General features: G+C 39.6%; 1 protein-coding gene across 1 annotated transcript; it reads right to left on the bottom strand.

Moving 5' to 3' along the window:
• Positions 1–70073: 70073 nt before the first annotated feature.
• LOC139723116 (fucose mutarotase-like) lies at positions 70074–263747 on the bottom strand. Its single transcript, XM_071634382.1, has 6 exons — positions 263621–263747; positions 205667–205735; positions 202111–202181; positions 125031–125132; positions 116434–116507; positions 70074–71185 (listed from the first exon to the last, which is right to left on the bottom strand). The coding sequence occupies exons 1-6, from the start codon at positions 263703–263705 to the stop codon at positions 71131–71133; spliced, it is 456 nt and encodes a 151-aa protein (XP_071490483.1). The 5' UTR covers positions 263706–263747; the 3' UTR covers positions 70074–71130.
• Positions 263748–288358: the final 24611 nt, after the last annotated feature.

Raw genomic sequence — 288358 nt, 5'->3', positions numbered from 1 at the left:
ATTGTGCTTCTGTGTTGATAATGATATCCCCTTGTTATTGCAGACGGTAATCCAACAGCGCGTTGCAGTAGCCGTCTGAAATATACCACGTTCATAGACATTAATTTTTTTCCTTTAATTTACAAGACAAGGTCTTCCAAAAGGAAATGTGGGTAACTGTCAAAACAAAGGGGAACAAAGAGAGAATCGAGAAGGGGTTCCCGAAAATTGGTAGCAGGTGACACACAGGCTCCGGTATTTTTGTAGAGTCAAGTTCAACGAAAGTACACGCTCGGAAGTACGCCAAAAACCGCAAGCATTCCTGTGGAGCGGAGGGATCTTGTGCGGACTTCGGTCTATATTTGACATCTCGACAAATTAATTTAGCCGAATTCAGCTCAAGTGCACGCAGTGGAATGCTAGAATGTGCGGGGGTTATCAAGCTATATATAAAAAAGCTGATATGACCGTTTATTTGCTGCCAGTGTAGGAACGGGCATTTCCACACGTTTCATTGCTGATGATGTTATGCACAGGAAAGAAAAAACAAACAAACAAACAAACAAACACACACTTAAACGGTTTGGAGTCGCCCTTCTGTTTTTAATTCTTTTTCGTCCCTTCTTTCTGCCCGTCGTTTTCTCCAAACTTTACGCAATACCTGAGATAATGTAAATCAACTCTAAATCACTTGAGATGGACAATACATACATACCTAATATAATGTCTATATATCATCATGATATAATATATCATATATCATATAAATCAATATCTACAAATCTCTTTCTTTATGTGATTATACACTGTATGTATGATTATGTATATATATATATATAAATATAAGATATGATATACATAATAATATAAAATATATCTTTCTATCTATATATGCGAATGTTGCACGTATGTATAGAGTGTGTACGTGTGTATGTCTAGAGTCAATGCCCTCTCGCTATTATTCAGGATGATTCAAAGGTGGTTTGTTAACTTTAATTTGATGCCAGAGGGGAAATCACACAAAATAAAATAGCAAATGATCTCGCAGGATGGGAGTATATGTTATGACAAGAGGTTGTCATCATTAGAGAATTTCCCGTCCGAAAATTGGAATCATATGAGTCAGGCGATTTACGTCAATCTGGAAAAGAACTGAAGAAAAGCAATCGAATTCCGTTTCCACTTGTGTCACCTTGAAATTAACACAATTTTGCCCAAACACCCCGCATTATGCACAACTCACGGAAATAGCACATAAGGTGATTTCCGGTCAAACAAGTGTGGTCATCAATAACGACAAACGCATGTCTTTTTTTTTTTTTGGTCTTTTTTTTTCACTGGAAACCTTTAACGTGGACAATGTAGGAACTGAGAAAAATACTGTAAATGAAATCGCTTGCATGTTAAACAAAATGTACATTCCAGAAAGATTATGTCATTGAAATTTGTGATAAAATACAGCAGCACCTGGACGAGAGTGCGGTGAAGCCGAAATTTACAATGGCGCGTAATGCACTTATCTCTTTATGTCGTGGCACGTGGGTTGTGTGTGTGTGTTCAAGGCAACTACTGCATAGACAGAGAACAGGAGAGAGAGAGAAAAAAAAAGGAGAGGAAAAACAGAGAACCGAATCCCGGCATATATCATTGTTGTTCTTTCAATTCAGCTTAGTATAAACTATTGATGCACTCAGCCAGGGGAAGAATGTCTTTGTTGTGGGTTTCTTTTCTGTTCCGTTGTCGCTCTGCAAGGCGACAACCGACCTGAACGCTTAGGGTCGCGACAGATACCCTGCAAGGGTATAGGAATCGGCTTATTATTGCCCATGACAAATCCGCGATTGTGTGGCCCGGGGTGAAATCACTGTTCCCGCTCTCTTTAGCTCTTCAGCGCAAGTCGTTACGATACTGTGCAAATGTTGGGGTCACAGTCAGCGCCTTGTGTTCAGTTCTTCTTCTTCTTCTTTTTTTTTCCGTGTGTGTGTGTGCCCAAGCTATTGTTCACAAGAATGTAATTCCGATTCCTGCGCGTGTTCATTTCCATTGTGGTCGCTAATGGCTGCGACATGCAAAAGAAACCAAATATAATTCATCTCCGGCACCCACCGTAAAAACCACATCTCCACACGATCAAACCGCATGGACTTTCATCCGTTAATTGTCACCTAAATTAGGGACAAGCGAGAATGACTAAACTCATTTTTGTTGATCAGGTTAAGTGAAATCCTCAGAGAGCCCTTCTTTCTTCCTTTCTCTCTTTTCTAATGCAACTTGTTTGTTTAATGAACCTCTTCGACCGTTCTGTTTATAAGCTCTCTTTTATCATTCCCGAATTCCTCACGAATTACTCAGACGACTACATGTACTAGTATTCCGGTTGTCAAAATGCGCGCCGATCTCAAACAACAAAGTAAACTCTTGTTCGTCGTGAGAACCGTCGCGAATTTTATTCTGTGATATTAATTCTCTTTGTTGTACATTAGATTGTCATGGTTTTGCTCGTAATGTTAAAGTAGCATGTCATTGTTCTATTCATGCAGCCATCGTGAACGCTACACAATCCCCCTCTTTGTCCCTTTCCTCGTTCCCTTTCCTCGTATAATTCTAATGTTACCAGGTAAACTGTCAGATGTTTTTTCCCCTAATTTCAGTGAACACTTTTGAACAGCCATCTTGTAAGTACTTTGTGTCATGAGAACCCTTTTGCATTGTTCATATTCTAATTTTGTTTCAAACAAAATCGACATAAAACGGTACCGAGAAGTTACACGATCTCACGAAACGCTCGATGTCCCGCGCAGTGCAACTGGACAGGCAGACGAGGTATCATAAGTACACTGCCCAGCGCTATTATTTCTGCCTTTATAAAGACCAGAATCTTAAGTGTTATGTCGAATTTTGAAACAGTGAAAACATAGGATGCTTCTGAACTTTATGAACACACGAAATATAACGAAATCATACAACATTGCATGGTGATATATGATAAGTATGGTGCGTAGGATAAGATGATGTGATCTGATATATGATATATGATATGATATGATATGATATGATATGATATGATATGATATGATATGATATGATATGATATGATATGATATGATATGATATGATATGGTGTGATATGGTGTGATGTGATGTGATGTGATGTGATGTGATGTGATGTGATGTGATATGATCATGATATGATCATGATATGATATGATATGATATGATATGATATGATATGATATGATACGATACGATATGATATGATATGATATGATATGATACGATATGATATGATATGATATGAAATGATGTGATGTGATATGTTATGTTATGTTGATACGTTGTGTTCATTATAATGATAAGTCAGGAGACATTCTGTTTTATGTGTATATTGGGTGATCTTTGCATCATGAGTGCGTTAGAGTGTTGTTTGAAAATGGGTCTAGGGTGTTAAAAACAAGCGGCCAACAATCTCAAGTTGTTCAGAGTTAAAACCAACTGGACTACCATTGCAAGGAGAAAGAGACGGGGGGGGGGGGGGATAGGAGGATGGGAGGGGGATTCCCCATATAGCGTTCTACCCTCTATACCTCCCCCTCCCCCACCGACACACGTACACGCACAGTGCGTAAGATGTAGACGCCACTGCACCCTTGCCTGCAGGCTTCGTATATCAGGAGTGTGAAACTTGGAAGGCCGTGACGCACATGTACCACCGGTCAAACAATCGCCCATGGAAGACACACCATTTTTATTGAGCCGCGGACAAGCGTCCTTTTCTTGACGTCATCCTTCTTATCATAAATGGCCGTCTTTATTCTTTTTTCTTCCCTCCTGGTCAAATCGCAAAAAAATCTTGAATTGATCCAACAAGTTTAACCATCATGCTTGTGATCTGCGTGACACTACAGCTGCATTACGAAATCGGGGTCAATGTGTCTTGAAAATGAAATGAAAATGAAATGAAATGATAATGATAATTGTGATGATGATAATAATAATAACAATAATAATAATAATAATAATAATAATAATAATAATAGTAATAACAACAACAACAATATTGACCGTTAATAATAACATCTATACGATAATATCATAATATATACAGTAATAATAACTCTTATCAGCATTATCGTTCTATTGTTTTTTATTATAACTATCATCATTAATAATAACATAAGCAACAGCAGCTGTAGTAGTAGTAGTAATAGTAGACCTTTTAGTAAAGATTATGTCTGGGTAATCGATGTTGACCTAATTATAGTATATAATTCTCCTCCTATTTTATCTTTCCTTTTTCCTCTTAAGATTCAGACATTTCGGAATAGCCTGATCGAACCTGATCGATTCAATGTTGCTGATACCCTCAAGGTCGTCAGCATTATCATATTATGAGCTTATGAGCCAATCCCCCCCCCCCCCAGTTTTCCAAGGGCGTGGGGTTCATTGTGGCCCTTCCCTATCACCATGCTGACCAGAACTTACTTCTACGCCATGGGTAAATATTTTATATACGATACCATCAAAGGTTTATTTACCCACTTGAGAAAAAAAAATAAAGTGAATGCATTTCCGTTCAAGATGTTTTGTTTCGTTGCCATGGCGAGGATAATTTGATTTGATTTGACCATTTCATTGATTTGACTGTTTCATTTTTCGAGTAGGAAGAACAACAAAGCGTGTGTATCAACAAATGTTTCCTTTCGTCCATTCTATCAAATCAAAATATTAGCCTTGTGACAAGGTGGGGCTACTCAAAGGACTCGCAGGCGTACAAACAGCCCCCAGTGTGTGGGCGTGTCGACTGGCCGCGTCTCGAGAAGCCCCCAGAATAGAAACTCAAGACATTTCAAGTGCGATTCCACCAAGCCTTGTTCAAATACAAAAAAAAAGCGAGAAAAATGGAAAACGTCTCGTCAAAATTGACCTGACAATGGGATAATCAGAATATTTAAGATTTCACTTTATTTTTGTAACAATTGTTTTCCTATATAGCAAAAATATACATGCATATTATGAGAAGGTGATAAATTCGTCACCTGACTAGTCTCCAAAATCTAATGAGCAGCAAATGTATCTTCATTAAGTTTCTTTGCTTTTCTCGTGCGCATGAAATAAACAGATGATAGACTGTGTACATGCACAGGGAAAGAAATTTTGTATCATACATTGTAGGTATACTCGTCAACGTGGAAAGACTCGATTTTTACCCGACGCTGCACGCCAACATTCTCACAAAAGCAATGGGTCCTTTAGCAAAACAACTCCTGTGTGGAGTGGTCTATCTGATCATCACATTTCGGCAATATGGACATATCTATTCATATTTCCTTTAAAAAAAAAGAATGGCAAATGGTAGAACCGCATGCAAAGCAAAAGGAATCGCGTCGGACCCAGTGCGCAGGTATCTTCGCACCTTGAATGTCCACGGGCACTTTTTGACTTCGCGCTATACCTTTCTTTCATTACGTGATATTACGATGATCTAAATACAGCAGGCCGATGTAAAATGCCAGCTCCTAAAGGGACCGGCAGTGCATGGTGTGATTTGTGAAAAATCAACACGGTTTCGACGCCAATACTGAATATGCAACTATATATATAACATACAGGCCGACAACCAAGTATAACTCTGATCAGCATCACGAGCCGACGTTTGTGACGTAATTCCGCTGCACCTCTACTGCATGCAGCACTTGTTGATGTCCCGAGTTCCCGCATCTTTAGAACATCACGATTTCCATTCGTCTCTATAACAAACACAATCCCCAAAAGAGACAAGAGAGGTGGCCATAGAGAAAGAAGGAATGAGGAAGAAAGTGTGTGTGTGTGTGTGTGTGTGTGTGTGTGTGTGTGTGTGTATGTTCCCTTTATCCCGTCAATATAATACGTTTACTTACGTCTATATAAATGAGCATTTTTTTCTTCTTTTTCAATTTTTGATGCCCTCTTTTTTTATTGTTAAGTTCTTTGAATGGCACGCTCGGTGCTTCTCAGGCGATGACGTCTGCGCGGCGCTTTTACTTGTCTGTAGCCCAACGCGCCTAAAAGCCAATGGGACACGTGCCTACTGACGTCGCCTCAGCGCCCGGTGACATATCACCTTTGCCGTTGCCGTATTGCGCTTGGAAGAAAAAAAGAAAAGTCAAACGAAATACCTTTGTCTTCATTTCGTCTTTGCTGGGGGGAACGATACAACGGTATGTTTAGGTAGACGAACGTAGCTCTCACGTACGAAACAACAGGGGCTCCACCGATCTCTGAGAGAACGGTGTATTGCTCTATAAAAAATGGCGCCACATTGCACCTTAAAAGGGATGGTACAGTATTGGTTGAGGTGAGGATTTAGCTTTTAAGTTTTTGCGAGATACTTAGAAAACACTTTATGAAATGTTTAGGAACATACAATTACAAGAGGTATTCAAAGTTTGTTTGATGAAAATCGGTTTAGATGGATGAGATATCCCAAAACAAAGTACTAGTAGGCCTGCATGTCAAACAAAGTGATCCGAATAAAAGATGGGTCCCACCATTCATTAGGATCGCTATGTTTTGAATATCTCAGCCATTTCAAAACCAATTTTCATCAAATCAATTTTGAATACCTCTAAGAATCATGTTCTCTTTTATATTTCATACGAGGTTTGTCATTATCTCACAAAATCAATATCCAAAAACGTTAAAACCTGAAGCCAGCCCCATCCCAACTAAAACTGTACCATTCCTTTCCAATGTACAAGTTGACAAAACAATGTAGGATGAAACAAATTCACCTGGGGATAGCTGATGGTGGAAGGTTCTATAAAATCTTACAAAATATAAGTGATTTACTTTAGAGTGTTTTGAAGTTTCACATGATTCCGATGACATTTATGAGGTGATGACGTCATTAACTCCCTCACCTTTAATGTCTCCCATTGGTCATCTTTCTTTCAAAATACTTGTTATGTTTCTATTATATCTAAAGGGCTACCCTGCTAAAAGAATATTGAATTAAATAAATAAATAAAATAAATAAAATATCCTTCATCGTCACGGTCGACGCTATTCTTCTTCTCGTGATCACACGGTTTTATATAAAATCTTGTTTTTTCTAGCCTAAAACAAGACAGTGATTGTTGCTGTCCCAACTCCCTACCACTATCCCCATTTGCCCACACCAAATATTAATTTCTTGTCTTTATAACCAGGTTCATTATCTTGTACCTATCTTCCCGTGCCTTCAGATAGTCTAATGTATCAATGTGTCCAAACTGGATTGGACTGGTCTTCTTATCCTTCAGGGGAAAAACAAAACCAAGAAAAAGTCGTCCGATAATGTGAAATGTGCATGCATGTTATGGATATCTCGTAAATATCATTCGCCAAGTTTGATTTGATTTATGTAATGACGTCGCTCAATTCTGTCAGGTCCGCTTTCTCTGGTAAACTCACCAATAAACTCACCAGTGTAAACACTGAATATTTCATGTGAAAGCAATAGACAGGAAAAATATCCACAGATCGATTTGCCAATCAAAGACACCGAGGAAACACCCCTATATCCCGTGTTCACACTTTTCACGTTCATCGCGGCATGTCTCAGCGCCAATAACCAACGATTAGACACCTGTTCCTGTCACCATGGTAACCGCACAAGTATGATAACGAGAAACAACAACCACAACAAATGACACAACCAGAGAAGAAACTATGGAGACATGACAATAAACAACACATAGACGAAAATAAACGAATTCCGGCATTTTCGGAAGAACCCTTTCCACGCAAAATGTCTCCTGTAACCATGGACATACGACAAGACCGCACATTTACCACCACTTACTTAAAGGCATTATTCAACATTTGCAAATGAAGCAAAAACCCAGCTTTAGTTCTTCAAAATGGTTCTAAAATGTGAGTTAGGGATAGCAACAACCAATGTAAAAAAGTTAATCAGTATAGTCAATGTTAAGTGTTGTTAGATATACAAACTGTGAACAATAGCTGTAATAAGATTGACTCTAGACTAAACCGTCTACAGTTATGGCTTGATGAGAAAAATAATGATATCTCCTCATATATATTTTAGGCTTTATTGCAAAGTTTTTATATGGCAGGATGTTTTGTGATACAACTGACCTACACATATGCATCAAATGTGATAACTCGAATTTTTTTTTTTAATCGCTGTTCCCAAAGGTAAACAGTGCCTTTAAAGTACAATATTTCACACCATAATCTGTATAGAAAACACAGTGTCACGTATACTGATAGGCTCTATAGTTGAAATTATATGAATTCCGAGGTGGCAGGTATAGCAATATTTTCAGTCACCGAGGAATCCATAGTTTTACTTTTGGCTAGAAACACTTCATGATATATATATATATATATATATATATATATATATATATATACACAATGCATTTGTTTTCTATCTTTCTAAGAAACATCAAAAAATGTACAATTATTGAAATAGAAATGTAGTGAAAATAAATATTGCAGCGCAATGTTCGTGTACCGCGGTGGATGCGATTTTAAAGGTTCTATTCAGGAAACATTTTTATTATAACTATTGTTCACATTTTGTATATGAACAATACTTAACATCGATTATAGACTGATTCAAATTTTTACATTTTTGTTTTGTTTCTATCTCTAACTCACATTTCAGAACTATCTTAAAGCACAAAAGCCGGGTCTTTGTTTCATCTGCAAGTGGTAAATTATGCCTTTGATATACAAGTGGTCTAAGAGGCAGAAACCAATAACACATTACGCACGCTATCGATGAAAAAAAATATTGATCAATCCCTTATATATTACTATATTCATGGTAGAGTGCACTATTAAATCATGAATGTCGTCACGTTTTAACACATTTTCTCCATTGGCATTTTCGTTTTTAGCGTCAATACCAAAGCAATGGTATGTTTGGTCACATGCATGACGCTTTATAGACCAATCACTAAACATGATTTCATGTTAATGAGGGATAAGATTGGGGTTATTGTCACGAGAATTGAATGTTGGCGTTGATCAGCTAAAAGTCACAAGTCGCCGCATATGCAATCGCTGTATCCCAGATGTGTTTCAAGCCTGTTTTAATCTGCATGGTTATTCTCAAGAAGTACTTGGAACATTGTCTTTCCTGCGTTTAAATGACGTCACTGTCTGTTGAAGATTCCCTTATAAAGGTGTGTTCTCATTGTCGAGAGTTTTCAAAGAATTCGAAGCAAAAGAATGTCTAAAGAACGAATCACAGGGTAGCTCTGCTTGAGTTACGTGATTTCCTTTTGAAAACAAACATTATCGTTGCCCTTATCATCGCTTATAACATCGCTGGTAACATCGTATAATCAAAATGTGGTATACAAATCAGATTGGTGTAATGTCTTTTCTAGTGAAGGTGGTATATACTGCACGATACCAGGAAAATGCACTGTTCATTCTCGTGAATTCGAAGTCGTCGGTTACTTTGAAATTGTGTAGCCTCATTGACCGGGTAAGATCATCATTTGTTCAAAGTGCAGTTCGAATCACGTTCACCGTGGCTTGGATAAGTATAAACATAGCATAAATTCAGATGAACAAAATATTCAAAGTGTCATATCATTCGGACAAACAATGATAGTATTTTTAAACAATATGAAATGTTAAAGTTGTACAAACTCTATAACTGAACAGTATTATAGGTCGCAACTACGGATGTGATAAGAGGAATGGTGGGGTCATCACCTCGCAACTTATCTTTAAGATCAAATTTTAGGTCACTAATGAAGCCATTCGTACAGCCCCCTTACCCTCACCCTGAAAGCCATTGACGCTATACGTTATCACAAAACTGAGTAGACATAAAGCAAATTAACCAATGCAAAAATGACACAATTTATCGTTATCATGTATTATTATCCATACAGAGGATTTTTAGAGCCCAAATACAAGTGCTATTTTGTCGACGCACCTCATAACCTCCGACCCACTTAGAAAGTTTGTTGAACTCGACCAATATTTTTTGCCGAGGCGACCAATGTTTAAAATATTGGACGCAAGAGGGGGATTCCCCAAAGTTTTTATAAACTGCGCCGTGATTGGTTGAGATATACGAGATGACCCGAAATATGAAGTAAAAACGTCTGTGATTGGTCAATCACGAATTAACTAAAATATCGTTTTTTCTAAAATTCTGTGTTTATACAAACAAATTTCATATATTAAATAGTTAAAATTGTTTTTCATACAATTTTTCGAATATCACTTTCATACAGGAAATTAGATTTAGGTTTGATGAAAACAAGTTGCATTTTTTGTGCAGGCGACGATCGATCAGCTCAGCGCTACTGCTAGATAGCCCGCGATATGCAAATACATATAGCAGGCCGCCGCTTGCATTTGCATGCATGTTACGTTATGTGTTAATTCGATCTTTCACAGAAAGGGTAAATGAAAATATTCTTTGCTAAAATCCTCTGTAGGATAATAATGATGATATTGGATGTCCTATTTTCGGTTAATACAAAGAAATATTGGACTCGCTAAGCAAAATATTGGACTCGTCTTCGACTCGTCCAATATTTGTGCATAGCTCGTCCAATATTTCCTTGTATTAACCTCAAGGCCATCCAATATCATATAATTATGTAATGCATGGATATATGTTATACAAATGCATGCATTGATGCTCATACACATACATCTTCGAATTACAAATTCAGTGTCATGTTTGATTATTATGCACGCTGTGATATTTGATTACCGGCGTGTACGCGACACCTATATTCACATACGGGAAGAGCGGTCAAGCAAAGGTCACAGGCCTTGTGACCAAACGGGCACCCCGTTTACAGCGCCGCCAATGCACGAACGTCAGCCGTAAACGTATTACAGGTGTATCAAGGCAAATCTATAATGAAATAGACCAAGTGGAGATGAATGACCATCAAATATTAAAAGTTAATACCAAATGTACATGCGTTCCGACACGTACACACCCACGCACTGAAACGTGTCCGGTGCGAGGAAATAAAAATAGTCCGTGCGTTACAATCAATTCGAATGCACAGATGCTTTGGTATAATAATGGTCGACTTCCGGAAATAGAAATCAACCCCAACTGTCAAAACTTACATGTGGCACAAATAGATGAATTCATTATCATATACATCGTTTGTGTGTATGTGTGTGTATGTGTATGTGTGTTTGTGTGTATAAACTAATTAATCAGCTATCTAAGTGAGATGTAAATTCATCAAGAGATATTTACAAATTAGTAATAAAACGAACTTCACTCCCCGTTACAAAATATTATTATTACCATTTATTTTGGAGACTTCATTACGCTGTAAATGGAAAGGTCAATATCTAGCACCGGCTTTTTAATGTATGCCCTCAAGGGTGATTCTATTACAGCTTGTATCCATAATCATTCTTCCAGTACAAAGGCCCCACACGACGTCCCATATGACAAGAGCGCTCAATTAATAACAGCATCAATTTTAACATTATTTTATAATAGTCTTGATACACCACTGGTACGTATATCAATGATAAAGTCAGGGTCATTGGCACCAAAACACGTACAGCAGCAATGATTCCAATAAGAACGATGTACTCTGAAATTAGACAATTGACGGTTTCCCCGAAAATTTCATCGCATGTCATCGGTAAAGCCTGCGATGCACAAAGTAGAATAGCAGGAACCGCCATTCCGCGGTGTTTAAAGCACGATGTATAGTTGTGCGAAGTCACCTTTCGAAAAGATTTTCCCCTTTCATTTCACGCTAATGCAAACATCATGCAATAAGTAAGATACAAGCTTTCCTTCTATAAAACTCACATAGGAAAGGGTAGGTATTATTATGTCAAGGGGATTGAGTATTATAATGACAAACAAGGAAATCTAAATCATCTTTATGTGAGGAACACCGCATGTACATATTATTTTGTTTTCTTCTGACTGGCCTACCTTAACCCAAACTACAATAACATGTGTTTTTTTTTTAGACTCCATGACATTATTGGTCCTGTGACAATTGCTCATTTGCACGCTGTAAGCAAAACATACATTCTGCTCTCAAACATAACCCTAACCCTAAATCCTAATCGTCACATTAAACTAAACCTTAAACCTCATCACAACCCTAACCCTAACCCTAATATAAGTCCTTGGAGAAAATAAGACCGGCGCAATTGATTATAGTCGCAGGAGCAAATGTGGTGTCACCGTTTCTTGATACTACATGCACTCATTGCATACCCTGCAATATTCGTGACATTTTATGACACAGTTTTGTGTGTGTGTTTGTTTGTTTGTTTAATTGTTTGTTTGAAGTTCATCGACGGAGCTATACGGTTGAGCTTTAAAAGCGAGCAGGCGAGGCGTGAGGGAGATGTCCTCCCCCACCGAAGCTGCCCGGTCACTGACTGCCAATCCCTCATCCCGATTTCCGGCGCCGCGCCACTACTGTTTCCAGCATGGGCTGTTGGTGATATTGACTCGGGCTTGATCCGCTCAATTAAAGTGCCGCTGAAGACATAATGAGTTTCGTGGGAATTAAAAATCCGTTCGGGGGGTCAACAAAGTTCAAAGTCAACGAGCAAACATGGGATTATGTCCTGATTACCTGCCTTTGTGACATATTCAATTAATATTTCATATCACAATTTTTTTTTGTTACTTCCAAAGTGAAAGCAAATCGATGCCTCTATCTTTGTAATGCGCACGCGCATTTCTTCATTGTCTGCGAGACTTGCTCAATTTCAGACGATTCAGGAAATTTGATTTATAAGAGAAGGAAAAGTCAAGAGTGTCGGAAATCATTTCAAATTTATGATTCGGAAGTTTGCTGACCTTTGAATGGCTGTTCACGGACATTCCACGAGGGCCAAGGTCGGAGCTGTCTCGTTATTAACCGCGGATTGCGGAGAGAACAGCGCTGCGGAGTGTAAATGAATAAACAATAGAATAAAACACTTCGTTGGGGGCATTTTCCGCAGCTCAATCTTCGATGCCCTAAGTGACCCGAACAAGAGAAAGAAAAGAAAAAGAAAAAGAAAAACCACCAACACCCATCCTCATCCAATAGCTACCACAGGAATTTGTCGCGGATCACCCATAGCGACCATGCACGCACCATCATGCCACCCCAGATACCACCACTTTTTGATCGCAGTTTAAAAACTTACGGACTGCCACCGCCAAACTCTCCCATAGCAGCCCCGCCCATTTGTTGACTGGCGGTAAGTGGATTTCATCGGCTCGTTACTGGTGTGGTAGACCGCACGAGAAGGGACCACAGGCCCCAAACGTGCCGAGAACTTGGGATGTATTACCTTTAACGTATGTCAGTAACAAGACGAAGGTATATGTGCATTTCATGAAAATGCAATTTTGTGGAATTCTCCATATATTTTCTTTGTACTGTTGTTCATACATGACGTCACAAACTGTAGCAATCTTCTTATCCAGCGATGACAACAGGGAAATTTCATAAATTCATAACTTTTAAAATCGATTGTCCGATATTACTCAAACTTTCACTGATGTGTTCTACTAATACCGCTACTTTCACACAATCCACATTTTTATTTGGATTTTGGTTTCCTTTAAGACATCCAGGCAAGGCATCATCCTTCGCTGGGGGATTCAAGGCCCTAAGTTCCGCGGTTGCTTTCTTACAAGCATTTGATACTTCCTCAGCGGCCACATACAAATCATCCTTCGGCCTAAAAGACGGGTGGACAGAAAGAGGCGAAGGTAGGGAAAAAGGATGAAAAGGGAGTGTGCAGGGGGTGAGGGGAGGAGATGGGTTGATAGGTTACACACAACTCATATGAAACGAATATTAATGCGCAAACGGATACACACTAAATCGAATTTTAAACCACCTCAAAGCGGGGGAATACCACGTCTCTGCATCATCATTTCAAAGTAATCCTTCAACCAGCGTCAAAAAATTCATCATCGACTAACCGTTCGTGATTATCTTCGTTTTGTGGATTCATCTATATCATATTTCACGTGTGAATTTCATTTCTCTTTCTCCCTAATCATACACAGTAGATCAGCGAGTTCTCGAATACCACAAATTAGTTTCAGTCACACACCATCACCCAAAAACTGAGTCGTGCTCTTTGAAAGATACCGACCACCGGAATTATGACGTCATATCCTGTAGGATTTGAAAAAAAAAAAATAGCGTGTAAGAAGGTTATCGGCCAGAAGAACAGGAATGTCTTAGCCCGACTAAAATGACATAATTATCCATATATCGAATTGTTAAAATGTGTACAGATATCATCATATAGGTTATGTGTGAAGGTTACCGGCTTGTACCAGTTCTGTGAAAGTGAAAGTCATATAGGAGTCAAACCGTGTTCTTTCTCTCTTTAAAATGTTCCAACTTTTCCACCTCCTTTTGACACCCATATTTTTTCCAAGTCAACTCATGCGAGCAAGAACCTGAGGCGTGTTAAAAGTCTCTCAATGGCTTACCCGACTTAACAGCATTTTGCATTAAAAACATGATGAAAAGCAATTAGTGGTATGTAGAATAATATTAGTTAATCAAATGTCTGTTATTACAGATGTATTCAGAGAGAGAGAGAGAGAGAGAGAGAGAGAGAGAGAGAAATGGATGAATGAAGGATGGACAATTGCACAGGCTCACGATCAGTTTTCAGAACGTATAATATATGAATTCTCAAAGTTAGTACGAGACGCTCATTCTTTGTACTTCGCATGTAGATCCATAATAATAACTGAACTTCATGTTCCCTCAAATACAATTATCTTTGAAAGAAAGAAAGAAAGAAAGAAAGAAAGAAACAGATAAAGGGGTGGGACGAGAGAAGGAGAACTGAAAATCAAATTTCATCTCCGCCGTACTGAATTTCACGCACCTCCGTCGCCCGCCAGTTACACCGTCCCACACATGCACCGACTTCCAACGGCCGTTTCTGCAAATTACCCAGATAATCCGCCAGCGCTTTGCAGCGACACGTTTTCTCCGAAGTCAGACATCCACGCTATTACACGCTCACTGCGACAGCATGTATGCCATTGATATTTTTGTTCAATTATCTTTTTTGTTATATATATATCATCATTTCGGCTTGCCCCTGCTCCATTTATGCTTTAAATCCATAGTCACGAAGCAAAATACATGGAAATAGTGCAGTCTATATATGACAGTATAAAAGGCAGAACGAAGGTTCCCTGTAAGCAGGTGTGCACTTTTGACCCTTATTTCTTTCGCGATATCACGTGCACGGGCTAATGGTATTCGAATTAATTAATCGCAAAGGGCACTGAACAACCTGAAAATCTCGTCTCATTGAGGCAGAATGAGGAGAAGCCAACTAGCCATGAACTTCGGGCTACTACACGTGCGCAAATCACATGAAATTCGACATCGCAGTGACGAAAAAGAAAAGACACACGGTTCCGACGAAACTATGCTCATTTCGAAGACACACTGATGTTAAGAGGAGTGTGGGAGGGGGAAGGGGGTTAGGAAAGTCATGGACCGGGGTTAAAATACTGGATATGAATTACTGTACATCACTGACTACAATGATGTGCATATATATATATATGTATATATATATATATATATATATATATATATATATATATATATATATATATATATATATATCGTATCAGGGCAATTACCCCCCCCCCCCCCCCCCCCGGGGCAATTCCCCCGGCTAAATACTGACTAGTGGTAAGGTTAGAGTAAAGATTAGGGTTAGGGTTAGGGTTAGGGTTAGGGTTAGGGTTAGGTTTAGGGTTAGGAGTTGGGTTAGGGTTAGGATTAGGTTCAGGATTAGGATTAGGGCCAGGGGAAGGGTCCGGGGTAATTGCCCAGGGAGGTAATTGCCCTAGACCCATATAAAATATATATTTTGAATCCACATAACATACATTGGATGTTGCTATGCAGGGAAAACCTCGGTCAAGATCAGTCAAGTGTCAGGAAAAGTTGTGCTTTAGATGAATATAAAATGATCAACAGGAGGGAGAGAGGCGTAAGGATGTAACTGTGAGTTATTGTTTTGATTTTTTAAGGGGGGAGGGGTGTCAGATCAACAAGAGAAGAAGAAAATAAAAGAAAGTGATTGGAATGATATCAGTAATCGTGTATGGGAGGTCTCGGAAGTTACATTCGAAAGCTGATCCATGAATATTAATTTTGATGTCATGCTCCTCTACTGCGCGAAAGACGAGATGAAGGGAAGGTTTAGAAGAGAAGGGGCATGAGACTGATGAAATAGACTGGTAGAAGGAAAAAAAATGGGAGAAAGACGATATGATCGACCACGGTGGAGACAACGAAAAACAGGAAGTATGAGAAAAGAGGAGCCTGCATGGGGGAAGAGGAGGAGGAGAAGGAGGGGAGGGGAAGGAGGAGAAAATGATGATAGTAGAGTAGAAATAGAAAGAAACGAGAAGAAGAAAAGGAGAAAAGAAAGTGAGATGGAAAGAGGAGAAGGAAGAGAGAAGAGGAAGAGAAATAGGAAGAAGAAGGAAATGAAGATGAAGAAAATGAGAGAGGGGTAAGGACGAAGAGGTAGAGAAGGGGAGAGGTTGGAAGGTTGTGATTGAAAGAAACTGGTTAAGGTAAGAAGAGGAATGTGGTGGAGGAAGAGAAATGTAGCGAAGGAAGACGAAGGGAGGGGCTGGGCTGGGGGACGGGGGAAGGATTACAGTACTGAATATATACAGTCGAACCTGTCTATAGCGGCCACCAATGGGAGACAAAAAATGGTCGTCATAGACAGGTGTAGCTGCTACAGAGAGGGTCTTTAGCACGACTTTTCTCTCGGGGCAAACTGTTTTAGTGGCCCTATACACTGCAGGTGGCCGCTATCAACAGGTGACTGCTAAGGCAGGTTTGACTGTACATACAAATCAAATCTTTTGGCAACACAGCGTGTCTGCAACTTTCAGGCCATGCAAAGTGCTCAAGAAAATAAAGGCTGGATGTTGTGTCATGATCGCGTTTGTTCATGCATTCTCACCTTTAACAGACACGTGGGACCACATGACGTGGCATGTACGTCTTGATAATGTTTTTTTTTTCTTTTCTTTCTTTCCAACACAGCCCCATCCGCCTCTTCAACCATGCAGCACATAAATCCCGCCCATATCATACGCTCATCATTACTTGGCTAATTAACCGTCCATTATAAGTCTAGTTAATGAGATATGACTTTGTCTGAAAACAGCTTGAACTGAAAAATTAAAGATGAGAGAGGGACTAGAAAGTGGAAGGGGGTGGGAGAGGGAGAGAGGGGGCACTGAGTGAGCGGAGATAAAAACAGAACAAAAAACAAAACAAAACAAAATAAAACGTGTCGCTCAGTGTATCTCGACCTAATGCAGTATAAGATTACACTATATATTACAAAACATAATGATGAGAACATATCAGTCAAGGCAAGATAAGGTGCCAATCCTGTTAATGGAACGGAAATGGCTGTACGCACTGGGATTCGCCGGCTCGAGCTAATTGGTGTAGGATCACGATCCAATGGCTCTTAAAGCCTAAATACTTGTTTTGGGAGAAGCCTCCGCTTTCTTTAACAATCATAGAAAAAAGATGGTACAAAACAAGGTAATTTATGATATGCAAGTAGAGTTTCACATCAAGAAAATCTACTGAATTAAGTAATCGACACCCACGTTTCGACAAACGAATTTCTGATATTCTGAGTGTAAAAATGGTAAAAGAGAGAGAGAGAGAGAGAGAGAGAGAGAGAGAGACAGGAAATGTTTGTGGCCCGGCTTACTCATATCTGCGTTAGTAATCTCTACCACAATAACTTTTCAAAAATATTGTTTAAATTTGTTTAAAAAAAGTTTTGATGATTTTTCTTGATTGTGCTATCTGTATTGATGAAGGCATTTGCCTTAAGCTGGTGGATGCATGTATCAATAATTACGTACTTGAGCAACAGGTAGCAGTGTCAGGACGGCATGTGGGGTCATCCCAAGAGCCCAACACTCACGAGTCATACGGTCCGCTCGCGAGCTCGGCACTTTAAAAAAAAAGGTCCATGAGTCATACAGCCCACGAGTCATACAGCCCATGATCTGAACACTACGCAAAAAAAGATCCACTGTAGCTCGACACTAGGCAAACAAGGCCCACTATCTCGACACTAGGTAAAGAAGGCCCACGAGTCCGACACTAAGCAAAAAAAGGCCTATGAGACCATGGAGACCGACACATTAAACCCCCTGATGCAATGTCGGTCTCGTGGTCCATTTTGCCATAATAGTCCATAATAGTCCATATAGTATAACGACTCGTGGGCCTTGTGATCGCGCAGCTCGTGGCCTATTTCACTTGATGTCAAACTCGCAGGCCTTGTTCACTTAGTGTATAGCCCGTTTAGGTTGTATGACTCGTGGGTATCGGACTCGTGACACTGTGTCCTCTCAAACAAGTATCTGCATGGGAGCACTAGCTGAGATAGTCTTGCTATACGATGTTATAAGTTTTGGGGCATCGATCGCCCGTTTAACATCATTGCCTTGAAGCGGATGATAACGATGATGCCCAAGCTTCTTCTCTTCATTAGGCCCTCTAAACCCTCCATCCGGCCGCTTTCGAGCGGGATGGAAGCCCCGTGCAATGATAGCAGACACCACGCAGTCATAAAATGGATGATTCACATAAAAAAATTCAATCATGTAATGACAAAAGAGTTGAATTTATGATCATTTTATGACAGTGTAATGTCAGTAAAACCCGCTGTGGCATTTATCACTCAGAGGCATTTTACGATGCCATTCCATACCATCTTCCAGTTGGCTTTGACTTAATATAGAGCAAAATTACGCACCTGCACGCATGACAATAAAGGTTTCATCGAAAATGAACGTAAGTACGTAATGACACATTCGTTGTGACACGGAATCAACAAAAATAGTTCTGAACAACTCATCAATGTTAAGTGAAACCCGTAGTGTCGTTCATCACGCAATGGCATTCTAAATATACAGTGCAATTGAACACTATAGTACTCCAGTTGGCTTTGACGTATAATGCAGAGTGAAATTACGCACACACAATGGTAAAAGTTTCATCGAAATTGGATATAATTAAGTACGTTATCAGACTTCCCTTTTGTCACAGAATCAACACGAACAATTTATACAACTCATCATAGTGAAATGAGGAGTTGGATAAAATGTTCTAAACAAAATGCTATATATGGAGGAATAAATCATCTACTGAATTCAAGATGTTTATATAAATCTTATTTACGCTTAAGAGGGAGTTGTGACGTAAAAGCACTATAACCGAATCTTACTTGCAGGTGTGGCTGCGACAAATAATATCACCGTGAGTAAAAACATGCCATATCTTCAAGTCCCACATCTTTCTCACTTCCTCTCAGATTTCAATGACACTAAGGCCATTCTGGGCCCCGTTTTATCAAAAGATAAAATCGATTTTAAATTTCCGTACCACACAGTCTGCCATAGACTTACAGTTGAAATCAACTTTATAATCGATTTTAACTCTTCATAAAACAGGGCCCTGGTGTGTTTAAAATTGATTTTGCTCTATGAGGTAAAATTCAACTCGATTACGGGATAGAATTGCACTGCAGAAATAAGGCAGAGTCAAATGCAAGGAAATCTGCCGTGCAATTTGATTCTGATCGTAAAGAGTGGCCGCTCATATCAACACTTATACTGTATATATAGCGTCGACCTCACCTAACTGCATGCCTATTAAAGCCGGCATCGCACAAGTTAAAATCTGGTAAAGTCGAAGAAACAGTTTATCGTGGATGTGTCTAAACATGCATTAATTATATCGTGTAAATCGAGATTCACGTAAGTGGATGGATTTTCTCCCCGTCCCTTTGGAATCAACTTTAGGCCAAGTTGACTGTACACAAAATTCACAAATAAGAATAACATGAAGGACATCTAGGTCAGATAAAGTTACAGGCTTCAATAAACACTCTCATGCATAGTGCCTCGTCCCTGATGAGCGTTTCCTCCACAACAATTTGCACAGTTTTAATTTGATTAGAATTGATTTGTTTGACGTGACCACTACAAAGAAATTAATGAATGCTTGTGAGCTAGCAACCACGTGACCTCGCGACGGCGGGCTTGAAGTTCCCTCTGAAGAAGACTAGACAACGGAGATTATGTGTCTTACCTACATTACACAGGGGCACGGGCGCTGTATCCAATTGGGACTGGAACTGGGGACCTCTTGACCAATAGTTGATGGTCTTCTCCACTAAGCCAAAATAGTACGCAGTTGCATAGATCACAGAACTGCGCTGCTCACAGAGTCGGTCGGAAAAAGACATCAAATTTCTCTCACGTTACCCCCATCTTTCAAGGGATAATATAGTTTTGGTTGAGATTAGGGCTTCAGGTTTCGAACTGTGTGTGTGTGTGTGTGTGTGTGTGTGTGTGTGTGTGTGTATGTGTGAGATAATGACAAACCTCTTGTGAAATACGAAAGAGCATACAATTCTAAGAGGAATTCAAAGTTTATTTGATGAAAATTGGTTTTGAAATGGCCGAGATATTCCAGGAACAAGGAGTTCCCACTAAAATATGGGGCCCAGTATTAGGACCACTTTGTTTTGCTTTGGGTTTTTTTTTTTTTTTTTATATTTCAGCAGTTTCAAAACAAATTTTCCTCCACTAAAGTGTGAGACCCACTGCTAGGACTACTTTGTTGTGCTTTGTTTTTGGATATCTCAGCCGTTTCAAAACGAGTGTTCCTCAAATAACTTTTAATTCCTCTTATAGAATTGTATACTCTTTCATATTTCATAAAAGTGTTTTCTAATCATCTCGCAAAAAGTTAGAATCTGAATCCTCCTTCTCAACCAGAACTATACAATCCCTTCAAAGGGTCTTTCCGAACCACTTAAGTTACTCTGAAGAGAAAAAAGGTAACATATGAAAATTTGATCAAATTTGATCAAAATTTGATCACAATTAGGGACGTTATCAAATTTTAGATGTTCACTAATTTTCATTAAAGTTCCTGAACATGCAATATGAAAATGCAAATAAGCGAGCTGATGATTATTATAGGACCTCATCTTGTCATTATGGTTTGTACACAAGATTTTGACATTTCCATTTTATGGGTTTGATCAAACCTAATTTATTCTCCATATTAATCTAAAATCCTAAAAGATCTGACAAGATATTATTTAGAACTTATGCAACCAGGAAAAACATCATATTTTACGCTTTTGTAGTCGAAAATCTTTTTTTTTTTTTTTTTTTTTTTAAATACGCTCAACGAAACGTTGCGAATTGAAGAAATCATCAGCTCACTCATTTGCATATTTCTGGCCACTGTTCAACAATATTTGTTCGGCACGAAACTTCACAGTTTCATTTCTTTAGACTTTTGAAATGCTGTCGAAAGCATGTTTCCTCCTCCGGTATTTCGCCAATCTAGTTTCTGGGTTTCAGTAGGTCCATGGTTCCATACAGCGAGAAGATATCGTCGATTTCCTAAATGTATGGGGCGCCAAGTGTCGCTTAGTCTGTTTCGTTACGACCTCAGTCATTTCGTCGACAAAATGACTGTATTTCGTTACGAAATAATTATAGTTATATCGTTGAAGAAATGTTCATGTCGTTACGAAATATGGACATTTCGTAACGAAATGAATATTTCGTGACGAAATACAGTAATTTCGTAACGAAATAGACCATGCGACACTTGGCGACCCATACAAGTGTGGCATGCTGTTTTCTCAGAGAATGCAATCTTTGACTGAAGACAAAGCGCATGCTCAAGGAAGACACCTGGTTTGCTATGTACCTTGCTCCTGACAATCACTCGCTCAAAAGAACGCTATTTTAAGTCCCACGATGAGCGTAGCAAGCGGGGTCGACGACCATGGAGCTACTAGCTCCATGTGACGACACGCTCGTACGTCTCTGATATATAATTATACCCAATATTAAACAAAAACAACTGGATACTAGTACATGGTAATTTGTATATTGTAATTTGGCTTCTGACTTCAAAGAATGTTAGAGCGGTGTTTGCACTAAAAATATGTTATGAATCATGTCCAAGGTCGATGATTATTGCGCCATGTCTCCACCCATAATAGCTATACCCTATTACAACTTTAATATCATTTTATGCGAAATAATTATGTAAGTCATGAAGTGAAATTTACTGAGAGCTTCTGTGCAGGTAAGTATCTAGGGGAGACTAATTGTGAGGCAATTACAGCAACATTTTGTCTAATTTGTAAATGTTTGAGAATGGCCTCCGAGCTACATTTTCCCCCGCTAATGAATGCTCACGTAATTTCTAAAAGAACCCGCAAACGTATTTTCCAATCTCTCGACATCCCCACCCGTAAAACACACACACACACACACACACACACACACACACACACACACACCAATAATCATACAAATAAAAACAAAATAAAGGAAAAACTAAAACAAATACTTGATAACGAAATCTCCCAATAGATCAGTTCTCGCAATATGTTTGCTCTTCTACGTAATGGTATAACGATAAAATAGAGAAAATATCCCCATACTCCAGTCCATGAAACTCTTCAAACAATTCTCTTTTATCATAATATGTTTTATTGTTTTTACAATCACATGAAGTCACAAAATTTACAAATGATTAGCAGTCGTTGTGGGAAAAAGGAAAAACAAAGGAAAAACAAAAATTGACTAGAATCTTTCATTAAAAGACAATAATCATGAATGATTTAAGACAACCACCATGATTGAAATATGTCAAGTAGAGCGCAACTCTCTCGAAGACCCCCCTCCTGCTGTATCAGACAATTCAACATTATCTGTATGACATGGGTAAGGAGGCCTACTTGTTATTTGATTCTTTTGCACTCTATGTAGAATATGCAATCTCTCAGATTCTTCCTCTAAAGAGAAGGAACTCCAAGTGGTTCAGTGTGATCTCTTCAGACTCCTCAGTGACGATTATAGAAAACAAAATCTGCATAATGTTATCACAATGAGATGTTGAAATAGTATACAGGGACCGTTATATCAAACGGTATGACTTTTTGTTACAGTATGCTATTTTATTTCAACCTCGTGTCTCTAAATATTTTGAAACAACTTGTTTTTGTAATAGACGTATAATAATTGTTATATTGTTTTCCAATCTTGTCTGTACACATTCGCTCATATCTTTCTACTTCGCCGTCTTCAAACGGCCCGCTATCGTCTTTATCTCGCAGCGCTACAAACGACTACCAAAAATAAGCTCTATAGCCTAAACATAAGCATCAGGTAGAATTTTGCACTCACACGCACTCACACACACGCACGCATCACACACAGACACACAGACACACAGACACACACACATGATTGTATGCCTACAAATTTGCCTACTTAATATTTGAGAAAAATCTACTCTTCAAGCAAACAAAGCACGGCGTCATTGTTATTTCAGATTTCGACGATGACTGTGTGTTACCTTTTTTTTTTTTGTTAATGTAAAGACAAGATGAAAGGTAATCCTGTATAGAATGGGCTGGCGTTCACATTCTTTTTAAAAATCCTTATTGGCGTCATTCTCATAACAATGATAACTTAATGACAACAAGTTGTTGGTAAGATCCAATTCGCTTGTGATCAGTGTAAGTTAGCTGACACCTCTGTTGAGTTGAGTTCACTTTTTTTTTGAATAGGTTAACTGTTTATACTGTAGTACACATGTCTGATATATCACAACTATGTTGGTTCGAGGTCTAATCTATCACCATTGAAAATGCCCTACTATTAAAACGGTACCAACAAATCACCACGAAAATTAGGAACTGACTTCGGCTAGACAGCCCAATACAGAGATTTTCAGATTTCCTTTTCATGCACAAAGTTGACAATGCGCTCTCGTACAAAATATAGCGAATATGGCAGAGAAAAATAAAGGAAGTCTGCGTTTTTATTAAGGAGGTAGGTAATACCTCCTTGGTGTGTCGAATGCAGAAGGAAGTTGAGGAGAGAAAAAGACAAAAAACAGATCTTACAGGCCACGATATCAAACACCGATCCTAACTTTAAGCGCGCTGCCGTCCATCCATCATGTCGTAATACTCCATTCATAATTTATCTCCCGATCGGCAATTACAGCGTCACCCGTGCCGTGACGACAAAACAGCGAGACGGGGCGAAAATTCCGTAACCGAGCCCCCCCATTAAGTATGCACGAAAAAGGATACCGATCCGCTGGGATTTAATCGAGCCCATTCCGAACACCCCCTTTTCCCCTTTGCTGTCCTAGTATCAGTCGTAATTAGCTGGAGTGCATCCCAATCAGCTTTTGGCGCGAAACGCGCAGACGTTGAGATAACTCGGTCGGAAATGCGCTTCGATCGATTGGGTCGCTTCCGCTCTATTGAAAAGTGTAGATTCTGACATTCCTTTTACCTCTTTATTTCTCGCTCATTGCTTTTCCCCCCTAGTATTAATAGAGTACTAGTAACGATTTTAATGCGAAATAAATGTAGGCTTGTTCGGGTCGAAACGGATTCATTGGCATCAGCGCAACATAGCGGCAATTCAGGACTGTACTTGCACTTAAAATGGTCATGCAATTTGCAGGCATACATTATCATGGAGGCATGTAACCACGTAACCGGCAATTTTTTTTTCTCTTTAATCGTTTCGCACTGATCAGTCACAAACTCAGTCACGCAACAGTTTGTTAACTTTGTTTCGCATGTGTGTAATATCAGGTGTGTGTCTGTTTCTACGTTGCTGTCTGAGTTTGGAGGTGTTTTGTTTCGTTACCTGTTTTCAAATCAATCTCTCCCCAACCATAACCTCTCACTAAATTGCTACGCGCTGACATCGCTCTGTGAAGATCATCATAATACAGAAATATATATGTCACCGCGCCTGTGAACTTCTCAAAGTAGGTGCTTTGAATGTATAGTTTTGTGGTTTGCCCCCCTTTTTGACTGGGTGACAGGGAAAGAGAATGCTCCTTGTGAGAGGAAATCCACCCAAAAAGTAAATAAACTCTAAAAGAAAGAAAGAAAGAAATCCCTACAGAAAGTTGCAAAAATGACAAAAATCGGATAAGAGATAAGGAAGATATGACATTTTGAACTTTCATTTTTTTCGGATAACTTTTTCTTGATCAGTCCTTATGGATATTCAAATGAGCGAGTTGATGATGATCATGCCCTCACAATTTGCATGTATATATACATGAAATTTCTAAGGCTAGTACAGGTAAATGCATATTCCCATACCAAAACATATCAGAGTTAACATTTTGTTCTAATCATTTTGGGTGGTTTCAAGGCAAGTTTGATATTCATACAGATGAAATATGAGATTTTTGTAATTTCTGTATGAGATGGATAAGAAATTGTAAAGGCATGACATTATAAACGTGCTGGTTTGAATATTCATAACGACTGGTCAAGATGTATTTTCCGTTATATTTTGAAATTTCAGAATGTCATAACTTCCTTATTTCTCTTCCGATTTTGATTTTTTGTACACTGTTCTGAAGGTTTTTTTTTTTTCCTTCTTATGAAATTGATAGAAATCTTAAGTGGACGTCTTCTTTAAATGTTACGTAAATTCATGGATACATAGCTACGAGAAGTGCATGGGGGGGGGGGGGGGGGGGGAGGCAAAAAAAACCCCCGAAACTAAAATCATTGGATCTGTCACTTTCCCGTGAATTCACCCATCGATCGCGCCATTATCATTATCGTTGCGGAGGCTGAACAAAATGATAATTAGTGTGAAAGGTGTATAGTAACCCATCAGCTAGCTTCGCTTTTCTGGGTCCGACAAGCCAAATCAGGCTCCTCTCTTTTTGAAGGTTCAGTTAGTGATGGTTGCCATTTGCGAATGCGAGGTGGACGCAGATCATGCAGAAAAGACGAGAAGTTTTGCGCGACCATCACTACAAGGCATAAGTCTCGGTTGGTTGGTTGGTTGGTTGGTTGGTTGGTTGTTGTTGTTGTTGTTGTTGTTGTTGTTGTTGTGTTTGAGGCGCGTCAATGGTGTTGGAGAGCTGTTAGTCTTTAATCAAGACGCTCTCTAAACCTCAATTCTTCTTGAGAGTGGGGTTACGCCCTGTCAGAAACTGCAATCGTCTTCTAGCGGCCCGCTCGTTATACTGTCGAAGTCGGTCCATTTCAGTCAGATTAGTTTGGGGTGGGAGTAGTGTCGTGTGAACAGCCTAGAGAATTATCAGTTAGTGATGCTGTAGTGTTTCCATGGCAAAAGTGCTGTTCAAACCAATCAGATTGATTATGAACCTTGTCATGCTGTGTGTGTGTGTGTGTGTGTGTGTGTGTGCGTGCGTGTGTGTGTGTGTGTGTGTGTGTGTGTGTGTGTGTGTGTGTGTGTGTGGTGTGACTCATATAATCCATACATAGATAAACAAATATGTTTAAAGTACAAACATACAAAAAAGGAAGAGGACCTGTTACAGTGACACAGAGTCAAATCAATATTGGCAGCGAGGCTTTCCCTGATATCATTCATCAAAACGTGATTAGACTGCGAAACCATCGGTTGTTCGTTTTTGCTGTAGGCTATAGTATGGGTTATGGAAACCCACTTGAACTTGAGTTTAAAATTCACTTTATTGGACCGGACACCTGCTTCTATGAAAATCGTGCGCTACGTTCAGACTGAAAGAATGTGTATAATATAGTTAAGGGCTTGAATCTGAGGTCAGTTTTCTATAAAGGATCAAATAATCATCCGACGATGGTATGTATGAATAAAAGAAAAACAGGTTACAGAGGGACAATTTTGTGAGTGTAATAGTACAGTCGACGGAGTGATTTGACAATGGGCTGACCTCAATAAATAATTTGTTTGTGTCACTGTCGAAATATGTGGGTGATAACGATGGGGCGATGAAGAAAAATAAAAATAAAATTGCGTGTATACCATTTGTAGGACTGTTTATTATGAGGAGACAATTACACATAATTGTCATCAATCATCAAAGTGCGCCAATTAATTAGGAGCTATTTTTCGGGAGTGGGGGGAGGTAGGGGGTTCTCTTCAAGCACACGCGTTACACACTAAATCACCGCCTACACTGTTCTCGTCAACGGGTGCTGTTCGTTATTCCGAAGGTTCGCTATTCCGACGAAGGTTCGTTAATCCGAAACACACAAATTCCCTATACCTAATGAAAAAGGGTTCGTTACTCCGAACATTTTGTGGCGTTATTCCGAAGGTTTGTTTTTCCGCAGATTCGTTAATCCGAAAATGAAATTCGGAATAACGAACCTTCGGAATAACGAATCTTCGGACTAAAGAGCCTTCGGAATAACGAACCTTCGGAATAACGAGCTGCAACCCTCGTCAACACAGGATCGTAGGTGTCGAAAGTACTTTTGATGGCAAAACGGAGTAAGCGCCATTTTTGTAACATTTCAAGGTAAGTCCATCACCATATAAAGCAACACCTTTCCACCGATACCTCACTTGTTGCATAATAAGGAATATTCTTGAAGTCATGATTAAATATATTCTATATCAACTTATTACTTTCGTTGTTTTCGTTGTTTGTTAAATTCAGACTCTGCAAGCTGGCAACATTGCGAATCGAGCTTGCCAATGACGTGACATTGGACTAAACTACATAGGAAATGACTAATGGAATGAAGTACACGTACTAGTACAGAAAAGTTACTCTGATGTTGAATTAAAAAAATACCAGACGAAACAAACGAAAGACCCCTTGCATTTATCAAGATAGTTGGTAGTAGATATCAAGTATAAACTCAACACACTCAACCCATCTTCACCTAGCTTCCCTTATTAGTGGCCTACCTCACACCTCCTCTGACGAAATGCCCGGATATTGGCACAGTTTGTGCCAAAGAGGGCTTCCTTTACCAGCCGAAAAGCCGTGGAGTCGGGGTCATTTTGATGCGTGCTGGGCGTGCGCACACACCCCACCTCCCCCCTACACCTGCCCTAGACGAACTCGGCAGGCCCGGGTATAACTAGAGCGATATGTCCGTTCCGAACGTCAACAGACCTGGCAAGGGCATAATATGCCCCGAACATCAACAGACCTGGCAAGGGCATATGCCCCGAACATCAACAGACCTGGCAAGGGCATATGCCTTCCCACATTTCATGGCTAAGGATGACAAGATAATTACTTGGACACATGATAATTGCATCGGGACGGCCGATTAGATGATTATGATCTATTTCCATGATATGCATGAGTCGAGATCACTCGTGTTTCGCTGCTATGATACACATTCAATGATTTTGTTTTTGTTTTTTTTGCTTCATACAGGGAAGTAAGAAAACAATTTACTCGGGGAAAGAGTCACAAAGTTCAGCAACAACTTCAAATGGGCATCCTCCCCGAAACACACTACTATATATATTCATATGGCGTTAGATTTGACAATTTTCGAGGTTATCATGCGTTTAACAAACCATTGTGACACCGCTGATACAAAAGATGCTAAGCTCATTTTGCAATCAGATACTTTGATTACATCATAAATGGTTGTGTGAACGTCAAAATGTTTCAACACTCGATTCGACGTCGTTTCTTGCAATAGATAAAGGTTAAATTCTAGATTAAGATAACAACCTTGTGCGCGAGGAAATAGCCCTGAATATTCCCTACATGGTGAGAATCTTACAATTTGCCATTTTGTTTCTCTTTCTCTTCTCAGACATACCCGCCTCAATGGCCAGTTCAGAGAAATATTGAGGGGATAAACTCCAGCAACCGTGCACACACGCTTGATTTTTAGTACGTGTATGTGAATGTCAATTTTTGCATGTCATTCACATACACTGGGCAAGGCAAATCATTATCACAAGGTTGTTGTTGCTGTTGTTGTGTGTGAGTGTGTGTGAGTGTGTGTGTGTGTGTGTGAGTGTGTGTGTGTGTGTGTGTGTGTGTGTGTGTGTGTGTGTGTGTGTGTATGTGTGTGTATGTGTGAGAGCTTGTGTGAAGTCCCTCTTCTCAAAGCGGAAAATGCAGTCATCGTGTATACATTCATCTATATTAACAAAACTCGGCTTTCCAAGCTATACAGACATCTTCTCGGCAACAAGGCTTATCAAGTGTTTCGGCCATGGTGTGTTTCTTTATATCCTTTGATTTTCTTTCTTTTTTTCCTTCATCTACAAATATCCCCCATTCCAGGAAAAGCGCATGCCAACTGTTAAGTTCATAGCACCTTTGGGCAGGGCAGGAAAAGTGAAAGTATTCTTAAATCATTAAAGACACAAAAAGGGCTGTAGGCGGTTTGTAGTGTCATTTCTCAGTCACCTTGGAATGAAGAGGTTTGGTTTCTGTAAAGATATTCATTGAAATTAAAAACAAAAAATTACAAGACAGGAATGGATTTTTTTTTTTTTTGGTGTTTCATGTATTTCCAGGAAAGTGATATCAATTACAAGCACGCGTTCAAAGTAGATTAGATGATGCTGTAATAATAATCTCACTGCAGTGCCGCACATAAAAGTTGTTATATTTTGCGACAACAACTTTAAAATGCGAAGTTAATAAATGATTGCTGAATCACTGGCCCAGATAATAATTATGATGCTTGTGTGCACAAAACGGTACGAATGTTTAGAGACGATGACGTCAGCATCTAATTCATCTCATCGTATTTTCGATCGCGACCAATATCGATGCTGAATGAAATCATTCGAAATTCTTGAAATTCTACAATTTCTTTAGTTCTAGCCACGTTTTCAGGAAACTTTCACATTTCTGTTCGTTTGACTTAATCATCCTTGTCTTATTCATAGTCAAATTCAGCTTTAGAATGATTAAGATGTTATAATAGGTCTAGAAAATAGACAAGCTTTATAAGGGCTACAGTGCGTCCTGTGTCAATTTGAAACCCCCATAAATTTAGAAGCGGGAAAATTATTAGCTTACTGAAGTTGGAGCACTCACTTTGACCATAACGACGCTGTGGCTCAAACAAGAAAGAACACTGGTAGTTATGACTCAAACAGAATCAGTTGTTAATATATGTTGCTATTGTAAAGTATATAGTATTCTCATGTGTAGGCAACCTAACACAAGCACAAGATGCTTTCAAGGCTGCCTGGCTCTCATTGTAAACTCCACTATTGTATGTTTTTGTATGTTTTATCTTGCCGAATAAATAGTCTAAATTAGCCTCCCTCCCTCCCTCCCTCCCTCCCTCCCTCAATCAATCAATCAATCAATCAATCAATCAGTCAATCAGTCAATCAATCAATCAATCAATCCATCCATCAATCAATCAATCAATCCATCCATCCATCCATCCATCCATCCATCCATCCATCCATCCATCCATCCATCAATCAATCAATCCATCAATCCATCCATCAATCAATCAATCAATCAAGCAAACCCACAGATGATTTTGTGGCTATTCAGCAGTGTTAGATTATCCATAAAAATGAATATCCCATAAATGATTACAGATTTTGCTTTTCTTTTGCACTCATTAAAATGTGATCGTTCGGCGGTATTCACAACCTGCAAAGACAAAATTGGTATTTCTTATAAACTATCTGTACGGAAGAATCCACTGGTTTTGGTAGAAAGAATATAATTACCAAGACACGTCAGACACTGGGCTTTTTTTTTCAGCTAAATTACGTAACATTCTAAATCGATACCTTGTTTTAATGTAAACTGTGCCGGGGATAGCAAAGATTGCATCACACTGTGTAACCTCAATACAGGATTATGGCTTTAATATCCGCGTTGGGTTTTAAACCAGGGCAATGCATCACACACACACATACAATATTGTTACAAAGTAAAACCAAAACAAAACAGCTCGATATCACCTCAAAGTAATCGTAAGCCAATATTGCAAGGCAGTAGTCCTCTCTGAGGAATAACATTACATAATGAGGGCTAGAGTCCATAACGCACGGACGGATGTCTCTCCGCTTTCTTTTCTTTTGTTTTTTCTTTTCATTGCTGCCCCAGATTTGCATCTAATAACCGGTAATACTATACACGTGTGCACATTGATACACATCCTTCCGACATACATGGCACGGAGCGCCTCGGAACTGATCTCGCACGTCCTTGTAATAGAGGCCGTACGATTTCCACGTTGGCCACGTGCGGCAGACTCCGGCGTTTTGGGGGAAGTCCCCGAAGGCGGCCCAATCGAGGGTATGATGTGTTCATGGCATCAAAGGGCGGAGCCTGGGACAAAAGTAAACATTTGGGCGGAGCGCGACACATTTTGGCGCCCTCCGGATCCCGCGGATAAAGACACGCCCCCTTTAGATGCTCCATCAATAATTGATCCTGCAGAGATCGGGCTAACCCGAGGGAGCGTGGCCAAATTGGCAAGATTATAATATCTATAGAAGGAAGAAGCAGAACGTTTTGCTACTCACACGGAACTGACACGGATACACAGTTTCTCCTCCGGTTACTCGAATTATTTGATCACTTACGAAGTCGAGAATTGGTAAACGAAGCATCCCTCTAAGTCGACCGCGTGGCCAGCTGCCTGGATAGCTGGCACGTATGTGTTTTGAAAAATCATACATGTATTGGCTTTTTTCTCCACTGAAAAGGGGAAAAACAAACAAACAAACAAACAAACAAACAAACACACAAACAAACAAACAAACAAACAAACAAAAACTCCCTCTGACATTAACGTCAAATCGTTCAGTTTGTTTTCTCTTTTTTGCTTTTGTTTCGAATCACTATTTGGAATTGGGCAACGTCCGTAGCATGACCAACGAGGTACCTCCTCGGTACGACCTTTCATGCTTCTTAAAAACTGCCTATTTTTCCCCCTAAGACTCGATTTGGTGAATTATGAGTTATAAATATACAAAATAAATAAATTTCACCTGCGGTGTTACCAAAAAGTCTAAGTGGTAATGCAAAACATTAAGTAATAATCTAAGAAATAACGTGGCAGTGCATCTTTTACTAAACAATCAAAGAAAACGTGATTCTGTCTTGCTCATTTTTACAACCAATGTAAAAATTTGAACCAGTATAATCGATGTTAAGTATTGTTAAATACATAAAATCTGAATAATAGTTATAAAAAAAATGTTTCCAGACTAAACCGTCTACAGTTACGGTTTAATGTGAAAAATACTGATATCTCCTTATATTTTAGGTTTTATTGCAAAAATGTTATATGGTAGGATGTTTTGTGATACAGCAGACCTACACATATGCATCAAATGTGAAATCTTGAACATCTTTTAAATCACTGCTCCCAAAGGTAAACGGGACCTTTAAGTTTAATCTATAGTGTTTAAATGCATGTTTATTTACGTCGACCAAGCATTTGGGTTTGAGTGTGGATGCACGTATAATGCGTGCTGTTTGCATGCGGAAATGTATGTCTAAGTGTATACAATGCATATGAAGCCTAGAATGTGTAATACGCAATGCGGTTACGGGCCTGTCGGAGGCAATCTTGTAGGTATTGATGCGTGCTTTTGTTTCACGTGCATACGAGTTAAATATTAACAATTATGATATGTCTTTGTGAATTACCACTGAATTGAAAGGGGGAAAAAGAAATTGTGAAAGTGAAAAAATACCAATAAGAGAATCACATGTTTGTTTGTTTGTTTGTTTTTTTTAATGTGGGAACACAATTTCAGCACAAACTAAAGAGCAAGGGTAGTCCCAACAACAACAACAACAAAACGAAGCGGTGCCTACCATTGATAATGTTCGTGCAAACGTAGGATACGCAAAGAAAGACAGATTTTATTGAATGACAATCAGATAGATAACAAGTCTAAACAGAAAGGGGAGCAAATGGAGAAAAAAAGGGGGAGGGGGGGGGGGGGAGAAAGAGAGAGGGAGGGGATGGTTTAGTGGTAGAATTACAGAAAACATGCAGGATGGCTAAAACTAGAATGAAGCGATCACAGCCAAGGCTATTCTGATAATGTCTCTCTATACGATATTGGCGCCAAGTGCATCTACGACAGCCCAATATTATTCAACGTAATAGTCACTCCTTTTGTGCATTACCCGACAAAAATAGGAAATTAAGTTGCTTAAGAGGCAGCGAACGTTGTAGCAAGGAAAATATCACCACTAACGTCATTTGAAAGTGCTTAACAGACACGAAACTAAAACAAACAGCCGCGTCGAGTACGAGAGTGAAATTGGTGCCTGAAACACGTGAAGGCGATTGGAAAGGCCTCGCCAAAGCGCCGCGGTTCGTCTGTTATGTGTGTCTAATATATCGATGGGGTTTAAATAACTAAAAGTCAGGTCTTAATAACTCGAAATAAGGTTTGAATAAGCCGACGTGAAGTGACAGTGTGTGATTAATTTCGTGCTAAATAGAAAAAGACGGGCGCAAAGAGCCCACAGCGAGCTCTGCCCGCCTCTAAATGTCAACGATATTTTTTTTTTTTTTTTTTTTTTTTTGTGAATGAAAGTCGCTGATGGATTTGGGCTCCGAGATTTAATAAGCGCTCACCGGGTGTAGACATCTCAATGAGCCCCCATTATGGTCGCCAGGCAACGCAACATCCGACTCCAATCAGCAATGATAGTCGGTGGGTTGTTTTGTCGGCTTGACTGATTCGGGGGCAGAGCCTGTTCTCTCGGATCCGGAGGAGAGGGGATGGCGACGAGGCATCCAGTTAGGTATATAATTCTGGATGTCGGTATTATATAGCCGAAATACACTTATCCCGGACCATACCTTTGGATTATAGGTAAAAGTGATTAATTATATACTTCATAAGGTAAATACATGTATGCGTGTGTGTGTGTGTGTGTGTGTGTGTGTGTGTGTGTGTGTGTGTGTGTGTGTGTGTGTGTGTGTGTGTGTGTGTGTGTGTGTGTGTGTGTGTGTGTGTGTGTGTGTGTGTGTGTGTGTGTGTGTGTGTGTGAAAAGTCGTCGTGGAAGAAAACTATGAGGAGGAAACAAACGGGTGAGAAAGAGTAACATGACGAAGGTAGCCACAGGAGAGAGAGAGGGGGACAGCGAGATGGAGCAGAGACGGAGGGCGGGGGGGGGGGGGGGGGGGGGGAGGTGGGCAGAGATTTAAACGGGAGAGAGTGGAATACACAATCATGATAAATGATACCTTGCCTGACACAAAACGACGGGATTTCCGGTCACATGGATTTGGAAAAAACAAAGCCGCTATCAAAACATTGCTCTTCAGGATATCTCATTCATGTCATTCCGGTTCTCTCTGCTCATGTTTTGTCTTGTTTCTGTTTTTTTTTTATCCTATCCAAATTTTCCTGTTCTTGAGCCCCCAAGGTTCTTCGAAATAGTCTGTCTGCAATTTAGATGTTTGTGGATGGTAACTTTTTTTTTCTTCGTGTTTTTTTTTCCTGTGCTGTCTGATGTATGTACAGGGCTAATCTTAATCATCCTAATCGACATTTTCTCAATACATGGCGTTCAAGGCGAGGACAGCAACCACCGACAGTAGTTCGCTTGCGAGGTGAACGAGAGTGCAAACACGGCCGGGTTGCCAGGGGCAACGAGCCGAAGGAGGATGATTTCACGATCGCCGTCCTCCAAACGTTGATGACGCCATCACAGCATACCGGAGAGATGAGAGCCGTTCAGTCGTTCTGACATCATGAATGCACGCTTCAGATAGCCACGGTGCCTATTTTGCTTTGTTCTGCATTCGACAGTGTATTTTATTATTGTGAGGTGCACATATTTTAGGAAATGAAAAAAATAGATAAATGAACAATTAATGAATATATATATGAATCTATCTATCTATCTATCTATCTATCTATCTATCTATCTATTTATCTATCCATATGACTCTCTCTCTTTCTCCTCAGATGGGTGTGTAGACATCTGATATACATTGAAAAGAAGGCTATGTTAAACAGTTCTAGCTTATTAAGTCTATACCGTTACCAATGGCAACGATACAGCACAACGATATATCGACTGCAGTCTTTTGACTCGTTTGTGAGAGCATGTCCACACGTGCAATATGAACCGTTGATCATCGACAGCCGTATGAATTTTAAAAAATGTCTACATTCGACCACAAATTAGTACTAACTTGCTTGTTTATGATCTCATTAAGCGCTTTAAAATAGTCAAAATAGTTTGGATATTCAATTTACAAATTTCATGATGCAAATCTTAAGGAAAATCAGACAAAATTGAAGAACGTTCTACCTTATAGAACTGGTTATAATTGTTTTTTTTTTTTTGAAATAGTGGTATAGTCTCAACAGTATAAGCTTTTAACATTGTTAGGTATTTTTCGATATCAACTTCCATTTTTAAACTAACTTTCGAAAAAAAGAGAGAAGAAACTTAAAAAATAATCGAGGAAATTCAGTATATAAACGAACATAATAGTAGAAGTTTCAATGAGGTATATCATAAAGAAATAGGAAGTAGTGAAAGTCTTTGCATTTGCGCATTTGCATTTGCATTTGCATAAAACAGTGATATAGATCACCTCCTCATCATGAGATTAGACGGGATAGTGATACCATTATAACCAAATATCACAACAAAAGAATGAACAGTCTCGTGGGGGGTCATCCCACTAGACCGACACCCACGAGTCATACAACCCACGAGTTCGACATTGAAAACAGGTCCATGAGTCATACAGCTCACGAGTCCTACAGCCCACGAGTTCGACACTAGGCAAATAAAGCCCATGAGACCGACACTAAGTGAAATCGGCCCATGAGTTCGACAGATAGGCCTATAACACGGCGCTTAATGTGTCGGTCTCGTGGGCCTTGTTAGCTTAGTGTCGAACTCATGGGCTATGACTCGTGAGGTGTATAACTCATGGGCTGTATGATTCGTGGACTGTATGACTCGTGGGCTGTATGACTCGTGGGTGTCGGTCTTCGTGACGTGCATCCGTCTCGTGGTATCAAATTATCGTAAAGGTGTACAGCAACTCGGCAGTGATGATCTTAAAAGTGTTATTGGTTATAGTTGTTCAATAATAATTGGCAAAACTCTTGATTTCTACGATACTTTTTTTTTAATGTCCAAAATAGTCGGCGAATTGTAAGGCCGCGACCGGTATCAACATTTCATAGCGATTAGTGAAACTTCAAAATTCCATTGACTTAATTGCCTTATGTCCGATTTTCACAAACTTGTACGGTTCTGTTACGATTTATCATTTTTTTCCCCTGTACCGTTATATCGTGGATCTGTTTATTAATCATGACCATGGAGAATTATTTCAGAATCGGGAAATGTTGCGCCTGAGGTTAGAAACTCGTCCTGCTGATACCGTGATGCAACCTCATGAATCAATCATGTCATATTCTAATTAAACATTATTCAGTGGGTTTTTTTTTCTGAAATGTGCGATAAAAACTTGTTGCGGCTAGGAGAAAGTATCATTAATGTTACAACACCAAAAAACCGCATAGGGAGTGTTCGTGCACATGTACATCCTAGCGGCACATCCGTGAGAATGTCTTCCATTTTCTTGTATGTCTGTTTTGTATTTGTTTGTTTGTTAAAGCTGCTGTTGTTTAGGGTTGATTCTCAGTAAGAAATGGTCCGTTTTGTCACATCGTATGCGGTCAGGTCAGGATGAGATCGTATGACGAGAGAAGACTACTGAAACGGCAAGTTTTCAGATAAGGGCGTGTGATTGAAAGGCAGATGTACGCCATGCTTTCTCGCACGTAACATAACGTCGCGGGGATGGCCGATATCAGCGGAGTATGAGCAAAATGTCACTTGAAATCTGTCTCATGACCCGCTATGCCATGTACACTTGCAGCCATGATTACCACGTCTGACGCGTTTAGATTTATCTTTGTAGAGTGGGAAATCTTGAGCAGCCCCGAAAACCCCATACAAAGAAAATGCGCTCGCAAAGAGTTGATGTTGGGATTTAGTTCAATTTTGCAGTGTTGATAGTTTACTCCGAAACCAAGTACAGAAAGAGTCTAAATGTGACGGTCTGTGGAAACTAAAAGCAATTCCGGACCAGTTTATATAGTTGTCTGAAAAGAAAGAGTAAGATCTTATAAACAAACCAGTAAACATTTGATCAAAAGTTGTATCAAAATCAAGGAAGCCAATTTTTGCTTAACAGTTTTCAAACATTTAATACGAATGTGCAAATGAGTGAGCTGATGTTGTCCTCATCTCAAAATTTTTCATTCCTCACGTACAAAAACAAAACAAACTCACACAACTAACGATTATTCAAAATTTCTTTGTGCTATAAACGTGTGAAACATAATGTTATTCCTGGCTGAATAACTCACTTATGATAAATGACAGGTATTTGACAGTTGAGACTGAGGCATAATTGCGCTTCGACAAAATTTCAAGATTTTGTGTACAAACTACATGGCAAGTTGTGAGGCGATGACATCATCAACTCACTCATTTACATATTCATAGTCGTGTAGGTAGCACATCCATCCAACTTAGCCATTCTCACATGATGCACGAAACATTAAAGATAAAATATGAAAATGCCATATGTCATATGTATTCTCTGATGGTATGCACTCTGATAAAAATGATTTTATCAATTGTACAGTTCTTTTTTTATGGTTTACTGTCCCATTATTCACAAATTTCATGTCGAGTTATGAAAACTTCTTAATAGTTATGCATCACGTAAGCAGGGCTCTCCAGGAGAGAAGAATCTGTGGGTCTTGAAGAGATTAACCTATTGAAATAAAACTGAAACAAACAAACAAACAAACATTTATATATATATTTGTCTTTGCTTAATGTATTTAATGATTTCATTCAAATCATTCATGACTCAGCCCTAGCCCATTCTGGGTTTAACATGAACTAAACAATACAAACGCAATTCAAAACACAAACAAATCCATTTTTCAATTTCTACTGCAAATAATCTCTCTTCAACATGAATTACTCGATTATGAATCGATTGTCAAATATTTGTTGCCGTTTCTGATCTGGTAAATCATTGTAGACATTATGGGAAAATAGTGTCCTGGTGTACATGTAAGCCTATACTTGCAGGGAACATTGAAAACATATATTACAGTTGGCTATACCTATCAACAATGACCACTTTCATGTTTCCCTTGCCTGCTGTAGCAAGGTTTTATTGTACATGTATGTATGTATGTACATTTATATATATATATATATATATATATATATATATATATATATATATATATATATATATATATATTCAGTGTATATATACACCAAGTAAATAAAATAGACAAACATATAAAAAGGAAGAAAAAGTGAAAGGACATGCATATTTGGCCCTTTGGTGAACTTGTGGCTTGGATCTCTCATACTTGTGAATTGAGGTAATCATCTATGGGAAACATAGATGTTAACAAAGAAAAAAAACAGTGACAACAGCAAAGACATTAATCTCTAGATCATGTGACATTCATGTGACCTGTCCAAATCTGGCCTGCAATCTCCTCGTCTCCTCCCCATCTGTTACCATGGTAACCGTACTGCTGACATGGCCTACTTCCTGATGGGACCTAATTAACCCCTCTCCCTCCTTCTCTCCCTTTCCCTTTCCATCCCGTCCTGTCCTGTCCCCTTCCTCCCCTCTCTGTTCTCTCCCGCCCTCTCCCTCTCCCTCTCTTTACTTCTACCCCAGTAATTGTCCCTTTCTGGGAAAAGGTCCTCTGTTTTCATCTCCCCGGCTGCTATCTGGACGGGGAGCCGGAATGAAGATGAATCGGTGGGTGCATTGCCGAAGATCCGATCATCCCCTTTTACAGCGCCATGAACCCGCGTGTCCTTCCGCTTTCCCTCCTCTTCCTCACCAACAAGTCCTGTCACGCGTAGTCTCATCCAACCAGTCTCATCCGGATGAATAGAAGTAAAAGACAGGATACACTTCGAAACAGATGAACACAACATATTCCCCGCCCCCTCTTCAACATTCCCCTTTGAATGGTCCTTCATAACACCGCAACAAATTTTTGTCATCATCATCATTATGATTTAGGTCAGCGTTATCACGTGGAAAGACAGTGAATAGGCGTAGGAGATATGATGAAAGAGTCACAACACCACATGATCTGGTTTTTGTGAGCTCATAATGAAGATTCCGTGTCATAATGTCGTTTTACCAGTATTTTTTTTTTCACAAAGGGTTACATTATTTGTGTTTCTTCCTGTCAAGTATATTGTGTTGGCAACAAGTGTTACTTGAGGTGAGCTGCAAAGTACTGTGTAGAGAGGCAGCCTGGCATCACGGTTTATGTGTGCACTCTTTAAAGATGAAATCTACCCCAAAAATAAATCAGCTTCAACAGAATGAAAACAAAATTTCCCACAGAATGATACAAAACTGACAAAAATTGGATTAGAAATAAGGAAGATGTGACATTTTGACATTTCACATTTTTTCAGATAACATTTTTTTTTTTTACCAGGCCTAATGAATATTCAAATCAGCAAGTTGATGATGCCATGCACTCACAATTTCTTATTCATTTCATGTAAAGAAGTAACAAAAATCTCATATTTCAGCTGTACAAATATAAAACTTGTCTTAAAACCACCCAAAATAAAAGAAAAAGAACAAATGGTCACTCTGATATATCTTGGTATAAGAACATGCTTTTACTGGTACACTGTATTAAATAGAAATAACAATTTTTCCAATTTCATATGTAAAATACATGAAAAATTGTGGAGTGAGACATCATCAACTCACTCATTTGAATATTCATAAGGACTGGTCAAGAAATGTTTTCAAAAAAAAAGTGAAATTTCAAAATGTCATATCTTCCTTATTTTTTATCCAATTTTTGTCATTCTTGTATCATTCTATAGGGAATATTTTTCTCTTTCTTTTGAAGTTTACTTATTTTTTGGTGGCTTTCTTCTGTAACATCCTGCGTGAAATTGTGATATGCCACACTGGTAGGTACCTCCAGCTATAACATACACAATGCATCAAATTGCAAGAGGCAGTGTCTCTGTAAAGACTTAAAGGACAAGTCCACCTTCATATACATAAGGATTGAGAGAATGCAGCAATATTAGTAGAACACATCAGTGAAAGTTTGAAAAAAATTGGACAATCCGTTCAAAAGTTACGAATATTTTAAGTATCTGCGCAGTCACTGCTGGAAGAGAACACTACTACAGTGTATGATGTCACATGCGTACAACTATATAAGGAATATAAAAAAAGAATTTCACAAAACTTTACTTTTTGAATAAAGTGCACATTTCTTCGACTTGCTACTGACGTATGTTAAGGTTAATATTACTCCCCCTGCCTTCTGAAAGAGAGAAGTCGAGTGTTCTTTTGTCATGCGAGAAAACTGGAAATATGTTGAATTTTCTTTATTCTTCCTTTATATTGTTGTACTCATGTGACATCACAAGCTATAGTAGTCTTTTCATCCAGCCGTGACTGAGCAGAAACTTCAAAAATTCACAATTTTTTAACGGATTGTCCGATTTTGCTCAAACTCTCACTGATGTGTTCTACTGATATTGCTGCATTCACTCAACCCACATGTCTGTGAAGGTGAACTTGTCTTTTAACATCAAGATCCCTTTATCTGGGCGACTGAAACCCTATATCAGAAAACAATAGTCTTGAGAGATATAGGTGAGCGAAATGTGGCACAGAAAACTTTGAATAAATCAGTGAGAAAGAATATTAATGGGTAGAAATCTAAAGTACATCTAGTTGCTGTTTTTCATTCGGATTCTTCATTAAAGCAGGAGAAAAATAACACAAATACAGATGAGGAGGTGGAGGGTATGAACAAAAACTCAAGAAAGAAAACAGAAGATGAGTTGACAATATGAACTAGATTACAAACAACCAATGACCAAAGTGACAAATAACAATGGAATTAGGAATGCCTTACTACTGACCTGGGACAGAGTCTGATATCATTTCACAAATTCAAAGGACAATTTATGATATGGTCGGTTGAGAGCCAGAAGGGCACTATCACATATAAAGATTTGAATGTAAATAAAAACAAAACAGTCAATTCTCATGAAATAAAAAGCTTATGCAATCAAAAGTGGGTAGATTCATATGCATTATTTCAAATATCAGGTAAAATAGTGCCCCTGTGGTTTTGATTTTTAACATTTTACTGAGAATACGGATGATTCAAAATTGATTACCATCGAGCTCTACAATGTGATACCAATAACTCAATACCCCCCCCCAAAAAATAAAATAAAATATGATAACGCCCTTCTAGTTCTCAGCTGATGATACTATGTAGTTGCTCTGAATATTTCTCAGTACGCAACTCTGAACCACACCTACCCTTGTCTTTCACCTCAAATATCACACCTGAACAGGTCTTCCGTAAAGACTACTTCAGAGCTTTAATTTTCTAATGAAAGCTAGGGTTGACATGATACACTACCAAGGGAACACTTTTATTACCAAAGCTCTTTCTTTATGGGCTACCTTCACATTGTCAGGGGGTGGAAGCTTTTCATCCTCCTTAAAGGGTGTTACAGTTCTGGGTGAGGTGAGGATTTAGTTTTCAACGTTTTGCGACATATTCAGAAACCACTCTATGAGATGTCAAAGAGCATGCAATTCTAAGGCTCTCAAAAGTTTATTTGATGAAAATCGGTTTTGAAATGGCTGAGATATCCAAAAACAAGGTGAAACAAAGAGATTCTAGTAAAAGGTGTGGCCTGTCGCCTTTTATCATTATCACTTTTCTGGATATCTCAACCATTTGAAAACCAATTTTTGTCAAATCAACATTGAATCCTTCCTAAAATTACATGCTCTTTCACATTTCATGAGAGGTTTCTCATTATCTCACTTAGGAATGTTCAAAACATGAATCCCCACCTAAACCAGTACTGTACAGTCCCTTTAACACTGTACCACTGAATAATTCCAAACAGTGGGGCACTCTACAAAGTCCCTTTAAACATATCCATTTTGACATCTGCACATTTTACATACTATATTCCCTGCTTTTTAGGCTCATTTCTTTGTAGCTGTCTATAATTTGGTGCAGACATTTCATTGATTGGGCATTCCATGTATATTGTACGATGTATTTTACAGCATGCCAACAGATAAGTAATGTATTACTATCATTATCATTAAAAGGTAATGAAGCCATAACTATACGTCATTATAATGATTATTTTCGGCAAGTAATTCAACAGCTGTACTACGGTAATTGGGAAATATGCTCATCGATCAGAAGAGAACATTGGAGAGTGTCATTGTAGGTCCATGAGTACACATACTGGTCTATGATAAGCAGTTAATTTCATGATAGCACTCTCACTTTATTGCAACATGGGTTCTTGTGAGAGAGGTCCAATCTGAGAATTTCTGGAATACCATGGAAAGAAATGTTGAAAGATTCCAACTCCTTCTTGTGGGGCAAGATGAAATATATATGCACTTCCAGTCAGTTGAACTTTTATATGTTATATCCTTTTCACAGATGCTGGATATTTTCTAGCATGGTAGTGGCTCAAGTTCAAATATCTATGAACTTTGCTGGGTGAGCTGTACAGATGATACTGTAAAACGAGGAATGTTCGCATGCGACATTCGCGAAATTGACATGCACGCGAAAGTTCTAGCCTATACAATATGCACTGGATGCTAGTGGCAATTCATGAAAAATCTCTGCTGCGAGAAAGGCTGTCGGCCGCTCCAGTTTGCAAAATTTTATATATATCGTGTTTTACAGTATTCGAATGCATTAAGCATCACTCCTGCATACAAACAGTTTTGAGAGTTATGCAGGCACTGTCAATAGACCTAGAAACAAATATTACCAGGCTAATAAGAAGGGCTACTGAATGGTCTGGGCCCTGTTTCATGAAGAGTTAAAATTGATTATATAGTTGATTTCAACTGTAAGTCTATGGCAGCCTGTGTGGTAAGGAAATTTAAAATCGATTTTATCTTTTGATGAAACAGGGCCCATTCTCACACTCTGTGGGGAAATATTGAGAGTGGTAATTCTGGTCTTTCATGGACTTTCACTCTTTGAAGCATCTAACACTTATTTTCAACTGTAATTTAGTCACAGCTTCATAATTACACAATTACAGAGACTCTAGTAGAATGCTGGAATATACACCTCTGGGGGGCATTTCATGAAGCATTTTGGTCGGATATTTTTCTGACAAACTGTTACAAGCTATTGAAATCCTTGCATCTGATTGGCTGAGAGCCCAATTTGTCCGACAACATGTCAGACAAAATGTTTCATGAAATGCCCCCCAGATTTTTAAAACTGGACATGTTGTTAAATAGCGGCTTTAAATCCACCTAGACAAGTTTGCCGGGGTGGAACGAGATGACTGCGCGGACGAGACTACCATCCCTAAGTAAGTGGGTGGAAGAAATAAGTGAGCGAAATCACAGAAGCTGCCCGCGCCCATTTGCATCCACACTTTTTGGAGGCATCTTGGGGCGCCTCGTGGCGGTAACCGCCCCCCCCTTAATTCCATTCGACGCATCACCTACATCGGTCGGTCATATCAATGAATTGTCGGTCCACATTTACCCCCATCACACGTGCACAACAAACTCCGCTGTCAATGAGGTGGAAATGGATGTGGGACGGTCGTCGTCGCACCGGCTTTCGTTTGCCCACCTTATTGAAAAACAGGTCCCCTGGACTATTGGCCTGCCTCTTAGATAGGCAATGAACATGACTGCTTCAGGGGGACGTTCTTCTTTCGGTTCTTGCGTGGGTAATGATCACCATGATTATCCCCAAGGCTGTGCATGCTCATCATGACATTTTGCAAACAAACAAATTGAATCCCTGCCCCCTTTCCCCACCCTTCCCCTCCCCCCTCCCCCTCCCCCCAAAAAGAAAAATAGACAAAGAAGAACTAAAAAATAAACTCACACAACAAATTCCATACAATAAAAATGAAAGTAGAGTGTATTAAAAATGCTAAATGTTAAGAGTATATAGTATATAGTATATGGTATATGGTATATGGTATATGGTATGGTATATAGTATATGGTATATGGTATATGGTATATGGTATATAGTATATAGTATATAATATATAGTATATACCATATATAGCATATAGCATAATTATGTAGTATGAATATATGTACAGTATGTTCTTCATATATCATATATCATTACATGCTACATTCTCTTTTTCTAATTCTCTTTCTTTTTATTTTTCTGCACTATTTCTTTTTGTCTGTCTTATACTACAAGAGTAATCGCTTCATTCAACGATGACCACAGTAAATACAACAATGGCGATGATGACAACTACAATGAAAACACCACCACCAACAACAACAACAAAAACAAGAAAAACAACAACAAAATACTGGTAACCATCAACCAATGTCAAAAAGACCAAGCAAAAACAGTTTATATTGAGATGGAAAACCAAAGAGAGAAAAGAAATTACAGTATGTATGTAACACCGGGGTTGTTTTTCATCATGGTCTTTACAGATTGGAGATAGACTCCCCTAAGTAGCATCTATCCTTGTCCCCAACACCATCCCACGCCCCTGACTCACTCCCAGCAAGTAGTGGCATCACCAGAAAGCAGCTGAAAGTTACATAACTTCCGAAGAAATCTCTTGCTTCCCTGCTTGCCAACATTTTGGGTTGAAAGCTCCCTCTTGTTGATACCATCAGAGTTGTTGAAAAAAACCCCCAGAAGCCAACTACTTTCCCTTTGTCCTGGTGGCACGTCATCGGCCCCTTTCATTTGGCACGAAATGAATCGATTCGAGCAGAGAAAACTAATGAATAGCAATGCAGTTACACGCGAAGCAACTTTTGGCAGAGAGATATTATATAAAGAGAATATTATGTCTTTTGAGTTTATTCTCACTGGCTCAATGTGACAATTCCCATGAAATCCAGTTCACGGTTTATTTGGATCAGAGTGTAATTATGAAAAAAATTGCAAACTCAACAAGTTAAACTTAAATACCTAATGACAACAAAAAAAGTTACAGGAGAGGATATAGTTGTTTAATGAAAACAAAAATCACATTCAGCAAACCTTGGTTGATCTCTCACCTAGTAGCAGTAAAGCAGATTATGGTTCATGTGATTGTGTAAAATACCACTTTATGTTCAAAGTGTACTTTCACAGATTTACAGACAGTGTACGTGTTGACTGTAAAATCAACAGAAACAGGTCTGGGAAGTTTTTATCAACACTGGATGTGAAGTTAAAAAAAAAAAAACTTGATCGAATTTCAGAGTTTAACAAGCTTTCACTAATTACTAAAGTTGTTGTATTGATCACAATTCTGAAGAATTTAGTTTGTTTGGATAGTCATTTCACTCTGTGGTAATTGTTTGGCATATTGAAGAATACTTCTTGAACTCGTAAAAGAGGAGACTGATATTTCTGTTCACATGGATGGGACAAGTAAGGAATGAACGTATGAATGAATGAATGAATGAATGAATGCATGCATGACTGCCTGACTGGCTGGCTGAATGAATAAATGAATGAATGAATGCATACATGAATGTATGCATGAATGTACGCATGAATGAATGCATGAATGAATGGATGAATGAATGGACTAATGAATGAATACATGACTGACTGACTGAATGAATGAATGAGTGAATGAATGAATGAATGAATGAATGAATGAATGAATGAATGAATGAATGGACGAATTAATGATTAATGACTGACTGACTGGCTGAATAACGAATGAATGAATGAATGAATGGATGTACATACAGTATGTCTCCAGGAACTAGTGTCTGTATGCACAAATGAATGAATGAATAGTCGGACCTCGTGTAGTTTAAAGGGATCTATAGTTTTGGTTGAGACCTAATTTCAGGTTTCTAACATTTTATGAGAGAATGAGAAACCTTTTATGAAATATGAAAGAACATGCAATTCCATCAGGAATTCAGCATTTATTTGATGAAAATTGCTTTTGAAAGGGCTGAGATATCCAAAACAGAGCAATTCTAATAAGTGTGGGACCCACACTTTATGATCGCTTTGTTTTACTTTGTTTTTTAGATGTTTTCAGTCATTCCAAACCTGATTTTCATCAAACAAACTTTGAATTCCTCTTAAAATGGTATGCTCTGTACTATTTCATAAGTGTTTTCATGGTATCTCGCAAAGAGTTAAAAGCCCAATTCTCACATCCACCTATACTGTACCATCCCTTTAACATTACGGGACTCTGCAGCTTTACGTCAAATAGCATCCAAAGACCGGACATAATTTGACATCGCCATACAGCATTTCACTTCTGCATCTCATATCATAAATTCACATTAGAAGTAATAAGTCCCATTATAATCCCCAAATGCGATCCTTTCGGCTTTCAGTCTAACTCATTTTTTTTTTGAGGGGGTCATCTTCTTTCAAAATAGCATTCATATGTCATGTTAACGACACATCAGCGACGAAAGTGAACAATCGGAATACGTTAATATTTTCTCGATGCGTATCTCATAGGTCAGGGACCTAATCAGTGATCAATGATGCCTAACTGATGATGGCTGCCATTTTTTCATTGTTTTTAGTCAAACCATCAAAGAATCATTGGCAATTATGGGAGGGAAATTATTCAATGCAATGGGATGCGATAGAAGTTATATATAGATAATGTGTATCATGTTTTTCTGAGAATTTCCATGGAAACCTGACGTTACACTGCTGGTTGTCACAAATAAAAAACGAAAAGAATGCCTAACAGATTAAGATTCGCCCATGTTACGATTGTGCTGTTGTTCACACAATGACGGTGTGAGGATATTTATGATCAAAATGAGGGAAAAAAAAATTCAAGAGCAATCCTCTTCAGATTTGCTTAGGTGACGGATGTTTTTTGCCCTCGTGTTGGTATAAAGATGCAAATATGCATATCAAAAATATTTGTGACAAAAAACAACAACAATTCATCACCTCCACCTTAATCAATGTCCCCAAATTTGATACATTTTCTAGTCAATGTTGACAGACCTGTACTAGGTTGTGGGACTGGATCAATAACTGTATCTCACCAAAATCCACCACCTATTTTCATGAAGAAAAAAAAAACAAGGGGTGTAAATAAAATTCATTTGGTCATCATCTTCTATGCATTTTCCCCACCCTAACCCTCACCCTTTAAAAAAAAAGAGAGAAAAAAAAGAAAGAGTGAAAGAAACAAGCAAAATGGCAACTTTAATGTACTACTTCTACGATACAATATCCCTTGCATCCAAATACTTTCCTTTTTGCCAATGTGTAAACAGTGGCAAGTGAAATAGATTTTTCCATTACATGAAAAAAAACACCTTGTAATTCCAGAGTGTATAAAGTGGGCTATTTGTAGGATTATTGCTTCATCAAGGGTCCTAATTCTTTGATCTCTTCAAGACATCTGTAATCTTTTGAAATTTGAGAGCTCCAATTGTAAACTGGATGACTCAGTAAGTGCAGAAGCAGACGGTATTACACGCTACATTACAGGCAAATCTTATTTCATTGTCATTACTATTTTGCTGTGTGTGTTTGTGTGTGTGTGTGTGTGTGTGTGTGCGTGTGCGTGTGTGTGTGTGTGTGTGTGTGAGTGTGTGACTGCTGTGTTGTGTTTTTATATAAGATTTCTCTGTTTTTATCTTTATACGATTTCTCTCAAATTTCTTTAATGCATTGACAGGAGATACAATATATTGCACTTTTTTTGTGTACATTTATACGTATAATTATGTGGAATCTACTAGTATATCATTCAGCAGAATGGAAATAGGAAAATGGAAAGAATAAAAATGTGTGTGTGTGTGTGTGTGTGTGTGTGTGTGTGTGTGTAATCACATACACATAGGCTATGGGGTATAGGGTTAGGATGGGTGACTTATAGGAAGAACTGTTTTGGGGGTGGGTTTGTTAGTGTCAGATATAGCGTACTTCATTTTCTCCTTTAATAATTTTGCTGTATCACATATTTCAATGTTTCAATCAGAACCGCACATAATCTTCATTCCCACATACTGCAATTTATGCTGGGTGAAGTATGTATCTAGTTGTTGGCAAAGTAAAAGAAAAAGGAGAAGTACATGAATTTATATATATATATATACAAGCCTGTATATATCACTAATTGGGAATAGTTAACAGTATGATCATATTCAGCCTTTGTCCAAGCAGCACTAATTTCTGTAAAATAGATTGTCTCAATGTCTAAATGTCTGAATTGTCCACAAGATTAACTGATCAACGAATAGCTAAGCAGCAATGTGCATTGCTGCTTAGCTATTATTTTTTCCACTTAGTATCAGCATCAGCATCAGTGTAGCATTATGAATAATATTTTGTTAATTTTTGTATGACCTGCCATCTTCTACAATCTTCTTTTTCATTTAGTGGAGGACATAATATTATAATTGCATGAAAATTCAAGAGGCTAAAATGTCCAGGGTGATAGGGTTGATTACATCTCTCAATGATGATGATGATGATAATAATAATGATAATAATAATAAAAATGATAATAATAATAATAATAATAATAATAATAATAATAATAATAATAATAATAATAATAATAATAATTATTATTATTATTATTATTATCATTATTATTATCATTATTATAATTATTATAATTATTATTATTATTATAACAACAATAATAATAACAACATCTTGATTATGATGTGCAAGGCTGAGTTATACAAGCCATAAATGAAATAAAGGCAGATCATACATTATAGACAGGAATGAACCCTTCTTGACCTACCATCACAAATCCAGAGTACTAACGCTGATTTCATGCACACAGTCAGAAATTCCCTACGTGGGTTTGATTATGCATAATTTGCAGGTTTATTGGTATCCCACATAAACCCTAAAGGACAACATTTCTCTTTTTCTTATGAGGGGCAGGGATTTAGATCTGGCTTTCCAATCTAGGGTATTGACAAGTCAGGAGAAAAAATCCCTGTCAGTCAATCTTTGAGGGGTTTTGCATAATTTTTTATCCCAATTTTTTATTTCACTTTTTTTTTGGCCAATATTTATAGGAGTTATTCATAGCTGGAAGATCTATGTGAAGTTTGAAAAAAAGAATTCCTATTGTACAGGTGTGCTTAATTTGAACATACTTTTGCAACATCTCTCAATGTGAATGGATACACGTGTCGAGGTATGTGCACACAGAATTTGGATCTGAACCATTGAAGCAACGGATGCTTGTAAGCAAGCAACCTACGAGAGACTGCATTTGAACTTGAGGTAAATTCATCGCATTTATCATACTGCATGCTTAATTTAATGCCATTGCGCAGTTGAAACGGAAACCATGAGAACAGGATAGGATGTCATATCTCTGATAGTAACATAGTAACGTTAAACACACCTGCTGAAGTGGGCTTTGTTAAGAGGTGATGCAACGTTGCTGCCAAGAAATACACTTCCCAGGGATTCCAGTGCAGAATGTCGCAAACAATGCCAGGAATAAGGCAATCTGCTTCCACTTGATCCCTTTTTCCACCAAAAACCACCTCAAACCAGAGAAGAGAAAAAGCACATGCGGTCGAGCAACTGCCAAATGATTCTCAATCTTTTCTCTCTTTTTTTTTCCATGTATCAGTATCAGTGTTTGCAGTGATATAATTTCCACCCTTTGCCAAGAATGTTTTTACATGTGCATGGATGGGGGAAGGGGAGGGGGAAGGGGAGGGGGAGGGGAAGGGATTGTTCTAGACTGGACCTGGAGCTATGACAAATGTTGTGGTGGGTATATAAAATATATGTACATATTACTTTCTGATCATTACATAACATCTACACATTGAAGAAGTCCCAGATTTTTAACCTCATGAGTTAGCTTGAACAGAAAATGAAAACAAAAAAATCAACAAAATGATTTTGATTCTTTAATAGATTAATAAGTTGATAGGCTTGAAATTTACTAATTACGTACAGAAAGTAAGTGATTCTTTTTTTTAATACAAATATCTACTTTTCCCGACACATTGGTCAAATATTGCATAAGGATGATCAAAATAGGGCTGCAATCTTACTTGCTTTCCATAGACATGCCCATCCAACTTTTATACACTGTGGCTTTAGATGGCTCTGAATACAGTCGGAATTGCTTGAACCATGGATCTACATGCTTGAACCAAATTGTACTTTTACTGAGCAGAGAGCACCCAACTTGGTGTAAAAGCAAAACAAAGCAAAAACAAAGAAGAAACAAATAAGGAAGCCTTGTAATATTTCTGCTGTATTCATCAGTATTCTGATTTAATTTTTTTTGGTGAAATCTTCAAGCGAGCTTTAAATAGGGTCTATCTCATAAGCGGAAATGTCACCATGACTTGTGCAACTCAAAAGACCAAAAAATGGCTTGTGCTCTCACCAAGAAGGCAACCCCAGAGTGACTTTCGAGACATCTCTAAACAACGGGACAACTGATTCGCCTGGAAGTTGCGGGGACATCACTGCAACATCTCTGAGACGTTTTCTCAGTTGCGGAGATGTCTTACCAACATCTCCACATCATCGCTGGTAGGTTGCCATGGGTCAAAGTCATGGACAAAAGTAGTCTCTACGAAGTGGTGGCAACTGAAGGAGACGTCGCGGAGACATCACTGAGACGTCTCCTAGACCGGCTGGCGACTACAAAAACTCTCCCCCCAAAATATGATCATGTTAGATTCTCTTGAGACTACCTGTGACATCGCGGCGATGTCTCCGAGATGTCTTCTCAGTTTGCAAAGACATCTCTGCGACATCTCCACATTGTTACCGCTAAGTCGCTGTGGGTCAAGGTCGCCGACAAAAGTAGTCTCCGCAACTTGGCCGCAGCTCAAGAGACATCGCAGAGACGTCACAGACACGTCTCTGAGACCAGCTGGAGAATACAAAAAGTCTGTGAAAAAATTGAACATGTTTGATTCTCTGGCGACTCCATGGAGACCAAGCTAGTGTCGCGGAGATGTCATGGAGATGTCTCTGTGTGACTGGTGAGACTCGAGTCGCCGCCAGGTAGCTACCAAGTCTCCAAACCAATAAGAGAACCACTTAAAGACTTTTCACATTCTCACAAGAATTTTTTCTTTTTTTATTGGATGTTTGACATCCTGGGAAGAAATGGTTACACAGTTTGAGCCAAAAACGGTGTGATTCTCAACCTGCCTTATAAAGCAGTTACTCATCCCCTCACCCATATTTCCACATGAATGGCCGTAGTTCCTGATACCATTATATCAGCTGTTTTGAGCAACAGAAATATATTCCTCAAGAATAAAGGGATTTTTTTCATTTTGCAGAGAGAATGAAGTGACACAGATTTTCTTTTTTTGCTGTGACTCTCTCTTTGAATAAGACCACATGCTCAATGTATCGCTATGAACACCAAGTGAAAAAAAAAGAAAATCGATGTAATTACTTTCCGCAAAATGATAATTCCCTTTATTTTCATAACTTGCCTTATTGGAGGCTTATATTATTATGAATAAGACCAAGAGAGAATGAGATAGAGGTGAGGATTTGAGTAGTGAATACCCAATGCCTCACCTTTAAACAAATTTTGTCCAAACATCATCATGTCACTGCACTGGCTTTTGCTCAGTGGTAGTGCTGCTGCCCAGTAAGCAGTAAGGTGACACGGGTTCAAATCCTGGGCAAGTTCCTTCTTTTTCACTTGGTGGTCATAGTAGCACAGATCTAGCATACAATTTTATTCAAATATGGTAACAACAAAAGAAAAAAAAAAGAGGAAAATCTTGGTCAAAATACTATTTTGTTGGGATGATTGGCTGGTTTCCAATGATGCACAAAGCATAGCAGTATTCAAGCTAGGATGAAGCCACATAGAGCACAGTAACCTCTCGTAAGTTAAGTTGATGGACTCCATCATGACGGTTTTTATTAGATAAGGGATGGTGGTTGAAAAGAAGGAAATGAACCAATCAGAGTAGCAAAATCCACATCATTAGCTGCAACAATGCCAACATCTGTGACGTCGCGAGCAAAGTTGTCGAAAAGACTTTGGCCAGATCCGGGTCTGGATTTGATAAAGATGGGCAACAATCGGGAGTGCATGAAAGTCCCAGACTCATCCCAACTTCTTACCTTTTTCCTCATTCTCTCTCTCTATTGCTTTCGAGAAACAGAGGCAGCTGCTCATTTTCTCAGAAAGTGCCTCCATCAAACAAATGACAACATAATAAGGGCATGTGAACCAGTTTGGTTTTCAATCAGCCTGGTTTTCAATATCTGTTATTTCTCTGTTAAAACAACAACAACAACAAAGAAACAAAGAAACAAAAAAAAAACCCAAATATAATAACAAACCAAAAATCCCCTCCTCCTCAGAAATGTCATCTTTTGTCTGCATTTTTTTTTGTTGTTGTTGTTTCAACATTTACCATAATGGTGGTTTCTGGCAGAGCTGCCGGTGGACAACATCGCTTGGTACCTCCTACGTGCCGTGCCGGAGTGATGAGCCAAACACATTGCCAAACTGCGATCTCTCGGAATAAATGTCAGGGCAGGAGTACTGACACTCAATTAGGATGATGGCAGTAACCTAGCAACAGACAAATCGACAATTGGCAATTGACAAATCAGGGATGCAAAGATCATTTGATAATGACAATGATGATTGTTGTTATTACTTTCTTTACTATCATTATCATTAGGGTGCTGCTGCGGCTGCTGATGGTTGCTATTGTAATCACTGTTTTCTTTACTTTCATTATCACTACAATGTAGGGGTAGTAATGGCAACTATCATCACTGCTACTATTACTATCATCATGATTACCATTATCAATATCATCATTGCCATCATAATCATTACTATTCACTCACTCTTATAAAAGTCACTGTGATCATATTGATCATAATCATTATTCTTCTGCTAACGTCAGTACAGACACAATCAAGTAAATGTCATGTTCAACTCAAAGCTTGATCTCAACCAATGGCTGCATCTCTGCTGAGACAAACATGATGCAAAGTAGACTGTGTAAAGAGAAAGACCTATGAAAGCTTGCAGAACAGAAGAATCAGTAGTGATTCTCTTATCTACGAAATACAACTGGCCATCTGTCTCTCAAAAGTATGCTATTCTTCCGGCTACGCCGTGAAACCCGAGAGCATATAAGCACAGAGAAACCAAAACAAAAACAGTCATTACCGCGCGCACCCTCCGTGCACCCGCCGCCCACGCAGGCGGCGTACGGGAGACCACCATTGAATCATCCTCTGTGGTAGCGCAGAAGAGGGCCCTCCGACAGGAGCGGCAGCCTGGCAGCCCAGGGGACGGTGGGCGGGCGCCTGAGACAAGCGGCCAGTTGTATTTCGTAGATAAGAGAATCACTACTGATTCTTCTGATCTACATTCAATACAACTGGCTGCCTGTCTCTCAAAAGTATGCTAGACCAGCACAGATGTGGGTGGCTGGCTGTCGAGGCTCGGAGGGAGGGTGTTTTAGGTTTTTGGAGTTGCCGTGAAGGCTCCGCATTGAAAGGAGCCTTCGGAGGCTGGGATGTCCTTCAAGTAGAAAGACGTGAAGGTATTGGAGGATGACCAGTACGCGGCCGTCTGGATCTCCTCTTCAGAGACGCCGTCAAAGAGCGCCCAGGAAGCACTGACGCCGCGAGTGTCATGGGCACGCGGCATCGCATTTGAGATGAGGGCCACCGGGCCAGCGGCCTTGATTGCCGCCACGATCAAGATGAGATCGTGAAGCAGGTGACCTTTGGTAATCCGAACAACTTGACCTCCGTTTCGGCTTCGTGCGCGACAAGTACCATTTCAACGCACGAACCGGGCACCGAGGACAGGTCAGCGAGCGGGCAAAGGAGGATCTCGAGAGGGCCCGAGGAGGCTGTCTGATTTTTGCAATGAAATCGGCATGGGGAATGAGGCGAATGGCGTTCCGTTCCCAGCGGATGTGTCCGGGCGCAGTGGAAAGAGCGTGGATCGTGGATCTTCTCTGTCCTGAGGCGATGGCCAACAGGAAGACAGTTTTGATGGTGAGGTCTCTGAGAGAGGCCTCAGCGAGGGGCTTGAAGGGCTTTTTTGAGAGCACTTCGAGGACCCTCGGCAGCTCCACAATGGAAGGAGCCTGTGCGAAGGGGGCCGTTGGAGAAAAAAGGCCTTGGAAAGGCGCATCAGAGTAGTGGAGTTAGAGATGGACGAGCCGTCATCAAATCCGGCATGTATGGCTGCTATGGCCGATCTGTACCCCCTGATCGTGGCTAGTGCTAGACCCTTATCGAAGAGGTGAATAAGGAAGTCTGCGACTTTCTCCAGGGGGGCGGAGCAGGGCTGAATTTCGCACTCCTGGCACCAATTGAAGAAACCTGCAAGGCGGGAATTGTAGCTTTGGGTGGTAGACTGTCTGTGTGACGCTGCTACCAGGGAGGCGGCGCGCTCAGAGAGGCCAGCCGCCGTGCCGGCCTCCCTGATAAGAGCCATGCAGTCAGGCGCAGAGGTTGGAGGCGGGGGTGGGGGGCTCCCGAGGTGGGCCGAGTGAGGAGATCTGGCCGGAGTGGGAGTGGGATCGGGTGCCCCACTACCAGGCTCCTCAGCTCTGGGTACCAAACACTCTTCGGCCACATCGGTGCGATGAGCACCAGTGTTGCCTGATCCTCGCGGATCTTCTGGAGGACACGGGGTAGGAGAGGGATGGGGGGAAACGCGTACGCGCGTAGGTGCCTCCAACTCAGCAAGAACGCGTTGAGTGCCGTGGCTGCCGGGTCCTGTACTCGCATGCAGTACCGCGGGAGCCTGGCGTTCAGGGCTGACACTAATAGATCTATGTCCAACGGCCCCAGTAACTGGCTGAGCGAGTGGACTACATCCCTGGGGAGAGTCCACTCGGAGGGGCGATGTTGCCCTCGTGATAAGAAATCGGCAATGAGATTTTCGTCGCTAGGGATGTACGAGGCAATCGGCGAGACTGCCTGGGCCCAGCACCATGTCCAGAGCTGAGCAGCTAGGGCGGTCAGCTGCAATGAACGTGTGCCCCCCTGTCTGTTGATGTACGTGGTAACAGTGGTGTTGTCCGTACGGATGAGTACGGTGTTGTCCTGCATACGCCGCTGGAAGTGGCGGCGCGCGAGTAGTACAGCTCGCATTTCCAGCAGGTTGATATGTTGACAAGCAACATGGGGGGGCCACATGCCATGGGCAGTCTGCCCATGGCAGTGAGCACCCCTGCCCTGCAGGGAGGCATCCGTCGTCACCGTGACAGACGGGGAAGCCGTGCGGGTGGGCTTGCCCTGTGAGAGGGAGGCAGGGACACTCCACAATCGAAGCAGGGCATGGGTGTGTGGGGAGACGGGGATGGGTTTGGTCAGGGGGTTGCAGTGCGGGGTGTAATGCCGCAGCAGGTGGAACTGCAGGGGACGCATTCGCAGCCTGCAGTCTGGTAGAATGTCTACGAGGCTGGCTAGCAGCCCCAGCAAGTGAAGCCAAAGCCTGGCTGGGGCGCTGTTCCTGGCGCTGAGCGACCGAGTGGTGCTCACGATGGTGTTGATACGCTGTGGGGTCGGCCAGGCCGGGCCCCGCGGGATATCGATCACCGTGCCGAGGAAGGTAGGGTGTTGCGTGGGAGTAAGCTCAGATTTCTCCCAGTTCACGAGCCAGCCGAGGCGCTGTACGATTTCGAGAAGAAACTCCAGCTGGCGATTGAGAAGCTGTGGTGATGCAGCCACCAGCAGCCATGCAATCATTGAGATAGCAATACATGTGAAGGCTGTGTTGACGAAGAAAGCCCACTACGTTGGTAGCTAGTCGCATGAACAGCTGTGGGGACGATTTGAGTCCAAAGGGGAGAGCTTTGTATCGGTATGTCTTGCCTCCCGACGCGAAGCCTAGCAGGTCTCGCGAGCAAGGGGCGATAGGTACATGGAGGTATGCATCCTTCAGGTCGATCAATACCGTCCGGACGGAGAAGGGGGAGGATCGACGTGAGGGTTTCCATTCGAAAGGATGGAGCGAAGACGAAATGATTGATACGTTTTAGGTTGAGAATCACGCGATATTCGCCCGAACGTCCCTGGGTAACCAGGGACGAGACGGCTCATCGAGTTCGGTATCCGAAGCCAAGAGCTGCTTGGGTGGAGCGGGCGGTGGGAGCTTGTCGGGCCGCAGTGGGGCCAGCGAGCCCGAAGGCTCCGCGGGGCCGGTGGGGCTGACCTGGCGGAGAGCCAGGCCTCCCTACCGCCCACACAGACGGAGTCCACCTCGCGCACGTTTCGCACGGCGCTGTACGGTTGCAGGATTGGTGGCGAGGACAGCGTGCTTGAAAGTCGCCCTCGGGGAGAGGGCGGCAACAGATATCGCACCGGGGCATCGTTCGGCAGTGACTGGAGGGGAGGACAACGGGAAGGAATGTGATACTTACCACCCTGTAAGGGAAGGTGAGTCAAGACAACAATGCAGTATAAATGCATACATGTACATATATATATATATATATATAGATATATATATATATATATACAAATGTACTCGGGTGCGTAAGACCTGGTGTACATGATAGGATAGAGTTGTGTTCCTGAAGGCTTACAACCTTTGTTTAAACATCTTGAGATAAACAAGAGACGTCGTAGAAAAAACTAGAACAGTTTACTCCCCATAGAGTACAATCTTAATAGGCATAAGTCGGGACGGGGCTCGGTAAGAGGGGGGAGGGTAACACCACCCCCATCCCCCGGGCCGAGGGCAAGGTAGAATTGGGAAACCCGGTTACGGGAGGAAGAGTTCGAGAAGCCCGATAGCTAAGATCAAGGCTCCAAAAGGCGAGAAAGCAATTTTTTCTAAGTCCCGTCGAAGTAAAAAACAAACGGGAGTATGGTGAAATAGCTATATAACCGTAGGTTATTTTGAGCTACCGAGAGAATAAAGGGTGGGTCTGACCTTAGTATTGCCGAGTCTGTGTTGTATCAGTCGGGTAATTACTGGTCAAGCCGCACGAGGTAGCGTTGAAGGGAGAGCGAAGCAGACATCCTAGCTCTGCGAGTCGTGAGCGGTAAAAGAGGATGATTCAATGGCGGTCTCCCGCACGCCGCCTGCGAGCGCGGCGGGCGCACGGAGGGTGCGCACGGTAAGTGATTGTTTTTGTTTTGGTTTCTCTGTGCTTATATGCTCTCGGGTTTCTCGGCGTAGCCGGAAGAATAGCATACTTTTGAGAGACAGGTGGCCAGTTGTATTGAATGTAGATAATGCTGCTGCAAAAGGTTGAAGACCTGCCTTCATCAAAAGGGTAGCAGTCCTACGTGATAAATTCTATGTTGTACTTAAAAACACAGGGGGGGGGGGTGGGTATAGTTTCACAGACTATGTATTCACACACACAGAATGGTAGAAGTGTCATCGCAGTTGCACTTAAACCAAGAAAGTTAATAGAGTACTTTCACACTTAGTGAGAGTGCGTAATTTGAAACGCGATTGTAATGATGCATTAGAAGAACAATGATTCAAATTAGGCATTTTTGCCATGTGAGTGCAAACTGGAATCGCGGAGGGTGATTTGAATCATAATTCCAACCTTGTTTCAAATGACGGTCTGGTGGTGTTTTCAAATCAAGATTCACCGTAATGACAGAACGAAACAGTCGTGTGTACGGATTGACCTCCATATCGTGCTTTCGGGGGGCGGAGCCAATGGTGACCTTTAAACCACTTCCGCAGAAAAACCACGCTCCTCAAAAGTACGCACTGCAGTCAAAGCGTGCACTACTTACAAGAGTGATCGATGGGATCTCAGAAAGAAGCCACACCTCCCCTCCTCACTCTGAAATTCAAAACTGCAGAATCCGTGAAGGCTTCCTAGGCCGTACGTGTGTAGGGACGAGTATCATAATCACTAATAATATCATCATCATAATAATAATCGTAATTGCAATTGTAATTGTAATTGTAATTCATCATGGCAGTTATACTTCACGACCAGTGTGAAAAAGAACTCAGGAAACTCAATATTTTCATTGCACGGCGATATTAGTCTCAACCAAACACATTCATATGAGTTGAGGTATGGATGCCACCAACTCACAACTCTCCCATAGGTTTTTACACAATACTGTTGGAAGGATCATGTTGTTGGCAGATAGTCTAGTACCTACAACCTGTCCCTATAAATGTGATAGTTAATGGCTGGGTAATTCAAGGAAGAAATAAAAGAAAAAAAAAAGAGGTGATTTCTGGAAAATTTGTGTGCAGTTCAGTAGGACTCTAGTGCATAGATGACATCATCATGCGATCTGATTTTTATGAGTTTCACATGATATCCATAAAAAAAAACAGAAACATGTCAAGCTTGTCTGAAATGTTATAAACATTTATCCTTTTTTTTTTTCTGTGCCCGCTTTCCATGAATTCATGTCATTACATTACTCTTTGATTGTACTCTATTGATCAAATCCAGCTTGAACCTACTGTGGAGTTCCACTCCAGGGGCGGATCCAGCAATTCCGTACAGGGGAGATGCCTTTGCAAAATTTAAGGGGTGGGGGAGGTGCACGTACCCCCAATTTTTTTCTTTTTATTTATGTTGTTTTAACAAAAAATAAAGAGGGCACACACGCCCGGTGCGCCCCCCTCTGGATCCTCCACTGCGCTCTATGCTGTGCATTTCAAATACCAGTAAACTTTAGAAGGCTTCACTACACCCCTCACTCCATTCATTTCTATCACACCACTCCTCCTAGCCCTATCCCCCTCCTATTAAAAAATGATCAAATAAGCAAACCATTAACAAATTTCTGCTTAAGCAGACTTATAGCTCTGTCGCTGATGTCTATGTTTCGCTCATTTGTCACTTTGAATAGAAGACTCTGAAGTCCCTGACACAGAAAGAGAGAGAGAGAGAGAGAGGGGGGGAGGGATACTGAAGTTGGATGACTCAGTATGTTATGATTTGAAGACTTAATATGATTTCTTGGAAGAGGGGGGCATTGTTACCATTGTAGCTAGTACTCCACCAATCACACGGAGGGGTGACTCAGCCTCTAACTTCAGTTCCACTTGGAAAAAAGGGGGAGAGGAAGAGGGTGGGAACTAAGTAGTCTAATTTGACAAACTTTTTTTTTGTGTGTGTGTACGGAACACATTTTGAGTGAGGTGGACAAAGACAGTGTTTTGATAAAACAAGTGTACAGAACATAGAGTTGGCACCAAGTGGAAAGCTTTGTGGGGGTGGGCCAGTGCAAGGCTCATTTCTGGAGGGAATGAGGTATTTCAACGGAAATCAAGTTCTTTGATGGGGAGATCTGAAGGAGGGAGGGGAGGAAGAGAAGGGAGAACAAGGAACCGAGGGAACATGGAGAGAGGACAAATTCACCCAGAGCAACACAATCTCAGTGAACGATGGACACATCCCAAAGTATTCACGCTACAAAAGATGCCAATTACTGTAAAACACGATATATTCGCGGCATGAAATTTTCGCGAATTGGAGCCGAAGGCCTTTTTCATGGCATGAAATTTTCGCGAATTGCCACTGGCATTCAGTGCATTCATGTAGGTAAGACCTTTCACATGCATTTTAATTTCGTGAATTTTGGCTCTCACGAAATTCGTGAAATTAAAATGCATGCGAACATTCCTCATTTTACAGTAACTGAAAGGTGAGGGTATCCCATGGATTTGTTGCGGTGGTCTCCCCGCCCAACCACGACAAGACTAGGCTTCCAAAATCTTGCTCTGAAGATTCAATCAAGCTTGCGGGACTATACGGCTGCGACTATACGTTTTGATCTTTATGACGGCACATGGATCTTCCTACTGGATTACAGCCAGTGGTGATGAGTATTACTCACATACTGTACTGAGTGCCAGGGTGGCTATAAAACAAGACTACTGGTGTCATTCTTCAGTCATACTCTCCCGAGGGGAAAAAAAAAAGACAGGATAAACAAATAAAAAATGGGGGAAAAAAAATCAAGAAAACGACATGAAATTAAGTGACAGTATAAACAAAGATCACAGTACACACCCCCTCTGGAGAAGCATTTTTCCTCATTCTAGCTGTAATCCATACCCATAATTATGATGTCATGTCAGCAGAGATTGAACATGTGTTCAAGGGGGTTGGGGGGGGGGGGGGGGGTTGAAAGGGCAGAATAGTCTGCTTTTCTAGACCTTTTAATATTGAAACGTAAAGTGCTATCTGAAAATACTGGCACGTGCAAAGAAAGAGAGGGAGACGAGATTAGAGATGGAGACAGACGATACAGAAAAAGCGTAAGAGAAAATGATCTTAGGTTAGGGAACTACATAAAGTTTTTGATGTTCACAATGCAGGGTAAGATTGGTCTCAACCATACACATATAACTTTTCATATGAGCTAAGGTATGGATGCCACCAACTCACAACTCTTCCTTTGGTTTGTATGCAATACCGTATGTCCCCCCCCCAAAAAATTTACAACGGGACCCTCCGCAATGATATCTTTAAAAATAGTGAATCAATCCAAACACAAATTCAGGGTATGAAACTGTAACTCATTGCCTACATCGTACAGAAAACCCCATTCGATTTGCTTCAGTGGTCAAAGAGAAATGAGGAATTTTGTAGAGGATGTCAAGAATCTCTTCCCTCCAAGTTCTGTCTATTGTATTCACACACAAAAGCATCAAAGTGTTAAACTTGGAAGAATCAGACTCATGACATGCTTTACAACATTCCACATTTCTCTGTGACCGCTTAACCAAATTGAATGGGGTTTTCTGCAAAATAGAGCTAAGATGTTATATTTTAAGACCCTGAAGCAGCATTTAGACAGTTTAATCATATTGGGCGTAATCAATGCAAAAATTTGATTGTAATTTTTTTTGGGGACATACTGTACTGTTGGAAGGATCGTGTTGTTGGTAGATAGTCTAGTAACTACAACATGTTCCTGTAAATGTGATAGTGGCTGGGTAATTGAAGGAACAAAATAAAAAATGAATGTCATTTTGGACGACTCAAAGAGGAATCTATCTTTAAGCAATGGAATGACTTCTATTTACCTGCAACAAACTATTAAGTGTTGGTCAAAAGAAGATAACCGCAGCTATTTTAACAAGGACATCGTACGCCAGGGGGCGATTACACCCCTTTTCAAAGAATAGATACAAATGAATGAGAAAGATAGCAGGATTATGTGCATGGGTGTATAAACAGGACCCACAACAAAAGAGCTGGATCGTTGTAAACAAATCTTTCAAGGATTGAGTGGGCAGTACAGCGAGATCTGTACCTGTTGTTTACATGTTTGTTTGCAGCCGCAGCAATTTCCCAGGGCAGGGGGGAGAACATCCGGGGTCAGGGCATGCCTTGAATTTCCAGGAACCAGCTAACCTACTGTAAGAGGTTAAGGAACACATGATCAAATAGAAGTTTATACAGTACCTGTGTGTATGTGTGTGAGTGTTATGGGAGTGTATCGAGTGTGTTCATACACAGAGTCCTTGGGACTATTGTCAAGAATGTTTACCACTGTCAGTGGCGTAAACAGTGCGTGGGAAGCTTTTTTTCTTTCTTCTTCTTTCTTTGTTTTTGTTTTTTTCTTGCGAGTTATGTCATTTGTTCAGAATAGGAGTTGTCAAAGGGATTCTCTACCTCCTCGAAGAAGTCCGATACTGGGTTTGTTCATGTTTGTTGAATGCATGTGTGTGTGTGCACATTGCGATATTCCTCCAATAAGAACAGTATGGTGAGAATGACAAGTTTGCAGAGGGCTGAGAAAATTGAAAACTGATCACATTATATGCAAACTAAACAAGAGTGAAGATTGCACTGCCTCACAATCTGTATGTAGATTTTATCATCAAAATGTCATAAAAATCATCTGTTACATTCAATAATTTGGCAACTCAAAGCCCTGCTGTACCCTTAACAAACTCATCAGCACTAAGTCACTATAAAACTCTGTGGATATTACATGCAGATTAATTTCATATGCTTTGATGTCCAAAAAATATCAATATCAGACCAAAAATAAGAAAGTTATATAACTTATAATTTCATGTTTTTGTTTTGTTTTGCTTTGTTTTAAAAGATAGGTAATAAAAACTAACTAGAAAAGCACTCTGAAAGTGCTGACCTCCGCCAAGCAGCGACTTTCCACCGATGATCTTGTTCTTGCATCAGTGATTTCCACCCATACGTATTGCATGCTGAAAAATCGCCCGATTTCCCAATATACAAGCCTTCGTTACACCCTCAGCTGCATGGCACGCCTCGCTTTAGTAGAAACTAGAGCATGCACTTTAGTGCGCATATGAAAACCTCAACAATGCGCAGCTTGAACTCCCAAGTTCATTGACCCTACCTGCCAAAATATCAAAAATCCTTCATAAAATCCATAAAAGTTTTTAGATCACAACCAAAATTTAATCTTTTGTTCCTTGTGTCATTCTCAACCTTTCCTGCAAGTTTCATCTAAATCCGTGCACAACTTTTGAGATATTTTGCACATGGACAACCCAACAAACCAACAAACCAACAAACCAACGGTAATGAAAACATAACCTCCTCCCTTGGTGGAGGTAAAAATGCAAATGAGATGTGGTGATGTCACAGCCTAGGAAGTCTCCTATTGATCTACACACATCATCACAAAATTGGAGGATGACCTCGGGCATCATACAGGGTGTTGAGATGGAAAAAAAATTATACCAACATGGTATAGCTTTACCAAAACGGTATAGCTATACGATGAGTACAGTAGTTTTCGCGAAATTGTGAAATCCATTTTTGACAACCATTCATTTTATACATGAGTGAACTAAATTGTTGCAAACCATTCCAGCACGGCTGCATCACCTGCAAGCCAAGATACACTGATAGTTTATCTTTTATACACTTTTGAGGATAGATTGTTGCTGTAGAATTAGATACCGTACCATTAAAGCAAAGTGCACAGAACCTCATAGTTCAATTTTGGACGAAAGTTTGCTGTGTTGGGTAGTGGACAAGCATGCCTTTACCTCCTGTGTCCAGGTAGGGTCAAACCCAGTGGGTCACCTCCCTAAGTCCAGTAACCCCACCTTCATCCACCCAGTAAATCCCTTAAATACACTGCCAGGCAGGAGAACCTCTGAAGGAAAAGTTGAAAAGTGGCAATAAGGAAAAGAAAAAGAAAATACTGGTACAATGATAGAGTGGTATACCACCCCTGGTGAGGATTTTAAGAACAGTGACGGATGCTTTTTGTTGTTCCCAACAGAAGCTTATGGAAATGTGGTATCGAGGGCAACTCGTTGTGACTTGTCAAGGCACCTCGTTTAAGACAGGAGGCAAGAAAAAAGTGTCATGACTCACCAAGGTGCCTGCCTTGTTTTGGACAAATAGGTGAGAGAGAGAGGGAAGTTGTAAAAAAAAAAAAAATCTTTTCCTCGCAAGTTTGTTTAGAATGACAAGTTGAGAAAGTGAATTTCTGGTACTCAACAAGATGCCATTCCATCATTAACCCGTTGAGGACGGTTTGATTTTGCTACAACACGCACTTCCCATAGACACCTGCTCGAGTATACTCAAGACTAGCCTTAACGGGTTAAAGAAAGAATAAAGTACCATAGTGAGTTTTCAGTGGGCTGCCTTCTTGTCCCAAACAAGGCATTGTGATGAGTTCTAACTAGTCAAGCATATGCATGTGTATAAAGCTCTCTTTGTTCTTTGAAACAAGCATACAAAGACACTAATAGAAGGAGGGGTGTGTGCAAAGCCCAACACTGCAGCCATTTTAGTAATACATTATGCTAATCGCAATACATAAATCCATACCCCCTTCCCAACCCTCAGACAAATAAACCAATCATTAAGATATATGTGTAAACATATATTTACTTTAATGATGAATAAATACATAAAGTAACCTGCTCTTCTAAACTTTCTCCAAGACTTTATCACAAATTTTGAAGCTGGGCTGGTCACATCCCCTAATCATAGGTAATTACCATTCCTTATTGGGGCTGTAGTAAGGAAGATTACAATCATAACTAAGGCAGGACATGAATAAAAAGAAAGGAATACAGAAATAGGATCTGTACAACGACATCGCTGTCCCCAAACAATGATGTCATTTCCAAATTATGGATTGGGACATCATCTCTCTTGTGATTTACCGACTTTCAAGCAGTTATAGTTTTGTTATTGTTTACATGCAAGCTTCCTTTGAAATTGATGCTCCTGTTTCACATCCGTCCATCAAATGATTTCGCTTTGTTTTCGTTTTCATACAGGAATTTCCTAGCAAAAATATATCAACTAGGCCTGATAGCATAGTGGTTTTCCACGCTGCTGACATGTTAACCAGTAAAAGGGGATGCTATAATAGTGAGTAGGATGTTTATTCTGTGGTAGTATAATATTTCATAATCAATACAAGATACCAGAAGTGTCCTAGTCTTACCGGATCCTTTCAGATTTTGAGATCCAAGGTCGAACACCATTTGTCATTGGTGGGTCTGGAAGGGCACATCAGAGAGGGTTTTCACACTTACACACCTGTGGACGAACTTTTAAATGTTTTTACATTTGAAACAAGTTTCACCCCAATACAGAGTCAAGCTGGGTCCACTTTCTCATTCAGATTTAGGAGGGTCAAACCGTGGAGATAACAGGCAATAATGTGGACCTAGAATAGAGGAAAAACTGGCTTGGGACACAAGCCCAGTTCAGATTCAGCTGCGCTTGATTTTGAGAAAGGTGTTTTCTATAGCAATAGCAGGAACGTAGGGCCTACATGGTGCAGGTTTGCATGCAAGTAACCGGTCAAAAACAACAACAACAAAATACTTGATACTAAATGTATTTATTATTTTAATACAGTTTCGCATGAACCTTCTTGTAAGTGTGAAAGCACTCCATGAGATCCCACTGGTTTGTTAGGAAGGAGGAGTGTGGAGGAGAGAAATGGGGGGGGGGGGGAGGGAGGAAAAAGCATAAATGAGAGGTGAATGCCCTCTATGCCACCATAATTCCTTCAAATTACTTTCATGGAAGCACCATTGTCTAACTGCCTTTTTTTCCTTTTCATATCTCTTCAAAGGTGTGTTAGGAAGGTTTGATAACCTTGGAATGAATTGCATAATACTTGTCACGTAAACAAGTAAAGAATATTCCATCAGAGTCCTGGGCATGATGTCTAGTCTACTTACACAGACGCTTTAATACCAAATAATTTCAGGTTCCACAACAAGGTATTCCCCAAAGGGGTATGAAGCCCTTCTGGCTTCATCAACACCAAACATACAGGAGTGTAACAATGTTGCAAGAATGCAACAAATGTTTAATCAGTTAATGTTTGTAGATTAGCGGTATATGCTTTGGTCCACATTGTGACATATGATAGGCATGTTTGCAAAATGGGCTCTTTCTCAAGCTTGAAAAAATTGAGCATAAACAGTACCCCGATGAGCAGTGTTACGGATCAGCATTTCAAAACGCCGACTTATCTCCACAAATTAATAAAGCAAAACGCACCTAGAGTGATGGTTTAGTGGCTCAGAACTGCATGCAGAGATGTTGATCGTGACAGAAGTTAATGTTTGCGAGTGCCCATATTGAAGACTGATAAAACGAGAGTAAATACTAATGTATTCAAGCAAGAGGGCCAAGGCCCTCTTGCTGTATGGTACGTGGTGAGTGTATAGGGGTGAAGAAAGCAAGCCCAGCTGAGCGCGACAGTGCGAGGGCCTTTTGAGATCTGGGCCCTGTTGCATAAAACCCTTACCGCTGGACTTACCGCTCCTTTCTAGCGGTAAGTCTTCAAATTAGCGGTAAATTTTATAATCCTTGATGCTGATTGGCTGTGATGCCTAATTTTGACGGTAGTTACCATTGAAATTCAATGGTAAGTTTTATGCAACGGGCCACTGATTCGCAAAAATCAACCAATCTGCGTGCCTGTCCACTCGGGCCCAATTTGCATGAGGTGAATGCATATGCCATTGACCTTCACTGGAGGTCAATGATACATGCACACAAGTCATGGACAATGCCACGACAGAGGATGTGGGCAGCACACAATTCCATTGGTGGACCGGAACGCCATAATATGATTATTCAGTAGGGTTCCTGTGGTCATGAATAGTAATGTGTGGAGCAGATCTCGAAAAAGGCCCTGGCACTGTCGCGCTTGGCTGGGCTTCCTTCGCTCGCCCGTCATAGCCATCGTACAGCAAGAGGGCCTTGTCAAAAGGCTACAGCAGGGCCTGAACACCAAGACTACCCCCATGGTTGCGGTCACCAGAATGACACCAGAAACTGAATGTTGACCCCCTGACCAAAACAAACCCAGGGAAAAGGGAACATATCAGAAGCTCTGAACAAAGTACTGCCATAAATGACAAACAAGGAACAGGTCTGACGTAAATGGCACACTTTCTTTGTCAGGCCAGTATAGCCCCTTGATATTCTTGTAATATTATAATGATTGATTGCTATTAAGTACTTCAGCACAGTTCTGACAAAGAAATAGATTAAGTTGGAAGATAGCCAAGACATTTCTCAAATTCTCTTCACAATCATTTGCAACTTCTACCCTCAACTGGGTCTTATGTCCTTCATGGCTTTTCAAGCCTGGGAGAAAAGGTGAGATTGGATAATTTATCATACGACTATAAACTAGAAGGACACTGAGTAATGTCCATGGTAGGTCCAGGGAAACTATTGTCCTGAATGGTTCGCAGCAACCGATGATAAACCACATCTGCAAATACAGTTTGTGGAGTTCATGAATTTGATATACCTTATGTAAGCATTAGTGCACATATGGCCTATATAGTCAAAACATATAACAACAAATATCGATAAACATACAAGAATATATATATGTTTGAGTGTGTGTAACACAATGTAATCTATTAACACCAACATCATTGAAAGGTGGATACATGAACTTCTTTTTCTGCTTCTATTCTTTGAAGTCACCTTGACTAAATTCTAAATTACTGAAAAATCTTACATTGTGCCCTTGCCCCGACACAGGAACCAAAAAGTACAGCAGTACTGATCTCAGCGCTTCCTTGCAGGTTTGCTGTGACACTAGCCGGAGGCTTGAACTGATGCTGATCACTTCGCAGCACTCACCCTATGACCACGTGTCCATGACCGAGCACTTGTATGGGAAATCATGTAAAACATGAGGTACAAATGCAACTTATAACACCTTCTGGTTCTCTTTCTCTTTACTGACCAGGACTCTTCTCTGGCGGTCATCAGACACATGCTGACCAGCAGATGTGAGGACAGAAAGGAGTGTAAATACAGAGGAGATGGAGGAGAAACTCAGGGGAGGACCACCATGGAGTACCCCTGTAGTCTCAAGTCACAGAGAGTCGATGACCTACTTCAGAAAAGAAACAGCAGGGTAGGACGGGGTGGGGCCCAGGAGAGGAGACCCCGAGATAAATGAGAGATTTCGGAGATCGAGCTTTAATGCCTCAAGAAATGGCCTAATGAGGGGACAGAGAACTTGCGGTTGCACAACTCCCAGGGTCTTGGTTAGCTTAGCGGAGGAGGCCAAAGAAAACAAGACCATCCCCTTTGCGACAACAGTTATCGCGCTTTCTGCTTTCTGACGAGGGGGAGAGAGGTGAAAGTGGGGTGTTCACCCTGCTCGGGATTAGGGACAGATGTTTTTTTTTTTCCTTCTTACTTTTGGCCAGTGGAAGCCCGGGGTAAGTAAGACTGAATGTGGGTTCAAGGTAATCTCTTCCAAGCGTGGTCTCAGATCTGGTCTTCCTATATAGTGTACAAGCAAAATGGTGTGAGCTTCAGTCATCTCTCTCTGTAAGTCAAACTCATGTAGGTTGAATTTCACTTGTAATCCCATTAAAATCTGCTCCCACATTCCAACATACACCTGCTGACTCGTGAGCTTTCTGCGACTAAATACTCAATCGCACAGTCTGGGTAGAGAAGAGCACTATATGACTGAAATGTCTCGCTCTGGGACACACTTAGGTGATCCTGTTGGTGGGATTTGAATGCTGGACCTTGTGATGTAGTGTGCATCAATGAGACCATGGCACTTCCTCATACATAATCATACAAAGGCCCTATAATCTACATCATGTATTTGTTTGTATGAGAGAGTGCAGAGGAAGAGGAGGAGATGATGAGGTGGAGAGAGTCTGGTGCCTGGTATTAACGTAAGGGGTGGTAAGGAGTCTTTTGTCTTCCTTCTAGCCTCCCGCCTAGCAGGGGTGGATCGGAGCCAGATGGGGTAAGACAGTGAACCCCTAACTCCAACCCAACTCTTTTTACAGGGGCAGAGTTTGTTTTGTTTTGACCCTCCACCATCAGTTCACAGGACTAATCATCCCTGGGGTGATAAAACGTTGTATTACAATTTTTGGGTGAATATCACTTTTTTTTTTTCAAATTAATTGTCCGATAATCAGAGTGATGTCCTGTCCAAATCCTAGCTGTCTTACCCCCCAAAAATGAAGCCACCATTGCATGTCAAATGAGAGGTGATCCTATTTGCTATAGCGCTTTGGCTGCCATGTTTCTTTGTTTTTTTTCTCCTAAACATTTGACATTTTTGAGAAACAAGGATTTGTCTGCCCAACAGCGTAACCTTGTTTTCTTTTTCTCTTTTTTTGTGTGTGTGTCATGGTTTGATTAAGACAGAATGTGATCCTGCAGTGGATTCCAAATCTTTAAATAACTGAAACCCAGAGATCTATGCAGAGGATAAAACGAGATATTCATCATTCCTAAGTTCAAGAAACTGAGAAGTATAATACTCCTTCCTTTGTGCAAATATGAAAAAGTAACAGAAAAGTCTTTGCCGGGACAAATACAAGTTGAATGTCCCGGATGAACGTAGTTTTGAGATGGCTTTAGAGAGATACAACAAAATCGAACACATCAAGAATGATTATGAGCATGTGTACCAGGATATGATCCAGCATCTGTAGAAGCTGAAGCAAGGTCTGTAACTGAACACATGGGCAGAGCATGCCTGGACTAGGTATCTGGCAAAGATACCATATAGGTACAAATAGCAATAATGCAACAGATTGACAGATATATCAGGGCAGGTCTGTTGGTAAATTGATAATCCTTTTAATCACAAATAGATCAAAATCACAATGTCACATCTCAACTGTCAAAATCTTTCATATTCAAAGTGGTGTATCTCAGCTAAATAAGTGAAATTAACCTGCTGTCTCTTTTTCCCCTTTTCAGCACATTCATTAATCCATGAATATGTTGTTTTATTCATGTATGTAACTTTGATCATGTAAGGTTGATGCCATAATTATCTCCAGTGCAATTTAAGCTCACTTTACTTTAACATCCAAATCATCACATTCCTCACATGATTTTACAAGGCAGTGACTGTTACACCCTCTTGGAATGTTAGCAAAAACTACAAGAATGTAAAATACAATGTACAAAATCTTTGGTCTTTAGATAACTAAGGGTTTATTAATATTATTTCTCTATTTCTCATTGAGGAAGCAGTTTTTTGCTGAAAATAAAGTATCAAAACTATTCTTCTCTAGAATAAAACATATTCCACAACAGACGAATTAAGAACAATCTGCACGATAGAATGAGAAAAAACATCATATTTTTTTTGTTTATTTTGTTGTTAAAAAGAATATGAAGATTATTGCAAACAGAATAGCCATCATGGTCACATGATCCCAACGACTTCCATAGAAACAGTGCAAAAGGATGATTTATTAGATAATATACCGAGATTGATGGTGGTCATCATTATCATTTTTTTCTTTCTGTTCTATTGATCAGCAGTCAAATTTTACTGTGGTTTCTTCTGATTGACACTGGCAATAATCTGACAGATTTTGTTCCTCACGTAAGTGTACATGAATACAACATCAAGTTTTGTGCTTCTTTTTCAACCCGTCCAAATAAGGCAAACAGGGTAAGGCATGACTGAGTAACATTCAGTTGGTGGGCAACATGATTAGACTCACACACACAAGCATACACACAAACATTAGATTTAGCATTACTGACGACGTCTATAAAAATGTAAATTAATAGATGTTCTTCTTTGGGATGCACTCAACTGCAGAATATGGGTAGTTCAGAGAAAAGTATCCTTTTCAGCGTAGTTTAACAAACATAATTTCACATCAGAGAGAAAGGAGTTACACACATACACATAGAGGCTGCGTTTATCTAACTTGAGAAAGAAAATCACGTTCCAAAACGCGTTTGGAATGGTGTTTGCAAACATGGTTTGAAACGCGATTCTCGGGGTGCCGCGTTTATCTAACCATCATACAATCGCGATTTGAGTGGTGTCACTGCGCGTAGCTGCTTTGCGCCGTTTGACCCAGGAAGTAAAGGTCAACTGCATACCAGCAAACATGCCTCATCAGTCACACACAAATAATGGGTAGAGAGCACAACCGGAAAGAGCTGGGATTTGACCTTGAGATATAAACACGTTTCAAAACGGCATTGCGTTTATCTACTCACAGAATGGCGATCGTGGTCTCAAACGTGTTTTAAAACCCCTTTGAAAGGCGTTTCAAAACGGCATTTCTAAGCCCGTTTGAGAACACGATTGCGTTTATCTAACCCCTGAAAATGCCTCAAACGCGTTTAGGATCATGATTCTGCCTCAGAAATTGTTTAGATAAACGCAGCCTCACATACCCACACACAGTGACTACATCAATCTATAACATTATCCTGTACATCTTTTTGAGCCCTAAAGCTAAACGAATGCAGAATGTTTATTGTCAGCTATTGCACTGAGACATCCTTTCCATATTTGGTTTTTAGAGATGCTCTGGTAAGGCATCATTACGGTCCACACTTGGAAAACATAAATCCAATCAACTTGATGAATCATATTCACAATTCCTTAATGGCACATTGTGATTTATTAATGCTAAAAATACGCTTTTCTATGAGACGTACAGACTGCTACATTAAACCTTTAATCCAATTCAATATTCTTTGGTAGACTCAAATATTAGCACACACCAATTAAGGGCATTACATGAGAAATGATAACATTTCCCTACGCTGTCATGTGATATATATGAAAAGAGAAAGAGAGAGAGAGAGAGAGAAAAAAAAAAACTTATCCAAAATCTTCTTGGTCCCAAAATGCAGTACACTTGGTTCATTAGTCAAACGTGTTTGTCCACGCTCTGTTCCTGGTTGTTCCACGAAGTCCTGCCTTATCCCGCGAGGGGGGAGATAGGAATAGCCAACCATCCTTCATGAGGAGGTGTTTCCCTTCGTCAGGATAATGTTGCCATAAATTGCCTCTTCCCTGCAAAGCGGAGAACAGAGGAGAAAAGAAAACAAACAAACAAACAAAAAAAGACACATTTTAACAACACACTACCTGGAATTTTGAATGGGAACAATACATGAGCAAGAAAAAGACAACTATCAAAACGTCAATGCAAAGCTTGAAAATAGATTCCCTCAATCTTTTATGCAGGTGACTTCAAAACGTTTCCTAAAATCTTCACTTCTGTATACACACAGCTATGGATGAGCCATTTGTTTATAACCATAACTCGTTGAGGACGAGTCCCGAGTATACTCGGGCTGGTGCCTATGGGAAATGCGTGTTGTAGCAAAATCCTCAACAGGTTAGAGGGGTTGAGAGAGACCATCCTTCCTTGATTGGAGAATGACTCCCAAAAGCAGACCTTTAACTCTGTGTGTACCACTGTGTAAACTCTCTCTGTGCCATATTATTCATTATTCTGAGACTGCACTGTATGAGTGTTTTCGGAAAACATTCTCTTTTTTCAAAGCCATGTAACTTTTTAAAGAATCGTTAATGCTATACGCATAAAGATGAGCAAAGTTGTAGAGAAAATTCCAAGCTTTGCTGTAATACAAATTTTATGACAAAGCTCTGATGATATATCTTTCAAATGGCCAGTACAGTAGCTACCTTGTTGTCCAGGTCCCGACTTTCCAAGACACAACCACGACAAAAAAATCACACTTTACTTGAAACACCTTTAATATGGAACACCACTATTCAATCACCATGCAATGCAACCTATCTGTGCGAGGAATAGAATTGTGAGTGAAGCTTTCGTCATGTTGTGGCAGTTGGTGATTTTACGATTGGTTGGGGTGGTTTTGCGAATTTGAGCAAAATGTCTAAACTTGGCAAGCCATTGACTGCGTCAGGCACGTGAACATGGCACATAAAGAGTTGAAAGACTTTTATGACTTGCTTTTGGTATAACCAGGTGACACGTGAGGGGTCTGAAAGTGTGTTAAAGGAGAGTTCACACATAGTAAGAATTAAGAAACTTCTCATCAGTCACTGCTTCTGAGAGAAGATTACACTTTCACTCAATTTTGTGTGGGTGACTAAATACAGACAAACCTGTCTATAGCAACTACCGTCTATAGTGACCACCTGCCGTATACTACCATGGAAATCAATTCCCCCCAAGAGAAAAGCCATGTAATAATGACCCTGTCTATAGCGGCCACCTGTCTACAATGGCCACTTTTTGTCATCTCCCTTTGGGTGGCCGTATAGACAGGTTTGACTGTATTCATAAAATTATTGACTTTCATTGACATTGCCTCCCAGAACAGAATTGTAGATTTGTAGCATATGCTGGGCATGTAGTTGGGTGCAGTGACATTCACACACCTTCAGTTTTGTAAATGACTGTGAGTCAATGCTGAAAAGTTCATGTAGCTAAAGTGGGTTGCAGCTGTAACCCCGGCATCAATCCCAAACAAATTCAGAATGACACATTAAAGTGCCTGAATGAACAGCAGGAATGAATGAAAAAGATTGTTATAGCACTTCTCTCCAGCTGACCCATTCATGCACCCTTCAATTGCAACTTTTGTCTGCCTGCACCAGCGTCCCACAGTGTCACAGTGATACGGGACACGAAATCAAAACATATCCTTCTATGAAGTGAAATATTATATCCGATATCTCTTACTACTCCGCTGATCTAATCAACTTTCATTGAAAGGGTTCAAGTCAAAGAGGTAGAGAGAGAGAAAAAAAAAAGAGAGATAGAGATAGAGAGTCTGTTGGATATCGCTTGGCGACGGCCAGACAAATGATGCCAGTGTTTGGGGCAAGAAAGGTTGGCTAGCCCTCTTGCTGATTCCCAGAGATTGTAGAAACAAGGTGCCATTATGCTTGCAAGAAATGAGTCTTTTCTTCAGATGTCAAGCACTTGCGTTCATCTCTCTAACAGTACTTTCTCGCAATCTCTCTCTCTCTCTCCTTCTCTCTCTCTTTCTCCCACCATACTGCTGCTGTCAAGATGGTTTAGATTTTGGAGGCGGCACAGCCAAGCCGGAGCTATCCACGACGACGACCGCTGGGCGCAAAACTTCGCCCTTCTTCCACTCCTGGTCGGAACCCCTCCTGTGCCCATAACAGGGAGAGGCAGGCATTATACCAGGCATGCAAGGGGAGTGGAAGTCTTTCCCCAGGTCAGCGACTCGTTAGCCTACACCCATACTCCCTCCTCTTCTTCCGGATCTTGCAGGCACTTGTTACAAATGACAAGTGCACCAGGCATGAACTATTCTCAACAACTGCGTAAATCATCTAGACTCATTTTTGATGGTTTTTTCCCCCAACATATTCAAAACCGCTGGAAAAGTTGTGAGACAAAGACATCATTACTGCACTGAATTTGCATGGAATATTACTAGGACTGATATCTCCATTTCTTGAATTCATGAGAAACATAAAAACTGCATAACTTTCTTACTTTTGGTTGGATTTGGGATTTCATTTTTTCTTACGTCAATGTTGACGGAGACAACTTGCCATGAGACTGTTCCCCTGCAGAAAGTGTGACACTGTTGGCAAGTGACTTTCCACTCAATTTTTTGATTTTTCCCATGTGGCCACAAATGATACCATGCCACTAACTTGCTAGCTACACTACTGGTAAATCGTTGTTGTTTTCCTTCTAATTATATAATCTGATAAATTGTTTATGTCAAAATCACAGTCATATTTGGCGGAATGCCATGCCAATGGCAAATGTGCATTCCATTGGCAAAACTCATGTTTTGGAAATTTTTTAAAGTGCCATAACATTAGGGGGTTCACACGTACACCAATTAGCGGGATACAAATCTCGAGATTTGCATCGCGATCGGTATCTCGAGTTTTTCACACGTGTGGACAGAAAAAACCTGACAATTAGTGCGATAAGCATCGTGATGCTAATCCCAAGAAATCTTGCGCTAGTTCATCAATTAGCGGGATAATTGGCCCCGCGCTGGTATGCGTGAACGGTCGGGATTAGAATCTCGAGTTTTTATATCCCATCATACTTCACCTCTTTCACCTCTTTGGCGCACCACAACAACCGTGCGCGAACCACACCACTGACGCGCAAAAAACAATGGACAAAGGGAAGTGCGCGCAGGTAGTCATAGAGAAGGGCGCTGTATGACCCAGTTTGCAGGCTTTGCTGTTACTGTATCTCTATCGGCAATTAGCGGGATAATTCTGTATGTGTGGACGCTTGCAAAAAACTCGAGATTCCGAGCGTGATCGCTATCCCGCTAATTTGGTACGTGTGGACGCTCGCAAAAAATCTCGAGATATGGAGCGCGATTGTCATCCCGCTATTTTGTACGTGTGAACCCGGCTATTGTGATATCTCATGAATTGTATCACACCATGCATTTCATATAACAAACATTTCTGCAACAAAACAAAAAACAAAAAAGGGGGGGGGGGGGGGGGGCTTCAAGTGAATGACAGTTCGCTGGAGTACTGCATTCCCCTGCAGGGGGCTTGCATTGTATAGCAAAATGGGCTGGTAAAGTGTATTACTCATATGCTTCACTCATTTCTGGAATTCGGATAAACAAGATAAACACAATGAATGAGCATGGAATGTGAATGGTGACAGTCAACGGAATGTGCACGTGAGAGAGTAATGTCTGGTTAACATCACCGATTCTCTGGAATATCTTGAGAAAAATCTGAATGAAAACTGAGCAATCTGAAGCAGATCATAGGATTGGAAACAGCTCCTTCTCAGCCTCTCTCTCTCTCGTTTTCGCTCCAGCTCTCTTCTGATTGGCTCTCCATCCCTGAGGGTATGTTGTGATAGGCCACTTATCCCTGTCATTGCAAACAATAACTACAGAGGTCGAGCAGGGTTGCATGGTCAAAGGTCAACTACACATCAAGTGCTTCCCCTTCGGCTATTGACACAGATATTACATCAATCAGTGTTGCACTCTTCATACAGGCCTGGCTCCCGTTCACATGCTAAAAATTAGCCATAGCAACATCAGCTATGACAAGCATGCTTCAACCTTAGTACAATAGACACTAGATAGATTGAAAAAGTTGTTGCATTTTAAATATCAACTCTGTCGTGAGTCGTTTGGGAGGAATTGTCACTGTGCAGCTCCATTGCGCAGTTTGACCTTAGGAGCAAAGATGTGTAGTTGGCAGTGGTTGATGTGGGCAGGTCCAAACTATAAATGCGTTTTAAAATGACTTTGCGTTAATCAAATCTACAGAAACACATTTCTGGCTCAAACGCATTTGCGATCGCACATTTTCTGCCATCTCAGGTATGCGCTTCTAACCTCCATAATCAAAACAGCTTTGCATTTATCAACTGCCCAAAACTGCCTAAAAGCTATTTGGAAACCTTAATTCTGCACCAGAAATGAATTGATAAATGCAGCCAAAAGGGGAGGAGTAGAGTTTGTAGGTGCATCCAAGAGACTTCTGAGCCGATTGCATGGGAACATAGAGTGGCAAAAAGTTGTGATATATTTCTAAATCTGCAATTTTTGTTGCACAATTAACAGAAAACTCAAATACCTTGATTTTGTTAAAAACAACAACAACATACATTTCATGAGAATGGGCCTAGAAATCCCCCCCCCCCTCATATTCTCCTGGAGAGATACCCCAGACCTCCTTTGCAGGGTTCTTCCATAAGAGGTCTTGCAAGAGCTGGGATCTACCTCCCCATCGCTGCCTGGAGTGACAGGGTGTTGGATAAATGGAGTATTAATTCCTTCCTCATCCCACCATACTGCAGACTTGCCAGACACCAACGTCACATGACGATAACACTCGGAAGAAAATGAAAGTTCACTCCCATGAAAGTTGGCTTTCGTAAAAAATTAATGGATTAAAGCAGAAAAAATTGATAGGCAAGAAGTATCATCCGAAGAACAGATACAAAGATAAGACAGTTATAGCATTTAAACATTGTATATTTTTCTGTTGCAAAACAATGATATAAGTTGCAAACACATATGCAAATTATACATAAGGTGTTAATGTTATTGCCTTGTACATCTTACATTGACCTTGACAAAAAAAAAAAAAATCTTTTAAAAAATTCAAAGAAAAAAATTGGGGTCAAACAATTGTTGCGATGTAATAATCCAGTGAATATGACTTTAGGAGGTGACAAGCATTAGTTGCTATGGTATTGACCACAAACGCGTTTAAAGTTTGTGAGCTAAAGATATCATCTTCCCATCTAATTTGCATCTGTGGATGTGACCAATATCACTGTTTATGAAAACATGTGATATTTAATAATTTTCAAATTAACAAGGTATTTTTTTTTTTAATTCTTGGTCCAAACTGAATCATAATGCTTGGCTTGTTTGACTTCACTCTACTTAATATGAACATCAACTTGAACATGGATAGAATTTGAATTTCCATTCTTCAGTATCTATTTCAAGGTTTATTTCTATTAGAACCCATCAGTGTGATTTGAGGAAAATCAGACAATCCATTCAAAAGTTACGAATTAATAAAGTTCTGATACAGCCACTGCTGGATAAGAAGACTACAACATTCTGTGAAGTCACACATGGACATATAAAGAAGATATGAAGAGAATTCAACATATTTTCATTTTTCTACCATAATGAAAGGACACCTCTTTCAGAAGGCAATAATGGGGCATAGTATAGCCATCAACATATATGTCAGTAACAAGTAAAATGAATGTGTACTTTTCTTGAAATGTGAAATTTTGTGGAATTTCCTGTATGTTGTAGTCCTGCTGTGACATCACAAATTGTTATACCAGTAGTCTTCTGATCCTGCGATTGCAGCACCTTAACTTTAAGATTAATAGCTCTCGAATAGATTGTCCAATTTTTCTCAAAACTTCAATGATATGTCCTATGATATTGCAGCATTTACTATTTAAATCCACATATTTTTTGGTTTCATTCTTCATTGAAGGTAGAGGCTTTCTTGTTGTTAATCCCCATCAAATTTGTTTGTTTATTCTTTGATATGGCATTGCATGTTCCATGAATGACTAAAGAGTGTGGTTATGAGATCAAAGCTTATTTCAATTTCTATCTCTATTTTTCTTTTCTACTAATTATTTCATTTTTTTTTCTGTGGAACTTTGCCTACAAAGAAATATGATTGAGAACATGACTGCTTCATGACAATTAAAAGGCTATTTATGGCATTATATGAGCTAGTATGGCAAATGATACTGACATGAAATAGGTAATTTCTTTGTCTCAATTTGTCATAATTTGCTCTCCGCTAATTCAATATATAGTACTACTCTAGTTCAGCATTTTTGTTTTAAAGCAGTCTTTGCGTAGGAGTTTAATTTACTGGGGTAACAACATTGTACTCTATTGGAGAAACTTTGGAAAAACCACTTTGTTGTTGTTGTTGTTAGCTGATGCATATAGGCAAATCAACTGATTATGAAATTAATCATGAAAATACATAGCTAGCATAATGTAAATCTAAATATATGATAGATATCTAAATGAGAAAATATATGATCATCTATTTTTAGATTCATTCAATTATCTGTGTCATATATGCGTGGTGTCTTCGTGGCCTAGATAACCTTCTACCCTGATGTGTTTGTTTCTGAGATCATGTCTAGTTTTTGAATCTGCTCACAGCATCCATTAGGGGAATTCAATTATCCATGCTCTCTTATCATCAAGTTCAATCTATCCGCACATGAGGGGTTTCACATTGGATAAAGGAACTCGTCTGTAATCACGTTTCAGACATGCTTTTTAAACTCCATCTGTGTCAGAGCATCATCAGAAAATACAATAGTTCTCCATTTTGTCCACCAGCTGCAAACTATATTCCAAAGAACAGCTATGTTGCCTACGAACTAACAGTCAAACGCGCAATTCTCTACACTCTTTTTATGCGAGAATGTGTGCCTGTGTGGATGCACCATAGTGGAAGTGAATACAAGGTCAAGTTCAGCTCTGTGCATCTCCTCAATCCTGTTTTAAAGATTCTAGACTGCATACTAGTACTTGGACAGGAGCAAAACTTGATTAGAGAAAAAAAAATGTCTCTACGCCACAAGCGGCCAAATGTGATCTGAGACACTCAAGTTTGCTTTCTGACTTTATTACCAGGTATTACATAAATAGCTTGATAAAGGTGTTGCATAGCACTGTATGTTAAAGGGACTGTACAGTACTGGTTGAAGTAGGGATTCATGCTTTGAACATTCCTAAGTGAGATAATGAAAAGCCTCTTATGAAATATGAAAGAGCATGTAATTTTAAGAAGAAGTCAACGTTTATTTGATGAAAATTGGTTTTCAAATGGCTGAGATATCCAACAAAGTGCTAATAATAAAAGGCGACATGCCACAACTTTATTAGGATCTCTTTGTTTCACCTTGTTTTTGGATATCTCAGTCATTTCAAAACCGATTTTCATCGAATAAACTTTTGATACCCCTTAGAACTACATGCTCTTTGACATCTCATAGAGTGGTTTCTGAATATCTCGCAAAATGTTAAAAGCTAAATCTACACCTCGACCAGAACTGTACACACCCTTTAATCCTCTATGTGTTCAGGGACTGTGCTTGACTTCCAAGTGTTTTCATCTTCATTCAGCAAGCCAGCCGAACTTGACCTAGTTGTACATTGCTTAAGCCCACTCAGTTGTAGCAATGACAATCATGATTAGGGGATTAGGTAATCTCTGTACATTGACAATTGTTTTCCAAACATCTGCGCCGGATTGGCAAAGAACGTTCTCCAGCATGCCTGCCAATCAGCAAACACAGCATATCATAGTGTTAAGGAAGGGATTCTCGTTGCAGGTCTGAAAGCACTCCCCCCACCCCCTCCCCCGCCTCTCTCTCCTCTCAAAGTACATTAATCCCTTCTTACAAGTCTAAATATATCTCTCTAATCACAATCAGATATTCTCATTCGCTTGCCGTACCACTATGTAAGATTTTATTACATTACAGTGCTATATATATATATATATATATATATATATATATATATATATACATATATGTATATATGACTGTCTGTATGGTTGTTTTGTTACACGCAGTGGGATCCATCTTCCAAGCCCGACCAGAGCTAGGTCTGGAAAAGATAAAAAATTCCACTCCAACTGTGAAAAGTTTCCACTACACTTTGGTGCCATTGCAACACACCTTCTCCACTCTGCGAGTGGTTAATGTTGCCATGGTTTTTATGACAATGATATGGTTTTTGAGGACATTTGGCTGAAATTGTGGTTGACTGGATATGCGGTGATAATCTCTTGTATCCTTCAATCTTGCTGGAGTAATTAGCACGGGAGCGGAATCGGTACGGCGGGGGGGTTGCGTGTCGTCATCACAGCGAGACGAGGGATTAGGCGGTGGTGTCTGCCGTGCTGTGTTTTGTGTTTATGGATGTCGTATGTTTGTAAGGGGATTGGCAAATGGCGCGCGAGGGGGGGGGGGGGGGGAGCGGAAGAAGGGAAACACCTTGGAATTTGGGGCTTAAAGGTAGCATCTCGGCAAATCCTTTGCAAACCACCATGTGGCAAAATGAAATGAATGTGCCAATTGTTCAGGAGTATAATGTACCCCACAGAAATTAAATTTGGGAAAACCCCTGGACATTATTACAGCAATGCCATGGCATTTATGTTATATTCACATGAACCATCCCCCCCCCCCAAAAAAAAAAAAAAAAAAAAAAACTTTAACAATATTGTGACTATGTGACGATGCTAAGCTGCAATGATTTATTTTTTCCCCACACATCAAAAACGCCAGTTGCACTTACTTCCGTAATCTCATGTATCTCCTTTTGTATTGACAGCTTTAGTTTGCAAATTTTTGCAGTATTTTTCTTTTTGCAAGTCACTGTTATAATCATGGTTACCTTTAAAGCACAAATCAAATTTCAAACACATCCTGGCTAGCATCAAGACAAATAAAAAATAAGTAAATAAACCAACCAAACAAACAAACGAAAATAACTGCTTCTTGATTTTGCATCACTTGCCATCTTGGGGGTTTGTGCGTATTTTGTTCAGCACATAATGACATTGTGAGGTCACCTGTAATGAAATGTAAAATGAACTGACGGAAACACAACTTTTGCCTGAGAAAGCATTGAAATGAAATGAACAGCATTTCGCAGATTCCCTTAAGACTAGTTATCAGTTATAGCTGAAAAGTGACTGAACTGGGTATCATTCATGTGTGTCGTTTTCACTCATTTGACACGACAATAATTTAACCCTACGGAGAGAAGAAATGCTTTTTCTTCGATTCTGATTAAATCCACGGATGAAGAATCTTTGCGCTATTTGAGAAAAAAAATGTTCATCCCATGATCATTTTGCTTGTATAGAGCAGGATGATACACCAAGCGAGCACTGTCATACTGTCAAACATAATATATATTCGTGGCATGAAATTATTCGCGAATTGGAGCCAATGGCCTTTTTTGAGGCACGAAATTTTCGCGAATTGCCACTGGCATTCCATGCATATAGTGTAGAAAAGAACGTTTGCGTGCATTTAAATTTCGCAAATCTTGGCTCTCGCAAAATTAATAAATGCATGCAAACATTTTTTCGTTTGACAGTAACTCACACGACATGGAATGCTCCTTCCGTAAGCCACACAAAGTAGATGTTACCCTTGAATTCCTAAATATAAAGTTGTAACTTTCATCCATTCATCAGATAGCATTCTGATTTCTTGCTGTAACATTAATGCCGTTGTCTTTGCGGTAAATCCTCTTAAAATCCAGATACATTTTTTTTTTTTTTTTTTTTGGGGGGGGGGTTTCCACAAGAAAAATGCAATGTTCTCACCAAATATTTCATGCTGTCATACATATGCCATTCCCTGCTATGTGTGCCATTTCATCCATTGCTATGGAAAACTGATTAAGTCATTCATCAAACTCTATGGAGACCTTGTCTCGAAGGAAATCTAATGAATTGAAATAGGCGCATTATTTTGGGGTTTCGTTTTGTTCATGACGCCCTAATAACTTTTCAGAAGACTGGATGTGACCTTTAAGGAAAACATTGTGACTAATCAGTAGCATGGCAAGCACTTAATTTGTTGTTGTGCACTACAGGGTTCCCCCTCCCTTCATCTGTGGCTTGGTGATAGGGTATTTTTGATTGCTTTTTATGTTCCTTTTGTTTTTTTAAGTCATGCTTGTTTGTTTCTTTCGTGTTATTTTGGGAAATATCAGACAAAAAAAAAAAAGCAGGCATGAAAAGGTCTCCCCCTCGCACTAATTACTTTCTTCAATAAAGTACAGATCAATCCTAGTTTGAGTTGGAGTTACTTCATATTCCAATGTGAGTTTTATTATTTCTACAGAAATCTGGTCTTGTCTGGCTATTCCGTGCAACATCGCCTACACATTGAAGGGATGCATCAAACTATGACAGCACTTCTACAGGGAATCATCTTCCAAGCAAAGATACAAGTTGTTGTTGTTGGTTTTTTTTTTAAACAAACCATCTGAGTTCTGCGGGCTTTTACGTTCAAGAACTAGATTGTCATTGTGTTTGTTTTTATGCCAATCAATCAAGTATGTTTTGGTGGCTCTTGACTGCCAACTTGAATCACACCTTTTCCTGAGCATGTTTCTCTGAATGCATTTGGGCCAGTTGGGGTCCAGGGGTGTTTGGATACAGATAATGCAAGATTCTTGGTGTACATTTGAATTCTGAACAGTTTGACCTGGTCAATCCAACCCAGGGAGATGATCCCTGCTTGACCTTGCAGATATCGCATGTAAAGAAAAAAAGAAATCAAATGAATAATTGTCAAAATCTGTATGTACATTGCAGCATTTCACTGTAGAATGGCCTTACATCAAGTATCATTGATTTGAACAGAATTTCAGTTGATGCATTTATTGACTAAAAGGAAAATTACTTTTCGCGTGTGTGCTGGTTTTTGTTCAATTTGTGGCTGCCTGCTGCAAACGAATGGAGGATTTATGAAACTATATCCTCTTCACAAAAGAAAAAGAGGGAAAGGAAATGAAACGACACAATTTCTCTTTGTCTAGTTTACTAGGTAGGTTTGTCTCTAACTTTGGCTCTTGTAAACAAACTTAAAGGACAAGTCCACCTTCATATACATAAGGATTGAGAGAATGCAGCAATATTAGTAGAACACATCAGTGAAAGTTTGGGGAAAATTGGATAATCCGTTCAAAAGTTATGAATTTTTAAAGTATCTGCGCAGTCACTGCTGGAAGAGAAGACTACTACAGTGTATGATGTCACATGCGTACAACTATATGAGGAAAATAAAAAGAGAATTTCACAAAACTTTACTTTTTGAACAAAGTGCACAGTTCTTCGACTTGTTACTGACATATGTTAAGGGTGATATTATTCCCTCTGCCTTGTGAAAGAGAGAAGTCGAGTGTTCTTTTGTTATGCGAGAAAAATGGAAATATGTTGAATTTTCTTTATTCTTTCTTTAAAGCGTTGTACTCATGTGATGTCACAAGCTATAGTAGTCTTTTTATCCAGCCGTGACTGAGCAGAAACTTCAAAAATTCATAACTTTTAAACAGATAGTCCGATTTTCCTCAAATTCTCATTGATGTGTTCTACTAATATTGCTGCATTCACTCAACCCACATGTCTACGAAGGTGAACTTGTCCTTTAAGTATATATATATATATATATATATATATATATATATATATATATATACACACATAAATGATGAACAAGCCGGTAAAACTGTGTTTACACCATTTCCCTGGCAACCACGGCAGCCCCATTTCAGGCCACCGTGGAAAAATGAGATGGACGTGAAACAACGCGGTGAGACGGAATAGGCAAACGTGACAGGCCATGATTGCCGTGATTAAATTTCAAACTGTCAAAAAATTTGCCACGGCAGTCCCGGTGCTAATGAGGACTTTTGGAGGCCATGATAAAACGGGGTGACTGCAACGAAACACGAAAGAACGTAACAGACCATAATAAAACTAGGAGGCAGTCCGTAGCAGGCCGCGACAGAAAACATTGATAGTCTAGCCTGATTAGACGCCATGAGAACAGTGTCTGATAGCTTTATGTATACCGAAGCGAGAACGGGAACGAACAAGACTAGAATATGAAGGGGAGAAAACGGGAGAATGTTTCATCTACCCACGGCGCAATGTGTTTCAGGCAAATGGGGCTGCCGTGGCCGCCGGGAACATGGTGTAAACGCAGCTTTAAAGGGACTGTACAGTACTGGTTGAGGTGGGGATTCATGTTTTGAACATTCCTAATTGAGATAATGAGATACCTCTTATGAAATATGAAAGAGCGTGTTATTTTAAGAAGGATTCAACGTTTATTTGATGAAAATCGGTCTTGAAATGGCTTGAGATATCCAAAAAAATGATAATAATAAAGGTGACAGGCCATGCCTTTTATTAGAATCTCTTTGTTTCACCTTGTTTTTGGATATCAGCCATTTCAAAACCGATTTTCATCAAATAAACTTTTGATACCCCTTAGAATTGCATGCTCTTTGACATCCCATAGAGTGGTTTCTGAATTTCTCACAAAACGTTAAATGCTAAATCCTCACCTCGATCAGAACTGTACACACCCTTTAAACTGGAAGAGGACACCAGAAACATCTTGTAGAGGTCAACGTGAACTAAATCCTTTTCTTGGATTCCATGAAAAGAAAGAAATGGATCCTCTCTCTCTACACATAAAATCTTCCTCAAAATGTCCAGGCTGGCTTTCTCTCTCTCTCATTCTCTCTCTCTCATTCTCTCTCTTCTTTCATTTGCTCATCTTCCGTTCATCAATAATGCTAGAATGCTTATCGGATGTCCTGACAGGAAAGACTATAGGCCAGAGAGTGGTTTCAGAGCAAACATTAAAACAACAACAACAAGAGAGAATATCCTTGGTAAAATTTGAGATCATGCTGTTATACTAGGAATAAGCACATTCCAACATTCATCCATTTTTCTCTGGCCAGTTTTGATTACTATCGTTTGAAAATAATTATAAAAGAAATATAACTGTGGGGTTTTTTTTTCAATTTTTTTCCATTAAAAGCGGAAGTTTAGATCACTGGATTAATGCATAACATCTTCTTTATTAGTTTGTACTGTCGGCAAACGTAACGTGTGATTATATTCTACTATGGAATGGACAAGAACCAATTCAAATGCCACAGGTGAGTGTCAGACAGGAGGTGCGTTCACATTGGAATTAATTGTGGTATTAAATACCACAGAACTCTGTGAGGTATTTGCGTTCACATTACAAAACACTGCAAAAAAAATGCTGCAGTACAGTGCACTCACATCACAACGAACAAGATATAATGAAATTCCAGTTACAATGAAGTAAAAATTCAGGCCGCAACATTATCCAATCTATGTATTTCTATTGTTTATTTGTTTGGTTATTACGAAATTTCAATATAACGAAAGAAATTTGCCAGTCCTGATATGACTTTGTTACAACGGGAGTCCACTGTACTTGAAATACCGCCATAATTCACCGTATAAAGTGCGAACAGCCCTAATGTTTTTAAATGATTAGTGGATATCCCGTGATAGTTACAGTTAAAAGTGCGATGTCGCTCCATCATATCCTATTGACTTTACTAAATCTGGGATAATTAAACAAATATTGCGGTCAGAGTGCTCTCTGTAACTGGACAGGAAGCGGGGTAAAGTTATGACATGTTCAAGTTTCATGTTTTTACAAAAAACAGTGATATGTAATTGCATCCACACATGTAAACCAGATGAGTTGATGCAGTCATCATCTACACGTAACCTCTCTAAATAGTTTCTATACACAAACTTTATTTGTGAAAATCATGTCATTGTTCAGTCACCTGGCAACTACACAGTTCCTTAAAACACCTAAAAGTCATCATTGGCCAGCTATTCCAACAGAACACTGATTTAGTGCCAAAAATACAAGCGTTCCTGCATGACTTCATTTCAAAAAGAAAAAAAAAAGGAAATCACTTTTGCGAGCAGGTCCATGGAACACCTATGAAGCGATGACATCATCATCATCTCATTCCTTTACATACCAATGCGGCTGTGACCAATAGACCAGTTCACATTTAGTGATTGTAACAACAGTAAAGCTAGGACCCCGTTTACAGTGCGAGGCTCGGGCGAGGCTCGGCCGCGCGCGGCTCGGCCCAGCCCTGCTTCAGTGTAAACGTGCAAAAGGCCAAATGTGGGGCCAAAATTGGCCTCACATTTGGCCTCGCTCTGGAGGTGGTCTCGGCCGCGGCCGTGTCCTGCAAAGGATTTTTCCTTCGGCAAAGGCCTTTGCCCGAACGTCGCCACGGAATCCAGTTGGCAAAGGGTCTGAAAACCAGACTATACCAAAATTGCGTTTGTTTACAAGCAGAGCGCCACTATGACAAAATATTGAAAGGTCTGAATTAAAAGCGCGGCCGAGCCCAGCAGTGTAAACGGACAAAATTGCGAGGCTCGGCCGCGCAATTGAGGCCGGGCTCGGCCGCGCCCTGCCCGGCACTGTAAACGGGGTCTAGGTATCACCTGCTTACGTAATCCAACCTGTTTTCAACTTGTTTTCATGTCAACTAACTCCCTTTAATGTTTAGAATGTTCTTCCATGGCACATAAAGAAACTGTTCTCTAGGTACTGTCCATGACATTACTCATTACATCTATATGTCTCATTATGTTGTTTTTATTGATTGATCTCTACCTGATCATGCACAGAATGTAACTTTGAAATGGCTGTATATAAAGTCACTGATTCATGCAAACTTTTACGAATCTGTCAGCTTTTTTTTCTTCATTTCATATTCAATTTCATTCTTTTTTGCATCAATACGGAAACCATTTCCCCTCCTATGATTTCACCTCATTTTTTTCAACTTCACTTGGATCTGGGATAGAAATGCACTTTAATCGAACGCACTTTAATCAAATGCCCCTGCAGTGCTGACTACATCAGACATGGCATCCTTTATCAATGGGTTGAAATTATAGGACGGGCAAACCACAGACGCACTTCCATTGTGGTAGCGGTCTACACCGAAGAGACAGCGATAATCCATCCTTGGTCTTCTTGCGCCTTCGATCTCACCTCTACTGGGGAAGTTCTTGATTTGCCCGCCTGTGTTTGTATCAAAGCGCAATTTTCATCACATGTTCGATTCTGCGTGTTTTTATTTTTTTTCACCTCATCGATGAAGGGAAGGTCAGGGGAATCTGTCGGCAGATGAACAAACAGTTTTCTGAATCACTAAATATATTTTTGGGCGCTGACTCACTGCAGAAAGGTGGGATGATAATAATACCATTGTTGACTTTAAACTGTTTCATTTTTTTCTCCCTTTCTATTTTTTTTTTTTTTTTTTAGAGGGGAGATATTAAAAAGCAAGGCAAACAAGAGCCATACAGCAGTGAGCGAGAACAAAGCCGGAGTAAAAACAGTTCGTAACAATGAAAACCGCAGAATAAGAGGAAGCAAGTTAAAGAGTCAGTTGAGTCCCAATTCTTTTTTACTCTTTATTTTTGTGGTCACTTCTGAACACAGACAGTTCCAGCCTCTTTTGGGTAATGACATTTATTTATCTAAAGACATGTGATGATGACTCAAACTGTCAAACTGAGGTGAAAGGAATCCCTGTCAATACTGGACTGATTCTGCACAGTTCAAGGTTGTGTCCCAATTTGATATCTGTAGGATGACTCTTCCTACATGATGGTGATGATGATGATGATGGTGATGATGATGATGATGGTGATGATGATGGTGGTGGTGGTGGAGATGGTGGTGATGGTGGTGGTGATGGTGATGGTGATGATGATGATAGTGGTGGTGATGATGATGGTGATGGTGATGGTGATGGTGATGGTGGTGGTGATGGTGATGGTGATGGTGATGGTGGTGATGGTGGTGGTGGTGGTGGTGATGGTGATGGTGGTAGCGGTGGCGGTGGCGGTGGTGGTGGCGGTGGCGGTGACGGTGACGGTGATGATGGTGATGATGATGATGATAATCATGATGAAACTGATAATTACACCGAAAAATAGGGTCATTCACACCAACAACGAGATATCATAACATCCAGGTGAAAGATGCTGGGCAACTGTATCAAACGCCATCTGACACATCGTCAGAGGAATCGCAGACCGGTGGTGCAAAATTTCCAACTGCATGGAAAGTTTGCTATGATGGTTTGCAACAGGAAAAATCACAATAATTAGGTGTTTTTGTATCTTTAGAATTAACTGGAAGTTTTAAACTTTGATGATGAGCTTGTAGTTTCAAATTACAATGCGCGTCCATCACACCTAATCTTAAAGATTAACTTTCGAGCGAGAGTCCCACCAAATGATTAAACCGAAGAACTGGAAGAAATACATATATGCAGTGCTCACGATAAACCCGATATGTGTGACGATACAGTACTGTAAAACATGCACTGGAGGTTGACCCAGAAGTTGAAGGGGGAATACCGTTCACTGAGAGGTCATGCAAACTTTCAAGTTTGTTGATTACAGTGACCACATGACGCTAATCTATGAGTGGGGATCCCCCGTGGCTCTTAGATAGAGTGCAAACCCTAAGAAATCTTGTGGCTCTAATTAAGATTACTAACTTTCGAGTGCGCCTACATGGTACTCAACTACGAGCTAAAAAAATCGTCAAACTTTAAAACTTTGAGCTAACGTAACTCATACAAGCTACACATGCATGTAGCCGCCATGGCCTATGTTACATAACAGCTGCATAGTCGTCTGCAGCAGGTTGCTGAGCAAAAATAATGCACCCCCCCCCCCAAAAAAAAGAAGAAATCACATAATATTTGTCTATTGCCAATAGCTCAAACGTGGCACTTCTATATGTTGCAACATTTGCTGATAAGAATAGGACTAATGATGCAATATGATGATAACGCTGATAACACCCCTCCAGCGGGTGAAATTCTTAACCCCATGCACACATGTGAATTCAGCCAATAAAGAAAAATTAGGAAACTGCATCACTGAAATTTCAGGAAGATCAAACCATGCATTCAAAAGTTATGAATTTTTTAAAGGACAAGTCCACCTTCATATACATAAGGATTGAGAGAATGCAGCAATATTAGTAGAGCACATCAGTGAAAATTTGAGGAAAATTGGACAATCCGTTCAAAAGTTATGAATATTTTAAGAATTTGCGCAGTCACTGCTGGAAGAAAAGACTACTACAGTATATGATGTCACATGCGTACAACTATATAAGGAATATAAAAAGAGAATTTCACAAAACTTTACTTTTTGAATAAAGTGCACAGTTCTTCGACTTGCTACTGACGTATGTTAAGGGTAATATTATTCCCCCTGCCTTCTGAAAGAGAGAAGTTGAGTGTTCTTTTGTTATGGGAGAAAAATGGAAATATGTTGAATTTTCTTTATTCTTTCTTTATATCGTTGTACTCATGTGACATCACAAGCTATAGTAGTCTTTTCATCCAGCCTTGACTGAGCAGAAACTTCAAAAATTGATAACTTTTTAACTGATTGTCCGATTTTGCTCAAGCTCTCACTGTTGTGTTCTACTAATATTGCTGCATTCACTCAACCCACATGTCTATGAAGGTGAACTTGTCCTTTAAAGTCTGGGTAAAATCCATGTGCCATCATCACTGGATAAGACAGCTACAAGAGTCTGTCATGTCCGAGTTTAGAAGAACCATATTAGGAAAACATGAAGAGAATTCCACAAGGTGTAATTGTTCCTGAAAAGTACACATCCTGTTGATTCGTTTTACTTCTACTCTCCTTGCCTTCTGAAGGCAGTATCAAAGTCAGTCATGTTCTTTCTTCATGTTAGATGGAAAAATGAAAATATGAGGAATGCGGACGCTACAGCATCAATCGCCCACTAATATGGCTCTGCGAACTGTTTCTCACTGTTGTGACAAAATGATGTAGAATGGAATTCCCCAACTTGCTCTGTTTGAAAGGCGAGAGAAAACATATCAATTTATAAGGTTCCTTGGTTATTGTCTCACCGGGCTACCGCCCATTCACAATGCGCCATGTAGTACCACGTAGCACCAAAAAGTGTGACCACAGTGCTACTGCGTAAGGCACACGGCCTTGGCTTGGATGCATCTTGCAACTGTTTAGCATCGGACAGGTGGGATCACAGCTGTTGACTTTGCATGATAAATTCATTCCGTGTGATGTACCAGATGCTACAACATCCAGGAATTCTGACTGACTAGTGATCAATTTCTAATCATCATCATCATCATCATCATCAAAAAAAAAAGGCTGATTCCTCTTGATCTTTCTGTCAGTCATTGTGTCCAGTCATTGTGTCTTAGACATGACAACACCAGTAAAAGTCTGAACTTTTCCTTTTATTTTCCTTTGTTTGCTGGTGGATACCAAGCTTGCAACAAAAACCTTGCCTCATACTTCTAGTCAGTGTGAGTATCAGTATTACTCTTCTGAAGGGCTTTTTACACTTGTGTTTCTTAACCCCGGACTTTCTCTGACCCAGGACTATCGTTAGTCCCGTACCAATTTTTAAAGCTTTTTACACTCGCCAATTAGTCCCGTACTATCTCTTGTCCGGGGCTAAGGAGAAAACTGACCTTTTTACACTCGTATTTCTTAGCCCCGGACTTTCCAAACCACATGAATATTCATAATTACGCTGTGTACTGTACACGTACACGCACGCACCGGCAGCACTTGATTACCTCGTTTCTGATTGGTCAGTGAGGGTCGGACTTCGTCTCCGTCGCTTAGCCCAGGATTATTTTTTCGTTCTGTTTACACTCACTTGCTTGGCACCGCAATTGCGGTGCTAGCACCGCAATTGCGGTGCTAACCCCTGCTATTTTGCAGGGCCAGATAGTACCGTACTATCGGTGGGGCTAGCCCACTTTGGCAAAAACGAGTGTAAACAGAAAGTGGGCTAAGGATAGTCCCGTACCAACGGTGGGGCTAAGGCCCCCCCTTAGCCCCACCGTTGGTCCGGGGCTAAGCAAAAATTTACAAGTGTAAAAAGCCCTTGACTGAACACAACAATTTTGCAAGATGAGAAAAGATGATCAAATCATTTGGCAAAGGATATATTACTTTGGATCTCACACCAAGTATAAAAACATAATCTGTATCTACTTCAACAGCAATGTATACTTCATCTGCTAAAATAGGCAATTCTTAACTGAATTAAGTCAGTTTTTCCCCATTGGTACTAATGTCGTGTTTCTTTTGAATAGCTCCAGCTCTTGAGCCTGTACAGTATGTAAAATATGTACAATGTATATGCATGTACAATACCGTATGTATGTAATGATCAGTCTCAGGATGTCCCTTGAACAAGAATGCATTTTGCAATGTATTTCCGATTCCTAATGAATAGAACAGTTTGATGGAAAAATGGTCAATTTATCCCAACAAACACAAGATGGCCAAAAAATGTCAACATTTTACTATTAAATATTAGACCAAATACTTCATGCTTCACTGGGTCTGGATGTAACTCATGCACTCCAAAGGTGAACAGGAATTGTTTTTTTTTTGGGGGGGGGGAGGGGAGGGGGTGGGAGGAAAAAATGGTAAAACTGCTTTTGCTCGTCATCCCTGTGTATCTGTTGACCTTCTGTCTTGACCCTGAGACTTAGATCTGCCAAGTCGATAAAGGAGGAATGCAGCAGATGACACGAAGGAACAGGATCAGGTGGCAATGGGCAATACTACAGTGTAACTTTGCAGTAATCCTTTTTAAGTGCTTAAAGGGATAGTACAGTTTTGGTGGAGATGAGAATTGGGTTTTTAACTTTTTATGAGAAACCAAGAAAACACTTATGATATAGTACAGAACATACCATTTTAAGAGGAATTCAAAGTTTATTTGACGAAGATCGGGTTTGGAATGACTGAAACATCAAAAAACAAAGTAAAACAAAGCGATCGTAATAAAGTGTGGGTCCCACACTTTATTAGAATCGCTCTTTTTTGATATCTCAGCCATTTCAAAACCAATTTTCATCAAATAAACGTTGAATTCCTCATAGAATTACCTACTCTTTCACATTTTATAAGAGGTTTATCATTATCTCACCAAAAAATGTTAGAAACCTGAAATTAGGTCTCAACCATAACTGTACAATCCCTTTAATGGGATCCATTTCTACAGGTGGCTCCTTGTTGGAGGTGAGAGAGAGAGAGAGAGAGAGAGAGAGAGAGAGTGTGTGTGTGTGTGTGTGTGTGTGTGTGTGAGGGGGTGGGGGTCTCATGCACCTCAACAGATGACACAATGACTCAAGAAAGTCGCATTTAGGCTTAACGCTAAGTGGTGTTGCAGTCTTTTGATAATGCCAGCGCCCTCAATACGCTACGATCCTTTTGGTGGGAAGGTAACCCGAATCCCTGATGGAGACACCCACTCAATAGTGGGATTCACACTGACAATAAACGGGATGAAAATCTTGAGATTTGCAAAGCGATCCGAATCTAAGATTTTTGCCCGTGTGGATGTACAATCCTACGAAATAGTGTGATCAGCATTAGGATTCAGATCCCACAAAATCTTGTGATTATCTCAGAATTATCATGATAATCTGAGAAATGGCTCAAAAATTAGCACTGCCCCAAGTGTGTTAATGCTGAAGCTAAAAAAGAAAAAAACAAAAACAAAAAACCTCAAGATCTTTTAACCTATCATTCCAAACACCAATGATTGGACAGTGCATGAAAACAAGGGCAAGGGTCATCATTTTGGTAGACTTTGGGCATGTGCAATTTGGTTGATTAATTAGGGCTAATTAACAGGATATTTCTGTCCATCTGAACAGGTACAAAACATCTTGGTATTTGGATCACGATTGTTATCCTGCTATTTTGCCTGTGTGAATGTGACTAACGTGCAGCCAATGTCTTCCATGATGAGGATCATAAACCATCCCCTTCAACCCATTTTTTTTTCCACTTGGAACACTTTCACATTTGAAAATAACTCCTCTTATTTTCAATTAGCATTTATAATAGAGACCTGTGTTTTACACAGTGAATATGTTTTGTTATCAGGCATGAAAGCCAGCTTGAATCAAATATCTCGCAAACATGTTTTTCGGCTCACGTTTGGCCAGTTGTGGTCTGGAGGCGATTTCCAGTTGAGTTCTGCTCAATTGAGGGCATCGCATGTGCACACTGAATGCATAAACCTAAAAAAATGCGATTGAGGAGGCGGGAGTCAGCTTCACCTTTACACCACTTTTGCTATCGTGCATGCTTTCGTGTAGGCCTGCCCACTCTTGCATGTCAGTGTAATGGGCGGTGGAACGTTTGATTGACATACTGTATGCCATAGAATTTGTTCCAAAGCCGTTGTACGGAATGTCAAATGCAGGTGGGTGAGAAGCATTTCATTGTCTGAACACATCATAACTCTGAATACCCTTAGAAATGCATTTTAGAAATGCGATTACAAATGAGATTATTTTTCGTAAGTGTGAAAGCCATCTTGTCAAGAGACGCTTCACTCAAAATTCATGTTCAATTTTCAGTCCTTTGATAGCACAATTTTACTATATAAGCCCGTCCATAATTAGCTCATGTGCATATTTCCTATAAATTACCTTATTTCCCAGTTGGTTACGGGCCTAATAACTCACTGGTAGAGATGTCACAACTGATTAGTCAAATGAGATACCCACTCATTTTCAAAGCAACATAAATGTTTGCCGAACATTGCAATTTATGGAATTTATGTTCAAACAAAGATTAAACTTGTACAGACAAGGTAATCAGAAATGGCTCATCATTCACGAATGGGAAAGCATCTGTTTCATTGTTTTGAATTCAATGCATTAACAACTATTTTTGTGATTCTAATTGCCTAATATTTGGCTTTTATGGACACTTTGATGCTGTAACATGGACATGCTGGCAAGTACCTGGTACCATTCAGAAAGTTACATGAAAAATCATTTTTTAAACAGATGCTCACCTTGCTGAATTTAGCCTGTTTTCACAAATGACCTTTTTCTGCTCATGCACAAGGTAGAACAATGAACTGGCTTTAATTCATTAAAGTCTGCTTTTGCTTCCAGAAGCATGAGGGTATCAGCTGATTTGATGACACACTGACAGTGTAATACCGCAAAATTTCAAGCAGTATTTTGTAATGTGAAATATGAAATATGGCATGATATGCATTGCAAAATATCATGGTATTTAGGGTGGTAATTCAAACTTCGCACCAAATACACATGAATGCGAGATTAGAGTGTGACTTGTGGCCACAAACTACCACCAATCGTCTACCTGTGTACTCTATACGGCAAATATTTCACGAGCTTTTTATTTTCGCGAATTTCACGAGTCAGGTGCTATTCGCAAAATTAAAGACATGCGAAAATAATGACTCTGATCCCGATATAAATGTGAAGCATACATATACATTTCTCCGTTCAGCACAGTATTCCACGATCACGAATTTAACCACCTGCGAAATCGTCGGGAAGTCCCGATTCGCGTAAATTTAGACTCGCTATATATATTGCGTATACAGTATATGCCACTTGACCTGACACACTTCTTGTCTTTTCTCAATGAAGATATGAGCACGCGCTACGCTTACCAGAAATGCCATGGTACTGTAAATGCAGAAATTTTCGTGGTACATTAATTTGTGCATATTTCATGCTACTTCTGGCTAGTGCAAATTCTAAAACCTATGAAAATATCTTTTTCACAATTTTCTCTGCACAACATGAATAGGTTGACAATTGCGCAGCGCGAACTCAACTCGCGAATATGGTTTTGAGACGCTCAGCGCGAAAAATTAACCACGCAAAAATAACGACATTTACACTATTTCATGAATGAGAGTGGTACCCAGTGAATTACTGTGGTATCTATTACCATGGTATTTTGCCAATAAGAATGCAGTGCCAATAAAGTTATTTGAATATCAAGATAATTCAAATGTGAATGTAGCTGTACTGGCACGAATGTCTCTTCCATCTGCTTTGCGTCCCATTCTATTCATACTGCGCAATAGTTGATTAATGGATTTGACAGCTATATTAAGGCATCCACTTTCTGACACACAAAAGTTATGTTCAGACGACAGGCCCTAACCTCTAGGAAACCTCGAGGTTAAGCTCTTGCCCCCTAACTATGACGACGTGCGTCCACACGACGAATCTTAACCTCGAGGTTACGAAACCTCAAGGTTAAATTCCTGCCCCTTTGAGTGCATTGATTTTTGTGTCCACACGGTGCTTAATTACGAGTGGGGCCCCCCGCGGCTCGTGGTTAGAGCGCTAACCATAAGATTTCTCGTGGCTCTTAACATCGAGCAAACCTCGCGGTTAGCTAACTACGAGTGCGTCTTCACGGTCCCTAACTACAGGCTCTAACCTCGAGGTTATGGCTTGTCGTCTGAACGTAACTAATGAGAGATAATAGGCAGACATACAATCTACAGGTGGTACTGCAAATGAGAAAGAGAGGGGATACAAGAGATGGACTGACATAAGGGCTTTTTACACTTGCAAATTTTTGCTTAGTCCTGTACCAACGGTGGGGCTAAGGCCCCCCTTAGCCCCACCATTGGTACCGGACTTTCCTTAGCCCACTTTCTGTTTACACTTGTTTTTGCCAAAGTGGGCTAGCCCCACCGATAATCCCGTACTATCTGGCCCTGCAAAATAGCAGGGTTAGCACCGCAATTGCGGTGCTAACCCCGCAATTGCGGTGCCAAGCAAGTGAGAGTAAACAGAATGAAGAAATAATCCGGGGCTAAGCGACGGAGACGAAGTCCGACCCTCACTGACCAATCAAAAACGAGGTAATCGTGCTGCCGGTGCGTGCGTGTACTTGTACAGTGCACAGCGTAATCATGAATATTCATGTGGTTTGGAAAGTACGGGGCTTAGAAATACGAGTGTAAAAAGGTCAGTTTTCTCCTTAGCCCAGGACAAGAGCCTTAGTACGGGATTTATTGGCGAATGTAAAAAGCTGGAAAAATTGGTACGGGACTAACGATAGTCCTGGGTCAGAGAAAGTACGGGGTTAAGAAACACAAGTGTAAAAAGGGCTATACATACAAAGACTGTATAGAGAAATAGAAGCAAATGGTGATCAGGCGTGGAAGGGTACTGTAAAACATGATATTTTGGCGGCATGAAATTTTCGCAAATTGGAGCCGACGGCCTTTTTGGCAGCATGAAATTTTCGCGAGTTGCCTCTAACATTCAATGCATATAGTGTAGACAAGAACTTTCGCGTGCATTTTAATTTCACAAATGTTGGCTCTCGCGAAATCAAAATGCACACGAACGTACCTCGTTTTACAGTATATGGATAGACAGATGGGCAAATGAATAGACAGATCGAGGGAAGGAGGGAGACATACAGCAAAGACCAAGACAGTTCTGTAAGACTTTCTCCCTGTCTGGAAAGAAGCATTGGCGGAATATTGAAACATTTTATTATCCCACCCAGTACTGTTCAATAAATCCAGAAACAGGGCAGTGAGCATCATAAATGTTAGCCTTTTGTCAAGGCCCTCTCGCTGTAATGGGCGAGCGAAGCGAGCCCAGCCGAGCGCGACAGCGCGAGGGCCTTTTGAGATCTGCGTCACACATTATTATTCATGACACGTGGACCCTACTGAATATTCATATAAACGGGTTTCGGTCGACCAATGGAATGGCGCGCTCCCCATATCACGCCTGTTCGCATTACAAAACTCTACACACAGAGAGTGTGTTTGCATGCATCACTGACCACCCGTGTGGGTCTGTGTGTGGCATGCCTTCGCTGCATTCAAATCGGGTTCGAGCAGACAGACACGCTGATTGGTCGACTTGCTCCCGAAATCTGGGAGCAAAAGTCGGTAATTCAAAGGGCTTACAAAAGGATGCGAAGCAGATCTCAAAAGGCCCTAGCGCAACCCCAATCAGCTGGGCTCTCTTCACCATACAGCGAGAGGGCCTTGACAAAAGGCTACATAAATGTGAGATTCACACTGACACAAACTAGCGATGAGATTTGCATCATGATCCAAATCTCAAGACTTTTGCCTGTGTGGACATGTTGTTATAATTGGAGAAATAATGTGATAATCGATTATTTGCACCACCTCGAGTATGCGGACACTAAGAGCACAAAAATCTTGAGATGTTTTAGCCTCTTGTTAAAAACAAATATCATTGAACAGCTTGCGAACACAAGGGCAGGGGTCACTGTTTCAGTAGATTTGGGGCACGTGTAGTTTGGTTGACAAATTATCAGGATTGGCAGTTAGCAGGATACTTCTCTCCGTGTGAATGGGTGCAAAAAATCTCGGTATTTGGATCATGATCATTATCCCGTTTTTTGTCTGTGTGAATCCGACTAATAGGGGAGGGGATAAGATAACAGCAATGCTTGCAAAGGTTTTTTGTTTAATCACTTCCATCCTCCTAGTAGCGATTGATGTAAGGACATCGTTCTCCTGACTCTAATTAATTGAAATGGTTCTATCTACTGGCCAAGGAGCTAAAGTTCTCTGGGACCTCAACGTGATCTCTATTGACCGGATATGACCTGCTCCGCACTGTGTCATTCCAACAGGGACAGTTTGAAATGAGAGTGTAGATTTTAAACGATACACCGCTAGAATGTGTCGAAAAAAAAATCTCCTCTTTGGTCTCTCAAGACTTGTCAGAGAGTAGCCATCTCATGCCGTGATATTTGATATAAATTTGTGAGAAAACCACACCAGGGCTAGTGTTTTTGTCAACCGCTTCCCTCTCCGATTCAAACATCCTCCAAGAATTTCTTCTATATAGGACCAGCCAGGCACCTGTCGGCAAACGGTCAAGTGATACACTGACATTATCTGATCCCCTGCAGCCGATGCATGAATGTACTAGTCCCACACACTTTAACTGATGTTAGTAATGTTTTGGCACCCATGGCCTTTAGCAAATCTTGATGACTTTGTGGCATATCCTTGTGCTCCATACTACAGCGGAAATTGACAGAGACTCCAACTCTCCCGTTTTCGACGGGAGATCTCCCGCCGAAAGCCCATTTTTGCAAAATCTCCCGTTCTCCCGCTTGAGATTTGATTTCTCCCGCCCTGGCTCTGTGTCTCCCGATGGAAAGGATTTCTTACTTATATTGCTATCATGTTGAAAAAATAAGCCTTAGACAGCTCCAGAGAACATAGAACCCTAGGAACTTCGCGCTTCGCACACATCAACTTGGAGTTTCCCGTTTGCTAGGGGTTTCGAGCGGGAGAATCTCCAGATCAGAAGGTGCTTGGGGTTGGAGTCTCTGAATTGATGCAGTAACCCAAGAAATACATTTGTTCAACAGGTCTCTTAAGCAATATGTTATTAAACATTTAAATCAAATACCACTCTATGACATTCAATAATAACTTTCAATCTTAATCTTCTTGCAAACATTGATTACATTTTCTGGAATGTCACATTGTATGTAATTAAAGGACATTACAACTGGCCGCAACATCGTCGAGCATGACCCTTGTATCAAAATATATATTTTGTTTTGTTTCTTTTTTTTAAATGGGAAATGTACAGTGTATACATAAAGAGATACTTATTTAGCAGACACGTCAAGTTGTTTTAGTGCTGGGTTTAAACAAACCACAAAGCGATTGATGATTCTTTATAAATCTAATTAGTGTATATAAGCTGATTAGATTTGTGCCACTTGAGAAAGATAGTATGCTAATTCCTTGAACCTACAAGAGTGTTGACCACACATGTTATTTTTAGGCCTATTATCATTAGCCTCTGTCATTTATTTTTGGGTTCTTTTTTTCCCTAGGGGAAAGGCTAAAGGAGATACAGTGGTAACACATAATGAGAGTCCGTCGGAAATGAGATGGATGGATGTTACTACATGAAAGGAGAAGTGAGAGTCAGATTCTCCGAATCGCCAAGTTGAACGAGCCATCTATATTTAGAGTCCGAATCACGACCAGCTAGCTTGCCACTCTAGCCAGCCAGCCAGCCAGCCAGCGAGTACTGCCATACCAGGACGGTGGGTGGGAGTGGGGATGGGGATGGGGGTGGGGGAGGGGATGCCTGTCGTATCCGGGTACACCCGCTTGCTGGCTGCGAGGGCTTCGTTCCAAGAAGCAACCTATCTGAAGGACTTGTCTTGTCCATGAAGGCTTGGACATATGCCTCAATCATCTCTCAAGCATCTCTGGCAATGTTGAAGGCATGACAGCCCCTTTCCAACTTGCTACTGAGTGATATTTCATGAATAATTCAGAAGTCAGAATACTCCTTTTCTTAGCAGAATTGTTGTCATGCCGTTCGTTTCAATTTTTCAGTTCTCTCACATTTTTATGTGCTTAGTTTCTAACCCTCATCATGCAAAAAAAGAAATCAATCAAATATTTAAGAACCTTCAAGAACATTTAAAACTTCTTGATGCATAATGAGATTTTATATTAATACTAAAACTACACATGAAATTACACAACATTTTTTTTTTCTTCATGAAATTTCTTTCTATAAAATTACTCTCCAGCAAAGTTTCCCTTACAAAAGAAAGTGACATCAAGAATTGAGAAAGATCAACAGAAACCGAGCAAAACAAAACCAGGGGATCCATTGACGTTTGTCCATCACTAACTTTCAAAAGTAATCAAAACTTTTTCAAAATATTTACTTCCGTATTGCTCACTGTTAAAATGACAGTTGGCTTCTGTTTCTTTGTTTTCAGTTAAAGAAACCTCTTCTCTAAGTGACATTCCCCCACTGATCTCTGATGTTCGTGTTCCGGTTTCAAAACCTACATGGTATCCTAAATGAGGGTGTGTCATGGAGTGGTCATACAGGAGGATGCCACAGTGACCGGTATGAAACTGAGATACGGAATGTCTCAGAACCTCCCGTCTGATGAATACTAGAACAAAACAAAAAACAAGTCTTGATGACGTTTCTGCGGGATGGCTAGTTTTCAAAAGTAGGGATTTTTTTCCCTCTCCTCCTCCCACTTGTAAAACTCTTCATTAGAGGCATTTGCGATTATTAACCTGTCAACTTTGTCCAACACTAAACCCTGGCAATGAATGAATGAATCAATGAAGACAAATTTAGCACACTCAAACTGCAGTGACGATAAGATTATCTTGAGGCTGATGACTTCTTGATTTGCATTTATAACCACTTGATGCTCTATGTTTAGAAAGACGGCCTAGGGGACTTGTCCCTACTATGAAATGCCTAAGTGGATTAATGAGCCTAACTGCAGGTTCTATTTTACTACAATAGCACGAAACAAATTGCAGCTAATCTCAAGTTTTGCATCTTCTTTTCCCACACAAATGCGTAGGTGTATTGACCTGGGTGATTGTGTAATGAGCAATGCTTGATTTCCTCAATCAACTCTGTCTAAGTAATGCAACCTTCATGGCTCTTTGTTTCCTGTAGACTGCATGGCAGCTTTGCACATTAACCCCGTAAGTTGATGGAGAAACAGGAAAATCATCTTCCAAAATGTGCTGCCAAATCAGAATCAGTTATAAATATACCAATTATAGGGCTTTGGACAATTTTGCAAAAAAAAAAAAAAAAAAAATAGAAGAATTATTTACATATGAATGATAAAGCACTCTGATGAAAGAGAATGTATTTTTTTTTCTCTCTCTCTTTTCTGTCTTTCCCCCCTTTTTTACTACACCAAAAAACAATATAAATGAATATAAGAGTCAGATTTTTTTTAAACAAAAGTTTTTCTGAGTTAGATGAAGAATACATCCCTGGGCATGAATACAGTAGAATAAAATAATGTGTTAATATTTGAGTAAAGTTGGGCACAATTACAACAGCCACTGCAGTCTCTATGTTGTGATAGCCTCTGGTCATGGCACTGTGATTGGTTACTTTAGGAAGTCAGTTGGTTTACTCAGTCCCTGTAAAAACGAAAAGCCACTTCACACTCAACTAGAAATATCACTGAAGGTGATTAATACCCCCGCCCCGTGACGACAGTCTTACCCAAGGAATGATCTTTCCTTGATCTTCTGCCATTTAAATGCCGTTACCATGGCAACGCAGCTTCCGACACGTCCGAAAAATATGTCTTGCACATCTTCCCACCAAGACTATTGTGAGTGCCACATTTCATAAGCTTTTGTCAAAAACTGAGGAAGTAGTTCAATCCACAAGATCTTTCCTTGATCTTCCGCCATTAATATGCCGTTACCATGGCAACGCAGCTTCCGACATGTCCAAAAAATATGTCTTGCACATCTTCCCACCAAGACCAATGTGTGTGCCACATTTCATGAGCTTCAGTCGAATACAGAGGAAGTAGTTCAATCCGCAAGATCTTTCCTTGATCTTCTGCCATTTATATGCCGTTACCATGGCAACGCAGCTTCCGACACGTCCGAAAAATATGTCTTCCACATCTTCCCACCAAGATCAAGGTGTGTGCCACATTTCATAAGCTTTGGTCAAAAAACTGAGGAAGTAGTTAAATCCGCACGATCTTTCCTTGATCTTCTGCCATTAATATGCCGTTACCATGGCAACGTACTTTCGGGTACTGTCAAAAAATGCGTCTTGCACATCTACAACCAAAGGCACACATCTGTACCAAGTTTCACGGAAATTGGGCAAAAACTGAGGAAGTAGTTTGCAACACAAAATTTTCCATCATTTTGGCTCATAATATGTGAGCTGTTACCATGGCAACATACTTTTTGTCACTGTCAAGAAATGTGTCATGCTGACCTATATCCTAAGACAAACATTCAATATGAATTCCATGAGAATTGGAAGAACACTGATGAAGCAGTTTTGCCATGAAGCATTTTGCCCTATATTTTACCAATAACATGCCGTTACCATGGCAACGCACTTTTTGCCACTGCGGAAATATGTGTCTTGCACATTAACATATTCAGATGAACATCTGTACCTAATTTCATAAAAATTGATCAAAAACTGTGGGAGGAGTTCGCGACGCAAGATTTGTACCCATTTTTGCCCATAATATGCCGTTACCACGGCAACGTACTTTTGGGTACTGTCAAAAAATACGTCTTGCACATCTACAACCCAAGGCACACATCTGTGCCAAGTTTTATGGGAATCGGTTGAAAACTGAGGAAGTAGTTCGCGACGCAAGATTTGCAACGGACCGACCGCCCGACCGACCGCGACCGACCGCCTGACCGACCGCCCAACCGCCCGACCGTCCGCTGATTCCTATATACCCCCTTCAAACTTCGTTTGGCGGGGGTATAATAATAACTGGAGTACACTCCAAGCCGACACAACAGTAGAAAACTTATCAGGATTTGGACATGGAATTTTAAAGTTTCCAGAGTGTCTAATGAAAGCAACCACAAGTGCAAGTTTGACGTGTTGAAGATGTACCCAGGATAATTGCCTAAGAAATGTTTTATTCCTTTGTTCAAACATATGAAATGCTGAATGCTTCTAGTTCATGAATATGATGCAATTTATATATAGATATTAAGGATATTTATCAAAATTAATAGATGCAGTCCGATGTGAATAGCACAATCTACTTCTAATTCAGCACATCTACTTTCCAAGCTGGCTTTTTACAATTTACTGAAAGATAAACCCATGCGAGTGTACACCCTCATAAGTATGGGCCTATATGTGACCCTTTTAAAGACTCACATATCAAGTTTTGAATTCTAGCATTTTTAACCCGTTGAGGATGGACTGATTTTGCTACAAGATGCATTTCCAATAGAAACTTGCCAGAGTATTCTCTGGACTCAACGGGTTAAGTTTTCCAAACTTTGAGCCCACTCACAACGCATCACTTGCCCAAACTTACTAAAGGATATAACCAACCAAAAGGGGAAGAAAGCCTGTTCCCACATACCTGCATTTTTTTTTTGAAAGCTAAATAGCTTCAAAGAATGGATGCCGTCAAATTTAAAAGATCATAACAACATGATTCATGCAAATTTAACATGTTTGATTTTCTATAAACCATTTTCCCACTGTGACTACTGACAGAAAGTTCTAGGTAACTGTATGTGGTATTGCAATATCAGAAGGCAATGGTTAAAAGGGTGCACCGGTTCATCCCCCCCCCCCTTTTTATCACTAACTGCCCCTGTCTGCATGTCGAGGCCTGACAGAAAAATTTGACAGTCCAAAAAACATGAGGTCAGGAGCCAAATAGTGGGCTTTTCATGAATGACGTCATCAGCGACTGCAGCACTTGAGGACACAACGGAGGACCTGAAATTAATCCTATTGTTGCTGTTTCTACTTATTTTCTTTCTCCAGGGAGAACAGGATTAACGTGACAAACTTTGATTTGGTGACGCAAAGGGAGAGGCAAAATACAAAATCAAAAAACACCAACAACCTTTGATTTTGCTTTCAAAATGAATACTCTTGCTCTGAAAGTGCAGATAAAAACACCAACATAGAGAGTTGAGTACGAGTAAACTTTTACATATACACATACAGAGTGTGGCTAAAATATCCTGCAGTTAATAGTCCATCTCAGTTCATTTTATGACAAGTATTTCTATAGAGGTAAACCAGAGACGATAGATAAAATGTAGGTTCTATGGGTTACTCTTCCAGTGAAATGTGCACATTGCCGGAGATAATCATGTCCCTGGCAAACAGGCATTATTGCTGTGCATTAAATTTTCTGATATCTTTATCAATTCTTTCTTCTTCTGGTTTAGCCCATGTCCTTTACTTTTGAAGGTTATTATAGTATTTGAATACTACCAGGGCCACTTTGTGACACCCACATTTTATCAAGTCCCCTCCCCCCAAAGCATCCCATAGCTGTGATAAATTGGACAGTTTGATTGTGAAATGGGTTAAAGTGTCATTTTCAAATATTTAAGTAAGTCCCCATAAGATAGAGCAGAGTAAAAACCTTTCAGTGATACCTTACTTGTTACTTAACAAGGAATATTCTTTAATATATGATTTAAAAAATCACATATTTTCTATCACATTCGCCTTTTTTTTTTTTTTTGCTGCTTCAGTTACAAATATCTCAAACTAACAAAAATTGGAGTTAAATCCTTTTGCGATCAAACCCTTCAACTGTACCATGTCCTTGAAAAGGCAACCAGGTTAATAAAGCCAAATGTTGATACACTGCCGAGTTCATCCCGACACAACAGATGGACTTAGAGCATGTGTGATACTCATACACCTGAACCGACTAATACCTATCACCAGGACCACTGTCAGCACACCTTAAGTTATGCATGGAGGTATAGCGTATACACTTTTTTTTTTCTGCATAAAGCCTCATATTTGGGCTCCGGTCACTGCTCTGTGCTGGAAGCACGCTAAAGAAAGGACGTAGCAACACACTCTCACTGGATGACATCAGTGATAAACGAAAATAGATGAAGGAATACCGGTAATGACTGTGCAGACATTCACATGTCCTGTGAAGCTAAGACAAATGTTGTTATGGTTTCTTACCATATGTATTCAAAGGGCATTTTGACTCAAACAATCAGGAAGAGACGCCATGGACTCGCAAACGGCGGGCATTCCAAATGACGCTAACAGAGCTGGGCGATGTTTGCACGAACACAGCCCAACTGTGACATTTTCCCGACACCGGACTGGTATCGCACAGTGCATTTGTTTTCATTATTCTTGTAATTTGTGACGACACCGAGGCAGGAATCACGCAAATGATTGTGGGTTGCCCATCTGTGACATGCATTGCTGCCAAGACTGGCTTGATTATGAAAAAGAACAGACAAAACAGAAATAGAATGTTGATAAGTAGGAAAATACATGGAGAAAACTCAATACACTGTGGCAGCAGAACATTATTGCTAAAATAGCGGCCGAATGCTGAATTAAGATTTGAAATGCCACAAACACACAGTCACAAACAAGGGGGCACACATGTTCATTCACTTTTACATAAACTTAAATAAACATGGGGAATGAAAACAAAAAGATATATATTTCTTTACACAGCCCTAAACCACGAGATTGACAAATACATCTAACTGTTTTAAATGAAAATTCCCTCTTGCAACTGTTTTCCTGGATGAGAAATATCATCTGCAGACAAAAGTGCCCATTTTGATTTTTGTATGCAGTTTTTATATCTTTATCTTGTGTGTGAGATTGATACGACGGCAGGAATAATTTTACAAATCTGATGAATTATTGAAGATGATATGAGGATGAAGTGCCGATGCCTCGCAAGCAGTGAAGACGTGGTGCTGATCCCCCACGTGGAATTCAATTACGATATTCATTTTAGGGAATCAGGGCAATCCTGAAAAGCTCAGTGTCAATCTAAGTGCTTGGCCAGAAGAAAAATGTAAATAGTAGATCTGCATCAGAATCTGAAATGATTAGGATTGAAAATGTTGACAACAAGTCTTTCTATTTTCTTATGTAGTTGTTATTTGGGGTCAAAGTGGTGGATTACAATTGCATATTCTTAACTTAGTGTGCAACAAATTGCCCCCTGAGATATGGCATACAAAAATACTACACACTGGGTTCTACAAATACCCCCTTTCAGACTAATAAATTTTCACAGGAATATATGACAAACAGACAAGGAATGTTTTTATGTGTCTGAATGGTCATATAATACGTTGTTTGAATATACATCATCTATCAAAACAATGGTTTGAGCATCAGTTCATCTGATTATCAAATATTCATACGACATAATGTATTCATGCCTGAAAGATCTTATATCCATACGTCGTGTAAGTAGGTAGGGCTTATTTGGGAACTACTGTAAAAGTGGAAATTTTCGAGGTGTTGAAATTTTCGTACATTTCACGCAACCAGAAACTAGCGCGAAAATAAAAGCATGCGAACATTTTTGCTTGCCATATGTTCCGTACTTACTGCCTTGATTCCGCAGAATTAAAAACACATGAAACTCTTCTTCCTAGGCTGAGTGCGTAAAATTAGTCGCGCGAAAATATCAATTTTTACAGTATTGGATGAATCAAACGCAACTTATAAACACAATGTGCAAAGCATCAAGGGCAGTCAATGGTACCTCTTACCCACCTCAGCATGAAGAATCTCATGGCATGACCCATGGAAGTAATGGGTTTTGTTGGTATTATTTTTACACTGATCAGTTATAGGGACTCAGCTCAAGGGACTAAAAAAAAAATACTAAAATGCTTTAAAGGGACGGTACAGTATTGTTGGAGATGAGAATTGGTCTTTTAACTTTTTGCAATATACCAAGAAAACACTTATGAAATAGTACAGAGCATACCATTATAAGAGGAATTCAAAGTTTATTTGATGAAAATCGGGTTTGGAATGACTGAAACATCCAAAAACAAAGTAAAACAAAACGAACGTAATAAAAGGTTGTTCCCAAACTTTATTTGAATCGCTCTGTTTTGGATATCTCAGCCATTTCAAATCCAATTTTCATCAAATAAACGTTGAATTCCTCATGGAATTACATGCTCTTTCATACTTCATAAGAGGTTTCTCATTATCTCACCAAAAAATGTTAGAAACCTGAAATTAGGTCTCAACCAAAACTATACGATCCCTTTAAAATGCTCTCATCAAGGTGACTTTGGGGTGATGTCTGAGATGTCTCCTGACAATGTGGCGACCACTATTGCTTTCTAGCAGGATGGCCACTGGAACCCTTTCCCTTAACTCTTCTCTAGCATCAAGTGCTGCCTCAGCCATCACAAACCGCTCTGACGAAGCTGCTTCAACTGCTTCGGCCATCTTCTTCCTGCCCTTCAGGCCTCAAAGGGCCCTTGGTTGGCATGGCGGAGGGACAGTTCTACTCTTGTCTCAATTGGAGCTGTCCCATTGCAACACAAGATAGTACAAGGAGAAGCACCAGTGGCAGGAAGAAATACTACTTAACCCGTTGAGGACGAGTCCTTAGAATACTTGGGCAGGCGTCTATGGGAAATGCATGTTGTAGCAAAATGAGTCCGTCCTCAACGGGTTAATGATGAGGACCTTGACAAAGATGTATCTGACTTGGGACAAATAGGAGTGACTGTGACTCAACAATGCCAGCAAAGCACTCAGTCATCACATGGTCTCTAAAGCGGCTCCAGCAGCATTGCAGAGATGTCACCACATTGTCGATGCAACATGCCTCTTCAGTCTCCTTGGTCTGCAGCACATCTTGAAGATGCTTTTCGAGGTGGCGCACAGATGTCGGTGAGACTTGCTGGAGACTGGGAAAAAGTCTTTAAAAAAAAGAATCAAACAAGTTTGGTTTTCTCCCCTCTGATTAATATTCTCTTGCTTTCACGAATGCCTTGTCCGCTTTAGACTACTTAACGGAATAATGTCGGAATTTCGGAGCTTGGGTATTTGTTCCAAGTTTATCGTGTCACTGCCGGCAACTAGGGATAGCCAGGTGGAAGTAGTGCCGCTTCCCGGAAAGCAGTAGATGACAGGTTTGAGTCCCGTGGTTCTTTTTTTTTTCCTGACATGTTTGTTAAATTACAGATCAGAAACTGCAATCTTACAAATTCACTTGTGGAGGGAGACAAACTGAAGAAAATTCACACCTCAACCTTCACCCCTCCCGATTAATAATCTCTTGATTTCAGGTTTGGTTTTCCTGTGATTCCGCCATAGACCAACAAGTCTTTAGGAGACGATGTTGTGGAGATGTCCCTGCAACCAGTGAAGACTTGAATGGCCACCAGGTTGCTGTCTAGTCTCCAGGGCAATGAGTTCCCCTTTTTAGGGCAGATTTCTTCTCTTTTCTTTTTTTAAACAAAAGTACAGTGATCTGTGACTTTGACCTTTGCCCTATCATGTTCGTGCAAATATTTGTCAATCTATTTCTACCATGTCCACCAACTGACAATATATACCCCCTAGAATAGTCTATCATTTCTATATTTCTCATTAAATGTTATATCATCGATATTCCTCTGTGATAGAATTGAAAAAAAAGACAGCTGTAGCCACAGTTCAGTAACCTTTGGCTTTTGACCTTGTGGGATTTTGCCCCAGATTTACACAGGTCATTTGAACATCCTGTAGCATACATGGATCAAGGCACCAAGAAAATCTACCAACCATCTCTTATCACATTGGGACGACAAGATCGGGGATGAACGGAATTGGGCGAATCATACAACCCAAAGAAAAACATTATGCTTCTATCTGGCACCGTGCGGGGGCGGTGACATTAAAGAACAACAAAACAGAGACGTTTATGAAGGCATTGAACTGAGGAACCAGACATGATTCCATGCAGTTTTAATGAACGCTTGGAATATATGAGGTGGTCTGCTCTTGAAAAATAAAAATGGTCTCAAGTTTATTGTCCATTTGCTGGGTTTTAGAGCACTCATTGCAACTGTAGGCTATGCAAAATACATCTGGGAGGAGTCCAGTAAAGATAAAGAATAAGTACGAAAAATAGGCAATTACTTGGCTATCTAGTAAATCAATCACTGGGGAAGTTATTGTACATATGCATCCTACAATGTTGGTGATGCAGACTTCGAAGTAGAAAACTTATTTATGGAATGACATGAAATATGAGTCTAAGTTTAGGCAAAGTCTAAGTAAGAGTACCTTCTCCGAAACATATAGTTAATGTATGTGTTTGTAAGACATCAGTCGTAAAATATATGCATTTTGTTATTGCCATTGCTATTTTTATACAACATTGTCCCTCGTACAATTCATTTATGGTCAATTTTCCTTTTTGTTTGATTTTTTTTACATATACACATTGCACAAGAAGCTGCATCACTTCAATGATCCCACGCATTTATCTCTGAGTTGTTTTTTATTCTTCAGCTTTGTATCAGGCTACAAATGATGCACGTGTTTGAGTGCATCAGTCGAAATTGTGGGCGAATGCTTAACCCATGATACGACGTCGAGTAGGTTTCTGCTAAATTCCATAGTTACCGCATGCACACCATTTCAACTGACAATTTTCTGGCCAGAAATCCACTTTTTTTGTTCACGTTACCTGACAGCATATTTACTGGATTATTGTCCTTTTGGCCTGCCATAGACAAACAAAAAACCCATGCATCCAGTACCTCAAAACCATGCATGTGTCCAGTAATCACTAGATGCATGATTTTCGAGCCAATATGTGTCACTTACTGAGTGTGCGAACGCTTGCTTAGAGCGCAAACCTTTGCTACAAGTGCACAGTAATATGTTTACAGTGGCTGTCCTCTGTGAGGCAGTGTGCCGCCAGTTAAAATCGACACACAGCTCTCGACCAATGAGATTGCAGGATTTTGGCAACCCATTCTATAATAGCATCTGATCACACAAGTACTGAAAGTTAAGGGGTTTCAGAAATGAATTCCGTGCTTGGGCTTTCCAGAGCTCAGTCGGTATGTAGCGATGGTCTGGCAATCCAGAGGTCTCGGTTATGAATCCTGATGAAATCCCGCTTTCTTTGCTCATTTTCATTAAAACTTCATCCCCACGTAGGAAGTGAAATGATGCTGTACCATTATCAAAGGCAGGCGACAAACAACTTGACCGACACATCACACGTTTCAGAGGGAACATTCTAGGGTCGAACATTTGTATGAATTCTTTTTTTACCATCAGCAATTATAATAATGAGGGATCTCTGTCCATCTCTCTTCTGTTTTTTGTTCATTCTTTCTCTTACGCCCAGCCTCAGACTGGAGTTACTCCGGCAATGTCTGGGATATGTGAGGGTAATCTTTTTTCACCCCGCCTGAATGGTCCCCGAAAAATGTTGCCTCAACACCATGATGCCGCAGTAACTTTTGCCAAATTCTGCTCTGGCACTATACCCTGACATTACCGCTACACTACCCCGACAACCCTACTATCAGAACACATTCCTTTGACGCACTCAACCCGCACGCGCAACATTGCAGACAGAGGATGATTAACACACAATATGCTGATCACATGTGCAGATTGTAACCACTGATCTCCATGTAGTTGATATCCGTGATTGTATGTGCACAGTGTAGAACAACAGGTGGAACTGACCGGTAGACGTGGTAGTCACATGGTTTCAGTAGACACACCCCATTCGTGGAAGCCTACCTGGGTAGAGTTTACGGTGTGTTTATGAAAACGGCACCCCTCACTCTCTCCTGCAATTTTATTTGAATTTTAGAGGAATTTTGTTCTCGGGATGTCAAACAGGGCTTCACTCTTCACTTGCAGGGCAGTGAGTTGGCTTAGTCAGTAGTGCGTCTGCCTCACAATCCAAGGGACCACGGTTCAATTCCCAGGTCCTACTGAGCAATGTTGTGTGTAATCATACTGTCCCCCTCTAGAAAGAGGCAAAACACTCTGTCCCTCAGACAGGACAATGATTGGAGGTCCTGTGTGTGAGAGAGTCACAACTCATGCACGTAAAGCATCCCGTTTCATTCATTCATCGCAAAAGAGCAGAGTGTTTAACTCTTTATGTGCCACGTTCGCATGCCCGACTCAGTCGACGGCGTGCCAAATTTGCATATTCTGCTCAAACGCACAAAGCCGCCCAAACCGATCAATAAATAACCAAATGCCGCGGTACAATTAAAGCGTTTCTCGCGATTCCATTCCTGTCACATGTTGCTTGCATTTTATGTGGTGAGTGGCTATCAAGTGGTGTTCTGTACTGGATTTGCGGGTAAATTCTAAGTTTCAGGCACTCTTTTGTGTGCAAAAGTCATGCCTCTAAAATAATGTAGTAACTGGTCATTCAAAAGAAAAGCGATCATAGATTTGTCATACAATTTACATCAAAGCAAAGCTTGAATTTTCGTTACAACTTTACTCATTACATGTCCAGGGTAACGAAAATCTATTGAACTTATATAGATTTGAAAAAAAGAATGTTTCCCCAAAGCATGACTACATTGCTTTCTCAGAATAATGTGGCACACAGGGGGTTTACACCATGGCACATTTGGTCTCGTCCTTACATTCAACTGAACCCCATGGAAGACCAGCTATTGCAGCTGAATATTGGCTATCAAGCCATCCTCTCATATGGAAAAGAAACAAACAAACAAAAACAAAACCGATTTTCATCAAAGAAACTTTTGACACCCCTTAGAATTGCATGCTCTAAGACCCCATTTACGGTGCGGGGCCGGGCCGGAGCCCCGCAATTTTGTCCGTTTACACTGCTGGGCTCGGCAGCGCTTTTAATTCAAACCTTTCAATATTTTGTCGTAGTGGCGTTCTGCTTGTAAACAAATGCAATTTGGTATTGTCTGGTTTTCAGACCCTTTGCCAACTGAATACCGTGGTGACAAAGTCGCCGTTCGGGCAAAGGCCTTTGTCGAAGGAAAAAATCCTTTGCAGGACAAAACCACCTTAAACTATGCTAGTTTTCAACGTTGAAGTGGTTAATATTCTGATTAGCGAAATAGTACAGGCAGAGGGTTTGGAAGCCAGACTAAAATTGGCCGCGCATTTGGCCCAGTTTGCATTTACACTGAGAAAAGGCAGGGCTTGGCCGCGGCCGAGACCACCTCCAGAGCGAGGCCATATGGGAGGCCAATTTTGGCCTTGAATTTGGCCTTTTATGCGTTTACACTGAAGCGGGGCTGGGCCGGGCCGCGGCTCGGCCGCGGCCGAGCCTCGCACTGTAAATGGGGTCTTTGACATCTCATATGAAGAGTGGTTTCTGAATATCTCACAAAACGTTAAAAGCTAAATCCTCACCTCAACCAGAACTGTACAGTCCCTTTAAGTACTTTTTGAGTTATTTTGCACACGGACAAACAAACCAACAAACCAACGGTAACGAAAACATAACCTCCTCCCTTGGCGGAGGTAGTAATACATGTACTCTCTTCACCAACAGAGACATGCTCATTGATCAGTTTGTGCAGCATTTCTTTCCCCCTATGTTTGTTAAAAATGTAAAAGACATACAGTTTTCACAAAGATATGACAAGCCATCCTTGCATACCTGTGAGGTCTTGATGGAGATCCAATTCTTGGGGGTGTCTTAACCCGTTGAGGACAAGTCTTGAGTATACTCGGGCAGGGGTCTATGGGATGTGCGTGTTGTGGCAAAATCAAACCGTCCTCAATAGGTTAATAAGGCAGAGACTTACAACAATGCTAGCCCTTGCGGGGACAATGAAGTTCCTGTCAAGGGTAGGTCAAATGGACAGGGTTGATGCTTTAAAAAAAAATTCATCCATGATTACTTCTCATCTGAGTAAGTTTGACATTTGATAGCCCTGGGCTTACGCTCCCAATATCCAACTCTCTGGCCAGGCAAGATGGATCAACCTACGTCAAAATGTTAGTGTCTCTAATAGCACTGCTGTTGGATTGAACATTGACGTCAAATTGAGAAGAAAAAGTATATTGGGGGGGGGGGGGAGTTTATATTCTGCTCAAGTTCACAGATGAACTAAACTGGGAATTTAGGCAAAAACCTCGTACTGACATCATTCACGTGCGACGATATTTGACTGAAGCTTTAATATACAGATGTGAAGAGAGACTGTGTTATTAATCATTTATCTACATAATATACAGCATGAAGCTTCTTTTGATTTTCTTCCCAAGCCATGTGTGAGAATCTGCAATACATTTCAAGAGTATGAATGAAGCATTGCACCCGATAAGACTGCCCTGAAACAACATTAGTCTCTTCACATGGTTCAACAGCCCTTCACCTATGAGGCTAAGCCCACACAATGGGCGAATCATGATGCAGAATTACAGTGGTTCACACTTCATGCAGCAACACAATTTGTAGAGGGTGCCTCAACCACTTAACTCTTCAAGTGCCATGGTGGAAACCCCCTGTGTGCCACATTATTCTGAGACAGTAATGTAGTCATGCTTTGGGAAAACATTCTGTTTTTCAAATCTATGCACATTTTATAGATTACGGTTAAGCTGGACATGCAGTGAGCAAAGTTCTAGAGAAAATGCCGAGTTTTGCTTTGATGTAAACTACATGGCAAATCTATGACTGTTTTCCTTTCAAATGACCAGTAGCTACATTATTGTAAAGGCATGACTTTTCCACACAAGACAGTGACAGAAACTGAGAATTTACATGGAAATCCAGGAGGGAACACCGCTTGCTAATCAATCACCACTTAAAATGCAAGCTACGTGAGAGGGGAACGGAATCGCGAGAAATGTTTTCATTGTACTGTGGCATTTGGCGATTTATCCATCGGTTTGGGCGGGTTTGGGCGTTTGAGCAGAATATGCGAAGTTGGCACGCCGTCGACTGAGTTGGGTGTGCGAACGTGGCACATAAAGAGTTAGATGCTTGGCACAACTGCTCAGCCAGCATCCACGCCGGCAGGCATGGCTGCGCCCATTTGCGCAGGAAAGTCCCAACAAGTGGGGTATGGCCACGCAGGTCTAGCACCATTTTGATAGCCTCGGACTCGGATCCAGACCTAATGCTGTGTAATCTTCCCTGTTAAGCAGAGAATAATGTCAGAGTGCAGGCAGGCCAATATCGCAGACTACTCTAAATTACCTGTTGCTCTCATTTTTTTGCTCCCTTCTTTGGAGGGATGCAATGCCAATCACATATGACCCAATTCTGATGTGGGAGGGAGGAGGGAGGACAGGCAGGGCTAATTGGAATGACTGCATTTTGGCTGGCCTACTTGGGACAAGCTCAGGTGACCTAGAACTTTTGGTAGCCTCATCAAATTCCAGTTCGGCTAGACACATTCACAAACTGTTATAGGACTACAAGTATGCCTCATAAGTTGGAGTTAATAACTCAAGACACTTTTATAAGATGTACACTAAACATCTGTATTAATGATGATGCATATTCCATGATTCCTCTGTGTCATTAACAAGTTTAGCAAGATAGCAAAACATTATTCATAATTTTCAAGTTGCCGAACTTGTACAATTTGCTTAAAGTGTTGGAATAATCATTTCATCTCAAAAGGAAAGAAGGAAAGAAGAAGCTTGCAATCGTATGTATAACCCTTAAATCTGAAAATCAAATCTGTCATTATTCTCCCAATAGGAGTGAAACCGTTTTAGTCTTAAAGGCTTTGAGTGGGTTTGAAAGTGCTGTTTTATTTTTTGCTTTCTTTTATCTTCAAACGGAATCCCACAGGGGATGTGATTCATGGCTGAGGCTGAGCATGTGATAGGCTCTTAAACAATGATAGGATACATGATCAACAATGAACAAACCACATGCCATATGTATAAATGTATACACAGACAGAGATAGAGATAGAGATGTAGATATAAACAGAAACATGTAATATGTGTTTTTTGAATTCCTACTATGAACATCACAAGCTCGGTCTACTGTTCACTCTTTTGCACAGGAATCAGTTTTCCTTTAGTAATGGCTGCAGACAGTATCAATATCCATACGTACTGTTAGCCACTGACCTTTGGGTCACGAAAGAATATCACATTGAAATAACTGTGCGGATGTGCTATTGATTATGTTGAGATGGAGGAAGCATGAACTTGAACTTGATTGAACTCAAAGAGCATGTATATGGATATACAGTGATTCATTTGAATATGATAATCATTTGAATATGATAATCATTTGATTACAATAAATATTTCAATCAGGGACACAGTACAGTGATTCAAGTCTTAAAGCAAGTGGCTAAAGATGTCCGATAATGACAGGAATTACTTCATTTTGAGGTTTTACATCAAAACTATGCACAGCAACATATATTCTAGACACTCACCCCCAAAACCATAAACTTTGTCCACTTTTGCAGCCAAAAAAAAAGTAATTATGCTGAGTAATTATAGAATGCACTGGAACACTGATTTGGTTAAGGGGAAGATTTGTGGTTGACGGTGAGGGAGATTAGCCTTAAATCCAGCATGACCTTGGGAAAGTTCCACATTGCGAAGGTCAACTGTCATAGGGGATGAAGGGCTATACTGAAATAAGCCCTGACATAAATGGCTGTTCACACAAGTCTTAATTCCTCGCTAATCCATCCCATAAATGGGTGCTACTGTCAGTGTGGCGTATGAAAGAATAAATGCTTATCGAGTATGGAAGACCATTTCTGGCGGATCTCCCTCCACTTTACCTGTGCTTAGCGTGGCAGAAATTAAATTTCCGCTGTAATTATGTAAGGGATTGCTTATGTGGGACAAATTGAAACATTCCATACATGTCCTCCCACACATAATATCTATATCTCTTGAACAGGGTGACAAATTAAAAATGTGATTTTGTTTTAAAACTTTTCTTTAAACTAGCTCACTCTTCACAATTTTTCAGATATAACACAGCCTCTGATATATTGCAATGTCTGAAATAATTTTGATGCGGTAACGAATTGTAAATCCTTATGTGAGGAAAATATAACTCAATTTGAAAAACAGCCAAAATATGGAGATGGCATAAACTAGAATTGCTCATGGTTTTTATATGTATTTAATCAAATGTGAATATCTAATACACTAACTACAGATACAAAGATTAGCAATGAGAGAAATAAATCCAAATATCAATGATATCTGCATGTTATACGGCATAGCAAAAATAATGACATAAATTACACAACTCTGAAAAGACAGCTTTCAGTCCTAATTAAATAGGATTGCTAGAACATGCTGGTGAAAGAACACAAAAAAGTTCCTTACAGAACATCAATGGCTGCATTGACTATTGCGCACTTACATCCCAGAAAAAATGAGACATTCTTCACTATGACCTTATAGAAATCAGAAATTCTTCCCCGCGACAAAGTGGGGTCGGCTTGTATACAGGGGCTGTCTAGTGTGGGTAGACAAGCTCACACTTTGCTCCACTGACAGCAAACGCCATGAAGGAGAGAGCATTCAAAAAAGTACCCACAAAACAAGGTTTGCAGGCCACTCTTGATCCCCTCTCTCGCTCTCCCTCCCTCCATCTGGACAAAAAAAATCCTTGGAGCATCTTGAACCAGGAGCAAATCTTCTGCTTTAGAAAGGATTTGCTCCCATAATACCGGCACAAGGAGGACCCAACCCAACCCCTACTACCGGTATCCCGACCCCCTACTTCTTCCCCAGCTCCCAGTCTCAACCCAACCCTCTCCTACTGACAGATGAGGATGGAAGTTTTCGGGCAACCCCATGATACTGGTCAGGATTTAATTGGGATACTAGGTCATGACCTTTCCATTGTCCATTCATTCATTTCCTTTTTTGTCTGTGTAATATATGAATTTTTCACAATCATTTTTTTCAAACAAAACCAGTTCATCTTCCTTCTCTGCTGCTGCATACTAAACATATCATTATAGCTGTTGAAACTATGAACATTCTTTCTTTAACACTTGTTCTTCAAACATATTTTCTCTTCCATTTTCTTGAGGTCATGAGGCACCATGGCCCCTGTGTGGGTAGTTTCTGTTGGGTTATCTCCACTCTGCCATCTACCGGTAATACCCCCGAGTCACTAGAGGGATCACCTGGGAGATTCAATGGGGAATCCCACGTGGAACACCCGTGCAGAAATTCTTTCAAACTAGCGAACGACTTTGTGGTTAAATTTCGCCAAAGCACCACTTCTGCAGTGGAAGTACATGTTATGGTAAACATGCGCAAATTGGTCTGCAAGACATTGTTGGCAAAATGGCCTTCACTTTCCACCTGGATGTTCTACCTGTGATGCCTTTCACACTACAGCATTACCCTAGAGTTATTGGAGTACACTTAAAGAGTTTACCAGGGATGGTTTGATGGTTAAATCTTTGAAAAGCCATGCGCTCATTTTACCCCGGATTTCATCTGCTAGACCTTTCATACAACTAGATTTTCACAGGATTCGTTGAGGTAAAATCTGTTAAGTATGAAAGGGGTATCCGGATTCAATTACATCTTCCTGGTGTCAAGACTTCACCTACATTTTGAGTCTTACCCATCTTCAGATGAGCAACCTTTCCTTCTTTTCCACACACACACACACACGCACACACACACACATACACACGCACACACACACACCCACACAAAGCTTGTTCACCATTTGTCCTCTCTTCCTTGCCATTTTCCTCTCTCTCCTCCAAGACAAATGCCTCTCCACAGCAGCCTCATCTTCTTCAAAGGAATCAACAAACAACAGAACTTGTTGTAGATGTTCCTATCTCACCTCGTCGTCGTTGGTTACATGATACCATCCTACTGGGACAAAGTCAAGTTACGCGTCAACTGCGTACAAAAAAATAAACAGACAATCACCAAAAAAAACAAACAACAAACCAAACAACCACAAAAGAGTTGCGTAACAATGGCAACACTCACCCCGTGGCTACCACGGCATAGGCTTTCTTGGCTGTCTCGTAGAAAGCGAATCTTTCAATGGTACCCATGGTAACCTGCCGTGGAGGAGAGAAAATTGAAGACGAGAATGTTGCACTCCAGAACAAGATGGTTGAAACATATTTATTGAATCCCCCACCAATTCTGACAATAGGTCTACCCGGCGGGCAATTACTCAAATGATATCTAATTATTCTAAGTTTGAGCAAACTGGTCCAATTCCATCTGGCCTTTAGTACGTCAACTAGGATCACTCAAGGGAGTAAGGCAAGCTTTAAAAAATCTTGCACCTAGTGAATACAGCCGTTATTGCCAGAAAACACTTAACCTTTTGCGAGTTATTGCAAAAAGGTTACCTTCACATGTAATCTGTCAAATATCATTTGATGGCATAAGTTAACAATTATTATTGAACACGACCATGGTATGTTGTGTCACACTGACAGTGCAGCACTGGCAGTACGCAAAGTTTTCAGTAAAAGAATAACTGAAATTGACTGCATCGCTAAGAAGTCTAATCCAAACATACAAGGCAAAGATAAATCACAATGCTAACTTCTAACAGAAAAGGAAGGAGAAGCAGATTTCGAAACGGTACTCTTCTCTGTGGTCAAAGACAGCTTAAAGAGCATGGAATATCACAACAATGAGGAATAAGAAAGTTATGAAATTTTGAACTGAAATAAGTTGATGATGTCAACACCTCACAAATTTCCCATTGGTTGATACATGAATGGTGCATTAATGTGAAATAATTCTTACACAGAGTCAAAACTGCTAATCTACAACCCCTCCCCTTTACAGAGATATCTTTGTTAAGTCATTGCATGTCAACAGCAATTTGATATGAAATAATTTTTTTTTTTATTGAATTCAAATTTTACAAAAATCAATTAAGAATTGCTTGTGAGCAAATGGATGACTTGTGGGGCCAGAAGATCATTAATACCTCATACAGTTTGCATGCAAGAGCAATGACCAATTCTACTCTTCTGAAAACTCTATGCTGCTCAACTGTTGAAATTCCTCAACTGTTTAATCATCTAATGAAGTTTTCCACTTCATTTCATTTCATTTCATCTCATTTTTTTTTCATTTCTGACAAAAGTATATAATACAAATGACATATGCATATTTGCTCACCTGTTTTATTACAATCTCTCTGCTCTGTGTAAAACTACTGCTCCGTTCGATTCTACTCTATGACATTCAACATGAGCTTGTATTGAATTTCTATGTGCAAGTCTGACAACTGTGTATTGTACACACACACACACACACACACACACACACACACACACACACACACACACACACACACACACACACACACACACAAAAACATACACCTGTTTTAAATTAAAGCCCGCAGTATGTGGCATAATGGCTGACATGCCGTGATCTTAATGCCACTCGACATACATGGGAGTGACTGCAAGTCATTGTTCATCAATAGGTTGCTGATTTTTCACAAAGTTAATTCCATTTGTTCCATTCTGCAATAAGCACTGCGTAAGTCCAACTCACAAATTTTCTCAGGTGTGGTTAATAACATTGTACAATTTGGTTGCAGTGTGGGGTTAAAGGTCATACATATATACATACATCTTCTATGGGCTTAAAGGGATTGTATAGTTTTGGTTGGAATGGGACTTCAGAGTAAAACTTTTTTTGTGTGTGTGAGATGATGAGAAACCTCTTATAAAACACAAATGAGCATACAATTCTATGGGGAATTTAAAGTTTATTTGATGAAAATTGGTTTTGAAATGGCTGAGATATCCAGAGACAAAGAGATCAGACCTTTTATTAGGACCACTTGTTTTAGTTTGTTTTTTGATATCTCAGCCATATTAAAACCAATTTTCATCAAATAAACTTTGAATACCTCTTAGACTTGTATGCTCTTTATATTTCACAAGTGGTTCCTAATTATCTTGCCAAAAGTTAAAATCTCAATTCTACATCTGAACCAAAACTATACTATCCCTTTAAGCCTTGGAATTGCAAAAAAAAAATGAAGTGTTTCTTCTACATCAAACTAAATTCAAACCACTCATTTGCCTCAAACAGCGATAAGACAGCAAGGGCCACTTAACTATTAAAGTGTATCAAATACTAAATCTATATCTCTGTCCATCTTGGCAAGCTAAAAAAAAAGGGAGGGGGAAGGATGGTAATATAGTCAAATTTGGCAGAGTTTAAACAGGTATTAAAAGAAGACCCCCAAAAAATCGTGTGGATGCGGTTGCACAGTGGTCTTGGATCACAAGAGCAAGTTATAGCAAGATGGCATTAAGCCAGCATAGTGACCATCGGATGCAAGATGCCCTTGAGTAAAACACAGCTTTAGATGGTACACTCACTGTAAACAATCAATATCACCCCCAAAGAAAGAAGCAATATCAAAGATCTACAACAACAACAACATAAAAAGTCTTGTTAACACTAAGCCTACATGTGTGCAGGTATAGCTTTACCTGTTCTCTGCTGGAAATTTACCGCAGGGGAAACTTGGATAAATGCCAGATATCACACCTTAGATTATGAAAATATAAAGTCTTGGCAATACTTTCCCCTTGAAATGAACACACACACACACCATGCAAAAATACACACATAATTATCAGTAAACATCAGAAAAATTAAAAATTGGCAGGCACTGATATCTAGATGTACACAACTGGACATATATCTGTAAATGAGAAAAAGCTGCAATTAATTCAGCCTATGTTGCAAGCAAATCAGATTGTATTATCTAAAACATAGTTACATCATTTCACTGCAACTGTTCATATTTTGGTTTTAGTCGCTACTTAATTGCACAAAAGCTCATTTTTTACAGATCTGTTGTGCCTATATGTCAATGCCTTCACTCGGCAACACCTTTTTTTCTACCATGGGCAGTTGCCCTAGCCCTATAAAGGGATGGTACAGTATTGGTGGAGGCGAGGATTGGGCTTTTAACTTTTTGCGAAATACCAAGAAACCACTTACGACATAGTGCAGAGCACACCATTCTAAGACAAGTTCAAACTTTATTTGATGACAATCCGTTTTGGAATGGCTGAGACATCCAAGAACAAAGTAAAATAAAGTGATCGTAATAAAAGCTGGGTCACACCTTTTATTAGGATTACTCTGTTTTGGTATCTCAGCCATTTCAAAACCGATTTTCATCAAACAAATGTTGAATGCCTCTTGGAATTACATGATCTCTCATATTTCATAGGAGGTTTCTCATTATCTCACCCAGAACTGTTAGAAACCTGAAGTTAGGTCTCAACCAAAACTATACTATCCCTTTAAGCACACCTTGGCTCGTTGGATATGAGGCACCATGAAAAGGGACAAACTCGGAAAGTTTATTCAACCCAACTGGCATGAGACTGAGTGGGAACTGGCAGCTCTCTGTGCCTCCCGCCCTTCACACAATGCCCAAGAACACACCTGATGGCCACCAACATTTACCTGAACATGCCTCGGAGACTCTCCCCACCTTCATTTAGACGAACATTTGGAGGACTGATTTTGGAAACTATATCAACGTGACTCTCTTCCATGAAATGAGCAAAAAGTGAATTGGCCAGCAGTATGAGAGAACTTTGGGGAGTGATGCAAAAAAAGATATATAATTTCTTAAAATATGTTTGGTCAAGAGATGGTTAACCCATTGAGGACGGTTTGATTTTGCTACAACACGCATTTCCCATAGACACCTGCCCAAGTATACTCTGGACTCGTACTCAACGGGTTAAAGGTATCACACCTGTAAATAGAATGGGCCATGCATTCCAGGCGGGAGGAAGGGGGAGGGGGGAGGGGGAGGGGATTTTCTACAAAATATGAAATGCCAGCTTGACAAGAATTCATAAGGTGCAGTTGAACAGGGCATCTCTTACCAAATGGTGCATTTTATAATTTCGAGACTTTACTACATGGATTTATAACACCCTTTCTGTGCAAGAAACTTTGGACAGTGTGTACAACTCTACAGGGTTTTCAGTGCCAATCAGCACTCAGAGCATACAAAGGTTTAACAGTCAGCTTGTGTCTTAAAGCGACTATACAGTACTAGTTGAGGTGGGGATTCACGTTTTGATCATTCCTAGGTGAGATAATGAGAAACCTCTCATGAAATATGAAAGAGCATGTAATTTTAAGAAGGACTCAACGTTTATTTGATGAAAATTGGTTTTCAAATGGCTGAGATATCCAAACAAGAGACCCGCGGGTCTAGCGCTCACCTGAGTATCGCAAGTTCACCTTTCAGGCAGTCACTAATCTAAATTATTCACAGCTCTACCAAAATTTGACCAGGCATTCTGAAGTAGAAGATGAAAATGTACAATAAGGGCCCAAATTTTTAAAGATTCCTTAATTTGGGGAATTGGGGGCCCCCTGGGGCCCTCTGGGTGGGGCATGGTGCCCATTTTGATAAATTGAGATCCTGACCCCCTAAGGATGCTACCTGCCAAGTTTGACGAAAATCTATCATGAGGTTTTCAGGAAGAAGATGACAATGTACGATTCAGGCCCCCATTTGGACCTTCCTAACCAACCCCCCCCCCCCCCCCCCCCCACGAGGGGCACCCCTGGATCTCCTATGAACAAACTCGAAACTACAGTCATTAATGTACTCACTCATAGTATTATCTTAGCTGTATAACTTCTGATTCTAGAGAAAATTTTTAACGATTCCTTCATTTGGGGGGTTTGGGCCCCCCTGGGGGCCCCCTGGGGTGGGACATGGTGCCCATTTTAACAAATTGAGATCCTAACCCCTTAGGGATGCTACCTGCCAAGTTTGGTGAAAATGGGTCATGGGGTTCTAAAAAAGAAGATAAAAATGTACAATTTAGGCCCCATTAGGACCCCTCCTCACCTCCCTCCCCTGGGTCCCAAGGGGGGCACCCCTGATTCTGCCATGAACAAACTTGAAACTGCAGTCATCAATGTACTAACTCATAGTATTAACTTAGCTCCATCACTTCTGGTTCTAGAGAAGAAGATTTTTAAAGATTCCTTAATTTTGGGGGATTTGGGCCCCCTGGGGGTCCCCTGGGGGCCCCCTGGGTGGGGCATGGTGCCCATTTTAACAAATTGAGTTCCTAACCCCCTAGGGATGCTACCTGCCAAGTTTGGTGAAAATGGGTCATGGGGTTCTCAAGAAGAAGATGAAAATGTACAATTTAGGCCCCATTAGAACCCCTCCCCTGGGTCCCAAGGGGGGCATCCCTGATTCTGCCATGAACAAACTTGAAACTACAGTCATCAATGAACTAACTCATAGTATTAACTTAGCTCTATCACTTCTGGTTCTAGAGAAGAAGATTTTTAAAGATTCCTTAATTTTGGGGGGTTTGGGCCCCCCTGGGGGCCCCCTGGGAGGGTCATGGTGCCCATTTTAACAAATTGAGTTCCTAACCCCCTAGGGATGCTACCTGCCAAGTTTGATGAAAATCGGTCTTGGGGTTTTCAAGAAGAAGATGAAAATGTAAAAAGTTTACGCACGACGCACGACGGACGACGGACGACGGACGACGGACGACGGACGACGGACGACGCACGACGCACGACGGACGCCGGACGAAGGGCGATCGCAATAGCTCACTTGAGCCTTTGGCTCAGGTGAGCTAAAAAGTGATAATGATAAAAGGCGACAGGCCATGCCTTTTATTAGGATCTCTTTGTTTCACCTTGTTTTTGGATATCTCAGCCATTTCCAAACCGATTTTCATCAAATAAACTTTTGATACCCCTTAGAATTGCATGCTCTTTGACATCTCATAGAGTGGTTTCTGAATATCTTGCAAAACGTTAAAAGCTAAATCCTCACCTCAACCAGAACTGCACGCACCCTTTAACCTGTTGAGAACGAGTCCCTAGTAGACTCAGGCAAGTGTCTATGGGAAATGCGTGTTGTAGCAAAATCGGCCTGTCCTCAATGGGTTAAACGGAGTTCTTGTTGTAGAGCACTTTTCCAATTTGCAAATTTCTGTTCTGTTCGTGTGTTTTTAATTCTGCGGAATCAAGACATCAAATTCTGAAACATAATTTCCCAAAATGAAGAAAAAAGAGAAACAAATAAGGTATGAACTATTCAAGTTTTAGAGAGCAATACAAACTGACAACTCTGTGTGACAGAGATGTTAAGCAGCTCTCCATTCTTTTCGTACATAATAAGTCACAAATTTTCATCTTTCTCACAAGAAAAGTTTTCTTCAAATCTGTTCTTGGTATATTATATTGAAGAGTACTGTAAAAGTTGACATTTTTCGCAGTGTTGAAATTTTCGTACATTTCACGCAACCAACATCAAGATTGAAAATGAAAGCGCACATTTATTTTTGCCTGCCATATGTTTCAGAATTTCATGTCTTGATTCCGCACAATTAAAAACACACGATACTCATGTTACCCAGAAGAGCGCGACAAATTGCTCGCATGAAAATATCCACTTTTACAGTGATACATTTTTGCATGTCATCCTTAGCGGACAAGTCTTGTCTGTGCAAAACTGTTTGAGAAAAATGAAAATTAGTGACATTTTCTGCACAAAACTAATGGGGAGCTGCTCAACATTGAATTGAACACAGAATTGCCAATTTTTTCTACTTTCTAAAACTTTGTCATCTCATAACTTTTTTGTTGTTGTGTGTGTGTCTGATTATTCTCAAAATTTTCATTGCTCTACTTCTCTGATCTTTCTGTTTTCATAAAAAAGCAATATGATATCAGAATGGACTTTCCCTTTAATCACTGTAGAAGAAGAGGGTAACCCTCCTTTCTATCTCAGCAAAGTAGGTGGACGTTAATTGTAATAAATATGATAACATAGGAAATAACAAGGAAGCAAATTTATCAGTTGAAGATTGGATTGTCGAATCATATTTTAATGCATATCTATCATTTATTTGGTAAAAAAACGAAGGAAGTTCTGAAGTCTAGTGTAATATGATCATAATTTTATGGCTGATGATCTCGGCAAACACACCCACACACCTCCAGATAATCTTCTGATCTCCATCCATGACGCACAATCAAAATATTAAATTTCATGATATTTTATTCTTTCACCTGCCTCTAGTAACCCTTGTCTGGAAAAATGTATATGATGACAATTATGGCATCCAAAAAACCCAGTTCTTGTAAGACATCATGAATACGGCATACTTTGTTTACAGTCAAAAGACCTTTGTACACAATGTACCCTGCAGGAGCCTCAGCATCTTTTTTTTTTTTTTTTTGACAAAAAGATTCACAAATTCTCCTCGATTTGTTTGAAATTCAATGTGAATATCAATAATTCTCAGCATGTCTCGTTTCTTTTATGGTGAACAGATGCTCTGCAATCCGCTCCCAACAGTTCCATGACATTTGCTCCTGTGACAATTGTTCCCGCTACAACAAAAGGATCTTAAAGTCGCTGATAGCTGAACTGAGAAAATCGAATTTGTAGTCAGATCATCAAAATCGGTCAAAACTATCCATTTTCTGTTTTTTGCATAATTTTGAAGTGCAATGTATCATCTATCATCTGCCGAAATTTCGAAGCTAAATGGTCAAAGGAAAGGCAAGAAAATTGCATTTTTCTTGGCCATGATTTTCCGACTTTCAACATGTTAAACGGAACAGAAACGTGTCCGAAGATTTGGATTTAGTGCCGCAGCTAGACTCCGCCCCTAACAACGAGGGAGTGATCTTATTGGTCAGTGCGAGGCATCTTAGTTACTGATTGGTCGTGCGTAGACCGCTGGCGCTACGCTTGAATGAACATCTAGGTTGCTAAGAGTATACCTTCTATTGTCAAGCGGTGAAGACTGTCTTGCCTCCCCTTGATCATGATAGCGTCGGAAGGAAAACTTTGAAGGCGGTTTTCTCGAAACGCTGATTTCCTAAACCACTCGATATGCGCTAATAAAATCATCGATATCTCCGCAACAGAGTACTTTCAAAAGTCATGTTATACATGAAATCAAAGTGGAAGAGCAAGGGAATAATGTCATGTCGCTTTCAGAAAATTGTCCTCCCCGACTTTCGGATCCTTTTGTTGTAGCGGGTCACAAATGTCCTCTAACCACTCGCAACATCCAATGCCCTAAATGACCATACTTAGGTAGATTTTGAGGACAGCTTGGTAATATTAAAGTAGCATTAGGTGCAGAAATACTGTTGCAGTACTTTGATTTAAAGAAAGAAAATAGACTTTAAAAAAGAGACCAAAAATTTCCTGCAATGACATCTCAGAGTGATTGCAAAAAAAATGAAATAAAAGACTAAAATATATGTATAAATCCGACAGGATCACATCTAGACAAATTAACTCTGCCATCACTATTCAAAACATATGATTGTGCATAATGCCAATAGCATTCTGAGACTGTGGGGCAGAGTGAGTTAAAGAATCACACAAGTTGAGGTTGAGAGAAGTAGGCTACACATCTACCTATAATGCAAACACTGATTCTCAGTTTCAACACCTTTCCACCTCTGTTATTTTTTTCGTTATCCCCCCAAAAAGGAAACAACAAAGAATTTCTTCTTTATAAGGAAACAAAATCAACACCGTTTCTCACATGTTTGCCGCTGTGCTTGTTTAGGATGCGTTGATATTCCTCCCACACGGGCGTCTTCACACCTTCGTCTATGTCTGAGGGGACGACTTGCATGGTTCGCGCCTGGAATAGAGAGGGAAGATGTACGCGAGATGAACAAGATGGGACAATGACAATGGAACACCGACAGACTGGCCGGCTGACACGTCATTTAACAAACTCTGCCCTTTTTCCATTCTTTATTTGCTGCAACTTCACACCTCTCTCAATTATTTCACAGGTACATCGGCTTTACCCTACGCCAGACACTTCAGGCTTCCGAAAGAAAAAAAAGTCACATGGAATCTGCTCTATGATTGTCACTTGTTTTTGTCTCCGGGAATCCAAAAAGGTCACTAGAACTACCATATTTTCTACCAATTAGACAAGTTTAACCTTTTGCTTACAAGAACTGAGTATGCCTTGACTCAACCCCGTGGGGAAAGTCAACTCTATCAGAGGCAAAGAATTAAAATCTGGAAAATATGGTTGATCCAAATGGTGTAAGTTACTGTAAAGCAAAATACATTTCAGTGGCATGAAATTTTCACAAATTGGAGCAGACGGCCTTTTTTGCGGCATGAAATTTTCGCAAATTGTCACTGGCATTCAATGCATTTGTGTAGATGAGAACTTTGGCATGCATCTTTAATAATTTGGCGAATCTAGGCTGTCACAAAATTCACAAAATTAACCCAGTGAGGACGAGCTGATTTTGCTTAAACAGGCATTTCCAATTGACACCTGCCCGAGCATACTCGGGACTTGTCTTCAACAGGTTAAAATGCATGTGAACATTCCTCCTTTTATAGTATTTCATTTTGTTTCAAGCTTTATTTGTGTGAAATCTCCCTGGAATCTGATCTTCGGTCCCAAATTCTTTATTGCTTGGTTCACAGTAAATGGACAAACACCCTAGGGTGTAAAGTTCCCCTTTTTCTGCTGTCTAAGCTCAGGATTAGCATTAACTTCATGGACAATTCTACAACTCGACAAGCAGATTTTTACAAAATGATTAAAAGCTGACCACAGGATCATTGATGATTTTTCCATCTCACTCACAATGGTTTTGCACACACAAAAAAAAATTTACTACATCTGTACTAAGTGTCCTTTTGCATCATATCTATCCAAAGTAGTGATAATTTATCTGATATATTTTGTTAAAGGAAAGATAGGGTACTGCAGCTGCCAAATCATGATCTTGATCACCTCATCCAGCTTGCACATGTTGTCACAACCAATATCACCGGATTTTTTACCATGAACACCTCTGAAATTGTACAACTTCATTATCTAAGTTATGTAAATCAAATTTCTTCCACTCTGTGTGTTTGATTTGACTTTATCTGCTCACAATGATTTGAAATGGAATAAAACTTATGTTTTTTTTTCCCCACAACTATTGACCAATTTTCCACAACAACTCTCCATGCCTGTCCATGAAATTTGATGCAACAGAAGGACAAAGTACAGAGGAAGTCCTTGAAAGAGGTATATGAAAGTTTTTCCATTATGACAAAAATCTTAAGTGCTACTTACCGGTATATCAACCAAAAGATTATACCATACTCACACTTTGACCAATAAACTGACCATACCTGAGATTGTTTCTCAGACACACACACACACACACACACACTTAGACAAACATATATATAAATAGAAATAATTGATCATGGTTTCTATGACGTTTGCATTCAGTCATACACACTGATTGCTCATTAGGCATATACGGTAGTGACGTACCTTTACCAATCGTTGAAACATTGAGGGCAACGACAAAGACAATGACAACTCTCCTGCGGAGTTAAGTGTGCAACGTGTTACTTTGCCATATAATGCCATGTACGACACTAATTGCTGTGATATTTTGAGACTGTCTGTTCCCGTTATCATGTTATGTCTCTTATGCATCTATACTTTGTATTTTACATATGTCACTATAAAACTTGGAGAGAAAAATCACAGAAAAAAACAACGAAACCTGCAGTTCTTTCATGGACACATATACATATAAACATATCATATGCATATATATATATATATATATTTATATGTCTTTATACATATATATATGTATAATATATGTACACACACACACACATATATATATACACACAGACACACACACATGTACATAAAAATAGAAACAATTGATCACAATCTTTCAATGATGTTTGCATTCAGTTTTACTCGTTGATTCTCCATCTGGCAGATTGCATGGTCATTGCCGGTCATGGAGAGAATGAGGTCAAAAGAAGAAAAGACGACGCCGATTCTCACTGGAGGCCAAGCCCTCGTTAAAAAGAGAATGAAACCCAAATATACATATTGTATCTATACATGTGGATTAAGTGACGGCAGGAATTTTGGTAGAGCACATCAGTGAAGTTTGAGGAAAATCGGACGATCCATTCAAAAGTTCTGAACTTTTCAATCTTTGGTGCGGTCCTTGCTGGATGAGAAGACTACTACACTTTGTGACATTACATTATGTACAATATAAAGACAATATGAAGAGAATTCCATATATATCTCTTTTTTTTAATTCTGAAAATTACACATTCCCTCAACTTGATATTGACATTTTTTAAGAGTAGTATTATTTCCCCTGCCTTAATAAAGAAATAAGTCAAATGCTCTTTTATTCAAATGCTAAAAAAGTGAAAATATATTGAATTTTCTTTATATTTTCTTCATATCAATTTCTACACTTTTGACATCATAAAGTGTTGCAGTCTTCTCATGCAGTAATGGCTGCACAAAAACTTCATGGGTAAAAAGTAATGCTTTCTGAACAGCTTAAATATCCAATTCTCCTCAAACTTTGCTGATGTGTTCTACTGCTACTGCTGCATTCTCTCCATTCACATGTATTATATTTGGGTTTCACTCTCCTTTGAAATACACAGACATGTTTCTCCAGGCTTAACCCCTAACAAGACACTGCAGACACAGCAAGTAAGTCAAAGGAACACCATCCGCTCCGATTGGTCAGATTTTTTTTTTTTTTTTATGACCAAACGCTTGTGAGCTCAACAACAGTCACTGACCCCACAAATGTGCGTCACATAATCGGATTCTGCATTTGAACAATAGTGCTTAAATAAATCAATCAATACAAAATGCAAGGGATGGTAGTTAGTTGAAAGTGAGATGTGAAAGGCTATGCTTACTCCACAGCAAGATATTTTCACAGCATAAAACTTTTGCGAACTGCCAATGGCATTCAATGCATACAGTGTAGACAAGAACTTTCGTGTAGCATTTTAACTTTGTGAACCTTGGCTCTCACGGAGTTCCTGAAATAAGAATGCACAAGAACATTTCTGGTTGTCCAGTACCCCGATCAAAGAAGCATATCGTACAGGTTGGAGCAGTTTGTATGGGAAGTGAAGATGCTAGCTAGCAAAAACCCCTGGCAGTCTGTTTTTTCTTCATCTTTTCACTACATATATATATTTTTTAAAAATAATTTTTTCTGTTGTATTTTCTGGGGAGAGGGGTAGAGGAGGAAGGGGATGTGTATTTCTCTGATTATTTGATATGTAGCTTTTCTACTTCAATCCCAAAGGAAAGGATTTTTATGGGCATGCTGGTGAATTTCTCTGTTTTTATCCACTGGCTACTATGAGGTTCATGTTGCCCTGTAGGAAAGAGCTGCCACACCCCCACCTCCATGGAACATCTGAATGCAGATGGCTTAGAATCATATTCCTTTCCCCCTTTTCACATTCTTATACTGGTACTTGACCAAAACAAAAACAAAAACAAAAACAAAACAAAAAAAACACCACCACCACCAACAACAACAACAACAACAAGAAACAAAAAAAAAAAACTAAACTTCAGAATTACCCTTCATAATTTAGAAAAGATCAAGATTTTTCTTTGTTTTATTTTGTTGATGTCAAGCACCAAGTCAAGCTCTGCTTACGACAGCATATACCTAAATCTTTCCCCTTCATGTTCACAATCATAGTGTGATATCATCGATTTTGCTAAATGATGCTCTGAGAGACAAAATGCATATCATGATTTAAACGGGATTAGCTACCAATCATCTTGTATCTTCCATTTACAATTCTATACTTTTGCCTTTCATGGAACACAGCAACCAAAGAAAAATCACCTAAATGAATGAAACTAAATATAACCACACATCCAGAATATCAATGAACAAATCAATCCCTACGAGCCACGTCAACTTCTGTTACACAGCTAACCAGTCAGACAATGAACTCCGCTGTTCGCTTCTCTTCCAGAATACAAACTTTCTATTCAAATCTCAAATTTGGCATTATGGTGGTATTATCCTGCTGTGGGCATACTAATGCTTCTGCTTATTTCTCCTTTTATTTTTGTACTTTGAGAAGTATGAAAAGACAACGGGCATTTAACACCCTGGAGCTCTCCTTCCCACATCCAAGAGGGTACACTCACCAGGAATAACATTTTCAGCCAACTTGGGTGTGAACAACCTCATTGAGCATTGCAGTTGATTGACAAATTGCCCTTTAATCAACTCATTGTGCATGTCTTGACAAAGTATGAATAAGCTGACAGTTTTTTTGACCACCACTTGTTGCCTAGCAACGTGAGTCAAACAAAGGATTTTTCTGTTGGGTCATTTTTTTGTTTTGTTTTGTTATTTCTAGCTTTTCTTCTTTTCTCCCGACCAGTTAGCTCGGCAAGTAGATTTAATTGTGACAGTTATCAGAGTCCTACACATAGTTGGGTGTGGCCGCTTCCCTTTTTAAAGGCATACAAAGACAGACTCGATAAAACTGACATTTTTGTGACCGCCACTTGTAGCTCTGCAAGTGAACTTTTAAGAAAAAGAAAAAGAGAGAAAAAGCTCTTGCTCGGAGCCGCTGCATAAGTATATTTACCTGTGGCAGCAGCCACAATAATCAGAGTGTAGAGGAATTCTTCAGCCATGATTTGATGGGTTGAGTGGAAGCTTCAAGCAGTAGTTTTCTGACCACCACCTTTTGTTTGAAATGTAAAAGAAACAACTCCCCCCCCCCAAAAAAAAAAGAAAGAAAACAAATGCAACAACATCAACTGAAACATATTTTTATAATTTGCTTAAATATTTTTTTTCAATTTCAATTCATTTCTCCATCTTTTTTTTTTTCAAGAATAAATGTAAAAATGAAAACACAATACCAGCTTTCTGGTTAGATAATGTTTTCTACGGAAGATCGAGTATCAAACAAAATCAATCAATCAAAAAACAAAATACAGAACATTGTTGCATTTTCACATCCAAGACATGTCCAATGTTGCAGGGAGCACCACAATAAACACAAGAAATTATGTTTGACGAAATGACAGCCGTTTCCAGATAGAAAAACTGGGAAACTATTCTCAAGGATTCACTCCCAACAACAACAACAACAACAACAACAACAAAACAACAACAACAACAACAACAAGAAGTGGGGGTGAAAAGGTGAAGTGCAAGGGGGGGGGGGGGAGCCATAAATGGCCAGGTTTGATTTTACTTTTAAAAAGAAAGAGAGTATACTTACGGGGACTATAAATTAACCCAACTAAACAAATCTGCTGTAGTTGTCAATACTACGCCATATTTCAATATATTTTCTTAGAAACATATTTATTCATATTCATTCAAGGACAAAATATATCTATCATCATGAACTTTATTTTTCTTAAAAAAAGAGGTTTCAAAAAAGATGTAAATTGCTTCAGATGATTAGGGTGAGCATTCCATAAACTATTCCAGCTGCTTACAAATTGAATCAGCTTCTTAAGTATCCAACTCACCGGTCAACTGTTTTTGTAATCTAAAGGTCATATATCCCTTTTACAAACATCATTAAAATTTGCGTGGTTGAAGAATAATGTTTCCTAACATAATGTATGAAATCTTCGGTTCACCTCAGAGTTTAAAAAAAGAAGAAAAACTAACCCGAAGTCACTTCATAATATGATCCCCTTTAGCGTCAAGAATAACGGTTGGAATTTTTTCAGGGTCCAAAATACATTCACTGGAAATCTGTATTGTTTATTCCCTCTCAGTCATGAAGTTTCCATTTTTATCATTCTGAGAAAAAGCCTACATTACCCAACTCAACAATACATAAACTTATGAAAAGAATCTATTTTTCAGGGTTGTAAAAGGGGCAGGCAAACTTTAAGACAGTAAGTGAAACACAGATTGTATTTTCACAAATAATTTCCTTCCTTTGCTCCTGTGGTCTTTCAACTATAAATGTCACACAAAAAGAAAACGTATGCCGTGATTATATATTAAAAAAAAAGATGTTTGTGACGATAATTCAAGTTGTTATCATTTTCATCCAAGTTTAAGTTTCATCCTTAAGTAATTGACTGGTATTCAGCTCTTTCTACGTCAACCTCCGCAAGGACGACAAACGGCCGGTGACATTAGCCAGTGGACCGCGCGCCATTCCAGACTGCCGTGCGTATGACATGATGCCTCCCCCCCCCCCCCCCCCACCACACACCACACCCACGCATGCACAGACACCAGGGGCTGACCAAGATTTACTGGCTTCTTTGGGGAGCTGAGAAATAGAATGACGCCATCTCCCATTCTTTTCTTTGCCCAAAAGGGACTGTTTTGGTGCAAGGTGCTGATTTGTGTGTTTATTTGGTTTTTCTCTCCTTTTGGTAGTGGTGGCATGGGAGGGGGGGGGGGGGGGGAGGAAGGAAAACCAAGATTTTGCAATCAAGCCCTGTCATACGCAATTTTGCGTTTTGTAAAATGCACTGCAACTTTGGGCTGCTTGGTTTATAGAGTACTAGTAATGAATACAAAAATCTTCCAAAGTGATCACAGTATCATTGTAACAGGGGACACCAGAATGCACAAACAATCTCACTTAATCACAAATGGCATTTATACACCCAACTGGCAAATTCCAGTTAAAAAAAATGGGGAAAAATATGAAAAAATCAAACATGTGACTTTTCCCGAGGAAATGCCAATACCACATCTCTGCCCAGCAAAGGGTTGACTCAAATCTCACCGCAGCCACAGCTGGTTGCTACCGGTTACCGTCAGCTGGTGGAATGAGCGCCATCTCCAAGTGAGGAATGTGAGATATACAGCTTTTTTCATACACATGATGTTCATTCTTTGAACACTGGGGTTGTATCATCATGCACGTTGTAACGGATAATGATTGTGCCTGTGATGGTGATGATGATGATGATGACGATGATGACGATGATGACGATGATGACGATGATGATGATGATGATGATGATGATGATGAGATTATTATTACTTTGACCATAATGACTGATAATCCTTTTCACTATTATTCATAATCACAACGATTCTTATCACTGTCATCATCATCATCATCATCATCATCATCATCATCATCATCATTCCTGTTGTCATACATCACAAACACAATCATTCCTATCAACATCTTTGCTGTCATAGTCATCATCTCAATCATAATCAATCTTATCATTATCATCATCATCATCACAATCATTCTTATCATCATTATCCTTATCATCATGGTTCACTTAAAAGCAGCCTCAACACATCCAAATTCGATAGCACATGCTGCACAAGTCATTTATTTGGTTGGACTACAGAGCTGTCAGTTAACATGATTTCATGCAAAATACACAATACAAATAATATGATGCAATCCAGTCGCTCTGCTGTAGATATGCGAGTGATTCGTGGTCCGATATGGGCGGTGACCAATATCTTCAGATTATCTTTTTTTCCAGGGAGAGGGCAGGTTAGGAAACACAGGGATATTACTCATTAAGGAAGGCTCTATAACAAGCAGGAGGGTGGGAATAACCCTGGTAAGGATGGCACAGGCTCAACCATTCTGCTGGCTGCCAGTGAAAGATGACTTTGCTCATTGCGCCAGTTTGCCCATCGTCACGGCGACCCCTCCGGTTTGCTTGCTCGTGTGACAAGGCTCATTTACACCAGACAATAATCTACTTTCACACCATTACGTCAAGCCCCTCTTAATGATCGCTTTTCTGCAAGCATGATATTGAGGAGGAGGGTGGGGAGGGAGGGGAATAATAATGGCTGGAAAACAAGGGTGGAAGTGGGGGGGGGGGGTTACAGGGAGAAGACCAAACAGGGGATATAAGCTACATTACATCCTCAAGGACCGGTGCACTAACAGGTATGATTTGCATGAAGTTGTTGTTCAATGGTATTGATCTCCTGATCCAACCCCCTGCTACCATGAAGGAATTGATAACGGCGGCCATAACAAGCTCCGATGTGACGTCAATCCCCGTTCGCGCTGCACTAAATCTATATCGGAGCCCTCATCTATTGTCTTTTAACTCGTTACAACCTCTGTCCTACCTTGGATTGTGCAAACCTTTTTAGCAATTACACACTCTCTATCTCTCTTTCTCCCTATCGCTACCCCAGTCTATCTCTCTGTCATCGAAACGCCAAAACAAAACTGTTACCTGGTTGCCAAAATATTCCCAACAATCAATGTCAAAACAGAAAGACTGGAGAAAAAATATTACTGAGATGAGGATGACCTTCACTGTATGTGTGACTTCATTCTGATCATGATTACTGAGGGAGGTGCGTAATCTAGTTGTGCTTTGCATACACTTAGCTGCGTACTGTTTACCATCCTGTACAATTGATTGCAAGCATGCTGGCAGTGCACAGTCGTCACTGACGTCAGAAGCAGTGCAAGAAAACAAAACGACCCTCACTGAAACTGCCCCGTTTGATGTTTGAAATGACTTTACCTTTTAATTACAAGATCAATATTATTGGAACACATTCATTTCTGCCTTTGTCTCAAAGTGCATGCACTTAGAACAAACACAAAAGTGAAGCTGTATCCATTTTCCCACAAACGTTTGAAAACAGAGCTCTTTTTAATTCACTATGATATTGATTTTTCAAAAAGTTGCAGTGCATTGAACTTCCTTCTCTAAATTTCCCCACCAAAAACAGATGCATTTGTCATTTACCAGAACAAGTGGGTACCACAAAATCAAGAAATATATCCAGAATCCAATTCTTTATACATCTTGATTGTTCTAACTCATCAAGCTGAAGAAAGTCGTACAAATGCAATTATTCTGTTCACACCATAAATTTAATATGACTTCAACACAAATGTTGGTGTAATTTATCTCTGTATGGCCTCCACCTTTAATATGCTAAAAATATACATATATATTTCTCTGTTACATTTGAATAATTGTTATGCTAGCTAAACAACTCCCACCCCTCCCCCCAAAAAGAATAATAAAAGAAACAAGAGGCATACACAGCAACATTCTTGAAGATTATGACTGTCTGATTGCAAACCAGGTACCTCTTCCTACAAACAAAGAAACAAGATACCCCATCACGCAAGTCCTGTCTGCGAAATTTTTCATCCGCTTCACTGGCACAGCTTGTGACAAGAAGAGCAAAGAAACCGTAAAAAAGTGGACACAATTCCTGGCCAACTGTGCCATATCCTCAGATGCGGTTTCTTCAATCCCATGCACCCCTCCCCTGCACCCCTAACCCCCCCTCCCCCCCCCCCCATACAACCAACCCCAGCTTCCATTCCATTTTAACACATTCTCACATTTAACCCATACCGACTGATTAGAGTGCCAGGCATCCCACCACCGATGACTTTAACTTTGCGCACTGTGCGCAGACGACACCACCAGTGGGCTCAGCCATGCGCCTCGCCCCATTTCTGCACGACTGCCTCGCACCCGAATCCCCACGTGGGACAGTCGCCAGGGAGAAAAAACCACGACAAGGGCAGCTATTACTCGTGACGCATATCTGTCTCGCATAGTGCCACACGCAGCAGACCCGAAGCCGTGTGGGCGAGTCGTAGCATCTCAAGAGGGTGGAAGGCAAGAAAGCAACAGTTAGGACGATGCGGGCCAAACCCACAGACACATATGCATGGAGTGAGCAAACCCAAACATTACTAACAGAGAGCTGTATAAAAAGAAATGCAAAATCACCAGAAAGCTCTCTTCACACCTGCAAGTAGTAGTTAACATCTTGTGCCATGTCAGTGCCGATCAACTCTCTACGATCTCTCGTATCTATATTACAATAGGGGGACTTCAAGATACCACTCGCAGGATCAATGGTGTCGCATGAATAGGTCAGACAAAATTTCTTCGACGCTTTAATCATAGGAGCAAACAATGGGGATTTAAGTCAAAGCCGCCATGATTTTTGATGTTTTTTTTCTCTCTCCACACCCCCCTCCCCTCTCTCCTTCTCAAGCTACGGTCATCACAGCCAATTCTGATGACAGGAAACGGTGAGTTACGACCCTGTTTTGACGGAGCTCACAACGAAAAAAGTCGGAGGGGAGGCAGAGACGATGGGGGGGGGGGGAGTTAGGGAGCAAGAGAGGGGGTTTGTAGCTCACATCCTTCACGCTGAGTAAACCACCCCATTTCCACGTAGCGCAAACACTCTCAATGTTCGCGGGACTTTGGACGTTTCGCCTTCTTGTAACTTCATTTTCGGAGCTTTTCACCCATCAACGGCCATCTACACTTAATTTCCCGTGAATTATGACCTAGGACACCAGATGCCCGTCAGAGGAACCGCCGATTTTACGTCAGACGAGCGTCGATCTGCCCTCAAAATGACATTTCCCCCTCCCCCCCCCCTTGCATTTTGGCTTCTTTCTCTTATTTTTGTCAGCCTGTTTGCCTGTTGCTTACAGGCTGGTTGAGGGGGATATACATGAGTTGCTATGTTTGTTTGGAGTCTCAGCTTCTGACGACAGGAAGTTTAAGAGCATGTCCCAGGCGGATATCCTGACTGAAATGAAACTGAGATTCATAGATACAAATACCTGTCACTTTTCCCCTTTGGTTGAGATTTTTTTTCCCCACCTATTTTTTGCAATGCATCCTCTGGCAAAGGAATAAAAATAAACTGCACCTTACAATGACTGAACTCAATTTCAAAAACAAAACTGTGTTAGGTAAAAGATATTTACACATTGTAATCATTATCATAACTTACAAAGAATTATTACATATAAGACAGAGAGCTGAAATAAAAAATATCCCACGCCCCCAAATAGCAAAACATATAACTCTGAGACACCTATTTCAACACAATGCAATCAGAAAGATACAAACAAACCTGACCGATATTACGTTATACCATATGTAATTGAATGGCTATGACATTTTCTGCTTGGGGAAAAGAAGATGTTGGTTAATATTACACAATCACGAAAAACAAGTCACTCCTAAAAAATAAAAAAAATAAAAAAGAGAGAAGAGTGTTATTTGTACTGATCATGCCACAATGCTGAACATTTCTAAATGGAGCAAAGGAGGAATAAAAAAAAATAAAGCTGAAATTAGCAATGGAATCAGTCACTGCTGATCACCGACTGTTCCAAACATACATTCAGTCTGTTCACATCTAACGCTGATCATATAATACACACACACATACACACACACATGCACTAAACCAATTACACTCATACTGTCACACGTATCTCCCGTAAATTTGTTCTAATTACCTCCCACAACCCCAACCACAAACGAAGGAAGTAATCTACTTTTAATTTTGAAATTGTGAATGAAACTGGGAAAACTTGCTGGATACTGTGAGATTCTACACATTGTAGAAGCGAAAGGATGTCTACTATGGAGCAGCAAAGTATGGGCAAAATTCAAAACATCCTAGTATTCCAACCACCATCTCCTGTCAAAACAACAACAACAAAATAACCTCGATGTTTGTGCACTTTAAGTTGAAATCCCACACATAATGAAGCATGTAATTCATAACAAATGCAGAATTTGGAAGTGCCCTGGATACCAGTCAATGACATCTTTTGTTTGAAATATATTTGGTGAGAATGTGCAACCCTTGGGGCGTGGCAATGGAGGGGCATGCTATGGGACCCTTAACCCTTTACAGACCACAATCTAAAAATGTGGTGGCTTTGTGCTCATTGTGCAATGGGAGAGTTAAAGTGGTTCCTTATATTGGTAACTAATCTAAGATGTATGTGAAGGATAGGAGTGCCACATGTACACATAAAACAGAGAAATGGCAAAACTACTGGTAGCGGAGACTGTAAACCGACAACTGTACAACTGCCACCAACACGTCTCGCTAGTAGTACAGTGTGTGTACGTTGGTGTTCCATTCACCGTGTTTAATCGCTCTGCCGATGATCTGTGCCATGCTTGTTGTATCACGCATTTACTATTTAGGTTAACCCAAGGGAGAAATTGGAACAATACAGCGACGGTAATTCAGACGGATACGTCCACCGCAAATCTAATTATGCCTTGCCCTGCATTTAGTAACACTCAAATGGCAAAAGGTTAGCTGTCATTCATATAAATTTCATAACTTGACTTTGGTTAAGTGTAGACACTTATTTATTTAGTTTAGTTTCCCTTTTTCCTGTTTTAATGGGTGAGAAATTGTCTTACCATTTGACTTTGTTAATACTCGATATGCCTTTCACTTATGTCCTTTTTTTTTGGTATTGTTGAACACATCAGATAAGTTTTGCACTGCCTTTTGCATTTACTTTTGCCACCTATTTACAAAAATGGGTGTTTCGCCTTCTCTTCAAACATGTCCACCATTCATGTGCATCATATGACTCGCCCCAACACCACTACTCCGCCCCTTTCCTGCACCCTCACTCCACCCTACCCAATATTCTTTGCTGTTGCCCACATCTTCTTATATTGTCATTTTGCATCCAGCTGCATCAGTGCGCCCATTTGTTGCTTACTGGACAATGAGCTTTTGAGTTAATCACTTCTGAAAATCATCATCATTGTCCACACTCCTTGGAATAAATCCTCATCATAAATGATGTCAACATGCCATCATCAGGCCTACAGTCTTCACGACTGGTGTGGAAGTCACCAATTGCTGGCACACCTCTACATATTGGCCCAGTAGCCAGCCACGTCTACATGTGCAAGGTGCAATTATCTTCCACAATACCAGCAATAATCTGAAATGATGCAATAAAAAATCAAAATCAACAGGTGGGCTTTTTCCTTCATGTAAGTTCACTCTCTAAATACTGGCCAAAAGCAAGCTAAGATTACCATTAAAAGTTGCGAGGCAGTGAAAATGACCTTTAATCACAAAATTCACTCTTTGCGCTTTAAACATTCTGTATCAGACACTGAATGGCATCTCCTTTTCTCCACAACACAAACTGTGTCTGTAGCCTCCTTTTTGCCAAACAAATATTAAAGGTTAGCTTTTTCTCGTCGGAATTCACGTTCCCCTGGGGAGAAACAGCATGAAATGACGACAACGTAGCATCTACCTGTTCATCAACGTCCGCCTCAAGCGTTTAATTGTTACCGACTGGACGCCTCTACCCATCCCCCCTATCGCTGGCACCAGCACCAGTTTCGGGCGAATGCTTAACATGCTGATGACATCACAGGTAGCACCTTTGCGAAAGGTTGCCTGGTGATCGATAGCCTCAGATCCACCAACCTACAGGGGATTGTCCTTTTTTTTTATTCTTCCTTTTTTTTATTTTAAAGAAGTAATTTCGAGGAAAATTTCTTTGCTCATCATCGTCATGACATCATTGTGGAAGGGCTCCCCCTTGGGAGCGGCAATAACAGTTTGTCATCTATCGTGATGTCAGAAACATGAAAGAAGGAGAGGAGAATTAGGAGAGGGTGGAATAAGGGAGGAGAGAGAGTAAGAACGAAGAGGAGATGAAGGGAAGGAGAGGGGAAATGAAAGGGAAAGAGAGACAGAGAGATAGAGAAAGGGATGTGGTAAAGGGTGGAGGAGTAGGGGGTACAGGAAGCAAATATAAACAGAGATATGGGGGGGACAATATGGAATTTGTATCAGTGCCGTTCTCGTTGCATGAAAAAATTATGCAGTTATGGGGGTTGTGATCCTGATCATGATCGGAATTTTGAAAATTGAAATAACATTTTTCTTTTTTGCTGTTTGGATCTAAATCATTTTTCATTTTAGATTATGTAAATTTATTTACACCATTTTTTTTTCTTAACCTCGTATTTGTGATCCTGACTACATGGCATTCTTTTTTATTTTGTGACATGTTTTTATTTTGTGATAGCAGAGGAACCAATTTTTTCATATGGCCAGAAGTGACTAACTGCGGAACAGTATACAACCAAGGGGGGGGGGGGGGGGGGGTACAGGAAGTGGGGCCTCCTTCCCATAGTAGGTTTTTTATCTGTTTGTGAAATGGAGAATGGTTCTGAAAGACATCATTTTGAGCATTTTTTCCAAAATTTTCTTCAAGGGTAAATGCGTCTTGATTTGAAGAAAGTATACTTGACATGACTTACTAGATGACACAGTTTTTAAAGAGTCCTGTGGATTTTTCATTCAAAATGGTAAATAGCTGTAATTTGGCAGAAACAGTCACATAGGTATCCTCTAGCCAACCTCCTGGGAGGTGTGAGACCCCCTGTTCAGATGCAAGCCAGCTTATACCAGAACTCGATAAGGAAAGGATGTAAAAAAGAATCATTGTATAGCTGGCAGACTCTTCAGATGCTAATATCGACCATTCTGGAAAATGTCGTATAGATGCGCAGTGGGTTTTCCCACTGCGCATGTTGTTATCATCATGACCTGGCTGCTAGCGAGAGGATTAGGGTCACCTTTCATGTGTGCTCACATTAAGCCCCGCCCAGTTATACCATTCTATGGTTGCCATACATTCGGACGCACAATGGACATGATGGAATGTTGACTCTTTATCGAGTTCTGGTTCAAAACAATGCTCTGTTGTTTCGTTATACATTGTTTCATTATATGTTGCTTCATTAGTCAGCATTCAGATGTATCATTTCATAGCATAGCCATACCATTTTAGTATAAATTATTTTACGTCTGAACACCCTGATACATTGAAAGTCATCACTTAGGTATTGCAGTAAATGGTACTTAGGACAAGCTGAAAAAAAAGTCACTTACTCATATGTTGTGCTAAGGCCAAGAGAAATTCCTTGGCCCAGATCTAGAGTGATGTATCACAGCTTGTTTTCAATGTGTGTACGTGGGTATCCAGAAATTAATGAGCTGTTGCAATAACTGATGCATTTAATGCAAAAAAGAAGAAGCATAAAAGAGAGTCGTTTAATGAAATCGCATTGATTCCTTATGTGGTGGGAGTTTTACAGATTGGAGTTCTTTGTGGGAGTTTTACATATTTAAGTCCATCGTGGGAGGTTTTTTTTTTATTGCAAAACATTGAAAGAAGAATCACACCCAATTACTCATTAAATGACTGCAACATTGGGATCGTATTAATTGTAGAGTGTTACTCAATGAGATCATGATGATGCCTCTCTGTAATAAATGGAGCATGATGTCTGAGATAACTGAGCGGGCAGGGATGCTGAGAAGGAGGGGGGGGGGGATGGGGGTCCGTGAGTGGACACAGTGGATCACCAAGGTGGTAATTCTATTTCACGCCCACTCTAATCTCCTCCAGATATGCTATTCACACCGTGCCTCCCCGTCACTCTTGCTGAAAGCGTGCATCCTTCAGAAAAACGAGGGTGATGGGGCTATATAGCATGTCCGCCAGGCAGGCCTGATCCGCGCTTTGCCACCCACGAATCATCGCCGCATAGAGTGTCTCCCTCCCGAAGCAGCGGTGAGCGGTATCCCATGCAGCAACATCCTACGCTCCCGTCCGCCGCATTGGTGGAAGTCATCACTTACACAGCTCCCTTGGAGGTTGAAACATGCAAAATATAGAGCAACGGGCGACTCAAGCAGTCTCCGAATCTCTCTCAAATTTACCTCTTGATGACCTGTGTACTTCATGGATTACAATCTCATAATATGGAGTGACTGTTCTATACCTGATGATCAGCTTTAATACAGGCAAGGAAAATTTCCTTCCAAGCATCTGACTGAAAGATTCTTTTGGCATACAGCATGATTTCCTCTATCAATTTCAGAATTTTTTCATATAACAGCTCTCAAATCATTGATATTGAATTTTTGGATTTTTTCTTTAAAGAGATTTTATTTTCGTCCATTTTTGTAACATGTGAATAAAAAGAAACAGTTTCACTTAACAACAAAAGATTTTTCAAACGATTAGTTTGTTTCTTTACTCAAGTGAAAGAAATAATATAATATCTTCAATGGTTAAAAAAAATGCTAGTTGTAAGTGAAGAATGACTTCATACTGTAGTCAACTCATCACAGGGTATCTGAGAGAGAAGCGACATAGCTTAATATTTCAGTCGATCCGCAAGGTTAACCAGTTTTGCCCGACTGGATGACATCACTCACCAATCCACAGCTTTGCAGCAAACGAGCTTGACACCGTCAGAAATAGGGTAGCGGTTACGCTTAATCTATTTCAGTATTTCATGGAAAATATACGCTGACCTATATGCTTCTGCAATATGGATGACACATGATACAGCACAAATCAGGCCAATGATTATTTTTGGAAAACTACCTAATTTCAATTTAATCATCATTTGGGCAAGATCTATTATCAATAGTCTTTAAAGCCATTATCTTATGCCCAATTCTTCAGATGCAATGATCAGACTGACATGAATAATACATTATGACAGCAGTCCTCCTCACACACAAACACACGCACACACACACACACGCACACACACACACACACACGCATGCACACACACACACACCTACACACACAAACCAGCATCCAAAGTAGACGGCAACAACGCACAGGAAAATTGAGTTCTCGCAAATGACGGATCCAATTCGGTAATTCTGTAAACCAATTAACCGTAATGGAGCACATGCATCCCCAGCATCGATGGAGACCAACTCTGACACCTTTCGGGAGCGTCAACGACAAAGAGCCCCAGTATTCCCCCTTTGCCCCACCCACCCCCACACAGGCCTTTCTCACCAATCCTCTCTACCCCCACTGGAGTGGCAAAGGGGGGTCACAGGGGCTTGCAAAATGCCACCGAATTCCTTCTCAGAGGAAGGCAACCTCACTCGCGGGGCATCTTGGAGGCTTTATGAACAGAAAACGACCCGTTCCCGTGTTGCCTGAGGTAACTATTGGTATTTGCCAAAACTGAAAACTGGTATCACACTGCAGAATCTCTTGTTGCTATGGCCAGAGATGTTCCCTCCCCTTTCCCGACACTACCTTCACTGCAAAAAGCACAACACAAGAGTGCTGTTCTCATTGCAAGAATTTTTTCATTTGGATTATGATCAGTCACATCTTTTTGATTCAGCCTTTTCATTGTAAAAAAAAAAAAAAAATCAACAACTTTTTGGGTCACGATTATTTGTGAAGAGCTGACCTGTACATTGTATGCATACAAGTCTACACGTACATCTTACAAGACCAATTCAATATAACGTGGTGCGCCACAGCATGGTAAAAATAGCAAGGAGTCACACGTGCAGTGCATTGTGGGATATAAAATTTTGAAATTTTTTACCATCACTGTTTTTACTGTACAACTTCAAATCACCGTTTTTTTTCCTGAAAAATTGACAAATTTGTGGGATTTGGATCAAGAGCTAAATCTCACGAAAATTTTTTTATTCCTGTTCTTACTGTAAAATTTCAAAATCTGCTTCTGATCAAGATGGCAACCCCCCAAAATGTGTTATTTTGAGTGCTATGAGAACAGCACTAATATGTCTTACGTTGTCTGAGAAACTTCGTAAGAGGAAGAACAGGGTCGAGGCCAACCAGCATACCATACAAATTAAATATGCTCATAAAAATGTAACACCAAGCAGTCCAAGCGGTAGCTTTCTCCGACCTGACAATGAATTCCAAAGTACGGCATGCCGAATATGATAGCAATATTCCTTCCCCCGCCCCCTCCCCTCATGATCTCAAATTTATGGGGGTTTTTTGGTCCTTTTTTTTCTGTCTGATTTTCATCAATCTTCCTTTCAGGAGAGGTTTGAATAAGTGCCTTGATGACATTGCATTTACGGCAGCATTTCCCAGCTTGTATAGAGAGGCTGAAATCCCCCTGTTTAAAAATCTTAATTGGGGATCACTCTGCATTTTTGCAATACTATTTGATGTCACAGTTCTGTCACTCAAGTTCGTCATTATTCATGATTCTGCGTGATTGGATTTCTTGTGGGAACCCAACTGTCTGCGGCCCACTTTGCTACTAGGCATCGAGTGAAGTAAATCTGCGTAGTGTACAACAGCAGATTTTACAAAAATAAATTTTCATGAAAGAAAGAGCTCAGTATGCCAATGAAAAAATAATATCACTTGAAAATGTCAATGTGGAGTCATTTATTATCTGAATAACATGAAGGTGAAGGACGAGATACTTGACATTTGATATTGATTATCCGTCAACTAATCCGACACGCCAAACACACAAAAATTGATAAACCTTATCTCAAAAGATTTCATATCTGAAACACACCATTAAAGAGTGTGGTTTTCAATTTATCTAAAGGCATTTTAGCAGTATATTTGTGTGTTTTATGTCATCTTGATGTGTATGTGTAATATCAGTGCATATTCAATGTGACACATAATAGACAACTGTACCAATTCCCTCATAGGCTACTGTAGTTAAGTGTCCGTGCAATAACGCACCACATTTTGTCTCGTCTGATGCATAGTATGCAAAAGCTTGCTAAATGTGCAAACTTTTGCTATACCAGTGCAAGTCACTACTTATTTTTTTTTTCTTTTTTTTTAGTACAGAGTCAAAGTTTCTTGAAATAGGAGTACAAGTAAGCACTTTTTACAGTTTATACCCTTTCTACACAATGTTGATTATATTGGACAGTTTTATTTCATGGAATGTCCCCCCAAAAATGCAGTCTCTAGAGCCAATATTACACTTATCTTCCATATGTGTAGTATTCCTTGATATTCTATTCACTGCCATTAGATATGATATGAATACTTATTCAGATATCAATGTATTTATATATTCATATATATTCATATATATTCATAACTTCATATATTTATAGATTTACATATTTATAAACTTTTATATCTATATGTCTATGTATACTTGTTATTGAGTCTGTCCTGACCACATCTGACCTTGCTGGTTCGCACTGGCATGACGTCAATTTGTGGAAAACGCAAGCAGTTTCTTGTGCAGGGCAAGCAAAAGGGTTTAAGTACAAGCAAAAGATTATGCACATGGATTGAAGTAATTGTTTGAGCTCAATCTTTTCCTTGACAAGCTTGTGCTTGTGCTTAAAGCAATTGCTTGCAAGCAATTGCCACCTTTTATGCATACGGCCAAACGCCGTTATTCTTGGGCTGGTGACTCACTGGAGGTTATATCGGTGTCAACCCATCAAGCGAATACTGGTACCAATCAAATTGTTTGTTTGAGAATATCCAGACGTCCTCCCTTGTCGTGTCTGGCTACACCAGGTGCATCCCAAAGTTCATGGATGTTATGATTAAGGCGCAAGAGATTAATTCATAAAGCACAAATTTCCAGCGTGTCTGTGCCATTGCCATGTCATTGACCACATCGTAATGGGCGGACAGAGAGAGGGGTGACTGCCAACATTTTCCCTCATCAGGTTTGATATCACCGACTTCAATAGCATGCACGCTACGCAAACCACGCACCGGAAGACCGCAGGTCTGTCTCGACAACGCAAGGTTCACAGAGTTTAAAAGAAACAGAAAAAAAAAAGGAGAAATATTGGGCTTAGGGTGGAAATTAGTGGAATGTGGCACATTGTAGCAAATTCTGTGTGGCAAGTCAAAAGCCCAAAACATTTAGAGATTTTACGAACCTAATTGGACGTATCACATTCCATTATCATCCCATGTTGTAGATGATCTCCGACAGGAAGAGATCATGGTACCTGCATCAACAACAAAACCCAAGTTGTGTTTTATCTGACGAATGACACATCCACTCGAGTGCTTTCTTTGCCAACTGGTGCAGACGTCCAAAGACTAATTGTAAAAGAATACAAATTTCCTAATCCTGTAATACCGGCTGTGCAAGCATGACCTTCACTTTTCAAATGATGCACTTTGCTACACCCTAGTGGACTAACTCACTAATAACGAACTAGGTCAAGTTTGTAGAAATATATACAAATACTGTACATACGGTCAACTTTGCATATCTTGAAGTCACATGGGTGGAATATTACTAATCTTGCCATACCTTATAAAGTTAAGCCCCACATTCTCCTTTGATATACTTCAATTCAAAATAACTAGCACAAAGTTCGGTTATCTCAGAGGGTAGTCCCAATCCCATCTATATTTAACTTACTGTGCTACCCCTCACGTTATTCAAAAGCAAAATTTTAATATCGCCGAGCTATTCCCAGATAAGCATAGACACCAATATTGAGCATGCGTGGGCTGTGAAGACAGCAGCATAAATCTTCTCACGCTTGATCGCAAATTCTTAGAGATGAGAACTATCTCGCGTGCGTCCAACGCAGTACACTGGACGTAAGACAAATACCCTAACACGTACATGTACATATATGTATAATATGTACTTCTGCATGGCACTCTTTGTCCATGAAGTGCTTACAGCGGGACAAGGCTCTGCTGGGGCCAAGTGAAACAGTAGAGGAGTAAGTCTTTTTTTCTTTTATTATAACCACTATGTTCTAATTCGTGACAGTGATAGCCATGCCATGTGCTCAGTTGGCCGTGTGCTCAGTGAGCAGTGTACTCGTGGGCGACCCGTGTGTGGGTGGTATACAATTGTAACAAGTAGGCACTAACCCCCTAGAACCTTGGTTTTTCTTGCTCGTGTGTGCTCCTACCTGCATAGGTTTTGGCATCAATCACGGTCCACTGGCCAAAAATTTTTTCCATGTGAATACCAGTGCGAGGCATAGCTGAGGAGGGAATTTCCCTTTTGAACATCCAAAAAAAAAAAAAAAAATTTAATGTCTATCAAATTGAGACAAACTCCATGCACGCAGAAAGCAAAGTTCATATTAGGTTAAACCATTTTCTTTGATTTCAGCTGATTCAGGTAAGCAAGGTTGACTGTACATATATCTACATGCTGTGATTTCAAGCAATGAAAGTATGTGTGCAACCAAGAAGGAACTTTGACGCGGACACATGGCAGAAAGAAATGGTGCAAAGGCAGTGAAGAAGAAAATACTCTGTGAACAACTTATCTTTATGTTTGTACATGAATGTGCATGTACAATGATGATACAGAAACCAATAAATCAAATCAATAATAATGATATGTTAAACAACAATCCGGCAACAAATGGGATGGCTTCACGCTGATATCATCACAAATCATTTGTCATTGATCTTTCACGATTGGCTTACGCCAATGGGTTTCGCATTAACCTCCTGCTTTGCTGTTCTCCACAGTAACGAGCTAGTCTTGCTTGCATTGCATGGTGTGAAATATAAACCTAAGCCACGCGGCCTGATGAAAGGTGAGCTACCTATAAGCAGGGCTCCACACTAACTTTTATTTTTGGTGGCCCAAAGGCAACTAGAAATGTCGCTACAGCGACTGGTTATACCCCCGCCAAACAACATTTCATAAGCTTTGGTCAAAAAACTGAGGAAGTAGTTAAATCCGCAAGATCTTTCCTTGATCTTCTGCCATTAATATGCCGTTACCATGGCAACGTACTTTCGGGTACTGTCGAAAAATGCGTCTTGCACATCTACAACCAAAGGCACAAGTACCAAGTACCAAGTACCAAGTACCAAGTACCAAGTACCAAGTACCAAGTACCAAGTACCAAGTACCAAGTACCAAGTACCAAGTACCAAGTACCAAGTACCAAGTACCAAGTACCAAGTACCAAGTACCAAGTACCAAGTTTCATGGAAATTGGGCAAAAACTGAGGAAGTAGTTTGCAACACAAAATTTTCCATCATTTTGGCTCATAATATGTGAGCTGTTACCATGGCAACATACTTTTTGTCACTGTCAAGAAATGTGTCATGCTGACCTATATCCTAAGACAAACATTCAATATGAATTCCATGAGAATTGGAAGAACACTGATGAAGCAGTTTTGCCATGAAGCATTTTGCCCTATATTTTACCAATAACATGCCGTTACCATGGCAACGCACTTTTTGCCACTGCAGAAATATGTGTCTTGCACATTAACATATTCAGATGAACATCTGTACCTAATTTCATAAAAATTGATCAAAAACTGTGGGAGGAGTTCGCGACGCAAGATTTGTACCCATTTTTGCCCATAATATGCCGTTACCATGGCAACGTACTTTTGGGTACTGTCAAAAAATACGTCTTGCACATCTACAACCCAAGGCACACATCTGTGCCAAGTTTTATGGGAATCGGTTGAAAACTGAGGAAGTAGTTCGCGACGCAAGATTTGCAACGGACCGACCGCCCGACCGACCGCCCGACCGACCGCCCGACCGACCGCCTGACCGTCCGCTGATTCCTATATACCCCCTTCAAACTTCGTTTGGCGGGGGTATAAATATCTGACCTTTTTTGGTGGCCCAATCAGGCCGCCAAATTCTTTATTTCTGAAATTTTGGTGGCCCGACGTGCGTTTTTGGTGGCCCTGGGCCTCCGGGCCACCGTTAGTGTCGAGCCCTGCTATAAGGTTGAGAGTTTTGTGAATCTCGCCCACTGTGATATGTGTACAATTTGAAGATCTTACATCTATCATCTTTTGCACAAAAATACTCTCATTTGAGATATAACAAAAAAAATTAGCATAGCATTTAAAAGAAAGAAAGAGAAAACAAATGTTTCAAGTACGTGCCAGATAGAGTTAGGATACATTTCAGGAGTGGCCTATCTCGGCAGGTAGTTGCTGTATACAATTTTTGGGCAATTTTGAGAGGTCCAAACTACTTTTCTTTGTTCACAAACACTCTAAAGAATCAACTCTGCTGAACACGATTGTTCCTATCAGGCTGCTGATGAGCTGCCACATGCAAATTTGATCAATCACACTTCTCACAGCTACTGTAAAACCATAAATTTTCACGTGCATGAAACTTTTCCAAACTTTCCAAGAAGCCAGTATTCGTGAAAGTGCAATGCATGAAAAATCCTTTTTGTCTACAAGATGCACTGAATTCCAGTAATAATTTGCAAAAGTTTTATGCCATGAACAAGGCCGTCAGCTTCAATTCGCGAACGTTTCACACCGCAAATATTTTTCGCTTTACAGTAATGCCACTCTAAAAGAAAGCTAAAATAGTTGTACATCCAGGGACTATGGCAGAAACTATGCAAATGATCACCGACCTAAATAACTAAAAAAGGAAAAAAAAAAGGAAAAAAGAAAATCAACATTCAAAATATCCCCCAGTCTGTGCACGCATGAGGATTTGCATACAATTGAGATGGTAAAGCTATGAAATGGGCGTTGCAAATTCCTCCAAATCACATACCTAGCTGGCTCAAGAACAAAATACAGCCTGGGGGATTCAACTGTCAGTCTATTTTCTCACACAACAAATGCAGATTAGAATAAATGCAGCACTTGTCTGGTAGCTACACAAACCTTATACATTTTGAAAACGTGTCTTGTTTTGTGTCTACTCCTATATATATATACCCAAACTTCACATGTTAAGTCAAGTTTCTTCACCTCTTATTCAACAGCGATGTAATCACACTTGATTTACACCTTGGCTGCTTAATACGGTCCCTGGGACCTATTTTAGTTTTCTCTGGGTTCATGCCATCTGCACCAGAAAAAGAAAATTCAAAATGTAAACAACACGGCATATTCTTACATTGTACCAGTGCATCGATGAGCCTAGCAGCACAACCAGACAATCGATCGGTTTTTCAAAACAGTCTAAAAGATGGTTCGTGGAGGCTTTAAATTTTGGCTGCAGTATAGATGGGGTATCTGTTTGAACGGCTGTAAATTTTTGCAAGTGCCACTGCATCGAAACTTCAAAGCCAATTTTCTACCAACTGTTTTTGTCTACACTGGCTTGTTTACTGTTCCTGCAGTAAGTCAACAATATAAAGTTAGACACCATTATACACCATTCGAAAGGTTAGAGTCTGGGTAACTTACATACTTGATAGCAGAATAACGAAATGCTGCAAAAGTAGAACTTTTTGCAGTGTTGAAATTTTGTACACTTCGCACAACCAGAAGCTAGCGTGAAAATAAAAGCACACAAATATTTTTGCATGCCAGATGTTCCGGTAATTAGTGTCCTGACTCCAAGGAATTAAAAAACATGCAAAATTCATATTACCAAGCTGAGTGCGAATAATTACTCATGTAAAAATATCCACTTTTACAATTGCTGTTTTATGAGTTTTCAAAGATTTTATGAAGGGATTTAGATAAATCCCTTTTATTCCACTGAACAGAGCAAAAACTTTATTGCCCTGGTTTTGAGAAAAGTGAAATCTTTCGAGCCCTCTTACAAGTCCCTACGAAAGGAGCCTAGCAACCTTGTTGGAATTGCTGAGCTGATGTGCCGCTGGCCACAACGATTTTGCTTCGTGCCACAACCGCAACCTTGTTCACATGAGCTATGACGGCAACACAAAACTACGGCGCTCTACCGCTAAATAGATTAACTAAAAATGGCTCCAATGGCCAGCAATGACAGAAATACCCCACACAGTGCGTGGGCAGCACCTTAACGAATACCAGCTCTGACATTTTTCAAGCAAACAAGCAAAAAAAAAAAAAAAAACAACAACAACAAGAGCAGAACTATACCCACCGGGCAATCAATAATTATTGCTACACACGACAACCGTGCCTTAATGTGACAATTGCGCAACAATTGAAAACTGCATTAAGTCCTGGGGAGAACAAATTGGCAGCGTTAAACGACCGGAAAGGTTACATTTGTGAGATGGGTATTCCAGGCAATTGGGTGGATGTGGGGGGGGGGGGGGAGGGGGGGGGGGAAGAAGAGGAGGCAGGCTGGAAGAGGGGTGAGAGAGGGTTGGGGTCCTTCAAGAAATTTGTAGCCACGTTCCACATTTGACACCACCAGTCGAATACAACGAGGACCTCAACCAACTGCCCATCCCCTCCCAGTTATAGATTCATCACCTACCCTTACCTAGATCAAAGTGTGAATGGGCTTGTGTGAAACAGAGAGTGCCAGATAAAGATGGTTAAGGAAGTGGTAGTTCTTTTCAATGAAACTAGTACAAATATCATAAACGTATTCTGTAATGCCCAATGATGCCATCTTGGGCATTTACTACACAAGTCCGTCCATCTGTGGTCAGCATCACTGGTGCAAGGAGTAATAGTGTAATAGAATTTCACCTCAAGACCAAGTTGTTTTCAATGACAGAAGTACAAAATATGAGCAAAGACTCAGAAAAATAAAATGAATGCAATGACGAGCAGAATCTTAGTGAAGTTATAGCCTTCTAGAAGTGTGTATCCCATAAGGTTGCTGAAGAGTATTTCTGTATGAGTGTCCATCCTGCTGGTATCCAATGGTTACCAATATTCAATAAAGTGCAAGATTGTGAATGCATGAATGGCGGCCACATGTTATCTCTTGTCCTTTATATTAACTTTGGATATTCTTGTTGAGATAATTTGTCTTCCGCAATGACCAATCTTCTGTATTGTATATGATATATTTTTACACTTAAATCAATAGTTTTAGTAATCATAAGTAAATGAAAATCTAAATAGTAATAAGAAATACAATGCAATGAAGGGTGGGAGAATTCAGCATTTACTGTTCTCATTCTCAAACTTTGCCTGCCCTTCCGTTGTTAACTTGCATTGGTAATAACCTGTCATGGGAAGAAATCTTGAATATTTGAAAAGGATGGTCTTTACAGACAAGTTGAACTGCATTAATTCATGCACACATGCAGGTGTATGTGTCTGTGTGTGTGTGTGTGTGTGTGTTTGTGTGTGTGTGTGTGTGTGTGTGTGTGTGAGAGCGTGTTTCTGTGTGTAGTGCATGTGATTATGTGTGTGTAATTGTGTATGTGTAGGTGCTAAAATGAGTATGCAAATTCTGTGCGAAGTATGGTTCTTGCATAGTGGGGGCTCCTGTTTTATACCATTTTATGCAATGTTCTGCTTTCTTTTTATCTTATAGGTATTCCTTTACAATTGAAACAGACATACGGTAGTGCCGGGAACTACCTCAGAGTCTGGTGCTTCAGTCTAGAGAAAGAACTGTCACCTTCGAGGACCAGGCAACTGAGGAGGTTTTGGGAAACTGGTAGAAGTAACATGCTGCCCTGGCAGATGGGAAAGTGATTTCTTCTGGCAGGCTGAAAACGAAAGTTGGGCAAGCCCAGCACCGAGTGAGTCAGGACGCTAGAATTCGGCAGCACGTACAGGCGTTGGTCATTGAATCGTCATCACAATAAAACCAGTGTGACTGACCCCGCGGGTGTGGAGTTTTTACAAGGTCGCCCGCGCTGTTGCTGTCCGCGAGAGATGGGGTGGCGAGAGGGCTATGCAAGGCAGAAGGAGGCTATCTCAATGGTGTGTGAGCCCATGAAGAAGAGAAGTGTTTGAATATGGGGGTGGTGATTGGGATGGGACGGTAGTGGTGGTGGTGGGGGGGGGGGGGGGGGGGGAGAGTCAGTCAGCTGGATAGGATGCAAATTGCGTCCAGAATATGATAATTGCCGGAGCACGCTTCCGCCCGAACGAGCGGATGGAGGTGATGATGGCAACACCCGCTATATATAAAACGAAATGTTAACAGGGTTTCTGACAGGGCCCACCACCAGTATCATTCATCAAGTAATTGAGCTCTGTGAGTAATGGCAGCAGGTATTCGGTGAGGTAATGGGCAACTATACCGATGACGTGACCGGGCACTATTTCTCCTAAACGTTGCCCTCCACAGTAACAATCCTGTGAGTAGCTGAATATCAAGTACATGTGCATGCAAAATTTAAAGCATGGGAGGGAAAAAAAAAAGGTATTTTTGTAGCGATGGAAGCTCAAAAATTCCATATGAAAACTCTTAGACAGTGACTCTCCTACTCCTTGTTCAAGGTGATTTTCATAATCTGGCTAAAAATGAAGCAAAACATAAAAGACAAAAAATTTCACTAAAATTGGACATAAGACACAAAAGTTACAAAATGAACCAAGTTTTATGTATTTTCATAAAACATGGATATCACTTGCAAACAAACAAACCTGATTTATTTGTACACAAAATATACTGCAGGAGGCACGATTTCAGCTGGTAATTTATCACGCTCACTCCATCCCCTTAAATTTCATCTTGCAAAATTACTAAAATTCAACAGTTTCCAGATGAGGAGGATATCATCTCATCTTTACTAAATTCATAAAGTGAAATTCAGTGGAGATATGTGTTCGAGTCAATGGAAGAGTTAAAGGGGATTGCTAGTAACTGATCAATGGGAATCCGTGGGAATGCTGGGGATGATTGTTCCAATCCATGTGGTATTCATTTAAGAGTACATTATATATCTATTGTTGTATGAAAATTATTTGCTTCAGAATGGTCTCATATTCAAGTAATGTGCAGTTTAATGTTTCCAGGTAAGCGTGCCTGGTCAGTGACGGGGCATTAATCTGCACATTACTTGAATATGAGACCGTTCTGAAGCAAATAAGTTTCACACAACAATAGATGTATAATGTACTCTTAAATGAATCCCACAAGGATTGGAACAATCATCCCCCAGCATTCCCACTGATTCCCACTGATCAGTTACTAGCCATCCCCTTTAAAAGGCAATATCGCCACCTCCTTTAACTTGTATGGGGTGGTCGAGACCAATTCCTGAGCATAATGAAAAAAAGAAAGAAAGATAAGAAAACATAAATAATGACATCTTAAACTCCATAACTTTCTTATCCATGTTGAATAATATTCATGAAACTTATTGCCCTGTGTAATTGATTAAATTAGTATTCTTGTAAGGCCAACTTAAACATAGAAAGGTGATTTACTGAAAAAAACAAAAACAGAAAAAATACCTTTCTACATTCATTCAGTTTCTATTTGGATTAGCCTACGTTCTGAACTATATCTATAGTCTTGTTTTTTGTTTTTGTTTTTCCTTGACCTTATCTTTCACTTTTCTGGGGGTAGTGCATTAATGAGATTACCTTTCCTATCAGTTTGCTGCATCAACTATGCAAAGGAATACAAATGAGGATGCTATGAAAAAAAGTTAACGACTCAGGTAACTTTGTAATGAACAGAAGAGTGATTACATTGCACTCTGGACATCACGATTGTATTAACTTCGATGTATCTCGCTTCACTGCTGTATTTGTACACTTACGTTTCTTCTACAGTTCTGTTTGCAGGTAAAGTGACTGTGAATAGCAACTGCTACAGTCGTGACTAGCTATGCAGTCAGGATTGGAACACAATTTCATTTCCTCACTACTATTTCCATTTCTCCTCCCTATGAATACGATAAAATATTCACTTAGGAAATCAAATGGAAGTGTTGATGACAAATTGATGGAGTCAACATATTGAAATGTAAAAAGAGAGAGAAATAGATGTGCTAAATATATCAGCATGCTACCATTCATGCCCCACCTGTATTGGCCTACTCATGTAATTCATGGACTGATGATGAAGGGGTAAAGAACCCATTCTCTCAACCTTCCCATCCCCTTTTCTCTCCATTACCCCCTCCCCCTCCCCCCCCCCCCCCCCCAACCCTCATCCACCTCCCTCCGGATGCATTGTCGTACTTTAGGGGTTGGTGGGTATGCATTTCAGCATCAATTACGCTCCATGACTGGGGAAACGTCAATTGAATGATACAATTCTATGTCACTGGTTCCCATAATCTCCCAGCAATGTCCGATTGTACAGACGATGATTGACTGGCGGGGTTTACTGCTGGCACAGTCACAGTTAGCTCACTGCGAGGTTTGAGGACGAGATGTTCTAAAGATAGAAACATGAGCTCGCTTCTAATTTTGTACAGACCTATTTGTCGGAGTCATTACCTTCGAAATAAAACAAAGCAAAACAAAACAAAAATTACTGAATCAACATGGATTCCATGAGAATCATTAAACAATATCCCTTGATTCCATGATACGTCAATTTCTAATCATGACTTCACATATACTGCCAATTTTTAGGAATATCTTAAGCCTGGACTTACTCCAGGACATGTTCAAATTCTTAGAAATGGGCTGTTTGTGACTTCCACATGATTATGTGGCATTTTGATCGCTACATGACATGTCAGATGCCATTATGAAACGGCCCTACTGATTAGCGATAAGGATGGTAATAAAACCAATTTCCTGAAAACATTACCTAAAATTCCTCCGGCGGATAGTCTAAACAAAATACTGAGAACTCAAATACACTCTTTTTACCCCCCTCTCTCTCTTCTAGTTATCTCTCTATCTTGTGATTTTATTTGAAGGCAAAGAACAATGTAAGGGATAGAGAGAAAATATACAAACAAAAATCTAAAAGTTAAAAAGTTCAGAGTTCAAAGTTCAAGGCATTAGAACTTTGCATCTACATACTGTATAGGCTTTCAGATATTTTTACGAATGAGGAGGTCACAGATGTTTTTGCGATATGTTATTTCCGTGAATTGACACCGAGGCTATAGTAAGTGCACTATTACCCTTGTGCATGGCAACATTTTTGCGTGTTGTTATATTTGCAGTCCAACAGTGATTCGCAAAATTCACAAAAATTAACCTTTGCAAAAATATCTGCTTATACAGTATAAGAAATCAATAGTATGACTTCATTACTAAATATCTATTCCTTCATTCCTCTATGTACACATTGACTTGTTCTGGCATTATCATCTGACAACCGATAAAGGTCTCTTAACCCGGAGAGCACTGGTGTTCTCTCTCTTAACCCATACAGCACTGGTGTTCTTGGGATCCCCAAATCTGATGAATCAAATATTAGCAGACTATAAATCTCTTCATAGTATACAAGTATACTTTGCCTTGAAGGTTTCTAGTTAAAACTATGGGCAGAGGTGACTCCAAAGTGGTATCATTCACTGCAGTGCACAGCCACAAAGTCAGAGTGAATAGTACTATTGGAGGCACTAAAAATTAGACAGAGTATACTTGTTTTAGATTGCAGATCAAAAACTTAAAAGAAAAAAAAGGGGAAAATGAGGCAAGAGTTGTCTGGTGGATGCGATGTTGTGGAGGGATGCTACAATGACTGTACGAAGTAGGGCACAATGTCAGAATTACTTTCTAACAATGACATTTCATAAAGTGACTATACGAAGCAGCACGTGATGGAAGAGTGACTGCTTTGTGATGTCATAATTGCTTTGTGACATTTTACAAAGTGATCGTTTGAAGCATCTTGTGACGGTGCAATCGTTTTTGACACCTTTTCACTAATAGTATAACATGGAGCTTCAAATGTACCAACATTCTGAAACAGTTGAAAATACATATAATTGCATGGAGCTCTAAACCAATCACTAGAGGATACATTTTTTATCCAATATATAATATTTCATAAGACATGATGCAGCAGTTTTTTTTTTCTCTCTTTTGTTTGTGTGTGTGTGTGTGTGCACTGATCATTTATATTATATATGAATTTATTTATCTTTTGTGTTTCATTCTATGGGATATTCAAAATCACTACTTAATAAATAAAGACACTTGCATACATATAGAAAGGAAGATAGATAGAAAACTAGACTATCTACCTGTAAATTACATAACTACAATGCATAAGTAGTGGAATGATTTAATATTTAAATAAATGTGAATGCTAAACACATAGCCTATGCTTCACACTATCACGACATTTTAATTAAGTACCATAGGAAACATTTTTTTTATATACCAATAGTTTGATTGGCACAAATTCCTCTATTCAAAATACACAACTGTACCTGTAAAAGAGACCCCCCTTGACAAAAAAAGAAAAAGAAAAGAAAAAACAGAAATCATTGACAGAATATCTGTCACACAAGGACACATAGAAATAACACACTGGTGAAAGTGTAAGTCATTGAAATAATGCCTTCTCAAAGAATTATGACGAGCGGGGAAAAGTTCTCATCTTACCCTGATGTGAATAGAGCAGACAAGGTGGAATATTTTGGTCCACTGTTTTTGAATAATGTATTACCATTAGCTGGCTTCCTGCTAACGATTAAGTTGTGACATCATATCATTGATTGAAAGAGAGAAAGAGAGAGATAGAGGGGGAAAAAATTATATCCCAGTGACGATTGTCTGGCGTGCCAGAGTCAAGGGCAGGCCAGAGCCCTCTTAATAGCAACGCGCCGACCGCCAAAATGCTCATTGGACTGGAAGGTGCGTGCATTGGAGGGGGCTTTCACCAAGTTCGAGGAATTCATATCAAACTATGATGAAGAGGAGAGCTTTCCTTGAAGATGATCACAGCCAGCAATAAGAGTATCTCTCCTTTACTGTAATGAATATATACATATATATATTATCCGTCCATCTATATACATATTATATCATATATAAATATACGTTTGTATAAGTACATGTCTTACATACACATAAAATATGTCTATTCATATACTACACGTGTATATATAAATATACATATACATATACATATATTCATATTCTTTTTATTGAGATCTATATTACTCATTAGATTAAAGTGATATTGAATAATGGAGCAGGATGACATCACATCACTAGAATAGATTTGATTCATCATTTGGCCACTAGCCAACTCGATGCGTCCACTGGATTTCCCCCTAAACATGGAGAGCAAACTATATACTGGATACACTGTGTATGGGACTGGCGACACAATTTCTGAAGTGGCTGATCTTGGGATTCCGTATTAAACCACAGAGATGGAAAGATCCCTTTGCGGCTGAAAATATGATGATTTGCCTTCTTGCTGATGATATACAGAGAAATTGTCATATCATGAGTGGCAACTATCTGGCAAGTTGCTAAATTTTGCATTTTAGTATATCACCCGACTTGGGAATTTGAAGAAGTAGAAGGAGAGAAGAAGAAGACGAAAAAAAAAAAGATAGACTTAACCGCATAGACAGAACATCATCTTCCATCACCATTATTTATAAACACAAAATCAAACAAGATGTTTTTAACCTCGCATGCATTGCTGAGCCATAGGCTAGGCATACGCACACCAAAACGAAAGTGAGTTCATTTCTTCCATCAACTGCCCGGTTATTCAAATTATCTCTACATGCGACTAATAACCCACAATACCTTTTTTTTTTTTTTTTTTCTTTTTTTTTAAAGAGGGGAAATCAAAGCAAGGAAACGATTGCACGATTTCCAGCTGTAACAATTCTTTCCCATTTATGGTTGCTATAGTAACGACTTTCTGCAGACATATGAAAACAATTATCAAATGGGTCAATTTCTGTCTCAATTGCCACGAACCAAAACTCATTTTCACCACTTGAGAGAGAAATGACATCAATCTGGCTTCAACACGGGTTACCTGTTGAACACATGACTAAGTACTTCTGATACAAAGGACAAAAATCTCTACAAAAATAAAAGGGCAGAGAAAATTTCTCAGTCTCGTGGGTGACATGGTAACACAGACAGCTGACCTTCTTATTGCGGAAAATTGACCAATAAATAGTAGAGACAATGACTACAAAATGATGGATGGTAAAAAACTTAGGTAATAAGATATCACTTATATTCAACAAAATCCATTACAAAGTAGCACGACAAGAGGGAGGCAAAAGAGGGTTGGGGAAACTGGGGAGAGAGAGAAATAGATAGAAAAAAATGATATTAATTTTGCGACCAAATCGAAGACAGCATTGGGATCGAGACATCAGCGAGTTAACAATTCACGACAAGGAGAACAGTCTGATCTTATCTCAGCTATAAACGTCGGTAGACCAGCTTTTATTCATGCTAACGGGTAGAAATGAGATTTACTGCCAGGGTTGTGATTTGTACAATGAGTCTATTCCAGAAGGATGCATGAATACATGAAAAGTGCGTTTGTCTCACAACAAAAAAATATTTTTACTTCTTTCCAATCATTCAACGGCTGTCTGTCTAGCACTTGAAGTCATCGCATAGCACATAGTGTAAAACGAGGAATGTCTGTGTGCATTTTAATTTTGCGAATTTCGCGAGAGCCAAGATTCGTGAAATAAAAATGCACATGAAAGTTCTTGTCTACACTATATGCACTGAATGTTAGAGGCAAGTCGTGAAAATTTTATGCCGCGAAAAAGGCCGTTGGTTCTAATTCACAAAAATTTCATGCCGCAAAAATATAGTGTTTTACAGTAGGCTCATTGGGATAGGTGAGGTTTACATCCACAGGTGGGCCAAGGTTAGGGCAGGCAGCTGACATTATCATGGCATGTATAATGACAGAAATTACAAGATTAAAGTATATCAATATATATACTGTACAACCAGAAATGTTCGTGTGCATTTTAATTAAATTGCAAACTTTGCAAGAGCCATGATTCATGAATTTTGCAAGAGCAAAGATTCGCGAAATTAAAATAAACGCAGAAGTTCTTGTCTACACTATATGCATTGAATACCTGTGGCAATTTGCTCAAATCTTATGCCACAAAAACATCTTGCTTTAAAGTATATGCATATATTCATATACCACTAGTAATGATTTTTGCATTGGGTGTGATGACTCGATGGACAAGCGCCACACACCCGAGTGAGGCTGCAATGATTACGGTGACTAGTTCCACCTCCTATCCGACATGAATGGCCGTGCTTTGGGGAAATATGTTAGGAAAAAAAAAAACGGACTGACTAAAACTATAGGTGAATGATGCGGAAGTGACTATTTGCAGTCTGGGTCGGCATTAATTATAATGGAAAAGCATCTATCAATCTCCTGGTCTTTGGGAAAGACAAATATTTACCGCTATTAAGGGCAAAGGGGGGGAGGGGAGAGCGGAGAAAATGGTGGTACAAAGCGAACGCAGCCTCGCTGCTCTCCATAAAATTTTCGGTGAGGTTTTAATGGACGTATCTCCAATTACCGTCATCATTCACGGTATGAAGTTCCCATCACTAAAGTCATGTTAGGCTCAAACAGCAACACATCATAAGGGAACCCCTTTTTTTTTTTTTGCTAAAAAAAACAGAAGTAGAAAAAGTACAGTACTGTAAAAGTGGAAATTTTCGCTGAGTTGAAATTTTCGCACATTTCGCCCAATCCCAAACCAGCGCGAAAATAAAAGCATGGGAATATTTTTGCTTGCCATAGTTCTAGTAGTGGATAACTGGATTCCACAGAATTAAAATCAAGCGAAACTCTTCTTACCCAGCCGACCGCGAAAAATTAGTCGCGCAAAAGTTTCCACTTTTACAGTAGTCATGTCAAAGGTGGATCCAGAGGAGGGTGTACCAGGTGTGCACCCCCTCTTTATTTCTTTGTTGAAACAAAAGAAATAAAAAGAAAAGAATGGGGGCACGTGCGAGCCCTCCCCCCTTTAATTTCGTATAAAGGTGCCTCCCTGCTACGGAATTCCTGGATCTGCTCCTGCCTGCCCTGTGTGAAAATGGATTCAAAGGAGGAAGACTTGTATGATTGGTGGGATAATGTCATAAAACTAACACTGACATATACAAAATGAAATTACTGTTTGTAATTTTTTTAACAGCTTGAAGATCTATATCAGAGATATTTGCAGTGAAGTACTATTTTTCCTTGATTCTTTGAGGGTGTAGACCTGTGGGTAATTCATTTTTTTTTCTTCTTCGTTTTCAATTTCCTGCACCAAATGTGACTGACCTCCCCCTCGCACAGCGGATACATAGCAGCCATTCATAGACTTTACTCACTACTTGGTATCTGTCACGCATCACAGCATCGGCAAACATGAAATGTACACTCGTCATCGCTAATCAAGTAAAGCCGCTGCAATCTACCCATTCACATCAATTACATCACGCTCGAGTCCAGACTCAGTCACGGGAAGGGGGAGAAAGAGAGAGAGAGAGAGTAGGAGAGATAGTGACAAAGGACACGTGACACCCATTTTTTTTTTTTTTTTTTTGGTGAAATGTCGCTGGCACAAGTGACGCGGGGTTCAGAGACATTAAATCCAATCAGTCATTGAGACGAAAGAGGAAGGCGAACGATACGGATAATGCCATCGGCCAGGAAACATTCGATACCAGCGTTTATTTACAAATTCATTTATCAGACATCTCTTCCGCTGCTTTTCTCCCCCATCCTCAATATCTTTCAGTCCTCCATAAATGGCGATGTGACACACACACACACACACATACACACAAACACACATCACGCCACATACACACATACACACAAACATACATCACGCCACATACAATGACTCATCATTAAATGCTCTCATCTCATACTTTTTTCTCACATTTGTCTCCAACCTCAACATCATCTACCTCTACCCCTTCCCCCTTCTATCCATCAACATCACAATATTTCTCCCTTTGTCTGTTCCCCCTTCTCCCTCTCTCTCTCTCTCTCTCTCTCTCTTACAGCTTCAATCTTATGGTGTCTCTCCTTTTTGATCCCTTCCCATCTCTCCTCAGCAAGTGTGGTTAACCCTATCACACCAACAGACAACACTGTTGTGTGCTAGAGCAATAGATATATGTGAAATACATGTCACTGGAGGGTTAATCATACTTATCACCAAACTGACTTGATTGGTGATGATGTCTGACTGAGTAACAATTATTTGTTTTTCTTGTTTTTCTTGTTTTTCTGCAAAGAGGATTGAGAGGAGGAGAAAAAAAAAGAGATTCGTTGATGCGGGGAGCGGAAGCTTTTAGTTCTGGGTGGAGCTACTTCCATAAACCCGCAGGGATACACACCCATGGTGTTAATTTGGATGAATGTACGACTCTGGGAAGTGCACGCACGTACTGGTCTAGGCTAGGAGAGTGACCAATCCGTGCCCCTTCACGCAGCTGGCAGGGCTGATGGTACTGCCACCGTTACCGACCCTGACTTTTACCCACAGTACTGATGAATTCCTGGATGCCGCAATTGTGATTTGATAGAGGTAATGCCTGTTGTTTACACACGAGTGCAGAAAGGAGTCGTTTTGACATTATATCGCCAAGAGCAGCAGCACAAAACCAAGGTTCAAACGCTGCACGCTATCATTCCAAATGCAGCCCTAATTTCTAGGTTTGCCACTCGTCACCGTGTTGTCCTGATAAAGTCACAGACATTAAAGTCACGGCAACCCCAAAGAAGAGTGACTGGCAACCCCCCCCCCCCTCCCTCAAAAAAAGACATTCATTCAAAAAAATTGCACATTTGATTATCTCCAATCTGAAAGTCTGAGACAGTAATGAAATTTGACTTTCATTTTTATTTTGGTTATTGCGAAGCACCTGACCATGGTGTTATTGGATCAAACCACTGTGAGTTAACCCTTTGCATGCCCAGGTACTTTCATAGCTCAACCTATCAAGCTTTTTTCCTTCAATAGCATCCAGTACTCCATCCAAACTTAAACTAGTTGTAGATTAGCAAATCCACCAAGATGTAGCAATGTGCCTCAGTCCAACAGGAAGGCCTTGGTGACTCAGTAGGGATTAGGGGGATTAGGTAATCTCTCTACTCATTGACAAGTAGTTTCCAGACACTGGTGCCAATTGGTAACAAAAGCACTTGATCCAGTAAACACCAATCAGCAATCAACATACCAAAAGGGTTAATGGCAAATCTTTTGCACACCTCACTGCATCTGAACTCCACAGCTGATTTTTTTTTTTTTTTTTTTTTACATAATCATTTTCATACACTGACAAGCTCTAATTCTTGTTTGTTTCTTTTTCTAACATTTATGGGCGTATCTCTCTGGAGGAAAGATCACAGTGACTGTCGCGACTGATCAGTCACGGCATGGTCTCTAAAGTGGGTCAAGCAGTGTTGCGGAGACACCACCTTATCATCGTCACAGTGTCTCCTTGGACTCAAGCAGGTCTCGGAAAATATTGCACAGACATTGCAGAGAGATTGCAGAGATGTCTCCCCACTCGCAGACAAAATCAGATTCTGCAATGTTGCTACAACTGATGGAGACATCACGGAGACGTCTGGAGACCTGCTGGGGAGTGGAAATACATGCAGTTTATAGAAAAATCAAACAGGATTGATTCCTCAACACGGCTAGTCTCCAGGAGACATTGCTGAGACATTGCGGGGACATCTATGCAACCAGTGGAGACTCAAGTTACCACCAGGTTACCTGGTTAATCAAATATGTTCGATTCCTCCCAAACTCCCTGGAGACCTGGCAAGTCTCCAGGAGACGTTGCTGAGACATTGCGGAGACATCTGGGCACCCAATGGAGACTCAAGTCACCACCAGGGGCCTGTTGCATAAAAGTTACTATTATGGTAACTTTGCCATCCAATGGTAACTACCAAGGCAACAATACTCAACAGCCAATAAAAATCAAGAATTCCATGGAAGTTACCATTGGATGGCAAAGTTACCATAATTGTAACTTTTATGCAATGGGCCTCAGGTTACCTGGTTTAAATATGTTCGATTCCTCCCAAACTCCCTGGAGACCTGGCAAGTCTCCAGGAGACGTTGCTGAGACATTGAGGAGACGTCTACGCGACCAATGGAGACTCACGTCACCACCAGGTTAACCACCTCATCGCCATACCAATGAGATGCCCACATAAATCTACATCGGTTTCTTCAGGATTTTCTGATAACAGGTCAGTCACAAATACATTTGAATGATTTGGCTATTTTTTTTTTCTTTGCTGGGACAAATAGAAGTACAGTGAAACTTTCTTAAGAAGAAATCCTAGTCTAAAAGACTTAGGTGGATGGATGGTAGTAATGGAGTTTTTGATACATTTTCACTTCATGGTTGTAATTTTGCGATGCAAGTAACATGAGATGAAAGATGTCATATACAACTTGGTGGAGCTCTCATCAACTAATGCACTCCATAAATTGGCCAGTTATGGTTTGCAGCTAGCGAAGGACATTACAACGATGTCACTCTCAGTGTCTGTCATACGACTAGGTTGTTGTTTTTTTTTCAGATGACTTCATGCGATAATGCCCCATGTAAATTGGCTTGTTTCACCTTGCTGCTAACAGGGCGTTAAAATTATTTTCGATTGCTGAAAGTTTCTGTTTGATCTCTTCATCGGACGATGGAGTGCAAGAGATATATCCCGTGTCATGCCTTTTCCCAATCTGGTTTCTTTATGAGCAGAGACTGCCCTTAATAACTTTCTTGCCTAAGTCTGAATTTATTGCCATATAAAAAAGTAAAATAAAAGGAAATAGAGATCAAAACCACCGTAAGTGGATCGTTCCACCTCAAAGGATGGATGGCACCATGTTTACTGGATCACATTACGCCCTAAAAGCAACACTTCCTGCTCATAAAGAAGTTACTGGAAAGAAGTGTATATATACAAACATCACACCTGCACTCGTACTGATCCGTCACAAATCGATTTAGTTTGACACAAAGTCATGCATGCTTCACTTTTGATTTTGCGGCCTTGCATGTCATACAGCCAGTGCAAAAGTCACAGGGAGTTAATATCCTTTCATCCACAATACAAATCCACCTTTTTGTTTTGGTCCAAATTAATCTCCTTGACCTCTTTTAAATGTGGGAGCTTTCTCCTCGCCCTCCTTTTTAAATCAGCAGTAAAAACTTTGTGCAACTTATTAAACACAGATTCAAAATAGTGAACTACAGGTAACTACACACAACAAAACAGTGCCCCCCCCCCCCCCCAACCAAAACAACATGACCTTTTTGAGCTAAGTGATTTGACAGGGATAGTCCTACACGTATTGGCTAACTTTTGTGCAAAAATGAGAATGATCTGTACAGTCGTGCATGAGTTAGCACACATAAAAAACATAATGGTCACTTTTCAAAAGTCACAAGAATCATTTTTTTTTTTTTGGGGGGGGGGGGGTCTTTGAAACATTTTGTTGTTGTTTTATCATTCATCGCTTGACCCCTTCACACCTATTTGGATACTTTTCTTGTTTGTTTGTTTTTTCATGGTTGGGTAAGCACAATTTTAAGGGGGAGATGTCTTCCCTTAACACTCTTATGACATAGTCAATAAGTATAGCAATAACCGTACCAGATTATAACATTTAAAACCTTTTCCTTCAAATGTTATGCTATTTTGATTAAGTGGGAGCTACTATTCATGTTGTGTGTACATCATGGTAAATACTGTCTACATACTTTCATTAAGATTAGACAAACAGCTGGTAACTTTTTTGTCTCATTGTTTTACCTTAATATAATTAATAATTAACACGAATTTGGCTCACAAATGTATCAGGGTAAATACATGTACATAAAACAACGGCAATGCGATCCACAAAATAGGGTCTCTTACTTCATTTGTATTCCATTCACACAAAAAAAACATACAACACTTCATGACAGCACAATTTTGGGATGACTGTGAGAGGCAAAAGTGAAATAAAATGTCTGCTTTGAAAGCATGACACTGAAAGAAACTTACACACAATCAAAACAAAACTTGCACAAACACAGCCACAACTCCACACTCATTCAAACCCTTGTTCCAGTCAACACACACACACACAAACATACACACATTATACTGGATATCCCTAAAAAAAAAAAAAAAAAAAAAAAAAATAGGCAAATAACATACAACAAGAAAAGTTAAAACAGAACAAAACAAAAAACACTGCTTGGGGAATGAGGATATAGAATGTCCTTGCCCTTCTCCGTCCTTCTGATTGCAATAACGCCAAAACCATTAAAGGACAAGTTCACCTTCATAAACATAAGGATTGAGAAAATGCAACAATATTAGTAGAACACATAAGTGAAAGTTTGAGGAAAATTGGACAATCGATGCAAAAGTTATTAATTTTTTTAATTTTTGTGTCGGAACCGCTGGATGAGGAGACTACTACAGCTTGTGAGTCATATGCGTACAACAGTATAAAGAAAATATAAAAGAAAATTCAACATATTTTCACTTTTTTTTCGCATAATAAAAGAGCAATTGACTTGCCTCTTTCTAAAGGCAGGGGGAATAATATTACCCATAACATTTATCGGTAACGAGTCAGGGGAATGTGTACTTTTTTCAAAAGATGGAATTTTGTGAAATTCTCTTTATATTTTCCTTATATTGTTGTACGCATGTGACATCTAAGTTATTCATACACTGCAGTAGTCTTCTCATCCAGCGGGTACTGCACAAAAACTTCAAAAATTCATAACTTTTGAACGGATTGTCTGATTTTCCTCAAACTTTCAATGATGTGTTCTACTAATTTTGCTACATTCTCTCAATCCTTATGTTTATGAAGGTGAACTTGTCCTTTAAGTACCTTGTAAAGATGAGATGATGTGAAGAGCCATGCATCAAATGTAAAGGTTTGTATTTTATCCATGTATTTTATCTGTTGGAGCTGATATTGCTTATTGATTTCTTCACAACAGAGTAAGCATACCCGCTACTCATCTTGTTAAAGGTAAGGGCTGGATAGGTGGGTGGAGTAGTCGGGAGGGGGGTGAGGATGCTGGGGAGGCCAGCAAAGCAACAGCCCTGGATCCAGATTTGTCTATCCGCATAAATCACCATTTGTGATCGAGAGGGCTCCTAATCCGGAGATCTAATTCCCCTGCAGATCCCTCTCTACATTTCACCTTTGCAGGCTGGGGTGTTTTTCGACGGTTCTGGAGACAGAATGAGAAGTTGCAATACCCGTCTTTGCAAGAAAACAGTCTCGTTTGTTGAACTCTCGACGCGTCTAATTGATGCTTTCTCGTACCGGCTTGTGAGGAAAACGTCTGACATTTCCACACCCGCCCCCTCCCACTTTCTCCAATCAAACCCTCTTCACTTTTCGTTGCCTTCTCTGTCCCCTCCGATTAAGGTGTTCCTCTTTTCCACCTAGTCTCCTCAGGTAATTATTCGGGGGGGGGGGGGCATTATTGGAAGCTCTTCTTCTTGGAGCTGGTGCAAATGAAAACCCACTGGTCAAGTTTGGGACTCAAACCACTCCATTGTGCAGCGAATAAAGCCAAATGACATCCAAAACCAGACTGCCTCGATCAAGAGACTGCACTGACCGCCTGACCCACGCAAGAACTTTGCCATTTCCATCTCGACGCGCAAATTGAATCCCTACCAGTGGTTGAGGTGTAGGGACTCGCGAGGAGGGGGTGTCGTGGAGCAGTCGTGGTCGCAAGTCCATGCCGAGTATTGCCCGCCCATCCTGGATACCTTTGCCAACGCTGGCATCACCTTCCCAAAGCATGAAATGTACCCGGAGCCCTGGGAAGTTACGGAAATGCTTGGACAATCTATTCTAAAAGAGAAAATGGGCAAGAATATTGAAACTGACTAAAAAATGAGATCCAGCTCAAAATGTGCGCTCATATGTGCATGTGAAAGGTACACCGATTTCATGCTCGTTTCAGTCAATGGACTATGTTTAAAACATGAATTTTATTTCAAACTACCTTTGTGAATTAGGCCATTGTCTACACAAAACACTAGTAGCTCCTCTACACAATCTATTAGGATTTCAGATATATTTTGTTGAACATCTTTTTTGTTTTTTTGCAGTCGTATTTTTCTGTGAATTCCATGTAGCATCCACAAGAGATATCAAACATAAAAACTCACACATTAAAAGTGTTCTACCATCTTTAATAGATAAAACAACAACAACAACCACAAACTGCAAGCCAGTCTGTGAAAGTTGGTCTTGTTGTTTACAGCTACAAATACAGAAAAAACAACAGAACCTTGTAGAAACTAGCTAATGCTCTGCATATCAGGCTGAACAACTTCCAGTCATTCTTATATTTGATCCTGTGTATCATCAAATACACAAAACTGGCAAACTACAACACCACCAACATTATTTAAGTATAAAAGAAGAGAGAGAAAAAAACCCTAAAAATCCCAAGTATCTTTTAATAAAGAAAAAAAAATCACTTTCACGAGTCACACATTCAAAGTAACATCTTCCGTTATCTGCTCATAAATGAGAAGCGGAGATTTCTTTGTCTTGACTTTTTTTTCTTGTGATTTCAAAGAATCACAGTTAAATGAGGATGATGGTTTATATGCTAGTGGTTTCTGCAATTACCTATCAGTCTCATTCACACACAGGGGAAAGCTTCGTGTGGCATAGTTGCGAAAACTGCCCTCTCATTTCTCGCCCGGCTCATGTCGTGTCGCAGAAGACATCAGAATTAGCCTCCTACGATGCCATCTTCGGCAATTCCCGGGGGGCGGGAGAGATTTGTTCGCCCGCCATCTAGACAGATCGAGTCTCGTAAACTTCTCTGCCCGCTGCCCCGTCCCCGCGGAGACAACCTGTGAAAATTGGGCAAGGAGTGGCGGGATTGTGGGAAGCCAAGCACCGGTTGGGTGCCGCAAGGGACCTGTTTGATTCAGACACTGCCGAAGATAAACAATATTGCTGGGGGACACATTTGAGCCGAGATTGGTCTGTGAGTGAGCGCTCTGACTTTGTTGCATACTGAATTTCCATCACCTTTTCTCTTCTTCTGTTGTTGTTTTTTTTCTAAATACTCGTATCAAGTTGCATTTTATTCTGCCAAGTGACATAAACTCGAGTGCATTCACAGATCACATATGCTTTGGCAAGATTACCTTAACATGCCTGTTCAGCTTACGATAATTATGACTTTTGAAAGAGCGTGACATTCATCTCTAGTTACTACAACGACAAGGGAATACTTCTCATCTTGAAACAATCTATTGAGTAAATGGAACACACTGGTATAAATAGGGCATTCACAAAAGTTGACAGTATTCAAACGACTACAAAAATGGTTTTTTTTTTCTGAAATAAAAAAAAAAAAATTGCCCTGTGTGCAATACGCTGCTTTCATTGGGGGACAAAATATCAATTCTTGCAGATTTTGGAGTCACTGCTATCAGCAAGGTTTCTTTGTTTTTGTTTTGTAAGCTTGTGTGAGTGTCAGTGCTATTATCCATTCTCTAACGGAAGGCCAGTATCACTTTCACATGGAAGAGAAAATACGACAATTGACAGTATTTTGTATCTAAATGATTTATAGAAGTAGTTTGTAAAACTTGATTTTCGTTAGAAATTCTTCTCTACTAAAACCTCTTTTACTGTTGTATTTTTATCTTTATATTGTACTCTTGAAAAAAAAAATAATTTAGAAATTGAAATTGATATATGATAAATCATCACTGAGATATAAAGAATAGTTATTACCAGTACTTCATTGGAAACATAAGTATATCCATCACAAAATGTGATTAAAAAAAAGAATTATGTTCATACAATGCATATATTTGCACATGTACACACATTGCACATTAAATATTTGTATGTATGTATGTGTGTGTGTGTATATATATACATATATATATATATATATATATATATATATATATATATATATATATATATATATATATATATATATATATATATAATATGCTCTTATCACTTGTATGAAGCAAGGAATAACAGTGCCACATATTGTAAGCAGATTTAAAACTGTCCTATCATTAGAAAACCATCACTGACATTAGTCAGTGGTTAGTGAGTAAAATGATCCTGAATGAAGTCATAATATTTCTACTTGATTTTTAGCACTGCCTAATCGATGTACAAAACATGCAACTTACAGGGTGTTCTAGTCTTCATCGATACTTCATTTTTTTTCGTCACAAAAGAAGTCAACTGGCTAAATACAAAAATTCCAGCACTTCCAGCAATCTAGTTCCATACTTTGATACAAGAAAAGATTGTGTTTCTAAGCATGACTAAAACTCTTAGAAGTAGAACAGACTGTATTGAGGAGGTTGCCATGGATGCAAATGCAGACACTAATGTACCTGGAAGTTGAAGAGATTTCGCTCTAAGAGGATGTCACCAGCGTTCACCTAAGTCAGGAGTGACAACACAAACAACTACACACACAAACAGAAACAGACACCATGGGGAACCAACCCTTGTGGATCATTGGTTTAGAACGGACAGAATGTACCGCTGCGGAGCAATCTCGGTCCTCCCGCTTCTTGTACTCCCCCTCACCCTCCCCCTCTCCCCCCCCCCCCCCCCCCACCTCACACCAACCCCTACCCTAACCCCATCCCACCCTTGACAACCTGCTCTGGCTTTCATTAAATCTAACGTCATGTGACCTATGTCAAATAATGGTGAAGCCAATAGAAAACGACCTTCTGCATCCCGTGCTCAAACAAGCCTATCGAGACGCACCGCTAAATGGGGATCATTGGCGGAAGCAACTGCCATTCTCATTTTTTTGCCACGCTGTGCTCGCCGAAAAGGTCATTGACATTCAAGTCTGTCATCGCGACATATTCATGCACATGATCACTGCGTCGAAACGTGAAATAACGGAGCTACCACTATTCGTGCGGGGGTTGCTCATCGGGACATTATTCGGGAGACGACCTGGAGCTACGGTCCTTCCAAAAATAGATGCATCCAAAGTGTCGGGGGCTTTCCATCCCTTCCCCTTCGTCCGCTAGAGCGCCCCCTGTCTGATCCTGGAAGACGAGGATGGGGATCACAACGAGCTTGCTCTTCATCCTCTCCGGAGTCCGGAAGCTGGCCTCACATCACCACCAACTACCCCACATCCCACTGTTAACAGGACAGCAGCCCTATATGGGGGCCGTGACTTCCATACCACATCTACCAAGTAGTTGTCGAGGTAACCCCTCCCCCTTGACCAATCAGCCGCACCCCCTGTGACTAAAGTTAGGTGTAATCCACATCATGGATCATCCCCCTAAAGAAGTCATTCAGTCTCATCAGCGATGTTTTTACACACATAGCCAATAAGATTTCAGCCTGGTGGTCTTCAAGAATCTTCACTCCAAACTATCCTTGCCCCCCCCCCCCCCCCATTTAATCTGGAGGTGGTACATGGCATCAGGAAATTGTACTCACACTAGCAATTATGCCAATGGGTTTAGAATTCAGAAATTGATCTAATGCCTGGCCTTCCATTTTTTTTCTGAATGCCAATGGTCAAAATGTTTATGTCTAATTTCACTGAAGCAGTACCTGTAGTGGATGTTGCAAATATGTTCAATGTTGAAATTTGTTCACCTAACAAAGCAACCCTTCCCTCTTCATCCCAAATGTGGCAAATCAAATCTGCACATTAAAATACTCTCTAAAAAAAATCGAGTGAAAATATTCACTCCTTGAAGAGTGAATACAAAAAAGAGTGAATTTAGAGTGAAATTAGAGTGAATTTTGAGTGAAAATGTTCATTTTCACTCATTTTGGAGTGACCTCAAGGATCACTCGAAGATTTTGGAGTGATCCCTGAGGTCACTCTAAAATGAGTGAAAATGAACATTTTCACTCAAAATTCACTCAAATTTCACTCTAAATTCACTCTTTTAGGAGTGAATATTTTCACTCGATTTCTTTTTAGAGAGTAGCATAATCTATTTGTGCGAATGCCACATGAACTGCACATACCTGAATCTGCAAAAGTAGGGCATCACATTCATAGCTGATATGGTTCATAAATTTGTGATGTATCATAGCCTTTCAAATATGGTATAAAACACAGTCAAAGGGTGTGTCAGAAACTTAAATTACTATTGAATTATGTTTAAATGACTTGTAGATCTTTTAGATTGTTTAACAATATAAATTGTCAAATGTATACTTTGTATCATGTGTTACTTTTTGTTGGATTGAAATTAAGTAAACTTGAACTGAATGAAAAATAAATTAAAAAACAGCCAGGATATTTGGATTTGTAAGGAGTAACCTCTCTCTTAAACTGTCAATGCATAAAAACAATAAAACCCTCTCATCAACTTGAACAAAACTTCATTTGTTGGGGACAGTTTACCTTCGGTTACCACACAGTAGCTGACCGCTTTATAATTGCTTGATTGTTTGCGTCAAAGCAATCTAGGCTGTGTAATGAAGTACTTCCTAAAACGAGGCCATGCGGAGGTAAATTGCTACAGTGTGGGAGGGTAACGCACCTTGAATCTTCTTCAATCTGTAGCCACCTGTTGCACACAATCTCACCCACATCGCCCCAGAAGACCTAGATGATATAATGTCCATGATTGGTTGATTGTCACAGGTTTCAGAATTTGGCGCAACCTCTACAGAAATGAGGTAATGAGCGTCCTAATGACGACATGGCAATATCATGTGGTCCCTTTCTATAACACAACACAAGACAAAAGACAGGCATGGGGCCTGATATTGTGTTTCTTGTTATTGAGTCCAAATTGAATCAGCTGACAAGCAGATAGCAGTATATTAACTTTGAAATGTAGTAGGTATTAATGCCATTCTGCACGTACCTCACTAAATGAATGGCAGTATATTAACTTTGAAATGTAGCAGGTATTAATGCCATTCTGCTCCTCACCCAATGAATGGCATAACAGTGACACTCCCAACCCAGGTAAATATTATAAAGGTATAAAAGAAATGAAATTTTCATGTGGAGCTATTTTTATGCATGGAGATGACAGCTACTGGTAATCTCTGTACAGACAGAGACAAGTAATCCCTCAGGCAATGTGTGATTACTCCCAATCTCATCAGCATGACACCTTCATCTTCCCTGCATTCTAGTAGTTCTATCATCACCATACTCCAAAGCTGATGAAGAGAATTTCTGAAATCCTACATCACAGCTGAAGCACAATCTTAAAATGAAAGATAGGACATGGAACTTATAATCCAATTTTGATATCTTGTTTCATTCAATGCTATGCACATGGAAATGGAGGGGTAGGGGCTTCCGGGAGAGGACTACTAGTTTTCATACATTTCCCACTGGTTCATCGCAAGTCTTTTACATGCTTACATTGGACTTGTCTGGAAGAATAAAGGTCAACTAGATTGATAGAAGCGTCATTAAAAAAGAATCATGCATAGATGAATCAATTAAATTATGTAATTTGCAAGTTCCACACATTTTACAACTATTGATGCAAATGAGTGATGGAAAAATGATGTTCAGAAATGACACTTCAAAAGCTGCTCCCTCGCCATTGCCAAGCTTTTGTAGTTCTTTAGTGATTTTATGCCTAAAATATCTATCATTATCTTCTTCTCTTTTTTTTTTTAAAAGAGAGGAGCCTCAGTAAGGATTTTTGTACAGATTAATCATATACTTGCAAGGTAATAACATCATGCCGTATTCTGCTTTACATATTAAATTGTTACCAATACCATTCTTACATGAAAACAATGGGGACACCAAGAAATACCCCAGTTTTGATTTAGGTCTGAGTTAAACGCAGCTTTGTTCTGTGTTTGTTCCACTTGGGCTTGTTGTGCAAGATCAATGTGATGTAGACTTTCACTTTGAAAGCAAAAAAGAACTTTTTCATCCAAGATTTGTAGAAGACAAAAGATGGTGGGACAGTGAAGGGCAAAGCGTGGACCACTGACGTAAGGAAGGGGAGCGTGGCTTTTGTTGAGGGGGAGGCTCACGAACTTGTTCAGTTGGAATCCATGTGAGTGCACAACAGGTGCAGATCAACATTGGACATCAGGTGCTGCTGCTGCGCAGGAAACCTGACCACTTGCGGTCGCCCGGCCAGTAGTGGCCAGTGGGAAGTGGACATTCAACGGAAGAAGCACCACACGTCCAGAGTGAGACAGGTGGTGTTGTGATATGGAGTTTAAATGTTTTCTCTTACTCACTATAACAACAATTTTCTATTTTACGTCTATGAGTGTAGAGAAAGAAGTGCAGAGAAAGGGGTGCAGAGAAAGGGGGTGCAGAAAAAGGGGTGCAGAGAAAGGGGTATAGAGAAAGGGGTGCAGAGAAAGGGGTGTAGAAAAAGGGGGTGTAGAAAAAGGGTTGCAGAGAAAGGGGTGCAGAAAAAGGGGGTGCAGAAAAAGGGGTGCAGAAAAAGGGGTGTAGAGAAAGGGGTGCAGAAAGAGGGGTGTAGAAAAAGGGGGTGTAGAAAAAGGGTTGCAGAGAAAGGGTATAGAGAAAGAAGTGCAGAGGAATGGGAAAGAGGTGCAGAGAAAGGGGTGTGGAAAAGGGGGTATAGAAAAAGGGGTGCAGAGAAAGGGGTGTAGAGAAATGGGTGTAGAAAAAGGGGTACAGAGAAAGGGATGCAGAGAAAAGGGTGTAGAGAAAAGGGTGTAGAGAAAGAAGTGCAGAGGAATGGATGCAGAGAAAGGGTGTAGAGAAAAGGTGGAGAAAAGGGGGTGCCGAGAAAGAGGTGCAGAAAAAAGGGAGTAGAGACGGGTGCAAAAAGGGTGCAGAGAAAAGGGGTGCACAGAAAGGGGTGTAGAAAAAAGGGGTGCATAGAAAGGAGAGAAGAGAAAGGAGTGTAGAGAAAGGGGTGCAGAGAAAAGGGTGCAGAGAAAGGGGTGCAGAGAAAGAGGAGTACAGAAAGGGGTATAAAGAAAGGGGTGCACAGAAAGGGTGCAGAGAAAGGGGTGTAGGAAAGCATGTGCAGAGAAAGGGGTGCACAGAAAGGGGTGCCGAAAAGGGGGTACAGAGAAAGCAGTGTAGAGAAAGGAGTGCACAGAAAGGGATGCAGAGAAAGGGGTACACAGTAAGAGGTGCAGAGAAAATGGTTTACAGCAAGGAGTGTAGAGAAAAAGGTGCAGAGAAAGGGGTGCAGAGAAAGCGCTACAGAGAAAAGGATGGGGTTGGGGAGGAGGAAAGAAGCTCAACATCTAAGGATGATCACATGGCTCACAGGAAAAAGAAAAGAAGACAATGAGTGTGACTATGGTTATGTGAAATGAAAGAGTTACCACAAACTATAAACTTGACTACCGAAACATATATCTCGTTACTGATACTTATCAACTTCCATGAAACTGCAGCTCCTTTATACTCAAAAGGCCCGAGTCATTTCAAAGACCCTTGCCACTAATTCTGCCACTAATGCAAAAAATCCATCCAGGATACACAATTACCTACCTACATGCAGCATAAAGGCATCTCTAATAAACAGGTACTTAAAGGACAAGTTAGCCTTCATAAAAATGTGAATTTAGAGAATGCAACAATTTTGAGAAAAAATGGAAAATCAGTTCAAAGATTATGAATTTTTGAAGTTTCAGTACAGCCATCGCTGGATTAGAAGATTACTACTGCTTGCAATTTCACCTGTGTAAAACAATTTTAAAAAAATACAGAAAAGTCAGCACATTTTCACTTTTCCAGTATAATGAGAAAACACTTGACTTGCCTCTTTCAGTAGGCGGACGCAATGTATCTATGCCTCATTGCTATGAAGAGCTCTGCCTGAAATCTTATTCCAAGAAGATTTGCATACCAAATCCATCAAATTTCTAAATGCCTAAGGAAAATGTTACTTTTCATAAAAGGTCTCTTCCAAGGAATAAAAATATTTGAGACAATTTTATCCTCTGAAAATCAGCATGGCATGGATTTTTTTTTTAAATTTTGCGCACAAAACAAGAATCCCTAATTTTTTCATTTTTTTTCTTAAAGCATTACACTCACCTGTGCTACTTATTCACATAAATTCATAGTTGCAAAGAGTTTATACAGATTTATATAGATCCTTATAACCTGTAGTCACCACACCCACCCACACACACACACACACACACACACACATTTTTCCCCCAGAGGTATCTAATCACTACCATTCAAGTAATACAAAGGAAATATTATAAACTGGCACTGCAGTAACAAAATACACAGTAACAGAATGAAATTTTGTTGGAGCATCAAAAATAAAGAAATATCCCTGCAGTGCCTTTGAAGACGCACAGATTAAAGGGTAAATTGGGGTTTTCCCCCTTTACCAGACAATCCTGACAAATCGTGCTCTGATACCTTATTAATCATGGTGGTGATGCGTTTGTCGTTAAATAATCCCAAGAATCCCAGGGTACTTGATTAGCCTGTGTTAAGGTTCTTGTTTGAAAAACAACAAGATGGAACTTAATTCCACCGATAACGTAGGATATTCTATTACGATGAACGAACACACACTCAAAGAAAAAAAAAGAAGAAGCTTAGCAGGAAAATACAAGGCATATACTTTTTTGATGAGATATAAAACAAACTGGTGGGAGTAATATGCTCACTGCCTCCAAAGCATCAACATCTAACCTTTTGAAATATTAGTGTCATCTCCGGCTAAAATGGGCAGCCTGGTCCCGCTAAATCCACAGTATCAGCGCAGGCCTTGAGACTGTCAAGCGGGACATGTATTGAGCATTAGTCTTACTCGTATAATCCAGCCAGTGGCGACCGCCAGGCAGCTCTCTTCAGACTCGCAGCTGGCGTCACGATTAGTCGGAAACTGCGCTCCGGCGACGTTGAAATTGCGCTCTCTGCACGTTGGATTTGCTGGCCCAGACTCGTGAAAGATGGAGCGGGCTCCGGTGTTGGTGATGATGATGCCACTTGTTGGCGACACAGTCGAGTGCGAAAGTGTACGTGGCATATGTTTCATCAGCAATGACTAATATTCACTATCCGCACACGGAAACATTTTATGAGATATGACGAGGATCACACTGACCAAATATGACTGACTTCTACATTGAGAAATAGCTTTTGCGGTGCCAGTGATGTGCACTGTAAAAATTAATTGATGATAAGTCAGGCAACTTCATAGTTCCAAACAACATTACGAGTTCAACCTGTTGAGGACGAGTCCTGAGTATACTCGGGCAGGTGTCTATGGGAAATGCGTGTTGTAGCAAAATTATCCTGTTCTCAATGGTCAAAAGACTTACAGATACAATGTACAGTCCAACCTCTACTTTGCAGACTTCTCTATTATCTGAATGCCTCCAAGCAGCGAAGGCCAGAAAGAAAGTGATTTCAGACACTATTGAGACTCCTACAAAACTTGCAGAATTTATCTGTGATAATCCCTACAGATATAAGTGATGAATTTCAGAAAGATGTTTCAATTTCATGACTATGATTGTGAGTAGATGAGTATGAATTACAATTCTGCCGCTGAGTACACTACCTACATAGCTACTACTGGGTCAGCAGCCTACTTGTACTCCTTGTTTCTCCCATATCCGGCCAACTCGCTTTAATATCTAGAAGGTGTCGGTCCCGACATAGCCGGATAACAGAGGTTGGACTGTGTACAAAATGAAACCATTGCGCGACAATAAACACTGACCTAGCGATTTCGTGGTTGTTTCCGTAATATACGATGCTAGGTCATGTGTATTTCTCTGAACTCTTACCGCAGCGAAGACGGCCAGGTACCCATCACACCAAGATCCAGAGGGATACTGTGGGCAAGACATCTCATCCTAGGATGACTGCAGAGGCAGGATTCGAGCTCGGGACATTCTCTTTAAATTCACGAGTCTATTTTCCATGGAAGCACTGTGCTCCCTCCAGAAAAATTCATCAAATGGTCAAAGAGCCAACGCAACCCTCCCTAATCCGTGCATACAACAAGATGAGGACGAAAAACCGGTTTGTTCTTTCCAAGCTTGCATCCCTAAGACAATGGAAAACTCGCTGAGGGTAGAAAATATAGGGCCTACACTTCTCAAAATGTCTCTTATAAATCTTGATAGATACACAGGTAACATGTGTCTGAACAAATCCAAGTTAGGATAAAAGTTTAGTGCTTTCTTCAGTCAATGGAAGTTAGCAAAATTCAAAAAAATGAAAAGAAAAAAAGGTTTAGGTTCTAAAGGGTAATTAAAAAATGGATTGAATAACAAAAAGTTCCCTGAAACCACAAATGGCTTTTGCAGTATATAAAATCACATACTTCCAGTAATGAAAAATCTGGCATACAATAACAATAACTATAATAATGGTGGCTACTTGTATTGCTGTTGAATAAACAAAGTGGTATTTTTGTATCCTTGATATGTTATCAAACAGTGATGTTGATGAGTTAAGGCCTAGAAGACAGCAGGTTCACAAGTACAGCTTTATGCAGTTTGCTATTTTCAGTTGAATCCTTGTTGTATTGCGGGGTTCGTGTTTACATACCTGCCGCATTATCAATCAATTTGTTTTTCAGTCAATGTATCAATCAGCCAGCCAGCCAGCCACTCAACCAATAAAATCAATCAATTATTCAATCAGTGGATCAATAAGATACCCGCCCAAACAATTGCCATATTTTGAGGTGTATCTCAGGCTGTTGGGGAAATTCTAATAATCGAAATTAGACAAGAATTTGATAAGCCCGCCAGGCAAAGTGTGTTAGCATGTTCCAGCCAGGCAAGAAATCCCCTGCTGATTTGAAAAACAAGCATGCACCACATCGCGATGATTGGGATCCGCAGAATCTAGATTATGCGCTTTCGTGCGATCCCCAGACATGAAACTCAGAGCCCGTTTTCTATGAAATCCGGTCTGACTAATGAGCGTGACGTCACCGACGGTTCAGTCTGGAATTATGCGGGAGCTGAACATCCATTAATCGGCCAGAATATTCTTGTTTCTCTTAATCAACCGTGACAACTTTATTGCCCTGGTATACATTCAAATGTGCATGGAGTTAAGCCATCTTTTTCTTAATACAAATAATGATGTTTGATCATTTTCATCATCATCATCACCAGACCCAGCATGAACTATGGCTGTTTTCACATAGACACAGAGTGCGTAATTTGAATCACGATTCTGTAATGATCCGTCACTAGAATCGTGATTAAAATTATATCTTTTTGTTTTTGCCGTGTAGACGCAAACCGGACCTGCAGGAGGTGATTTCAATTGTAATTCTAATCATGATTCAAATGACGGTCCAGAGGTGTTTTTAAATCACGATTCTTTAATATCATATCGAACGAAACAGTCCTGTGTATGGATTGACCTCCAAATTCTGGGGGGGGGGGGGGTGGAGCTTACAGTGACCATTCAACTTCTTTTGCAGATAGACTGCACTCCTCAAAGGCTCTCCCTGCTGTTAAAGGCACTCAATCGTGACGAGAGGTTTGTGCGGCACGGAGACGAACGCAACACGCTGCCTCCCCCATTCTGTATCAAATGTGGTGACCCCGAATGAGAATAGTGCTGGCTCAATGGGTCAGCGAACAAAACGCATAGGCTACAAGAGCGCTCTCTGTGCTAATCTCCTAACCCAAAATGGCTGTCCAAGCGAGCCAACGAGAGCTTCCGAATGGATGCACACTCTCAGTGCGCATGCGCATGAAGAGAGGCCAAAAGAGCCACGCGTCTTCTGGCCTCTCTCCTCCAATCACCGCAGCTCGTGGTGACAATATTTGTGTATGATGCGTACACACACACGTCTTCTGGCCTCTCTCCTCCAATCACCGCAGCTCGCGGTGACAATGTTTGTGTATGATGCGTACACACACACGCACACACACACACGTGTCTCAGTGGCAGCACTGTCCCACACATTTATGGATATAGCACCGAGTCTGGCATTGCGCAATTGCATGCACAAACTTCGGTCGTTCGGAGTTTACGTACCATTAGGGATGGCAATCGGCTGCCTTCAAAGCTTGTGTTACTGACCGCTCAAGAGTGATTGATGGGAAGTCAGAAAGAAGCAGCACCTCTCCCTGCTCTAAAATTCAAAAATTCAGAATCTGCAAAGATTTCCCCGGTTGCGCGTACATACAATAATTGTAATTGTAATTGTAATCGTAATTGTAACTCAGCATTGCAATTATGTTGCTCGACACGTGTGAAAATGGCCTAGGTCAAAGGTCAGACAACAATTTGCAACACTTGTAAATAAAAATATCTGCTGTCACAGATACCATGGCAGCAGCTTAGGTGGCTAGCAGGTTGAATGTTTGAGCATTTCAGTTGCCGCTACAGTGTTCACTGTAATTTGTAGTAGCTATCAAAGCAGCCCGCCACAAAGCATAAAAATGCTCAACATTTTACGATGGCAAATGCAGAGTTCTCCATGCTGGGAAAAAAAAAAGGTTTCAAAGGGGAATGAAACCAGAATATACTTGTGGATTGAGTGATTGCAGCAATATTATTAGTAGAGCACATCAGTGAGAGTTTGAGAGAAATTGGACAATTTGTTGAAAAGTTATGAATTCTTAAAGTTTTGGTGCAGCCATTGCTGGATGAGAAGACTCCTGTAATTTGTGATATCGCATATGAAGCAAGATATACCGAATATACAACGAAAATTCAACAAAATTTCATTCTTTTATGAAAAGTACATATTACCTTGATTTTCACTGACATATGTTCAAGGTAATATTATTCCTCCTGCTTTCTGATAGAGGTATTAAAACCACGTGCTCTTTTATTTTGTCAGAAAAGTGAAAATATATTGAATATTCTACGCATTTTCTTTCTTTCATTTTTCATGTGTGACGTCATCACAAACCAAGTCTGTAGTGGTGATGGCTGTGGCGAAACTTTAAAAATTCATAACTTGAGAATGGACAGTATGATTTTTTTCAAAGTTTCACTGAAGTGTGCTAATAATACAGCTGCATTCACTCAATCCACACATGTTTATAATTGGGTGAACTTGTTTAAGCGTTGTTCTTCAGGCGCTTTTTTTTTTTGGTTGCTTTTTTGTGTTCTGTTTTGTTTTGTTTTGTTGTTGTTGTTGTTGTTGTTGCTGTTGTTGCTGTTTTGCTCTGCTTTGCTTCGGTTTTTCCCTAACTCTGTCTGGCTATCTTCCCTTCCCCATGTTGTGCCATCATCACATCCTCCTTGTCAACACAAATATTTACACTCGGAAATCACATGACACCTCCACAGTTTGCAATCCACTGGCCCGGGAGATTTATCTCAGAAGTGGAGTTACGGGAAACAAACAGATTGCAAACAGACGAGATAATCTCCTTTAATTAGACTGCGAAATGGCACACGGAAATAGCTGACATACCAATGGATAATGCGTCACATGTTTCCTCAGATAGCTGATATTTCGCAATCAAAGTGGGCAGCTTTGATAGCAAAAGATCCTTTTGAAGAAAAAAAAAAAAACCTTCCCAAAACTTGCTTTGAATGACTGAGAATGACGATCTAACATGTTGATACACTTTTGAAAAGCCTTCTGGAAGAATGAATTTGCAAACTTTTCGAAAACCATTGTCATAGCCACTGACAATGATAAAGAGAACACATACACACACGTACGCATTGGTTTGACATTGAAATTACATCATAAAAATCCTGTGCTTATGCCGATTATGTTGAATCGATTACCCTTTCCCCATCACAGTCATCATTGCAAGGTTAGTTATTACAATGCAAAAAAGATTTATTTTTGCTTTATTCTGTGTGTGTGTGTGTGTGTGTCAGAAAAGGAAAATCAATGAAGATTTGAGGGTAGATCAACCGGTACTTTGTGATGCCACAACACCATCAGCTCAATGAATTTGTATTGCCAATAATACCCCAATGTTTTGTGAAAACTTGATATTCTGGAAAAAAAAAAATCTAAATCTAAATTCAAGAACTTCCTTTACTTACACTTCAGGTCTGTGTTTGATCGAAGCTCCATCATCATGTTAGCTCAATTATATTTTATTCCTTAAAGACAGTTTTAAAATATAATGCACAATTGTAACTTGATATGTTAACATATAAAAATGCACTGTGAATCTAACAAGTTACTGTTGGTAGCAGAGTGAGTTTGTGTATGTGTGGTTTTACTTCAATAAGACAGGCTAGTGCATATATACTATACAAAAAAAAAATCATTTTATATATTGTATTCATGTATCAGACCTTAAAATAAAAGCAACAACAACAACCACAAACACACACACATGCTATTTAACCCCAGAGAAGTGAAAATTTCACATGGCATAACTGGAATATCAAAATGTAATAAGGAAAAATTTGGAGGTTGTATAGATCTATTAGTGCACAGTAATATACATGAAATATATGGATATGAAAGACATGGTGTAGCATGTAAGAGTAGTACAATATGTTTTTTTTTCTCGTTTTATCAGAGTAACTGATTAAAAATTATTATAGCCTCCTGTTCTAGCACAAGACAAAAGCAATATTTCTGTTTCTACAACTTTTTTAGTCCTTTGTGGTATTTTTGGTTGGCGTTCCTCCTGTTTTCAACCAAGCACTATTACGTAATATCTAATCTCACTTATACTATGCTGGAAAAAAAAATAGAACAGAAGCATTAATTTGCCAAGTAGTATCCTAAACACACACATAAAAACACAAACTTCTATAAATATATTAATGACTTCAAAAAAGAAAGAGTACAAATTGAAATTAGGACATTTCATTTTCAGCGAGTGTTGCTGATTCTTCTAATGGGGGGGGGGGGGGGGGGGGGGAATTGATGGCAAATGGACACACTTTTGGCAAGGATTGTGATGGCTTAAAAGCCCCCAAGCATATTTCTATTTCTATATTCCCCAAGCGTATCTCTATTTCTACACTCCCCACGCATATCTCCAAACTGCTTGTAGCGTTTATACTCCTTGGCCAACGGTGCAGGTAGAATAGGCAGTTTGAGCATGCAAGTGAGTATTCCAAGCACTTAAAAAATCGTGAAAAAAGCAACAAAGAAACCCCCCCAAAGAACAATAACTGACAGTCTTTCTGTAGTGTCTGACTGGTCTCCAAGAACTACACATCATTATGGGCATGCAAAGATTTGTTCATTTGTTTTAGGCTACAAAGCGAAAGAGAATAAAAGTGTCACCCTCGTAAACATGTAAACATAATTTCCACTTTATCAGCAATGTTGTAGTTCTGCTGATAATGCATTGTCCCACATATCTATATTTATGTGTGCAGCATGTCGATCATGCAGTTTGTAATAGCCCAAGGGTTAAATGGAAATGACTGAATCATAACCACATTTGTGAATATGGGCCAGGAGGCTGCAAAGTATTTTTGTTTTATATTTCTTCTGGGCATGTATAATATAAAAGATGTTTTCGTTTTATATTTCTTCTTGGTATGGCAAGGTTTTACCATGGTCAATATGTAAGATGATAAATGGCTGCATTTATCAACTTACTTCTGGCGCAGAATTCAGGTTTCCAAACAACTTTCAGGGAGTTTCGGGCAGTTGATAAACCCAAAGCTTTTTGATCATGGGGTTAGAAACATGCTTCTAAAATGGCAAAAAGAGTGCAATCACAAATATGTTTGAGCCATAAACGTGTTTCTATGGAGATGACATTACTACGCAAAGTTGTTTTGAAACGGGTTTATAGCTCGGACCTGCCTATGCCAACCACTACCAACTACACATCTCTGCTCCTTGGGTCAAACTACCTGGTACGTGATGAGCTGTGCAGTGGCAGGGCCTCCCAGTCGACTCACGGTAGAGTTGATAAATGCAACAACCCAAGAAGTGCAATCTGAAAGGTGTTTCCAAACACGTTTTGATAGTGGGTATTGAAACGCGCGTTTCAAACTTGGGAAAGATGATAAAACATAGCCTAAGTCATCTGAGGCCAAAGTACTGGAAAAGGCAGTCTACATACTTCATGCACATACAATGCCAACCCTCGAGTTACACTACCAAAAGTGCTTTGACTCATCAAGCCATTGGTGAAATTCTGCTGCACAAATCCTCATCATCAAATTGGCAACACTGAATTTCACTGCAAATCCTATTGGAGAGAGATCAGATGAATCTGATTGAATTCATCTAACCTGCATATGATCAGAATTTCAAAAAAAAGAATACAAAAAAATTGTCACTTTGAAACAGAACACATAATCTTGAGTACATAACATGTGTTTCAACCTGCTCAATGATCAGTTTTATATTTTGTGTTGAGGTGGCTTGTGATTTTAATTTTTGACTGGCACTTGAAAAATGTCATGACTGAGACTAATTGATACACTCCGGATGGTTACAACAAAACTACACAAAGACAAGCAATTGTAAGAACAAACATACTAATTCCTCCCTCGTTCATGGATGCTGCGTAGCATTACTAAACAAACGCGAGGTTATTTTTAGTACGATGTATTTGCTCTGATGGGAAGTATGTTAAGGACACAGCTAAAATTAACGCAGGAATGTGCGACTATCTCAATCACCCCGACGTGTTATCTGCACTGTATACAGCAACCTGTAGAATAAAGTCTGGCTTGTCTGCAGGAGCCAGTGGTAAACACAGATCACATGACCTGTGATGCAATAATGGCAGATTTGTTTTTCTTTTGTTTGTTTTTTTGTTTTGTTTTTTTTTTTGGGGGGGGGGGGCATTGCAATACAGAATTAAAATCTCAATATACAGAATATGCGAAATCATAATTCAAAAAAAGATCTCCTGATAACTGATTCCATTTCATCTCAATGCAAATTAAGATGCCTAAATAAAAATGGACCAATTAAAAAAAAAAGATACAAAAGATAGCTAATTACTCTCACAATACCCATAGCGAAATCGGTCCAGCTTGATTTTAAAGGAAACTTTCATGATAACTTGCCCCAGGTGGCACCTGTGAACAGCACACAAAGACCATCAAACTTTGTAATCCCAAAATGCTACTCGGCACACTAGGTTCACACACTCCTTAATACTGCTTTCAGTAACTCATGCATTTTTGGCCAGCTCCTGGCTCGAGCTAAAATAGTCCATACCAAGCAGTAAAAATTGAATTCAGTAACTATAGCCGGTGACAATGTTATCACCTCATAAGTTTCCCACTGAATGGTCAGCTTTAAAATCACACTATCTCTAAATGATCTAGCAAGTTCTACAACCCCTTCCCCAAGAGATTATCATGGGCTGCATTAATCAACTTTCCAACGTTTGAAATGTGTCGCAATACCCATTACCAAATCGCCTTTTCAAAAACTTGAGCATGTTACCATCAGGAGTATCGAGTGAGTTGGCATTTACTTCACTTTATTTTTCACAAGTCGCTGCGATCCACAATACATGATCACTTCCTAAATCAACAATCAATGCTCTGTAACATTAATAGCTTCTCCTTGAGTAGTATGACATTAGTTACAGTACCCAAGACATGGGATATACCCTAACGACAAAAAAAAGGGGGGGGGGGGGATTGTTTTGCTCAATCGATGAGTCATTCCTGGAGCGCCCTAACTAATGTCAATAGCTTTATTCAGTACTTTTGTGACCTTAATGATGTATGACGGATAACAATCACTATCCCTGCTCTTACTGGTAGCCAGATAAAGAAAGCCTTAATCCTTTGACGAGCCATCAAGACATTAGCCGACTGTCCTTCCACCCACCCCCCCCCCCCCCCTTGTGGTAAATTACATTACCACATGCTTTGTGCTATATGTTAAGGAATCAATGACTTGAGCAGATATTAAAGTATGATGCAGGGATATTGGTATGCGCTGCAGTGTGTGTGTATGTGTGTAGCTTTGCCCTCCTTCACACCCACATACCATCCCATCCCTTTTCACTCTTTTTTTTTTTCTTCTTTTTTTTCGGTGAATGGACGTATTTTTACCAGGCACCCCAAAACATTGAATATTACTCAGATGAGTGCCTATTGAAACATGACAATCTGTTCAAGCTGTTTGTCTATTAGTCACAAGGTCAAATGCAAGTCCGCTGGAAGCGAAAACAAGCTCCGATCAGAGGCATTTATCTTATCTAACCATTCCTCACTTGTCCAAATTTTTGACAGCTTGTTTATCTCTCTTTAATCTTTCTTTCTCTTTCTCTATCTCCTTTTTTTCCCTTAGCAAAGAGCCGCCATATCATTTCAAAACTCTTCCCACTAAACTTTTGTTCTCTCATGGAATTCCATGTTTCCTGTATATCTGTAAGTGGAATAAATTCTCCTCTTTCCCTGCAATTTGTTCCCCTGTCATTCTTGAAACAGCTATCGATGCTACTAAGAATTTTTGTGTGTGAAGGTGTGGAATAAACGATTCTATGATGCACAATTAAAGGCACTGTACAGTACTGGTTTAGGCGGGGATTCATGTTTTGAACATTCCTAAGTGAGATACTGGTACTGAGAAACCTCTTATGAAATATGAAAGAGCATGTAATCTTAAGAAGGATTCAACATTTATTTGATGAAAATTGGTTTTCAAATGGCTGAGATATCCAAACAAGGCAAGTGCCAAATTGTGTCTCGCCCATTCACGTACAAGAAATTAATATTTTTTCTAACTCCCAGAAGTTCATTGACCCGCCTATGACCTTTGACCTTGTGATGACCTCTAATTCCCCAAGGGACATCTATCGTCTAAGTTTGGTCACAAAAGGACTTAGGGATCAAAAGTTATGAGCAACAATCAAAATGCGCCATAAAAACTTAACATTGGGCCCTAAAAGTTTGTTGACCCCTTTCTGTGACCTTTGACCTTGTGATGACCTTCACCTCCCCAAGGGACATCTTCCATCCAAGTTTGGTCACAAACAGACAAATGGATCAAAAGTAATGAGCCATAATCAAAACGCGCCATAAAAACTTAACATTGGGCCCTAAAAGTTTGTTGACCCCTGTCTGTGACCTTTGACCTTGTGATAACCTTCACCTCCCCAAGGGACATCTACCATCTAAGTTTGGTCACAAACAGACATATACATCAAAAGTTACGAGCCATAAACGAAACGCACCCTAAAAACTTAACATTGGGCCCTGAAGTTCATTGACCTCTGCCTGTGACCTTTGACCTTGAGGTGCCCTTCATGTTTGGTAAAATGTGTAACTTTGTATAACCACTCTTCCCTCCAAGTTTGATTGAAAGTGAAATCCTCAGTAGAGAGTTATCCAAGTTTTTGTAGCGTTACGGACAGACGACGGGCGGACGGACGACGGACGGACAGACACCTCCGGTGGGCTCGACAAAAAGTGATAATAATAAAAGACTACAGGCCACGCCTTTTATTAGAATCTCTTTGTTTCACCTTGTTTTTGGATATCTCAGCCATTTCAAAACCGATTTTCATCAAATAAACTTTTGATACCCCTTAGAATTACATGCTCTTTGACATCTCAAAGAGTGGTTTCTGAATATCTTGCATAACGTTAAACGCTAAATCCTCACCTCTACCAGAACTGTACACAACCTTTAATCTAGAGGAGATGTGGAACATCTAGCACCAGCTCTGACATGAAAGTAATGACCTACACATGCAGTGGATCGAGACTACAAATACCAAAAGTGTAAAGAGGCCAAAATCATCAAATTTGTCATTTGCAAAGAATTCATTAAAGAAATATTATATCAGGTCTTGGAATAATTAACTTCTGCTTTACATAAGATCTTAAGGCCTCAAAAAGGAATTGGTTTCTTACTTTCTATTGAGAATAGAGAATCAGAGTCTGAGCTCTATGATTATATTTGATATTTGTCTGCATATAATCAAATTCTATATGATATAAATCCTTAGTCCTTCTATCTTCCATTGGTTCAGTGATCAACTTTTCCGGTGCAACGAAGCCACAAATAGGAAACTTTAATGAAATATTTTTGGGGAGATTTTTTCCTCCATACTATACATGGACTTTGATACTTAGATATTGAACTTGATGCTTACAGACACCCACACTATATGGACAGTGACCAGAAATGACGCAAACCCAGAGAAAATAAACTCAGACACGGTCCGCCGGCTTTAAAGTGAGACAGCCAGACTTGTCATGTGACACAGTGAACTTTCCTATTTGAACATGCACACTTTAAAAGCCAGCAGGATACACAAGGGAATCCTGTCCATTGTATGCTAGCAGCTGCCATTTTTGCCGTTTTCTGATGGAAGCACAGTGCTGATTTTTGTCCATTTACAGATTTCCGAGCCAGCCATGCAATTACCGTAGAGCAAAAATATTTTCGCGGCATGACATTTTCACATACCGGTATTCGAGCCGATGTTTTTGGTTTTGTTTTGTTTTTTTCATGGAATTTTTGTGAATTGCCATAGGCATTTAATGCATACAGTGCGCACAATAACTTTCACACGCATTTTGATTTCATGAATCCTGGATCTCGCGAAATTTTCAAAATCAAAATGCATGCAAACATTTCAGGTTTTACAGTATTCTCTGTCATGGGGCAAAGAAATCAATTCTGATCCTCAACAGGAGTTGGGACTAAACAAATAGTTTTCAAAATAATCTTTTCTTTTTTTTTGGGGGGGGGGGGGTTGGATAAACTTCCTTGAAGATATGAATGGTTACAATAAAAGGAAGGAACTAGGTAATCTGACTTTTAGGAAGATATTTGATATAATCACAGCTTGTTGTTGCCGGGCAAAACAACGAGATGCGACTTTAAAGACAAGTTTTCAGGTGGAGGTGAAGGACAATGACAACTCATCAGGCAAATAAACTGCACATATCACATCTAAAACTGCATTCAATCAGTCGTGGCACTTGTATCTGTGCAGCAGAGCTTGTGGTTTGCCTCGGGGGACTGGCATTAGTCAGCAAACGGTGTCGTCCTGACACATACGCGACACATAAGATGCACGATAGAATGAGCGCCACTGTAGCGTGGCGTGACAGCTGATGTAGCTGGCATGTTGCATCATTCAATTCACAATAATGATGTCACGTTTGATGATATGCAAAAGAATTGGAATTAGGAAATGTTTACCTAGGTCGGGGGGGGGGGGGGGGAGGCGGCAAACAAGCGCATTATCACAAGATCATCACAATGGGGTATGACATTAATCCTGTGTGCACCCGAACATACACCTCACTGTGCTATGCATCGATTGTGCAATGAATTTAACACAATGATATCCATTGTATCTATCAAACCATCATAGGAGGCTATTTTAATGTGGTATTCAGTGAGGGGGGGGGGGGATACTACACACAGACAGTCAAGCTTTCAGGACAGATTAAAGGAAAGTCAGTCATTGGTTTTCTCTTTTTCTTTTTCTTTTTTGACAAAAAAAAGTATCACATATCTGACCTGATATTCTTTACCCAAATGATGCGTTCGACAATCAAATGATAATGGAGATGAGGATTGTTTGATATAACGATGACAAAGAAAACTACTCTGGTGTCTCTTGAATGTGCTATGTGCTACATCATACACTGTAGATCATCCTCTTTGTTTATATCCTGCCATGTGAGAACTTGATTACCATGAACTGAATGTTCAATTCTGATATACCTGCTGGCATTCCCTTTGTTCAATTTCACTTTTCAGTATCATAGTCAACCTGGAAATGGGGTGGGGGGAGGGGGGGGGGGGTGGGGAGGGAATTCACATCATAGGCCTAAGCCATGAAATGAGAATACATGCATTAATCATCCATTTCTCTGCAGAATTACCTTCTACCTTTGCTGCTATAAAATGAAAAACTTTAAGATGGGGGAGGGGCCAATTTCATTAATTTATTCATGAGGTGATGATGTCATCATCCAAAAGCCTCCCACTGACCTCCATCCACACAAATCTTCACCAAATTCTCCTTCTGTGTGATTCATTCAAAAGGGCAAATACCATGCTCTTCCATCGAATTACTCAAAAATTTGCAATGTCATCTAGGCAATGAGGACTCGTGAATGGGAAGTAGGGGTTACATCATTTGTTTATGCCATAATGTTGAATAATCCTAAATTTGTTATAAAAGTGATTGTGACGGATTAAAATTTTTCATGAACATAAGAAACACTGCAATATTCCCAGCTTTCTTATCTTTTATCTCATTTTTGTGAAACTGTCATTATTCACCTTCACAGACACGTGAGTTTTGTGAATGCAGCAATATTAGTGAAACACATCAGTGAGAGTTTGAGGAAAATTGGACAATCCGTTCAAAAGTTACGAATTTTTGAAGTTTCCGCTCAGTCAAGACTGGATGAGAAGACTACTATCACTTGTGACGTCACATGTGTACAATGATACAAAAAAAGTATCAAGAAAATTTAACACATTTTCACTTTTCTTGCATAATAAAAGAACACTCGACTTCTCTCTTTCAGAAAGCAGGGGGAAATCCGAATAATATTACCTTTCACATACGTCAGTAACAAGTCAAAGAAATGTGCACTTTATTCAAAAAGTAAAGTTTTGTGAGATTCTCTTTTTATTTTCCTTATATCGTTGTACACGTGTGACATCATACACTGTAGTAGTCTTCTCTATCCAGCAGTGAATGCATATATACTTTAATAATTCATAACTTTTGAACAGATTGTCCGATTTCCCCCCAACTGTCACTGATGTGTTCTACTAATATTGTTGCCTTCACTCAATCCACATGTATATAAAGGTGGACTTGTCCTTTAACGACTGTCCATTCTTGTGTAAACCAACTTCACCATAAGCGTAAAGAGTCTAACTTCGACAAACTTGGACCATTTCACGTCTACCATCACTGCATCGGTGCATGACTGGCAGACATTAAGTGGGTCATGGATCACGTTACGCGGCCGCGCTTGAAATGGGCCAAACATGAATAGATATATGGGGGGGGGGGGGCAATTGAGCGTGACAGCTCAAGGCAAGTCATAGTGTGTAAGTTCGCGGGATGCGTCAGGAGATCGGAAAAGACCTGTCATATGAACAGGTCCATGTCCGTGACAAACATGTGTGTGTGTGTGTGTGTGTGTGTGTGTGTGTGTGTGTGTGTGTGTGTGTGTGTGTGTGTGTGTGTGTGTGTGTGTATGTGTGTGAGTTTGTATGTATGTATGTATGCATGCATTGTGTTTGTGTGTCTGGTTTCTGACAGCTGGCCAAATGGATGTGGGAGGAAGCAATACATAAGCTTAATTGCTCAGGTAATACCGGCCTGACATCCCCCAGCAAACAAAAACAACGCATGATTATCGCAAACAGGAAACATTACAAACTTGCGGTCTCCTCCACACGTTAAAAAAAAAAAGCGTGTTTCCCTCATGCGGTGCAGTCCCGTACAAAACAGCGTGCAAATTCCTTCCTGTCATCTGGATTAATATTCGGATGTTTTCCCTCCGTTCAAGGTTCCCCCCTTTGTACTGCTCATCATAAAATTGGATTTGTGGAGAGAGAAAAAAAAAAACACCTTTTGCTTTTGATATCTGATAGAATGGCTGGAATTCATACAGTAATACAGAAACTTTGAAGCAGCAGGTCACTGCAGAAGTATATCCAAGACCTTTTCTTTTTTTCCCTTTTCTTGTTAAGCTGCATGACAAACATTAGTCAACCTTTGATAGTTCTTGTAAACAGTAGATACACAATGCTTTGTTTATACCATATGTCCCCCCAAAAAATACAACGGTACCCTCCACAGCGATAACTTTAAAAATAGTGAATCAATCCAAATACAATTTCAGAGTATAAAACTATAACTCATTGCCCACATCTTAAGGGCTTTTTACACTTGTAAATTTTTGCTTAGCCCCGGACCAACGGTGGGGCTAAGGGGGGGCCTTATAATTAGCACCACCGTTGGTACGGGACTATCTGGCCCTGCAAAATAGCAGGGGTTAGCACCGCAATTGCGGTGCCAAGGACGTGAGTGTAAACAGAACAAAACAATAATCCTGGGCTAAGCGACAGAGACGAAGTCCGACCCTCACTGACCAATCAGAAACGAGGTAATCAAGTGCTGCCGGTGCGTGCGTGTAAGTGTACAGTACACAGCGTAATTATGAATATTCATGTGGTTTGGAAAGTCCGGGGCTAAGAAATACGAGTGTAAAAAGGTCAGTTTTCTCCTTAGCCCCGGACAAGAGATAGTACGGGACTAATTGGCGAGTGTAAAAAGCTGAAAAAATTGGTACGGGACTAACGATAGTCCTGGGTCAGAGAAAGTCCGGGGTTAAGAAACACAAGTGTAAAAAGCCCTTTACAGAAAACCCCATTCAATCTGCTTCAGTGGTCAAAGTAAAGAGGAATTTTGTAGAGCATGTCAGGAATCTTTTCCCTCCAAGTTCTGTCTATTGTGTTCACACGTTCATATGCAGTTCCAACAGCATCCAAGTGCTAAACTTGGAAGATGACATGCCTTACAACAATCCACATTTCTCTGTGACTGCTTAACCAAATTGAATGGGGTTTTCTGCAAAATAGACCTAAGACGTTGCATTTTAAGACCCTGAAGTAGCATTTAGATGGTTTAATCATATTGGGTGTTATCAATGCGAAAATCCGATTGTAATTTTTTTTTTTTTGGACATACTGTATACAGCACAATGCAATAATATACTACATAATCATATAATGATATGATATTATCATCAGCATATTCATTTATAAAAACAAAATTCTGGACTGCAAATCAAACTAACATCAATACTGTTATTCTTATGGTAGCATTTGTTGACCTCTACCTGAAAAAAAAAAAACACCAAATGTATATACATATCAAAGGGAGGTAAAATCTGTAGCATTAATCGTTGCATGTCACATTTCCTCCGCAAACTTTCTAGTTCGGAACAAGCTAATCCACAATTGTTGTTTTAATAGGAAAAAAACAACACAACTAACAATTTTTAAAATAATCACAAGATTTCTTGGGTATTGGATTGCAATGCTGATTGTAGTACTTTGTGAGTTTTTCTATATGTCCACACAGCAAAAAAAAGAATAAATAAATAAAATGAAATAAAAAATACAAAATCTCAAGATTGAGATCTTTATGCAAATCTGTAGATTTGAATCTTATGCTGCTTGATGTAATTCCTTACATTTTCGTTGTTGTGTCATACATGTGTTGTTGCAATCTCATCCCAGTGTTTAAATTCATAATATGATTTGAGTTGTTTTGATGGAAATGTAAATTATCGGATCGATAAAGAGTTTCAAAAGAAAAAAAAATCTGTAGATTTGTATCCCACTAATTTGTGTTGGGGTGAACCCTACTATGGTACAGTAGAAAAGATAAAGTGATTCAGAAATTGTACGTCCACTGTCTTTCACCTTCCGCAGAAACACAATAATGCAAGAATGTGTCTCAAAGGAATGATTTGCTACTGGAGAAAGTTTGCTAACATTGACATGGACTCTCAGGTTCTGACGCACAAAAAGATTTTGTGATTTCTTTCTTTTTTTTCAATCAGATATCACAACTGAACAAAGATCAGCTCTCAACTTAACAGAAGTAACTAATAAGCATGTATGGATACCATCATCCCATCCCCTGAATTTAATTCTTTGAACTCGATGTCATGCTAACTGTACAATGTATGTGTGACAGGGACATCCTGTAAAACAAGAACTTTTTGCATTCACGAAACTTTCGCAAACTTCAGGAGGAGCCAAGATATGCAAAAGTAAAATGCACAGGAAAGGTTTTGTCTGCACAGTGGATCAAATTCCAGTGGCAAATTTGTGAAAGTTTCATGCCATGAAAGAGGCCATCAGCTCCAAAATGGGAATGTTTCACGCCGCAAATGTTTCTGGTGGTACAGTAGCAATCTTACTACCTATATGTACAAAAAAAAATAAATAAATAAAACTTACGAATAACAAGATAACAACTGCAAACACAAACACATAATGAAACAGAAAATTGAATAAAAATATTCATAAAAGGTCATAAATCCTTTAGTATTGAAGAGAACTCATATATGAAAAGGCTTATTGTATTTGAGATGATTTACTTAAGCTTAGCCGTGGATTTCTGTAAATCTTGGCAAGACTCCTGTAGTAACTGATCATACTTTTCTTCGACAAGTAACAATCTCTACCCACTGGGATAACTGGAATTAATCAAAACCTAACGAGGACAGGTTATCTTCGCCAGCATTTTTGTTCTTTTTCTTTAAAGAGGTTTGATGGTAATTACTGGGTGGGCGTCTTGTATCCTTGAGTGTTTTTGTAAATGGTGAAAATTTCACAAATATCTAAACACAGAAATTCTGTGAACTTCACCTGAAGACTTAGACTCTTTATTTCAAATGGAATCAGATGACAGACATCTTGTCAAAATGATAGAGCGAGAGAATATATATGTATACATATATATAGATATAGATATAGATTGGAGAGAGAGAGAGTGAGAGAGAGAGGGAGAGAGGGGGCCTTTTACATGATAATAAATTCAATCCAATTCAATTCAATTCAGCTCAATATCACTTCTCTTTGGAAAAACATGAAACTTTGAAATTCCATACATGTTTTTTAGCCAACCTTTTTAATCATTAAAAAAAAAAAAAAAAAAAAAAAAAAAAAAAAAAAAAAAACTTCCACAAATTTGTTCATTTGAACTTTGAAAAAAAAATGCATAAATCAAAATTAAAATGAGGAGTGATTTCCAAGTTTGAGAAGTTTACATGAGTGCAAATTCCGATTCAAACCAAAGTGTACTACATAGCAGAGAGAATGACATAAAAGGATTTAGTTTTACCTCAGTTGAATGGATATTAAAGGGATCGTGTAGTTTTCGTTGCAACCTAGCTTCAGGTTTCCACCATCTTTTGGTGAGATAATGAAGAACCTCTTATAAAATATGAAAGAGCATGTGATTCCAAGAAGAATTCAACGTTTATTTGGTGAAAATTGGTTTTGAAATGGCTGTGATATCCAAAACAGAGTGATCATAATAAAAGGTGGGACCCATCTTTTATTGGGACTGCTTTGTTTTACTTTGTTTTTGGATATCTCAGCCGTTCAAAAACTGATTTTCATCAGATAAACTTTGAATTCCTCCTAGAATGGCATGGTCTGTACTATTTCATAAGTGGTTTCTTGGTATCTCGCAAAAAGTGTTGGAAAGGTCATACTCTCTGTTACACTCTTGATACCAAGAACAGTTATGGGCAAAGAAGAGAGATGAGGCAGTACAGACCATCCTTTAATACTGAATAATTCTTTTATCTAACTTTATTTCAGCAAGTCTCTCTGACCCATGGAATTGTTAGGTGTGGCCATTGACCATCAGTATGAAATATGCACGCTCAAAACTTCTTTGAATAGAGCTCAATTGGTTGTCATGTTCTTCTACTGGATGGGTGATGGCAAAATTTGGCACTTCAAAGGCTGTAGGTCGCAAAAAAAAAAAAAAATTGGGACAGGTTTCCTCCAAAGTTTTCTTTTCCTTGGGGCTTGACCGGGGCTTGTCTGGCACTGATGGCTCAAAGACATTTTCACATTGATGAACCTCTGCTTGATCGCTCCCCTTTGCGATTACCATGCAGCAACGCCAAGCCTCAGGGCCTTGACGGAGGCTACGAATATCGCGACTATCGCTACCTGAAGAGGCCCTCACCTGTTCATTCTAGCCGTGATGATTTTGTGCGAGTGTGCCAATGAGAGGACACTTCCACGGCTAATTGGTGCGCTTTGGAGGTGGCTTGCTTGGCCCTGGACCAAGTAGGACCTGTGACCCACACTCTGGCTCACGTCCCAGGTACATATGCATCCCACGTCGGATGCACAGTATGTCATAATCCTCCCACTATTTGCATGCTACATAAAAGTTATCTAACAGCAAGTGGGAGGGGAAATACAATAATAAGGCAACTCCTCTCAGCTGCTATGAAAAACCTTTGTTTTGTTTTTTTGCTTTTTTGTTTGTTCCTTTCTTTCTTTTGTATTCTTTTTCATTCTTGGCCTCCTCTTTGATTTTTCTGGTTCACAATAGATCAATAACATGAAATAGATTGGGGAGAGTGACTCATTCAGTCAGACAAAAACGACAACAACTAGTATCATCGCTGAGTCACACACACAGTAAACTCACGCTACATTCCCGAGTGCAGCTGTGCTCGTGAGTGGGCATGAATGGCTTAAAGATCCGGTAGCTTGGTGGGAGGGGGGGCGGGGTGGTGGTGGAGGGATACCATTGGAAGGCTGGCCCTGTTTCGATATATTCAAGAATCATGTTAATCATGACTGAAAATCTATTACTGTCATGTCATACTACTGACGACGCATTACACACAAAAATATGATTGACAAGTGATTGACAGTAAAAGAGGATGGTAGTGCTAGAGACATTTAATGCGATAATGCTCTTTATAGAAAAGTATTGTGAATTATCATTATTATTAGTATACACATATGTGTGTATAAACATGTTGAGAATTCACATATTGGCTCCATGAAGAAATGAAGAAATAAACTGGTAATAACCAGCCATGTCTCATAGCAACCAAGTCTGTCTATGAGTGCACGCTCTACGTGTTCAATTTTTGTTTTGCTTCGTTTTGATACCGTCATTGTCAAGACTCCTGAAGAAGGCGTAGGCTGCTGAAAATTTGAGTCGAATAAACAATTTCTTTATTGGCAAAAGAATGTATTACCAGCTTATTTTTTCATTTCATATGTATATATATATATATATATATATATATATATATATATATATATACATATATATATTAATATACATAATTATCATATATATATATATATATATATATATATATATGTATATAAATATATATTTATATATATATATATACATGTCTAAACACATACATGAGTTTATACTAAAAATACGAACATTGTGCTATTCCTAAGACTACTTATTTGCACAAATATAAGCTGTCTTTCATGATACCTGATTAGAAAAGAATACCCACACAGCAAGTTACACCACAGCATTTGTCTTTTAATCAGTAAATAGTAAAAAAACAGGGGATTTAAAGATTGCTTATATCACTCACACTGCACCAAAAGAATACCACTTTCTATACAAACTGCTGACATCATCATTGCGTCAGTCAGATGTAACGAGGGTCTAAGAATATAGTCACTTCCATTCCATAAGCTCTCTGCCCTTGTCATCAGTTTACATCTTTTTTTTCCCCCGGCTTAGGAATTTATTCAATTTGTCTGGAGTTTCACTGGGATGGAGTGCAATAACCTTGGAGTGTAAGGAAATCATGATTACTTGACAAGATGATATGTATATATGAATTACGTACACAGACAGATGTATATGAAAGAGAGAGAGAGATATATATATATATATATATATAAACAAAGGAAGCTATCTTTGTGGACAGAGAGAACAATGAATGCATGAATTTGGTGCTACGCCCAAATTTGAGATCCGCACAGGCCTCCGACAGCCAAGAAGTCGATCTTAAAATTGGGGTGGGGGAGATAGAATGGTAATCAAATCATACACCGCAGCTCGATCGTGGCATGCACAGTCATCGGCCAACAACTTTAGAGAACATACACACACAAAAAAAGACACCCAAAATGATAACAAGGAGGGTATGGATACTCACAATGAGGGACTACTGGGTGGTTGATCGACCACTTCCTATCGCGGCTGAAACTTTGACAAAAACTTTTGACAAACCTCGCTCTGTGAGTGCCAGGACCTGCCTAAACAATCCTCGAACACATCCTCACCCCTCGCCAATCTTGTGCCTGACATCAGTGAAAAACAATAATGCATACCAGTGCACGATTCTGATGTCAAGGCAAGCATACCTTCATCGCTCACACATCATCAGTAACAAGTGCGCATTCAGTCACTAGTTCTACTGTCAACAACAAAAATAGTTGGATCGCTATTTCTTGTACGAGTGAATGGTTAGACTGTGCCTCCCATTTGCCTTTCACTAAAAAAAAATTGGTTGCCATTTCTGTGATGAATTTAAAAATTGGTGCAGACCAAATCTTTTGACATCCAAGGTGTAGTACACAAAAATACAGTATGCAGTGTATAGCTTTTACTCGTGCAATGGAAAAAGATTTGGCAATCAGTCAGAGATGAGCCCATCCTATCTAACTCAACTTCACTTCGTTGAATATCATTCGAGAGTGCCTCTGTCTTTCATCTCCTGCAAAATCTGGTACCATAGCACTCATGACCATTCACTATTTGTTGTAATACTAGCAACGAATCCTCTAAAAAAAAAGGATTACACAAAATATACAGCACCAAACCACAGAAGTATGGTAGCTGGGACAGAATGGAGAAAAGGGAAGGTGAGAGGAAGATGGAAAGAGAAAGGGAAATGTCTATGCAAGTGAGCAGATTCTTTCACAAAGCATTCATACTAATGACAGGTGGCAGCGACTCTTTCAGTGACAGTGGAAACCTTTGTGTACAGGGCAGAAGACTGGGCGTGACAAGAACACAAGGTTTTCCTTGTTATCACACTTCCTGTAAGGTAGAAACCTTTAAAAAAGACCACTATTAAGGTAGAGTGCAGTTGATTTTTTTTAAGGTTATTATATGTTAAGAATGTATGACATCGAAGAATATGGTATTTTGGCTTTACTTTATTTCAATACTGCAAATCGTTTTCCCTTAAAGGGGAAATCCAGTCCAAATATAAGTTAGTCTGATAAAAAAGAGTAAAATCTTACAAGTTCAATGGTAAAAATTTGATCGAAATTGGATGAAAAATATTGAAAGAAAGTTATGGTATTTTGAAGTTTCGCTAAATTTTTCAGGAAACAGTTCTTGAACGGTCAATATGAATATGCAAATGGCAAAGTGAGCATGTCATACCCTCACAACTTGCCACACAGTTTGTACATAAAATTTGGAAATTTTCAGTTTTTCATTCAAACACAATTATGCCCGAGGCTCAAACCCTGGTATATCCAACTGATCACTAGTCTGTGAAGTCATTCAACCAGGAATAATATCATTTTTCAGACTTCAATGAGAGAAACATTTTGAATCTTTGTCATTTTATTGTACAGGATCAAAGGAAAATTGTGAGGTTATGACGTGTTAGCTCACTCATTTGCATATTCATATCCACTGTACAAGAAATGTTTTGCCAAAATTAGCAAAACTTCAAAATGTCATAACTTCCTTATTTTACATCCGATTTCAGTCAATTTTTTACTGTTGAACTCGTAAGATTTTATTCTTTTTTATCAAACTAACTTATATTTGGACTGGATTTCCCCTTTAACAGCCACCATAGCCAGGTTATTGCAAGACATTAACTACTTGATGCTATAAAAGGGTAGATTTACTTAATCTCTTAACATTTCAGTAAGTGGGAGGCTGAGGTGATGACAACAGTTACAAGTACTTCTCCAAAATACACAGGTGGTTGCTACTCTTTATACTGTTTCAAAATTAACAACAAAATGTGGAACTTTCAAACAGCAGGTCCACTGTTCGATGTGTTGTACCCTTTCATGTCTACAAAATACCCTGGAGATAAGACTATATAACATTGCAGCGGACGCATATGCACTATTTAAAAAGCACTTGCTGAACTCATGAAAACTAAACAAGCACTTGCCTAAATAGAACAAGTTATACATCCCTATATTAGAGATTCCAACAGACAGACATCAACTTCCAAATTCATGTTTTCTTGTTTTGTTGACCCTTATTACACTCTGCTTGACTTGCCAATGGCCAGACACCCTAGAGTGCTTTTTGCCACCGACGGACACATATGTCTGGAAGTTAACTGTCAATGAATAGAGATTACCAAATCCCCCTTTTCCCTATTACGTTATCATTGATATGCCCTGATGGACTATTGACTATAATAAGGTTCAGTCCAGGGTATTCACTCAATGCTTATGAAAATGTTTGGTACGTTAAAGTTCAGTGCAATGACGCATGAAGGGTTAAGGGCATAAACCTCATCTGCAATTACTGTCTCCATGTTGTGCTATTTCTCTGAACACCACTGTGATGGAGACTCTCCATATTTTGGGTGGATTTCCAAAAAAAAAGATTACACGTCCTGGAAATGGGTGAAATCATCATGGTGTCGTCACTAGATCAGTACTCATCAATTAATCTACATCTCTGTTTGGTTCTGTGGCGGGGTGGTTTATCGCCGTTCCACAAGTCCAGCTAAGGGTGCGTTTATGCTTCCTTTTTGGGGGCCAAAATCAGGCCCTTTAAATTGTGATTAGTGCAAAACGCTGTTGCGTTCATGTTTACTTGATAGAAACGCTGAATCAAAACGCCGATCCAAAATGCACAAAAAGGTGCGTTTACGATCAACGTTTCTGACTAATCACGTTTGACGGGGAAGCATAAACGCAACAGCGTTTCTAAACGCGTTTAGAGTGACGTCATCTAAACGCTTTTCCAGTTCACATGAAAAAGCGCGCGCCCGGCCAGCCAGCTACCCTGGCCTGTGCAGTTTTCCCATATACTGTGCATACGCCTGTCTTTCCTAGCTGCTCTCTCAGGCCAGGCCACCGATCGCAGCGCGCGCCCCAATTTGACTAGCCTCTGCTGAGGTCAGCGAAGCAATCGCAAATGCTCTTTCCAAGGCTCAAAGAAAGTGAGCATACACAATGCCCCCGTGAACATCGTTTTGAATCAGCGTTTTGAATCAGCGTTTCAAAACGCTGATTCTGCTTTCGCAAATTGAGCATAAACACACCCAAAGTCTGTCCCATCCGGCATTAAAACATCCTGTTTAGACCAGTGACGTTCCAATCTGCTGTCCACCTACGGTCTGTCCCTCAACATGCACACCATCCCACCCCACCCCAATTACCAACACTACAACCAGCTACTATTCCAAAAATATCAATCTGCCACACAAAGAATAACTTTGTGGTTTTTCTCTTTTATATGCCGATGCAAAATAGCGTCTAGAATGGAACAAAGGGCCTGCATGTCCTAAATGACCTAATTTGGGTGTGAAGAAGTTTCCTCTTCGGGTGATTTCGTGGTTTTGGGCCGTCAGACTGTGATGTCATCTTTACTGTCATGGCAGCAGTTGTCGGGAGGAAATTGGAAAGAAACGTGGCTGAACGGTCAAAAACGTGAGAAACAAAGGGGCGTAATGCACGAGAGCTGAAATACTCTTTCACAAACTACACCTGTCTGGCAAAACAAAGGGTGTCAGCAACGTTATACTGGTGGCATTCATTCTCGTGTCATTGGAGGTATTCCACTGAATTTTGTCTCCTTGATCAATGTCAGTAACAGCTTGTTGAGAAATTTGGAAGAAATTTCCTGTTTCTAGCCAGGAGAACTAGAATGATATCGAAATTCTAGCACAGCTTCACTTTAAACTGAGCAAAAAAGATCAGATCAGATCGGCCTGCTAAAGAGATTTCAGAGAGATTGATTCAGCAGGCGAAGTAGACCTCTTAACTGCATATAATTTGACATGAATACCAAGCGTTGTTACATCCCCTGATTAATTTTCCATAGCAGTTAACAGGCTACTCAGCAGATTTGATGCATCTTTTGCACACAAAAAAGGAGAAAAAAAATAAAGAAACACAAAAAAATGAAAGACACATCTCATTCCATTACAACCAGCCCTGTAATTCATAGCTCTATATCATGCAAGGAAAATAAAGTATTGCATTGTCTTGTGTGAAGTGTATTCTATAGAGAGGGGATACATTTATATATGAAAATTGAATAAAACTTTAAAGCAAGCTCTTGAATACATTGTCTACATATGGACATAAACACACACACACACACACACACACACACACACATGGAATTTCAAAGGCTTTTGCTGGTGCAATGGTACATGCTGTACAATGGCAATGGTCTGCATATTTTAGAAAATACTCCAAGGCTTTAAAGACAAAGCCAGAAATCTATCTTGACATCAGCGGACATACAGCACTGCTGGGATATGCAACAAATGCATCAAAATGTTGAGAACTCCAAACCAATTTTAGGTTGGTTTGAAAAATGGGGGAAATCAAACAAAACTGAATGGTAGAGGTTTTGTCAAATTGCACCTGAAGTAGAAAGTTTTTGGAGTCATAAGTTTCACATATTTATACAAACAGCGTTATTACTAAACAGCAACCACATGTGCACAATAGCTGTGATGAAGATGTCATAGCATTAAAAATCTCCTATTTGCCTACGTATACATACCTTCACAATATTTTCTTTGCTAATTTATGAAATGTAGATGAAAAAAAAAATGCATTCTTTTCCAATGGTATTTTCTTTTTTAATTCTTTAATGTCTAGTTGCAATAACTTTAACAGCAACATTATCTGTTTGGGAGGGGGAGCTTGCCCACCAAAAACATGATGTCAATTTTCTGAGCCTAAACCAACTAGACAGATGATGACAGATGACAAAATCACCTCAGCTTTCTGATACTTGTGGTTGCAGCCAATATCATTGTTAGGTGAACATATCTGAATTTCTCTAATCTTTTGAATTGTACAAAGATAAATTTTGGATATACATGTTAATGGCATACTGTTTTTCCAGTGGTCAATGTCATACAAGGTTTACTTTTCAGTGGATAACTCCTTTAATCCTTTGAATGATATCTACTTTCTGTCACCATTGCAATGTAGACTATGTATAATTTCTCTAATTAATCATTATACTCATTTAAACGTATATTTCACATTACATTATATGGCTTGTATATCTTATACATTCTTAATATAATTTGTTGAATGTGTACATTGTATTCATTACACTTTCTTGGATAGAAATGAAGCATAAATGAATCAAACTGAACTGAATTCCATGTTTTTCTTATTCGAAGTTCAGTTTGAGATTAAACAATTTATAAAATCTAACATTATGACCCTTTAATACTGACCATGGTGCAAAGGTGAAATCTAAATATGAGTTTACATAAGATATACACAGTCACTTCCTGATATAAAAATCACCTGGAAATAGTTACAAAGGGCAGTTCAGTAGCCTTGGTACTTTGTCCTTGCGCATGGTTGAACAGTGAAGAGGATGCAATGCTTTTTACTCAAAAAGAAATTACTCTGTCATGAATTCTGACACTGGCAACACAAAGTTGGAAAAAAAGCAAAAAAAAGCAAAAACCAAACAAACAAACCAAATTGCAATAATGTTATACTTATTTATGTGAATGTGTATATGTGTATTTGTTTGTGTGTGTGTGTGTGTGTGTGTGTGTGTGCGTATGTGTGAGAGAAATATGAACAGACAGACCATGTAGATATGCAGCTTTGTTGTTGTTGTTTTTTATTTTTGAAAATTTGGAAAAAATGGACATAATTCTTTAAACAAAGTCAACAATTAATTCATAGTAATTGAAATGACATATTTTCAACATGTCTAGTAGATATGCTAACTAGACATGCTAATATAGAATGAGTTTCTACTGATTAGTGCATCCACCCCATCACACACACACCCACACACACACACACACACAAAACATATAAATAATTGGATTCAGATTCTGCTATTTTACACACACACACAAAAGGAAAATGTACATGTATTGCCTAGACTACCACAACGCATTTTGATCGATACATAAATTAAATCAATGTGCTATGTTCTGATGTTCGTTCAATTCCCTTCCATTATTTCGCAAGGGGTCATAATAACAATCAATGTGACACGTAAACTTACGGGGCTGTCCACGTAGGCATCCAGTGGCAACAGACTCAAGATGGCGTCCAGTAACGCTGGGATGCTGTGACCTGCATGGCATGTAGAAAGGGGAACAACGCATGACCCCCGCAAATCTTGTTTTTGTGACTAATTCCCATCAAATTGATGGAAAAGAGAGATTTATTTATTCGCCTGGGCATGATTAAAGTACCATGGGTGTCATTGTTAGTTTTTACGGAGACTAGCACTTGGAGGATGGGAGGAGTGGAGGGAGAGTGGAGTGATACGTGTTTACGAGACAACGCGACCGTGTTTACGGACGATCTCCCCGCCTTCCGTCATTTTACGATGATGATTAGTGATGCGTAAACATCATTCCAGGAATATTTCGGCTACAAGAGAGCAAGATGATTACGAAGGTAACAGGGAATTTGCCGAAGACAATCAATAACAAAATGAGGTGAGATGCCGAGCAAAACAACAACTTTCTTGTTTTGTTTGTCTTTTCTCCGGTAGGTTGGGGTGGATTCAAGCTCATCGGGGATAAAGACATGATTTCCATACAAAGACTTTGAAAGTGTGATAGGCTTTAATATCAATAAACGATAACAATAACCGTTTTGTTGCATGCCCAGTTGGCAAGATTACACGGACTACATTCATTTTCATTTGGCTACTTGAGAATCGGGAGGCCATCAACAGAAAAATATGTCAATTCAGTTTAGTCTTTGTAAGCCAAATTGAACCCATTACGCACTTGATGCACTAAATACATTGAGCACAGGTTTTGTTTTGTTTTTTGAAAATGCTTAAAGCATCTATTCCCTTTTTATCAACATTTCAGCTTAATGAATAAGTGACATTATTTCTATTCCCTCTTTGCTTGATAACTGATGATTACAACTTACACACATACACATACAGATGATAAATAGGAGAAATACAACAACGTGGATGACAATTTCAGAAACCTCAATGTTTTAATATTTCAAAATTTTCCACGATTACTTTCCTGCATTATTCAATCTCATCAATTCTGTTGACCTCTCTTTCATATCTTTCTGTTCAAATCCTTTGTTCAAGACAGTGGAACATACTTTTTAACTTCTCATAAAAAAATTAACACTTCACTGTTTTCCTGAAATATATTTAGCGAGTGGTATATCAATACATGCAGTTGATAGCTGATGACTTATCTGAAACAGGGCCATTACTACAGTAAAAGAGGAAAGCCCCAGAGAAAATACAGATTGAAGAGCTATTACCAATTTGGCCTTTCGAAATTAACTGCTGCTTGTATGTATTGTTTTCAGAGTTTTAAAAAGGACAAAGAGAAGTACATCTTACTCATGAATAGTAGGAACAGGAATAGATAATTCAACAATCACATGCAGAGATTAGTTATTTTTCATCAATTCTCAGTTTATAATGAACTGATTTACATTATGAAATAAATGAAGATCCTCAGAGATTCTTCAGAGATGTGAAGACTTGAAAAAGAAACAAGAGACCCGCGGGTCTAGCGCTCACCTGAGTATCGCAAGTTCACCTTTCACGTAGTCACTAATCTAAATTATTCACAGCTCTACCAAAATTTGACGAGGCATTCTCAAGTGGAAGATGAAAATGTACAATAAGGGCCCAATTTTTTCAAGATTCCTTAATTTGGGGGAATTGGGGCCCCCTGGGGCCCTCTGGGTGGGGCATGGTGCCCAGTTTGATAAATTGAGATCCTGACCACCTAGGGATGCTACCTGCCAAGTTTGACAAAAATCCATCATGAGGTTTTCAGGAAGAAGATGAAAATGTACAATTCAGGCCTCCATTTGGACCCTTCCAACCACCCCCCCCCCCCACCCCCAAGAGGGGCACCCCTGGATCTCCTATGAACAAACTTGAAACTACAGTCATTACTGTACTCACTCATAGTATTATCTCAGCTCTATAACTTCTGATTCTAGAGAAGATTTTTAAAGATTCCTTCATTTGGGGGGTTTGGGCCCCCTGGGGGCCCCCTGGGCGGGGCATGGTGCCCATTTTGACAAATTGAGATCCTAACCCCCTAGGGATGCTACCTGCCAAGTTTGGTGAAAATGGGTCATGGGGTTCTCAAGAAGAAGATAAAAATGTACAATTTAGGCCCCATTAGGACCCCTCCTCACCCCCACCCCCCCCCCCCCCCCCCCCGGGTCCAAAGGGGGGCACCCCTGATTCTGCCATGAACAAACTTGAAACTACAGTCATCAATGTGCTAACTCATAGTATTAACCTAGCTCTATCACTTCTGGTTCTAGAAAAGAAGATTTTTGCGGATTCCTTAATTTTGGGGGGTTTGGGCCCCCTGGGGGCCCCCTGGGTGGGTCATGGTGCCCATTTTAACAAATGGAGTTCCTAACCCCCTAGGGATGCTACCTGCCAAGTTTGGTGAAAATGGGTCATGGAGTTCTCAAGAAGAAGATGAAAATGTACAATTTAGGCCCCATTAGAACCCTTCCCCACCCCCCCTCCCCTGGGTCCCAAGGGGGGCACCCCTGATTCTGCCATGAACAAACTTGAAACTACAGTCATCAATGTACTAACTCATATTATTAACTTAGCTCTATCACTTCTGGTTTCTAGAGAAGAAGATTTTTACAGATTCCTTAATTTTGGGGGGTTTGGGCCCCCCTGGGGGCCCCCTGGGTGGGGCATGGTGCCCATTTTAACAAATTGAGTTCCTAACCCCCTAGGGATGCTACCTGCCAAGTTTGATGAAAATCGGTCTTGGGGTTTTCAAGAAGAAGATGAAAATGTAAAAAGTTTACGCACGACGCACGACGGACGACGGACGACGCACGACGGACGACGCACGACGGACGCCGGACGAAGGGCGATCGCAATAGCTCACTTGAGCCTTTGGCTCAGGTGAGCTAAAAAAAACAGACAGGGAGGAAAAAAATGAGAAGGAAAATGAGATTCTTTAAAAAAAAGCAAAAGAGAAGGAAAACACTTCTAGTTGCAAGATCTTGATAAGCTGATAAAGTGTCATGTATTGAAATCTATAATTTTTTTGTAACCTTGTGGACCTAGTATCAGGCTTATATAAAAATCCATGTGATACTAAAGGATCTGTTTTGATGCTTAGAATCCAGTCTCCATACATTTCTTCGAGCTATATGAAGTAAGCTTAATTTCCAGCAAGTTTTCTTGTAAGCTGGACCAAATGTTTTCCATGAAGATATGTATACAAGTGAAATGCATAAAAAAGCAAGTCTTTGAATGGAATACACTTAATAATAAGAATGAGACTTTTTGCTTTCAAAATGTGCTTTTATAAATTTGTCTTTTATTTATTTATTTAAGTATTTATGTACTTATTTATGTATTTATGTATTTATGTATTTTTATTTATTTATTTATTTATTTATTTATTTATTTATTTATTTATTTATTTATTTATTTATTTATTTATTTATTTATTTATTTATTTATTTATTTATTTATTTATTTATTTATTTATTTATTCATTCATTCATTCATTCATTCATTTATTTATTCATTTATTTTCTAAGGAAATCAGATGAGGTTGACTCACCATCGGCTCGTACTTCTCTTGGGCCATGGGTGCAGATGGAGCTGGTTGGAAAGTGGGCATCTCCCAGAACTTCATTTGCATGTCAGAGAGAACAAGTAAAGAGAGAAGGAATGGATTAAGCCTCCTGCATATTCTACTCAATAATGAATAACACACACACACTCACATACACATATGCATAAGTATTCAAATTCATGAATTTTTTCCATTAAAATGTTTTTTTCATGAATTTCATATACTGAATGATTACTGTAAAAGTGGTTTCTTTCGCAGTGGTTTTATTTTCGCGCTTTTCGCGCTTTGAGGTTGAACCGCAAATTTAACATCACACGAAAATGTTTTGAACTCGCTGCTTGTTACAACGCTATTGCGCACTTGCACACACGAAGATTTCGCGCATTCAACATACACACAGCGATAACGCGTAATGTAGGTACAAGCATGTACACACTCGAGAGACGGAATTTCAGGTAAGCCTGTATTTAATTTTGATTTCTATTTAATAAATGAAAGAATAATTGGATTATAGTTTTGGTTTTCATGTGCAAAATAAGACAGTTTTTGCCGACTGTGAATTCACAGATTTTGCTGACCGCGAATTTAAACACACGCGAAAAAGTCGGCACCGACGGAAACCGTGAAAGTATCTGTACGCGAAAGAAACCACTTTTACAATATACAGTACCCGCTGCATGCTACATGGATTAGAACCAGCACAGGCTGTCAGGCAGAAGCTTGGTGGTCTAGTGGATAAGACACATATCCGGAGATCAGGTCATAGGTTCGAATCCTGCTTGACTATATACATTGTATGCCCATGATTTCTTTTGTCATGGCTACTACCAAAACACTGATCAATTCAATGCCTATTTACGTCGATGAAGGGCAATTTGTCAATTAGTTGGAATAAAACATCTCGACTGAAGAATTTCATGACTTTGAACAGCTAATATACTTTAATAATCATTCACATTACAAAAGAAAAAAAGTTGTATGTATATACATACACGAGGGAACTGCAATGTAATGATATTATAAAGTCTTCCAATTTATGTTTATTTGGTGCAAACATGCGCAACTCCAGTTTCACAATTTTTAAAACTTTATATCCAATTGTAGTGAAGTATCGACCATTCTGTTCATCTTAATTTACTTTATGTATGTCAACTTGATGCGGAATTGCAAATTATGGTCTAACCATTAATACATGATGCAATATCTACAGGAGATATGAAAATAATCTGTCACTTTAGTTGTTCATGGGTTTGTCTCAATGTTATGAAGACAACAGCAATTTTTTATTATTACACAGTATTAACTATCCTGATGAATATATCTAGATTGAAATCCATCCATGCACAAAGACATTGGTGAAGTTGACCTATCATTGTGCCACTGATGCAAGTATATAATGGACAACTCTCATCAACGTCATAAGAATTATCTGTCAATTGTTAATCACGCTACAGAGGAACAAAACAAAATGAATTTGTGTCAATCAATCACATCGTTTCACCCCATCCTTAACAACAACAACAACAACAACAACAACAACAACAACAACAACAACAACAACAACAACAAGAGGAGACCCGGGGTCACGCGCTCACCTGAGTATCGCAAGTTCACCTTCCATGCATTCTTGCAGACTCTTACCTGAGAATATTGGAAACTTATGGTGGGGGTAGCTTCAAGAATGGGGGCATGGTGTCCATTTACATATTCCATCACACTGGTAAAAATACCTGCCAAGTACACTGTACTTCATAGAACATTGGATTATGCAGCTTCGGAAAAAAAGACTTAAAGCCCTATCACTTTTGATTTGAACTAGAGAAAATATTATTTAATATTCATCAATTTAGGAGGTTTGGACCCCCTGGGGCCCCCAAGGAAAGCATGGTGCCTATTCAAACACTTTGAGATCTTCTCCCTGTGGGAATGCTACTTGACAAGTTTGGTGAAAATCCATTATGTTGTTTTCACAAAAAGATGAAAATTTAGGCCCGCATTTGGACCCCCCCCCCCCATCCCATCCCAATTGATGGAATTGAGATTCTATCCCCCTAGGGATGCTACCTGCCAAGTTTGGTGAAAATTAGTGATAGGGTTTTCAAGAAAAAGATGAAAATTTACAATTTCGGTCCAAATTTAGGCCCCTGGGTCCCCCAGGTGGGGCATGGTGCCCATTCGATGGGTTGATATTCTTTCCCCCAGGGATGCTACGTGCCAACTTTGGTGGAAATTCATGATGGCATTTTCAAGAAAAAGGTGAAAATGTACAATTTGGGCCCCATTAGGACCCCTCCCCACCCCCCTCCCCTGGGTCCCAAGGGGGGGGGGGGGGGGGCCACCCCTGATTCTGCCATGAACAAACATGAAACTACAGTCATCAATGTACTAATTCATAGTATTAACTTAGCTCTATCACTTCTGGTTCAAGAGAAGAAGATTTTTTAAGATTCCTTAATTTTGGGAGGTTTGGGCCCCTCTGGGGGCCCCCCAGGTAGGGAATGGTGCCCACTTGAACAAATTGAGATCCTATCCCCCTAGGGATAATACCTGCCAAGTTTGGTGAAAATCGGTCAAGGGTTCTCAAGAAGAAGATGAAAATGTAAAAGTTTGCGCACGACGTACGACAGACGACGGACGACGGACGCCGGACGAAGAGCGATCGCAATAGCTCACTTGAGCCTTCGGCTCAAACTCACCCCAATACAAAAGCATACTACATGTACTTTTACATGTAATGAACTGATCCCATCAAAAGATTGGCCAGGTTTTCATTGACGTACATTCAATGGTGTCATAAACCAAATAATTCTCCAAGAAATAAATCAAAATGGTGGGTGATTTGCTTCAGAGACACTAGTGCAATTTAGAGATCTTGTCAACATGTGTAAAGAGATAGATTCCAGATCCAGTTTTGTTAATATACAATCATTTCTCGCAGAGATATCAATTCACAACCATGATGAAATGAGAAGATCAATAGATGCTTGAACACAGAAGACGCAAGACACAATTTACTAACAGATTAGAGAGGGACAGTTATACATGAAACACTGGCTTTGGTTCAATTGCCAATGGCAGTTGATCTTCTACATTCTCTTGGACATCAAGCACACTTTTTTCTACATTTAAGGACGCAATACAATGTCTCAAGTGGGTACGGTCAACAATCTCTCGATATCACTTAAGCTCTCACACTGAAGGAGCATAACTCTCCACTGCAATCCAGTCCTACAATGTATTTCTCATCAGAGTTTTTACAAAAACATAAGATAAATCTTTCCCCCTTGAATGCACATCCAATTTGCCCAATCATTTTTTGTTTTCAAATCATATAAAGATTCTAGTACCCTACAAAAGATGTCACTCTTGCCACATCAGAAAACTATACAGTGGTCATAATTGAGAGGGGTCGGGCGACAACTTTTTCTCCTGTTTAAGAGGTGCTCCAACAAAAAATGTAATGCCGGGAATATTTCCGGTTTTACAGTAACTGGATCTCCTCTGGCTTAAGACCCCTTGCTGCAGCAGTTGTGTTCGTGGGCAATGAGGACCTCCGGAGAACCTCCGGAGGACCTCTGAAGAACATGGCAGATGAAAACCAGTATTTTTGTTGTTGTCGTTGTTGTTTTATGCACTCAGCAGGGGGTGCGAGAGATCCCGGTTTAGAGCTCCCTGATCGTCTGTCACAAGGTCGACATATGTTTCTATGGAAACCAGTTGTGGTGCATTTCTCCTTGAGAGAGGCGAGCACTTTCTCGTGTGCACATATGTGCACTCCATCCTCAAGCAGCGCAGGTCACCGGAAGTGTGCGCTATGTTCACTCCGAAAAAGGTTTTGAGGTCCCTCATCTCATAAGAGTCTAGCACAACCTCCGAAGGTTGTGCTAGACTTGCGGTACGCTGTCTAGCAGCGACCTCTACCTCAGACTTACACCAGACGCACCCAAGACTCGTGCTTTGTGCTCTTGCGCCATGATCTTTCAGAGTTCCCATCGTCTGAGGTAAACATGGCATGACCTCCAAAGGAGACTCTTAAAAGGGGTACTGTAAACCATATTTTTGCGGTATGAAATTTTCGTGAATTGGAGCCGACGGCCTTATTCGCGGTATGAAATCTGCACGAGTTGCCTCTAACATTCAATGCGTATAGTGTAGACAAGAACATTCACATGCATTTTAATTTCACCAATCTTGTCTCTCGCTAAATTCGTGAAATTGAAATGCACGCTAACATTCCTTGTTTTACAGTGTTATAGGAACCATGGAACTGGTTGGTTCCATGGCACCCTGCTCGTAAGCAATTTAAGAGCCCAAGCAAAATAAATGTTTCCAAAGAATATATACCACTTGGAAGAAAAGAAAACTACCTACACTACTCCAGCACATTACAAGCCTCCCACACAATGCTGATAATGGAAAAGTATACTTGCTTGAGGGCTTGTCATTTTTTAGCACTTTAGATCTAATGTGCTTCAAAACACATGCATGGTGCACATGGCCTACATACATGTGTGATTTTAATTCTACGATAGACTGGTAGGATTGGGGACTTTCAGTCATCAACACGCCACAAACACACAACTTCTCCAAACTCAATGGGCAAAACTCGTCAGACTTTGGAGTGGGACAGCAATAACACGCTGTACATGTACTTTACAACTAAAAATAAGTTCATGAAGTTTTGAAGTCAGCAGAGCAGGATTTTATTATTGACCATAGATGATTGTTTGATAGTAATTTTCCTTTTTTATCACAATCAGAAGATGATGGGGTCCCTCACATTTCTCATGTTCTGATTAAGGTCTGACACATCTTTTTCTTTAAATTCATATGCTGTTAAGATTTTCTATAGATAAACTGTGGACACCAGTGAGCTTGGGAGCACGCTTGTGCCCACATTACAAAATAAAGGCCCTCCCACGCAGTACCAATCATTGTATCGCGAGACTTGATTGAGACAATATCATGTATGTCGCAGAAAAATACTTATGTATATGATCACATATACATCTATGTTTGATGCAAAAGGAGGGGGATTATGATTTGTGCCAATGGGCAAACAATAGTACATGTCTGTCAGCATTAATTGTACCTCAATTGTAGGCTATGTTAATATTGAAGCCTTTCTGTTTTGAGAGTGCTGTGAGGAGACAAACATGACCTTCTGAAATTTCAATAAAGTCGTCAATACCGTCTCGTCGTTGTTTCAGGGCATTTCCCAACTCCATCGCCAAATGAAGGCCTGGTGTATACAAGCACGTTCTGTCTGAGCATAGGCAGGATCTGACTTTGTGGAGTGGAATTTTTTTTTTTTTTTTTTTGGGGGGGGGGGGGAGGTGGTGGTTGTTGCTGTATTGGGTGCATAAATGAGAAAGGTCATAACATGATCTGTTCCATGAATTGCTATATCTGCAATTATAAAATGGGTTCAAGAATGCAGCCAATAGGAAGCGCTGAAATGAGTCACGTGTGCTTTGGTTATTTTAGTCCCATTGCACTGCGTGTTAAATCCTATTGCCGATCGTCTGTGCGCGCGGCGGCTCCTTTGAATTGCATGCATACGCGCTGTCAATCCTGTAAACAACTTCTAGTTCGGGCCGCCGGCTGGCCGGCCTTTCTTGTTCATAACATGTGTGGTGTACGTATACTATTATACGTACAGTACTTATATGTGCGGGATTTTGGGACGAACATCTTCGGACATCTTGACCCACAAAGGTACGTGAAAAATGCTGTTAGTTTTCGACCCATTTTATAAAACAAATGATGCACAGGATTATTTCGTGGCGTTAGTGGAGATGTAGCGCACTCGAGGGTATTTACAATTGTGAAACATGCACGAGGCGAACACTCTATCCTGTGCATCATTTGTATAGCAAAAGACACAGGAGAAAAAGTGATTCTTGAAAATTTGAACGGGGACAGGTCCTGACCACAATTTATAAATCATATCCTATCAGGGTATTTGAAACAAAAAGTCTGGTTCATACATAGGCCTACCCAAAATTAACACTTTTTAAAGATTTATTTACATGCAAAGCGATGTGAAAAGTGTTCTTGCTTGTGCATGGACACTAAAATTCTAACCTGCATTGCAATGCAAAAAGGAAAAAAAAAAATCTGTCAAGTTTGATATTTGTTGGAATGTCTTTCAATACTTCGTCCTGTGCTGCGAATGTGAATGCACGCCAAAAAAATTATTTTTTTTCTTTTTTTTTTTTAAATCACATGATGCAACTAGCCATACTGGGTCCATCCACTCGGTTCAAGCATTTGCAGTCTAGAGATTTGAAACGCTTCAGTTGCAGCTGAGTTGTTGTTGTTGTTGTCGTCGTTGCTGCTGCTGCTGTTGTTGTTGTTGTTGTCACTGCAACTGCTGCTGATGTTGTTGTTGTTCTTGTTGTTGTTGATGTTGTCATTGCTGTTGTTGCTGCTGCTGCTGTTGTTGTTGGTTTGCATCACACTGCAAAATCCAGTAACTCCTATAAATGTGAAAGCTGCTAGAGATGCAGCCTACTCGTTCCATGCTCAGCTATCCCTTTTCGACTTTTATAGAAGGGAAAAGTGGCTTATTTTGTGGTCATTTGGGAAAAGTTTGATCTTAATTCTGCATCACATGGCCAAGGTTACACCATCAAGTGACTCGAACACGAAAAAAAAAATATTCAGTTACTACTGGCACTTGTAACATCATACCAAGGAAAAACAGATGCCCACAAAGTGTCAACTCAACATCATCCCAACAGCAGGTCCATTCATACTACAGCTAATCGTCAATGAATGCTAATCGTCAGTAAATATTTAACCTATGTAATACGGCAATCGTCCACTTGACACCCAGTAATCTTCAAGACATAACTTTCGAGCGAGAGTCGCACTCAATGATCAGAACGCAGTAGCTGAACTGTCGTGATGACCCCAGAAATCCAGAACATAATATGAACTCATCCCGTTGCTGCAAGTTTGAGTGGTACCAGTAGTTGCCTGCATGAGGGTATTACTGAGATTACCGTATGGAAAGACATCATAAATACACACCTGTGATTTCCTTGCTGCATCTAAGAAAAGATGCTCATCTGAAATAAATGCAATCTTTTATTCTGATATTTCAAATAGCATCTTCATTTTGCACTATATCAGCTCAACCTTTATCTTGCTGTATTGTTTTTCTTCTTTTTTTGGGGGGGGGGGGGTGGGTGAAATGATGGGGAAAGTGAGCTTGTAGGGCAAAAGGCCTTTCTGTTTTGGAACTCTTGATATAAATATACGAGGGCAATATTGTTTGCACTTTCTCTGGGTCTACTCGAGTGTGGGGGTGGTCTCTAACGCTGGTTGCAGACATTGCAGGACATTGCAAACTAAATGATTACGATGCAGGGGTCTGCAAATTGACCATTACCACTGCTGAATACTGCAAATATATATTTTTTTTCTTCACATGATGAGGAGTTTATAATATTAACTATAAGAAATAAAACTTGAGACAGCCAAAACCTACATGCCCACCACGCCCACCCCCTCCAGCAGGGGAAAAGAAATAACGAATTGGCGCAGGCAATTTTCATTCTTTATGCATTCAGCTTTTTCTGTTTCTTTCTGCTAATTGAAATGCAATTTAGAAAAAAAAATGAAAGTACCAAGATGGATATAAGCACAGTGCTTTGTCGCGGCTGTGGGTAATCAGCGTACACACGTCAATCCATGGCTGCATTACGCAAATGCAAAGTCCGTCCTCGTCTCCCGCGAGCACTCTGCGTAATTGTCTCTGCTGTTGACTCCTCTCCTCGCTGTGAGAAAACAGCTCGTTCCCTCAAGGAGCGCTTTGGTCCAATTGGCCATAAATTCTGGCCATATTTTGAGGAGCACCCTCATCTCTTAAGCATTGACAAAGGAATTACATACTTTTGCAGCCAAGAATGTTCCAGAAGTGAGAAGGGGATGTATTAAGTGCTGGAAAACAGGAGTTGAAAAATGGGGCGGGGGGGATGGGAGGGGGAGAGAAGCAAAACCTGAGAGTGAAATGAGACGATGTTGCTTTGAGAGAAATCCATCCACAAAGCCCGCGACCAGAGATATCATGGGTTTATATCACTGAAAAAAAAAAAAATACTTCATTAGTGAGGGGAAAAGTGGAAAAGAGGCTTACACTTAGTACATCACATGAATGCCACTTAAAATGACACTTGCACCAGTCTACTTTGCATATCAAAGCAAGATACTGTACACGCACCATATTTCGTGACATTTATATTTTCACAAATTTTGCGAGCCAGGTGCTATAACGCAAATTCAAAGATACACAAAAATGTTGACTCTGATCCCAACATGAATGTGACATAAATGCATACATTTTTCCATTCAGTACTTTTCTCCACTATCACATATTTAACCATTCGCGAAGTCGTCAAGAAGTCCTAATTCACGTAAATTTAGACTCGCTAAATATATGACATAACTATACAATACTTGTTTAAGTGCAGTTTCATACACATACACACACACACACACACACACACACACACACACACACACATATATATATATGTACATACAGAACATTTTTTCAAATAATATACATATACATATGTGACCGTGCACCTCAAAACGAACATAAAGTCGCACACACTGATTTTGCATGAGGACTGAAATAAGTGAAATGGGTCAACCTAGCCGAACTTAACTTTTTCATATTTTCTGAAAGAGCGGATCTTCTTTTACATTATGCTAAAATTTGGTATCATAAAACGGGCAGGAAAGTGTGTTTTTTTAGCAGTTCATCTCGAACATTTTTGGTAGAATAGAGTGATTATGTGTGCCTTTAGAATCCCTTTTTCATTTCTGAAAAACCTTGCCAACACTCTTCACTTTCAACTCTAATAACTTTTGAAAGGATAGTGCTACTGCTCTGAAAGTTGGCATTAATTATGGACACAATGTGTTAATGAGGCATGCTTAATTTCCGTTTAATCTGATAATCCCTTCATTGTTGATACTCTGGTGGTTTACTTCCTGTTTTTTGTCCCATTCATCGCACAGCCAGCACAGTTTGGTAAAGATTAAGCGCTTGAATAGACACTACTTCAGAGCCTCTTTTCTCAGTTCACACTTTACCTGAGTTTGTGCTTTCTTTCCAATATTTAGATAGGTTAGGAGAGTCCATTTGATTTGAGTTATACATCATTTTAAAGCTTAAAGTCTGCTCTTTCAGAATATGGTCTTAACTAAAAATTCATGTCTGGTGACTTTTTGTTTGTTTTGAGGTGCAGAGTCACATATGTAATGTTGAAACAAACAAAGCAAAGAACAATAACACACACAAAAAATAACAATCAACAGGGGAAATACATACCCAAGCAATCTAAATCAACACATTCATAACAAAGCTATCGCTATTTCCAGATTGACTTCATGGAGCAGACCTGAGTTGCAGATATTGGAGATAGTACTGGTCTCATTTGCCTCATGCCTGGTCTGGAAGACAGATTAGGATTTTATTTTTGTGCTGTTAAAAGATAATCCAGAGGATTTTTACCTAATTTTGAACACACTTTGCTTCAGAAACAAACATTTGCCTTCATTATCATAATACCTCCATCCACCACGGATGGGAGCAGTCAATTAATTAAAACAAGAACAACAAACAATGTGTCCAAATATCATGAACCCCGTTTGCGTACGTATCAAGGACTCCGACATCCCACGCTTCCGTGTAAACTTTGCTCAATAATACGTCAGTAAGTACGTGTCCCTGTATTATTGTTGACTGAGGAATCTGCTCACGAGTGTTTGAATACGCCGGCCTCCCTATTCCCACCCCCCCCCCCCCCCCACCACCACCACCACCACGATCACAACCTTTTCACAGCCCATCAATATATCAAACAACCGGCATGATTTTAAGCCGCAAGATATATGCAAACACCGCGGGAAGGCATGCACTGGTCTGGACATTTTCATCGGGCGCAGTTTGCAATTTTGCGCAGCAGTGGATGTGTGGTTGTATTGGGTCACGTGCGGACTCTGCCATCCCCGCCAATGACTGAAATCGTGTTTACTAAGCTGCCATCCAGGTCAATGGGCTAAACATGGATTGGCTTTCACCACACCTCACCTTAATGGCGAAGTTGTGGCATCACGACCCAGGCACTTCACTCTGTCCTTGCCGACCGGTCGGGACGATACACGTACGTCACGTAGAATGCGGAGCCCCGTATGACATCATCTCTTTTAGGCTCAGTTCTGGAAGTAGAATGCTTCCGCTCTCTCCTTTTTTTTCCCCCCAGTTGCCAGGGGATACCATGCCAAACAAAAAATGATGCCTTGACACAGGTTGGTACTGTGCTGCTCAGCTACCTGAGGGCAAAAAAAAAAAAAAGAAGAAGCCCTCTCTGATCCACTCTAGGTGGTTTGATGTCTGGCTGCTTCGCTGTCGCGCCAGAATTTGCTCCAGCTTCTGTTTTCATAACATTGCTTGGGGTTTAGTCAACGGTGCCTAATGTCTAAACACAACTGTATTAAAGATAAGCCCCTTCATCCCCCAGTGGGCATGACATCAGGGCATACGATATCTTCCAGAGTCATTCAGATGAAACGCAACTTTTCTCCGCTTCTCCTCCTGTCAAACAGAGAACGTATTTCATACTTTGCGCGAGGAAACATGCAAATATGTTCCTGCGGGCACGAGAGAGAGCTTTTTCCACCACTCTGGCAACTGATTTATAGGAAAGCTGGAAAATTTCACACCCTACACACACTACCACAGGGGATAGATAAAGAAGCCCTCATTAACTGTGAATCACTGGGGCATCAGGATACAGTGAGGCTGACTGAGATGGTAAATGGTGATAAATCAAGAAACTTCAACACGTAACTGTGTCAGAGTCATCATGAACAACAAGTACCACATGATGAAACTCAGACAGTTTAATCTAAATGTGACTGGAATGACCACATCGTTTCGCATACAGTGTATTTATACATATATATTATTACTATTATTATTATACATTTATTATGAATAAATATGTATATATACCTCATCCAAGAAAATTCCATATTAACCTGTTGAGGACGGTTTGATTTTGCCACAACACGCATTTCCCATAGATGCTTGCCCGAGTTTACTCGGGACTTGTCCTCAACGGGTTAACCTGTTGAGGATAGACTGATTTTGCTACAACACGCATTTCCCATAGACTCCTGCCCGAGTATACTCAGGACTCGTCCTCAACAGGTAACCAGTTGTTGGCAAAATAAGACACATGATATGTGTTTAATAAAATATAGATAAAACGTTTGATATCTTCCTACCTCTTGCCCAATGGTCAGATTCTAAGGGTACAGTTGTGCTGAATTTATGAAGGTAGAATCAGCATTTTGAAACGCTGATCCAAAATGCTGATCCTACACGCCATTCCCAAGGGTACTGTTTATGCTCAATCTTTTTTTTGAGCTCAAGAAACAGTCATTTTTTTTAAATATGCATTGCACACTGTTGAAAAACTATAAACCTCTATTGAAGTGAGCTGTTCAGGGTATGTGATTTTGTGTTTTAATGCCTCCCTGTTACACACGTTCAGGAAAAATTACCGATCATATAAATAATTTTCGTTTTAATGCTTGCCCAGTAAATGTGATGAAGGAAAATCACCAGTCACAACCACATCTTTTTGTGCATTTTGAATTGAGTGTTTCAAAATGGAATTTATATTAAAGTGAAGCTTACTATAATGACTTCCACACAGCACGACCACCTGGTCGCCCTACCCTCCGATGGAAAGACCAACTTCGCTGTGATACAGGATCAACCCTACTGAGCGTTGAAAACCAGGCAAAGGACAGGAGAGGTTGGAGTGAGCTCACCCGGAGGAGTGCAAAGGGACACACCGTCCTACGCCTTTAAGTCAAGTAAGTAAGAGTCGAGATGTGTCGGCGTTTTGCAGCAATCAAGTTTCAAAACCCCGATTATTGCCAAGATTAGTTATCAAAGCATAAAACACACCAATGGAATGTTTGGAAGTCTGACACTTTTGGTTTCATGAGCCATGCTGTTGGATCATTGTGAATTCGTTGGTTGCGTTTGAATGCTATGCTCCTGCACCCCTGACTGCAAGTTCAAAGTTGACATGTTCTCACTCTTGCATATTTTTCTTTTATATCCAACAAATTAAAACAGATGCATCATTGAGAAGCTTACACCATGAATAAGAGCAAATGTGAGGATCATGATGATGATATAGGCATTCAATGACTTGTATACCATTTAGTGGCTAATGTTTGCGTGTATCTACTCAATTGCTTGTTCACTTATTCATGCATTTTCTATCGAGAGATTTACTTGATGAATTCCTGGAGAGGTGTTTGGTGGACTAACAACCATTTGCCAGGTGAATCTTTAAACAAAGATGAAGGGGGGAATCTATAAAGAAATATCAGGCAAAATCAGAAGCTGAGAATAATTGGAGGTATTACCTTAACAGAAAATATAGGCCTGTTGAGACTGCTGTCAAGCATAACATGAATCTTTCATGGGGATATTTGCCTACACCCACCAGTTTTTCTCGCCTCTATGGTGATACATTGATCAATCAATCAATCTAAAAAACTCAGAGCTGAAAAAAAAAAATCTCTCAGAAAAAAAGTAGTAAAAATCTCCGCCAGCTACTTAAAACTTTGCATATTTCAGATCAAGGTGCGGCATCTGCGTAGGTTTACTCATCAGGCATTTCATCCTCATACTGAAGTAAGAGGAATGGAAACAAATTGTTAAACATGTGTGTAAACGGTTTCTAACAAGCCACTAAATTTGCAAATTTTGTGTTCTACAAAGTGATGGAATCCCATGTTCTCAAGTTAAGATTCTGGCTGATGGGTTTTGGGCTGCTCATGGTTATCATTATTCTACCATGAGTAGGAGGGGGATTCTATTTCTTGAGCTTTCTTTCAGACATGTAACATGTTTTTTGTTTTCAAGACTGAATATGGTAGATAAGTAGGGTGCAGTATTCCACCTCAGTTTTGTTAGGATTTTTGTTTTGTTTTATTTTGTTTTTGCACCAGTAAAAAAAAAAAAAACCAGTAATCAATAAATGAGACACGATGGAGAATTTGCTGACTGTTATCAAGAAAGTTTTAAAAAATCCATCTTTCACAGGCCAATGAATGTTTTTTTGTTGTTGTTGTTGTTGGTTAGGCCAAGTAAAAAAAGAAACCAGTTTCTCGTCCTCGCGCGCATCGATTTTGGCCGCCGCATCGATTTTTTTACTATTTACTATTTTCAAAATGGCGCTGAAAATACCAAGAAATTCATAATTCTTATCCCAGCCCGCTCTCCGCCCGCATCGATTTTCAGTTGCCGCATCGACTTTTTTGATATTTACTATTTTTTCGGTCGCCGAAAACACAAAATCGACAATTCACCTACCAATCGTGATGTACACGCGTCCTCTATCTTAGCTGGAGTACAGCTGTAGCTTCCGTAGTGCGTATGTAATAACGCATGCATTTCACACTGCGAGCTCGGCAAGAAGGAATGACCCACAAAGCAGTCGAACTGTAGTTGGATGGGCGCGCGGGCGCTGGCCTGGCTGTTACAGCGCACTCGGTACGTCGTGAACGCGATAGCGGCAACATCTTTTGCGAACGATCGCTGAGTATTCCACTTATATTTCGCGCATTGTTCGTATTTTTCCCCGTTTCTCATATCTTAAAGGGATGAATTGTACTGTACAAATGCTTGTGAGGATTGTATCGAGTTTACATTTTCATGTCATTTTGACTATGTGCACGTGTGTGCAGTGTCGGAAGGTACGGTGCCAGTGCAGTGGCCGTGCCGGCCGCGTATAATGCGTGTCTGTAGCTAGCTGCCAGGGTCCCGATCCCCATGGTCTGTCAGCTGTCTGCACGCACGCATGAACACGTTGCATCTGACGGCGATGTATTTTTTGAAGAGAAAATGAATGCGCTTTTCCAGCAAATGTAGAATTATTAAATGGGTGTATCTACAAAATAAATAACTTTTCCACGGATTCTGGTTTGTCTCGTATTTATGCGGGATACTTTTCTTTACGATGTAAATTCACGGACATGGCCGTGAGTCGTATCACCTGTAGTGTGATAAAATACAATCAATTCATCATCCAAATGATGAGTGATTATCAAATGTCTTCTTAGAATATGAAGAAACATCTTTAAATGTTTAATGCTATAATGCCATATCAGTATCATTTTGACATCCATCTGCAATTGTACCAGCCAGTTTTCAGTTGAATGTGCTACAATTGTACTGTGAAGAGATGCAGAGACAATATTTTATACCAGCTGTGTGGACACAAAAAGTCACAAACACAATGATAAAGCAGTGTTTTGAATATCATGGAATATATTTCAGTCGTACATTTGTTGATAGAATGTTTTATACCTGTTTCAATTAATAGCACAATACATCAGAATTGCAAGTACACTGGTATCAGAAATGCCATTACAACACTAAATACCAGTATTAAGATGGTCATTTTCCCTTGACATCATTCTGTAGTGGAAAGAAAAAGCAAATGTATTTCTGCATTCATGAAGTTTCATTTCAAATATGGTATATAACGTATTACATGTATATCTATTTGTTTGAAAATGCACAGAGTGCAGGCAAGACATACACTTGGGACCTGGTCTCTCATAACACAGCTACCAGAGTGATATTTCATTTCATAAATTGGATATAGAAAATAGTAAAGCCCTCTCTCGTTACCTTTCTCAGAATTACCGGACGAGAAACACATATTACTTTCATTTTGACAATCTTCAAAAAATAGTAAGATATCAAATAGTAAGGACCTCCCTCATCGCCTTGATCAAAAAACCCGGACGAGAAACTACTTTCTTTTTTTACTTGGCCTTATGTCTTACTAGGCTATTTGTGACCCGCTACAACAAAAGGATCCTGCAGTTGCTTATGGCTGAGCCGAGAAAATCAAGTTTGAAGTCAGATCATCGAAATCGGTCAAAATGATAAGATTTTTGTTTATGGCATAATTTTGTAGTCTAATGTATCCTCTATCATCTGCCGAAACTTCGAAGCTAAATGATCAAAGGAAAGGCAAGAAATTAGCGTTTTTCTCGGCCATGATTTTCCAACTTTCAACGGAACGGAAAGATGTCCGAAGGTTTGGATTTAGCGCAGCTAGACCCCGCCCATAGCAATGAGGGAGTGATCTTATTGGTCAGTGCATGGCATCCTGGTTACTAATAGGTCGTGCGTAGACCGTTGGCACTAAGCTTGAATGAGCATCGCGGAGGTTGCTAGGAACGTACCTATTGTCCAGCAGTGAAAACTGTCTGGTCTCCCCTTGATCATGATAGTGTCGGAAGGAAAACTTTGAAGGCGGTTTTCTTGAAACGCTGATTTCCTAAACCACTCGACATGCAGTAATAAAATCATCAGTGTCTCCACAACTGAGTACTTTTATGAGCCGTGTTATATGTGAAATTAAAGTGGAAGTGTAAGGGGGTAATGACATGTCATTTTCAGAAAGTTGTCCTCCCCCGACTTTCGGATCCTTTTGTTGTAGCGGGTCACATTTTTTCTCTGGTGGCCCATTCGGACTGCTAGAATTTTTTAAGGTGAAATTTTGGAGGCCTGAAAAAAAAAAAAAATGTCGTGCCCAGAATAAAAGGAAATATATGATTTCATCATGAATTTGATTTGCCAGATCAGGTAACCAAAAGATATCCTATTTGAAAATTTGGTAAGCTGACATCAAATAATTTTAGTGGCTCTAGGTCATCAAGCCACCAGTAATGTGGGGCCCTGTTAATCTCTTTTTTTCCTTATATGCAAGGTTGAGCGTGAGCAAAATTTTGAGTAGAAACTTCTTACCCATTAAAGAACTACCACAAAAAAAAAGACCCCAACACAATTACAGGGGTGTGTCTTGTACACCATGGCTCAAGTCAGAAACACTGCTATTTCATATTTGCTGATATCAATTTCATAATATAAAAGCAATGCTGATATTTCTATAGTCATTTAGATGCGGTTATCATCCTTGCATTAAAGCCCCCCCCCCCCCAAAAAAAAAAAAAAAAAATCATACAAATAGTCTGTCAGATCATAGTCACATTAATTAGATGGGTTTTTAAAAACTCTTTGTGTACCATAATGTTAAACCCACTGTGTTAACCCCCTGAGCCCTGTGTGCCACATTATTCTGACAATGCAAGACACGAGCACTTTCACCCGCTGAGTACACTCGGGCAAGTGTCTATGGGAAATGCATGTTGTAACAAAATCAAACCATCCTCAACAGGTTAATAAGGAAAACACTCTGTTTCTATTCAGCCATGTACATTTTTAATTTCAGGCTAGAAATGCAGTACACCAGTCACTGAAAAAACAAAAAAAGCTGCAAGATTTGCTGTGATGTAAATTTTATGACAAAGCTATGGCTATGAGGCTTTCAATGTACTGCAATGGCATATTGCGATTGATCAATTGGCCTGTCCGCAGTTGTGCTTTTGAGCAAAACATGCAAAGTTGGCAAGTGGTCTTACTGTGTCAGGCATGTAAACACGGCACAAAAAAAAAAGAGTTAACCATGTCAATAAATCATTGTCCATGTTGTTATGCAGACCTTGTCACGATGGTCGTAAAGTTGCTACATTATACTTGTAGATAGTGATACATCTGGATTACTGTTGATATTATCAAGCACAGACCTACATCATTGACCTGAAACTGGAACAAGCAAATATGCCTCATGAGCCTTGAAGAATATATATTATATGCATAAATGCGTAGGCTCACGGCAAACTGTACACTTAATTTTCATTTTTCATCTATCTCTTGCTGTATCTAAATAAAACAACATTATTGCAAAGTAGCATCACACGATTTGTACAAGAAGGTGAAATGTCACAAAGCAAACACAAATACACAAAATAATACATGTACAGCTGCAAATACAAACACATATAAATACATGTGATTTACATAATTTCATCATCATGAAAGTACAGTGAGTTGAAATAGCCCTTGCCAGTAAGAAATATAGAGGAATGTAGAAGGAACTTGAAAAAAAAAAAAACAGAGCTTGTACAAATCTAGCAAGTGCCCTGAGCAAAAAGAAAAAAGAAAAAAGAAATCTTTCCATATACAATGTATGCGTGTATAAAACGAGAGGGCATTATGATTGAGATAAGAGGGGATAAGAAGAAGAGATATTGTACAAGTAAAGCAATGGGACACACACATGACACACATGTATACATTCAAGAGAAGACTAGTACAGTGTATGATATCACATGCATAGAACATGCATAGAGCAATATAAGAAAAATATAAAGAGAATTAAACAATATTTTTTAATGAAAGTCACATTTCCTCGACTTGTCACTGATATATGTTAAGGGTAGTATTATTCCCCCTGTATACCTTCTGAAAGAGGCATGTCAGCTGTTCTTTTATTATGTGAGAAAAGTGAAAATATGTTGAATTTTCCTTATATTTCCTTCACACTGTTCTACCAATGTGACATCATAAGCTGTAGTAGTCTACTCATCCAGCAGTGACTCAGCAGAAACTTTAACAATTCATAACTCTTGAATGGATTGTCAAATTTTCCTCAAACTCTCACTGATGTGTTTGACCAATATTGCTGGATTCGAACACTCAATCCACATGAAAGTGGACTTGTCCTTTAAACAAAATTGGTTAACCCAAACATAACCAGATGCAAGACTTCCAGTATCATGAGTAACAGCAACAGAATTTTTATGACTTAGGTCTAGCAAGAATTATATTTCCTGTTGATAAACACATATTAATAAAAACCAAAAAGAATGGGGAAACAATTAAGAAAAAAAGAAAGCTGAGGTACAATCCCTTCACTAGGAACAGGAAAGTTCCTGATCTTATCAATAAAATGTAGCCAGGAGCTACCATAAAGCATCGTACAAACCGACACATTACATTCAGCAAGAGAACAAACGACTAGCGGGAGTACTCTTACGGGGGATATACTACCGGTACCAATACTTACAGTGGGTGCCCAGTATTCAATGACACCTAATACAAAGCATGGTCTACTGGTGTCATCAAAACTGTCAAAATGGTATTAAGGTACTGATTTAAATAATGACCAAGAAGACCAATGATATCAATGAAAATAATGATATCAATTCCATTACTAATAACAATAATAATCACAATACATAATAAGAATAATAATCAAATTTAAGATCATTATCATTCTTTTTATTATCATTACTACTACTACTACTCCTACTATCATTACATTTATGAATACTGTAAAAGTGGATATTTTTGTGTAACTCATGTTTCACACTCATCCAGGTAACCCTTTCCATACGGGAACCTGGTGGCATGTGTATTAAGTCTATGGGGGATTCAAAATTCAGTATGGAATGGGTTAAGAAGAGTTTCACTGGTTTTTAATTCTGCGGAATCAAGACATCAAATACTGGAACGTATACCAAGCAAAAATATTCGCGTGCCTTTATTTTCGTGCTAGTTTCTGATTGCACGAAATGCGCAAAAATGTCCACCTTTATAGTACTGTACATGAATTTATACATCATGAAAAAGGATATTCAAATACTGCAGCAAGTCCATTCAAATTTCACTGCATCATATAAACAGTGATGTCAGCTAACCTTGTATAGTAATTACCAACCTTGTTTGGGGGCACTTTATGATGAAGTGTATTATCCCTCTAATGATCAAAGGTTGGAAACGCGAGCAGGATACACAATTCAGTGATAGGGAGGAACCAGGATCTACTTCACAACCAATCTCATTAACACCTATTACTAAATTACTCAAAGGCCACAAGATGGGATTTTGACGAGGAAGTTTTCTCCAAAACTTTATGTGAGTTAAGTAAGACAGAAAGGTCAGTGTAAAACTCAGCAAAAGTTTAAAAAAAAAAAATCAGACAAGTAATTTCAAAGTGATGAAATTTCACAGTTCCATGTGCCAAATTCTTTGGAGGAAACTCTAGAACAGTTCATGATGTCACAGTTGTAGGACAATGTTAAAGGTCCAGTTTACCTTTGGCAACAGTCATTTGAAAAATGTTCAAGATATCGCCTTTCATGCACATGTGTAGGTCTCTTGTACCACAAAACAACCTCCCATGTAAAACTTTTGCAATAAAGCCTAAGATATAAGGAGATGTCAGTATTTTTCTCAATAAACCGTAGCGGTATACGGTTTAGTCTGGAAATATTCCTATTATAACTATTGTTCTCATTTTCTATATTTAACAATACTTAGCATCGATTGTACTGATTCAAATTTTCACAGTGGTTGTTTCTACCCCTAACTCACATTTTAGAACTATTTTTAAGCACTAATGCTGGGTTTTTGTTTCATCTGCAAATGGCAAATTATGCCTTTGAGCAAATACACATGGAATTTCACAAATCTTCATTTCCTATAAAAAGTAGTGAAAATCCCCTAATATTCTTTTGAGATTTTTTTTTTCTTCTTTTTTTTTTTTGGGGGGGGGGGGGAGTGAAGTATAATTCATGCATTGTTGATTTTGCACATACATTGTATAGCAGTCAGCAGTATGCAAGTTTACAAGAAAAATGGTAAGTCCACCAAGATACACGCGTTGATCGGACATGAGATATGAATAGTATACAGAGCGTGCGCTGGGCTTGCGGATTCTTTGGTTCGAGCAATATAAGGGCACCCGAATGGGATCAGCGAAGGTCAAAATCTAGTGAGTTCAGCCTCGATTGCTACATGCTGTATGCACATCTTCACAGAGTTCTGCAGCAGAACAAGCACACTACACACTTTGTACTATGTTGGAAAAGGTAAATTACACCAAAAATAGGACTACACATGATTTTGAAACAGAAAAAGAGCAGATATTGGTAACAGGACATCCAAGCCTTTGATTGAAGTAACTTTTCAACCCAGTATAATACTACCAAATGTGAATTTATAGACCATGAATGCTGACAATTTGGTGTAAAATCTGCTAACCTGGTATGCCACGTTCCCGCAAGGGACAGGTTAAGGTAGTTGTAATTGGGTCAAAGTACTACCAGAAAAGGAAATAGCCCCCTCTCTGGAGGGGTTATGGGTGATGTTATCTGTTAGGTGTCATCCTTTTGTTGACCGTTGTTTCTGGGAGGGGAAAAACAACAAATACAAAGGGGAATTATGTCAAGGAACAACCTGATTCTTCTTCAACCTGATAGAGCTTCAAGCAAAGAAATCTTCCTGAAGACCCAAGAAAAAGTAAGAGGTCTTAAGGGCTTCTCGACAAAAGAGGCTATCACAGTGCATAACCCACTCTCTGTTTTGTTTCAGCTGTCTTTATTTTCCCCCTACTCTCTCTCTCTTTCTCTCTATCTACCCCCACTGTCCCTGTGTCTCTTTGTTTGGGATTAGCTGGTTAAATATGGGGATTAGCTAATCCTGTCCCCAGGATGGAGCACCTCTCCAGGAGGCCTGACACGGATTAGCCAGTGCTCTAAATGTGCCGGCATACCACAGCAGTGACTAACTGTGTATCCGATTGTGAATCGACAACATGTAATCTCGGCTCAGCTTGCCACCCATTATTTGATAATCATGTCATTCTACTCTATTAAACTGTTATTCAGTTACAACTTCCCTCCACTGCAGGAGCACTGTCTGATGGGGGTAATAATCTGAAGATGTGTTTACAACAAATGGTGGGAGGGAGGGGGAAGCAAAACAACTTTTAAAGGAAGAATCTCTTTGCGTTCTTGAGGCATGTCGACTTTGACCTCAAAAAGGGTATCACATTAACACAGCACATGTTTTACACTCAACCCACCAGAGATTCATAGATAGAGTAGTACATCACATTTCCATTCATTCACATTACAAATCATATTCATTAGTAAATGATTAGTCACCACAAAATTAATCCATCACACAATAAATACGAGAATAAATAAAAGTTCAAAATGCATTGATGAAATGCAGATAAGAACATCTCTTTAATATCCATTCATTTTCTGACAAAATGTGCCTGGCATCTTCAATATTTCATGCAATGAAAGGGTTTCAGTCAAGCTGTGCAAAATATCTTTTGATTACAATGTGATACGTTTGTACTGCTTCGTCATGTTGTATCACTATTAACATTACGCCCAGTAGCAAAGGGAGCTCTTTAACCCGTTGAGGACGGGCTGATTTCGCTACAACAGGCATTTCCCATAGACACTTGCCCAAGTATACTTAGGAGGGTCACAGCTCATTATTCCGAAGGTTGTTATTCAGAAGGCTCTTCAGTCCGAAGATTTGTTATTCCGAAGGTTCGTTATTCCGAATTTCATTTTCGGATTAAAAAACCTTCGGAATAATGACACAAATGTTCGGATTAACGAACCCTTTTTCATTTTCGGATTAACGAACCTCTAGGTATAGGGAATTTGTGTGTTTTGGATTAATGAACCTTCGGAATAACGAACCTTCAGAATATCAAATCTTCGGAATAATGAACAGCACCCCTTAGGACTCGTCCTCAACGGGTTAATGGCGATGTCATTATGAAAAATAAGGAAAAAGAGAAAAAAGGAACGAAAAGGCTAGTGAAGAGATAGCAGAACATATTTTAGCAAGAATATCACATAGTATTTTTGGTTGTTATTACTGTTCATGACTTGCAATGATTACAAGATCTATTGAAATAGTGGTTGCACTATAGAAAGCATGACGGATTGATAACATTGAAAATGCGATTACAGCCTCAATGTCCGTTTCTGAATAATAAAGTCCAACAATTCTGAACAATGAACAGTTTCATTCCCCATGTCCACAAGCACTTTCCCACAACAGCTAAAAGATAGTGCAGAGAGACAATCCATGATAGCAACAGGGGTAAAGGAAAAAATAAAATTGAAAAATAAATAGGGACATTTCACTTTTAACAAAAGCTCACAAGTATTAAGAAACCAGCAAAACACTGGCTTAATTGTCATTAAGAATACATCTTTTTTTCTTCCTGCGAGTCACTTTCACGTGGGACAAACAATAACAAACAGGAAGGGATGAGAGAGGAGACTCTCTTGTCTTCTTGGTATCGTATGAATGAACATCACTGCAGGACCCTGAGCTAAACTGTCAAATAACTCCCGCTTTTTTTATTTCTCTCTCTCTCCATGGTCCCACACACACAGAGCCGTGTTTTGTGCCCGACAACAAAAGGCGGGCTATCAAACCAAGTGCTACAGGTGCTTAACTCAACAGACACGAAAGCCGGACAAATTCGAGAGAGCGATCGGGATGACGATGGGCATTGTCTCTGCCAACTGCCACAAAGGAGGGGGTATTTGTTCCCCTGATCAGCAGCTCCCGGTGTACAGGCCTAGACTGCTTTATTGGACTTCAATGGAGTCTTCCGTATTAGGCTTCCGAATTAAACAGTCAGAGAAAGGGGCAGATTACAATCAGAGACAATAAAAGGGCTTAATAGTGTTTTCACCTCTGTTTACTTGATATAATCAACATCAGCATCCCTACATGTTTCTTGCCCTGAAAATGAACTCAACAAACACCATTGTTGAAGTTGGTAGCTGCCATTTCCCTGCTGTTTACATGTTTATAGTGCAAAATTGAATGTCTCTCCGTGACCGATACAAGCAGCAAACTGTTGTCATATAAATGATCAAAGAAAATGACAGCAGCATTTTTCTGTTTAGAATATGATCAAATCATGATCCATCCACCCCCCCCCCCAATCTTGAAAGACAATCTTCTTCTACACATCTCATCATGTAAAGCAAAAATTGCATTAGGAGACTGAGCATTTGCTCATGCAGCTCCCAAACTGTGGAATAACTTATCATTTATTATCAGGAAATCTCCAACTGTCGCATTATTCAAATCAAGACTGGAAACACATTTTTTTTCACAATTTTTTTTTTCTCACTAACTGTTCACAATTGCTAAGCAGATCAGGGCAGTGCAGAAGATCTGTAACGATTTTGCACTTCATAAACTGATATGACATGTATTATTATCTCTGTACACATAGAGTATACATCTATCCAACTTTCTTCCTCATCTGTTGATCTATTCATCCATCTACCAATCTACCTGTCTACCAACTTATCCATCTATTTGTCTGATACATACAAATGTACCTATCCTTCTATCTATCTATGGCCATCTATTCACAATACCCTAACATCTCTTTCATTCATAAAGATATTTCCCTTTTTTCTCTCTCTAACCTTCTTGCCAATGTCTTCTATGATGTCAGTTTCTATGCCAGCACGTAAAATATTTTCCTATATTTTTTCATATATCATATTGATCATGCAACACTGATTACAAATAGAATATCGATGAATGGAATTTTTCACCATGATGCATTTTCACCTCAAAAATTTTACATGCCACACTTCTGCTCTGGAAGCCAGCCAATAATGTGTGGAGTGAAGCAATCTACTAGTAGGAAAAAGAGAGGAACCAAGAGATTGGGGGGGGGGGGGGGGGGGGGGGGGGGGCAAAAGAGGCAGTCAAAATCTGTTTCCCCTATTATGCCAGGTGGAAGAATATCATCAAACTTTGCACAAAATGAAAGTGGTCCACGAAGTACCATGAATAATGGGAATCTTTTCTCCAAAAGACACATACATGTATTTACTCTCTATTCTATACCTTCTCTCAATTATTGATGGGACCACTTATTAAGTCAAATAGGCCTCATGGTCATAAAATGAGCAGTTAAAAGACTTCCCATAATTATGACATATATATACATGTAGTCAATGCCATGCAGTCCACAGGGATATTCTTCTATCTTTTTAGATAATTCATGAGGAAAGCTTATGTTTGTTTTCATTGGCTCTTTTTTTTTGTGGTGAAAAAAAGGCAACATAATATATCATAGCAGATTCTAAGCATTCCAATATGCTGAGTAGCTTCAAACATGTTTCAACATGACTTACTATATCCAGAGACAGTCTGCCCAAATTTGGGGCTGAAGGAAGTGTATATAAATGTGCGATTGTGGGTGTGTTTACTAGGGTGTAACTTAGATGGAAAAAGCTAATAAAACAAAGAATATAAATAGGAGGGGAATTATTTTACTGTGATGTCCTCTTTTAAATCAGAACATGTATACCGTACCCTCCCAATCTGTAGCAGTAATATTTGCACAAGTATACATACTAATGTTGTGTAGAATATCTTCCTGGGCACAGCAACAAGTGTTGGCAGCCTTCCTTCCCCCCCCCCCCTCCCCCACCTCCGCCAAAAAAAGGAGAGAGTCATCATTTACCTATATGTTTCATTTTCAGTGAATATTTGAGAAAAATACAATCTGCTCTATGTTTTAACCCTGAATTAAAACTTTTAAATGGCTCTAGGTTTTGATAAGGAATCACTGTAGAATGACATCACACAAGATTTCAGGATGAAATAGCAACCGTTAAGGCCCATTATAATTGCTGGTTTTCACCTTTAAAGCCCAGATCTTGGACGCACTGTGCATATCATTGTGCATTTTGTTCTCTTTGCTTCCAGTAGAACGCTGGGCACAAGTTTTATCATTCATACACACTTCCTGTTTCCCAGGAGGGGCAAAAGGCATGAAATATTTAACATTCCTCACATTCCATTTGCATTCAAGAATGAACACACATAAGTGATACATGTGGATCATCTTTTGTTACTGTTTTTATGCTATTTTTCATGTCAATATGATAAATCTTTTTGACTGAAGGAGTGACATCTTTTCAATGAATTCTAACAGACATCCATCCAGCAAGACACTGTTACGACTACACAGCCATTCCTCTTTAACCCGTTGAGGACAGACTGAATTTGATACAACACACATTTCCCATAGACACCTGCCCGAGTATACTCGTCCTCAACGGGTTAACAGCATGCACTGGGTCATCAACCTGCAGATTAGCAGACCGGAGCAAATTAGCGGGTAATCACTTCATGAGAATCTTGCCTGGCTGAAGGCTTCATTATGAAGTATCCTGTACGAGGAATTGATTTCAGTCCATCAAGGAGATCATCAAAGTACAAACTGTTGTTGAGAGAGCTCCACAACATCATTCAGTCTTCGAGACAGACACCTAAATTTGAGGATAATGGTTCGATTAAGTGGAGTAAGAAAGCTTCAGTGACTGGTGGGCAGAGGATTATCCTCAAATCAAGCTGGTATCATTGTGATACAACTACCCCTCTACAAAAATTGATAGACTCTGTAATCACAGACAAATCCCAGCTTCAGACCCTCTTGCCTATTCAGGTCCAATTAGTCCTAAAGAGTCGAGTAAGTTTTTTCTACTCTCTGACAAGTAGATACAGTTGACTAGATGAAGACCAGCAGCCACAAATCCTCTCGTGACCACTATCTCAAAAGGCCATTGGGATCGTACACAAACAGGTCAACAGTGAACCTAAAAGAGTTAATGAATGGCTCACTTACTTAGGGCTTAATCTGACAGGGGGGTACTTTGAACTAATCAAGTTGTGACATGTTTCCAGCTATAGATCAAAGATAATGAATCACTAGGCCACATATTTTCACAGCTCTATTCAACAGAACTGACCAGAAATGTCCAGTCGGGGGCTGTTCTTTGAAAATCCACTTGCTACAAGTTTACTTGTATGTTACGGGTTTATCTGATGCTTAGTTTTCATTGATTATGGAGTCTGCTACCTCAGGTTATTCTCCCTAAACTCATTCTTTAACACTTTCCTGTAATGTAGAAATGACAAAGAAGAAGAAAAATTGAACTAATTAAATTAAATGAAAAAAATAAAGTGTAAAGGCACCAGAAGAAACTGATAATGTTCCAATAGTAAGAAAGCACGTAATGAAAATTATATAACATATCTTTTGTAATTTTGAATTTAAAAAAAATGAAGATTCATTTGCCACCATCACACTAGAATTTTTAAAAACTTGATAGTATATATCGATGCCAAGCTGTGCTGCTTCCTCCAACACAACCGGGACCAGGATAAGAAAGTTTCAAATCATAATGTGAAGATTTTTATGATAGACCAAGGTGACTAAAAAATCTATCACAATCAAGATGTTAATTAGTTAAAGACGAGTCCCAAGTATACTAGGGCAGGTGTCTGCAGGAAACACATGTTGTAGCAAAATCAGCCCGTTCTCAACGGGTTAACCCATTAAGGACGGACTGATTTTGCGAAAACACGCATTTCCCACAGACACTTGCCCGAGTATACTTGGGACTCGTCCTCAACAGGTTAATATCTATATAATTGACCTGAAGTACATGTATAGCTCATTCAGCCAATATTCACTGTCAAAACTGTGATTGCGTATTACATTTTGATAAGTTGTAGGGGTTTTTTGGTTTTAAATTTGAAATTGTTTTGGGAATACCGAATTAAAGAGAAATAAATTGATACAGAGTGAATGTATACAGTCAACCTTGCTTAAGTCGAGCTTGCATAAGTCAAATAATCACCTATCACCTAAGGTCTTTTTAAGTCCTCTTCTCTTAATATTCTATTGATTTTAATCCCTCATAAGTCAAATTTTCTCAAAGTCAAGGCTATTTCTTCAGTCCAAATAGATTCCACTCGGGCAAAATTGACTGTATGTACAAGTTGTGCTATAGATAATGTGATGTAAGGTACTGTGAAACAACTTAATAGTTCGTAAGAGCGCTATATAAATGCAATTTACAGTCAGTGTGTATATCTTGTTTTGATAAGAAATGAAACTACAATGAAAGTAGTAAGTGGACTTAACCCATTAAAGACTAGTTCTCAAGTATACTCAGGCAGGTGTCTCATGGAAATGTGTGTTAAAGCAAAATCAGCTCTCCCTCAATGAGTTACAGTAATTGTTAATCATCCATAAAAATACTCTTGTCAGATCATAGAGCGGTTTGTTCACTCTGAAAAGGAGGCAGTCCTACGGAAGGAGCGCTCTGTAATTTTCGCAAAATGTCACCTCTCATTGCCAATGGACAAACAAATAGCACGTGTCAGCTATCAAGCGACTCTCTCTGTCTCTCTTGACCTTGGCCATGACTCCAAGATGCCCCTCACACACGTCAACAAAAAGCAGTCATTAAAGTCCAGCGTCACAAGGCGCTACGTGACATTCGGCTCGTCTTCTGTCCTCACCCATTGGTGCCTACAATTCCTGTCACAACAAGACGTCACAAAATCACCTCAAAATCCTTTTCATTTTGTTTTTTTTTTCCTTCTTCATCTTCATCTTCTTCTTCATCTTCCATCTTCGATGTGGTCGATATTCCATAAATACCATGGACACCATATCTGGTGGCAGGCGATGTGGGAAGGAAGACGAGGACGGCGGCGGTCCAGAGGAAGCCGAGGTGGGTGGGTGGACAGGGAGGGGAGGGGAGGGGACGGGAGAGGAAGACCACCGGGTAATAAATCTCTGGTGCTGAAGGGTGCAATCATTGTCGCCCGGTTGTCACCAATCGATAGGGTCCTTGAGTGTCTCTTACCGAGATGAAATGAGATGCATGGGTGATTGGGACCCATTTCTTAATACATCCAACTATAGATTCCACAACCACCACCACCACCAACCCCCCCCCCCCCCAACCCACCCACTCATTGTTTATGATGTTTTACATCCTCCACTAGTGAGGACTGAGTCGGAAGTGGAGAATAGAGATTTGTATAATTTGCCGGATGGAGCCTGTATGGCCAACCTTTTTGGCACTCTTCTTACAATGTATGACCAACTGTGAATGCACTGCAATTATTACGTTAAACAACGATTCAATTCTACTCACTGTTGGTCTTGCATGCTCTCTCCAGGTCCCTGTTCCATGAAACACTTGGGAGTACAGATTTTTGGCCACTTTCACAATGCATTCGATTTTCACACATATTTCCATGACAAGGGCTATTCATGAAAGATCCCGCAAGCCAGAGGTTTGCCTGACCTAGCAACAACCGCTGTATACAAAGCACATTCCACTGCCATTCATACAAGAACCCTATGAGCCATGTTCAGATGTATTTCTAGTCGGAGTAAAATTTTATGGCGCAGCGATTAAAAATCAAATTTGTACTTATCTTACCACGACCCTGCGTCCACACGACGGTCGTGGGAAGAAACTCAGACCAATTTACCACGGCCTTCGCGGGGATCGCCGAGGAGGGTCGGTGCAACTTCCGGAAGTGGTAGTGCCGCGCACGTCAACCATACGATTGTTTTTTACCAGCGGCATATTAGTCTTCTCCATTCCTGTTGATGGACGTTTCTGAGCACTAGCTTCTTCGTCACGATCAACTAGGTTAGGACTGCACTACACGCGCACGTGTACTTGCAAAATGTCAACATTGCGATTTGACCCCGGAAGCTTTACCTTGGTCGTTAGGTATGTAAGTTCATAGATACTCGGAGGGCTTGTCTGCACGGGCAATTTACTCCGACCGCCTAGTCGTGGTAGCGAGATACTCCTGAGTTTTCTCAGGAGTATCTTGGTCGGAGGAAGAGGTCGTGGTAAGTTCCTCCGATCAGAGGAAGTTACCACGACCTTGTTCAGACGGGCACTACTCCGACCTTTCCTCCAAAGTTACTCCAACCAAGCTTCCTCCGACCCTTCCTCCGAAGTTACTCCCACCAAAACTGCCCCGTCTGAACACAGAGCATGGTCTCATGTAACAGGTGAGAAAATTGAAATGTGCATATATTACAAATTTGACATTACAGATAACATGCGGCAGATTGCAATGATAGCAGCACCAGATTAGTTAATTCCATGCTGGCGGTTATTCCTTCGTATACATAGAAACTGCAGATACTGTATATAACAAAACATGACCTTAGTCAAAGAACAGTTCACAATTGAATAGCAGGTAGAAATACAATCAAGAAAAAGAATAGTGTAAAAGTGGAAATTTTTGCGGTGTTGAAATTTTTGCGCATTTCGCGCAACCAGAAACTAGTGCGAAAATAACAGCACGCGAATATTTTTACTCGCCATACGTTCCAATAGTTGATGTCTTGATTCCGCATAATTAAAAACACGCGAAACTCATCTTACCCAGCCGAGCGGAAAAAATTAGTTGCGCAAAAAATTAGTCGCGCGAAAATGTCCACTTTTACAGTATTGATAGAGATTCAAAAGTGTTAAAGGTCATCCAATATTACAGAAACCAAAACACAGTATATTTGAGTCACAGCTTATTATAAATGCCACGTGATGACATGTATAAAAAAGAGTTCAGCATTGGAAACTGTAAATGTGATGACGTGTTTAGGGATTCCCCTTTTTAGCAGCTGCAGAAAAGTAACAAAAATTGTACTCGTGATATTACACATCATTAAAGAATATCATTTAATGAAACTGATATCAAAACTGTTATGATTCTGGGCAAGTCCAAGATAACACGCATGTTACGTATGGGACATTCAGAGACTTTTATGACCTGAAAAATAGTGTTAATGGCCTTTGATCATATTGAACTTCATCATGGTGATTGATATCTAGGAGAAGTATAATCATGTAAAAAATTGAGAAAAATGACCTTGACAATTATATTCTAAAAGAGAAAATATGTGCCGTTACGTATGGGACCAGAAAAATTTTGTTTTTTTGAACATTTTTTTCAACCTCAAAACTCTCTGAAAGTGTATCATTCTACAACTTGTAACTCACTGTGATGAAAGTCACAACACTCAAGATTATCACAGGTAAGTTTCATGTCATTAGGCAAAAAGGTCTAATTACAGGTTCTAATTAAAGACAGACATGATGCGTTACGTATGGGACCGTTACGTATGGGACAGTTTGTCCCCCATTCATTTAGTGTGTGAAGAACCATGTTTATGGGTATTTTGCATAATTATTGAAGTAGAATCAGTTGAAACTACTCAAATACTGATCCAGATTGTCAAGGAAACAATATTCCCCAAATATTCACCATCATAATCATATTCAATCATATTTTTATATTTTTTTGACCAACCTGGGTATGCATGCCCTTTGTCCCCCATTCGTTTAGTGTGTGGAGAAGCATGTTTATGGGTATTTTGCAAAATAATTTTGCAAAATACCCATAAACAAATTTTTGCATAATTATTGAGGTGGAATCAGTTGAAATTACTCAAATACTGATCCAGATTGTCACGGGAACAACATCCCCTAAATATGTACCATCATAATCATATTCAATCATATTCTATATTTCTTATGACCAACCTGAGTATGTATGCCCTATTTTTATCAGGATAGTTAGTACTAAAAAATTGAATAGTTTAAAGTGTTTACTTCCACTGATGAAGGGAAGTTTGCCATTTAGTTTTTAACAATAAAAAACAATTTGACACAAGAAATATTAAGTTTGATAAATAAGCAATACCTGGTGCGTGGAACCCCAGTGATCGAGTAGATATATGATGTCTGTCTAGCAGTCAGGTCATTGATTTGAGTCACACCTCAGTATGTATATACCCATGAATTTTGTTGTGGCTACTACTGAAAACTGAATACGGACAATTTGTGTGTCACTTGCAATAGAAAAAATCATTTTACTTTTTGTTTTTATATATATCACAACCATTTCAACTCTCCATTGGATCTCCATCCCATAAACTTTGAATTCCTCTAGTCTTAGGATTTTATGTTCGTAAGTAATTCATATAATTGGTTTCCAATCATCTCTTTAAATGTTGAAAACTGAATCCCCATTTCTACAAAAAAACTATACCATCCATCCCTTTAATGCTGATTTTTCATTGTGAATTTTGCCATTTTCCCCTCCCCCTTTCTGAAAATTGTTCAGTCAAGTTCATGTATTGTTTCAAGTGTCTATAACTCAAAAAGTAGCTACAATGTTGGGATGCTTTCTTCAGGATGATTGACCATTTGTATACTGAGAGACCTTCCCAGCTAGCTACATGCATTCACATGCAATATGTATGAGGATGTCCCATACGTAACGCATTTGTCCCATACGTAACATTATTTCAATGCCTAATAAAAAATATTCCTTTTACTTTTTTTTCTTTTTTCTCTGGTATTTAATATCTCTAAACAATAAATTAGAACTTTCCAAAAGGGCATTAAAATAACCTTAGCAATTACAGAAAAAACCTAAAAAAATGACCTCATTTTGTTACGTATGGGACATCGCATGATAGGACACGAGCTAATTTGCATAATCATTTGCATAATCCCTAAATGTTCATACCAAGTTAAACTATGTGATGAACTTCTTATGTCCACATATTAATCAAATAGTATTTGCTTTCCTTTGAATTAATATGAATTTTTATAAATGTCCCATACGTAACGCTGTGTTTCACATATATGCAAATGAAGCCCTTGAAATTTGCATAAATTTACATAGTATCATTTTTTCCTCCACGGAAATCAAAACTTCAACTCATAAGCTTCAAAATGAGGCCAAACATGTCAACATTGAGCAAAGATGAAATTTTGCCTTCTGAGGGGACCTTATCTTGGACTTGCCCTTCTACTAATTTCAACTTTGATATATTTCTATCAGTATTTATTCATATCAGCACCCTTTGACCAGTAACAGAGAGCAAAATTATTCTTTAGAGAAATGGCCCATGACTGCACACCACTTTCTTGCAATAGCACTGGCAAAATTGAAGATGGAAAGATGCCTTGCATGCTCTTTAGCTTCTGGATTTCTTTCGCTTGGACTTTATGGCCCGAATTCACAAAGTTGGTACAATTCAAACCATGGTTTAAACCATGGACGATTTGTATGGAGCACCAAGTGTCGCAGGACCTATTTCGTTACGAAATTAGTCATTTCGTTAACGAAATGACCATTTCGACAACGAAGTGTGCATTTTGTCAACGAAATGATCATTTCACCGAAGACATGACTGATTTCATAGCGAAATAGGCCATGCGACACTTGGTGCTCCATACAAACTGTCCATGGTTTAAACCATGGTTGTAATTGTACCACCTACGTGAATTCGGGCCTACCAGTTTAATAATGACTTTACTACTCATAATGATGAGCTTCATCCTTACACCAACACACACACACACACACACACACACACACACATGCACACACACACACACACACACACATACACACACACACACATGCACACACACATACATGTGCACACATGCTTACTGGCAAATACCTGGCATTCTTTTGTTGTTGTTGTTGTTCTGAGTGCACTCCAGTCATTCATTCCCTTTCCCAACTCAATTGAAATATCATCAGATATAAATAGATTATTCCCACTGCCTGTGATGCATACAACTCCCAAGAGATCAACAAAAATACACCAAACTCATTACTGAGTTGGCATGTGCTTCATTCACAGAAATACAACATAATGATAAACAATAATGAATGGAGACAACAACAACAAAAAGGGCAAGTAGTTCTGGCTCAGTGCCAATGTTTACACTCAACTCAGTCACAGGGAACTGATATGCATATGTGCCTGTCATCCATGCAGCTGATTGGCTGATTGAAGTGGGCTTGGCTCAGACTAGTCTATTTACTCAGACCTGCCAGATCAAATGGTGGATGACGTCAGTAAGCACACTGCGTCAGAGAAATAGTGATTAGGTTTGATTGTAAATGTCAGGAAGATGACTTTCTCCTTTATTGATCATTCACTCCCACGCCCCGCCCTGATATCTTGACTGTTTTGATTACTCTCTCTGTTTTTTCCCTGGCTAAACTCCATAAACATTTTGACATGGAGTTATATCACAAGCCAATAATTGGCAGGAAAGATCTCTACAGAAAGAGAGAGGGAGATAGCAAAAAGCAAAAAAAAAAAAACCTCCAGAAGTCAAGAACACCCTTGCAATCTTGGGGGGGGGGGGGGGGGGGAGTAGCCTGACATGTGAGCTGCACATGTTCTTCGAACACCATTGTCATTAAACATATCACAAATGATCTAGCGCAAAGCATCCTAAGCCATCCATTCCTACGAAATTTCACTTCAGATGTAATCTTGTAATTACTCTCTTTTTGGCTCCTGTTAGCGGCCAGAATCTAGCACACATTGCAACAACAACAACAAAACAAAAAAACAAAACAAAAAAAGCTACAAGGCCCATTCTCTCATTCAGCTTGATACTGGTCTACTATCATCCTGATACAAGTACACCAATTTAGCAGTTGAATTATGTGAGAAAATTAAATCATCTTCCATTTCCTGTCCATGTCAACAATGCCATCCATAATAATAATAATAATAATAATAATAATAATAATAATAATAATAATAATAATAATAGTAATAATAATAATAATAATAATAATAATAATAATAATAATAATAATAATAATAAAAATAATAATAATAATGTCTTATTTATCCAGGGTAGCCTCTTCAGTGTTGCCACTGCTCTACCAGAGGGCCCTGCCACATCTCATGGACATGGTCTACAATATGAATGAATTGCTCTTCTCTTGCCAAATGACCCAAACATACAGTTCAATTTGTCCTCGTGGTTTCTCCCGACATGTCAAGAAGAGCCTTTCTCAAGTTAACATTTACACAACAATATCTCCTGCTTTATGAGTTTGACTTGGTTGATTAGTTAGTCTTGTTTGGTAAAAGAGATTAACATCATCCAATAATGTACGGCAGGGTATATCAATCGGGACATTTGTTGCCATGGTAACCCATTACCTTTCCACGTTGCAGGTGAGAATTGGAGCTGTTTATCACCAATGATGCAATTGCACCACTGAAAGGTACAGCGATGATAGATCTCTTCTCTCCCCAACCCCCTCCCTTCCCCATTCATTCAATGAAACTAGTAATTTAGATTGGTCCTAGCTTTTGGTGGCATACAATGTAGCTTGCTCTTCTCACAGGGTTCTACTACCATTGGGCGTGTCTTCATCAGCCCGAAGTTCAAACTAGCGGGATATTTTGCAGTCTGGTAAAATAGCGCGATATTGCGAATGTGCATCTTCATCAGCTCGAAACAGCCCGCTTAGGGAAAATAGCCCAAAATTTGAAGTATGCGTACTTTGCATCACTCTTTAGTTCGAAAGTGGATTTCCCTGTGCAAATCTCCCGTATCACCATATGTACGATACACAACAGGCTGGTATGGACACGTGTTTAGGTACAGTATTAAAGTATCAGAATAGTAACAAGCTCCATCGGCTCACATTCGTCGCGTCGATTTTGATTGTGTACACAATACATGTAATGTGCTTTCAGAGCTACTTTCTACCATTTTGTTGACACATCAGTGTGCAAATCGCATCAGCATTGACAGTTTATGGGATACCGTATCCGTGATAAGTAGACGGGGCCTTTGCTGGGAAGCAAATTGAAGGGAACAGTTCGTAACATCTGTTGCTTGCACCAGCCAGTACTTCTCCGGAATGTATGGTGGGATCGAGAAATTTTCGGGCTGATGGCGACGGTCATGAATTAGCGCGCTAGTTCACGAACTAGCTCAAGATTTTATTAAATACTGAATAAATGTATGAATTGAATTGAAGATCTGGGGGAAAATTTTCGCGATCAAATAGGGCGCAATTTGCGTCTTCTCTACACAAATAGTGCGCTATTTTGACATCAGGCTAGTTTCGTAACCGCAAAATAGCGCGCTATTTTGAAACTTCAGGCTGATGAAGACACGCCTACTGTGAAGTATAAGGGTGTGAAATTTTTATGTCCAACAATGGCAGTAAGATGTTATGCTATTCCTGCAAGCATTTATGAAATCCTGGCATTCACTCTCATGAAAATAAGGGAGATTTGTATCTTAAATCCTCACATTGCTATTATCATCTTGATAGTTCTCTGTCTGTAGATACAATGATCTTGCTATAAACAATAGCGATGCAAATGGTGATCCAAATCACGAGGTGTCTTGCACTTTTAGAAAATCTTACCCTTACCAGTTACCTGTACTACAGCTTGTATAAGAACTACGGCAAAAAACAAAACAAAAGAAAACAAACAACCAAACAAAATACCCTAAGAATATTTCTACCCATTATTCACAGTGCACATTACACTGACAGTATTACTCATTCCAGTTAGACCTCCATCATATTTTGAGCATGCGTAATTTGAGTAAAATCAGTGTCGCACTTCCACAAGCCAGCATTTTTTTTTCTCATGCAAATTTTCTGGCATCTAGAAAAAAACAACAACAATTTTGAGATCAGAATCACCATCGACGCCCCAGTTTTTTTTTTCTTGTCCGTTTTTATTTGTTTTTGATGAGGGGGAATGAGACAAACTATCCCAGAATAGTTACCATCTCCGACAATAACCTCTTAGAGATAATATAGGAGCCTTGTGTATCATATCCTTTGGTAATTGCACAAGGGAATAAAGTGTCCAGGGTATCTCAAAATCCCTCCGAGGTTGCTGTCCTGTGGTCCCGCTGGTCCCGCTAATTGTCTGGGCTATACGGAGTGATCTCACGTTCTGGTGCTAGGCACCAGTGCTGGTGTTCCTTCCAAAACAAGTGCACTATATATTGTAGCAACAACAATTACGCCAGTCAGAATGATGCCCAAGCAATAACGGATCATCATCATCAATATTGGACCATGTACAGAGATAGGAAAATAATACATGATGAAAAAGCATGTTTCTCTATTAATTGATTTACTTTACAATTCAGATTGGTTAGAAATAATGAGCTCTGGCTTAACTTCAAAACAGTTAAAGGAAAACTAACACCAACAAAAAAATTCTAAATGTTGGTTCATGACCTGAATGTTGAGATGTTAGCAGCAATATTTACAGCTCCTAGCTTGAAATCACCCTGTGCAGTCAACATTTTATGACCTGTATTTTCACATTCGTAAAAAAAAAGAGGCACTAAACTTTCTTGGCAAACATTAGCAAAGAATACCTACAATGTGTAGGACAGAAAGTTAGGAAGTTATACAATGTCTACTCCAAATGGGGTATTGCAATCTAGTGCTTCGCCCGTCCTGCCATGCTGTATTTACAGTTGTACTAATATGACGTAAAGAAAATAAGCCGAAGCCTATATTTAGCTCTCCCAATGTCATTCTAATCAGACAGTACTGGATGAACATCTCAACAGAAGATGAGACATCACATGATCTTTATAGTACACCAGGTCATTCCTGCAAATGCCACCAACCACCCCCCCCCCCCCTCAAAAAAAAAAGATTCAATTTCTGCACACATTCCTCTGACCTACATACACTGTATTGATCTTCGATGAGACATATAGACCTGCATTTGCTTCCAATAAATGCGCAGATTCCATACCTATGTCCTGCCAATAGGCCAATATCCACTACAAGAGGGTCTGAATGTCAAGACTATGATTGGATATTAGATTTTTTTAATCCACAGTGTCCTTGCTGACTGAACACTTGGCATGGATCCAACACCTATCATTACCATCCATAATGAGATTTATGAATGACTTAGCACGCAGGAAAAAAAAAGATAAGCTTGACTGAGACCCCTATACATGTAGTTAAAGTTTGCAAGATATGTCATATTTACTTGCAAGGATGGTTTAAAGGTCACACATCCCTTTTGCTAATGTCACAAAATTTTGCATGGTTGAAAAAAAATATACATGCATATATATATATATATATATATATATATAAAATCAAAATAGAAAACAGCAGGGCAAATGGTACTTCTTTAATCACACACAATCATAACACATCCCAGGTACTACTGTAAAAGTGGATATTTTCGCGCGACTAATTTTTTGCGCTTGGCCGGGTAAGAAGAGTTTCGCGTGTTTTTAATTCCGCAGAATTAAGACATCACGCACTGGAACATATGGCAAGCAAAAATATTCGCTTGCTTTTATTTTCGCGCTAGTTTCTGGCTGCGCGAAATGCGCGAAAATTTCAATACCGTGAAAATTTCCACTTTTACAGTGGTACACATGTTTGCACAATGCAAGTACAGATTGATGACAATAAAGATAAATATCATCACATGCAATATGCGTGCTGAGGTAATTATACTGTATTTACCAACAACAACAACAACAACAACAACAAAAAGTGTACCGCACAACCGCTGCACAGAAAAAATGATAGTGGAGAAATAATTCTGATACTTCAGTACCATTCAAATATTCCTTTGGCGTGTGGGAAGTTTCCTTATTGCTGGCTTCCAAGCCGTCTCATTGAGGGCTTGTCATTTAGCCGTGGGGGCGGGGTAGACACACCCATTATGGCAAATATGGATACAAATAAACAAAGCTGTGACAGGATAATCAGCATGAGGATCATACTGTAGTCCTTTATCAGAAATAGACGTTAGAAGAGAAGCAATGAGCGTATACATAATTGCACCGACTTGAAGGCATACTTGCTGATCCAGGAAAATAGCAAAGATCTGTCGAGCTCTAAATACTTTAGGCCTATATAACAAATGAAGAGAGATACAATGCACAAATTTGCATTTCTTGCCAAAAAAAAAAATAATAATATGAGAGAATCCTAACCCTCTTCTGCAAAGTAACAGACTCTTGCTTTTTACAGGCTCATCCAGTCTATAACTGAGACAGAAATGAAAAACATGTTGATTATCAAAAACTATTTAAAAAAACAAAAATAAAGAGGTGTATACCAGTACACTGCAGAGGAAATTGTCACGCACAAATGTTTACAAGGAAACAGCACAGCTAAAACTAATTTAGGAACTGCAAACATGGGGATCAGGGAATGAGAAATACATGTAGTAGACTACACCTGATATTTATATCGGCAAATCTTGTCTCTGGGCAAACACTGTACTCCATTGCTCAACGGTACACATTACACCTACAAATTGAAATATTCTTTCTCTTTGAACGGAAACCACATTCCTCAGTCTATCTTGAATAAATAGCACAAGAATGCACTGCAGGTGTCACAGGGGCTCAAGTGTTTGACGAATTCCTCGCCAAATGTTTACATTTCCATGGCAACTGCTGCAACAAAGGTGACTGCCCCCACACCATAACAAACTATTTTGGCAAACCCCGTTAGCATGGGACCAAATGTTACAAAATGCACAGGACGTACACTGCTTCTGTGGTCATCTAGCCTTTGTCACAGGCTTTTCCTCTGTAGGAAATGCATGAGAAGTGAGTAAATGGTGTTGTTCCAGACAGAACTATGCAACCAGCATGAGGTAACCCCTTCAGGGGTCAATCCAAAATTTCTAAAATTGCTCCTGGAATTCAGGATACTGGCTGTAGGGCTCACATGGGTAAATAATTCCCCATAGAGACGTGTGCTAAAATTCAAAATTCAAAAAATTCTGTAATATAGCTGAGAGAAATGGAGGTGTGTCATCTTCAGTAACCTGAAAAAGTGAGGTATACCCTTTCATCCATCAAATTTCGAAGGGGGGGGGGGGGGGGAGGGATTCTTCAGCTCAAACTCTGTCCAAGCATTTGCAAAGCCAGACTACGAGTCCTTTTTATTTGAAAATAAAAAATCATATATTTTCTGTACATGCACCCAGTCAAATATAGTCCCTACAAATTCCATGAGAAAAGCTTTCATCTTCCAACCCAAATGCAGTTTGTAGAGGAATTCATACTCGATGTCTACAGTTATTCAGTTTCTGCCAAACTGCCTTTTCTGATTTAAATTTTTTTCATTATTTATTTTAGTATCTTTGGTACAATTTTGTGATGCGGTCAGGAATATTCCATTATATTCACAGGTGTGAGCCCTACATGCGAATGCCTCCATGCCAACCCTGTTCAGATGGATTGTGGGATACAATAGCAGCTTGGTAGCAAAGTTAGATTCCGTCTTGGCTGCATCTCGCTTACCATCAGACCAGCGCGCAAACAACATTGTATTGTATGCAGAAAAAGACAGGCTAGACAACTGAAAGCGACAATGCCACCAAGCTATCCCACGGTGCACCTGTGAAAGCACACTAGCTACCCCAAATTGCTGAATTTTTCTACCAGCGTCTGGCAGCAAAACTTGCAACCAATCAGCATAACTCTGGTCCAAGAGGCTCATGCATGCATTTAACACCAATAGCCTATACGATGTATATGGCCGATGGTACAAACCTTAGCCATTTCGTTTGGTCACAGAGACTCGCTGAATCATTAGTATAAAAGAATTTGCACCTGTTAAACTTTCTAATAGCTTATATGAAAAATCATCACATTTATACATCTCCAAAAGCCCTCATGCTGAAGTTTAGGTTCAGCTCGCTTCGCCTGCGATTGTCAGCGCTTAACAACACTTCTGCAAAATAGTATTCTACTGAGTTGGTAAATGATAAAAGAAAAAATAGGATAGAAAGTGGAACGAAGGATCATAATAAGAAGAATACAAGTTCCTCAAAGAAAATTATTTGGTCGAATGGTTTACAAGATTCAAATATTTTGACTACAATAACTTAGCAAAGAGAAAGACACAAAAAAATACACAAAACATGTTAGAATGAATAGTACAGTTGTACTTGTGAATGTTCAGTACTGAGTGTTAACTGAGTGTTAAAATTATACAATAATCCGTTATGATCACAACTAAATACTTTGGGGACAACTCTTATGAGTCCTGCTTAAAGGTAGGACCTACTGTTTACTATCGGTAGCAGTGATTTAATAAAAAAAAATGTTCCATTTATCACATTTCATGCATATATGTACATATAGGTCACTTGTATCACAAAATGTCCTACCATATAAGAATTTCACAACAAAGCCTCAAATATAAGGAGATCATATCACTATTTTTCTCAATAAACCATAACTGCAGAGAGTTTATTCTAGAAACAATTTTATAATCATTGCTGTTCACATTTTGTACATTTAACAATACCAAACATCAATTACATTGATTAACATTTTTGCATTGGTTGTTTCTATACCTAACTCACATTTTAGAACTAGTTTGAAGCACTAAAGCTGAGTTTTTGCTTCATCTCCAAATGGCAAATAATGCCTTTACAGTCCCGCCATTCTTACAAATGGATCCATTGTTCATCATCTCACAAGACACACAAAAAAAGAGAGAAAAAAGACAAGAACAGAAAGGCAATAATCTCTTTTGCCTCTTGTCCACCAGTATCACAAGTCAAGACAACTTGCACTCGCGTTCAAAGGGGTCATTGTAACAGGTATGAAAAGCAGGGCTCAATCAAAGTGTTACTTGTTACCACAGCGACAATGCAACAGGAGAATACACCTTTCAATACGGACACTCCCACAATTGTGGGATATTGTTAAGCAAATACAGCACAAACAAGCTATGAGAATATGCACACACATATCTAATCAATTTGTATCATTTAAAGACACTAATTTTAATAAGGAAGCAAGTGAACTTCTCACAATTTATGTTTTGAGGCAAACCTGACAAAATAGATGAAATTCTGAACACCTACTTTTGATATTAGGAGGTTGAGGGGGTGGGTGAGGTTGTCAAATTGAAACACCACTGCTTTCATAGTTTGGGTCTCAAAGAAGAGCCTAGCCAGTGGCTCCCACTCCATTGCAAAGTGCATCTCTCAAGGTCATCTTCACTGTGGTAGTCTTATCTTCGCAGACACGTAAACAACTGCCATCCCACTGCTATCCTCATTGGCCAGCCAGTGACTGTAAACAATGCTGACATTCAGGCTCTGAGAAGTGATGGAGAATATAATACTACTGCCGGCTTCTTTATTTGCACAGCAAATATAACTGTAGTCAATACAGGATAAATGTTGCAATTGACCTTGGTTCTCGTATAGAATCCATTTTGTGTCTGTGATAATGTGACTGACATGTGATTACTCTGTCATAGAAGCAAAGTGGTCCTTCCATCTAATATGTTTTGTCCTGTTATCATCATGTAATTCATTATACAAAATGACATCGTATCAAGTAAATAGTCATAAAAGTATTTCCATATCATAAATCTTCAATCTGCAAATGACACTTTTGCAGCCTTTGGCAGTGGTGATATTGAAAATACTACTCAGGTGTTTAGAGGAAAATTATAGGTACCTAATTTCTTTCATCTAAACTACGTTATATTTTCTGGGAGCACACAGCATATCTATACAGCACATGCATACAATTGTGTATTATACAACTTCTTTCCTTCTTTTATTAACATATGTATCTGTATGTGGGTGGTCTAAATAGCCTATTATCTATACAGCACATGCATATTATACAACTTCTTTCCTTCTTTTATAAACATGATATATCTGTATGTGGGTGGTCTAAACAGCCTGAGGGATTCAATTAGAGTAATACCCCACTTTTTAAATTTGTGTGTCTGTTGTTTGCTTCTTGCTCTTGTTTTTGTTTTTGTTTTTTCTAGATGCTTTTGGAGCACTCATTCATATTGCCACCATGAGCATATCCTCTTGCACTTCACTGTAAACATCTTTATTTAAAGTTTTGCACCGAGTAGCTGAAAAACAGTTGCACGTTCTTTAATTTGTGCCAAGCAATAAAATTGCAAATTGCACAACTTGTTCAGTTTTCATTCAATTCTGAAAAGAGACAGAATGTGACTTGGCATATCCATGCATTATGAAAATCAATGTACTGCGCAACTGTCTATGTACTTAAACATGAATATTACAACTAACAAGTAACATTTGAAGATGGAACAGACCTGTAAAATCTAGTACAATGTTGGCTACAAAGTGATTACAAAGGACACATACACTCATTCACATATGAATTACTACTGAAGTCGTATTTATCTGGTTGAATATGAAAAACATGGTTCAACCTGTTCAAAATGTGCATAGAAAAGAGTGAAAATATTTTTGCAGGTATAGAAATTGTACTAGCCAAAAGTAGCATGATATCCATAAAAATTATATGTATCACAAATACACCTACTTTTACAGTAATTCCGTGTGTGAATGTATGTATGAGTGTGTGTGTATGTGTGTGTGTGTGTGTGTGTGTGTGTTTGTGTTTGTGCATTTTGTCTACCAATTTAGTTCTGGTGTTACAGCAGAAAGAGCTATAAACGTTGATGACCATTTATACAGGAGGCAGAGTGCTTGAATCTACTCTTTTCAAGGGGTATAACTTCAGAGCGCTTCAGACACTCTTTGTCGGTTCATACAGACTTTGACTGAGTTTATCTAACTTGAGAGAGAGAATCACGTTTCAAAATGCGTTTGGAATGGTGTTTGCGAACGTGGTTTGAAACGCTATTCTGGGGGTGCCACATTTATCCAACCATCATACAATCGCAATTCGAGTGATGTCACTGCACAGCTTCTTTGCGCCAATCGACCCAGGAAGTAAAGGTCAACTGCACACCAGCAAACATGCCTCGTCAGTCACACACAAATAATGGGTGGAGAGCACAACTGCAAACAGCTGAAATTTGACCCTGAGTTTAAATGCGTTTCAAAACGGCATTGCATTTATCTACTCACAGAATGACTATCGTGGTCTCAAACGCATTTCAAAACGCCATACGAAATATGGCGTTTCAAAACGCAGTTTCTAAACGCGTTTGAAAACACGGTTGTGTTTATCTATCCCCTGAAAATGTCTCAAGAGCGCTTAGGATGGTGATTCTGCCTCAGAAAATTTTTAGATAACGCAGCCTTTTACATGCTTCACAAGCGCTCCTGGAATGCTCCGTGTAACTGGGGTGCAAGCTTGCAAACCAGGAGCTGAATACAAAGCTTTTAGAAAAGTTTGGGAGCTGGGCCCCTGGGGAAAAGGAGGAAGACCAGCCGCAAGGAACAGGTTCCTGGAGACTGCTACCAGAACCCACAACCAAAGACAAAATTGAAACCCCTCCACAAACAGAAAGATATAAATGGGCTGCATGAGCCTGCATGGGTAGCTTGGTTGCAGATTAATAACTATTTGCCTCCATTAAGCCATACCATAATCCCTCTCACATAATTGATGGCCACTTCGTAAGCTTCCTCGCAGACCGAGGGTTTGATTTTTGGTCTTCTGAGACAATGGTCGTCACTCAGCGGGGACAGTGGACACCGCGCTCCCGTCGCCGACAGCTCGTGACGTCAATGCATAATCCCCACCTGGAATTTATTGATGTTTCCAGGTTCATTTCTATTTCAGTGCATCCCCTGTCCATTCAGAAAAATTTTCCAACTCCAGTGATGGGCCAGACATCTGTACACTTTGATCAGGGGCGGTAAGATGATTTTATAGAAAGGTTCTCCTTTAACAAAGATTCTCGCCCCTACCCACCAACTCCTTCCCCCCATCCCCGATAAACAAAAAGTTGCAAGTCATGAGCACTTTTCACCAGGGATCGATTGGATTTCCATCACTACGTTATCGGAGTTCCAACATGACATTCTCTGTACGGTTTATTTGCTTCTTGCATTCATTTAGTTATTTACAAGTGAATCATGCATAAACATTCCACGAGCCTGAAAAAAAAGGGGAAATACTATATCTGGTCCCAACAGTGAGGCACAAAGTCTAAAAACCTTCAAGTCATATAAAATTGTGTACACGATGTAGATTGTATAGAGGTTTCCTGATGTGATATAAACACAAATGTTAGCACAGACACCAATGGCAGTGTAGTCAATTAGTCATACTTTTTTAAAGGAAGTATTTGAGGTAAAAGCAAATCAGATCACAAGCAAATTGAGAGCATCACGGCCATAGTTGAACAGACCGTTGCACCCCACAAATGTTGCACGAAATAAATATAGTCCGCAAAAAATTAGAATTACAACTTAGTAATCACAGGTACTGACCCTCTTTCACCTTCTCTTTTTTGTCATATTTTGTGTCAATTATGAATACCATTTGGCCTAAAAAACTCCAAGATTGACTCGCCAAAAACGGATAGTGCAATCTGAGGTTTTTCCTGTATCTGTACTGTACTTTGTCATTTTCCAAGCGTTTCCATCCGCTAGGCCTCCTGTACAGTCCAATGCTGCAAGAGATGGAATGAATGGAACAGCTATGTACGGCACATCAAATGCATAATGCATGGTTCTCTAGCGTTCCATGTACGTCTCATGCATCACCCATTTATTCCTCGCGCATTTTGTCCTGTGGGCATGGGGTTCATATTTGTTTCTCATGCATTTCCACACATTCCACTGTCCTGTACACAATCGCCCCATGTGTGTTTCTGTTTGTTTGTTTTGTTCAGCCCCTATACCATGCATGTACGCAACTCTAAAATGGAAACTTTACACTCACTGGATTGATGATTTAAACAACGGATGAGCAAAATATTGCCTGTTTCTTGTACGGCTGGCCTATCCGGCAAAGCGAGACAGAGGCTGTAAACATTTCACTATTAAATTATGTACAATGTAGCAACTAACTACTAGGACATTTTGTTTATATTTTATCTTTCCATTTTGGGTAAAGAACAATATTGACAAAAGAACAATATTGACAAGGAGCACCAACAGTACACAGCTTTATAGCGCACTGCAATGCTGCTGGAAAAGAATGGCCGCTGGCAAGTTTCTATTTGGGGGAGGGAGGGGGTGGGCTTTTAAAAAAGAAAAAAACAACTTTACTAATTTCTGTCCCATGTAGAATGGAATGAACCTGTAGATGATAGCCTCCTCATCCATATTAGAAGTATTTTAACATCTTTGTTTTTTCCAGTCCAAATTCATAATTGTTTATCAACAAGCGGGACTCCAGACTGTAGATTCAGGCATGTCAGTTACAAACGCCCACGCTATCCCAACCCTAATTCCCCCGGCACTCACTATTCATTTGAATGATTACACCTCGTATTGCTGCTATATACTCCTCTTAGCCTACGTGCGGCTCGGGCACATTTGGGATTTGATATGCGCTCAATTTCAACATAAAACCACCACCAAAAAAACACCAACAATGATGACCAGAAAAAAAAATAAAGAATACCAAACCCTGCTTTCTACCTTCCAATACAGTATGTCCAAAAAAAAAAAATTACAATCAGATTTTCGCATTGATAACACCTAATATGATTAAATTGTCTATAAATTTATGCTACTTCAGGGTCTTAAAATATAACATTTTAGCTCTATTTTGCAGGAAACCCCATTTGATTTGGTTAAGTGGTCACAGAGAAATGTGGATTGTTGTAAAGCATATCATGAGTCTGATTCTTCCAAGTTTAGCACTTCCATGATCTCGTGTGTGAATACAATAGACGGAACTTGGAGGGAAGAGATTCCCTACATCCTCTACAAAATTCCTCATTTCTCTTTGACCACTGAAGCAAATCGAATGGGGTTTTCTGTAAGATGTGGGCAATGAGTTATAGTTTCATACCCTGAATTTGTATTTAGATTGATTTAATATCTTTAAAGATATCATTGCAGAGGGTCCCGTTATAATTTTTTTGGGGGTCATACGGTACACCTGTCCTCTTAGTCCATCATAAAACCTGTGTAGGAGTTGGAGCCCTTCAAGATCGGCAAGAAGAACCTCATTTGTAAACGTGTTTGGAAACATCAATACATTCCTACCCAGATCAAATGATCTCTTGGTACTAGTTAGTAATTCTGGAAGCAAATTTGTATCGCCTTTCTACCAAACATGTCCCAGAAAATCACAGTTTCAGCCTATTTCTAGTCTTTTTTCAAGGGTTAGAGTATAATATTTGCTTCAGCTGCCAGAAAGAAGAGAAAAGCCGAAGGCCACCCATACCTTACCCTCACTCACCCTTAATACTACAATACCACAAATTTCAAAATTGTGTAGATTTTTTTTTCCTCTCAAGAGTGTGTTTGCAATATGGTCACAAACTTGTAATTTTCATAATCTCTGTGACAGAGGATTAACCCATTCCCTACGTTAACCTGGTTACCTTTGTGTTAAGTCTATGGGGATGTAAGAATTCAGTATGTAACGGGTTAATACTCTCCATGCTTAACCCGTTCCATCCTGAATTTTAAACCCAAATACACTTTACATAGGCCACCAGGTTCCCATAATAGGTTAAGTGTCATGGTACAATAGGATGTATTTGCAAGTGACATTTGGCTCCATATCAGAACCCTTTTGAGTCACCTCATCAATCATTACCCACGCCGATGAAAATCGGCAGGGGGTTATGTGAAGGGTTCCGAATGTTTGTTTGTTTGTTTGTTTGTTTGTTTGTTTGTGTACAAGATAACAAGAGAACGGGTAAACGGATTGGCACGAAATGTTGTGGGGATGTTTGGATAATGGCAGGAAAGAATCGATTAGATTTTGGTGATAATCGGTTGACCCTTGCAAATTCTGTGTGACCTTGAAGTTTTGACCCCATGGTATAGTGACCACTCCGAAAATTTCCCGTTTCTCACTTTGCGATTTTCCGCTACCATACGAAAACATAAACTCCCAAACGATCCGACTTCGCTGCTCAAATGTTCGTAAGAATTCCGAAATTTACGTTTAGGCCTATTTGAGGGACTATGTCCTTCTAGATTTATGAAAGTTCGTTCTCCGTCATCACAAACTGGCCCGTATTTTGATGATTTTTCAAATTAACATTGATTGTTTTTTTCGTTGGAGGAGCATTTGCTCGGTCGCAGTCACACTGCACGATATTCGCGCTCAATGTCAATGCGTGTGCAAGGCCGCTGAAAATGCATCGCGCTCTACACTGTTGGTGCAAAATTGCATCGGGGACGTTGCGGCGCTCGTTGGTGGCCGAATACTGGTGCAGTAGACATTTGCATTCAACCCTTGCATTGAATAATTCCCGTAGACACTAATCATAGGGGTAATTGCCTAGGGGGTACTGGTGTACGTAAATTTTGTTTTTCTTTTGCGCTTTTGTGGATACCATCAAAGATCGTACACTCATAGGACCTTTGATATCATCACACTCTCGGCTTGCTATAATCAAAATATCCCGCAAGAAAGCGGCGTATTTCTCGATTTTTAGCGCTTTTTCGGCGACCCGTCGCGTAGACAATACTCTTAAAACTGGACTTAATTCGCGCATGCTTAGAAAAGTTCCGATTCTGCACTTTTGACGGTGGAATTTGGGATTTTCGATGGATTTTTGGAGGAGACTTAAGGACTTTCCTGTACGTGAATGAGTGTTAATACCGTATGTGTAATGATGTGATTTGCGTGTGATGTGACTGTAGAACCAAAGATCGTACACTTCAGTGTACGATCTTTGGTAGAACTCACTGGCTGGTGATAAAGCACACTGGCAATTAAGTGGCCGAATTCTGGTAGATGACCGAATGCACATTATGTTTACCCCGACTTTGTACTTATAGGCGTGGGTCTGCCGCCTTTGATGGCCCCTCTCTAGTTTTATTTTAATTTGTTACTTAGGAGTTCAACATACACATTAATTACATTGTTTTGGAATCGTATTCACTCCTTTTCTGTTTCTAACATATCACACCCTCCCCCACCCCACACACACACACATGCATGTACATACATGCTACATGCAGGATCGTTTTCCCACACATACATATTTGCATATCAACAGAATTTAAACAGATATGTTTATGAAATGCAATTTGGATGTACTGATATAATGAGACATTGGCTTGAATGAGGAAAGTAGTCGGATTCTAAACTCTTTGTTAGATCTGGGGGTGTTTCATCAACGTTTGTCAGCGCTGACAATTTCAGCAAAATCCTTGGTTTTGATTGGCTGAGATGCTCTGGTCACTGACTGTTACTATGGTGATTCAAGTTGTCAGCGCTGACAAACGTTAATTAAACACCCCCCAGGCCTCCCCTGAACCATTAAAAGTATTCTCAAATTAAATATCATTTCAACACATTTCTCCAGGCTACATTTGGACATTTATAGAAAAAACAAAACAAAAAAAAATCAATGGACTTACGACCCTCACTTTTGTCCCCCTCATGTAACCAATTCTGCAAGACAAAAACAGAAACAAAAAAAAGGGCAGAGATAAAAAACAGAAAATGCCCGTAAGTAGTACTTACACATGACCAGACAAGGTAACAAGATGTTATCGCATTAACCCATTAACACCTTTGGGGCTTACTACTAACAGCACTGAAGTGCATGTACAAGGAGGAATGATGAGCTTGAAGTTGATGTATATTCCCACTGCGGGAGACTCAAGGACAGACTCGTAAAATGGATAATTTGACGCAGTTTTCTCTCCTCTCCCTTAATTTGGAGTACTCACATGTGTACCCATGTAACAGACCTGTACAATCCTATTCCCTACATCAATCCTGATGCGGCATAGATAAAGAATTGCCAATTGATACGGCAGCCACAAAGCTGTGTTCCTTTCAAAAACAAGTCAGTCACTCTCTGGAGAGATCTAGATTGACTTGACCTTTTTTCAGCCATTATATCAATTTTGTACAGTACTTGTGGGAGTACCACACAGGTCTAAACAGCCTCATAAAAGTGTGAAAACACTTTCTATCTATGAGCTTGGCTTGGAGATCTCACTGACATACCATAGTTTAACGAGGAACAGGCATCAATCAAACCATTTTGTTGTGGCCAGATGTGACCATGAGCAAGTAAAAAGTGTGTAAAGCATGAGAGTAGTACAAATTGGACACCGAGCAATGATGCGCACCATCGTTTAGCCAACCCTGTATGGTTACAGCTCGTTATTCCGAAGGTTCGTTATTCCGAAGGTTCTTTAGTCTGAAGGTTCGTTATTCCGAAGGTTCGTTATTCCGAAGATTCGTTATTCCGAAGGTTCGTTAATCCAAAAATGTGATGAGGTTTGTTATTACGAAGGTTCATTAATCCGAAAATGAAATAAGGTTCGTTATTCCAAAGGTTCGTTAATCCGAAAGTGAAACAAAGCTCATTATTCCGAAGGTTCGTTAGCGACCCTATATCATTTTGGACCAACGAACCTTCGGAATAACGAACCCTATTTCATTTTCAGATTAACGAACCTTCAGAATAACGAACCCTATTTCATTTTCGGATAAACAAGCCTTCGGAATAGCGAACCCTATTTCATTTTCGGATTGACGAACCTTCGGAATAATGCCACAAATGTTCGGATTAACAAACCCTTTTTCATTTTCGGATTAACGAACCTCTAGGTATAGGGAATTTGTGTGTTTCGGATTAACGAACCTTCGGAATAATGAACCTTCGGAAGAACGAACCTTCGGAATAACGAACAGCAACCCCCTGTATGTGGCAACCACTTAAGGGAAATAGAAGGGTGGCCCCTGTAAAGGGATGGCCACTACAAACAGGTTGGTGACTAAGTTCATCCATATAACACCTTCAAAGATTCTAGCTATCTGACTGGCAAATTGCTCATAAGCTATTAAAACTCAGTTAAAAGTACCACGGCACACTGTTTCTGGTGAGCTGTGCAATTTTGTTCAAGCAAAAATAGCTCATAGCTGATGTCACCAATTTACAAATATACTCCCACGTTGAATTCATGGTCAACTCATAGTTTTTTGACCATTTCATGCCTCTGACATCACAGTAAACATACCTTTTCTGCACATACTCAATTAGTTACAAACATGTAGTTAGTCAGTCACTCATTTTACCGTCAACAACTTCAACTGATTACTTTCACATATAATTGACAGTATTGTTACCCATTCACATTCACAAGGAAAAAGTTGTCATTACCCACGCCGATGAAAATCGGCAGGGGGTTATGTAAAGGGTTCCGTATGTTTGTTTGTTTGTTTGTTTGTTTGTTTGTTGTTTGTTTGTTTGTTTGTTTGTTTGTTTGTTTGTTTGTTTGTGTACAAGATAACAAGAGAACGGGTAAACGGATTTGCACGAAATGTTCAGGGGATGTTTGGATAATGGTAGGAAAGAATTGATTAGATTTTGGTGATAATCGGTTGACCCTTGCAAATTCTGTGTGACCTTGAAGTTTTGACCCCACTAGTAGTGACCACTCCGAAAATTTTCTGTTTCTCACTTTGCGATTTTCCGCTACCATACGAAAACATAAACTCCCAAACGATCCGACTTTGCTGCTCAAATGTTCGTAAGAATTCCGAAATTTACATTTAGGCCTATTTGAGGGACTATGTCCTTCTAGATTTATGAAAGTTCGTTCTCCGTCGCCACAAACTGGCCCGTATTTTGATGATTTTTCAAATTAACATTGATTGTTTTTTTCGTTGGAGGAGCATTTGCTCGGTCGCAGTCACACTGCACGATATGCGCGCTCAATGTCAATGCGTGTGCAAGGCCTCTGACAATGCATCGCGCTCTACACTGTTGGTGCAAAATTGCATCGGGGACGTTGCGGCGCTCGTTGGTGACCGAATACTGGTGCAGTAGACATTTGCATTCAACCCTTGCATTGAATAATTCCCGTAGACACTAATCATAGGGGTAATTGCTTAGGGGGTACGTAAATTTTGTTTTTCTTTTGCGCTTTTGTGGATACCATCAAAGATCGTACACTCATACGACCTTTGATATCATCACACTCTCGGCTTGCTATAATCAAAATATCCCGCAAGAAAACGGCGTATTTCTCGATTTTTAGCACTTTTTCGGCGACCCGTCGCGTAGACAATACTCTTAAAACTGGACTTAATTCGCGCGCGCTTGGAAAAGTTCCGATTCTGCACTTTTGACGGTGGAATTTGGGATATTTGATGGATTTTTGGAGGAGACTAAAGGACTTTCCTGTTGTGAATGAGTGTTACCGTATGTGAAATGATGTGACTTTGCGTGTGATGTGACTGTAGAACCAAAGATCGTACACCTCAGTCAACGATGTCAGTGTACGATCTTTGGTAGAACTCACTGGCTGGTGATAAAGCACACTGGCAATTAAGTGACCGAATTCTGGTAGATGACCGAATGCACATTATGTTTACCCCGACTTTGTACTTCAGGCGTGGGTCTGCCGCCTTTGACGGCCCCTCTCTAGTTTCTGTACTAAATTCAAGAGTAGGTGTGGACTGAGGTGTTGTATGGTGTGTAGTATCTTAATACTCATGTTATAGAACAAGATTTCGTGTTCGGTGAAAGATGAGGAGCACTTTTCAACTCGGCTTCACCTCGTTAAACAGAACGCCGCCCCCTTCTTTCACCTCATGCGAAATCTCACACCATCACACTCATGACCATTCACTATTTGTATTTAACTCATTACAAAATGTTTGTGATATGTATCAAATACACATGATTCATATATACCACAAGATTTTTTTATTGTTGCATGGGAATTTCCGTACTTCTCAGGTTATCTTGAACCATTGATATTAAATTGGTTGCAACCCCATTACTCCAAATAGCAAATTACAAATGATGATGTCATCATTTCACAACACTCCAAAGGTCTGCACACTAAGAAAATATGGTTTATTTTTCAATGATTCAGCATCTGCAACCAATACTTCCTTGAAAAATCGATGCCTTGTTATGAAGATACTGAAAGAACTTGATGTGCAGTGGATACAGAATACTCCTTTTGGTAACATTTCAACAAAAGAAATCTAATGAAGATTTGTATGAAGGTCAATCGGATGCTTGTAAGGTGATGACATCATCATTTCATCTTATTTGCATACATCTCACTCATGCTTGCAGCCAATATAGTGACCCCCGATGAATCGGGAGGAGTTGGAAGACAAGCATTTTTTTCCTTTGCAGTGGGGCTCCTTTTTCAGCAGTGGCCAAATCTAGCCAGTGTATAGCTATAATACCCCACATGAAAACTGATGGCATTTCTGTGAACTGTGCACAGCTATTTTATCCATCCATATCCATGGCAATGAGTTCCCACATGCTACGACACCAAGAGATAAATGGCAATAAAAAGAAACAAGAAATGTCGCTATCATAGCAACTGGTATGCCTCAGCTATATTGCATTAATCTTTCATAGGTTAGTCAGTTTCACGACTGGTGAAAAATTGAAAGATGTTTAAAAATTTGATTGTACAACTTTAAATGTGTTTTTAATGCATTCTTTGAACCAGATTTCAATTGAATGGCTAAATTGATTCAGAGAGCAAATATTTAGGAATTCATGCATTTTCACTTGACCTTTGATCCCAAGGCCCACATCTTTCTTAAAACCATCACTAACTAGTAATATCTAATTTTCATGACAATGCCTTCAGCTATTTGCAAAATATGTATAAAATAGTCACATTTTATCATTGACAATGCTGTGAGCTATTTTCAAAATATGGGATAAATAGTGACATTTTAACTATCACTTTAACCTTTGACCCCATGGCCCAAACCTTTCCTTGCTATAGAACCTTAGGGGGGATATTATATGAAATACACACACAAGTCCACAGATGCAGACACTCTAGGGTATCATGTACCATACCCTGTTAACACTGTGAGCCAGTTTTCAAGCTTCCTCGAGGAGGTTTGAAAACCTGCTCAAAAAACCAGTCTCTCATCTGTTTATCATACTGCACTAGCTGATTTCAACCAAAGCAGGCCCCAGCAAGCCTTAGCAGGCCCAACTGGCTCCAATCCCATTGTAACGAAGTTCCCCTCCAGTACACAGAACACGGCACGGGCTTTTGAATTTGTTACGTAACTGCAAATATGATTGAGTGCGAAAGTCGGCAAAAAAACAGCTTCTCAAACCCCCTAGCATTTTGCTACTGTAGCTGAGGTTCTTTGAGGCTGCTATAGCAGGCTCTGAAACCACCCCAAGGAGGTAGTTTCTGAACCTGACCTGATCAGATCTCCTTTTCTGTATTCTACCTACTGCATTCACCAGAGACTCCAACTCTCCTGACGCTCCCGCCGAAAAGCAAAATCTCCCGCTGCTTGGCTCAATGTCTCCCGATGGAAAGGATTTCTTACTTATTGCTATCGTATGTTGCAGCCTTAGAGCACCAGAGAGCATCTATAACAGGAACCCCACATTTTTGCTTCAGTAAATCTCCAGAAGAAGGTGCTTGGGGTTGGAGTCTCTGCATTCACACTGAGCCAAAAGGCTGCTTGAGGCTGCAATAGGAGGCTTCAGAACCCCCTTTTTGCTTCAGCAAGAATGGGGCGATGGATTGCACATCGGAACAGTCAACTCCTATACTCCCATTGAAGTGCGTGTTTTAGTACCATGCAGAAGCTATAGGTGCTCCATATGACTGCCAGCACATTGCCACTTCCTGTGTATCTGTAGTCGCACATACTGCAAATTACTGCCCAATAGCAAATGTTTAGACTGTGCCTCTACTCGGGATTGGTTAGAAAATAACTTTTCTGGCAAGAAAATGAAATACCCCTGAGTACATTCTATGGATTAAGTATGTCATAATTTCTTTAATATTAATGAAGAAGGATGGAATACCAGTATTTCAGCAAAAATACCACCAAAGCAGCTCCTGATATAGAGTAAGGACTGTATCAATGTTTTGTATTAAAGGACAAGTTCACCTTCATAAACATAAGGATTGAGAGAATGTAGCAATATTAGTAGAACACATCATTGAAAGTTTGAGGAAAATCAGACAATCCGTTCAAAAGTTATGAATTTTTGAAGTTTTTTTGCAGTACCCGCTGGATGAGAAGACTACTGCAGTGTATGAATAACTTAGATGTCACATGCGTACGACAATACAATATAAGGAAAATATAAAGAGAATTTCACAAAATTCCATCTTTTGAAAAAAGTACACATTCCCCGACTCGTTACCGACAAATGTTATGGGTAATATGTGACCCACTACAACAAAATGGTCCTAAAGTCGCGCACGGTCGAAGCCGTGAAAATCGAGTTTGAAGTTAGAGCATCAAAATTGGTCAAAACTTACGATTTTCTGAATTTGACATATTATTAGAGTCTGACATGTCTTCTATCATCTATCGAAATTTTGAAGCAAAATGATGAAAGGAAAGACCCAAAAATAGCGTTTTTCTGGGCCATGTTTTTTTGGCGTTTCAACGAAGCAGAAACTGTTTCGAACATTTGGATTGAGCGCCACACATAGGCTCCGCCCCTAACAACAACCAGAGTGATCTCATTGGTCAGTTTGCTGCTTGCCGCTAACCGAAGCGTGAAGCTCGCACACTGCCCAGTCGACTGGTGCGTGCGGGCGGGTTGCGCTATGCCTAGCCGCTTCTCCTGACATCCTGGTCACTGATTGGTCGGTGAGGAGACCGCAGACGCCGTGTTTGAATGAGCATTTCGGGGGTTGCTAGGGCTTAACTTCTATTGTTCGGAGGTGAATACTGACTTGCGTGTCTCTTGATTGTGATTGCGTCGCAAGGAGAACTTTTAGGGCGCTTTTCTCGAAACAGTGATTTCCCAGACGTCTTGACATGCTCTCTTTTAGACATCGATATCTCCGCAGCCGATTATTTTTATAAGACGTGTTATATATCAATTTAAAGCAGAAAGATTAGGGAATTGTGTCATGCAATTTTCAAATAATCGACCTCGCCCGACTTTAGGATCATTTTGTTGTAGCGGGTCACATATTATTCCCCCTGCCTTTAGAAAGAGGCAAGTCAATTGCTCTTTTATTATGCGAAAAAAATGAAAATATGTTGAATTTTCTTTTATATTTTCTTTTACTGTTGTACGCATATGACTCACAAGCTGTAGTAGTCTCCTCATCCAGCGGTTCCAACACAAAAATTTAAAAAATTCATAACTTTTGCATCGATTGTCCAATTTTCCTCAAACTTTCACTGATGTGTTCTACTAATATTATTGCATTTTCTCAATCCTTATGTTTATGAAGGTGAACTTGTCCTTTAACAAAATGGGAAACTTCACAACCCATGATAACTTGATCATTTTTTTTTTTTGCAGCCAATTTTAATGAAACCTTTTTTTCTCTGCTTGATTATATATGCTACTTTAATATCAAAGTCAATTTAAATCTGTGTCGGAATTATACTTTCAATAAGACATACGTATCTAAGGACACAAAAGATGACAATCGCCCAGTTTTTTAAGAGGGGAGGGAATATGTGTAATTGCCCAGCAGCAGAGTCGTGCAAATGCAACAGCTGTGCAACAGCATATCTTAGGGCAAGCTGCACTACGCATGATGTGAAGTCATTTGGTATAAATTTGGTTATCATTTGCACAGGAAAAAGATCTTCAATAACTAATGATTCCAGCCATGAAAAAGCAAATGACTAGAAGATATCTAGCCATATACATGTATAAGGATTACATGAATGTCCTGATTTTGAAGACAGAACTGTATGTTGCATACATATATTGATAGAATTGAGGTACACCAGAGTACTTATGTAAATAATTATTATCTCTTAAAGTCGCTGATGAACACATTCAATACAGAAAACACATCACGATTTCCTGTCATTCATCTACACTGTGACACCCATTGGCCCGTATTCACGAAGGTGGTACAAATGAAACCATGGTTTAAAGGGATCGTATAGCTTTGGTTGAGACCTAATTTCAGGTTTCTAACATATTTCGGTGAGATAATGAGACACCTCTTATGGAATATGAAAGAGATTGTAATTCTTTTAGGAATTTAACATTTATTTGATGAAAATTGGTTTTGAAATGGCCGAGATATCCAAAAAAGAGTGATTCTAATAAAGTGTGGGACCCACACTTTATTACGATCGCTTTGTTTTACTTTGTTTTTGGATGTTTCAGTCATTCCAAACCCGATTTTTATCAAATAAACTTTGAATTCCTCTTAAAATGGTAATCTCTGTACTATATCATAAGTGTTTTCTTGGTATCTCGCAAAAAAGTTAAAAACTCAATTCTCATCTCCACCAATACTGTACTATCCCTTTAAAACCATGGACAAAAACCATGGAGCGCCAAGTGTCCCACGGAATATTTCGTTACGAAATTGGTCATTTTGTCGACAAAATGACCATTTCGTTAACGAATTTATCATTTTGTGGATGAAATATTCACTCAGATACAAAATGTTGTCATTTCGTTCCAAAATAATCATTTCATTGACGAAATGACTGATTTTGCAACGAAATATTCCATGCGACACTTGGCGCTCCATGGTTTTTGTTCATGGTTTCATTTGTACCACCTTCGTGAATTCGGGCCATTGAGTGGTAAACATTTGTGGTACAAATGGAAAAAGACAACAACGCTTGGATTCTTTGTTGACAAAGTGAATTGAAGATCTACAAATTGGCTGGTGTGACAGAGTTCAAGTAATAAACCATGAGTTGAGTTCTAAACAGGGTAAATACTTCTCTAAAACATCATGACTTGTATGACATCTACCGGTACTGCATAATGATAGTGTACTACAAAAGCACTCAGAGAGCACTGACCTCCGCCGAGCAGCTCATTTCCACCCATATATACACACACACATGCTGCATATCTCCCAATTTCACAATGATAAAAAAAAGCCTTGTGTCTGTCTACCTTCTCACCTGCATGCTGCCTGGTGCCTTAATTAAGCAGAGCACGTATGTGTGTGCATGCAAACCTCATTGACCCTATTGGCCAAAAGATTTTTTTTAATCCTTCAAAAATTCATAAAATTTCCCACATCACTACCAAAAAGGAATCATCTGTTCCTCATGTTATTATCAACTTTTCTGGCAAGTTTATCCAGGTCCATTCACAATTTTTTGAGCTATTTTGCAAACAAACAGACAGGCAAACAAACAAACAAGCAACCAATGTCAGCAAAAAACATAACCTTTTTGGCAGAGGTAATAATGACTCAATGTGGTTTATAGTTGCACTCTTTTCCCCCTCATTTCTTATACACTCTTCTTAGGGATATACAGTGGCGGATTCATAGAGGGGCGCAACCGGCGCACACCCCCCCCCCCCTTTGTTTTTCGTGAAAAACAAAAGAAATAAAAAGAAAAAAATGAAATGAAACCCGTCGAAATATTAGTCACCCCCCCTTTACAGAATTCCAGGATCCGCCCCTGTTATATGCAGCTTTTCACAATAATTAAGACCATATGTACTGCTTCATCTGGTACTATTTGGACCTAGTTTTACTCAAGTATAGTTTTCTACATAGATCATCTCTCAAAGGACAAGTTCACCTTCAAATACATTAAAAATAATTGAGAGAATGTAGCAATATTGCTAGAACACATCAGTGGAAGTCTGAGAAAAATTGAACGGATACATTCTAAAATTACGAATTTTTGAAGTTTTAGTGCTGCCATAGCTGGATGAAAAGACTACAACAGCTTGTGGAAAATCAGACAATCCGCTCAAAAGTTATGATTTTTAGTACGTTTCTTTTTTTCTTTTCTAAGTTTCAGCGCAGATGATTCAGAACTTTGCAAGACCCAACAGCTTTTATAGTTTTTTTTTTTTTTTTTTCTTCTTTCTTTCTTCTTCTTCAGCTTCTTCTCTGAGAACTGCAGACAGCCCACGCACAGGTGCCTGGCACCTACATTGTAATTCTTAATGGATCCTGAGCTACCCTTGGCTTTATTACAGTACCATGTACAGAGCTTTCTCGGCTACTCTCATTGTTGCAGTGTCACAAATATACACATCATAGTTTACATGACAGTGACATGTTCGTTACAGTGTACTGTAGCTGTATGGACCTCGTGTAGTCAGGAATGAACTCTCTCTCCCTCTGGCTCTGCTCTGTCAAACTGTAACAGTTAGCTCGAGAAATGAGCATCCATTAAATATGGTTGCATGATAAAGTTTTCATAATAGGCATATAAAATTCTGTTAACAGCAGCTACACTGTCTACAGCCACTGTTCATGACAACACATGAATAGGGAATTTTTTACAGGAAACTGTGAGCTGTGAGCTGGCCCGGTTGGCGTGTAGCCTACAGCATAATCATTCGGAGCTGTCGGCCATGACGATTCCTCCTCCCACTTCACTATCACACACAACACCACCAATCCACACACCAAACTAGCACATGCCTGGGAGGTAAAGATGGCTGTAATATCTAGGGGCGTGCAGTGAGACCTGGCAAGCGGTGCCGTGTGTGTAACAGGGAGCTAGCTGCAGGCTCCAGTAACGGTGCAGGGTCTCTGAATGAACAATCACAACACTACCAGTTCAAGTGCTGCCGATACATGTTCACAAGGAGTGGCAACTTCAAGCTAGTCAGACATTTATAAAAAGAGTTTGACATACCAATTTCGTCACCATGACCCATGCGAGCCAAAACATCGAGCAGATCTGGCGAAATTATAGCAGGTATCCCCTTTAGAACAACCATTTTGAGCAACTTGTCAGCACGTCCGCACACACCGTCGATGCATAGGACATACCACACTACGTAGATCGCGTACTATACGTGCTTCGTGTACGATGATACGAGCCAACGTAGATCTCGTCGAGAAAGAGCTCAGCTGATTTCTGGCGACCCTGCGCAAACAGTATGACGTAGCACGAGCCGGGAAATTACCGGGAATGGTGACGTCATCCCAACACGCTCCAGGCAATGCAAAGCACGATTTTTTCAGTAACATGGCGAATGGACCTCATGTTTTTAAAATTGGCAGGCAGAAGAAATGTATCACTCAGAGTACAGGGGAAGTGAATTACCATTTGCATGAGTTTCTGCCTACTTGTGAATCCATTGGCCTGTTTTCTACCACTTTCAGAGAAACAGATCATTCGTCATCGCAGAGATGAAGCTCAACCTCCCACTTCGTATAGCTATAAATCCCCAAAAGTAAATCCCCCAAATTATTCTCCTCGGAGAGGTAATTCAACACCACTGCCTTTAATCTTTTTCACACTGCATCATGTTTTACATGTGTGAAAAAAAAACATTTAGGTGGATGGTGGGAAAATCATTACAACTGCAAACATGAATAAGAAGGGACGGATAGCGTTAAATTGAGACGAGTAATATTGTAAGAGGTCCACGGTACAAGAGAATAATGACATATACTTTACTCTTTGTTTTCATTTTCTTATCGCTCTTTTCTCGTGAAGTAGGTCTTTAGATTTTGCGAGTAGCAAATGAATGATACTTCTGCATGACATCCGCAGAAATTTATTGTAAGCAAAACCTCATCATTTTCATATAGACATCGAAGCGATGTATATAACAATGATTGTGTCTAAAGCTATCATCGGCGTTATTAATGGTTATATAAAGTGGCGCATTACATCATCATCATTATCATGAAGTCATCATCATTAATCATCATCGTCATTATTATTGTTATTATAATTGTTTTAATCATCATCACCATCATCGTCACTATTATCTTTGCCTCCAACAATGTCTTTAAAATGTTTTACTAATTAGAACATCCCAGTTTGTTATGAAAAAAACCCAAACGTAATTAAAGTTACTGTTTTGTTATCATCCCATATTTATTGTCATCAATTGATTTTTATCGTCAGCGTCATCATTATCACCACCGACACCGTTATCGTCATTATCTCTATCATCATTGTCGTCGTCATCATTGATTATTTTGATTCTGATTTGATAGACTTGATTTTGATTTGATCATCATCGTCATCATCAATAATATCATCATCATCATCATCATCATCACCATCATCACCATTGTCATCATCATTATCGCTATGATCCTAGAAGACTCCAAGTGTTAACATCTCCATATTCGCTGTTCAATAATATTTCACATGAATGCCTTTCACAGTACAAGTGTACCTCATTTTCCTCCCGGAAACAGCGGTAGTCATCCAATACTCATGATTCAATCACCACCTCGCTCGGTACTTCTATGACCTCCACACAGAGGTCGCCAGAGAAGAAGAGGAGCTGACGATCTCGGTGAGGGGGGGGGGGGGGGGGGGAGGGGGAGAAAAATATACGAGACCTGTGATGGTAACGAGATCGCATCGCGAGAAGAGTAGTGATTGTGATGGTGAGCTCAAGCAAGCGTGACTAATACAAGAGGGAGAGGGGATAGCGACCCCTTGTACCAGGGAAGGAGCAGTGAGAGGGATTTATCATCTAGATGTGTATGATTATGAGATATGATACGACCATTCTGGTTCGTGGGTGAGGATAGTAAGGCCGAATGATGAAAGCAGTAGCAGCGTTGAGAGGGCAAAAGACCGCGTATATTGCCCGATGATCTAAATATGACGGCGATGTTTTTGCTGACATTAGTCACGCTTTCTAAGAAGCAGATACTCAGAGTTGTACATGACACTGCCACGGTCATTGACGGTGTCACTGACCATACGTGCATCGCCATCCTTTATTGGTAAGGTCTTACTGTCCATGCGACTACCCCTTGACGCCAAGCTACATGCCAATGCAATCATTGATTGAGGTGTGTAAATGACTTTTAAAAACATAAAGAAATATCACTCCAAATATTTATCATCGTCGACTTATTAGACAGAAGAAATTAAGGTCAAAAAAGAGAGAAAAAAAGTGTTTTATTGTATTGCATTATGAAGAATTTGATAAGCAACTTCTTCATACAAATTTGCCCTCATAGCTTTTTCTTTTTCTCGAAAACACACTCAACTTGATTGAGAAGGGGAGACGAACACGATTCATCATGTTTTGGGACAATAATAACGACTTCAGCGAACTTTGCAAGAGTAATGTCATTTTCCATGCGTTCCCCGAGCACCAATCGCTCACAACAAAGCTAAACTCATGATCCGTGCGAGATAGGTGATACGTCAAGCTTTCAGTTCGGATTTCACCGTTTTCAGAGGGGTGAATGGGAAAGTGGAAGTAGTGACGATATTGCGGAGAAAAGGGGATTTGTCGTTGAGTAGCACACAAACGCGGTTTGTTTCCCCTGTCGAAGCAACACCGCCGATTTTCTGGTGGAACAAGGTATCCGATTTCTCCTCCATCCTCCTTGGATTTCTATCGATGTCAAGCCAATTGACTCGTGCTGCGGTGAACTGTGACCCCAAGTTCAGGTCACTGACGGGGTAAAGATGGGAGAGCGATGTGCCTAGTCTGAAAATCAGACCCAATTATCGTGTCACACGGTGTTGTGAGAAAACGCGACGGCGGGGTAAATACGTGTATGTTTCGTTGTCGCGCAATTATTACTTGTAGCAATTTTGCATCACCATGAATGCAATTTTCTTACTTTTCAGTTGAAAAGAAAAAGAAATTAGATCCGAAATATCTATTCATTTGACTAAGGAAAAATAAGAAAAAAGCTAGAGATAAATGGGAACTTCGGAGAATAGGAGGGGTAGGACCTAAACTGAAAACTCGTGTTATTTCGAATATTTCTATGTGTAGCTAGACCGCATCTTGCATGGCAACGTAAAAGGTCACTGGGTCATGTGCTTTCAGTCACGAGCGTGAAACTCACTTGTGGATTCGATTCATTCCCCCCTTAAACTTTCACTGCTTTTGTTGTTGTTGTTGTTGTTGCTGCTGCTGCTGCTGTTGTTGTTAATTCTCTATTAAAGACATGGTGTTATTTCTGCCCATCCCGCATGGTTTTTGCTTTTTATGGTCCTCCTCAGATATTACTTCTATACCGCAATATCACCTTCGCTACCATAAAGAAATGATCTAGGATGGATATCAAAAGGAGACTGCAGCTACCACTAAATAATACAAAACGCACTATAATACGATGTTAGTGACTGTATTTCCAAGACTACGACGGGTACTGCGCGAGTAAAGACGGGTAGTCCTTTTACCCTCTTTAGAAAGTTTGTCACTCGAGTTCGACAGGGTGAGTCATATTTCCCAGATCTTGTCGTTGAGTCACCCAACGACATCAAAAACCCTCACTGATTACTTTAGGTTTTTTCCCGCTCTGTCATAACAACAAAGTACCCCTGTCTATGTCATTGCCATTGCTACCTCCCCCTGCATGGTCCGTTTATCAAAGGATTTAGAACAGGCTAGGCCACAAGTTCAGCTCTCCGTGGGTGAGTTCGGTGAATGTTCATCTCGGTGCGGCAATAATCCGCGTATAAAGTAACAATGTCGCCGAAGAATCAAAAGGTCGCCGTCTTCCTTTACTGCAATTAGGCATTTGTTTAATGAACGAAGAATAATACTGATTTCCAAACCCCCTTTCTAAAAAAAAAAAAACCAAACAAACAAACAAACAAACTTTAACTTACTTGACCAAGAATACTCCCCTGCCTACCCTTTCTTCGAAGCTCGCTGCCCATCGGTTTATCAGCGAGAAGCGTGTTAGCCATTTAGTGCAATCATGGATCACAAAGCCCAATGTACATATAGGGAGATGGCATAATGGCCGGTCAAAAAAAAAATTCGAAGAAACCCTTTCTTGGCATCAATCAAGGGCAGTGTCTTTAAGTGGTCGAACCAGGGTCATTTAATGTCAGCAACGTGATGTCGCTTAGTTCGCGCGCACCAGCCCGTCGCCTGCAATGTCAGAGCGAATCAGGAAGGGCGCTATCGAGTATCGGCCCTGAGTATTATCGGTATTGATCGTATGGCTGCTGCTTTTTTTCCCCCAATACGCATTGACTAATAACGCTGAGTTAAAAGGAGGAAAAATCACGATGACACCGACGCATAATTTTATCTCCTTGTAATCGATCGATAGCGATCTGGACGTCGGGAAGATCTGAAAATAAAACACACTCCTGAAATGGCGTAATTGCCCTGGACACTTCCCACGTAAAATTGGCGGATCAATGTATGGAGTGGGTGGTACTACTCGCCTGTTAGTCTCGTGAGTATTGCTGTCCATGCTGAACTTGGAACAAAGCGAGGCGGTACACAGTGTGCGACAACAGATTTAACTTCTAATCCACTAAATGTTTAATGAAAAGATATGAATGAATAAATTAAAGATTTAATGAATAGATACATGTGAAATCATAATCTATAATTCAATAATGAGCAATTAGTTAAAATAGACAGATCATTGAAAGAACGAGTGCATGATCAAGTGAATACGATATGAAAAGATAACCAAATAAACAGATGAATGCACAGATACATAGACATGTGGTTGTTGAATATTACGTGCTATTCGAATATCAAGTGAAATATGAAAAGAAATGCGCTGGAACTGTCCACTAAGTGAGCATCGAGTATTAGATCGGTGCGGTTGCAGCAATCAAAAACATAATGATAATAATAATGATAACAACAACAACAACAATGATAATAATAATAATAATAATAATGATAATGATACAACTACAATAATAATACAATGATACAATAATAATAATAATAATAATAATAATAATAATAATGATAATAATAATAAACACAACTATACAATAATAATACAATGACACAATAATAGTTATAATAATAATGATAATTATCATGATTATAATAATAATTATATAATGGGCAAACGTCATTCCTACATCAACATGCCAGGGAGACTTTTATATTCTAGATACTATCAGGACATGAAGGAAAATGATTTGTTTTTCAGGCATATAGACACCTGTACAATCAGGGAAACTATAGGCACGTGGCCTTTTTGTTGTCGTCTTTGCACATTTGGCAATGGTCTTTTTCTAAGCACTCTAACGAGTATAGATAAACAGATCATGTATGCAGATAAACTGTGGATAAAGAGATTCTACGTTTTGATGCTTTATCCTTCATTGAAGTCAAATTGTCTAAGAATCTAAATTTGATTCACCGTCAAATTACAATCTGTTCAATACAACGAGTTCTCAACATTAGTCAAGAGTAGCAGATATCAACGACATATTTCTTGTTTGACTTACACTGAACACAGGCGTTATCATTTGGGTTTTAACTGGAAAAAACAAAGGTGTGTGTAAAGATTTCTGGCATGACCGCGATGGAAATGTAGATATTCGATTTTCTCTTTGACGAAATAATCTGTTATACTAGGCCTATCCGTATGTCCGAATGAACACCCCTCCCCCTAATCCTTCAGTCCTTGTCATAGAGACGGGAAGATAAACAACTTAAATGTTCTCCAGGGGGACCTGAAGAGTGGAGTTCAACATCGCGTCCTCTTCAGACGGTGTTTTAGTGTTTAACCACTCCATGTTTTGGGTTGAGATGGAGATTCAGCTTTTAACTTTCTGCGAGATAATTAGAAGCCACTCGTGAAATATCAAAGAGCACATACGATTCTTATGGGAATTCAAGGTTTATTTCATGAAAATCAGTTTTGAAATGGCGAGATGTCGGTTAGCATCTCGCATGTACATAGATAAATAACAAAATAATGAATAAAGGAATAAATGAATAGATAAAATAAGTGAAAAGATGGATAGATATATTAATCAATACATACATACATACGGGACAGCTCGTTATTCCGAAGGTTCGTTATTCCGAAGGCTCTTTAGTCCGAAGATTCGTTATTCCGAAGGTTCGTTATTCCGAATTTCATTTTCGGATTAATGAATCTCCGGAATAACAAACCTTCGGAATAACGCCACAATTGTTAATGTTCGGATTAACGAACCTCTAGGTATAGGAAATTTGTGTGTTTCGGATTAACGAACCTTCGGAATAACGAACCTTCGGAATAGCGAACCTTCGGAATAACGAACAGCAAACATACATACATACATAAATGATAGGACCTAATTGCGCAAAATTAGTATCATGAGTGAATAGATATATACATGAATAAACAACTAAATTAATAAAAAACTGAATAAATACATGAATACATACAGCGTCATGTGTCCTGTTTGGCAATTAGTAAATTTCAATAGCAATAAGTGACTGTAATTTATAAGTCTTTATGCTTCCTTACTTTCTTAGAAAAATGGGTTCAACTTCACACCTATAGGTTGCAATATTGTACCTTTCATACCAGAACGGTGTCAAGTTGCACCTTTAAAGTGCTCACTGGTCTGAAAAGTGCAAAGTTGCTTCGGTAAAGGTGCAAAGTTGAACCTAATTTCTTAAAGTGTATGGCACTTGACACCAAGCTCACTCAAGATTCCCATTTTTTACCCTTTGGCCATGACAGCTGCGAATTTTCAATGACTGACTGGGAATTAACCCGCTATTTATATGTCAAACTCTTATTAGCGATCCCATGCGTCAAAGTAACAATGCGTCTGAAAGAAGCATTAACCGAAATAAAATTTCGTTGATAACACTAATAAGTTCGAAAAGAGTTACATTGTAACAAAACTATGCATGTCATCATGTTGATGAAATGCCTCTCATACATTTCTAGGATTAGCTACTTTTGAATTATTTTCTTATGTTGGTGCATGCACTTAAGAAAAGAGAGGAAAGTGCATTTAATTAGGTATTTTTCTTTCATATTGTTTTGCAGATGAACTTTGCAATAACCTGACACGAATAGATTCAGATTTGCCCCATCGGTAAGATAGTTTTGTGTGTCTGTGCTTATGCGATTATGATTTTTTCGTTACTTTCTTATATCAAAGTGTTAAATGCACTTATTTTTTTCCCAAAAAAATAAAAGAGCGCTTTTCTGTGTTTAGTCGCGGAGGGCATTTCATGAAGCGTTATGTCGGATTTTTTTTTTTTCTGACAAATTTGCTCTCAGCCAATCAGATGCAAGGATTTCAACAGAGTAAGTTTGTCAGAAAAAAATCTGACAAAACGCTAGATTCACGAAATGCCCCCCCCCCCTTATCTTATCATAACACTTACACACAAACACACACACACACACACACACACACACACATACATAGACCTACACACAGACAGACGACAAACATCAATGTACGACGGAATGATGCATACTGTAAAAGCATGCAGAAACATTCGCGGCATGAAACTTTCGCGAAATGGAGCCGACGTCCTTTTTCGCAGGATGAAACTTTCGCGAATTGGTGACTGATATCCAATGTATTGTATATAGATGAAACTCTCGCTTGCAGTTTACTTTCGCAAATCTTGGCTCTTCGCGAAAGTTTCATGCACGTAAAAATTTCTGGGCTGACAGAACTCAAGACTGGTGTGTCTGGGAACAAGCTCTGCAAACAGCGCCTCATTCACAAATTGATGCGATCGCGCGTGAGAGAGGAAGGGGGAGAGGGGGGAGGGGAAGAGAGAGATAATTTCGGATCAGCAAACACTCGACATGACGTCATAATGTGTGATAAATATGAGCCCCTCGGGAGCGAAATATGACACACTCGCGCGTGTCAGACGCTCCACAAGTTTCGTCATGCTGCCAGTCTTGTTCCTCGGACCGAGGTAGGGTATTCACTGGTTGCGCACGTGAGCATGTTCGTTGGCCCGCTGGGAGCCGCGCAATCCGCAATGAGGCGAGAAGTAGCGGCCGCGAACATCATAGCATTATGAATGATGAAGCACAAATGGATTAAAATGCTTCTTTGATAAGATTAACCCTAATTGAAGGGTTTGATTGCAGAGAACAAAAAGAAGGGAGAGAAGGAAAGAATGAGGAAGTCGAGGAGGAGGAAGGAAGGCAAGAAAGGGATAAAGAAGATGCTTTTTGTTTGTTTTTGTTTTTTTCATTTTTCGTTTTTCATGAAGAGGACATTCGGAATTGATAGAAATGAACTTGAAACTCCCATCATAAGATGATGAAATGATTTCCCATTTGTGTTGTCTCTTACACACAATCCTTGTTGGATTTAATTATAGGCTCTACCTATAAGAAAAATAATGATGTTACTGTTAACTAAAAATTTGATGACCTTTGATCGCGAACTTCAACCTATCCTCCCAACCATTGCAGTCTATACGAATTCTGTCCCGCTCCTTGCTGAAGTTACAGCTGAAGAAGTAGATTTTATGACAATTTCACTAATGTCACGCGTCTCTGACGTCGACCTATCACGAATATCATGATCACAAAAAATGATTTTGAATTATTTCTGACCTGACGAACAATCACTGCCAGTCCTATAGAGTATAGGTGAAGCAATGACCACATATAAACTTTTATGCAAAAGTACAGAAACCTTAAAGCTTTGACTTTTACCTTTGAAATTTGGCCACTAATTTCTACCGTTCGTGAAACAGTATGTGATTCTAACCAGTAGATATCACCACAGTATGACGTTAAAGCTGAAATTGTAATTTCTAGACATACATTTGTAGTTCAGTGTTCTTTGGAATTTTACCTGGAGGAATCAAAAACAATGAAACAAATTCTCACCAGAATTGTTTTATGTGACACAAGTGTGACAACCTTGCCTAACTATGTTGTTCCATTGTCTGAAATAGTCTGACAATGATTGCATTATTTCCGTCTTACTTCTTCAAACATTGTGATGTCTTCTTGGAGAAATTCATCATGGGAGAATTAATGTGATATTTTGCGTCACTTGTTGTCAAACTATACGTTCCAGCTATACACTCATAACTTGACTTGAACGACGTATCTCAAGTTGTGCATTTCACCAGTGTGGCAGCATTCTTCAGAGACACAAAACTTTTTGTTAAAAAACTTTTGCCAAAAACGAACGATCAAACCAGTAACACACAAACAACAACAAAAAAAAAATAAAGACAGTAACTCCTTGTAAATCTGTTCCTCTACGGTCCTCACGTGTCGTCAGCAATTTGGGGGATGGGCGCCAATACACATGAGAGGCTGCTAATTTCGGTCATCCAACAAAACAAGCAAGGAGAGGGTGAGAACTACTATTTCTGGTTGAGATTTTAGCAAATATTTGCAGACAACCAAAAAACATATTTCCAAAAAAAAAAAAGAAAAAAGCGGGGGAAGCTTGCCGCTTTAGAACATGCATCGATATTGTCTAATTTCGATGTCTTATACGATCCGATCACGAGAGTGACGCAAAGCCAAATTGGGTAACATTTTTGAAAAAGTGCGATAGAAGGCAAAAAGAAAAAATGATGTGATCTCTATTTTTCTATCGACATTATAGTACAATTTGCCTCCATTCGGTACAACGTCACTGTCACCTTATATAGCCAGTACCCCGGGGAGACATGCATGCTCCGAGGTAGAGCCAGCCAAAGCCGTGCTGATCTCTCATACGGAAACGCACGTCCACGGTTACTTCACTCTCGCCGTATTAATGTATCCGCGTCGGTCGGTACGGTATCTCATTCTTAATGAGCTCGCAGGCGGATGGAAATGGAGCGTCTCTTCTTGAGATTTTTTTCTTGGAAAGGAAGAAAAGGACAAAAAAAAAAACCCTTCCTCTCTCCCCACCCATCCCCCCCCCCCCTCCTTCATCCGTGTTTTGCTCACATCCCTGCGCGTTCACGGTCACTCAATATCGCAATTTCACTTACGCTTCTCGCTTTTATGCGCCGCTATTCATACCCTGCCTTGCCCGCCAATCCGCGGAAGCGGCTCGGTCCGTTTCCCCTCCCTCAACCAAAAAGCCGGTAATTTCTCGCGCAGTATTATCGCTCAACAAGTTTGAAGCAGGCGATAATGATCGTGACATGACGAGGAGATTTTTGTGCTTTCCGCAATTCTGCATTATGATCTGAGGCGAGTATAATAATACACCGAGTCATATTGTGCGCTAATGGGATCCTTAAGCGTGAATGTACAGAGATACGCGCGGATGTGCGCATAAATCAACATAATTACAACTTGTGTATATAAATTATAATTTGTATTGTCATTATCATTATCATTATCATTATCATTATCATTATCATTATCATTATTATTATTATTATTATTACCATTATTATAGAATCTGTATATATACGTATGTATATATATATATATATGTATATATATATATATATATATATATATATAGGGCATATATATATATATATATATATACATATAAAATGGGGTGGGCGTGGCTACTGGTTTTACGAGAAAATGCTATGACTCATGAAGAAATCCTGAAAAGAAAAAAACTAGGATCAGCAGGCTGCCGAAACCCCAATGAGAGAACACCATTGGATTTGTTTCTTCTCACATCATAATGAAGGGTCTGTCTAACTTACATAAAATGATATGAAATTACTTCTGTCGACGCTTTGTAGATTGCAGATAAGGGATAACACATTGTATAGGAGAGCCAATCATGTAGAACGTCTTCAGAAACGCATTTTCAATCAAAAACACGAAAGGAGCTTTATACATATGCTATACACAATGTGTGATTATGATTGCCTGTTTATGTTCATGCATAATAAATATACATAATGAATATACATGATGTGTGTGTGTGAGCGCGTGTGTGTGTGAGTGTGTGTGTGTGTGTGTGAGTGTGTGTGTGTGTGAGTGTTTGTGTGAGTGTGTGTGTGTTGTGAGTGTGTGTGGGTGAGTGTGTGTGTGAGTGTGTGTGTGAGTGTGTGTGTGAGTGAGTGTGTGTGTGAGTGTGTGTGTGTGTGTGTGTGTGTGAGTGTGTTAGAGAAAGAGAGAGGGAGAGTAAGAGTAGATTTTGTTTCGTTTTGTTTCGTTTGTTATGGTAAGTTTTCTAATTTTTGTTTGTCTTAAAGGGATAGTAGTTTTGATTGAGATGATTCTTCAGGTTTCCAATTTTTTGTGCGAGACAATGATATACTCCATATGAAATATGAAAGAGCATGTAATTCTAAGAGGAGTTCAAAGTTTATTTGATGAAAATTGATATTGAAATTGATGAGATATCCAAAACAAAGCGATCCTAACTAAAGGTGGGACCTATACCTTTTATCAGGGTCGCTTTGTTTACTCTGTTTTTGGATATCTCGACCATTTCAGAACCGATTTTCAAAAAAAAAAACAACTTTTAATTCCTCTTACAATTTTATGTTCTTTAACATTTCATAAAGTGGTTTTCAAGTGTCTCGCAAAAAGTTTAAAGGCTGAATCCTCATTTCAACCAATACTACACCATCCATTTAAAGCATTGTGTACACCACTGCCCTTCTGTCTCGTCCATCACCACTCCTGATCGATTTATATCGATTGAAATCGGGATTCTTTGGCATTTTACACGGGATGTAAAGCCTAGCATTCCATTCTTGGTGGATTGCCGATGTATGTTACAGCCATGAAAGAATGAATGCTTCCGCTCCTCCGTTTTCTTCTGCGCTACACAAATATCGTTCACAACGGTAGCCTGTCGATATTTAACAACTACACTTGAACTGACAACCCCATCCCCTCTTGACAGAAGTCATTCAAACTTTCGAACGATATGAGACAACGGTTGCTTTCTTTATATTTATTCAATTATTTCACACTCACACACACTACGTCGGTGAGTGACTTTTAAGAAGTGTACAATCATCCCTGAACCCAATCTCGCTGTGATCCATTCTCAGAACTGCGCTCAACTGAAGCTGGACGTTGCAATTTTATGACATTGCTATTTCTATTGTCAAATTTTTACCAATGTTTCACATCTGACTTCAAGATCTGACATATTGCGGTGGTAAATGGTTTTAAAAAATGACAATATTTTGGAATCGTATGATTGCAATCCTTCATCCTGACTGGGAAAACGAGAATAGAGAATGGGATTTTTCAGAAGTTTGAATGATCTGAAAAGTATACATTCGATATCTTCATCAGATTAACATTCACCGCAGTTGCGTCACAAAGTCATATTCGGGGGTTTGCGGAAGCGCATTAAGGCCGCTCGAATTCCGTTTGTTTGGGGGTTTCTCTCTTTTTTTTTTTTTGGGGGGGGGGGAGGGAGATGACACACAGTCATCTGTAAAACAGGAATTGAAACTGAGGTATATTTCGCGACGAGAGATTTAAAGGCACTGTTTACCATTGTGAGCAGTGATTTCAAAAAAAAATGTTCGAGATATCACATTATTTTGATGCATATGTCTAGGTCTGTTGTATCACAAAACATCACATCCTACAATATAAAAATTTCGAAATAAAACCTAAAACAACTGTAAAATATTAAGGAGATATCGCTACTTTTCTCAATAAACCATGGTCATGTCGACGGTTTAGTCTAGAGACATTTTTATTATAACAATTGATCATATTGTATCATTAACAATAGTTAACATTGATTATACTGATTCATTACTTTTACATTGATTGTTTCTATCCCTGACTCATATTTTATATCTATTTTGAAGCACTAAAGCTGGGTTTTTGTTCCATCTGCAAACGAAAGCTATAGTGCCTTTAAGTTCTATGTTGGGGAGCTACATGATAATCGACTTGCACATCGAGCAACACTTGCGTATCATGGATGGTTGTGGCCTTCCGAAGCACACCAACGCCTCCGTACAGAATGCAGATGATGAACAAGTCATCCGTTGACATTCATGTTTAATAAGTAAGCAGAGAATTATAGATAAGATTAAGTCAATATGATCTCATTCGATCTATGTACTAGGTCGGAAATACTATATGAGCTGTTACGTTTCTACGAATCTCTTGGAGTAAATTGCATTTGACTTTTTCAATCTGTGCCGACTGGCCAATGTGCATAGATACAGTTGGAGAGTGCATGGATCATGATTAGGAATAAATACGAGTCTGAAGAACAAAACTATTACAGGATGGTGTAGTAAGAGGTAAGAATTAAGCGTTAAACTTTTTTGCGAGATACTAGTCTTACAAACCACTTTATGAAATGTTGAAAAGCATAACCAAGAGGAATTCGATATTCATCTGATTAAAATTTATGTTGAAATGGCTGAGATATCCAAAAACATAAAACGAAGCGTCCCTAAAAAAAGGTGAGTTCCACCTTTTTACTAGGATCGCTTTGTTTTACTTTGTTTTTGGATATCTCAGCCATTTCAAAATGGATTTTCATTAAATAAGCTTTGAATTCCTCTTAGAATTATGAAACTTCATGTCATACGAGGTTTCCCATTATCTCACAAAGTCATCAAACAACGTTGGAAACCTGAAGCCCCATCTCCACCGAAGTAATTTACAGAGGGTCAGATTCGAGTATCATTTCTCTTTAAGATTTACTATTTTTCTTCTTTATCTTGGGAGGGGGGGGGGTTGTACATATCCATTTTCATTTTTATCTTTCAAAAAAAAAGGATCAAGAGACATTAAAGTTCTTTGGTTTGATCTGACAACTTCTACAACAGGGCTCGACACTAACGGTGGCCCGGTGGCCCTTGGCCACCAAAAATAAAAGTCGGGCCACCAAATTTCAGAAAAGGGCAAATTTGGTGGCCCACCCCGGGCCACCAAAATTTTTTGAAAAGTATGTCAATAAACTCGTAACATTTTGCGCCGGAAATGCATAAATGCATGCAATGAGTGTGCGACTTATTTTTAATAAATGGACTCTTATCAATGTTTTTTGTTTGTTTTTTTTTCGGGCCACCAAATTTTTCTCTCGGGCCACCAAAAATTTGAAATTAATGATTTTGGTGGCCCCATTGGGCCACCGAAAAATAAAGTTAGTGTCGAGCCCTGCCTACAACCATGTGTCATTGACATAACAATCAATTGTGGAAGTGTCAAACGTCCTAATCGGAATATACAGGCGCGCACTTCACCGCGGATGGAAGCAGACCAGGATATTAGACTCACATTTCAGGCAATAACATCATGAATATTTCAGCAATTGACTAGAATATTCCTTCCGGCAGACACCGCCGCGCCGGGTCTGTGATTCAAGATGATTGTCAAGGCGAGAGGGGTGGGGGTGGGAGGGGAGGGGAGAGGGGGGGGGGGGGGGGTTAGCTCCTTTTACGTCAGACATATCGACATTATAGGGCTGGCGGGACACCCTGTTGCATGTCACGCAGTGTCGGAAGTGATATATAAATGTGAGTCTTGCGGCGAGCGGAACGGACACAGGCCGAGGCAGTGATGAAAGACAAGGAGTGCACTTCCGCCGAAAAAGACAAAACAAAACAAAAGACGAGTAAAGGGATTTGAGATGGGATCACAATTTGCGGCAACTTGCTGGTTCGTCTTGTGGCAATTAATTGGTCGATTATCCCTTCGGCGCTTTCAAAGGTAAGCCCGCTGTTTACCTTTGTTGGGGGTGGCGATGAGATTACAACAGCGGAGCAAGTCTTAAGTTTCTCCTTCTCTCTCTTTTCTTCATCTGTGCGTAATAATGGCATTGTATTGACACAAAATCTCGTGAGTTCGCGAAGACGCACGAGTTGTCGTTTAGCACGATTTTTTTTTTTTTTTTGGAATAACAATGTGCTACGTCACGCTGAGTTACCGGTTACAGTTGATTAGCAGTATTGTCTCCTGGGATTGTTAGGTTTGGGTTTTTTTTTCTGAACAGAATCTCCTGAGCTTTTAGACAAAGATCTTCTCTTTGCTACTCTTCACTTAACAAATTTAAGTGCTAAATATTTCGTATGGCACAGGAAATCCCATTACGCACCAGCCGATCACTAATTGACGTTTTGTGTGTCAATGGTAACTTTTCATTAGTTCGCGGGGATATGTATCTCTGATACGCCCGCGCTTTTGTAGTAAGTCCGCCTTTTGTGTCCGTCTGCGATGAGAGATGTTCCCCCCACGCACAGGCAGAAAAATGAGTGGGTGTGTATACTTTCCACGAGTCGCGTCCCTCGCTCTGTCAGCGCTCTCCCGACTTCTGGCTTTTTGCGATCTCTTTCTGAAACAAAATAAACAAACATAAATGCACGAGTTGGAAAGAAAGAGTGTGTGTGACTAGTCATCAATTGGCTCTGCTCCAACACACCATGTCTATCTCTATGTTTGAGTTTTTGTTACACAGAAAAAAAGAAAACTTTCTGAGAAATTGACAACAACATAATAACGTGGGACGAAAGCGTTTCCACTACCATTTACAACCTCCACAAACATCTCAATTCACTAACTCCGACTTTAACTCGCTCGTTCCCGAATCTTGCATTACATTTCTTCACTATACATACAAGTATACTTCCGGCTGGTTACAGGAATAGTTATCTACTCAAGTGATGTATGAAACGTAGAGTTCATTGAAACAGAGGAAGAAAGCATACCTACCTTGTACATTCCAGACCCAAGATCCATATAAGGAGGTTTAGGCTCCTCCCACATTTCCCGTCTTTGATTTCCCCTCCGCCAACAATCTCTATAACGTCAAGTCCCGACTTCCGAATTCTGTACTACAAGCTATGATTCTGTCGAGATAAGATCAATGATTTATACTATCAATTTATAGTCCTGAAGTATTATTGTCTGAATCGAAGGACTGCATGACACCGAAGACAACACTGAATACGCCATCGTTTAACTGCTCCTAAGGAAGAAAAAAACAAAAAACCTATTTTGCTATAGGTCTACGTAACGCACATCTAGTTTTCGTTAAGGCAATGGTTAACTACAATGTAATGCAGAGTTGAATAGAAATGTTATACACAATGTCATGTACTAGTATACTATAATGAGATAAATCTTATCTCGAACTCCTATAGACATAAGTATTACGTAACAGTTGATGATACTTGAAATGTGAACAGGCTGCTAATATGAATATCAAGTTCTAGTTCTTTGATGATGAACACCAGCAGTCACAAGAATAAAAGATAGATTAATGTACCTGGATTCCGTTACAGCAATAATAATAACAATAGCGGCTACTTATACATTCTCATATAGTTAACAAGTCATTCGTTTTACGTAACATAAATCGATTGAAGAGCGAGGTAAGATCCCATTTTCCCCTTTCTCTTACAGAAAATTTGCGATTGCTTATTTGCGTACCCTGATGCGATTATGGTGCATTATAAATTTCAAACATTGTGTGTGTGTGTGTGTGTGTGTGTGTGTGGGTTTATCGTGACAATGGGTCGACGCCCTTTACACCGTCTTTTATGATGAAACCCCATTTCTCTACCACATGACCTTTCCTCTGCCTATACATGGAGGGAGCTAAAAGCCTAAATGATTACGTAATCACCACTGTAATTACACCATGATTTTATATATGGAAAAGTCTTAACATAAGCTTCTGATTGAATATATCCTTTTATAGAAATAACCGGATGTCGTTATCTAAGCTTTGTTCTAAAAAAAAAAAAATTAAAATAGAATGTTTGCAACTATTCTATGTGAACTTTGAGTTGGCCTACACACAGAAGTAAAGGGACATTGGTCACTGGGAAATAAAGACACGAAAAAGACATCTTTTAAAGGGATGGTATAGTTTTGTATATGATGAGACTTCACCTTTCTAATTTTCTCGAAGATCGTTTTTTTGTTTTACATAATGAAAAACTTTTTATAAAATATGAAAGAGAATAATTATAATTGTAAGGGGAATTTAAAGTTTATTTGATAAAAATTGGTTTTGAAATGGCTGAGATATCCAAAACAAGGGGGTGATCATGATAAAAGATGGGACCAATATTTTATTAGGATTGGCTTTGTGCTACTTTCTTTTTTATATCTCAGTCATTTCAAATCCAATTTTCATCTAATAGAATTTGAATTCCTCATAGAATTGTATATGCTCTTTATCATTTCATAGAGTGGTTTCTAAGTCGTCATCTCAACCAATACTATACCATTCCTTTAAAGGATAGCAATAGTAATGAGTCTTTAAGAATGAGACAAGATGCCCCCATAACACATAAAATCTTGGGTCAAGGCCCCCATCACTCAATCTTCCAGACATTCAAACCATTTTTTTTCAGTACATTTACTTTAATCAATTATTGTCTGCGGTTACGTCACTGATTCCCGCAAAAATACACTCCTACTTTCTCCATAATTATCTTCATACACATTTATATTTGAAGGTTGGGTAATTGTAAGGAAGGCCTCTTGGTATGAAATCTTGGGTCAACGCCCCCTTCACTCAATCTTCCAGAAGTTCAAACCATTTTTTTTTCTCCCAGCACATTATTTTACTTTAATCAATTATTGTCTGCGGTTACGTCACTGATTCCCGCAAAAATACACTCCTACTTTCTCCATAATTATCTTCATCAACTGTCCATCGTGAAATTTTCTGCAATCAAAGTGACCAATTCCGGCGAAAGTAAATACACAGTTCATTCGAAATCGGCCTGAGTAACGAATGATACGGCGCACAATCCAAGGATTTCGCCCTATCGGATGACCTCGTTGTTTTTCGGGGTTTTTTTATTTTGTTTTGTTTATTATTTCTTTTATTTGTAACCGCCGTGAAGCCGAAAGGAAGCAAAACAAAACATTGGCCCACTCATTCAGCCAGCAAAGGAAAACCCCTCGATTGCGGAGCGGATGTGCCCAACGATACCGCATCTGGGTAAACAGTGCACATCACAGAGCGAGAGGCGCGCCCGACAAGATCTTGCGGTCGCCTTCTATGTATTTATCCACGCCGAAGATGTCAGCCGAGTGGTTTTGATATCTTGACTTCATTCCTCCCTGGTCTTTTATTTCTTTTTAAGGGATAATTTGTTGATTTTTGCACCCCGATTTCCTCCCCTCCCACTGCCAGAATGACGCCGATTATGCTGTTCCGGCGTGTCAACTGTTGACACAAACGTGGACATGTTGTACTAGGGGTCACTAACCTTAGCTCTTTCCCGTTTGGTTTTGATGATGAAGTGTCGAATACGAGCAACCAGCGAAAGGAGAACGACTCTTGAATATTTGGGCGGAAATCTTACTCCATGGTACCAAGCTGAGTTCGATAAAAGCAGTATCAAATCAAAGAGAATATTACAAGTGACATTAAGATCGGATAATTAATATAAGACAATTAATCTGTAAAGCAAGTTATAAAGTTTAATTATTTTTCGAGAGCAGTGCCATCTTTCTTATTTGACATGTAAAGTAAATGATGCCATGGCGCCACAAGTTGTTGTTTTGTTGTTGGTATTTTTTCTTACATTTACTGCCCACCACGTTCGTGGTCTATTGTTAAGGGTTACTTCATAAATTTCAGCAATCATCCACTCCCCTTCTCTCAATTATCTTCATCTAATTGTTTATGATGAAATTTTGTGCAATTAAATTGACCGACAATATAAAATGCACAGTATAATTCGGAATCAGCCTGAGTGACGAATAATACAACGCAGCAACAAAATGATTTCGTTCCCCTTTTTCTTTTTGTTTTTGTGTTCTCTATTCCAAGCCACTTTCAAGCCGAAACTTTGACACATACTTTTGTAACTATTGTAGACAGCATGAATGATGGTGCAGTGAGTTAACGTTGCAATTAGAAAACGAAGTTGAATTGAAATCTAACATTATTTGCAGAGAAAGTGTTAATGGCGTATTATCACTTATTCCGGTATAGGCCATTATAGTGTTTTTACTTCGTCGATGCTGATAACACTAGTAAGGAACGAAGAAAGCTTGTGAGCCGCTATAATCATCAAATTCTCTTGTTTCTTTGGGATGATGACGGCAAAGCAGGTGAGATGAAGCCGACAATTAGAGTCGAAGAGCGGAAAAGAAAACTTATGGTACTAAAAGTTTTGTAAAAGAATGCAATGGGGGGGGGGGGGGGAGGGGTTAAGGGAAGATGAAAGGTACGCCGGCGGAACTAGGCTTCCAATATTCCTGTTTCGGTTTATCCAAATTAATGTGTCATTAGTACTTCCCCTCCCATCGATTGGGCGGCTATTTGTCTTTCTTCAAATCTTGTCCGCGCATGATCCGGTCAGGCGCCCCGATGGCATGGCGGACTCGAATTTCTGAAACAGCGGTCATCCCCTTTACGGAGCCGACCGCGGGGACGATGAAAAGAGGGGAGGGATACCCCTGATTAGAGCCGCGACACGAAGTTATGAGACACATTTGTTGTCATGTTTACATTAAATTGTGGACCCAGAGAGGGTCTTGCCCCTGAATGGACGTGTATTTCATCGAGAGGAAACCCATTATGTATACTAACGCGGCGATAAAGCACAACTTAGTGTTAGTATTGAGCTGTTATCTACTACCCTATATCAAATAATCTTGTTGGCATAGTTGTTGCGATCCGCAACGGGTTCCGCTTCAAACACGACTAGTGCTTTTAGTAAACTGCACTAGCAATACTCACGTCAAGCCCCCCCCCCCCCCCTCCACACACACACACACACACAGAGAAATTACGGTTCTAATTTGCACCCTAGAGGGTGCATATCGTTGTAACACCAGCGGCTCCATTTAGGGTTCTATTTTTGGGGGTGCTTATTTAGCACCCTATATTTAACACCATATATGGTGCATATTTGCACCCCTCCATTGGGTTCCCTTTCTGCACCCAATAGGGTTCATATCGTTGTAACACCAGCGGCTCCATTTAGGGTTCTATGTTTTGGGGTGCTTATTTAGCACCCTATATCTAACACCATATATGGTGCATATTTGCACCCCTCCATTGGGTTCCCTTTCTGCACCCCATAGGGTGAACAAAAATTCAGGTGCAAATTTGCACCCTTTCTGGTTCATATCGTTGTAACACCAGCGGCTCCATTTAGGGTTCTATTTTTGGGGGTTCTTATTTAGCACCCTATATTCAACACCCTAAAAGGTGCAAATATAGACCTCTATACAGGGTTCCTCTTCTGCACCTCATACCTGCACCCATTATGGTTCATATTGTTATTGTTGTAATTTTGCACCCTATGGGGTGATAAAGTCACCGCAATATAGGATGCAATACAAGTTGCACACGTCTCTATATAGGGTTACCTTTCTACACCCATGGTGAAAATTATAACCTTTTTGTTGAAACCAAAATAATTATATACTGGATGCCTTCACTGACTTCACAAACAATTACCTAAGGTCTACTGGATGCCTTCACTGACTTCACAATTACCTAAGGTAACACTCCAGACATGAAGCAAAATAGCATGCATACAGTAGATTTACACACAGTTTCTCAGTCAATTAAATCCACAAACTTTCGAAAACTGAAGTCAGAGATTTCAATTCAACAACAAATAGAACATAAACATGATGAATACAGTGCATACTTACATATAAATTATTAACATTTTAATATATGTCTCATGGAAGAGGGACAAGTTAACAGCGATTTTCTTTTTCATGGTTTACTTTAAAGTGAACATGAAATATACATTGTATTTCTACAAATTCTAATACGAGATGCATATTTTGTCATAAAAAGGGCAATGTAAATCAAAAATGTATGAAATTTGGTCAGTACATTGAATAAGAAAAAAAATATTCGTTCTTTCCATCACATGATTACCTTTTCTTCTTTTAAAGGAAGTTACCACATTGACAAAAAGCACTAATTCTTTTTATTTAAAAAATCCCTGAAGCTTGCGCAGAGTAATAGTAAACTACATGTGACAAATATCTTTCACATTGTCCTTCTACTTCTAGAATGGATCATAGATATGCACCTTGAATTTACCGGTACATCTTACGGTAATCAAAAGCACCTTTATGACGCTCTTAGACATTAACAGCGATATGTCAACTCTGATTTCTGGTACACAAGTTATTGCTAAAACAATGAAGGGTATGGCAAAGTTCTGTCATATATATTTGAAACTCACTATTTGTTCTGACATATTCCATTCAATTCCAAGCTTGAGAGCTTGCGAATGTGCCCCATTATACAATTAGTATACTTCACATTTTGTTTTTCATATATAATTACACCAATGATAAGAAAGGTGAAAAAAAGAATAAAAAAATGAAGAATGCACATCTAAATTTGGTTACTTTTTATGCACACAGCTAAAGATATGTCCCAGTTATAAATCTTGGGCAGAATAGCACATCTGAAAACACTTTTCATTGCATCAAATTAACATTAACAATTCCACAGAAAATGTTACCTCAGAAAGGGAAAATAAGGTTAACCAATCAGTGGTATTACAAACTGGACATAAAGAGGAAGGAATATGTCTTGTGAGACAAGTTTAAAAACAAATTTTTTGATACATTGTGTTTTTTTTTTCAAGTGATGGAAACAAGAAGCACATTGTACTCAGTAGACCATAAATATAATTACACAATGTATGCAGTTTAGCCCCAACATTCAAAATATTGTAAAGAGCAGTCGATTTTTCACATTCATAAAGCAGGTATTGGCATTGGCACCATCACAAGCATAATGATCAGGAGCAAAATATATTATTATTACTATTATCATCGTTATTACTATTATTATTATTATCATCATTATTATCATTATTACTATTACCATCAATATTTTACAGAGATTTATGATCATGCATGAGAAATACCTCAAGTGTTGATGTTACAGTCTCACAACTCTTCCAATAATTTTAACACTTAATTTTCACCAAACCTTACACAAATATATCAGCACTTTATACAACCTACTTAAAGAAAGCTTAAAATTATAATCAGAGTTAGAGGGCAAGTCCACCTTCATATAGACCTACATGTGGATTGAGTGAATGCGCTGCAATAAGCCAGTCCGGAGATAGCTCATGTGCACATAGGTACAAATGACCTTTCATTTTTCTCAGTTGGTTAGGCACTTCACTCAATTCAAAGTGACATAATGCAGCAGCTTGCCCACCATAGCCATTTATGGAACTCATATTCAAACAAAGAATGAACCTAACCAGTGTAGATGAAGTGACCAGTATGGTTCGTCAATCAACACTTAGGGAATCATCTATTTTATCAAGTGCTGTTTTGAATATGTTAACAAACTTTTTTTTGTGTGTTAACATTGCCAAATACCAGGCTTGCTGTCAAGTGGATGTACTGGCAGGCACCATTTATAAGGATTCCACGAATAATCCTAGCATTACAGATGCTTATCTCAGTGAAATTAAAAAACCAACCTGTCTCTCGGTACAAATAACCTTTTTTCGCACATGCTCAAACTGGTACCCCGAACTGGCTTATACTACTAGAACACATCAGTAAAAAAAATTGAAAAGCGGACATTCAGTTCAAAAGTTAATAATCTTTAAATCATTTGTGCAGTCGCATGCGTAGAACAATTCAAGGAAAACCTAAAGAGAATTTCACATTTTTTTTCTTTTAGGAAAAACATGCACATTTCCTCGACAAGTCACTGACGTAAGGGCAATGATAATAGTTTCTGCCTTCTTAAAGAGTGAAGTCCAGTGTTCTTTTATATGCAAAAAAAGGTAGATATGATATGTTGAGTTTTCTCAGGTTTTGGAACAAACTCTATTTTTCAATCCTTATATTATACATAAAGGGTTTGTGAGAAAATCATGCTTTTGTCAAGTGTCACAAAGCTACTCCACTTATGACATTGCATTGCCAGAGATTGCCCAAAATTGACATACATTGTGTGGCTGTCTACTACAAAAAAACAGCAGGCGACTTATTTTTTTTTTGTTCCCTACTTAAACAATCAATTCAAAGTGTGCATGTGTTGTTGAAGCACTGAGGCTATCGACGGTGAAGAAATATCTAAAATATGAACAATACAAACTAACCCCATGTAGTATGAAATATAATGGAAAGCATACTTTGAGTATTTTATATCCATTAGCAGATTCATATTTTCATCCATAATCCACCCCCCCCCCCAAAAAAAAAAAAGAATATAGAAGTGAATAGAAGTCAAGTTCTCTTTAGGTTGTGTTTAAATTTGTACATTGTTTGCAAGTTCGTTCTCTTGTATTTTTCTATTATATATTTCTTTAGAGTATTCTTGTAAATATTCAAGGCCAGTGCATTCTAAGAAAGGCAATAACCTGACAACAGTTTAAAAGACAGAATAAATAGTTATCATTATCTATGAAATTAAACATTTTCACATATATTTTGCAAAAGAAAAAATGCTAATCTTCATTTCATGGAGTGGCTTCATGCTCACCCTCGGCTAAAAACAGGGAGTTGATTACTTTCTGGATTAAAATGGAAAGATGTTTCTAGAGCCGTGGTGTTTAGCAATTCTAATGGGGGGGGGGGGGAGATTCAATGTGACCCGTCTCAAATTTTATATGGTTTAAACATACATGACATATTATAGGAGTCTCATTATTATGCCTCCGCCCTGAATGGTGCCGGAGGCATATGTTTTCAGGTTGCCTGTCTGTCTCCCGGTCTGTACGGATGTATCTACGGAAAAATTGATGGGCTTTCATCAAACCTGGTTCAGGGATACTACATGATGCTGATGATCTTATTGGCTTTTGGACTATATCTGCTAAAAGTCAAAGAAAATTTGAAAATAACTTTTTTGCTACTTCTCTAGTCAGGGAAATCGGTGTACTCGTGTGTACTGGTTGGTTGGCGCATTCAGTTGGGTACAGCAAGGTTTCATCCTCTGCTTTCACAGGAAAGCCGACTCCCAACTTCTTGTTCTCGTAGTCAAGGTATATCTGCTCCTCTGCTTCAGCAACCTGCAGCTTGGTCTTCATAGCTAATCTCATCTTACGATGCATAAGTCGAAACTCCTCGAGCTCTAGTTTTTGATGCGTTTCTATAGCAGCTGCTTCAGCTGCCAAATAGTATGCCCTTCAGGCCATCACTCTCAGAAGAACTGGCATGGCTTCCACACTGACTCAACGAGGAACCAGGATTGACATCCTGAACATCTTCCATCTCCAGCTCTGGCATCCTATATGGCTCACCAGTCTCTCGAGGTTGACCTGCATCACTCATCCTGAAGACCATTATTGAACTTGATGCATAGTGAACTCGATGATAAATAATCAATCAAACACAGGTCCCTTTGGCCCAGTATGAGACCAAGCTAACACCATGCATCAGCATGGATCAGCAAGGTTCAACCTGTAATTGAATAAAACAAAGTTCAACATACAATCAATATTGGAATAGGCCTACATGTATATACCTGCTAAAGTATGGGATCAAGTGGTTGTACTTCTGAAGTGATTTACCGTTTACATTACATACCTTGTTTGTGTGACTTATTTTATGTCATGTCTAGCACATGCAACTTCTCCAGTGGATATTATCTAAATTCACATATCGTTTATCATTGCTTATGCTCTGTGACTATGGCATTGCTAATTTATAACACACATTCTAGTTTCATTGATAGACAACAAGGAGTTAAGGCCAACCTAAATTTTCTGACTTCAATCTTCATACCTGTCTTAAATTCTCCTAAATGAACCAGGAACACTATTTTTCTTCATTAGGCACATCATACATGCCTACATCGTTCTTTCTGTCAACTTCACAGAAACCA

This window comes from Diadema antillarum, unplaced genomic scaffold, assembly GCF_040938485.1.
Source record: "Diadema antillarum isolate AM-2024a unplaced genomic scaffold, OU_Dant_1.0 scf00000181, whole genome shotgun sequence".
Lineage (NCBI taxonomy): Eukaryota > Metazoa > Echinodermata > Echinoidea > Diadematoida > Diadematidae > Diadema > Diadema antillarum.
This window is presented reverse-complemented; position numbering and strand designations above follow the sequence as displayed.

What these genes read in the sequence shown, in the direction of transcription:
- LOC139723116 (XM_071634382.1), bottom strand. Translation starts at nt 263,705, where the DNA reads ATGGTTGTTCTAAAGGGGATACCTGCTATAATTTCGCCAGATCTGCTC. An exon ending in GGGTCATGGTGACGAAATTG is followed by an intron (nt 205,736 to 263,620) that starts GTATGTCAAACT and finishes ATGCAAATGAAG; the next exon opens with TTCTGGGAGATGCCCACTTT. An exon ending in ACAAGCACAGCGGCAAACAT is followed by an intron (nt 116,508 to 125,030) that starts GTGAGAAACGGT and finishes CCTCCACGGCAG; the next exon opens with GTTACCATGGGTACCATTGA.